The sequence below is a fragment of the Capricornis sumatraensis genome, chromosome 6 (assembly GCF_032405125.1).
Source record: "Capricornis sumatraensis isolate serow.1 chromosome 6, serow.2, whole genome shotgun sequence".
NCBI classification, from domain to species: Eukaryota; Metazoa; Chordata; class Mammalia; order Artiodactyla; family Bovidae; genus Capricornis; species Capricornis sumatraensis.
Genome location: NC_091074.1, coordinates 69843780 through 70132137, shown reverse-complemented (window position 1 = coordinate 70132137; position 288358 = coordinate 69843780). Strand labels below are relative to the sequence as shown.

The 288358-nt window shown below is 46.0% G+C and overlaps 3 protein-coding genes and 1 pseudogene across 5 annotated transcripts; 2 read left to right on the top strand and 2 right to left on the bottom strand.

Moving 5' to 3' along the window:
* Positions 1-14037: 14037 nt before the first annotated feature.
* LOC138080737 (high mobility group protein B3 pseudogene) lies at positions 14038-14736 on the bottom strand (annotated as a pseudogene).
* Positions 14737-59086: 44350 nt separating this feature from the next.
* SHB (SH2 domain containing adaptor protein B) lies at positions 59087-192923 on the top strand. Its single transcript, XM_068974367.1, has 6 exons — positions 59087-59812; positions 108490-108610; positions 146045-146260; positions 164886-165057; positions 171732-171851; positions 192513-192923. Exons 1-6 carry the CDS (start codon positions 59102-59104, stop codon positions 192694-192696), a joined length of 1524 nt encoding a protein of 507 aa, XP_068830468.1. The 5' UTR covers positions 59087-59101; the 3' UTR covers positions 192697-192923.
* A 12058-nt stretch (positions 192924-204981) lies between these two features.
* On the top strand, positions 204982-223281 carry SLC25A51 (solute carrier family 25 member 51). Of its 3 annotated transcripts, none has more exons than XM_068973951.1 (3): positions 204992-205056; positions 208812-208934; positions 218936-223281. In XM_068973951.1, the coding sequence occupies exon 3, from the start codon at positions 218978-218980 to the stop codon at positions 219869-219871; it is 894 nt and encodes a 297-aa protein (XP_068830052.1). In that variant the 5' UTR covers positions 204992-205056; positions 208812-208934; positions 218936-218977; the 3' UTR covers positions 219872-223281. The 3 variants fall into 3 exon arrangements, with proteins under 3 accessions (XP_068830054.1, XP_068830052.1, XP_068830053.1); XM_068973952.1 differs by lacking the exon at positions 204992-205056 and adding an exon at positions 205591-205631; XM_068973953.1 differs by lacking the exon at positions 208812-208934 and having other exon boundaries at positions 204982-205056.
* Positions 223282-236411: 13130 nt separating this feature from the next.
* On the bottom strand, positions 236412-287876 carry DCAF10 (DDB1 and CUL4 associated factor 10). Its single transcript, XM_068974521.1, has 7 exons — positions 287326-287876; positions 273281-273394; positions 251804-252001; positions 243113-243315; positions 241519-241632; positions 237791-237936; positions 236412-236780 (listed from the first exon to the last, which is right to left on the bottom strand). The coding sequence occupies exons 1-7, from the start codon at positions 287874-287876 to the stop codon at positions 236412-236414; spliced, it is 1695 nt and encodes a 564-aa protein (XP_068830622.1).
* Positions 287877-288358: the final 482 nt, after the last annotated feature.

Below are 288358 nucleotides of genomic sequence, written 5' to 3'. Positions count from 1 at the left end.
AGAGCAGATATCAGGGATATGGAGTCACGTGGCAGGCTGGCATCCCAGTCCCAGGCACAGCCTGTGACCAGTACTTCCCACCCCACCCAAGCCCCTCAGTCCAGACAGAAGAGTGACACGGGGGGCCCATACCCAGAGATAAGGCCCTCATAAACAAGTTCTTAGCTCCAGTCCCAGAATGGAAGCCCCTGCAGCCTAAAAAGGCATTTCTCTGCATTCTAGTGTGTCTCCTATCCCACTTCATCTTGGCCCTTTTGATGGTAGGGAGAAGGGCAGGGAGGACCAGGGGACAAGTCCATAAAACAGGCACATTTGAGGGAGGCTTTGAGATTAGGGGAGAGAGTACAAGTGCTTGGCTGGGAGACAGGAGACCCTGGTTCATGGCCCAGTTCTGCCCTGTTTGCTGCGGGCCCCCCTGCAGTCCCGTCCCCTCTCCAGGCCCAGGTCTCTGTACAATGAGAGGCGAGAACCCTCCATACCTGATATTCTGTCTTTCCGGGAGGCACTCCAGTAATGATTCCAGGTCTCATTCTTAAAGGGATGGTGCAGCTTGATAACTTCATAATCACATTTACCAGTGCATTTGATGACCATACTGAATAGGAGAGAGAAACAGTCCTTTTCATTCCATTTATAAACTTTAGCCATCCATGGGCAGCCAGGGTGCCTTACAAATGAGACCTGTGCCACTCCCCATGTCAACCCTGCCACTATTCCCACCCTCAGGAGACAGGCCACATTTTTTAGGTGGCTCAGAAAAGTGGGGCAAGAGGAGTTTGGGCAGAGAAGGGAAGCCAGCAGAGCAGGCAACTCAGATGAACTAAGAGTCAGCTGTGTGGTCTCACGGTGGCCAAAAGTGGAGGAATGCATGGGATCAAGAAAGGGGAGGCATAAGAAAGGGGAGCTGTGGTCTCCCAGCTTCTCTGCACCCAGAGCATCAGAACTTCCTGGCAGACCGCATGTAAACTCTCTAAGTAAACACTTCCCCATTTAGACATAGGCCCCAAGGCAGCCCAAAGATGGAAAAAGTGATTTGTGAATTTTGTGAACCACACCTTCACTCTGTGTAAATCTACTACAAGGTCTAGTTCGACTCCCACTAGACCTTGTCCTCTAAGATCTGGACCCAGTCCTGAGACCTCGCTGATGTTCAATCACTGTGATTGTAAGACATTTCTTACTACAGGTCACTCGCTCTAATATTAATACATCATGCATAGTAAGTAACTAGATTCATCTTTCTTTAACTTCATGGTGCCTGAGGTTCTCCTTGGTATTTTTAGGATCCCCAGGAGGCACTCCCATTGCTCTGGGGAGTCCTCTGTCCACTCTAGTGCTACCTCTCTGCACCCAAATCAACCACCTCCTTATCCCCAGCATGTCATCACCTGCCTCCAGGCCTGGCCCTCTCCCCACAGCCCTTATCCCCACCTCCACCCAAAACCTTTAACTATTAGAGCCATGTAAGTTCACTGAAGGTCTGAGGGTCGTGGAAGAATATTACTTTATGGAGTAAGAAAATCATTTAAAATTAAACATCAGGCATCACTCTTGCTAAAGTTTATCAGCCAAACATACCATGGGGAGTCCCTTATTGTTTCAGCTTCTGGTAAGACTCCAGCCTCCTCACATTTACTTATTGACTTGACTTCTATGCTCTGGGCACCCCTCCTGTGTACTGGGAACATGTAGAAAACAGCACTAAGTGCCCCCTATTTTGAAACTTACTTTCTAGTAGGGACAGAAGACAAGAGCAAATATATGATGTCAAAGTTAAGAAAAATTATTCAAAATACAAAAATAACTCCCTTTCAGCTACAACATTGTCTAACAAGCTGTCATCTGACTTTCCAGGGATGTGCTATACAATTAGGCAATAGGGTAGCCACTAAAATTTATGGTGGACATCTAAATTTAATTTTAACTTGTTAACTTTATATTAATTAATAGAATATATTTAATATAATAAATTATGTATTTACATGTAATTTATATTTATATCATATTAAATTATTTATATCATATTATATTTATATTGCATTATTATATGTTACATTCAGTTCAGTTCTGTTCAGTTCAGTCACTCAGTCATGTCTGACTCTTTGCGACCCCATGAATCACAGCACGCCAGGCCTACCTGTCCATCACCAACTCCCGGAGTTCACTCAGACTCACAGCCATCGAGTCAGTGATGCCATCTAGCCATCTCATCCTCTGTCATCCCCTTCTCCTCCTGCCCCTAATCCCTCCCAGCATCAGAGTCTTTTCCAATGAGTCAACTCTTCGCATGAGGTGGCTAAAGTACTGGAGTTTCAGCTTTAGCATCATTCCTTCCAAAGAAATCCCAGGGCTGATCTCTTTCAGAATGGACTGGTTGGATCTCCTTGAGTCCAAGGGACTCTCAAGAGTCTTTTCCAACACCACAGTTCAAAAGCATCAATTCTTCGGTACTCAGCTTTCTTCACAGTCCAACTCTCATATCCATGCATGACCACAGGAAAAACCATAGCCTTGACTAGACGGATCTTTGTTGGCAAAGTAATGTGTCTGCTTTTGAATATACTATCTAGGTTGGTCATAACTTTCCTTCCAAGGAGTAAGCGTCTTTTAATTTCATGGCTGCAGTCACCATCTGCAGTGATTTTGGAGCCCCCAAAAATAAAGTCTGACACTGTTTCCACTGTTTCCCCATCTATTTCCCATGAAGTGATGGGACCAGATGCCATGATCTTCGTTTTCTGAATGTTGAGCTTTAAGCCAACTTTTTCACTCTCCTCTTTCACTTTCATCAAGAGGCTCTTTAGTTCCTCTTCACTTTCTGCCATAAGGGTAGTATCATCTGCATATCTGAGGTTATTGATATTTCTCCCGGCAATCTTGATTCCAGCTTGTGCTTCTTCCAGCCCAGCATTGCTCATGATGTACTCTGTATATATGTTAAATAAGCAGGGTGCATTGGTATATACAAAGACATAAGGTTTATTTAATGTATCAATTAAATTTACTGAGACTTCATTTAACTTAATTAAATATTAAAATTCTATTTCTCAGTCATACCAACCACATTTCAAGAACTGACTAGTCCCATGAGGGGCTATCATATTGGGTGGCATAGCTATATTGAACAGAATGTTTCCTTCATAATAGAAAGTCCTTTTGGACAGCACTGCTCTAGGAAAGTAACTTTTGTTTGACTTACTATTTACTATTGATTAGGGCCCAGACTCTAAGAAGTATGATGCTAACTTAAAGAAGATTGATAAGCAGCAAGTGATTTTTGTCCAGCAGAGAAGCAAAGGGAAAGTATCCTTTCCTCTGTCTTGGGGAAAGTATCCTTTCCTCTGTCTGAAGAAAAGGATAACCCCAAAGGTTGCAGTTTCATTGTGTTATCAGACATCAACCAACTTAGTATCTTAACTTTGCAATCTTATTCCAGCTCTCTTTCTCCATTGATCACATATATCAGTTTCTCATACTTTCTTTGAACCAATTTTGTCATCCTGTCGATACCCTCACTGTGAGTTAAATAAATCACTGGCACATCCCACTGGATGCTTGTGTGAAAGTCATGTTTTTGATTCTTTGGAAATTATACTTTGACATCAGATAATGATCAGGGCTTGAGGGACATATAAGCAGAGTGAGGAATTAGAAAGTGACAGCATGCAATTTTAGCTAGGCAGGTCAGGGGAGGCCTTTCTGAGGAGGTGACATTTGAGCAAAGACAATGAAATCAAGGAGCAGGCTATTTGGGTATCTAGGGGTCTGTGGCCCAGCAGAGGGGACACAGGTGCAAAGGCAGAGGCTGAGGCTGTCTTATGCTTGGTGTTTGAGGGGAGATGGGAAGTTGGTGTGGGTGGAGCTGTGTGATCCTATGAGATAGGCAGGGACCTGATTTGGAGGGCCTTGAGTAAGGACACTGGAATCCATTTTACAGATGGTTGAGGATTTTAAGATAAGAGTATAACTTCCTCTCATATTCCAGAGGTAGTGTTGAAAAGCATCCTTTGTGATCTCTCCCGCTGAGGCTCTTCTGGGTGCAGGTGGCGGGAGGGAGCAGGACATGCTCCACAGTGTGCTGAGTCCCGTTTAAGTAGAAGCACTGTGAGTAGGCCCCTAGAGGTACACAAGTCATGACCTGAGAGTAACCTCCCCCAACAGCCCCAGCTCCACCCACCCCCTGTGTCTCACCCAAAGGCTCTTAAAAGAGCTCCTCTGAGCAAAGGAGCAATTTTACCTGGAAGAAGACTTTGACAGTCCTTCTAGAAGGTTCCAAAGTAGCCAGCTATCAAACAAGAGATTTTTGTCTCATTCCAGATAGGCAAAGTCAAATTTTCATCAGACGTGGTAGTAAGTCTGGGGCTCAGAGAGCCGATGAGTTTGCCAGTATGAATCTAAGCATTTGAGATGATGAAGCGAAGATAAGAAGGGCTAATAGAAGGGGGTGAAATGGGAAAGGCTACAAAAGCACCTATAAGTGTCTCTAAAGTGGAAGAGCAAGGGCAGAGGGGAGCTGTAGCCAGGGAGTGAGATGTGACAACTGAGATTTCCGGAATGGAGAAGGCCCTGTTGGTTGTGGGTCTTAGCGCAATGGTGCCTACATCAAATGCCAGCTCTGCTACTTGGGACCTGCGTGACCTTGGGCAAATCATACCCTCTCTGTGATATATTTTCCTCGTGCATAAAATGGTAGGATAATAATATTGCCTTGGAAGAGTTTGTTTTTGGAGCACCAAATGAGATATCATGTGGAAGCCTTAGAACAGTGCCAAGGAGCTCTACGTACATCATCCTGGGAGCTTTACATGCATTATCACATTCTATCCTCCTACAGCCCTGAGAGACAAATGTGGTCATCCCCATCTCACACTTCAATCCTTGGCTGGGGTTGAGTTGATCGAGGATTCAGCTAGGCAAGAAATTCTTCCTTTGCTTCAACCAGAGAAGCCTCCTTTTTGTTGGAGGCTTCTCCATGTTGGATTTTCACTGAAGATATTGCTTGACAAAAGGTTGTCACAACTTATAACAAGGATGGAAGGGCTGGAAAGATCTGGTCTTGATCACCCTTAAAAGGCTCTTAAGGGACTTCCTTGGGGTCCAGTGGTTAAGACTCTGCAGGAGATGTGGGTTTGATCCCTGGCCAGAGAACTAAGGTCCCACATGCCACATGATGCTGTCCTCTCAATTTTTAAAAAATGTATAATTTTTTTAAAGGCTCTTAAAATTCTGACACATTTTTGCTCTCAAACCGCACTGAAAACTTCCAAGTAACCCTAAATCTCAGTAGGACCCAAAGAGATCTTTTTCCCCAAGGTCATTGCTTGGCATGTTCCTTTGACATCATACAGATCCACAGATAAACAGATATGTCAGGGATTCTGGGAGGCTCTGTTTATGGGCACAAAATGGGAGGGGTTGGTGCAAACGGAGCAGAGAAAAGGACTATGATCTTATTTCTTTCCAGATCTCCCTTGCTCATTGAGATGCTGCAGCAACCTGCTTCGATACACTTCAATACGCTCCTGAGGAGTGACACACAGAACGCAATGGTCCGCGAAGCTTATCTGCTCACCCAGGCGGGTCACAGGACAAAGGACAGGGAGAGGGAGAGCGCATTCTGCTCCACTCTTACCCCAGCACCCCGTCCAACTCTGTCAGCAGCATCTCCACTTTCATCGCCCCATGTGCCCTTTCTTCCCCAGCGGAAGGCAGGATCCTCACGCCTGATGATGGGCACAGCTGCTCTGGAAAAACCCCTACCTTCTGGCATTTTCAGGCCGTCACTCATACTGCTTCTTCCATCTGGAAGGGAATGTCCTGAGTCCAGAACCTCTAAACCTCCATTTCCGAATGTGAAAATGACCTGTCTCCCCCATCATCATGTCTAGGAAGTAAGACTCGGGTTAATTTAAAATTTTTCTCATTTGTACTTTTCTATACATCTTGGTTCTGTTGAATTAGCAGTCATTACAAATATAAAAGCAAGAAAACTATTATTTTTATGTAGGTTTCTTCTTTAATTATGGCTACTTACACTTCAGGATCCAAGAATAACTTCCTAAGCCCTAAACAGCAAAAACGTCTACTTCTTCCAAGCCCCCAAAGCTCTTCATTTCGCCCTTCACATCCCTGAGCATTGTACATCTGCAGTTATGGTGTTGTAGCCAGGTCACACCTTCTTCCCAATCAGACTACCAGTGCACTGAGAACCAAACTGGGTGATTTATCTCCATTGCCCAGCTCACCACCTCCAATATCTCCATTGCTACCACCACCATTCCCCTTTTCAAAAATACGCTCTCGCATCCACCACCTGCCCACAGTATCACGCCCACTGCCCGCGACCATCATCACCATCACCTCTTCCCCATCACTACAACCACTGTGACCCACCCCCATTACTACACTCACTACCACTGACACCTCAGTCAACAAAAACCACCAGAGTTACCACCACCAACATCATCATCACTACCACCATCACCACCCCCACGACTATAAGCCCTAGGATAGAACAGTCACTCTCCAAAGAGGTCCACAGCCTAATCCCTGGGACCTATAAATATATTACCCTACATAGCAAAAGAACTTTGTAGGTGTGATTAAGGACAAGGACCTAGAAATGGGGAATTTATCCTGGGTTATCTGTGTGGGTTCAGTCTAACCATTGAGTACATAAAAACAGAGACTCTTTCCTGGCTGTGGTTAGAGATTGACAATAAAAGGAGGGTCGGAGAGCTCTGATATCGCTGGCCTTGAAGAGGGAAGTAGGGGGCCATGAGACAAGGAATGCGGGTGTTCTCTAAGAGCTGGAAAAGGCCAGAAATAGATTCTCCCTTAGAGCCCCCAGAGAGGAACTCAGTTGGCTGACACCTTCATTTAACCTATGGAGCCCTGCATTGGATTTCTGACCTACAGAACTATTTAGTGGCTGCTTTGAGCCACTAAATTTGTGGTAACTTGTGACAGCAGTAGAGAATACAACCTCCATCACAATACTGCCACAGTCACAACCACTCACCCACCATCACTACCCCTCAAAACAGCACCCCGTTATCATCATTAAAAACACCATCACAAGGCTTCTCTGGCAGCTTCTCTGCTAGTGGTAAAGACTCCACCTGCCAGTTCAGGAGACACAGGTTCAATCCTTGGTCCAGGAAGACCCCACAGGCTGAGAAGCAGGTAAGTCCATGTGCCACAGCCATCGGGCCTGTGCTCTAGAGCCTGGGAATCACAAAGGCAGAAGCCTGCATGCCCGAGAGCCCATGCTCAGCAGCAAGAGAAGCCACCGCGATGAGAAGCCCGAGCTCGGCAACTGGAGAGCAGGCCCTGCTTACCACAACCAGAGCAAAGCCTGCCCAGCAATGAAGACCCAGCACAGCCAAAATAAACACAGTTTTAAAATTAGTTTTAAAAACACCACCACAATCACCGTCTCCAAAACCATGATCATCATAAACAACAAATCAGTTACCATTACCCCCATTAAAAACACCCTTATCCTAAAACAACACCTGTCACTACTACCCCCTCACCACCACCACAACCCACTGGGCACCACCACTGTTAGCCCATCAACAACACTGTAATCACCGCTGCCCATCAGTATACCCCCACAAATAACACCCCTCTCATCACCAGGACCCACCATTACCAACACTACCAACCTATCACTACCACCCACTACCACCACAACATCAGTACCTCCACAATTACTAACATCCAACAATACCACCCACCAGTAAAAGCACCCCCTACCACTACCAACCACCACCAGTGCCACCCATCTCCACCACCATCAACACTCCTGGGCATGTACATCAATAATGACTGGCTGGTTTGTTACATGAATAAATGAATAAGTATATGAGTAAGTAAGGGAATGAAGAAAAAGTTAGCCCCAGCATGCCTTTGGAAGTCAGTTCCATCACGTGGTGATTTGTGGTGTGTAATGTAAATAAGTTTTTACTGGCCCTCATCTTTTTAACATCCCTTTCACCTTCCCAACTATCCCATCTGCTACCTTCTTCAACTACTGTCAAGCACTCTCCAAAGCTTGAAGCAACCTCCTCCAAGATAGTGCTGAAACAGTTGGCAAGGCTTTGAGACACAGGAGCTGCAAGTCGAGTTCTCTGTGAATGAAGGGTAAGTGTGCAGCCAGTTGCCTCTCAGCTACTAGAGCAATGATGTGGGACTACACAACCAGCTCTGAATAGCAACACAATTTAAGTGTGCAGTGGGAAGGGTAAAGAAGTGCTGCCCAACCCAAAATCTGGGGATGTTTCTGGCACCTTGGCTATTCTCATTGCCAACGAAACCCCAGTTGTGTTCTCCCAACTCCCCCACCCCCTGCCACTCAACATTTAGTCTGACACCTGGGACATGGCTGGGAGCCAGTAGATCTAAGTTCTAGCTTCTACTTTGACAATAGCTTTCTGTGTCTCTCTCTCCCATCTGAGCAATGAGTAAAGATGTGTCTGGTGCTCTCCAGCTCTGATGGTCTGTAACTTAACATTTCTACCAAGCAGATTTTGTTGTTGTTGTTGTTGGAGGTATCAACATGTGGAGTCTGTCTCCTTGGATGTATAATCCCTCTCTTTTCACATCCTTGATGGCAAACACAATTCCAAAGTAATGGCTGAGCATCCAAGAAGAGCTAGAACCATTTATCTTTAAATCCAAAGGCTCAGTCATGAATTTTATAATTAGAAGGCCTCAGGGATCAGCTGGTCCAAAGTCTGGGTTGAAAACCTCAAGACACCCAGCCAGCCAGTGCCAAACTCAAACCAGAGCCAGAGTTCTTGACGTCCCTGCTCCACTGAGCTCTTTCTGCAGCCCCAGGAAACCTGGAAGAAGCTACTGGATAAACCCCAACACTTTTCTTGAATCCTCACCTCATATGCATATGCCACCCAAAGAGCTGAAGCTACAGCTCCCAATAAAGAAGTCTTAGGATGTCTGGGGCCATGTCATCCTATAAGTCTCAGAGAACCCAAAGTGTAAACAGCTGTATTCACCTTTGAAGCATTTCCCAGGGCTGGGTAGAGGGAGGAGATAGGAAGAATAGAGGGAGGCCTCTGTTTGCATAGCCTTCCTCCATCTCTGCTTCCTCTGTCTCACACACACTGTCTCTTTCTGCCTCTCTTTTGGCCTCCTTGCCTGTGGATCATTGATCATTTTCATCTCTCTTTCTGCCTCTGTCTCTTTCTTTGTCCATGTCTCATTCCCTCTGTATTTCTCTCTGTCTGCCTCTTCTCTCTTCTCTCCCACCCTTCCTCTCTCTCTCTCTCTCCCTCTCCCTCTCTCATCCATGAGTGTTTTTGCTCTTGCAATTTAAAGCACTGGTGCCAATTTCAAGGTCATATTAATACAGCTCTAGGAAAATCCCTGTTCATGAAATAAGACATTCAGGAGTTACAACAATTCTTATAAAACTTCACAGCCTAGTGGAGAGTGAGGAGCTCAGTCCTAGGAGTGAGAGCCCTGGGTTTCTTTCTCAGCCCTGCTCCAACCTGCTGTGTGACCTAGGGAAGCCTTCATGGGACTTTAGCTTCTGCATCTATTTGGACATGGTGATCTCGAAGGCCAGCTCCAGCTCTGACAACCTAGTATTTGGAAGGATCCAAACGTTCAGATTCCCCAGCTCAACCAATGCATATCCTGGCTGTGGACATCATCAACCACTTGCTTTTGTGCACACTGGCAGGGAATTCCACCAGAGTTCCCCATGCTAGTAGGTGTCTCTGCACTCAGTGATGAGGATCTTGCACTAATCCTTGCTTCTTCCTGTTCCTTTGTTTAAATGTAGATGAACAGGAGTTGGGTTCGGCAGCAGATAAACCAAGCTGCCCTTTGGGAAGATCTTTCTATGATAGATGAATTGGAGGTGGCCTCTCAAGTAGCCTGGCTGGGGAGTGAGTCTAAAGCCAGATAACCTGAGAAAAATTATTCAGTTTTTCAACAAATGTTTACTGAGCACCACCTATCTGCCAAGTGTGTGTGTGCTTAGTTGTTCAGTCGTCTCCTACTCTTTGTGACCTCATGAACTGTAGCCCTCCAGCCTTCACTGTCCATGGGATTCTCCAGGCAAGAATACTGGGGTGGGTTGCCATTCCCTTCTCCAGGGGATCCTCCCAAACCAGGGATCGAACCCAGGTCTCCCACACTGCAGGCAGACACTTTACCATCTGAGCCACCAGATATGTGGCTGATATGTATCAGATATGTATCAGATATGAAGTCTGATATGTATCAGTGTAGCAGCTGGATGGAAAAGGAGAGGCATACTGCAGAGATTCTCTGGAAAGACAAGTGACAACAGAAGTAGAAGCTGAGCCAACAATCAGAGTAAATTTGTGTATCAGCATACACACCCTAGGCTGCAGGGTAGGGGAAGAAGTCAAGAGTGAGTCAGGGGCAGGAAACAAGGTCTGAATAAAACCTGGCAAAGAATTTGCCTTAGAAGACAAGTCTATCAAAGTAGAGAGAGAATGAAGGAAGAACAACATCCCAGAAGCCCCATGAATGAGCCTGGCATGTGAAAGAAATCACATGTGATAAATCAGCATACATCAGAGCTGGCAGGAGCACTCAAAACAGTTCAATTCTGCATCCCCACTGCATGGATGGGGAAACCAAGATCCAAAGAACATGAAGGGCTTGCCTGTGTTCTCTAGTAAATCCATGGCGGAGCTTCGTCTAGAATCAAGAACTCCTGCCTTCAAATTCCACAGTTAACCCCCTCCCATAGTTTCCCTGGCTAGTGTGTGGCTCCACCTTGCCAGAAGAAAGGACAAGAGCCACAGTGACCACAGGAAGCTGCCTGGAATCTAGCTCCTGTGAGGCAGATGGAAAGCTGTGGTATCAGGGAGTGTCACTCCACTCAGAGTTCAGTGAGGGTGGAGCTGGGGCAAAGTCAGTGAAGGTAGAAAGAAAAGATGGGGAGAGGGATAGTTTGAAGGAAAAGTTAGCAGGATTAAGTGAATGATGCTTCAAGAATAAAGAAAACAAAAAACTGGGCATTCAAAAGCTCTGGTGATATTAGATCCATGTGGGAAGTCATCATCCTAAGTGAACAAGCCCAGATTACAGGTGACTCACAAGGTGAGGAGACTAGAGGGCTGGAGAGCATGGAAGACAGAAGGGTTTATTTGGAGTGAAATTATGAGCTTGGTTTGGATAGACTGAGTCTAAGTGACGGTAGAACCCCAAAGCTAATTTTTGAAACACTTACTCTATCATGAGCACATAAAAGTTTTAAGCCTCATGAAACTCCTTGAGGCAGTATAATTATTATCCTTATTGGATAGATGAGAAACTGAGAAATGGAGCTGCAAATAAATTTGTCCAAGATTCCCCAGCTTGTAAATGTCCAAGCCAGATATCAAACCCAGGTCTGGCTGACTCCAAAGCTTACTCTCATTAGTACTGCATTCCAGCTTCATCATGGAAGAGCTACAGAGAGGAGAGAGTTGAAGAAGACTAGGTACACTGGGAGAGAGGAGAAAGAGGAAAGTGAGAGTATGGCAAACCCCAAGCAAGACCATGAGCCCAGTAAAGACTCAAAGAGGAGCGGAAAGAGGCAGAGGGAGAGTAAATAGAGTCTTTGTCACAGAAGCCAAAGCTGGAGGAAGTTTTCAGCCCAATGTCAAGACAAATCTTGAAGTCAATCCAAAGTGTCTTGTGTGAAAATGTGCTGTGACCACAGAGGAACCTTGGGTAACAAGAAATCCCAATATTTGTCGGTGCCTGGGTTGCCTGCAAGACTCAGAAGGGAGAGTCAGAATGCAGATGAGAGCTCTAGTTAGGGCAGGGCTAAAACAATCAGCTATACAAAGGCATATCAGGAAACGTGCCCTGACACACTCCAGGGAATAGCAGAAACAAAGTCTGAGGATGGGGGGAGAATCTGATTTCCAGAGTCGCTTTTTTAATTATTAGGTATGTCCAGTTTTCAATAACAACAAAAAAATAGAAGATATGCAAAGAAAAAGAGAGACTGTTATATAGTGAAGCATATGACACAATATGCTTCAACTGAAAAGCAATCAATAGAAACTCTACCTGAGGAAACCCAGCTATTTTAAATTAGCTCTTTTAATTATGTTCATGGAGAAGGAAATGGCAACCCACTCCAGTATTCTTGCCTGGAAAATTCCATGGATGGAGGAGCCTGGTAGGCTACAGCCTATGGGATCGCAAAGAGTCGAACACAACTGAGCAACTTGACTTTCTTTCTTTCTATAGCTCCTTTTGGAGAAGGAAATGACAACCCACTCCAGTGTCCTTGCCTGGAGAATCCCATGGACGGAGGGGCCTGGTGGGCTACAGTCTATGGGGTTGCAAAGAGCCGGACACGACTAAGCAACTAACACACAGACACACAATTAGGTTCAAAGAAGGCAAAGAAACCATATCTAAAGAATTAAATAAAATAATGAGAATAATGTCTCAGCAAATAGAGAATAACAATAAAGAGATAGAAATTATAAAGACAAAACAAATAGAAATTTGAGGTTGAAAAGTATTAACACTATAACCAAAATAAAAACATTTGCTGAAGGAACTCAACAGCGGAACTGAGCAGGTAGAAGTAAGAATCAGCAAACTTGCAGTTAGGTCAATTGAGATGATTCAACTGAATGAAGAAGAGAAAATTTTTTTAAAGTGAGTTTAAAAAGAGCGAGTCACCTTGTGAACTGCCGCTGCCACCGAAGGTGAGTGCAGGCATGTGAGTCGGAGATCTAGAGGTCCCTCACCATGAGGACTTTATCATGAGCACAGGCTCTAGGTCCAGGGGCTTAAATAGTTGCCGCTTGTGGGCTTAGTTGCCCCGAGGCCTGCGGAATCTTCCTGGAGCAGGTATTTTTACCATGTCCCTGCATTGACACAGTAAAAGTCATCCATACATACAGTAAAAAAAAGCAACTCAAATTAAGAGACCCATAAACAAGAAAAAAAGGGAAAACTGAAGAATGAAAAGGTGTTGCATCTCAACCTTATTGGTGAAAAACTGCAGTGGTTTCAAAATCATCTTGAACCTCAAAAAAGTGGGATATTCAAAGAGAGATGCTTGTGAATTAATTGAAAGGTATTTGAGTCGATTCAGTAGCGAGCTGCAGCAGATTGAGTTAGAGAGCAGCATCAAGGACAGGCGGCGGGGGTAGGGGCCGGGGGAGCGGCACTGTTTGCAGGAGGCAGTCATCAAGCAGACCCTGGAGTGAGAGCGGCAGCAGTACCAAGGCTATAGCCTCGAGATTCCAGACAGTTTATTTATTTATTTTTAGATGTAATACTGTTTATTTAACTTCAAAAACACTTCAACATTCTAAACATACAAAAAAAAACAAACCGACATTGCAGATCATGTTTAGTACAGAAGGTTCTTGAACTTCCACTGGTGCAATGGCTCTTGGCTTTGCTGACAATGAACAGTTCTACAGTTTGTTTAAAAAAAAAAATGTTTAAAACTACCGCACTTCAACTAAGAAGGATCCAAAACACTTCTCATGCCTGCTGACCACCGCCTCTGCCGCCCCCCACCTTTTATACAGCTAAGAATGACACCATGCTATGTCACCGTATATAAAAACAAGACAATCTGAAGCTAAATGGATACCCGCTGCAGTGTCCACAGGTCCAGCCCCACAGTGCATGCCCTGAGCTACAGCCCCTCCGGAAGGCATTGCCCCCACAGCCTCCATACCAAGCAAGGAGCATCAAGAGTGTGTCTCGGTTGCTTTGTTCTTTTTACAGACTATAGATATGTACAGGTGAGAACTCGGGATTTCTAGCCAATGACCATAGAATTAACACACCACCTTAGAAAAAAAAAAAAAAAGCCAGAAACACCTTTAAATGCCTTGTCACACCAACAGCAAAGTGCACAGAGTGAGAACACAAAAGCCTTTTCACTTTAAAAATGTTTGGAAATATGTACAACTTTGAAACAGTTTCCAGGTGCTCTGGACACCCACAGCCACTTAATGTAAACCACTGACAGCTGCTGGAGCACTTTGAGAGACTAGGATATGATCATGATCCAACTGGGTAATTAAACATAATGAGGGCAACAGACACCTCTTGGGTGAGAGGTGTGTCAATCAAGGCACTCCCTATTCTAAGGTATTCACAAGGAGACAGATCAACTGTTTTTTTTAATTCACCCTCTCCCTCCTCCTCCTCTTCGTCTTCCTCTTCCACCTTTTTCCGGGCAACTTTAGCAGGACCCTTGGCGCCATCAAACTTCCCTTTAGACTTAGAGTCTCCGACATCCTTCTCATACTTCTTCAGCTTCCGCTGCCTTGTTGATGTATGGCTGCTTCTCACTGTCACTTCAGTTATTCCGCATCTCGCCCAGCTTCTTTGCCACATCTCCAAAAGAGACGCCAGGGTTTGTAGACTTGATCTTGGGGTGGAATTCAGAGCAGAATAGGAAGAATCCAGACGGTGGTCTCTTGGGGGCATTAGGGTCCTTCTTCTTGCCTCCCTTAGCTGATCCGTAACCCTTCATTTCCTGATCATAGTGCACTTTATCCGCCTTTGGCATTTCATCGAATTTCGACTTCTCTTTCCCGGACATGGTCTTCCACCTCTCAGAGCATTTCTTGGAAAATTCAGCAAAATTGACAGGGACCTCTGGGTTTTTCTTCTTATGTCCCTCTCTGCATGTCTCCACAAAGAAGGCATAAGCAGACATCTTGCCTTTGGTTTCTTGGGATCACCTTTAGCCATCTTGACTGTATTGTTTTCTAGTCTGGGCAGCGCAGGGCACGACACGCGGTCAGCACTCCACAGCCTCACGCTAGCTGCCTCCACGAGAGCCGCCTCTCCAGACAGTTGAAATGCAGATAATCTGAAAACTTTTAGGAAATAGGATTTTTATCTGAAGAAATTGCCAAACATTAAAATGAGAAAAAGTCTTCATGGTGAGAGCCTGAAAGCCTTCTCCCACGATCCGGATTTTCTCTTAATACTTCACAGCATTGTAATGGAGTTTTTAGCCAGGGCAATTAGGCAAGAAAATGAAATAAAAGACATTCAGACTGGAAAGAAAGAAGTAAAACTATCAGATGGTTAGTCTTATATAAAGAAAATCTTAAGAAATTCACAGACACACAATTTTAGACTAATATATTCCGCAAGATTGTGGGATACAAGATCAATATACAAAATACTGTTCCGTTTCTGTATACTAGCAATGAAGAATCCAAAAATGAAATTCAGAAAACAACTCCATGTGCAGTTGTACTGAAACAATAAATCATTTAGGAATAAATTCAAGACAGAAATTTAAGATCCATGCACTGAAATTCTAAAACATCATTAAAAGAAATTAAGAGCTAAATAAATACAAAGAATCTCATGTTCATGAACTTAAAATAGCAATATTCTTAAAATTAATCTATAGATTCAACTCAATCAAATTAATCTATAGATTCAACTCAATCCCTACCAAAATCTAGCTGGATTGTTTGTTTTTAAGAAACTATCTAATCCTTAAATTCATAGAGAAATGTAAGAGATCCAGAACAGACAAAACAATCTTGCAAAGGAAGAAAAATGTTAGAGGACTTATACTTCCTAATTTTAAAATTTATTACAAAGCTATACTAATCAAGATGACTTGGATCTAGTATAAGGGTAGACCTATAGATCAATAGAATTGAGAGTTCAGATATAAACCCACATATTTATAATCAACTGATTTTCCTCAAGACAGTTCAATGGGGAAAAAATAGCTTTCCAACAAATGGCCCTTGAACAAGATCTCCATATGTAAAAGAATGAAGTTGGACCTCTCTCTCATACCACATACAAAAATTAACTCATAATGGACTAAATATCTAAATGTAAAAGCGAAATCTGTGAGACAATTATAATAAAATATGGGTGTATATCTTCATGACCTTGTATTAGATAGTGATTTCTTAGAATGGCACCTAAAACACAAGCCACAAAAGAAAAATAACAAATTAGAATTCATCAAACTTAAAAATGTTTGCTTCTCAAAGGACAGTATCAAGAAACTAAAGAGATAAGCCACAGAATGGGAGAAAATATTTGCAAATCCTGTATCTGATAAAGGTCCAGTATCCAGAATATTTAAAGAACTTTTAAAACTCACCAATAAAAAGATAAATATCCCAAACAAAAAGTGGATAAAGGACTTGAAGAAATAAACTTTTCTCTAAAGAAGATATATAAATTGCCAATAAACACATGAATATTATTAATTCTTAGGGAAATGCAAATCAAAACTACAGGGAAATACTACTTCATACTCACTCTGTGTGTGTGTGTGTGTGTGTGTGTGTGTGTTTGTGCACGCATGTGCATTCAGTTGTGTCCTACTCTTTGTGGGCTCATGGAATGTAGCCTGCCAGGCTGCTCTGGTCTATGGAATTTTCCAGGCAAGAATACTGAGTGTGTTAGCTACTCAGTCGTGTCTGACTCTGCAATCCCATGGACTGTAGCCCACTAGACTCCTCTGTCCACGAAATTCTCAAGGCAAGAATACTGGAGTGGGTTTCCATTCCTTCCCCAGGGGATTTTTCCAACCCAGGGATCAAACCTGGGTCTCCCACATTGCAGGCAAATTCTTTACCATCTGAGCCCCCAGAGTACCCCCAAAGTGAAGGTGTTAGTGGCTCAGACATGTTGACTCTTTGCGACCCCATGGATTGTAGCCTGTCAAGCCCCTCTGTCCAGGGGATTTCCCAGGCAAGAATAGTGGAGTGTATTGCTGTTCCCTTCTCCAGGGGATATTCCCCACCCCTGGACTGAACCCAGGTCTTCTGCACTGCAGGCAGATTCTTTACCAACTGAGCCACCAGGGAAGCCCCCAAGAATACTGAAGTGGGTTGCTATTTCCTTCTCCAAGGGATCTTCCTGACACAGGAATCAAACCCACATCTCTTGTATCTCCTGCATTAGCAGGCAGGTTCTTTACCAGCTGAGCCACTGGAGAAGCCCCCTCATACCCACTGTCTTTTCTATTATGGCCACTAGAATGGTTGTTGAGGGTGTAGAGAAATCATAAACTTATACATAGATAGTGGGAATGTAAAAGGATACAGCTGCCTTAGAAAATAGTTTGGCAGTTTCTTAAAACATTATGCAAAGAGTTACCATATGACCATATACTCTACTCCTAAAATGTAAAATGTAAAAGTATACTACCAAGAGAAGTGAAAACATATGTTCAGATAAAAACTTTTACATGAATGTTCACTACAATGTTATTCATAATAGCCGAAGAGTAGAAACAACTCCAATGTCCATCAACTGATGAATGGATAAGCAAAATATGGTATATCCATACAATATGATATTGTTCAGCCTTAAAAAGGGCTGAACTACTGACTCTTGTTAGAACGCAATGAACCTTGAACACTTATGCTACATGAAAGAAACTAGACACCAAGTGCAGCACATTATAGGATTCCATTTCTATGACATGTCCAAAATAGGCAAATCCATAGAGACAGAGAGACTAGTGGTTGCCAGGGGCTAAAGAGAGAGATGAATGGAGAGTGATTGCCTAAAGGGTATAGGGGATGATGAAATGTTCTGGTGAGAGTTGTACAGTCTGTGAGCCTACTAAAATCCACTGAATTATACACTTTAAAAGGGTGAATGTTATGATATGTAAATTATACTTCAATGAGAAAGAGCAGGTAGAACTTTCCAAAACAAATATTCAGTGGTTGCTTAATCCCTCAGAGAACATCAAGAGTTCATTTAGATAATCTAGAAAAAACATTTTACTCAACTATTAAATTATTTTAAACTTATAACTCTGAAACTTAGGCTTACATTGTATTTTGCACTACCTTCTTACAAAGTGATATGTTAATTACAGCTGGATTTATAGAGAAATGTCTGGAAAGTTGTTATCTGAAATATCAACAGTGGTTGCCTTTGGGAGATGGTATCTTGTGTAGTTTTAAATTTATTCTAATGCTTTTATGTATTACTTACATTATATATATGCATATGTATCAACTTTATAATCACTAAAATATATAAAGCTCTTTTTGGCAGAAGAAAAAAAAACTGGCTATGCTGAGAAACTGTTGATAGATAATTTTAAAGATTCTTTCTACTCAACTCACATGAAACCAATAGCATTTTGCTAGTTGATCCCAAGGGGGAAAATGCCCAATTAGCCAAGTGATCACAATTCAAGAATTATTTTTTGGATAATGAACAAGGACCTGTGCTAAGCCATGCTGTGTGTGAGAGAAGGATATTTAGGGCAGGGTTACTGCATCCAAGGGTCTTTTGATGTGGTAAAGGACCTCAGATATGTAAATAAATAACTGAAAGGAGGCAGAAAAGAAGCCTAGCAGAGAGGGGCCTGAGACACCGCAGAGTCCCCAAGGAAGCTGGGATAAGCTGTAGTTCACTGTCTCCAGATTCAAAGACAGGACAGCTTTAGCAGTTCATCTTTAAGGCGAAAGTTGGAGTTCAGTTCAGGGGGAGGAAGGGAGACAAAGCCAGAAGTGAGCATTTGGGAGCCTTACCCGCTTTTCCCAACCTCCACCCCCATCACCATCACCACAGCTCCTCCTTCCTGAATCCCTTATACTTCCGGGCACCAGTCTGCCATTTCAGGCCTTCACGCAGCTGTTCACCTGGAATGCCCTTCCCTCCCTCATGACCTCAACCCTCTTGCTGTTCTATAAGAATCTGGTATTCTCAGGTTCCTGTCACTCTTCCAAAAGAATTCTCCTTGCCTGAGACAGGTTGAGTTCAAGGCCTCCCGCCTGTGCTCTGACAGCGTTCTCAGTCTGTCTCTATCGCCCCACACTACACTCTACCTTGCAATGACCTGTTGAGTATTTGTTTCCTCCACCAGACTATGAGCTCAGGTGACAGAAGGGCTGGGAACCTGGCGCAGAGCGCTGGTCGTGACTGAATGGAACACGTGCTGTAGCTAGTCCAGGAAGTAGGAATGGTAGCCTTGGAGTTCTGTGTGCCCAGTGTGCCCTCCCACCCTTTTGTCTAGGAGCCAGCACTGCCCTCCTGGCCACAGAGTCAGGCCAGCAGTGCGGGCTGGGCCAGTTATCACTCCCCATGCCCCAGACAGTGAGACTCACCCAGGAATACGGGGGGCCCAAGCCAGGCCATTCAGAGTTCCTCCTCCAGGGCAACTGGGAAAAGGTATACTTTCCCGACTGAGGAGTTCAGCTGACAGTGGCTGCAGGAAAGAATGACACACAGGACAAGCAAAAATGAGAGGAAGCAGAAATGGGGTTACGGTAGTTAATGACAGTCTTGGAGACCCTGGTTCCTGTCTTTGAGAGTCCCAGAACTGCGCTCATTCAGGCAGATCTTTCCTCATAGATGGGGATCTTTCAATAAATACTTCTGTGGGTATAAGCTGGTCGGGCAGGCTGTGTTTCTGTCACTTATAGGAATATCCCTGTCCAATGCTGGGATCCTCAGTAAGACATACAGCTGGAAAGATCAGCAGAGGCCAGGTTGGGGAGGATTCTAAATGCCACATGAGGGGTGTTGGAGTTTATTTGTAGGTACAGCAATGGGTAATGAGTAGTCAGAGCCTCAGGAGATAATACCAACAACACATAAGTTTTTAATTAGAGGGAGAGGGGAAATGGAAGCCCAGTTGGAAATGCAAAGTAAAAACACCCCCATATATCAGCAAGGTCAAGGAGAAAGAAGGTTGAAGAAAACCCTAATTTTGTTATGTAGGAAAGAGCAGCAAGGCTTGTGATAAATGGGAAAGTAAAGGAGAAAGGTGGGCATGTCGAATAAATAGTCATTTCTAAAACACTGCAAACAGCTCCATGTGCAAACATTAGTCACTAATACAAATGAGATCTCAGGGGTTTTATAAACAAGCAAGCCTTTGCCAAGACTCACATCTGGCAGATGATACATCCATCATGTGTAAATACTTCACGTAGCATCGATTACCCTGATCAATTTTAGGCATCTATCATTTTCCAGGCCTACAGCTCAGCACAGGGAAATTACAAAGAAATGGGATGTCCTGATCTTTCTACAGCTGGCTCATAGGAAAACAGTGAATAAATCCATGGCAAAACTCAGGTGGCTTCTGAGGTATAAAGAAAAAAATTGCTCTTTTGTTTTTCCATAGAATACTTTCTTAAACTAGATCAAGGAATCATCATCTTCAAAATTCAGTACGGAAACCATCCTCAACTTGGGAGGCAGAAAGATCAATGACACCCAAGGAACAGGGATAACAGATGCTTAACACAGGGAGCCACAGTCACTGGACCTGATGCAGCAGTATGACATCTACTTAAAGGGAGATAAAGTAAGACTGGAAAGGTGAAAGGTGGAAAGGAGGTTAGGTTTTATTGTGGAGGCAAAGGGAAGTCGTAAGAGGTTTTATAAGCAGGAAAAAGACATGGTCAAAAAGGTTCAGAGAGAGCCTTTTGTAAGCAGAACAGAAGGCAATAAGGTCCCCGCAAGTGGGGAGAAAATCGACAGACTCAGGACTGTCAGTCAAGAGAGATGATGGGGGTTGGAGCACTGTGTGAGGTGAGTGAGAAGCACTTCAGACGGAGGTGGTGGCTGAGGCCCTGCAGTGGGTGGGACAGCGCGACTGACACGCCAAAGAGAGAGAAGGCAGCTGATGCTGAACCCTTACTGGGTACCAGCACTACTCTGGGCACTTCCTACATACTATTTCATTTATTCCCTCAAAGCAATGCTGCACTGGACCGCCTTGGTGGTCCAGTGGTTATTAAGACTCTGCATGTACACTGCAGGGGGTGCAGGTGTGATTCCTGGTCAGGGAACTAGGATCCCATGTGCTGCAGCTGAAAAATTAAATACAATAATAATAAAAAAAAATCCTGCAGGGTAACCATTATTATTTCCAAATTTACAAATAACAGAAAGGAGACTCTGAGAGGTGAAATAGCTTGCCTGAGACCACACAAATTTTTCCAATACAAAAGCCTGAGTCTTTTTGCAAAATGAGACAGCCTCCTGGTGTACATTATTTATCCCTCTCAACTTCCTCAGGTAGGAGCTGAGGCAGAGATTTAAAACTTTACTGATGCTTCCAGCTGGTGAGTGCCCAATGCTGGATGAGAGCCCAAGCTCAACCCGCTCCCATTTCCCCTCACTCCCTGCCCAGCTGACCTGTTAAATGAGCCTTTGTTCTGCCACGTTGTGTAGCTCCCTTGTGATCACTGTTAAACCAGAAAGTCTTATTGGGTTTGTTTCAAAACGGACACTAGGAATGGGGATGGCCCTTCCTCCCACCAGGAGGAGCCTCAGCACCTTTAAAAATAATTCCCCCAAAGTCTCCTAAAACCCTAGGTCTCTACCCAGCAGCCCTGGCCTGCCGAGGTAATTTCCAAAGCCCCAGCCTTGAAGGCTCACAAATCCTCCGTTCATGTTCAGACATATAAATTGCATTAGCAGAGAGAACTACGCTTCTGGTGGTGTGATCTCGAAGAAGAGAAGATGCTGGAGTTCAAGTGCACACACGTGAGCACACTCGGGGCCTGGCCCATATCCAGCAGAGCCCAGCGGGAAGGCTGGGCCTCTCCAGCCCTCTCCACGCTGAGATGAAAGGAGTCCATTTCCCTCCTAAGAGTGTCCTAGGAGTGCGGGAGAGGGATCTCCCACACTAACAGACTCACACACAACTTCAGGTCATTGTCACTGGAATTAACAGGTTCACTCAAGAGGCTCAGCCCAGAGCATTTGCTGGAGTGAATGGGGCAAATTTTTCCTGCAGACAGACCAAAGACTTTGGGTTTTTTCCTCTGGCACTTCCAGCTAGTAGTTTATCAGAATTCCCATGAACACAATACTTTTCAATCTGTTCACATTTACCTTAAAACCTTGATCTGTTTTAGGCTCTGTGCTGGATTCTAAGGACCCAGAGATGGCACCTGAACTCAAATTCTCAGTCCAGGGTGGAAACCAAACAGTGAATGAGGTCAAGGACTGAAAAGGCCTCTTGGCAGGTTTGGAGGCAAACAGACCTGGGTTCACATCTCAGTCTTCGTACTTGCTAGTTGTAAGGTTTTAAGCAAGTCATTTCAATAAGGAGCCTCTGTGTCTTCATCTGGAAGTTAGAATCTATCCAGCAGCGTTGGTATATGGAAGAGAGACAGAGGATTGGTATAGCACCCAGGACTGAAAAGATGTGCCATATATGCTACTGATTATTAAGAGAAGAGAGTAAATATTTTCAATTGATAGAATTAGTGAAAGTTTCCTGGAGGAGGTAGTATCTACATAAGATCCTATAAGATGGATAGATTTTGATCTGGTTTTGAGGGATTAGAGGGAAGAGTACAGGGGCTTTTTAGGGCAGTGAAATTTTTCTATGATACAGTAATAGTGGAAACATGTCATCATGCATTTGTCAGAATGTACAGCACAGAGTGAACCCTAATGTAAACTATGGACTTAATAATAATGTATCAACATTGGTTCATTAGTTGCGAGAAAATATATTACACTAACACAAGATGTAAATAACAGGGGAAATTGGAGGGGGTTGTGTGTGTGTGAGAACTCGGCACTTTCTGATCAATCTTTCTGAAAACCTAAAAAACAAACAAGCAAAAAAAAAAAAAAACAAAAAGCCAGGAAAGAGAATTTTATACAAAAAGCTGGCATAAACAAAGGCCGGGTGGTCATGACCTGTGGCTGGAGCATGAAGCACCTGGAGAAGAGTGGTCCCAGAAAGGTGGGTTGAATATCATGTTAAACTGTTTATGCTTTATCCTGAGAGTATGGAGAGATGGTAAATATTTCAAAGTGCTAAAATGATCAGAGTGCATTTAAGGATCATCAGTTAAGATTACCCCTGAACAGACATGAATCTGTAACAAAGGACAGGACAAGAAATGATAAAAATCTGAGTTAAGAGAGCAGCAGTGGGATGGAGAAAGGTGGCCAGATGCAAGAGCTATCCTGAGGTTGTCTCCATCAGAATCTGGTGACTGACTGATCTTGACGTGAGTGGGAGAAGGGGAGAAGTCTAGGAGAATGCCTGGTTTCTGATCGATGCTAAACTGGTGGGGGATGGGGGTGGCGGGGAGGGGTTAGGGACATCCCTTTGGAGATTGGAATGTAGGAAAGCTAGATCTGAAGGTACAATGACCTCGCCCAGCTTCAACATGTTTTTAAGAGAATATTGTTTCAGATGTGGTACGGAACACTTTCTAGAACTCTCTTCTTCTGGCCCCTTAGGGCTGACTGGGGGATTACTGCCTACAGACTTGAACCCACGCTTACCTATGTGGACACTCAACCTGTTACAGAGGTCTTTTCAATGCTGAGCTTAAGGCTACCTCCCTGCGACTTCCCCCACCGAACCCAACTTGGCCCTCAGAGGGTTCTCTCTAATTGGCTTTCTCTGCCCCAGGACAGCCCATTAGAGATCTGTAGACCATGTCCCTTGAATCTGTCCTTCTTCAGCTAGACAGTTTCTAATCCTTCACTTGTTCTAACACAATATATTTCCCAGGCTGCCCGCCCTATCTTAGACATACTCCAGGACACAAAACCCCAGGAAAGTCTGACGCAACCCAGAGTATGTAGAAATTTAACATCCCTCCTTCTAGACATTATTTCATTAGCACAACCTGGGATCCTCTTGGGCCCCAAGGGTAGCCCCTCATATTTCCCACTCATCTCCATCAACTCCATCACCTAGCCCATCTCTCATTTACCTCTGTTGAGCCAGAATTCTGCAACTGGATTTTTATCTCCAAGCGTAAGACTTGATATTGACCTGGACAAACTCCACCCTGCCATGGGGCCATCTACAGGACTAACCAGTTGGAAAGTGGAACACGAAGAGCTCCAGCCAAGCCCCTTTGAGGACTTAGAGGCAAGTGAGGGGCAGCTGAAATAGTCTGGCCCTGCTCTGGCCTCAGCTCCTCCATCTTCCATATGGGCATGAATATCTGCTTTCCTGCCAACCCAAGAGAAGTGACCATACCCCATCCCCAGGGAACAACAGAGGTCAACTTACACATCCTGCTGCCGCCAGACAACACCCCCAGCCTATCTGAACAGGAAATTCTACAGAAGTTATGATGTGCAAAAGTGTCCTCATGTGCAACCAAGAGTCCCCATAACAACCAAGAGTCCTGAAGAGCTGCCATAAAAACTTGGAAATCCTTGGCCTTCCCAGAGTGGAGCATGCAGCAGCTTGCTCTGCGGGAACCCGGCCATCTCTTCAAGAAACACAATTGCACTGTTCCCAGCCCTGAAGCCCTACCCAGAGGCTGACTGAAGGTCTAACTCGCTTAGTTGGCCCCTTATTTCACTCAACATTTGGCCCATCAGAAACAATAAATTTAAAAACAGAGGCAGGTCTTAGAAGACAACCTTTGGGGTCACTTACCTTTAAAATTCAGTTTATTTTGATTCATCAAATACTAATATAGGGTTTAAAATGAAGTGATTCAGAGTGACATTGGCAAAATGGCAGAGTAAGGATCTCCAAAAATCCTCTCCATACATGCAGTGAGAATTGTCAAAACTGGCAAAAATTGTCAAAATCTACTTTTTCTGAACTCTGAAAATTAATCAAAGTCTTGCAGCAATCCAAGGAACACTTATTCAGGGAAACCATATGTTCGTATGTTCTTCATTCAAAGACTCATACATGATGCTCATAGCAGCATTCTTCATAATTGCCCAAATGTGGAAACAACTCATATATCCATCAACTGAGAAAAGGAGAAATGTGGTATGCCTATATACACTACAGTATTATTTGGCCATAAAAAGGAATGAAGTACTGATACGAGCTACAACATGGATGAACTTGGAATCATGTTAAATGGAAGAAGCCAGTCAGAAAAGCCACATACTGTATCATTCAGTTTCTGGGAAATATTCAGAATAGGTAAATTCATAGGGATAAAATGTAGACTAGTGTTTGCTAAGGACTGACAGGAGTGGGAAATTGAGAGTTATGTGACTGGATATGAAGTTTCTTTTTAGGGTGGTGAAAATGTGCTAGAAATAGACAATGGGGATGGCTGCACAAATATGTGATACAATAGAAACATCTGACTTGCACACTTTTAAAGCGTGAATTTTTTAAAATTGTTATTGATGTATAGTTGATTTACAATGTTGTGCTAATTTCTGGTGTACAGCGAAGTAACTCAGTTATTATACATATATATGTATATACATTCTTAAAAAAATTTTTTTTCTTTACTATTATGGTTTATCCCAGGAGAAAGGATACCATTCCCTGTGCTATACAGGAGGACCTTGTTGCTTATGCATTCTAAATGTATATAATAGATTGTATCTCAGTTCAGTTCAGTTCAGTACAGTCACTCAGTCATGTCTGACTCTTTGTGACCCCATGAATCGCAGCACGCCAGAACTCCCTGTCCATCACCAACTCCTGGAGTTCACTCAGACTCACGGCCATCGAGTCAGTGATGCCATCCAGCCATCTCATCCTCTGTCGTCCCCTTCTCCTCCTGCCCCCAGTCTCTCCCAGCATCAGAGTCTTTTCCAATGACTCAACTCTTTGCATGAGGTGGCCAAAGTACTGGAGTTTCAGCTTCACCATCATTCCCTCCAAAGAAATCCCAGGGCTGATCTCCTTCAGAATGGACTGGTTGGATCTCCTTGCAGTCCAAGGGACTCTCAAGAGTCTTCTCCAACACCACAGTTCAAAAGCATCAATTCTTCGGTGCTCAGCTTTCTTCACAGTCCAACTCTCACATCCATACATGACCACTGGTACGTCAAGGCTGTATATTGTCACCCTTCTTATTTAACGTATATGCAGAGTACATCATGAGGAACGCTGGACTGGAAGAAGCACAAGCTGGAATCAAGATTGCCGGGAGAAATATCAATAACCTCAGATATGCAGATGACACCACCCTTATGGCAGAAAGCGAAGAAGAACTAAAAAGCCTCTTGATGAAAGTGAAAGTGGAGAGTGAGAAAGTTGGCTTAAAGCTCAACATTCAGAAAACGAAGATCATGGCATCTGGTCCCATCACTTCATGGGAAATAGATGGAGAAACAGTGGAAACAGTGTCAAACTTTATTTTGGGGGGCACCAAAATCACTGCAGATGGTTATTGCAGCCATGAAATTAAAAGACGCTTACTCCTTGGAAGGAAAGTTATGACCAACCTAGATGACATATTCGAAAGCAGAGACATTACACTGCCAACAAAGGTCCATCTAGTTAAGGCTATGGTTTTTCCAGTAGTCACTGGGGGCAGGAGGGGAAGGGGATGACAGAGGATGAGATGGCTGGATGGCATCACCGACTCCCTGGACATGAGTTTGAGTGCACTCCGGGAGTTGGTAATGGACAGGGATGCCTGGCATGCTGCAATTCATGGGATCACAAAGAGCTGAACATGACTGAGCGACTGAAATGAACTGAACTGAACTGAGGAGAAGGCAATGGCAAGACACTCCAGTTCTCTTGCCTGGAAAATTCCATGGATGGAGGAGCCTGGTAGGCTGCATTCCATGGCATCGCTAAGAGTTGGACATGACTGAGCGACTTCCCTTTCACGTTTCACTTTCATGCATTGGAGAAGGAAATGGCAACCCACTCCAGTGTTCTTGCCTGGAGAATCCCAGGGATGGGGGAACCTGGTGGGCTGCTGTCTATGGGATCACAGAGTCGGATACGACTGAAGCAATTTAGCAGCAGCAGCAGCAGGGGAACAAAGATCCCATATGCAGAGCAACACAGTCCAAAAAAACCCCTAGAATTTGGATAAAAAGTCTAACCTCTTTTTCCTTTGTTCTTTGCCTAGTTTCACTTGCTCATAGGACAACAGCAGAGACCTTGCGCCTGATGCCTCAAAACAAAGTTCCGAGGACAAAATGGCTCTGCCAACACCTCAACTTGGAGGACCACGTGCAGAAGCTGCACAGGACACTCAATTCAAAATGGAGGCAGCGAGCCATGTGCAGAGACGCTGCACCCAGCACTCAGACCTGGAGCGTGAGCAGTACAGCTGCTCTTGCCTCAGGAGAACTCCACCCCCTCGCCACTGACTGATAACCTGATAGAGCCCCCTAGACATCTTTCAGCCTGTTGGGGAAGCATGTACTCTAGAGTATAGGCTTGCAGCTGTCCATTACTTGACTAGAACAAATAGCTGGCGAGAAGTTGCTATATAACACAGGGAGCGCAGCCTGGAGCTGTGTGAAGACCTAGAGGGGCTGCAGCGGGGAGGGCGGTGGTATATGTATAGTTACGGCTGAATAGCATTGTTGTATGGCAGAAACTACCACAACATTGTAAAGCAATTTTCCTTCAATTAAAGGATAAATTTGAAAAAGAAAAGAATAAAATTTTGTGTCTGAACTGAACTTCCTCTCATTCTATGGGCTTGAATGACACCAGAGAGGAGGACCCTTGTTGTTGCCCAGTTGGAAAGGGTCAGCAAAAAATGTCATCTGTTCCTTCTCCTATTTAAAACTACACAGCATCTTAAAAAGCAGAGACATTACTTTGCCAGCAAAAGTCTGTATAGTCAAAGCTATGGTTTTTCCAGTTGTCATGTACAGATATGAATGTTGGACCATAAAGAAGGCTGAGCGCCGAAGAATTGATACTTTCAAACTGTGGTGCTGGGGAAGACTCTTGAGAGTCCCCTGGAGAGCAAGGAGGTCAAACCAGTCAATCCGAAAGGAAATCAATCCTGAATATTCATTGGAAGGACTGATTCTGAAGCTGAAGCTCCAATACTGTGGCCACCTGATTCGAAGAGCTGACTCATTGGAAAAGACCCTGATGCTAGAAAAGATTGAGGGCAGGAGAAGGGGGTGACAGAGGATGAGATGGTTAGATGGTATTACTGATTCCTTGGACATGAGTTTGAGCAAACTCAGGGAGATAGTGAAGGACAAGGAAGCCTGGCGTGCTGCAGTCCATGGGGTCGAAAAGAGTTGGACATGACTGAGCGGCTGAACAAATAATTGCCAGTTGCTTTCAGATTGAATCAGACATTTTGTGACCCACCCTACCCCACCCCCAGCCCACACTACTCTCCCTGCCCCGCACAGAAGCCACACTGGCCCCTGTTTTGTCCCAAGACTCGTGCCCTCTGCTTGGAGCACCCTTGCCTGCAGGGCTGCTCACTCTCAATCAGGTCTCATCAGGTCTCCGTTCATGCACTCCACATAGCCACCACGTATGTCTTGCTTCCTTGTTTGTTACCTACTGCCCCCCTAGAAGGAAACTCCATGAGGACAGGGACTCTGCCTGCTTTGTTGACTGTAGCACAGGGTGGGGGTCCCTGCATACTTTTTGTAACGAATAAATGATGTCCTCTCAAAGCTTGCTGTCATTTGAAGTTAAATATTTTTTTTCTTTTATTCTTTGTGATGTATCTCTTTCCAGAAAAGACATTTAGTCTAATTGATCCCCTGATTAGGATTGTTTTTAACCTCATGAAAGACACCTGATAAGGGGGTATTCCACTCCCTATTGGAATGTCTCAGTTCAGGATGAATGAACTGCTCTCCTATTGGCCATGTTAGCAGCTTGAGAGGTACCAGGAGGGACTGTAGCCTGACAGGACCCTCACCTTCCTGGCAGAATGACTTATTCTCCCTGTTTAGGGACACAGATCGAAGTGAGCCAGCCTGGTACCCTTCCCAAATTGTGTGACTACCGTATTAGGTGCCATGCTTGGAGGAGGGACACCTCTTGGGCGTTGGGCAGGGGATCCTGCAGATAGTCTCCAGATATGTTTTTTCTTAGCTGGCATCAGCCCCTTTCTCAACTCAGACTCCCATGAAATTTCTCATGTAAATGTCTCTATTTCTTAGGCATGGAGAAGAGACCTACTCAGGTTGTTTTCATGAATACCGACAGTACCTCCTTCTCTGCCCAACCCTCTGCACTCGTTTTTGAATTATTATTTATTTGTTTTCTCAGTTGTTGCTGTTGTTGTTTAGTTGCTAAACCATATACAACTCTTTTCATACTGTTCATGGGGTTCTCAAGGCAAGATAACTGAAGTGGTTTGCCATTCCCTTCAGGTAAAACCTAAACAAATCCCTTACATTATACAGCGGAAGTGACAAATAGATTCAAGGGATTAGATCTGATAGAATGCCTGAAGAACTACGGACAGAGGTTCGTGACATTGTACAGGAGGCAGTGATCAAGACCATCCCTAAGAAAAAGACATGCAAAAAGGCAAAATGGTTGCCTGAGGAAGCCTTACAAATAGCTATGACAAGAAGAGAAGCAAAAGGCAAAGGAGAAAAGGAAAGATATACCCATTTGAAGGCAGAGTTCCAAAGAAGAGCAAGGAGAGATAAGTAAGTATTCCTCAGTGATCAATGCAAAGAAATAGAGGAAAACAACAGAATCGGAAAGACTAGAGATCTCTTCAAGAAAATTAGAGATATCAAGGGAACATTTCATGCAAAGATGGGCACAATAAAGAACAGAAATGGTATGGACCTAACAGAAGCAGAAGCTGTTAAGAAGAGGTGGCAAGAATACACAGAAGAACTATACAAAATAGATCTTCACAACCCAGATAATCATGATGGCCTGATCACTCACCTAGAGCCAGACATCCTGGAATTCAAAGTCAAGTGGGTCTTAGGAAGCATCACTATGAACAAAGCTAGTGGAGGTGATGGAATTCCAGTTGACTTATTACAAATCCTGAAAGATGATGCTGTGAAAGTGCTGCACTCAATATGCCAGCATATTTGGAAAACTCAGCAGTGGCCACAGGACTAGAAAAGGTCAGTGTTCATTCCAATCCTTAAGAAAGGCAATGCCAAAGAATGCTCAAACTACCACACAATTTATGCTAGCAAAGTAATGCTCAAAATTCTCCAAGCCAGGCTTCAACAGTATGTGAACCATGAACTTCCAGATGTTCAAGCTGGATTTTAAAAGGGCAGAGGAATCAGAGATCAAATTGCCAACACCCACTGGATCACCAAAAAAGCAAAAGAGTTCCAGAAAAACATCTGCTTTATTGACTGTGCCAAAGCCTTTGACTGTGTGAATCACAAAAAACTGTGGAAAATGGTTAAAGAGATGGGAATACTGGACCACCTGACCTGCCTCCTGAGAAATCTGTATGCAGCTCAAGAAGCAACAGTTAGAACTGGACATGGAACAACAGACTGCTTCCAAATAGGGAAAGGCTGTATATTGTCATCCTGCTTATTTAACTTATATGCAGAGAACATCATGAGAAATGCTGGGCTGGAGGAAGCACGAGCTGGAATCAAGATTACTGGGAGAAATATCAATAACCTCAGATATGAGGATGACACCACCCTTATGGCAGAAAGCAAAAAAGAACTAAAGAGCCTCTTGATGAAAGTGAAAGTGGAGAGTGAAAAAGTTGGCTTAAAATTCAACATTCAGAAAACTAAGAACATGTCATCCAGTCCCATCACTTCATGGCAAATAGATGGGGAAACAGTGAAAACAGTGAGAGACTTTATTTTGGGGGGCTCCAAAGTCACTGCAGATGGTGACTGCAGCCATGAAATTAAAAGACACTTGTTCCTTGGAAGAAAAGTTACGACCAAGCTGGATGGCATATTAAAAAGCAGAGACGTTACTTTGCCAACAAAGATCCATTTAGTCAAAGCTATGGTTTTTCCAGTAGTCATGTATGGATATGAGAGTTGGACTATAGAGAAAGCTGAGTACCAAAAAATTGATGCTTTTGAACTGTGGTGTTGGAGAAGACTCTTGAGAGTCCCTTGGACTGCAAGGAGATCCAACCAGTCCATCCTAAAGGAGATGAGCCCTGAGTGCTCATTGGAAGGACTGATGCTGAAGCTGAAACTCCAGTACTTTGGCCACCTGATGCAAAGAGCTGACTCATTGAAAAAGACCCTGATGCTGGGAAAGATTGAAGGCGGGAGGAGAAGGGGGCAACAGAGGATGAGATGGTTGGATAGCATCACTGACTCAATGGACATGAGTTTGAGTAAACTCCAGGAGTTGGTGTTGGATAGGGAGACCTGACATGCTGCAGTCCATGGGGTCGCGAAGAGTCAGACACAATGGAGCAACTAAACTGAACTGAACTGATACGAGTCTTTCGCAATGCTGTGGACTGTAGCCTGACATGCTCCTCTGTCCATGGGATTCTCCAGGCAAGAATACTAGAGTGCGTAGCCTTTTCCTTCTCCAGGGAATCTTCCCAACTCAGGTATCAAACTCATGTCTCCTGCATTCTCAGGCAGATTCTTTACTACTGAGCCACCAGGGAAGCCCCTTATTTCCTCAGACACATTCTTAAAGTAAAATTATTGAGTTCAAGAGTACTCGTACTTTACAATTTGATTACCAAGTTGCTCTCCAAAAGAGTTGAACTAATTTATGCTCCTCTAGGAGTCTATACAGAGAAGGCAATGGCACCCCACTCCAGTACTCTTGCCTGGAAAATCCCATGGATGGAGGAGCCTGGTAGGCTGCAGTCCATGGGGTCGCTAAGAGTCTGACATGACTGAGTGATTTCACTTTCACTTTTCACTTTCAAGCATTGGAGAAGGAAATGGCAACCCACTCCAGTGTTCTTGCCTGGAGAATCCCAGGGACAGGGGAGCCTGGTGGGCTGCCGTCTATGGGGTCACACAGAGTCGGACACGACTGAAGCGACTTAGCAGCAGCAGCAGCAGCAGAAGTCTATAAATAAAGTCCTAAATTTGAAGGCATTTGCCAAAAAAATTTTACTCCCACATCCCACCTCACCTTATTTCACTTTTTATGGAGATCGAAAGTAGACTCTCTCCTTGCTGGGGAAATTTTGGGGTGAGGGATCTGTTCTGTAGGGGAGCAGTGTGGACAAGATGCACTTCCTTCTGGGTGAATCCTGGGACAAACAGTGTCTCAGGCAGTCACCTGTCCTCTGGGTGAAATATCCTGATTCATGGACCACAGACAGCTGAGGAGGAGTTACAGCAAGGCAACTTTGTGTGATTCCCTTACACTCCAGACACTTCTGAAGAGCGGCTTGGGGAGGAGACCTACCAGGACTTCCCTCAAGCTGTTCTGTGCTCTTCTCCACCTCCTGAGTCCCTCTCCTCTGCTGGCTAAGGTCAGCATCATCTCAAACAGCAAGAGAACACAGCTCCTCTCCTTCTCGCGTCAAAATGGTAAGGATTTGCATCAGAAACTAGTTTGGGCAGATATGCAGTGAGATAGGAGAGCTCTTATGTTACTGGTGGGAGTGTGAATCCAAAGCCAGAGAAATGTTCACACTCTTTTCCCTCAGGAATTCTACTTCTCAGGATCTGCCCTAAGGGAATACCCAGGTGCTGTCATAGGTTTCATGTATGAGGATGCTCACTCCAGCATTATTCACAGAAGCAACAAATTTAGCAACTACAAAAATATCCGATGATAATGAATTGGTTACACAAATCCAAAAAATCGAATACTGAACAGCCATTCCATATCATGTTTTTGAAGAATATTTAATGACATAGGAAAAGACTTAACACATGAAATGAAAAAAGGGAGAGCTGCCAAGTTATAGCTACATGATGTTTTCAGCACTGTTAAAACGCAGGTAAGGAGACTTGAAGTTTACTCACTAAAACATTTACAATGGTTTCTCCAGATTAGATGTGGTTATAATTATCTTCTTCACTCGTCTATGCATTTCTCAAATTTTCCTTAAGAAGTATATATTATTTTTAAATTGGAAAAAAAATATTAAGTCCTACCATTGTCCAAGGCTCAGTTGAAATCATACTTTTTCCTGGAAACTCTCCCAATGAGTGTGACAAGCATTTCAAAGATGTGGCCATTAACATGATAAGTTCCCATACCTATCAGCTCTATTCATTGAACCTTAGACCTTGCACTTCCTTTGTGGCACTCATCTCCGACTCTCTTGCTTTATGGCTACTTAATAAAGTAGTCCTGTCCTGCTGCCCCGTACCCAGCCTGAGGTCCAGATGGCAACACAAGGGACAGAGACAAAGCTTCTGTTTTTGTCCTGTCTTTCTAGGGCACAGGACAGTAAATGTTTATTAAATTTGTTGAATGTGATCAGTCACATTGTCCAGAAAACAAGAAATTCTACTTGTATTCAGAAGACCTAGGTCAGCAGAGCTCACATTCAAAAATTGGATCAAGACCTCTGCTTCTGACCATGGCCTGTATGAAAGGGCTTGGTCAGCTCCTGAGCATCCACACCAACAACAGTCCACCCCGCGCTCACTGCTCCTTGGTCACACTTGCTGTGCCCCTCTGTCTCTGGGCCATGCCATGCTCCTTTCAACCTAAGGACCTTCACACCTGTTCCCTTGGCATATTCTTTTGTCCCCTTCTAGCTGGCCATCTTCTTGTTTTCTGTCAAGTTCAGCTCCACAATGGGCTGGTTTGGTCTCCCCAACAGTTATTTTCCTTCTTATCCTTTCTCGCAATTTTCTTTCGATATTTGTGTGCACTTTGGCTTTATGCTTGACTCTTTTGCTTCATCAGAATTGCCAGAAAGCTGGGTCTGTCTTGATTACTGACAGCTGATCCCAGCCTCTAGCACAGAGTCTGGCACCATCAGGGGCTGAGTGAATGAAAGGGGACAGATAACATGGGAAGGACCTGGCACTTACTAGGCATATTTTTCCATTTTCCTCCTTCCCCAGATCCTAGAGTTGATCCAACTCCCTGAATTCAAACTGACAATGTAGCATCAGAGTTTCAGAACCAGCCAAGACACAGGGAGGCCAAGAGCCTCATGGGGCGCACAGGTGGTGTCCAGAGCCCTGGCTCCTGACTCCTGGCACGGTGCTCCAAAGAACTAACCCGTGGGGTTGGACGCAACCCCAGACTGGGCTCTGTTTTTCTACTTCCCAAATCCCTTCCAGGGAACGAGTCCTGATATGGTAGATGAGAGTGAATAAAGTCTTTCATGCCACTATTTTTCATCAGGGCAGGGAATCCGGGGCCTTGGGCCGTTTGGATCTAGTTCAGTGTAGCAACAATAATTCCTTACATCTTCACACTGTAATGTCATCTCCAAAGCACTATTGTTCTCTTAGTCTAGCTTCACAGAAATCCTGTGAGGTTGGACAAGCAGCTCATTAACCCATGTAACATATGAGAAACAAGAAGCCCAGAGAGGCATGTCAACTTGCCCAAAGCCACAACGGTGGTTAGTGGAAGAGCCAAGCCTGGAAGCCAGGCTTCCTGATTACTAGTCTAGAACTCTTCCAGTATTTCCAGCATCTAGCCATGACCCTCAGATCTTTGTTTCTTTTAGTACTTTTGAGTCAGTGGCATCTCAGCATAGTTAGTGATGTGATAAACAGCTGAGGGAAGAGCTGATGGGGTAATGGGTGTGGCTGTTGTCACCAGGCCCTGGTGTCCATCACCCAATCATGTGGTCTGGGCCTTACTGCTTAAAGTTCCTGTCCTGGCCACTCTGTTTCAATCCTGACTTTAAGAGGAAAATAGACCTTGTATTCTTCCTTCAGACACAGCCCCTGCAAAACAGGCAGGACCGACATGGGGGACTCCAGGAGTGTTTGTGATGGAATCGGAACGAGGGATTATGTGTACAGGAGAGGAAAGTGTAGACACTTTCTGGTTGACAAGAACTTGGGCTGTGAAAGAGAGGAGAGAAAAAGAGGGGCTCGGGGCAGAATTCAGAACTCTAAGAAACTGACATAGAAATCATTCAGAACAAAGAATGATAAGGAATTCCCTGGTTGGTTCCCTTCTTTTAGTGATTAGGACCCCATGCTTCTGCTGTAAGGGGCACGAGTTCAGTGCCTGGTCAGGGGGGTCAAAAAAAAAAAATCACAAAGAATGATATGTTGGGAAATACTCAGCTTGGATGTTAAGTTCTAACTTCCAGTTAGATTTCATGGTGTAATCTTAGATTACACTAATACCTCTCTGGGCTTTCATTTTCTCATTTGTAATATTGCATGGGAGGCAGGAAGGGATTAAGATGTCAAGTTTCTAGTCTTCCCAATTTGTTCTGACCCCTGAACTGTTGCTGTGAAAATTCCCATGAAAACTTTACGTAAATGATCACTTAGTAAAATATCCAAAGAAAAGTCTTCATTATTTGGGACACGTTAGAACTGTGCTTTAAGAGCATAGGTTCATAAGCCAGACTCCTTGGGTTCAAATCCAAGTATGCCACTTATGAGGTGTGTGACCTTGAATAAGTTACTAAACTCCTCTGTGTTTCAGTTTCCTCCTTCAAAAGTAAGACTATGTATACCATTGCATAGGGTTGTTACATGGATCAAGAGAGTTAATGCAAGTAAAGCGCTTAAAATAGGGCCTGAGATATGGTAAACATTCAGTAAGTGTGACTCTTATCATTACCCAGCAAAATCTAATACTCTCCATTCCACTTAAATGAAATTTGCTGATAACTGAAGCTTTCCATTGGCCAAAATACTAAAAATTATCATTAGTTTGAATATAAATTAAGAACTACAATCATTTTGAATGTAAATCTTTATAAAGCACACTATAAAATGTCTTGCTTTCTTAAAAAAAAAGATCTATTAATTATAGTTCACCTCCTTTCCTGATTCAGGCTGAACAAGAATGGGAGATCATTAACTTCCTAGTCTAAGTTCTAAGATTTCACAGGTAGAACAGGTGATGAAAGCCCACCTCCACCCTGGGATGGCGTGTGACATACCCCTGACATAGCAGGTCCCTGGGGGTGGATGGCATAACACACTCCCCAAGGAAGGGCTGGGTCCCCGAGAGCCCAGTGTCCATGCCATACCTTCCACCCACTGTGCTAACTCTCTGGGGTCTTCTTTGGCTCAGCATCAGGGTCGATGGCAAAGTTACACTCCTAGGCTCCTGTGCTCTACCAGCGCGTTGAAACTGAAGCCCATTTGGCAAGAAATTTGGCTCCAGTGGCGCCAAGGATGGCTGTTTGCCCGCTGCCCCACTGTGTGCCAGGGTTGGCCTGCAGGCTGGAGTTGCTTCCCTTCTACCCAGGGTTTGCATCAGACCAGGCAGGGGCTGCCTGGTTTCCCACATGGCCCAGGAGGAGGTTTCTGGCACGCCTATATCAGGACAGCCCACTCAGCCCCTTTGAAAAGAGGCCCTCAGTGCTAATGGGAGCCAGTAATGGTGTGGTTCCTTGTCACTGGCAGAAAACCTCAACATCCCAAGCTGGAGAGCCTCTGATTTCCCCAAATCTGATTTTCCCCAAATGGGAAAACTTCTGCCTCTTGCAAACTTACCCAAGGCAAGGTTAGACTTGAACTCTTGAAACTTAATGGAGAAAAATCTATCTAAAATGGAAAATGGAGAGAATGTCTCTGCTCAAGCTTTAGGTTCTGACAGACAAAGTGAAGTGAAGTAACTCAGTCGTGTCCGACTTTTTGCAACCCCACCAGGCTCCTCTGTCCATGGGATTCACCAGGCAAGAATACTGGAGTGGGTTGCCATTTCCTTCTCCAGGGGATCTTCCCAACCCAGGGATCAAACCCAGGTCTCCCACATTGCAGGCAGATGCTTTAAACTCTGAGCCACAAGCCTGGACCAAATGTGCAGTCAAGTTACCTAAACTCTCTTGCAAGATTGGTGTCTTTTGGCTTTTTAACTCTTAGAATGTGGTGTCTGGTGTATAGCTTAATTATATCAGTTGACTCTTCCACTTCCTGGAGACTTCCTCATCCTACATGCCCAACACACACACATATATGCACACGTGCATTTCCCAACCAGGACCCGGAAGCCTAGATTAAAGAGGAATGAGAAGTTGAGCTTCCCAGGTGGTGCTAGCGGTAAAGAACTTGCCTGTCAATGCGGGAGACAAAAGAGAGGCAGGTTCAGTTCCTGGGTGCGGAAGATCCCCTGGAGGAGGGCATGGCAACCCACTCCAGTATTCTTGCCTGGAGAATCCCCATGGACAGAGGAGCCTGGTGGACTACATTTCATAGGGTCGTGAAGAGTCTGAAGCATGATATGACTGAAGCAACTTAGCACACATGCATGCAGAAAGAAGATGAAGGACCAGGCCACTCGCCACCATTGCCTGCCTTCCAAGTATGGCACTTTCTGACCCCTAGCACATTGCCAAGAAGATCCAAAAGCTCACTTCCTCCTCCACCCCAGATAACAGCAATTACACAGAACGGTTCTTGAGTACTTCCTCTGTGCCTGGTACTGAACTCCTCTCATGCATTATTCTACCAGCCTAGGAGTCAGGTCTGCGATCCTCAGTGGCCCCAGTCATGCCAAGCTACCAAGATAGAAACATCTAGGTCTCCTACAGTCCCTCAGCCCAATTCCATTAGACAACACCAGCCCAGAAGATCCTCAAGCATAATATCCTGAGGTCAAAAATTCCTAAGAAATTGCCTTACCTTCCAGGCTCTCCCACATTCCACCTTTTTCCTTCCTTCCTTTTTTTTTTTTTTTTCCTCTTTTTGGGCCACACCACATGGCATGTGGGAACTTAGTTCCCTGGCCAGGGACTGAAATCTCATCCCCTGCATTGAACATGCAGAGTCTCAACCATTGGCCTGCCAGGGAAGTCCCACACTACATCTTTTTTGTATCTTCAGATTTTTTCCTGAACTGATAGTGTTCTTTTTAAAATATTTTTTGTTGTTTGTTACCTTTTTACTGGTTGATCAACTTTGCTTTTCCGATGGAGTTTTACTAATTTTGACAAATTGGGACAACCATAATAACTTTCTGATCCTTTCATTAATAAAGAGACCCTCCACTCTGAAACTTGAAAGGGAGAGAAATTATCCATTTAACTAAACTAGTTTTGCCCATCAGCTCCCTCTCCCCTTCCTTTCCCTCTCTCTACACATATTAACACAATTTCCTAAGACGTCTCTAAGCAGCGTTTCCACTGTAATTAATTGCCTTTCACTCAAAGTGACACATTTAAGACGTGAAATAACACAAAGAAAGATATATTTAAGAAATTGAGAGCTCAGTTAACTTCGCTTTTGATTGCTGTGAAAATGAGGTGCTCATCTCTAGGTAAAGAGGGACTTTCAAAGATTAAAGAAGTTTGCCTCATTTAGGAAAAAAAAACTACAAGAAACAGATTGAAATATTATCAGGGGTTGCCTCCAAGTGATGGAGGGATGGATAAAAACTTCCTTGATTCGAAGGCTTTTCTGAGCTAATTTTTTTTAAAATAATCATGACTTGTTTTTATCATAAAAAGACAGGAAAAAATGCACTCAGGGTGATGGCAGCTGAGATGAAGGTGCTTATCTTACGAGTCATTTCCCATCTCTCACTTCCTGTCTTTTCCTGGAGCAAACATTGGGGAAAGGAGGGAGGAGGCTAAGTCATCAAGAAAGCCTCGTCCCCAGTGGGCAGATAGAAATTAAAAGCTTGCATAACTTTCCCAGAGTCACAAAGTCTTTGGCGAATTTATGATATGCTCTATCTGCAGGTTATCAGATTGTCTGCCCAGAGCTCTGTGCTGTTTTCCCCGTTGCTGAGTGCCAGTGAATAATGTCCTAAGGCACCTCAGAAACACAGCCTCCTAATAAACACTGGGTTCCAGGCAGCCTCGTACCCATTAAGATGGCTACTATCAAAAAACAAAACAGAAAATAACAAGTGTTGATAAAGATTCGAGAAACTGGAGCCCTGTTGATGGGATGCATGCAACACCTATGGAAAACAGTATAGAGTTTCCTCAAAAAATTAAAAATAGAATATGATCCAGCAATCCAAATTATGGATATATATCTAAAACAATTGAAAGCAGGGACTGGAATAAATATTTGTACACATATTATTCACTATTATACACAAAAGCCAAGACAGAGAAGCAACCTAAATGCCTTTCAACAGATATATGGATAAACAAAATGTGGTTTATACATATAATGGGATATTCTTCAGCCTTGAAAACAACAAAAAAAAAGGGAATTCAGACACAGGCTACAACATGGATGAGGATGACCCTTGAGGACATTCTGCTAAGTGAAGTAAGCCAGTCACAAAAAGACAAATTCTGCACGATTCCACTTATAAGAGGTATCTAGGGCTTCCCTGATGGTCCACTGGTTAAGAATCGCCCCAGCCCAGGAAAGTCCCACATGCCAGGCAGAAACGAACCCTGTGCACCGCAACTGCTGAGCCCGTGGGCTGGAACTACTGAAGCCTGTGTGTCCTAGAGCCCTGCTCCCCTGCGAGAGGAGCCACCGCAATGAGAAGTCTGTGCTCTGCAATGAAAAGTAGCCCTCGCTCACCACAACTAGAGAAAGCATTCCCAGCAGTGAAGAACCACCACAGCCAAAAAATAAATAAATAAATCTTAAAAAAAAAAAAAAAGGCCATCTTAAAACAAAAAAAAAGGTATGTAGAGAAGTAAATTTCATAGACATAGAAATAAAATGGTAGTTAACAGGGTCTGGGGGGAGAGGGAGAAAGAGAGTTATTTAATGTGTATAGTTTCAATTTCACAAGATGAAAAAGTTCTGAAGATCAGTTTCATATCAGTGTGAATATATTTAACACTACTGAACTGTACAATTAAAAATGGTTAAGATGGTAAATTTTATGTTATGTGTGTTTGTTTGTTTTTTTAACCACAATTAAAAACAAAAAGACTAGGGACTTGCCTGGAAATCCAGTGATTAAGACTCTGTGTCCCAAAGCTGGGAGCATGGGGGTGGATCTCCAGTTAGGGAACAAAGATCCCACATGCCATGTGGCATGGCCAAGAAAATATATAAAAATAGATAAATAAAATACTAGAACCTTTATTTTTAAAAAGCCACTGTGAAAATAAGTAAATAACTAGGTTGAAGGCATTAGCAAGTTACTATCTACTGTTCCCACAGACTTGACAAGGAAAAGTTATTACATTACTATAATAACCTGGGCAGTGCGCTCATTCGAGTTCACCATCACCCTTCTTGGATCATATCAGTTCCTCCGTGTAACACACAGGCCACACTTACGGCAAGAGCCAGGCAGAGGTGCACCAGACACGGAGGGACTGGAGCCCAAGAATGAAGTCTGTTGACTTCTAGCTGAGAGCCCCAGAGGGGTGGGGTACGGGGAGAAGAAAGGATTGGCCTCAGAACTTGTCTGGACTGAGCCTCCTAAGACTTTTCTGTAGGTTCCATGCTGGGAAGAGGGCTGTGCAGTAGAAAAAGACTCACAGTCAGGCCCCTGCAGAGATCAGGAACTGATTCCCAAAGCAGAAACCAGAAGAAATCAGCCCGTCCACTGCGGATTGCACACTGCCTTCCGAGTGCAAGTCACTGATTCATCGCGGTTCGTTCGCAGTTTCTTGATATCTCTCCGACCCCTCCAGCCTCTGCTCTTCATCACCCACTCTGATCCTCAACCGTTCTGTCTTCCAGTTTTAACACCTGTTTGCTGCCTCTGCTCGTGCATTCCTTCGCTTGCTCTTCCACACATTCTCTAGTCGTCTAATCATTCCGTACATTGTAGAGGTTACAAGCACAGACTCTGGAGTCATACTATCTAGGTTCAGATCCCAGCTTTGCCCCTTTCTAGCTGTGTGATCATGGGCAAGTTACTTAACCTCTCTGTGCCTCCATTTCACCATCTCTAAAGTGAAAATAAAGATAATGCCTACCTCAAAGGACTACCCAAAGAGAAAAGGACTTATGTCCATGTAAAATACTGAGACCCAAGCCCGTATGGTCAGCACTCACAGTATGTTAGGTATGGTCGTTCACTCATCAAATATTCAGACTACCTACTATATAAAGTTATACTGAGGCCATGAAAAAAAAACTCTAGACCAAGTACCCTTGAGTTGTTCCCCATCAAGTGGGGGAAACAGACTTATAAGCAACTGAAAATAAACCAAAACAGGAAATAAAATGCTCTGCGGCAAAGGGACAGAGAGAAAGCAGGAGCTGATTTAGGGGGAAAGTCTTCATAGAAGTGTGGTTTTGAACTGAACCCTGTAAGACAGCACAAAATTCAAGACGCTGAGACTGGAGAGAGTCTCTTCCTAGTGGAGCTTGAACCTAGAAATAGGTATGTACTTGGGAAATGAAGAGAAGTATTGTGTCCCTGAGGTAGGGTTGCCAGGGAAAACTAAGGACTCTCAGTTAAATTTGAATTTCAGATAAACATAAAAATTTTTAGCACAAGGATGTCACAAATATACTTAAAAACTATTTGTTACCTGAACTTCAAATATAACTGGGAGCCATATATTATTTTGGCTGAATCTGGCATCCTGACCCTGGGGAGAAAATAAACCCTTTGGAAGTCTGTGCCCTGGGGCTATGGACGCTGTGCCCCACCTCACCCGTGTGTGGTCTGCCACCTTCCTGAGTCACTTGGCATTCTTGACTCCAGGCTCCAAAGAGACTCTAGTGAGCTGTTGGTGAATCATTTGGTGCCACTTTGTTAACAACAATCACCCTCCCCATCTCCCAGACAGAGATGACGGAAAAATCCCACATTTGTTCATTTTGTCGAAGGTCACAGGGTTTGCTGTTTTTATGTTAGTTTCCTTATTTTTCTGAGATCATGTCTTCTTTTTTTTTTCATTTGAGATTCATTAACTCTATGACGGAAAAGAATTCATTCCCTTCATTGCTGTTAGAGACAGAAAAAAAAAGAGAGACAGGAAAAAATTTTAAATACCAGCATAACAGAGTATCTGAAGACTATAGGCCTGGCTGTGAAATGTCCCAAGAGAACCGAGGGCTCCATGGTGGACCCAGAGTGTTACTGGCCTTTTGTGCCAACACTTCGGGAGTCTCTCTCTGTAGCTTCCACCCAAGCTGGGCCTTTAAATCTTCAGGTGCGCAGCAGTGGAGTGAAGAGAATCACCACCTGCAGAAGAAGAACCTGGCCATCCGCAACCAAGTTGGAGGCTGGGGAAACAAAAGATGGTTCTCAGGATTCTCCCCTCCCTCATCCATAAAACATGCCTCACAAAGTCATTTCACGCCCCAGCATCTGCCCGCTGTTCCAGAAAGGTACACCTATTCATCTCTCTCAAAAATGTTTATGGAGAGAAATTATCAGCAAGAGAAAACAAATTCTCTGGCGAGATATTGCCCTTTGTGAGATAACTACTTCTGTGGAAGCATTGACAATGGGGATGGTGTTTGGCTTGAATGTGGTCTGTCTGGGAGGATTGGGAGGTGCCGCTCTACAAAAATCCCCAAGCAGGGAGACTCTGCCACCTTGGAGCCTGCCTATCTGACTCGGCTGAAAGAAACGGTGGAACAGTGAAATTTCTGAGCTTAAAGGGAAGTGGGAGGAGGCGTCCTTTTCTCGTCAAGGCACTCAAAGCCTGCTCAGGCTCCCAGGCCAGAAGACACGAGACAAAACACAATCACTGAAAGAAGCCACCCCCGCCCCTAACCCTGTCTCAGCTGCTGCAGGCAGGAGGGTTTTATTCATCAGGTGCCACAGACACAGGATTGAGGACATGCAAGCCTTTTAAGGCCCTAGAAAAATCCTTGCACATCACAAACATTCTCATCAACTCCAAGATACAAAATGAAAATTCCAAAATTGAAATTTAAATACATGTCCATGAAATACAGTTATTATGTCAACTCCCTAAATTGTTTGACTCGGTATCTGTAGAAATGTTATTACACAGTATTTGAAAACAATTAGTGGGTTATTTCACTTCAAGGAATCCCTAAAACTGCCCTAATGATTTCTCAAAATAATCTTGAAAACAGAATTATTAAAAATGCCCTCAAGACTATTTTAAAGCAAAATAATTGCATTCATAGTGCAATATTGGGGGAATTTTGGTATGTACTATGACATGGGGTGGTGCCTCTGAAGGTTAGACTACTTGGCTCCCACAAAGGTACTAAAACAGCCTTGGTCCCATGGGGCCCATCAAAATGTTTAAAGAAAACAAGTGGCCACAGACACGGTAATAAAAGTTTTTGTAGCCAACTGAACTTCTTTGTTCTTGTAAATCCAGAGGCCATCTAAGCTAGAAGGATCCCTGGCCGTGATGGAAACCAGCGTAAAACCACACCCAGTCTCTGAATCTCTAGACACCAACCTTCTTTGTATAGGAAGAGATACTGGAGGCTCAGAGAGGGGTGGACCGTCCCATAGGTCACACAGCAATAGCATTCATCAAGTGCTGAGGACTTAGGGGCTTTGAGATGAGACTCTACTGCCTCCCCCCGCCCCTGGACTTTTTCTTGTCCACGATAACATGCCTGGATGTCCTTTTTCCTTTGCCAAATCACTGAGGCAGTTCCTGTATCCTTAGTAGAATATCTGCTGCTGCCGCTACTGCTAAGTTGCTTCAGTCGTGTCCAACTCTGTGCGACCCCATAGACGGCAGCCCACCAGGCTCCCTCATCCCTGGGATTCTCTAGGCAAAAATACTGGAGTGAGTTGCCATTTCCTTCTCCAATGCATGAAAGTGAAAAGTCAAAGTGAAGTCGCTCAGTCGTGTCCAATTCTTTGTGACCCCATGGACTGCAGCCTACCAGGCTCCTCCGTCCATGGGATTTTCCAGGCAAGAGTACTGGAGTGGGGTGCCATTGCCTTCTCCAGCAGAATATCTAGATATCTTTAAAAGATCACTCACTGCTTTGATTTTGGAGAATCCAGCTCATATTCTTAGTTATTGATGTCTGCCAACCACTCGTTCATCCTCTGGCTTTCCCAACCTTGGTCTAGGCACCTTGCTTTCAGGTCTTCTAGTAAGAAGCCCACTTTATCCTGTGCAAATCACATAGACCAATATCTCCGTCCCAGCAGGGCTGTTAGCTGACCAGGTGCCATTATCTACAGCTTGATACCTGGACTGTGCCCTCTGCCGCCCCCTTGTGGTCACCACAAGAGGTGCGCTGCTTCGGACTCAAGGTCCACACCTGTGTGCCAAGTACTTTTGAATCAGCTTGATTACTCTTTCTGGAAACGCTTCTTTATTCCTGGATGGCTGGCACCTGGACAGGATTCATCTCCTCCACGCCTACTCTTCCAGTCTATCGCCCATGGGAACTTCAGCATCCTCATTGAGCAATCAGTCCAATCACTCCATCAACTCCCTGGTATTAATTGAGCACTGGTCAATGGTGATAAGCCTGGAGATGGAGGATTACAGAATGGATGTAAGATGTAGCCCATGACCTTGAGGAGTTCAGAATCAATAAAAAGAGTCAAAATACACAAAAAATTTTTAATAATTTAATGTTCAACTATTCTGTGCCAAGAACTTCAAGAATTCAGAATTGAGGTCAAATAGTTGAGGACTCCCTGGAGACAGCAGATTTGAACTAATGTTTAGAAGACAGGAAGTATTTCAGAAACAAAAGTGTAAAGAAAAAACACTCCTGGGAGTTTCCCAGTGGCCTAATGGTTTGGATTCTGGGCTTTCACTGCCGTGGCCCAGGTTCAATCCCTGATTGGGGAACTGAGACCCTGCAAGCTGCACAGTGCAGCCAAAAACAAAATAAAGGGAAATACTCTTATGTGTCTCCTGTAATCTCATTTTACCACTGCACTACTTCTGGCACCAGATGTGTGGGTTTTCTAAACATCAGTCAATTCTGTGACAACAACTGGGTATCCAGCAATTTAACTCAGTTCTGACTCTACCAGGAGACACCATCAGATCCCATAAATTAAGTGCTTAGTCCCACAAAATTGTACCCCTCCCCCTTCAGATGGACAGGGAAGCCTGGCATGCCACGGTCCATGGGGTGGCAAAGAGTCGGACGTGACTGAATGACTGAACAGCCCTTCAGATGGTCAATTGCAAGTCCAATTACTTGTGCTTCTGACAGACCAGTTATAACTTGGAGGTTCCCACAACCCCTCCTCAGGTTTGATTAGTTTGCTAGAAACAGCAAATAGAACTCAGGAATTACTAGATTACTGGTTTATTGTAAAAGAATATTATAACTCAGGAACAGCCAGATGGAAGAGACATAGGGCAAGGGGCACAGAGCTTCCATGCCTTCTCCAGGACACTAGCCTTTGCAAAGGTGTTCACTAACCCAGAAGCTTTCCAAACCCGATTCTTTCAAGTTTTTAAGGAGTTTTCACTACATAGGCACGACTGATTAAATAGTGCTGTTGTTGTTTAGCCAATAAATTCTGTTCTACTCTTTTGCAACCCCATGTACTATAGTCCGCCAGGCTCCTCTGCCCATGGGATTACCCAGGCAAGAATACTGAAGTGGGTTGCCATTTTCTTGTCATTGATAATTAATTCAACCTCCAGCTCTTCTCACCTTTCTGGAAGGGGGTGCTGAAAATTTCAACACTCTAATCACCTGGTTAGGCCCTCTGGCAACCAGTCTGCAGCCCAAGGAGCTTTTCAAAAGTCACCTCATTAACATAAACTCAGATGTGGTTGAAACGAGCTTTTTCAGAATAACAAAAGATACCCATTTTACTTTTGTGCTCTTAACACTTAAGATATTTAGGAGCTCTGTGGCAGGAACACGACAAAGACCAAATATACATGTATTTCTTATTATAAATCATAGCATCACAAGAAGGAAAAAAAGAAGAGTATTCTGGAAGGAAGTAACAGCCAAGAAAAAAATTATGGCTAAAACAATATTTCCAAGAAAAAAGACAAAAGAGAGATAAACTCTCTTATGATCTTTTTTGGGCGCTGTTAGCACTTTCCCCGAAGGCAATGGCACCCCACTCCAGTACTGTTGCCTGGAAAATCCCATGGATGGAGGAGCCTGGTGGGCTGCAGTCCATGGGGTCGCGAAGAGTTGGGCACGACTGAGCAACTTCACTTTCACTTCTCACTTTCATGCATTGGAGAAGGAAATGGCAACCCACTCCAGTGTTCTTGCCTGGAGAATCCCAGGGACGGGGGAGCCTGGTGGGCTGCCGTCTATGGGGTCGCACAGAGTTGGACATGAATGAAGTGACTTAGCAGCAGCAGCAGCACTTTCCTACCACTTTGCAGAGCATACATTGCCCTCAGACCCTGTAATATTTACTAATCTCTTTTCTGATATTCATTAGGACCCTATTGGTTGCAAGTAACAGCAACATAAATGAGCTTAGACAAAAAAGAAAGGTATGAATTGAAATAATTGAGGCGAACATGGATAGCAGTGGCAAAGGGTATGCCCAAACCCAGTGCTGACACAATGTCCCAGTGTCATCAGCTTTCACAAGCTTTGCTCTCCCTCTCCCTCCATCTGCACCTATGTTTTTCACTTTTCACTCCTTTTCCGCTCTTTGAGGGCCTCATTCTCTTCTACCATAGCTTGGTTTCCTCTAAAAGTCAGGGACAATGGCCTTCAAGGTAACCAGTTTCATGTACTTCTAGACCCCACTAGTTCCATCAGAAGAGTCCCCAGGGAAGACTTCCACTGGCCGGTGATGGAGGCAATAACCCTTCTATAAAGTGAACTGAAAGCCACTCAGTCCCATCTGACTCTTTGCGACCCCATGGATATACAGTCCATGGAATTCTCCAGGCAAGAATACTGGAGTGGGCAGCCGTTCCCTTCTCTCGGGGATCTTCCCAACCCAGTGATCAAACCCAGGTCTCCCACACTGCAGGTGGATTCTTTACCAGCTGAGCCACCAGGGAAGCCTGACCCTTCTATGCTCTTCCCTTTATCAAGGGGCTAGAAGCCTGGGAGGGGTATGTCCCAGAATCCCTGCCTTCAGAGACAGCAGTTCTTCAAGGAGAAGCAGTTATCAAGATGTGAAAGGCAAAATAAGGCAGAAGCCAGATTTTCCCGCCTCTGGCACTGTCAAACTTTGGGCTTAGGCAGACATGACATTTTGCAGTGGTCTCTAAGTATTTTCCTGAAAATCTCGGGCCTCAGGATGGGAGGCAGCTATGATCATTCCTACTGGTTTCCTGAGTTCCTTCAAATTCCTGTCTGTAAAAGCTAGTGGCCTTCCTTGACCTTTGTCCAGACTTTCCAATGATTTTTTTAAGAACCTAATGTCGTTTATTAAGTCCTTTCCTTCTTAAAATACCTTGAGCAGTTCCTGTTTATGACCATATCCTAACTGATACAAGCATACACCCCAAGGGTGGAGCATAGCGTAGGATCTATAACTCTGATGACAGAGGAGAGGAAGAATTTGCTAGCAGTCAATCAAGAGCAGCCACATTTCCCTGAGAAAACTGGTGGGAGGCAAGTTCAGGTGGGTGGAATGAGGTGAGCTGATGGGAGGCACTGAATGCCAGGCATGCAGATTTCAGGCACTGAAGAAACAGGGAGTCAGGCGAATATGAGGCCAAGGGCCACACTATAGGGCAAGCAGTGGTGGCATCTATGGGGCAAGTCAGGGTGTGGGCACCGAAAGGAGCCAGTGACAACAGAGATGCCCTAAAATGGGAGAGAGGTAAAAGCACAAAAAAGGTGCATCTGAAAGACGTGTTGGAAAAGGAAATAAGGTATTTTGGTATGTCACATTTAAAGACTTAATAATAGCTGCCATTTATGAAATTATAGTTAATTATAAATCAGATACGGAGAAGGCAATGGCACCCTACTCCAGTACTCTTGCCTGGAAAATCCCATGGACGGAGGAGCCTGGTGGGCTACAGTCCATAGGGTCGTGAAGATTTGGACACGACTGAGCAACTTCACTTTGACTTTTCACTTTCATGCATTGGAGAAGGACATGGCAACCCACTCCAGTGTTCTTGCCTGGAGAATCCCAGGGACGGGGGAGCCTGGTGGGCTGCCGTCTATGGGGTTGCACAAAGTCGGACACGACTGAAGCGACTTAGCAGCAGCGGCAGCAGCATACATCAGATAATCTGCTAAATTTTTTTTTATGTTAGATAAAACCCTGCAAGGCAGGAACCATTTACATTTACAACTGAGAAAACCAAGGGCCAGGAATATTGACTGATATGTCAAGGTAAATCAGCTAGAGGCCAGAGCCAGGACTTGAACATCAATTCTATTGTTCATCGAGGCCCGCACTCATTTCCACCACTCTATGCTGCTTTTCTTCCAACGTTGGTCCTTATAACAGCACAAAAGGCCAACTTTGACCCTCACCTGGTGAGAGGCAGTAGAGAATAATCAAAAGGGCAAAGGCTGTGTCCCTCTGACATGAAGCCTTAAGAAGATTATAATCATGAGGAAGCAACGTGACAAATCCAAATGGAGGGATTTCTGCAAAACAACTGGCCTGGTCTCTTAAAACATGTCAGTGTTATAAAAGACAAAAAATCATGACTGGAAAGCCAAGCTCTAGACGAGAAGATACTACAGAAATGCAACAGCTCAGTACAATGAATGATCCTGAATTGGATGCCTAAAAAAAAAAATACTACAAAGCACATTTTATAAACAATTATTAAAGTAAACCAGATATCACGTGTTAATGTTAAACTTCCCAAGTGGGATTATTTTATTGTAGTTTTGTGGAAGAATGCCATTGCTCTTTGGAGATGAGCTGAAATATTTGAGAGTAAATCAGATACTTCCAAGTCATTCTCAAATGGATTAGCATAACTGATAGATGTATAGATGGATGCATAGATACAACTGAAAAATGCTGCTCACCATCTGGCTCTACAAGAATGAAGTCACTAGCCGCTGCAGTCACTGACCTTTAACACACCCTGAAAGGAGCTCAGTATGGAGATCAGGAATGAGACACTCTGATCTTGGAAAACTGGCAGAACAGGCCTTCAGAGAGTGAGATATTTTCAGGAGGAAATTTTACAAACCTGATTTCCTACATCTTCTCATAGCTAGAAAAGCACTGTAATCCTCGATGGAGACATTTGCTCCTTGTGACCAGCAACAACCTTCTGTAGAGATGTGTTCTCAATTGCATGCACCCCCTTCATCAAAATCCCATGACCTCCCCCCCTCCACCCCCACCACCAACCTCTTCAGAGCAGTTCCTCAGAGCTATCTGAGAGGCTGTCTCCGGGGATATAGTCCTCAGTAAGTCCCCAGTTTCAGAACTTACAGCTCTCATGTCAAGGGGTTTTGGTTTTTGTGTTTCTGCCAACAGTAGGGAGAGTGCAGATGCAACAAAACCTTAACAATTAAAGGGTCTATGGAGTTGATTGTACTATTCTTGCAATTTTCCTGTAGTTTGAAATTTTTCCCAAAAAAAGTTGAAAAAGTTTGAAAATGCACCCATTTCAGTCAAACAACAACAACAACAACCAAGGAATAGAAAAAAGGAGGGCTTTAAGTCAAACATACCTGAGTCCAGCACTTACTGGCCCTGTGACCCCTGAGTCCTCAGGTCCTCCGCTGGGCACAGCATCCTCTTGTATCCTGTGTTCACATTTGTTCTCCTCCCTACCTCCTGCCTAAGCCCCACTTCTTAGAATCCATTATACTGGCCACTGAGGGAGATTTGCTCAGTATAAATAAGAACAACTGTGTGTCCTGTAGAATGCACAGTTGAGGTGACATGGCACCCTGCAGGGACATTTATTGCATGAGAAACAGGCAGTCCAACCCTCTGAACATCGCGTCTTGGGGACAAAAGTCAAAAATGCCTCTACCCACAACTTGCTGGTTTACACTATGGATCAGCACTCAGAGACTAGCCATGAACTTCTCAAAGTGGGAGCCATGAGCTTCTCAAAGTGGGACAGTTGGCCCATCTGAGCAGAATCTGCTGTGGTTCATGTAAAAATGCAGATTCTTGGGCTCCTGAGGCTCTGAGTCAGCTTCTTGCCAATGTGTTGCCAGTGCACACTCTAATTCTAAGACAGTTTCTAGGTGACCCTAAGGCACATTTAAGAGTTTAAGCTCCTCTGACCCACATCGTGGCCACAGTGAACGTGCTACTTTATAGCTAAATTGGTCCACTGTAGAAGTGGATTCTTGTGGTTAGAGCCTAATAATAACATAAAATGTTTATGTCTGCCACAAAAATGTCCACAAATGGAAATATGAATGGAGTTGTGCATAAAGATAAAAGCAGGACACTAAGGAAAGCAATATTTCTCTCTGGGCTTTGCCAGCTCCAGACTCAAAGTATATGAATGAAACACTGTTCTGAGTCCATAACTGTCTGGACTCTGGGACGAGAGGGACCAGAGGGGGCTCAAGGCCTGGGCAGAAGGAGCCTGTCCACTCACTGTGACTCTGGGAAGCCGCAAAAACCCATCGTTCCCACTTCTGGGCATGTGCAGTAAGCGGTGATCCTACAGCATCATGTAAACCCCCAAATCTCCAGGAATTCCAGTGATGGAGAGGCTCACTTAGATTCTGCCCAGGGTCTGATGGGACCTCTCCCACTGGCCTTGCAGACCTCTCCTCGGGGACAGTCCTCTATGGGATGCCACCTGGGGGAAAGCAGTTGACAACGGTCGCCTGGTTTTCCTGTGGTCCAGTGACGACTTGGTAGCGGACATCTGGTTTGGAAGGTGCTGGGCCCTTCTCTCTTCCAGCCAGGAGATCATATTATTTAATTGGGAAAGCTCTTCTCTGACCCTGAGAATCTTCTATTCCAAGCAGGCTCTGGGCAGGCATTTACTCACAGGGTCCGAGTTATTTTGGGAGATTCAACATCCTGCACTCAGCCCCAGGGAGGGGAAAAGAAGGACAGACAATTGGGTAGTCTCCACCCCCACCCCACCCTCAAACTGAGACAGAAGACAGACTGTCCTTTACAACTTTAACTCTTTCCTGGCTCTGGCTAAGAACAATGCACCCCCTAGAAAAGTCTCACATGGCAGCATGGCAACCGTTTTCATTCCAGAAAAAAATAAAATGTAGCAGGAGAAAATTATGCATGGAAAGAAAGTGACTTTTAAAAATTGTCTTTAAATATTACAATCAAAGTGAAAGGATGGAAATTGCATCAGAAGAACATGTGTGTGTGTGCAGTTTAACACTGAAGAAATAAATCCCTTTCCCAACTGTAGGACTTAAAGTAATATTGTACCTTTTACAGTCCATGGGATTGCAAAGAGTTGGACACGACTGAAGCGACTTAGCACGCACACACGCACGTACCTTTTCAGGAACTCCAAAGTGTATTATGGAGATAAGGAGAATCAGATTAAAGACCTCAGGTTTAGACTTTGGCACACAAAATCATCGGCATTAGAACCCAGGTAAGTGTCACCTGGGAGGTTTCAGTGTTTGCTGCCTGTGTGCCTTGTTTTTCAAATGTTCCCTGCAGTGTGGTGGAGCAGAGCCTCGTATAGGAAGGGTGCTGAGCAGAGAGAAGGGAGAAAGGCAGCCAGCCAGCCAGGAGGAGAGTCGCAATGATACTCCAGGGGTAACAAGTGCCCTTTTGCATGTGGGATGTCTGTGGCTCCTCATCGGTGTGGTTTATTAAGGCACAAGGTGATAATTCATATTTAAGACCCCCGCTTTGTTGAATCTCTATTGGATTCAATTCCACACACAGTCACTCAGGGCCTAACGTTTGCCCGGCGCTCAGCGAACCCTAGGAGTGGGCAGCAATAGATTGCGCACAGGCCCTGTTCCTTGCCCTCCAGAATTCTCTCCAGGGCATGAGAGTCACATGTCCTGGACACCTGGCACCCCCAAAACAAATCAACCAGGGACTGTGGGACAACGGCCTGCCGGGGCTTGTGGGCTTACATTTTAGACTTCCCCGGCAGCAGAAAAATGCTGCCCTGTTCTGAATCATCACTTGCTTCTTAACACAAAGCAAAACCAGCCATCCTTCCCCACCTCCTCCGGGAGAGCTCAGCTCTGGCCTGCCCTGGCCCTGGCTCCTTGCAGAAGTAGTGCCTGAGTCTAACCAGCCCTGGAGCTATCCTTGTGTCTCAAGGCCTCTCTGGGACCTGGACTGACCTTCGGCCTCTCTGACCCTGTCTGGTTCTTTTCTGTCACACTTTTTGCTTCCTCGTTGTCCACAGGCTCCAAGCCTCTTCTTCCTGACCCAGAATTTTATGCCCTCAGACTTCTCCAGCCCACTCATGTCATTTCCTGGCCCAGTCTGACATGCTGGCAGGTGTGGTAGCCTCCAAGACTGTCATCAGACCAAAGTTTGAGACTGAAACAATCACTGTACTTGGTAGGTTGCAAACACCATAATTTAGGCTGCAATTGCCAGAGCTCAGGCAGTTTCTCCATTAAGATGCATCACTGCAAAGCAATTCAACTAATTCAGTTTCCTAGCACCCACTTGCTGATCAGGTGCCCTACTGTCATCAAAGGAACTTTTGAACTGGCTCTAAAACTTCAGTTACAGCAGAGGTCCTGGAGGGCTTGCTGCACCACAACACCCAGTTTCTGATTCTGAAGGTCTACAAATCAGAATTCGTATTTCTAAGGTTCTCAGCTGAGGCTGATGCTGGTCCAAGGACCTCAGCTTTTTTTTTTTTTTTTTTTGGCTGCACTGGGTCTTTATTGCAGCACATGGGCTTTCTCTGGTTGCAGTGCATGGGGTTAGTTGCCTTGTGGAATGTGGGATCTTAGTTCCCTAACCAGGGATCTAAAATGTGTCCGCTGCATTGGAAGGTGGATTCTTAACCACTGGACCACGAGGAAAGCTCCAGGGACCTCACTTTAAGAATCCTTGCTCTAGTTCAGTGGTTTTCAAACTCGGTTGTACATTGGACTCATCTGGGGAGTTAAAAAAAAAGATAGACTAATGCCTGAGTCCACCCTCAGAATTCTGATTTAACTGGTCTGAAATAGACGTGTCACTGGAGGTTCCCTGGTGGCTCAGTGGTAAAGAACTTGCCTGTAAAGCAGGAGAAGCGTAGATTCACGAATTGGGTAGATTCCCTGGAGAAGGAAACGGCAGTATTCTTTGCTTGGAAAATCCCATGGACAGAGGAGACTGGCAGGCTACAGTCTATGGGGTTGCAAAAGAGTCAGACACGACATAGGCACTAAACAACAGGAGACTGGACACTAGGCACTGTATAAGATTTGTAGGTGATTCTAATATTCAGCGTGAGTTGAGAAGTCTGCTCTGGTCCATTTCATCAGTAGAGGCTGCACTAGGCATGGGGAGCCCCCTTTATCTTCTGTGGGTACACTTACCTGAGATCACCAGATAAAATATAGAACACTCAGTTAAATTTGGGGCTTCCCCTGTGGCTCAGATGGTAAAGAATCTGCCTGCAATGCCGGAGACCCAGGTTCAATCCCTGGGTCAGGAAGCTCCCCTGGAGAAGGGAATGGCAACCCACTTCAATATTCTTGCCTGGAGAATTCCATGGGACAGAGAAGCCTGGTGGGTTACAGTCCATGGGATCACAAAGAGTCTTCAGGCACAACTGAGTGACTTTCATTTCACAGTTAAATTTTAATTCTGAATAAACAAAAAATAATATTTTACTATAGGAATATTCCAAACATTGCATAGATGTCCATTTTTGTGATTGTTATTTTGTTTTTTCCTAATTCTGGCAACTCTGCCCTTAGATGCTCCATGACATAGAATGAGAAACAATGATCTGCCAGCTTCCATTGTATAAACAGTAACACCAAGGCCCCAGAGGTCATATAGGAAGTCAGAAGAGAGCCAGGATAAGAAATCAGGAGTCTTGACCTCCATCTAGAATTCTTTTCCTTCCATCACACCGAACTGTGCTAAAGACATTTACACCCTTCTCTTGTTAGGGGGTTATTATCAGTCGCCTAGAGGTGACTTCAGAGGGTTGAGTCTGATTTATGTCCTCTCTGCTGCTGTCCCAGTCCTCACCTATACCCCCCTTTCTACTGCTGCAGATACCACAGAGGCTGTCCTGGGGTATAGTCATGCTCAGGGCATGTCACTAATGGCCATCTCAGGGAGGAAGCGGCCTGGAAGTGGTCCCGGCCAGATACAGCTATGAGCGAGAGACCATAATTGGGTAACACAAGGACAAGTGGGATTTGGCACAGGCAAACGACAGGCAGAGAATGTTGGGAGAGGCCCACTTAATTCACAGAGACACTTGGAATTAGTTGTAAATTCTCCGGGAAGAGATCAAGGCAGCGGCATAAACAGCTCAATTAAACTGTCGGCTCAATGTTCAATGCGCAGTAATGGTCAAAACACAGCCTTTAATCTAGATACAGAGGATTATCTTTCAACCAGGAATGAGATTCCTAAGATTAGTCGTACCTGAGGTGGAGAGAACAACAGAGCCGGCTCAGCGACACCATGGACAGGCTTGTGTGTCAGGATGACTGGGACTCGTGTGGAATAGGCTACCCGGACTCCACAACCTTCCTGGAGGCCCCTGCAGATGCTGGGAAAACAGGGACGAATCTCGTTCTGCTTCCTTCAAGGAGGAGACATCATCTGGGAACAGAACACTCCAGCACATTTGCTTTAAAAATGCAGCAAGTCAGACATGCTTCCACCTCCAGACCAAAGCCCAAGCCAGGAGCACCAGGACTGAGGCAGAGAGATGATGTACTTTTAGCCCTCTGCCATTCTACCTTCCACAATCAGCCACTCACGTTCATTCACTCATTCTGCAAATATTTATCACAAGTCTACTATGTGTCAGACCCTGTTCTGGACACGGAAGTTATACAGAGAACAAAAAGCAAAGATCCCTTCCCCATTGTGGGGCAAGATAAAGAATAAACAAGAAAGGTACATCAAATACGTTGTATGTGAAAAGGGAATGAGTGATACTAAGAAAAATAAAGCAGAGATGAGGACAGAAAGTGTTGAGTGGGGACAACTCTGGATATGGTGCCTAGGGGAGGTCTCACAGCAACTGTCATTTAAATAAAGACCAGAAGGGAATGAATGTTGAACCAGGGGCCAGCTGGAGGAAGCATTCCAGCCAGAGATGTAGTGCAAAGATCCAACCTGAGAGATGTTCAAGAAATACCCAAGAGGCTACCTGTTTGGGGCAAGAGAGAGGACAGTAGAAGATGAAGTCAGGAATTTAAGAGAACTATGTCATCTGAGGTCTTATGGGCCACTATAAGGATTTTGACATTTATTCTTAGGGAAATGGGGATTTGATGGGAGATTTGAGCAGAGGACTTTCCCAATGGCTCAGCAGGTCAAGAATGCCTGCATGCAGGAGACATGGGTTTGATCCTTGGGTTGGGAAGATCCCTTGGAGAAGGAAAAAGCAACCCACTCCAATATTCTTGCCTGGGAAATCCCACAGACAGAGGAGCCTGGTGGGCTGCAGTCATGGAGTTGCAAAGAGCTGGACATGACTGAGCACATAAACTCATTACTCATTGAAGAGAAGAGAGATATAATCAAAATCATTTTTTTATACATTTAAAAAAATATTTATTTTTATTTACTTATTTGACTGTGCCAAGTCTTAGTTGTAGCATGCAGGATCTTTTAGTTGCTGCATGTGGGATCCCTGACCAGGGATCAAACCCAGGCTCCCTGCATTGGGAGTATGGAGTCTTAGCCAATGGACCACCAGGGAACTCCCAAGATTCATTTTTAATGGGATTATCGGCTGCTGTTCTGAGAGAGAAACAGGGAAATGGGTGAGAGATACTTGCAATGATTCGGTCAAGAGATTTAGGAGTTGGACCAGGATGGAAGCAGTGGAGGTGGTGAAACATGGTAGGATTCTGCATATTCTTTGCTCATGGTTGGATGGAGCAGCAGTAAAAAAAAGGTATCAAGAATGACCGAGGGATTTGTTTCAGATATTCACTGAGGATTAATGACTCTGGAATCCATGCTTCCAGCTGAGACTCCTGGGCTGGTACATAGCAACATTTGATGAAATGAACTGAAAAAGTAGATGAATCTGTTAGGTTGGTGGCACCATTTTTCCAGGCCTTTACCAATGGCAGAGCATACCTCCAGATATTGAGGGTGCAGAGAAAAGTGAGAAATTGAAACAGGGCAGAAACAGAAACAGGAGCATACTCAACCCCTCCAATAAGAAAATTGGGGACAAGGAGGCAGGCAAGGGGATTTGAAGGAAAAAATGCCAAGAATGACAGGCATAGGGTTAAATTTGTGGTACCAAAGAGACTGGGTGTCAATCCCAGTCGTGCCTCCTGATTCAATCTCTTATCTTTGTTGGTCCCAGGATTCTCCCTGTGAAATGGGGTCACTGGCTTTCTAAAAAGAGTCTATCTAGCTTAACCATCTGTAGTGCTCTGATCCTTTTCTTACAAGTTCCCCTCTCCTCTAGCCTTTTGACACAGTGCTTCTCCAACATCATCTTTCAGGAAATTTTCTGTTTCTTTTCACAGTGATTATTTCTGACTCTGAGTTTTGTAAGATGTCGCTATTAGTTCCCGAAGAAAAACACCCATGTGGTTTTTTTGCCTGCTTGAAATAAATACTACTTTAGGCCAGTTACCCCATCTGTAAACTGGGAATAATACCAGATTGTAGGGATGCTGAGGAGGGTTAATTATATACAGAATGTGTAGGGGCTAAGCAGATACACAAGTGCTCTGGAAGTTTTTGGCATAATACTATAGCATTACAATAATTTTGGCTTGCAAATTATACCCCAGCAGAGACATCACATGGAAAAGCGGGTCTGACCCCATGGCCCACTGAAAGTGAAATGGAAAAAATAGGTTGTGAAATATAACTTCTCTTCCTAAACTTTTGGAAAAGGCAGAGATAATTCTTCCATGTGCAACCCACATGCAGGGAACAAGTTTCTAGATGGTGGAGAAGCCTGTCTTGCCCAGGGTGGCCTGGTCTGTTGCCAGCATCTGACCATTGCTCCTTCCTAAACCTGGAAGCAGAGATAGGAAGGGAGGGAGTAGGAGAGGATTTGTTGTTGGTTGAAAGGTGGGATTCACAATGAGGATATCCTCACCTTTCAGGTTTTCTATTTGAGCTTCCCTTACTTGTGGGATAATTAAGTGCTCATAAAGTAGAGGAATGATTTAAAGGGTAATTTGAGATAGTTAAATCCAGGGACATTTAAAATAAACATTTTAGTCCAGGTCAACTTCTGGGTCCTCCCACCATCCCCAGACACCATACACAAACACCCCACATCCTAGGTTATTTCCTATGAAATTCCAAATAGGTAGATCTCAGGCAATGAAGGGGCTGTGTAGTTGGTAATATATGGCTGTGTGTCATATATTGGGTTTGTAAAATTTAACTGGCTCATAGATGATTACAGTCCTGTCTCACCAGAGGGAAAGGGTGAATAGCCTGATCCTAAAGGGACAGTTTGCAGTCAATTCCACTGGATTACTGTGGGTGGCTGACTGGACAGAGCTCAGGCTTCAGAGTAAGATCCCAGTTGGACTCCTGGTTTTGCCACTTTCCCACTGTGGCCTTAGGCAGGGGAAGAGGCCCTACCTACCCAAGAGCCTCAAACTGCTCTTTTGAACTCCACCTCCAGTCCTGGCCAGAGAAGCCACTGACCTTGCTCCCTGCCCTAAAAGGTCCTGCTTTTCCTGCAGGATACAGAAAACAGATTTCCCCAAAGCCCATTTGTAATATGCAGGTTGCAAGTGGAGATAATGATTTGGACTATCATCCTAATAAATCAGCATTCTTTGAGAATTTCTCAGTCTTACACCTTAACTGTATGTCATAGTCTGGGGCTTGATCAGCCAAATTCAAATGAGCACCGGCAAAGGAGCACCGGCTCTAGAGGCAGTTAACTCTTTTGTCTCCTCAGAACATATTCTCCTCTCAGGAAAAGCCTTCCTGAGCAAACTGTGCTCCTCCCTCGGCCTCAGTTTCCTCATTTTAATAATCAGAGGACGATCTTAAATTGCAAAGTAGAGACGAGTGGAAATGACACAATTTTGGCACCACCAGACCAGAAACTGACATCCAGACCCACCTGAGTGACCTCCTTCCGAGCCTCAATTTCTCCATCAGTAAAATGAGGGCCCTGGATTAAATGGAGTGTTGCTAGCTCCTACAATTTTAGGCATTAAACACTCCCACAGCTAGCTCTGCCAGGTTGACACTGATCAGGGTAAAAGCCAAGACTTCCTCAGAGGTGAAAAGGTAAGCAAACATTCCGATCTCCCCTTAGCTTGGCTTTCCAATTGGTGAGGGGCCAGGCCCCTGCAGACGATCCAGGTCGCATTCGTCGCCCGGATGGATAAAGAGTTTATTTGCATAAAGAATCCTCCGATGGTCTGGCAGAGAGTTGAACCGAAGTCTTCGTCCGTTTAAGCAGAGAATAGACACCCTGTTCCTAAGGGTCTCGGCACCGCATTTCCTCTAAGAGGGTCACGCCGTAGACTAAAAATGCCCCTTGTCCCCTAAAGTGGGGATCCCTGGAGAACACAACGCTCGAGTGCCGGGGTGAGGAAGGTTTGGCCTCTACACGCTGCAGGTTTAGGCTGGCAATCTCTCGCCCAAGGCGGTGGCGGGCGGCAAGCGAGGCGGGGCCGGCTGCGCCGCGGGACCCCGGCGCCCTCAGGCGCGACCCAGGGGCTGGCGCCGAGGCGGCCGCAGGAGGTGGCGCGTGCTGAAGGGGAGAGCTGCTGCTGTCCAGAACCGGGGCGCTAGAGGGCGGGGCCAGGGCCGAGGTCTGGCTGCAGGGCGCGTGGGGGTGGGCGGGGCGGGGTCTGAGAGGGCGGGCTGGGGGCGGGGCGCTCGCAGGCCCGGGGAGGGCGGGGCCGCGGGGCCGCGGGGCGGGGCGGGCTCTGGCGGCCCGAGTGTCACACACGCGGCGGTTCGGGAGGCGGCGACAGCGGCAGCGGCAGGCGCCGCCGGGACGGGCACGGGCGCGCGGGCTCGGGCGGGCGCCGGCTGCCTCCCTCCCTCCATCGCTCGCTTGCTCTCCGGCCCGATTGCTCGCCGGCCAGGGGCCGAGCTCGCTCCAGCGCTCTCGGGAAGGAAGTCGGGGCCGGGGGCGCTGAGGACGCCAAGTTCCAGCAGCAGCCGCGGATCCCGGCCGAGGCGGAGGCTGCGGTTCCGACGGGACAGGAGCGCGCTCCGTGGCAGAGCGCACGGCCAGAGCGTCTGAGGAGCCGGGGGGCGCCCGGGCCTTTTGCTATCTGTGGGGCCGCGGCGGGGATCCCATGAGACGCGCCCTCAAGGGCCAGGAGATCCAAAGCCCGGGCGGCGCGCGGCGGAGGCGGAGGGCGGTGCTGCAGCTGACGGAGCCGGGGAGCGGCCGGCAGGAGGCAGCGGAGAGAACTTGAACTTGGCGTCGGGAGCGGGCGCCCCGGACGCCCCTCGCCGGGGCCGGGGCCGGGGCCGGGGCGCCGAGGGACCTGGGCGGCATCGCTGCCCCCCGAATGGCCGCGGCGGCGGACCCGGCTCCCGCGCCGCGGCCCTAGGCGGCCTCTCGCCATGGCCAAGTGGCTGAACAAGTACTTCAGCTTGGGCAACAGCAAGACCAAGAGCCCCCCGCAACCGCCGCGGCCCGACTACCGCGAGCAGCGGCGCCGAGGCGAGCGGCCCTCGCAGCCCCCCCAGGCCGTGCCGCAGGCCCCCGCGGCTGCCTCCGCGTCCTGCGGTACCGCCGCCGCCTCCTGCTTCTCGGCCTCGTCGGGATCGCTGCCCGACGACAGCGGCAGCACGAGCGACCTCATCCGCGCCTACCGCGCACAGAAGGAGCGCGACTTTGAGGACCCCTACAACGGGCCCGGCTCTTCGCTGCGCAAATTGCGCGCCATGTGCCGCCTGGACTACTGCGGCGGCGGGGAGCCGGGTGGGAGCCAGCGCGCCTTTTCCGCCTCGTCCGCGTCGGGCGCCGCGGGCTGCTGCTGTGCCTCCTCCGGCGCGGGCGCCGCCGCGTCCTCGTCCTCGTCCTCTGGCTCCCCGCACCTCTACCGCAGCAGCAGCGAGCGGCGGCCCACCACCCCGGCCGAAGTGCGCTACATCTCCCCGAAGCATCGCCTCATTAAGGTGGAGAGCGCCGCGGGCTGTGCCGGGGACCCCCCAGGGGGCGCCTGCTCCGGCGGCCGCACCTGGAGCCCAACGGCCTGCGGAGGCAAGAAACTGCTCAACAAGTGCGGCGCCTCAGCCGCGGAGGAGAGCGGTGCCGGCAAGAAGGACAAGGTAAGGCGCCCTTGGCCTCACTAGAGGTTCCAGAGCCACTGTGCGCACGGGGAAACTGAGGCACCGCTCTAGTTTCGAGTTCCTACGTCCACTTCGGGCTAGGACCCGAGGTCAGGCCTCCCACGATGCTACCAAATTCTGCCTCCTTGCACGCGCTTTGTCCCCGATCATTGGCCTCCTGACAGTGTCTTAACGCTGCTGCTTCCCAGCCAGGTGCCCTCTTGGAAGTATCCTGACCAGAGAGCTCTCTGCCCAGCCTGGTCCAAGAGACAGCCAACCAGCTCCTCGAGGAGGAAAGTCAGAGAGTCAGAGCCCTTACGTATTTAAAGTGTAAGTGGCTCAATCATGTCTGACTCTTTGCGACCCCATTCACTGTAGCCCGCCAGGCTCCTCCGTCCATGGGATTTTCCAGGCAAGAATACTGGAGTGGGTTGCCATTTCCTTCTCCAAGTATTTAGGAGAGTGTTTATTCTTGTCTACCCCTGTTCCTCCCGCCCCTGACTTTATAGATGGGAACTGAAGTCTAGAGCTGGGAAGGGACCCGCCGGATATTACACATTTTCGATGGCAGATCCAGACCGGCTGTCTCTAAACGGATATATGTAAATCCCTCTAAATGCCCTGCCCTGCCCCACCCCACCCCCACCCCCCCGCGCCAGGTTTCCAAATGGGGCAGCCTTTTGTACTGAAGCTGTACCGGGAAACACGCCCCCTACCCTCCAACCCCCACGCGTGCTTTTCCGGTTGAAGTGCCCTGGTCTTCAAGAGCGCTCCACTTCGACCTGTCAGTTCCTCCAGCCCGGCCCGGGAGCGGTCCGCCTACCGGGCCAGCTGGAAGGAGACCACCCCTCCCATCCTCGTCTTCCTTCCTGACCTTACCCTTTATAGCCCCAAGGATGAGGGGGACGATTTTGTACACTCTCCTCCCTAACAGATCAGACTATCTTGATCCCCCGGACCTTTGGAGCAGTCTAGTTAATTACAGCCAGACTGGGCCCTCTCCTCCCCCTTCACACTCCTGTGACACCTTCCTTTGCCCCATAAAATAATACTTGTTCTGTCTACTTCTGGTGGAAGGCAGTGCTTTCATTACATCTGAGGCCCAGTGCCCTGTGATGGCTTTCAGACGGCTGTCCCTCTCGTTCTCCGGCACCGCCCTGCTTTCTCCCAAAGGTAAACTTTTCACCCAGATGTGGGCTGGGGGAAACTGGTAGAGTCTGAGTTTCTTTTAGGACTGGATTTCCAGACAGGAGGGAGACAGGCCCCTACCCCCCAGCTGGTGCTTGGGAAGGGAACTTTTTGTTTTCCAGGCAGGAGAAGGAAGCCGGTGCCCCTCCTGAATTTTTCTGCCTGACTTCCTCTCCCCAGGGTCCCAGGTCCCCCTAGCATACCTCTGCCTCCTGCTGGGTCTGTTGAAGGAAGCGTGGGTAACCTATGGATTCCACTTCCCTCTGGGGCCAGTTTGAGGACTCATCTGCATAGACTCTGGGCTTCCTAAGCACTTGGGGTGCCACACCTAAATGACAAGAGCTAGGACCTGGGTGGCCACCTTGGTGCTGCCTTGAGGGCAGAGGAGGTTTCTCTGAGAGCCCCCAGGATTATGGGTTTGTGGTCCATCTGTAAGGGAAACAACAGAGAGGCTCCCTGCTGCCTTCTGTGTGGCCCAGGCTTGGCTACGTGCTGATCTGGGAGAACCTGGAGTCCCTGGAAATGGAAGGATGGCCTAACCTAGTTCTCCAGAGAGATCCCACCATTCCCTTGTTATTCCATGACCACCTCCCAGGTGGGCAAATCTCCTTTCTCTCCTGCTGCTTGTGGTTCTGCCTACTCACTAGAATCCTCCTTTATGGTTTTCAAAACTTTAGTAAATGTTTTTTCCTAACTATAAATAGGACTCTTTCAAATACTGAGGAATACTAAGTTTAATAGCTGGAGTGTTAAGTGTGTTGAAAACTTGGCTTTGTTCCACCAGATGTTTCTTACAGTTCTTCTTTGTTCCCCTCTGCTGGGCCCTGGAGTAGGGTCCAGTGACTACTGTGGTTCAGGCTGCGGTGTACATGTTGAGTGCTGTGATGGCAGGGCTTAATGGGAGGTGGCCAGGGAGGACCACTGTTATGGTTGGCTGCAGAAGAGAACCTGGTGCTCTAGGGGATTGTAGGTAAAGGCCTTGTCGCAGGAATTGAAAGGTTAGAGTTGGGCAGGACCCCAGAGGGGCAGGAGGTCCTGGGTCGGGGAGAACCTTGTTACCTAAGCACAGCGAGGAGATTTAGCTGTTGAATCATATGAACAGATATAGTTTCTTTAAAAAATATCTCTCTGGAGTGCACTTCACTTACTAGATTGTGACTTTGAGCCCCTTGATCTTTTAAGAGGTTGTTGCCATCTTCAGAGTCAGAGGGATTGCAACTGTCAGATGTTCTTTCTCGCGAGTAAGAGGAAGAAACAGAGAGGGTCATACTATGCAGTAGTTCTCAAACTAGCACCTGGAGGACTGGTTAAAACACATGGGGCCTGAGAAGGTATATCTTTAACAAATTCTCAGGTGATCTTTTGCAGCTGATCCTGGGACCACACCAGTGCAACAGTGGCTTCATAACCCTCCCTCTGGGTCTTCTGGTTGGAGTTGCTTTGGGACACACAGACTCCGGGTGCCCTCTTCATCTCTGCCCTCTGTGGGGCTGCCACCTAGTTGGCGGCCAATACCTACCCTGCATTCCTGGTCAAACCGCCAGGCGGTAGCCTGGTTTTCACATTATTTGCAGCCAGACAGCTTTTGGAAGTCAGGGACACTGCAGGTCCAGCCCTGAACACACTAGAGTCCGCCTTCTGCCCCTCACCAACGGATCCAGGAAAACGTACTCCTAGCCCACTTAATCTCTGGCCCAGCTTCCTCTTATCAGTTGTTAGGGAATAGAACAAGTACCCATAGGGCTGCTGAATGCCCCAGCTGTGTGGGGACCTGTGTTTTAATGTCGGCCTATGTTGAGAGTTACTGTGGCGTGGGACTAGGAGCTGTGTCCGCAAATCCTCCTTTCAGGGCCTCCATCGCCAACCCCCACCCATCTTTATCTTGGGGGCCCTTCTGCCCCCCTCAGTACCTGTGCCCCCTTCTGACACATACTTAGGCATCCTCCTGTTCTCCTAGGTGAATCCCGGGGCACATACACACCTGGCTACATATACCTTGCTACCAACCAGTCTCCAGTTTAGGGTAGTTTCCCTTTTAGAATCACATGGAAGACAGAGTCTGTTTTCAATTTAACCAGCTTTTACCCAGCACATATTTTGCGCTCAGAGATCTCTCAGTACAAGGACAAGCTAGGGGGAAGGAATAAAGGCTGCAAAAAGACTTGGCAGAATTTTTGGCCTAAGCCTCTGAAGGCTGCTGACACCCGTCACCTTTTCATCATTTGTTTCCTAGTGTTTTTGTCTTTGGGAATTCAGTGAGATCTTCACCTATGAGGCAGCTTTGAGTTGGATCTAGGGTTGGAAGTGGAATTTCAGTGCAAGGAAAGGCTGACTGCAGCCTATGGGAGCCCTTAGGTGTATGTGCTGTGTACATGCATCTGTGTGTGCATGCATGTATGTCTGTGTGTTGGCGTATGTGTGCATGTATATATATAAAACCTTAACGGGGAGAGTGTTTTTGGAAATGAAAGCTTTCTTGCAGTGGGCCTCACTTGGGAAATGAGAGATGACAGTGTGAGATAGGTGGGGGCCTGAGTTTGGACCCCACAGGGAAAGTCTGGAAGAGTGTTGAATCAGGAAAAGGATAGACTCAGAGCCATGGTTGAGGAGCATCCCAGTCTATAAGCTACTGCAATCTGGGGTTGATGGGTTTGGAGTTGGGAGGCAATTACAATATAGTCCCAGTTAGAGACAGGGAGGGCCTGAGCTCCTGGGAAGAAAATATAAAACTTTAGTAGGTAGAAATATTATTCCCTCAGGTTGTCTTTATAAAAAAAAAAATAATGATGATAAAGAGGCCAGTAACTTGGTAGGTCTCCTTATGTGCAGCCAGATAAGTGTTATCCACTTATGTTTTCTGCTGAAGTCTTGTTTCTTTTATCATAATTAAGTAAATGTTTCCATTGCAACTGAGAAAGTCGAGATGCACCATGACATCAGTTTCCCAAGTTTAAATACATGCTGATGTGTACCAACACTTTGTATTTTGTCAGCATCCACAGAGTTGAGTTAAATAACATGCTTCCAAAGAAATAAATAATATCACGTTCAACTTTTTTTTTTTTTAATACTCAGCAAACAGTTTCTGAGCAGCATGTGAGGCAGGGGGAACCTCACAGAGAAATAAGTGGTGGCGAGTTTTTCCAAGAGGGAAGCTTCTCAGTCTGCAGTTGAACATGAGCTTTTTAAGATCTAGTCTGGGAGACAGTCGGGCAGTGAAGCAATGTCACAGCGTGAGGCATGCCAGAATAGCAGTGCGTGCAGAGGGCTGAGGAATTCACAACTCTGTCTATGAATTCAAGGAGGGCTTTCACGAGGTGGTGGCATTTGAGCTTCTCCAGGTAGAAGCTGGTGCCAAGAGAGTGGATGGAGGCTCTGAAAGGTGGGTGTGGTGGGGGAATTGTAGAGAGAGGTTGGAGCCGCAAAACAAGAGAATGTCTCATGTATCTTTTGGAGGAGTTGGGAATTGGGGTCTTTGTGTCCTTTTCACATCAAATCATTGATGTGTAGCTTGATTGAAGCCAGGGGGAAGTATAAGCTGAGAGTCATTTTCCATTTGGTTAATAGCCACATTCTCCAGTTCTTAGAAAGTAATTGATTGAAAAAGTAAGGACCAAGCTTGGTAGCTGTGGTTTGTCTTGGAACACTTTGAAGTCCTGTCCGTTGAAAGTAGTGTGAGAGAAATGCTGCATATCAGATCCAGTTTTTCCCATCAATTCTTCAGAAAAGAAATATATTCTCCAGGCTTCAGGCTGACCACTTAATTGATCATTTAATCTTCACAGTCACCCTAGAAGGGGTTTAGGTACTGTATCTGTTAGCTATCGCTGCATCACAAGTTACTCCAAAGTCGTTGATTGTAAACCAGAGGTTAGCAAAAGAATCAGTTAGTGAGTAATTTTAGCTTGTAGGCCAGACAGCCCCCATCACAACTATTCAACTCTGCCATTGTAGCTTGAAAGCATACAGACAGTATATAATTAAAGAGTATAGCTGTGTTCCAATAAAACTTTATTTATAAAAATAGGCAGCTGGCCTGTGGCCTGCAATTTCCAACCCCTGATTTAAATGGTAAGTCCTTATTATTATCCATGAACCAACCAGTCAACTGAGTAGTTTTTCTGGCCTCAGTTGGCTCACTCAGGCATCTATGGTCAGTGTAGAGTGGGTATGCAGTCCTGCCAGTCCTAGCTGGGCTGTCTTACTTGTTTGGTTTAGGATGGCCTTGGCTGCCTCAGTTCAGCTCTATTCCATGTGATCTCTCATCGTCCAGCAAGTTAGCCTTGTTCATATGATGGTGGCAGGGTTCCAAGAAATTACAGAAGCCCATACAGTTTCTTGAAGTTAGAAACTGGCCTACTGTTCCTTCTGCTGCATTCTGTTGACCAAAGCAAGTTAGAAGGCCAGCCAGTATTCAGGGAGAGAGGGGAAGCTGTGAAGTCCTGTGGCAGAGGGTAGGGATACAGGCAGGCCATTAATCAGGGAGTTCAGTGCTATTCCTCTACCATGGGTACTATTGCCCCATTTCATAGATAAAGAAACTGAGGCTTAGAGGTATTGATTTGCTTAATGTCACAGAACTACTAAGTGACAGGGCCAGAATTACAGCTGTTCAGTCTGAATTACAAGCCTGTATGCTTTTTATCGATTTGTTCAACTCCTTTCAGTGATTTAGATAGAGATAGTAAAGCTCTGATATTTACTGAAATGTGCATTGTATGTCTCCTCCTCCCCTTAATGTTCCTCCTCTTATACCACCGCCTCCCAATTCCCATCTCTTTCAGTCTGGGCTTTGGTGGTCCCCAAAGGGGCCCCCGAGCCAGCTTTTCTCTCCCCTTCTCTCATCTCACTCTGAGTTCCCTAAATGAGATGTCAATGCAGCACCCGAGTTATTTCATAGAGAAATTCCATGCACAAAGTTGGCACTTCCCAAGGGACAGCTGCACAAAACGTGTGTCTTGTAACTGTCATGTCTTCTCATTGAAGGACTGGCGAGCCTGCGTGTGCGCTTTTTTAAGGAAAAAAAAAAAACCCACAAAACCCAGTACCTTGGCCCTTGTCAACAAAGAATCTAAGTGTCCTTGAAGGAGAGCAGATGACTGTCTTCTAATCTGACCACCTCAGAACATAACTGATTTCCCCAGACTTAACCCCCAAGCCTTGATCTCATCCTCTCCCCAGCCCCAAAGCATTTCTGACCCATAAAATAGGGGTTAAAAGGCAAACTTGAAAAGGTGTGCGTTCCTCTGGTCATTTAAGCAAAGCTGAACATGCCTGTGGTCAGGCGCTCCCTTGGGCAGTTTCACTTGGGGTTGACTTTCTCCTCTTGTGATGGGAGAGCCAAGTGGTAGTGGCCTGTGGTGAAGGGAGAGGTCAGGCGGCGCCCTAGAAAATAAATTGGGATTTGTGGCTTTGAAGCAGAAAGCTGAATTGCCGGCTGGCTGATGGTGGCCTCTCGCCCACATTCTGAGCAGGGGCTGTTCCTGCAGGATGGAGACAGGCTGCCAGCGGTATCTGCCACCCTGCCTGCCTTATACCTTGCTTGGCTTGTGTTGACTGGGAAATTGCATATGCAGGCCACTGTCAGAAGCTGTGTGGATAACAGGGACGAGCAGGGGAGGGGTAGTGCCTGCCCAAAAGGAGCTTATCTTCTGGTGAGGACACAGGGACCACACAGCTCTGTGTGGCAGTTTGTCTGTAAGCAGAGTGGTGTGGGTGAGCTGGGAGCCATCCTGGCACAGAAGCTGTCCTGAGCAGAACCTTGACTCCATGGAACTAAAGGAGAAGCAGGGTCAGGAGGAGGTTCATTTCAACTGAGAGAAGCAGGGAAGGCTTCTTGGAGGAGGAGGCACTTGAATCAAGAAGGAGTAGTCACTCGAGTTGAAGGAGCTTTCCACAAGAGCGGAATTAGTCATACTGCTCACCAAAGTCCTTTGAGTAGATGTTATTGACATTCCCCTTTTACATATGAGAGAGCTGAGGCAGAGAGGTTAAGTAACTTATCTAAGGTCACCTTGCCGGTAAATGGCAGAGGTGAGACTTGAAGCCAGATTTAGGGTCTTTGTTTTGAACCACTGTGCCATACCACCTCAGGCTGCACAATCTCATGCCTTAATTTTCTCTGCTTTATTTGTGGCTAGACTTAAACTCTTATAAAAATCTCCTCTGTTAGCACTGTAGGATCTACAGATTCCTACATTTGCATAAATATTCCAAAGCTTAAAAGAATCTTTCACACCCATAATTAACTTAATTGTCAGAGTTACTCTTTGAGGAAGGTGCTGTAACCCCCATTTTATAGATGGAAATATTGAGAGTCCCAGAAGGAATGGAGCTTGCCCTGCCTCATAGCAGGTACTAGCCAACGCAACGGCCAGGCTGTTGACCTTGTGTTCTGAGTCTAATGCCCTTTGTGCCGGGGTGATGTGGAGATGTTTTGGCCAAAGCTCCAGTCCAGAGGAAGGGTGACAGCCTGATTGATTTCCGGCTCTTTCTGTGTTTTGATTCTGAAACAAGTAACTGAGACCATTAAGGAACATCGACAGAGGACCTTGCTTCCACAATGGAATTTTCCTTCTCTTCCTGTTTGGTATTTTCCAGTAATATTTCTATTAATGTTTCACTTTCGGAGCCACTGGCTTCCTGAGAGTTTGCGCTTTCCCAACTGATGAGCTAGGAAGAATTGAATTTTCCTCTAAATCATTCAGTTCCTTTCCATTTTCTCCAAGGGGAACTCTCTGGATTTCCCATTATGCTGTAGAGGAAGGATCTTGGAGGTGGGTTCAAGGGATGGAGCGAGAATTAGTCAGAGCCCTGGGGAATGACTCAGGCCCTGAGTTTTCCAAGCAAAACTTTAGAGTAATGGTCAGAAGGGGTTTCCCAAGGCCAGTGAGTGGAAAAATGATTTGATAGGTGGGTGGGTTGGCGGGGAGATGGGTACTTCTGGTGTACTGCTGGGCCTTCACTTACAGGCTGGACTCCAAGTCCTCAGCTGGGCCATGAGAGGCCATGCCAAGTCCTTTCTCTTCATTCATTCAACAGACATTGTTGAGAGTAGGTTGCTGCTGCTGCTACTGCTAAGTCACTTCAGTCGTGTCCGACTCTGTGCGACCCCATAAACAGCAGCCCACCAGGCTCCCCTGTCCCTGGGATTGTCCAGGCAAGAACACTAGAGTGAGTTGCCATTTCCTTCTCCAATGCATGAAAGTGAAAAGTGAAAGGGAAGTTGCTCAGTCGTGTCTGACTCTTAGTGACCCCATGAACTGCAGCCTACCAGGCTTCCTCCATCCATGGGATTTTCCAGGCAAGAGTACTGGAGTGGGGTGCCATTGCCTTCTCCGTGAGAGTAGGTTACGTGCTGGGTATTGTTCTCTTTAGATGCTGGGGCTACAGCGTGGAGAAAACATAAACATTCATGCTCTCCTGAGTTTGCCCTCTCAGGAGAGGATTCAAGCAAATATAGTATGTCAGGTAGAGTGTAGAGAAGAGTAAAACTGGGGTGGGCCTGAGTTTGGGGTGGAGAACTGCTTCAGATGGATGCTCAGAGGGCTTTGCTAAAGGGTGTGATGGTGTGATTCACACGGCTCGCAGAGAGAAGTACATTCCAGGCAGAATGAACAGTCAGGGCACAAGTCCAAGGCAGGAGCACGCCTGGCTGCTTCAGGGAGATCAGCATGACTGAGTGGAGCAGGTGGGGAGGAAGTGGGGAGATGAGAGGTCTGAGATGAGTTGGGATGGGAAGGCTGAGAGCTTTGGGTCTCGGAGGTGCTGAAAGGGTTTCTTGCTTTAACTCTAAGTGAGATGGAAAGTCAGTGGAGGTTCTAAACAGAGCAATGACATGATCTGGCTTTTGGGGTTCAAAAGGATCACTCTGGTGGCCTAGTGGAGAATAGATGGGAGGAGACCAGCCGGGGGGCCAACTAAGGTGACCTTCAGCCACAGGAACTGGGGTGCTGGTGATAGGTGATGAGAGGAGACCAGATTCAGGACGCGTCCTAAAGGGTTTCCTGACAGAGGAAGTATGAGATCTGATGGGGGAGGAGAGTCACTGATGACTCCAGGTTTTAACTTGAGCATTTAGAAGGATGAATTGCCATTAGCCAAGATGAATAGGACCCCAGCGGTGCAGTCACAGTCCAGCTAGAGTTGATCCAGCAAGTGAGTCCGGGACTAAGAGCCGTAAATGCTCTGAAGCATAGTAGCCTCTGTCAGGGGCTGGGAAGAACCACCAGGAAGAGGAAGTCATCTGGGAGCTGGGTCCAGAGGAAGGTGCACATGGGGCATCCCAGACAGAAGGGGTCCCGTCTGCAGTGACTGCGATAGGGAAGGGAGCCCTGCTGGGTTCAAGCAGGTGTGGCCAGAGCCTCCAGATTGCCTAGTGGAATTGCTCGTGATAAAAGGAGGCAGGGGCTTGGGTGTGAAGGGCCACCTCTCCTGGTTGAAAATTGCCCCAATTCTCTAAACTAGGAGGCCACCTGCGGTGTTGTCTGCCTCAGCTCGGCACTAGGGCAGGATGAATATGAGGCTGGAGCGTGCCTGTTTTGCTCAGCAGAACATTTCAATGCAGGGTATTTGTGATTGCTGGGAAAGTTCTTTCTTGTCTGGGGCTCACCAGGACGTGGGCTATGCGGGAGAGGCAAACAGAAGTAGGAGGAATGGAACTTGCCTGGCTTCTCCAGGCCAAGGCTAAATTCTAAAAATGAAAATGTCCCCAAAGTTCTTCAAAGTGAAGCTTTGCTTTTTGGGACATGCACTCTCAGAAAGCCAGACAGCCTTGTAATCCCCCCGGTGCATTCCAAAGCCATGCATGTGGTTTGGGGCCTGCGTGGCATTCTCAGAATGATGATGTCCCTACCTGCCCTCCTGTTGGGGGCACATACCAGCTGCCTGTGTTCTGGGCAGTTCCTCAGAACAGTAACCTTGGATTTTTAAAATAAATTTCAGTGGCTCAGCAGTAAAGAATCCGCTTGCATTGCAGGAGAACGTGGGTTCGATCACCGATCCCCTGGAGAAGGAAATGGCAGCCTACTCCAGTATTTTTGCCTGGGAAATCCCATGGATAGAGGAGTCTGGGGTCGCAAGAGTTGGACATGACTTAGTGACTAGACCACCACCAATGTTAACTCTTTTAACTTTGTGTTAACTTTTTTCTTCCCCCTTCAACAAAACTAAGACAAGGTTTGGTATAGAAAATGCAGATAAGCAAAAACTAAAATAGAAACCAACTTCAGTTCTACAATTCAAAGAAACAGCTTTAACATTTCACTGTTTTTCCATTTAACCTTTTTCAGTGCTTGTATGTATGTATGTATTTTCCTTCACAAAAATCAATATTGTGGGTATCTATTTACATACTTTTCACTTAATGACATGGAAAGATGTCTACATTGTTTTAAACATTCAACAACAAGAATTTAATGTCTGTATAGTATTCTATTTGCCTATTTAGGTTTTTCCTAGTTTTCACTAATTTAACAGTGCTGTAATGAACATCTTTGTAACTTAATTCTTTGCATAAATAAGTCTGTGATTATTTCCCTGGGATTGATTCCCAGAGGAGAATTGAGTAGGAAGGTACAAATTTTGATACAGGCTTTCAAATTGTGTTCTAGAAAGGCCTTACAAGGTTTGCCTGCTTTACTGTAATGCAGTTGAGTTTAATTTGCAGCTTCTTGGGTTACTAGCGTATATGCATGTTTACCACTGGTGTCTCTTTTCCAAAACTGTGTATTTCTGTCTGTCCATCGTTTCTGCCATAGGGTTTATCATTTTATTGATTTATACGACCTCTTTGTGGATTAAGGATGGCAGCCCCTTACCTGCCATTTAGATTGCAGGATATTTTTTACAAGTTTGTAATTTGCCGTCCCCCCCTGTATCCAGTGATTGCTTTGGTTGTTTACACTGAATTGTTTGTTTTCTATTCCTGGATCATTATTGATGTTTAACAAAGGGTAACCAGTGTGCTGCTTAGAGAAGTTTTCTGTACTCCAGTGTATTTTCTGCTAGTAGTTTGACGGTTTCTTTCTCTTTTTTAACGTTGACATTTTAATCTGGGGTTTGATTTCAGAGTACAAGGTAGGTAATTTTATTTTTCTGAATGACCAGTCTATGTCTGGACATCTTCTCCTCTGTGCTTGCTCTATCAGCTATCTGTATTTCTTCAGGTGCCTTTTTAGATTTCAATATTTTGACTCCGTCTCACCCTGACTGCGTTATGTTCTCATCAACTATTATGATAATGATGATTTCACCTGTCTTTATAAAATGACACCTTTCATGTGTAGATACCCGTGCACTTATTACACATTCAACTCCTCACACTTTAGGAGAGTAACTGGGTAATACACTTCACTTTGGATGCCAGATCTGATGCCAGAGCTTTTCTGGGATGAGGCCAGGAAACCTTCGCCTCACCTCTGATGGAGTCAGTTTCCCTCTCCAGGACCAGGGGGCTGGCTGCCTAGATGTATTTTGGGGCAGCCACTTACTGTCTGCCCTGCCTGTGCAGCCTTATTTGAGTGTGTCAGCTTCAGCTTTTACACACTGGTGACATTTGTGGGGAAAGTGTACCCCATTCAGTCATTCGTGCAGCAGATATTTTTTAGCATAGACCTTGAGTAGCTGAGCTCAGACTGGAAGGATGGGGAGAATTTAAAGATGTGGCGTGTGGGTACTATATTATTTTAGTCATATAAATTTTTTTCACACCCACCCAACTCCAGTGCAAGTAACATGAATTTACAGAGTTCTTTCCCCACCCCCAGCCTTTTCTGTCCCCTCAACCCAGAAGTCCTTATGTCTTCAGTTAGTGAGAGAGCCTTTCCCAATCTCTGTGGCATGTTCTTTTTCCTGGCTCAGGTCAGTGTCGGGATAATCCATTCTGCAGTGTCTGCCGTGGGGTTTGTGACGTTAATGTATCGGTGTTGACAGAACAGATTAAACCCAGGAGTGTTCATGGTGAATAAATCAGGGGGGAAAAAAATGCAGATTTTGGAACACCAAATAACATCCCTATGGTTCTAAGGAGCTGAGAGTGTCTGCCTGATTCACTATGCTGGGTGTCACCACGTCAACAGGCCCTACCTAGACCAGCCCTGAGCCTATTAGAATCACTGGGAGTGCACTTCTCAAAAGTTTTCGTTGCTTGGGCTCCACCCCAGACTAATGACACCACAGTTTCTGGGGACAGAGCCTGGACATCAGTAGTTTTGAGAGGTCCCCCAATGATTCTGCCATGGAGCTAAAGTTACAGGTTGCTATCCTAGGCTTGGTTTGGGGTTCCCCGGGAGCTTGGAGATCACCCGGTGCAGCCCTCCTACACCCATGCCTGAATATGTGCAGTGATGAGAGGGTTTGTCACATAACCAGACACTCCTTTGCACAGCTGGGCCTTCAAGTTTTTTCTGCTATCCCCTCCAATTTAGTACAGGTTTGTTAAGTACTTGGTGTTTATGGGCATTCTGCTGGCTGACTTGTTTCTCTCTGTGGATTCTGTTATTGTTTTACTTGGGCTCTTTGAGGTCAAGCAGAACCAGTCTAACCTTACATCTTCCACATGACGACCCTCAGATGTGTATCTTCAAAGGCAGACGGAAGCTGCAGGCTGTACTATTTCCCCACAGAGCCGGAGTCCCAGCCAGGACACCAACTGCTGAGGGCCAGTACCCTTTAGCATCACAAGTGTGGAGGGCGTTGGTGGACCCCAGTCCGGGAGCTTCCTGGGCAGGAAGTGGCAGGCTGCAGAGCGGGTTCTGAGTGGGTGGGCTGAGGTCGACACTGAGGAGTTAATCATGCTGTAGTGTGACTAAATGTGGAGCACGGTTGGATTCGATTCCCAGGTGGATTAGGAGCAGGGCAGTGGGGCGGGGGGGTTGGTGGGGGGTGGTTCATCAAGGCAAAGAGAACAGGAAAGCAGCAGGCAGGAGTGTGTTCCCGGGGAGCAGGGGCCAGGGGGATCTTGCCGTCAGGACCTCAGTGTTGAGCAGACAGCAAGCGGAGCAGCAACTGCCCAGCTGAGAGTGGGGTGGTGCTGGGGACCCAGTATTATTGGTCCAGGTTCTTCGCCTTTTGTGGAGGTAACCACCAGTGACATTACCCACCACAAGTGCCCAGAGCTGTTGATTCAGACACGGCAGGACCCTAGTGATGTCCACTGTGGCGCTGTGAAATGAGCACTGGCTTTGGAGTCAGAAGTCTGGGCTCCAATCCTGGCTCCTGGTCTCAGAAGCTTAGTACTTTGGGACAAGTGATTAGTTTCTTCAGGCCTGGAATGCCCCATTTGTCCTGACGTGGGTGTAATAATAATAGGTGGTGTTTCCTGACTGCTCACTCTGTGCCTCGCACCTGTGGAACACTTTCTGTGTGTGAGCCTCAGGGCTGGTCTTTGAGGTGGTCCCATTAGAATCCCCTTTTTACAGATGAGGTAACATTCTGGAGATGAGGTTCAAGGGCAATACATAAGGTCATAATAAAATTATTTGTTTAAACGGCTAAGCACAATGCTTGGTGTGTGGAAAGAACTTTATGAATTCTTCGGGCCACAGGCTGTTCTGGACCTGAGCCCAGCCTCAAACTCTGGGCTTCCTACACCCCCAGTCAAGCTAGTGGGACTTCCCTTTCTGGCCTGGTGAGGTTGTCCTCAAAAAGTGACCCTGTCCTTGACAATCAGTTTGTGGTTGACCCATGATTCTCTGTAGTGGGGCAGTAGAAGTAATAACTACCTGGATCTACCTGGATTACCACTCTGTTCTAAGTGCTCACGAATATTAACTTACTAAACTTTGTGACACACCCCAGAATGCAAGTTCTGTTAAGAGTCCCATTTTATAGATGGAGAAATTGGGGCAAACAGATGTGTTTGTTTGTTTGTTTGTTTTATTAAGTACCTTGTCATAGGTGGCATAGCTAGTAATGGGCAGAGCTGCAGATGGAGGTGTACAGCCCAGGAAGTTAGTTTGGCTTCTGTCTGCCCATAACCTCTGTGCTGCACAGTTATAGAAAACAGTGACAGAGGTCAGTTCTTGTATTATTTGGTGGTCCCAAAACCACAGCGCCAGAGCCACTTAAAAGCTGTAACTCTCTACTGGTGATAAAGCATCTGCTTTGGACCAGGTACGCTCCATGTGTCTTCTCAGGATAATGCTGCCAAAGGAGCATCAGAAAGGCTTCATGGAGGAGGGGCTGCATGAGGCGGGCCTTCTTGGATACAGAGGATCTGGATATTTAGAGACTGGTGGATGTGAGGACTTCCTGGGAGGGGTCTTGTGAGTGATCCATAGTGAATAAAGAAGAGGCTGTGAGAAGACGGAAAAGACACAATAGAGAGATGAAGCCAGGTGTCAGAAAGCCTGAAGGGCCAGACAGCAGAATTGGGTCTGTCCTCTGTGCGTAGTGAAAGGTGGTGGAACATAAGATCAGATCTCTGCTTCAGGGAGACCTATCTGTCTGCTTCTTGAAAAGTGTTAGTCGCTCAGTCGTGTCTAACTATTTTCAACCCCATGGACTGTAGCCCACCAGGCTCCACTGTCCATGGAATCCTCCAGGCAAGAATACTGAGTGGGTAGCCATTCCCTTCTCCAGGGAATCTTCCCAACCCAGACCCAGGGATCAAACCCGGGTCTCCTGCATTGCAGACAGATTCTTTACCATCCGAGCCAGGGAAGTGACATTCGCTTCTTAAGAAAATGAATTAGAGAGGACAGATTAGAGAGGGTGAGTGTGGGGTCTAAGGGTGGGGAGCCCTGTTAAGAGGACATCAAATGCTTTAGGCAGAGGCAGCAAGGGCCTGGCCCCAGTCTGCATCCTTCAGCCATGAACGACTGTGACTGACCCTTCAAGGGGCTCTCAGATGACAATGGTCAATGGAAGGAAATCAACTGAGTCTAGGGAATAGAGCCTCTGAATCACTGTCATCGGTAGCTGGAATGTGCCCTCTGTGGAGTTTGTAAGTTACCCAGGCCAGCAGAGTGTTCGTCCACGTTCTGTCAGAGTCAGATGGATCGTGTGTCCCAGGGCCGGGGTCAGGAACAGAGGGGCATCTCCATGTGTGCCTTTCCAGAGAGCTGGGTGGGTAGAGGTCTTGTATGAACCAGACAGCACCTCAGCTACTTGTTGAGGGAAGTTGTGCATGGTGAAGGAGGTAGGGGAGCGCTCAGTGTTTGTTCTGGGGCGCTGCAGAGCTAGTCACCTGACCTTGAGACCAAGATTCAGCTCTCTCATCTGATGGGAGAGCACTGGGTTGGGTGGGGGAGGGTTGGGGGGTAGCTGGAGGCATCCCAGGACGTCCGGGCAAACACTGTAGCAGGTCAAAGGAGCCACAGTAAAGTTGCTGCTGGTTCAGTTGGAGCCTTTAGAAGAAAGGAATGCAAAAGGGACACGGGAGTGCCAGCACTCTGGCTGCCGGTGGGATGCTGACCTTCAGAGGACGTCCCCCATGGGAGGAGATCTGAGAAGCAGTAAGTGCTCAGGAGCCTTTGAGTTCCTGGGGGGAAGAAACATTAGCTTCGCTGAAGATGAAGATGTTGCTGGTCTCAGTTGAAGGGCCCCCTGAGGATCCCTGGCCAATTCCTCCCTCATTCACTGCTGAATCTGAGGGCCCCTCTGGCCCAGAGCATGCTTCCCAATTCCCAAAGAGATGCTTTGTAAATAAGATCTAGGAATAATGTGCCATCAGGCCAGCTCAGGGGGCTCTTGCCACATGCTTGGGGCACACGCTCGGGGAATTCAGCTGTCACTCGGCTCCTGCTCACTGAGCTTCTGCAGGGCTCAGGATCCGTCTGAAAGCCATCTGTGGCGTGACTGTAAAGTGACAAGATGGTGGGAATCAGTGTCATCACTTCCAAATCACCCGCAGGACAGCTGACAACACTGTCAAGGCCCAGATCAGACGTGCAGGCCTTGGGCCTGGCATTGTCAAAGTGCAGAGCCCCACCCTAGATGTGTGTCTGGGGTCGAGTTTTGTCTGCACCCTTGATTCTGGTTCTTTATCACCCACAGACTGAGGCAGAAGTGGGCCTGAGGAACTCTTCTCCATCCAGGCAAACGCTTTGTGTTGAGAGTCCTTTAAATGATCAGACATGAAACCTCCAGAGAAAGCAGAAATTGCTCATAGTGACAGCTTACAGAGAAGCCCTGGATAAGGAGTTTGGAAGTAAGAAATCAGTGGATGAGAGTGAGGGAACATTCTTGATTTTTTTTTTTTTCCGTTGGGAAGTACTGGGCTTCCCTGGTGGCTCAGTGGTAAAGAATCCACCTGCCAATGCAGGAGACAAGGATTTGATCCCTTGATTGGGAACATCCCCTGAAGAAGGAAATGACAACCCACTCCAGTATTCTTGCCCGGGAAATCCTGTGGACAGAGGAGCCTGGTGGACTGCAGTCCATGGTGTCACAAAAGAGTAGGACATGACTTAGTGACTAAACAACATCACAACTATTTAATTCCTCTCCTAGAAATGCCTTTTTAAAATACACGTCAGATCCTTTGGGGAATGGTTATTCCAGAAAATATCGTAACCCCTTTGGCTTTTGATGGTTTCTTCTGGTTTTACCTATTTTTCTACAACATAGCAAGTACTTTGGAGCACTGCATTTTTTTTCAAGTTCGGCAGATGTAGTTCTGTCTGTGCTCAAATGTTTCTTAGCCTGCAAGTAAATATCAGTTGTATGCCTTCATTCAATCAGAGAATCATTTTGTCTGGGACATTGCTGATAGGTAGGAAAGAGATTTTACATCTGCAAAGGGTACTGAAATGAAATAAATTCATGCCATCTTGTGCTCCCCAGACTTTTCTTTAAAAAGTTTTGAGAAGGGAAACAGGGCATCCCTCCTAGGAAGAAGCCAGGCTTCTTTAGAGGATCTGTGTTTATGAATTTCAAAAATTTGTTTGAATGTTAAATCTAAGGTCATGTGGCATTCACAACTAAAAATCAAGAAGAAGTGAGTTAGATTGCCATTATCAAGTTTATCCCTGCAGCCACTAGTAGCCATTTTCTACTCATTAGTTCTTTAGTGGTAAAAACGAACCTTCCCCATAGCTGAACAAAAGACTGCTTGAACCCTGTGGTCGAAGAACTATGGATGTTTCCCTTCTTTGGTCTGTGGTTAGATGGTCAAGACTGACAAGCATAGACAGGTGGACCGTGGGATTTGTAGCAAGCTGTGTGTATTGTAGATCACCGTGCACTCAGTTTTAACCTACGCCTGTCATGCCTGCTGTCACCCTGGCCTGGGGGCCTGAGAGAAGCGGTGTGGAGCAGTGAAGGAGCACTGGCTGCTCAGGCTTCGTCTGGGTTCAAGTTGAGGGCCTGTGACCTTGGGCAAGTCATTTCACCTCCCTGAGCCCATTTTCCCATTTTTAAATGAGGGTGTTCATCCCTATCATGAGGTCAGTCAATAAGCCCAATGTAAAAGGACTGTGGTGTTGGAGAAGACTCTTGAGAGTCCCTTGGACTGCAAGGAGATCCAACCAGTCCATCCTAAAGGAGATCAGTCCTGGGTGTTCATTGAAAGGACTGATGCTAAAGCTGAAACTCCAATACTTTGGCCACCTCATGTGAAGAGTTGACTATTGGAGAAGACCCTGATGCTGGGAGGGATTGAGGGCAGGAGGAGAAGGGGACGACAGAGGATGAGATAGCTAGATGGCATCACCGACTCGATGGACGCGAGTCTGAGTGAACTCTGGGAGTTGGTGATGGACAGGGAGGCCTGGTGTGCTGCGATTCATGGGGTCGCCAAGAGTCGGACACGACTGAGCGACTGAATTGAACTGAACTGAACTGAAAAGGACCTCATGGGGCTTCCTGGATGGCACTCGTGGTAAAGAACCACCCTGCCAGTACAGGAGATGTGAGAGATGCAGGTGTGATCCCTGGGTTGGGAAATCCCCTGGAGGAGGAAATGGCAACTCACTCCAGTATCCTTGCCTGGAGTATCCCATGGACAGAAGAGTCTGGTGGGCTCCCAGAAGAGTCAGACATGACTGAAGCAACTTAGCCTGTGTGCATACACACACAAGGACCTTATAAATCATAGTTGCCTCAAAAATGTTATAGACTTGGTTCCCAGTCAGAAAGAGTGATGGGAAACTGAGGGGATAACACAGAGAAGCTGCTACTCTGTGGCCTCACTAGGAGTTATCCTAAGGAGACAGTGAAGAGAGTCACAGTGATTTAGCTACCAGTATCCTACAGCATTTGGAAAAATGAAAGAGCGGAAATCACCTAAGTATCCAGCTGTGGGAAAGGCCCACGCATATGGTGGAAAGGAATGCGGCTATCCAAAGCTGGGTTGAGTAACTCAACTGCAAAGGGTCAAAGGCCTTTCTGTGGAGGAAAGGCTCACTACAGAAGACTTTCAAAGTATGATATTAAAAAACCAAATACTTGTATTCTCCTTCTACTCCATTCCCACTTACAAAGGTAGAAAAAGGGCCAGAAGTAAATAGACCCAAGTGTGAATAGTAGTTGTCACTATAAGGTTGGATATTTTTCAGTTTTAAAAAACAAACACTAATCACAAAGGTACATTTTTTTCCCAAGTAAACTAATGACATGGCAAAGGCAAGGGGAATGGGAAGGTGAGCCAGTGCAGGCTCTCTGCCTCCCAGCAGAGCTCTGCCCGGCCTTGTGAATGAGCTGTTGAACTTCAAAGCCAGGGCAGAGAGAGCGTCTCATTGTGTTGGAATGTGGGCGATGAGGCTCACAGGAAGTGATGACAAGCCCTTTGTTATATAAGCTCACCAGTCTTGCTCGATGGTGCCAGCGCTGGCCCTTGGTGCCGGATCAGGACATCGTCTGTCTGGTCACAGCCCTCGTCTGGGCAGAGTCCTGTTATCAGAACTGTGCAGCCAGGCACCGGAAGCCGCAATGCACACCTGCTGGCATGTTTGGCTATTACACGTGAGGAGAGAGGCCAGCGTGGAGGGATTCACTGGCATTATTTCACCAGGGGAGGTGTGGGGATTTTCCCTTGCCCCTTCAGAAGACATCGATCTTGGCCTCCTCCAAAAGCCAGAGTTACCCGCTGTTCCTCTGCTTTCGTTCCTGTTTGTCTGTGCTGTGTTTACAACTGTGGTCCTGCTGATGGGAGTTAGTCCCTGAAAGAGGGGACAGTTCCCTCGAGCTAGGAACATGGCTCCTCCAGAGGCAGATGGCAGTTTCCCCCTGTAAACTTCCTTGCTGGAGGCAGGCCAAACTAGGCCATGCACGGGCAGGGCCCACTGAAGCTGTGCACTCTTGGAGTTTGCTGTATGGGAGGGTGTGTGTGCACACCCACTGTGGGTAAAGATGGTGGAATGTTGCTGCCATTGCACTTGCCCTTGCATCAGAGATTCTGAGCTACTTTGTATTGAGAACCCACTGTATGTTGTACTCTGCTGAGTGTTTTAGGTGTATCACTAAACTGTAATCCTTCCAGGAACTCTACAAGGAGTTTATTGTCCATTTTTTGTATAAGAGAACAGACTCAGGTCAGGGAACATGGCCAAGGCCTGTCCAATTTCCATGTTTTTATTGACATTCCTGTCTCATTGGAGACCAGGGGTTCAGCATGTACACATTTCTGATTTAAACTTTTAACTCATGGCTCAAAGCTTGAAGCACTCTGACCATTCTGGATGAATTAAACCTTGAGGCTCCATGGCTGGGTGGCTTGGACAAGTCCCGTCTCCTCTCTGGGCAACAGTGTCTCCATCTGTAATGGCCAGGCGTTCTCTGATACCAGGCTTGGTCTTTCCAGAAGTTAAAGACTTAGGACAGCCATCCCAGACTGCAGATGCCTGTGGAATGCGGTTGGTCTTGTAAGAGGTCTTTTACTATCTGGCTGAGGCCCGAACAGCAGATGACTGTTGTCCCCAATTAACGAGACACAAGAAATAAAGTTACTCAACTTTATAATGAAACCACATTTCTCACTACCATTTCAATTCACCCAGTGTTTAAGGCACGCGTCCTGCCCTTGGCAAGCTCTCGTGTTTCATTCCTTGGCGTGATCACCCACCTTTTCACCTGAATTGGTTTGAAAAGCCTTGGGCAGTTTCCAGAAATCAGATACACTCTAAAGGATGGAAGATTTACCACCCTAAGATGTTCAAAGAAGTATGTGGCCTTCACCGGGGGCCCTACTCAGAGAGGAGCCCAGAGGGGCTTTGGGGACAAGGTTGTTCCTCCCAGGGTAGGGGTGAAGGCTCTTGTTCTTGCTTGCATGTGTCCATTCCCACGCAGAGCAAACTTTCTGTGAAGGGCCAGGTGGTAAGTATTTGAGGCTTGAGGGACAACATGCAGCTTCTCAGTTTTTTCCTTGTTGTTAGAAAGTGCCCGGAGAGAATATACAAATAAATGGGCATGGCTGTGTTTCGATAAAACTTTATTTATACAAACAAAACTTTGCAGGGACTTCCCTGGTGGTCCAGTGGCCGCCCCCTCCTCCGCCCCATGCAGGAGGGAACTAGATCCCATCCCATATGCCTCAACTAAAAGATCTCCCATGCCACAACTAAAAAAAAAAGATTCCACTTGTTGCTAAAAAAAAAAGATTCCACTTGCTGCAGTGAAGATAAAAAATTCCATGTGCTGCAACAAAGACCCAGCGTAATCAAACAAATAAATAAAGAGAAAACTTTGCGGACCTCTGGCATAAAATGTTAGGCACATCTCTTCATAATCACAGCCCATGTTGACTTGTTCCTTCTGTATTTTGTACATACTTATTTTGACCTCCTGATTGTAGAGAAGTTCCCCACCCACCGCTCCTCCCCATACTCATGGATTTCTTGCAAGCTCTCTCTGACCTAAACATGCTATGAGAGCTTTCATCAATATTTAGTTGCACAGAAGTAGCCCACATTCTCATGTCAAAAAGTATGTCTTTTAAAAGTGTATTACTTTCGCCTCCAACTGTGTAGTCCTATGTGAGATCCCTTGTTGTATTGTCTGGCTCTTTATAAAGATGTAAGAAATTGATGGAGTGTCCAGATGCTTACTCTTATACGTTTCTCAAATGCTGTCAGAAGAAAAATTCCACCCCTGACATTCCACAGTGCTTGAGTCTTGACTTTTCTGGCCACTCTTTTGCTTTAAGTCGCTTCAGTTGTATCCAACTCTTTGCGACCCTGTGGACTGTAGCCTGCCAAGCTCTTCTGTCCATGGGCTTTTCCAGGCCAAGAATACTGGAGTGGATTGCCATTTCCTTCTCCAAGGGATCGTCCCGACCCAGGGATCAAATCTCTTTATGTCTTTTGCATTGGCAGGAGGGTTCTTTACCATTAGCGCTGCCTGGGAAGCCCCAGATGAGTCCTTCATCTTCTGTCTTTCAGAAGTGACTCCAGACATGTTATGGCTTAAACAGTCTCCATAGCTTCCATGTCTTTACTCATAGCTTGATGTTCAAGCTGACCCTTACCTCTGTGAAAGCTTCCCTCTTGTTCCGTGATTCCCGGCTAGCTGGTTGGAAGCTACTTGCCTTCCGCCAGGACTTTACCTCCATGCCCTTTACCTGTTGTGCACCTTTAACCTTTACCTTCTTCATCTTTCTCAGTGGGAGCACCTTACACAGGGCCCGACCTGGAGGAACCCAGAAATGCGTGTCAGACGAGTGTCCTCAGTGAGGTTGATTGAGGACCCAATGTGCTCCAAACCCCTCAGAATCTCCAGACCTCCTGTGACTCCAGCACACGGAAACCCCCAAAGGCCAGTGCGCCCCAGAGCAGCCAGCACACTCTAAATTATGGCACCTGCTGGGCCTCCAACAGTCAGAGTAACTTTTGTGCCTGCCTTTCTGGTGTGGTGGTGACACTGGAGGGCAAGTAGGTGGGCATGTGAGAAGAGCAGCTTCCTCCCTCCTCAGGGACAGGTGGGGGTGATGATCATAACAGGTAGCCAACCTTGAGCACCCTCCATAGGCAGAGCTCTCAGCCGGGGGCCTGCATGTGATCTGCACAGGCTTGGGGCGGTAGGATTTAGGGATCCTTCAGCTCTTTCATCATTGTGCCCAGCACCTAGGTGCTCAACAAATATTTTTTGAATGAATAAGTGAATTAGACTAGAAGGAGGTTTTTCTGGAAGGATTTGTTGTGGCCAGATGGAAGGGCCACAAATGCCTTACTAAGGAATTAATTGAGCCCTTGCTCCGTAGGCAGTGGGGACTCAAGGACAGGTTTGTGCAGGGAGGGGCACCTGTGCAACATGTGTCACACTTACCCCATTATTTGCCCTTTCCGGTGTGGCCGAGATGCCAGATAATGAGGTGTTGGGCTGCACAATGCGCTTCCTTGTGCCCGAGAGAGGTAGGGCCGGCCTTGAACCCAGTTGGCCACAGCCTCCTCCCTGTAATTCATGGGTAGTGGCAGGTTGGAGTGGGCTGCCAGGCGGAGCCAGGACTTGCCTGCCTCTCCATGTCGCCGCCTTGGCTTGCTGGCTCCAGCACAGGGGCTGCGGCCCTGACGCAAGGTCTGCCCCTCTGAGCTTTCCCTGTTGCTAGCGTGTTTTGGGAGGATTAAAGGCAGCCGACCGGCTCTTCCCAGGACTTGCTGACTCAGTTGATGGTTCTTGTGGCAGGGGAGCAGGGAGTACCATTGCCTCTTGATTTCTTTCCACTTTTGATTTCTTTCCACTCATCCAGCTCTGCATTCCCAGGCTGGGTCACCTTGGGCTTCTCCCTTCTGAAGGCAGCTGGCCCCACAGCTAAGTGCTATCACCCCCTCATCCCCCAGAGACCACTTTTCCAGGAAAGATGCAACTCATTGTTTTTAGCTTGGGAAATGCAGTTAAGACATCAGTCCTGCAGACATAAAGAACAGACTTGTGAACACAGTGAGGGAAGGAGAGGGTGGGACGACTTGACCGAAGAGCGTGGAAACACATACATTACCATATGTAAAACAGATAGCAAGCGGGAATTTGCTGTGTGACACACAGGGAGCTCAGCCCAGTGCTCTGTGACAACCTAGAAGGGTAGGGTGGGGAGGCCGATGAGGGGGGCGGTGTTCAGGAGGGAGGGGACATATGTATACCTGTGGTTGATTCATGTTGATGTGTGGCAGAGGCCAACACAGTATTGTAAAGCAATTGTCCTCCAATTGAAAAAATAAAAAAGACACCAGTCCCTGGAATCTAAGTCTGCAGAACCATTACCTTGTTCACAGGGGACTGTTTCAGTGGTTCAGGTCCCTACATGTGTACTGGGTGAGCCCCCTGGTGTGGGCATGGTGAAGTATGCAGAACAGGGCATTGTGGAGTAGGTAGAGAGGCTAGGGGGCAGGACTACAGGCACAGAGCGTTCCACCACACAGCAAAACTATCAGCGTCACAGGGGCATTGATACTGGGGGGCGTGCGAGGGAGGCTCCAGTCTGGCCCTGAAAAGTGGCTGCAGGAAGATTGAGAACTATAGGCAGAGGGTACAGCTTGACCAAAGTCGTGGAAGTCACCAAGTACAGCTGGCGTCTGGTGGGGAAGTCATGGGGCTGGAGCACACAGTTGGAACAGGTGGGGCTGTGGGTTATCTGGCCGATGGGGGCCTCTGATTGGCTCTGAGGGCCTGGCCAGAATTAGCCAGGCGGTTCTGTATTGTAGTAATGGGTCTGAAGGACCCCTGGCTGCGTCCCTCTGTCACTCAGGGACATGGGGAAAACCTAGGGCCTGGCCCATGGTGAGAATTAGCAGGAATTGGACGTCTAGGCTGGGCCTGGTCACCCCAGGAAAGCCCGTGCTTGGCCAGGCTGGAAATGAGCCCCTGCTGTTCTGGCTGTGGCATCTGCTTGCTTGGGCTGGCCTTGAGAAAGCCTGTCACAGTGACTTCTGAGGCAAGCCAGCAGATGGGCAGGACGGAAGGGCCACTCCTGTGGAGCAGGGGAGTGCTGACCCTCACACGGGCACTTGGTTTGCCCTGGGCCCTCACACTAGTATTGCCTCAGCTGCTCCAGGAGGCAGAGAGCACAGGAGGTGGGGGTGGGGATTTCCAGTTCCCATTTTAGGGATGGGGAAGTGAACTGCTTGAAGCATGCCCCCAAGGTCAGGGAGGCCCACCCACCCTACCCCGAACAGGGCTGGGCCTCCCCACTCCCAGCCCATTGTATTACTCACCACTCAGCACAGTCCTCAGTAATTTAAGGGCATTGGCACAGTTAGGAGATGAGGTTTGCAGTTAGACAGCTGAAGATGGTGGGGGATTTTTGGCTTCACTTAATACATGTTAAAAGTTCCTACTGTGTGCCAGGTGCTGTGTTAAGCTTTTTTTTTTTTTTTTTTTGCTTCATTCTTGCGACAAACCTTGTCAGTGGGTACTTTTAAAAAATTTTCTGGCTGCGCTGGTTCTTCAAGTTGCTGCAAGCGGGCTTTCTCTAGTTGCTGCAAGCTGGGGCTACTCTTCGTACACAAGCTTCTCGTTGCGGTGTCTTCTCTTGTTGCAGAGCGTGGGCTAAGTTGTTTGGCGTCATGTGGGATCTAGTTCCCTGACTAGGGATAGAACCTGTGTCTGCTGCATTGGCAGGTGGATTCTTAACTGTGGGCCACCAGCGAAGTTCCCAGTAGATACTTTTTTTTAATCCCCAGTGAGTAGAAACTGAGGCACAGGAATTTGAGTAACTTGCATAACAACCCAGCACAGGACAGACATGTCATTTGAGCCCTAATGGTGCTACCCCCGGACCTGCTCTAAGCCCATGCCCTAGTGTCTCTGTGAGGCCAGACGGGCATGAGCCCCTCATTGGCCTCAGCAGACTCCTTGCCTGCTTTATAATTAGAACAGACTGAACTTCTGCTAATGACTTCCTCATGAGATGCGTATTCAGACGCTCCGGAGAATATTCAAGAACGAGAAAGGAAATAGGTATAGAATGAGGTTGTTTCCACTAAGGCCCAAAGCGCTATTTTTAACAAGTATGTTTGCAAGCCGACTTCAGCCGCCTCCGTTTTGGCAGTTAGCTGGCTCCCGCCATAACTGTCTCCTCTGCTGTCCTTGGTGCATCCCGTACCAGCCCCACCTACCACCCTGTTATGGGGGACAGCTGACATCATGTCACTCCAGTAAAAGCACAATTCCTACCTGGTCATTGGCTTCTCAGAACCTCCAGTGGCTTCCCATTGCCTTTTGGTGTAATGTGGAGTTGCTTTAACCTGGCATTCAAGGCCTCCTACAAGGTGGTCCCCCAGTCCTTTTCCTGATATGCCAGGAACATCCTTACCTAAACTCACTGAATTTTTACCCTGCTGAGCTTTGCCCCTGGCTATTCCAAGGATAGCATGCCCATCTTCCCTCCCACCACTCCATCCTGTCTGGCAAATACAGGTTCAGCTCAGATCTTGCCTCTTGGCAGAACATGGACACAGTCTCTTTATTCTGCTCCCTCACCCTGCCACCCCCACCATGGGTCATACTTCTGGGCCTTGCTTGTGATGGCCTGACTTGCCTCACAGGTAATTGTGTGGTGCTGTGACTGCCCCTCCCCTGTGCAGAGCTCCTGGCTGGGTGATGGATTCACCTGTATGCATGGTGAGGGGAAAGACAGGGCAAATAGAGCCTTTGTGGGCAAAGGCAAATGAAGGTTCCTGGTTAGCGAAAAGGGCTTTCTTGGTATCAGGCATGAAGGGCTTATTTCTGATGGTGTAGAAAACAGTGAACCTGGTGGTGACTGTATTTACGCCTTTCATCTCTAGCTGGACGTTCTAAGAGAGGTTACGAATGAGGATAAATGTCATAGGCTCTCATCTGTTCCAGTCTCCCAAGTGCCAAGTCCTCTGGAAGTTAACTGCCCCCTAAGCACCTGTGGAGCAGAAATCTTCTACATCAGACTGTCTCCTTTCCCTGGGACAGCTGCATTCCCCTCCCAGCCTGCACACTCCATCACCCCTCATCTTGCTGGTTACCCCTCTGCTTCAGAATGTTAACACGTTCTCTGTTTACAGTAAAGCCCCAAAGCGGAGCCCTCAATCCACCCCCCACCAAACCTCCATTTCTTTGTGTCTTTGTTATTCACCCGCCATACAACCTCTTCAGCAGTGTAAGCCTGATCACTACTCTTCCTTCCCTCACTTCCACGCCCCCTCCAGATGCCTTACCACTGGTCCACCCGCCTCAAGTGCAGTCATTCCCGCCTGAGCCCACAGGAGATGTGCCTCCTCCAGGAGGCCACCTGACCCCCACCAGTGCCACCTGCCTGCCCACTCCCTCTGGTGACCGTGTCTCATCTCCTTAAGCAGAGTGGCTGGGGCCTGTGGGCCGGTCCCCTCTCTGCATCCCCATCTCCACCCTCCTCCCACTCCGTAGGGGCTAATGCACGTCTGAGGCCACCCTTCTGCAGTCGGCTTCGGTGAGAACAGCCTTGCTAACCATTGTGTAGCGTCACACGTGGTCTCATTCCCGCCTGAGACAGGCCTTAGGTGACCACGGTTTCTGTTTTACCTGAGAAGTAGCTGAGCCTCACCCAGGTCAGTCACACTGCCAGCCGGCGGCCCAGATGGGAACCACAATCTCTCCTGGCTCTCTCTGCCTTTCGGAACCTGGAAGTTCAGTCACTCTTTGCATTTCTCTGAGGGAGCTGAGCCTCCAAGGAGAAAACTCGGAGGAGAGGAGAGGGTGGAATTTCTGAGGATAGATAATAAGTCTTGTCCTCTGAGAATAATCACTCTGTGAGGCTCAGGCTGCTATCAACACTCCCGTCTGTGGTGTAGCATTAGAACGTGACCTCAGAACCCCAATCAGCCCTTCTGGCTCAGAATAAGAATGTGGCCCAGGGATTGTGGAGAGCAGGGCAAGGCCAGATCCTCGGTCAGGACCCACTGGCAGAAATCCTCCTCCTGTTCCCTCGCTCCCGCTCCAGTCAGCCCTGAGCTACCCTGGGGTTGGGCAGGGGAGGGGTGGGGCTCTTGGGCTGTTGGAACCAAGTTGATGGACATGGCCCCTGCCAGGGCGAGTGGTTGATGGCAGGCCCCGAGCCAGAGACGTCTCGGACTCGCGAGGTGCCTGAGCTTCCCTGAGATGTTTCTTGTAAAAGTCATTTCTGGACAAATGCGGGTTGTATGGTCACATTAAAGAGGTTGTTCAGAAAGCCAGCCTGGGCATCTGCAGGAAGGAGCATTACAAGGGAACCTTGTGGCTTTGTGACCTCAGCTCTGTAGATGGGGGAGGGACAGGGGATCGTAAAATCAGGAGGTTTGAGCCAAGAATCATGGAATCCATTTATTCACACACCTCTGGGCCGCAAAAATAGGATGGAGTCTATGGCCCAGGGGCCATGACCCCCTTTCTCTGGATCTTGAAGCCTTGATATCTGCCGTAGCGCAAATAGGCTGATGACAGAGTGATTCCAGGGCTATAATAAAGTCTTGCACTTGGCTTTCTCTTGGGCTTTTCATTTAAAGTGCACCTTTTTTTTTTTTGGTAAAAGAGCCTAGCTTGTTCATTTTCTTATTTAGATGCAGTGACAAGCCAGGAATAGTTTTGAAGTTTTTAAAGACTCCCGTTGCCTGGTTTGGGGACTGTATTGGAGGTCTAAATGGCCTGACATTTGACAGAGCACTTTATCTTAAGACAGCTTTTCATCATTCTAACAACAAATTATCCACATTTTTCAAAAGAATAAAGCCAACTATAAAGAACCCTTTCCTGTGCTGTATCGTCCAGGGCTGTCACACCCTCCTGTCAGCCCAGCCTGCCTGATAAGCTTCAGGAGTTCAGAAACTTGTTCTTCACGGCTGACAGTCTGTCTCAGAAACTTCCATCCCCTCACTTCCTCTGGCCCCTCTCATCCTGCTCCCAGGGCCTGTCTTTGTTCTCTCTTGGTCAGACACTCCCTTCCTGGAGCTTCATCTGCCTTTTTCCATCCCACCTTTCATTCACCCGCCCCTGGTGGATGGCCCCTTGCCCACTGTCCTGCTCTGTTACACTCAGCTTCTCCTTGCCCTTGGGCAGATCAGCTGTTTTCCTTTGCTGTGTGACCTTGAGCAAATTTTTTAATCTCTCTGAACCAGTTTCCCCACTTGTAATTTTTTTTTTTTTTTTTTTTTTTTACTTACTGAGCACTTTAGTATGTGCTGGGTGCTGTGTTAAACACAGGTACCAGAAAGATAAGTAGGCATAAACCTTGACCTAGAACCCCAATTTAGGAGGTCTTAATAACAGAATAACGCCACTCTTGAGTCTGGAGATCCCTTCAAGCCTGGTGCCTATGCACCCACCCTGTTCTGTGGCATCCAAGCCCTAGCGTGTGTAGAATGCTTGGGCCTAGTCACACATATATGGCAGGTACCGAGGTGGAGAAGGAGGGACCTGAATGGCTAAATCCAGACTGTAAAGTAAGGGAAGGGGGAAATTCTGGGAGCCATTTGGAATTCTCCAATTGTGATTTGACCTGATTTTTTAAAACTCTTATACAGCTCATCAGGAGTTAGTGAAACTGCCTTTAGTCAGTGGGAAGTGAGCCAGATTAAAAAAAAAAAAGTTCTTGTTAGAGTGTCACAGGATATGAAATGTCACTTCTTAGCTCTCACAGCTCTTTGCAAGCCTGTGTCTGTCCCCCAGACTGGTCTGGGAACTCCTAGAGAACTGAAGTAGTGTCTCACTCTGCTTGTCCCAGAGCCCAGCATGGGACCCGCCCCAGAGTCAGCCCTGGGGGCTGAATGGGGGTACAGACAGAACTAGGGGCTCAGAGGAGGGAGAGCTCACGTCTAACCATGGAGGGGGAGTTTCTCAGAGGAAGGTACGTGCAGGTTGAACCATGATGATGATAATACAGTAGAACCCTTATTGCTGCAAGCCTGAGGTGGGCTCCATTATTATCCTCACTTCCTAGATGAAGAAACTGGGGCCCAGAGAGGTTGAACAGGTTTCCCAAAGTGACACAGCTAGGATGTGAGCTCAGCTATAACTGGAGTTATAACTGGAGCTCATGTTCTCGAGGACTGTGCCTTGGAGCCTAGGTAGAATTTGAACGTGCAGTAACTGGAGAATGGAGCGGCTTTGGTGGGCACTGGGTGGGCAGAGAGCCATGACTGGGAAGCTGGCTGGTGACTCCTGCAGTTGAGTGTGGACCGTGGTGGACAGCAAGGGGCTGGCGAGCAGGCCTCTGTGCCGCGCAGGTGGAGCAGAAGATCCTGAGGGATGTGGGGTCTCCTCACAGGCTTTCCTTCACACAGGCTAGCAGACAGGAGCCCTCAAGCTGACTTTTCCTCCAGTTCTGCAGGCCCTCAGCAGCTTAGTGAGTCCATCCTCAGAGAAACTGGCAGGACCCTTCTCTACAGAGAGAAAGGGTGGTTCACGGAACTGGTTTTGCCCCAGCCCCCCGTGTGTGGCCCCATGCCAGCCCCTTTCTCTCTCTGGTTGTGTTTCATCACCTCTGCAGGGAAAGAGTTGCCTTAGTGGAGTCTCTTTTAAGTCCTTGGAGCATAACATTGAGAGTCAGAATCTGGGACAGAGGAGCTGGGTTTGAGTTCTGACTCTAACTTGCTGCCATGGTGACTGTGGACACATTACTCAACTACTCGCTTGCTCAGTTTTTCCATCTGCAAAATGGGGACAACGTGTGAATCTGCTCTATAGGAGTTGTTGGGAATATGAGAAGAACTGCACATAGCCCCTGGTCTCTGCTCTCAGTATTTATTGTCTTATGATCATCCTTGTCCCATCCTTGCTGTCTCCAGCCCCTGACTGACCCCATGACTCAGTGGAAGGGGAAGGTCTGGGGCTCAGAGGCTCTCTGGCCACCCACAGAGCTGCTGCAAGGCCAGGGATGCCTGGGTTTGCCCCATCTACCAAGTGTGTTTGCACTATCGATGCTGAGATCATCGCTGCCAGTGGCCGCGCAGCCTCAGCCAAGCTTTTGCAACATTCCCCAGGAACTGGGGGTTCCTTGTGCCCCAGTCCTGTGTGGGTAGAGCTCCAGGCAGGCAGCACGTTTTGGCAGGTCCTCAGTGGTGTCATTGGTAAAGAGTTTCCTGTGGCTGAGCTTGTTAGGATTGAGGAAACACAGTTTTTATAGTCCCCTTTTGTTCTTCCCAGATGCTAATAAACTGTTTAAAATTTGGTTTAAATGCTGCTTCTCGAAAACAGACGAACAAGTTGTTTGGGGATTTCTGTCCCCCTGTTAGTCCGAGGTCATCGAGGTTGGTCTGGGGAGAGGGCCCAGTTTCATGCATTAGAGTATGTCTTGTGAACGTGTTTGGTATTGATTTCTGTCTGCAGGGTCTTGTCTTCCTGGAACTGTGGGTCATGCGCTAGAAAGCACCTGCATCCCAAGCACTGGGTTGGGGGTGTGTGCCCATGCTGTCTGCTGTGTGCTGGGGAAGCTCATGGGCTGGGATTCCTTGCCTCTTGACTCACTTATGAGCCTGAGCCAGTCACTTCACCTGGGCTGGGTTTGTCAAATCCTATGGATTATTGTGAGATTATAGTGGGATTTCACGTAGTTCTCTTCTGCTAGAGATCAGTGATTCTCTGTCTTGACTGCATGTTACCATCATCTGGGGGAGCTTTTAGAGAACACTGACCCCAGACCTCACCTTACACCATTTCAATGTTATTTGGGGCAGAACCTAGGCATTGGTGCTTTGTGAAAACTCCCTGAGGGATTCTAAAGCACAACTTGTTGAGAACCTTAGGACTAGCCCAGAGGTGGGCACACTGCAGCCCTTGGGCCAAATCCAACTGCTGCCTGTTTTTTGAAATAAAGTCTTATTGGCACCCAGCTGTGCACATTTATTTAGTTGTACATGTGGCTGCTTTTGCATTACAGTGGCAATTGAGTGGAGTTGTTGCCACAGAAACTGTATATCTTGCTAATCAAAATATTATCCACTGTTTGGCTCTTTACAGAAGAAATTTGCTGACATCTCTCACTAGACTCTTCCCCTCTTTGAGGGCAGACACTGAGCTATTTGTCCTTCTGTCCCCTTCTAGATCACCATGGGCATTGCTGAATTCCAAAACAGAAGTGGCCTGGGTCAGTCCCAGCCCATCAATTGGGAGAAGAGGCCCTGATTAGCTTAGGCTGAGACCCTCCCCCACTAAGTGACCTGGTCCCAATCTGGAGATATGTCTCATCTCTTTCCTGGATGGTGACGCTGCCTCTCAGCAGGCAGGCTTGTGTATCCTCCCACCCTCACCTACTTTTAGGAAATGAGCCAGTTGTACTGCAGAGCTGGGGGGCTTCTTGAGGAAGTGAGAGAAGGGGTTATACTTCTAAAAGGTTGGACCAGCTGCTGCCTCTGCCACCCCCAGTCCCCTGCTTTGGGGTACCATAAAAATCACAGAAGGAGCAGAGATCCCAGTGGCAGAGGATCTTTGTCTAGGTCCTTCTGCTGGCTCACCCAGGTTCTGCCCAGAGATCCCTATGGCAGGCAGCTCACTGCCTCCTAAAATAATCCTGTGCTATTTTGAACAGCTGTGTTTGATCAAACAGTCTTCCTAACCTTGAGTTGAAATCTTTTCTATAACCTCCACCAGTTGGTCCTCATTCTGTTGTCTCTGGCCCCACAGAACATGTCTACATCTGGTTCCAGGAATTAACTATCCATCCTGCACTGTGCACACATGCCCCTAAATCTTATCTAGAACATACACACTTCTCAGTCTCTTTAATTATGCTCATGAGACATGGAGTCCAGGCTCTTTATCATCCTGGTGGCAGCTCTTAATTAAATTGCAGGGCCCAGAGCTGGATACGATTCTCCAGCATCCCTTGGATTTGTGCAGAATGGAGGGAGACAGTCCCTCCTTGCTGGTGGAAGTCATAAGGTCACACCACTGTCAATGCCACCAGTGGGCAGCTTGGCTTTTGAGAAGCCATTAGGCCATGCGAGCACAGCATCACTTTTATAAAGGTCCCAGGCAGCTGAGATCCCTGGGTTCTCGCATATCTATGGCAAGTTACGGCATTATTTCTCCTTCTGCCTACATCTGGCCTGGTGGAGTGTCTGTGGGCTTCCCAAAGGGCTCTGTCCCTTCCTGGCTTACTCTGGAGGTTAGAGACATGCACCCAGCCCCCTCACCTGGCAGACGTGTAGTGTGGTTGTGAGAGAGCTTCGTGGGCCCTGGGTTTATGACATCCCTGGGCCAGGAACGAGGTTAATATTCTTAATGGCCAAAGGGTGAGCCCCATTATTACCCCAGCTCATTAATCAATGGCAGAACCCGTTTTACCTGTTAGGTGTCCTGGTGTGGGAAGTTCATGAATGGGAATCCAATTTCCTTTTTAAAGCCAAGCAACCTCTCCCCTTCTTAAATCCGGGAGGCAGTTCTGGGGAGGGTGTCGATATTTTAGAGCTAATTTTTTCTTGGGTGGAAGGGGCTGTGGGCAGCTTTTGAGGGCCCTCCCTGCCTTACTCACCAAGCTGACACAGCTGGCCAGAGGTGCTAGGAAAGCGGCAGCAGCTCACTCAAGCTGGTCCCTAAGCCAGCGCCGCCAGGTCAGGACAGCTCCAATTTGGGGATCCAGAATGATGGGGAGCTCAGGGCCATCCGTTTAGACCTGTTGCTCACAGATCAGAGGATGGGCATGACGGAACTGTGGAGAGGGCAAGTGGGGCCAGACCGCTCAGGTGGAGCCCCTTCAGATTGGCTGGTCGGCTGGGGTGATGGTTTAAATGTCCCCAGGGAGTACATCCTTCTGGGGTTCGTATCCTTCTCCCCAAATTGTTCAGTTGCTCAGTCGTGTCCAGCTCTTTGTGACCCCATGGACTGCAGCATCCCAGGCTTCCCTGTCCATCACCAGCTCCTGGAGCTTGCTCAAACTCATGTCCATTGAGTCAGTGATGCCATCCAACCATCTCGTCTTCTGTCGTCCCTTTCTCCTCCCGTCTTCAGTCTTTCCCAGCATCAGGATCTTTTCTAGTGAGTCAGTTCTTCGCATCAGGTGGCCAAAGTATTGGAATTTCAGCTTCAGCATCAGTCCTTCCAGTGAACATGCAGGAGTGATTTCCTTTAGGACTGAGTGGTTTGATCTCCTTGCAGTCCAAGGGACTCTAAAACAGTTTCCTCCAACACCACAGTTCAAAAGCATCAATTCTTCAGCACTCAGCTTTCTTTATAGTCCAACTCTCACATTCATACATGACTACTGGAAAAACCATAACTTTGACTAGACGGACCTTTGTTGGCAAAGTTAATACAGCCAGTTATTAATTCTTGTTAATGAAGCAGGGGCCTGTGTTCAGGTTCACCTTCTGGCTCTTATCCCCCTCCTGTGCTGACTGATGCTTCTGTGTGCAGAAGTGGGACCCTATCTTTCTACTGCCTCACAGCTGCTGTGAACACCTTTATAACAACGCTGGCGCTCATTGCCTCTAGTGTAAGGACATGCCTGCACTGTTTTTTGGTGGTGGGTTGTGGGGAGTAGGAGGAGGTGGGATCCTGGGCAGGATGGAGGAGGCAGTAAGCAATGGAGGGAAGTAATTGCTAGAAGCCCGCCACAGAGCACAGCTCCAGGCAGAAGCGGTTGCTTCCCCAGGTGTGGCCCTGGCAGGTTGCAGGTGTGTTCCAGTCACAGGTAGGCCGAGGAAGAGGAAGGGAGACTTCCAGCACCCAGCTGATAAGGGAGTGTCGGGGTGGCCCTTGCCCAGCTTGATGTGTATCTGAGCCAAATTGGCAGAGCTTCCTCTTCTTCCTTTCAAACCTCCCTTCAGAGATTTCGTTCTGCTGTTGGGAAGGAACCCAGGATTTTTGAAACTCAGGCGGCAGGCTGTGGGTGTCACAGAGAGTCAAAGACTGGAAGGGAGGCTGGCCAGAGTTGAACCCTGCAGCACTTCGTGTGTGCTGAGGCCTTGGAGAAACTAGGAAACCTCTCTGGGCTTTGATTTATCTCCTCTGAAAACAATATAATTAGGAGGATGAAGTAAGACAGTGTTAAAATCTTAGTCTTGCCTGACAGTGGGTGTTCCCTCCATCCTCAGCATCACGTCTGAGCCTCTTGCCAGTTCTCATCCTCAAGCACCCTCAGACTCTTGGAGGGTCTGGTTTAAGGTTCTCAGGTCCTGGCACCAGCAGACCTCATTTCCAGGCGGTTTTCCCAGGGAGTCGAGCAGGGTCTCACTTCCTGGCAGAGAAGTGTGTGAAGCGAGGAAGCTGATGACGGGATATCACATTGGGGATATATCCTGATGGTGCCTTGTCAGAGAGGCGCTCAGCCTCCGCGATCGCTTGATTAACACAGCAACAGTGGATCAAAGTTTACTCTTTTGAAATTGATAAGGCTGGAACTCTGTTCAAGATACCTTTGCCTCTCTTTAAGGATAGAACGTTTCTAGTGGCTAGGGATTTATGACCTTGTTTGGAAGGTGATTTTACAATGTGCACCAGTAATTAAGGCCACTTCCGGCTTGATTCATGAGGTTACTGTCCTGCACCATGTTGGCATTTCATAGAGACCAGTTCTAGGTGGTCTGGAATGTGCCCTTGGAGTAAGCTGCAGGAAAAGCAAACCCCTTTAAGTAGTGGATGTATCCCAGACCACTGAAATCCAAAGGAGGGCTTGATTTTTTAAAACAGTGTTGAAAAAACTGAAATGCCCCTTATAAACCTGGAAGAAGAAGGCTGGACAGGTGGACTGGTGATCAGGGCTTTTCCTGCCATCTCACCTGCTAGTGTTTGTTCTGGTGGTGCCATATCTCCAGGGAGAGATACTGTACATCACTGAGGACCAGGGGGGCTGAGGTCACCTGTCATAGGAGCCTGGCTCAGGCAGATAGCTGAGCTGACGTGAAAGGTCAAGGTTCACAGCCACGGCTGTCGGTCAGTGCCCTAACTGCACTTTGCTCGTTGGATTTTTTTTTTTTGGTTTAGGGCAGACCAGAGCCCTTCTCTCTTTGACCATTGGCTGTGGTAGAGGGCACACATCTGACCCTTACAGCTTATCTGGAAAAAACCAAAAAATTGAGGTCCTTGGCCTCCTGGAGCATGTGGGAGGCTGGGGGTGTTGTGCCTTTATGGACATGCTTGTACATTCACGTCTAAGTGCAGGTGCATATGCTAGGCATGTGTGTATATATTTACTTATTTTATTTACTAAACACTTAAATGATGTCTACCTTGTACTATTTGCATGATTCTAAGCATTTGACAAATATTTAAGACACAATTCTTGTAACAATCTCCTAAGGTAAATCTTTGTATTCCCACTTTATAAATGAGGAAACTTGGGACAGAGTGTAAGTTGTGTAGCTTGCCTAAGGTCATGCAGCCTGTTGATGGCCCAGCCAGAAAGTGTACAGGTGCTTGAGTGAAAATGTGCTTGTTTCTAGTACCCTAAGCATAAGGGGCCCCTTATAGGCATGAACTCAGGCTTGCCCCTGGAGAGGAATGGCCCAACAAACCCTCCATTGATTCATTAGCTCATTGACCCATCTAGCATTTACTTGGCCCCCTTTATGCCAGGCTGGGACTGGGCATTGGGATGTAGATGGGCAGAGCCAATAGGACCACCCTGTGTTGAAAGCTTTGGGCACTGTGGCTTCACCTTGGGGTTCTCAGGGCAAAGGCTGCAGGTCTGAAATCACTCTGCTGCTGCTGCTAAGTCACTTTAGTCGTGTCCGACTCTGTGCGACCCCATAGACGGCAGCCTACCAGGCTCCCCCGTCCCTGGGATTCTCCAGGCAAGAACACTGGAGTGGGTTGCCATTTCCTTCTCCAATGCACAAGAGTGAAAAGTGAAAGTGAAGTCGCTCAGTCGTGTCAGACTGTTCGCAACCCCATGGACTACAGCCCACCAGGATCCTCTGCCCATGGGATTTTCCAGGCAAGAGTACTGGAGTGGGGTGCCAGTACCTTCTTCCTGAAATCACTCACATGTTTACAAATCTGGCACCTCTGGGTAGGGGATCCAGGAGCAAAGAGAATGGGGAAATGTGTCCACGAGCCTGGAAAACTCAGTGGTCCTAAGCCCACTAGTCCACCCCCCGGGCTCTGGAGGGCCTGATCAGAGAGAAGTCTTGTAGAGCCATGGGTGATGGGATGGAGGGAGCAAGTGTGCAGTGCCCACGTGTGCTTATTTTACTGTATTTCCTTCCAGTCCCCCCCCGCCCCTTTTCTCGGGGGCTGATCCACACAGAATGTAGGATCTTAGTTCCCAGACCAGGGGTCGAACCTGTACTCCTTACATTGGAAGCTCAGAGTCTTAACCACTGGACCACTAGCCAGGGAAGTCCTGCAGTCCTTTTTTTTTTGTACTTAAATATGTGTCTTTCTTTCTCTCTCTCTCTTTTTTTTTTTTTGGTGTTATATTTTAGAAAAATTGAATCTTCCTAGTTTCTATGTTGAAATCGGACTTTTGTCAGTTGCTGAAGTGCCAAGGATAAGACTTTTTTTTTTTTAACCAGTAAAGATTCTGGGGACTTCCATGGTGATTCGATGGCTAAGACTCCATACTCCCAACGCAGGGTGCCTTGGTTCCGTGGTCAGGAAACTGGATCCTGCATGCTGCAACAAAGATCGAAGATCCCACATTCTGCCACTAAGACCTCCTGGTACAGCCAAAATAAATAAATAAATCAAAAATAAATTTTGAAAAGATTCTGTTACCCTCTTTTGTTGGCTGCATAGTGGGGGTCCTCAGGCAGCTCACCCCATCCTGGAACAAGTCAGAACTCCAGCCGCCAGTTCAGAATATTCTCCTTCTGCACTTTCGGTTATGGTCTGAGCCATAGATGTCTGCACCAAGGAGGTGCATTTTTAGACTCTACTGAGAACAGTGTCACTGCAGGCCACTCACTTCTCTGCCTGTGGGGTCAGGAGCCGGCACAGGCTGCCAGCGTCCTCAGCTACAGGGTGGGTGAAGTGTGGGTCCCATAGTGGTCTGGTGCTCCGTCAGCCAGTCAAGGGGGCCTGTGGCCCCTCTGCACACAGGCTCACCCTGCTGGGGTCTGTGGACCCCAAGGCCTTTCCAGGTGCTCACGTGCTCTACCAGCCCACCCACTGAACAGGAGCTTCAGCTCTCCCTGAAGCTGCCAGGTGACATTGCAGGCCTCTGAAGGGACTAGTGGCCCATCAGGGTCCCCATTTGGTTTTGTCCAGGTGCTGGTTACTTGTTCCCTGGAACAGTGGCCCTTGCCCAGGAGAAAATGACCCAGGGCCTTTGTGTGGGAACATTGCTTGTGTTAGGGAGGCTGGTGTCCAGGGATGGCCTGCTTCCATGAGTCTGTACAGTTTCCACCACCTTTTCAAAGCCATTATTATCTGCTCAGAACCCTTGGAGGGGATGGGACCTGGAGATCCTTCTTCCCATTGCATGGATGAGGAACCTGAAATTCTGAGGAGAACAGTGGTGTGGGCAGGCTAGGGGCCAAGTGGCACAGGAGTCTGGGGCCATCTGATGGGCCCTCCTGTTGCTGCAGCTGGGGGTAAACTCACCAGGTGTGAGGCTCTTCTTGGCCCCCAGCAGCGGATGCTGTCAGCCTCCGCCACATCCTTCCTACTCACCAGTCCAGCTTCCTCCAGCTAGCTTGTACCTACATCTCTCCCCGAGGCTTTTTGCTTGCAATGGGGTGATCATCCTTCCCACACTCGTGAGGCAGCCCAGAAGTCAGGGCTCAAGAATAGCTTCCAAAGGGCCCTCCCAGAGTTAGTTGGTGTCTCGTTCCCCTGTCCTTCTCACCTTGGTAAAGTGATTCTGAACAGTGGGTTTATGTAGACAGTGTTCAAAAGTTTCCAAATTGGGTGGAGTTTGGGTGGTCCACCTTGGTAGCTGACTTGATTACCCAGCTTTCCTGCTGCTATCCCCTCTCTGACCCATTTCCCCATCCTTCCTAAGTGTCAGCTCCCAAATACACCACTTGCACCTGAGTCCTGGCTTCCGGTTCTGCATCTGGGAGAACCCAGACTAAAATACCTGGCCTGTGGCATCTCAGGTGGGAACAACATCCTTTCCCCGTTCTCTAGTGTTTTCGCCCATGCCAGTATGGTGTTATCCCTCGGTCCGTTGACTCAGTTTCTTCCCACCCCTGGAGGAAGATGTTTTCACAGTGAAGGGGTGAGAGCTCAGGCTCAGAGGAGAGAAAGAGATGTGCCCAGACTGCCACACCTGGGGAGAAGCCAGAAAGCGCTGAAGCTCAGGTCCCTGAATTCAGTACTGCCCTATACATCCCCGCCCACCCTTCCTCCTGCCCAGCGCACCTTGTGAGGCCCCTGCTGTGCCCAGGGGCTGATTGCCTTATGGAAGGACCAGCCCGAGTCTGCCTCTCAGCAAAGAGCACATCATGAGCACAGAGTAACTGATTAAACAAGCCACTGACACCATTACAGACAGGTATGACATTGCAATGTTCTGTCCCTGGTAACTTTCCTGTACCTTGGGTGGGTGCCAAGTACATGTAAGAAAAAGTGCTTTGGGCTTCAAGGACAGCTGCTTAACTTAGAGGACTGCATGTGAGAAAGAGTTAATTGAGGCTTGGTTGCTGAAGGATTTGAGAACATGGCATTGTTTTCAAAAGTGAATCACCGTTTATTGAGCACCCACTATTAAGCTGAATATAATTGGAAACTTGCAAATATGGTGGTGGTAATTATGGCCGATGCTGCGTGCCCTCCATAAACAGGCAGTGACTCGGGGATGGGGGTGGGGGCCGCTGTTTAGTACTCACATCTTAGAGGCACTGGGGCCTGGCCTGCCTTGCTGCTCCCAGGTTGGAAAAGTGCATGAATCATCCTAATGGGCTGCATTCAGAGAGAATGACCCTTCACTTAGTACGGTCCTGCACCACTGTTGCTGATTATTGGAATGCGCTGTGCCAGCCTGGGCCCCATCTCCCCTTGACCCAGCTGTGAGCACAGAGCACGGGCTGATGGGAGAAGCCCCCTTGTTCTCCACCCCTGCTCTCTCCTGGGCCCTGCGTGGAGCATGGAGGCCTGGTTTCCAGGGGTTTTCAGAAGGGCCCGAGACCTCGGGAAAGGCCGTGGCTTCTTTACTTTACATACTTTTCCTTTGCACACTGCGTTTGCTTTACATACTTTTCCTCTGAGTCCACTGGAGAAGTTGTTCTTATTGGACACGGCCTCCTGTTACCGTGAGAAAGCCCCACGGGCATGCCTGATCCTTCCTTGGGAAGGAAACAGCTGATGGGACCAAAAAATGACTCCACTTCAGCCGTCTAAAACCCATTTTGGAAGCAGGCGGCTATAAATATGTATGTAGGTCACCAAATGACTTAGGTTTTCGTGCGGCTGGGACTTGCCAGAAGTCTGGTTCTGTCACTCTGCTAATGAGCATTCTGTTACTGGACATCCAGGTGACTTGCAAGACCCTTCCCCTCCCTCCCCAGGCCTCAGTTTCCTCCTCAATAAGAGGAGGGACTCCATCAGGCTGGATGATGGGTTGAGATGATGATCATCAGAACTGATATTTCTCAGGACTCGCCATGTGCCAGCCCCATTCTAAGTATATCACTCAGATGGGATCATTTTATCCCCAGCCCGCTGTCATTTTATAGACGAGGGGCCTAAGGCCCCGAGAGGTGACTGACTTTCAGAACCGTCCCCTGTCCCTGCTCCTGATGATGCCGCCTCCTACACTTCCAGTCTAGAGAGCCCTGCCAGGGAAGAAGAAAATCCCCATCTTAGCCTTCCTGTTCCGGGTCTGATCTGAGAGCACTTTCTAGGCAGTGGCCCCAAACACAGGAGGGGCACTTGTCCCCTCTTGAGCAGGAAGCTTGGGAGAGAGGACTGTCTGGGAAGGTGGGTGCGGGTGGTTGGGGTTTGCAGGAGGGCTGGGCCGTGCTGAGCCAGAGCTCAGGGGAGGACAAAGGGATGCCCAGTGGGTATCCCCAGGTGGACTGAGCCTGGCCTGGGGCTGCCTCCCACAAGGAGCTGTCTGCGGGGATGGATGAAGGTTCTTGTGAGAGGAGCTAGTGTGTTTTGTCCTGGGGCATGATTGTGGTAAATATGCCCCCAAAATTTTAAAAAAGACTTTAAGAGAAAAATTAGATAGCCATCCAGGTATCACAGAAACCGTGTGGACCTGGGAGTGAAGAAACATCTGGTTATCTGTTTCTGGCCCTGACCTTCACTCCCTGTTCCCCAAGACCTCCTGCTCCCCAGTGCATTCGTGCTTTTCAGGCTATGGAAAGTGGAACATGTTGGGGTTCCATGTGAGATTTCCTTTGCACAATTTATACACATAAAAGTCTGAAATCCACTGGACTAGACTGTCTCCCGAGGCCCTCTGAACTCTGACCCCACATGTAGTGACTCTGCAGACCCCCAGGTGCTTCTGTCCTCAGGAGGGAGGCACTGAATTCTCTGTCCATAGGTTCTAGCTAAAAGCAATGAAAAAATACTGGGATTGAGCTATCTCTGAGTTCAATAGAACCTCCCACTGCTTGAGAGATGCTGAGAATCCGGTCCCTACCACATAACAGCAAGGTTCTGGGGTAAATAAACAGAGGGCCAGGCCAGGCTCCACTCCAACAACCTCCCACCTAGGACCCACAGCCTTCTTCATGGGGTGAAACTGAAGGAGGGTGAGGTGTGCGTGTGAGAGGAGGGGGGAGGCGAGCAAGCAGGGCTGGAGAGGCGCTGACGAAGGCTGTAATTTGGAATGCATTTTTTCTGACAAGTTGGAGCCTGCAGGTGTCTAGGCAAGCAGCTGTGGCCTTGGGAGGGGCAGGACCGGAAAGACCAGTAGAGACCACCGCCTCCTGACATGCGGGCCAGCTAACTGGCTGGTCTGTAGAGAAGCATTTAACCACAAAACACCCAAGGTCTGCACAAAGAAACGGATGGCGGCTGCTTGGATAGTGACAACTGTCCTGAATGACTGAACTGTAGGGTTGTGAGCTCCCTGGAGCCTTATGGGCAGAACCCTTGACCTCCGTCAGTGAAAGAGGGGCCTAGCACTTTGAGGTGACTCTGCGTGGCTGAGTCAGACCTTAGAGGAGAGAAAGGGAATCTGTCCTAGGTCGGTGCGGAAAAGCACTCTCCCCACCATCTGATTTCCAGGAGTTTCGGCTGAACGCCTGAATGTAGCTAATTAATCTTCCCCAAATTAATTTTCTTACCATGTCATAAATGATTTATTGGTGTGCCTATAAGTAGAGGTGGTCTATGATGGTCAAAGCCAGGGACAGGGAGTGGCGAGCAGGGACTGCTTGCCTATATCTCCGCATGGGGGCGGGGTGTCCCCATAGTCCTGCGTGTGTTGCAGCCTGTTTTGTGGACCCCTCGGAGCCCTGGACGTGGGCACAGACCCAGAGCACGCTGCCATGTCAGCACATGGAGGCTGGCCTGGAGGTTCTCTACCTCTTAACCAAGTCCCTGGACTAGGTGTATCCTCCCCAAAGCATAAAAGGTGAAAAAAGGGATCATTCACATTTTTCTTTTTGTGGTTGAGAAATGTGACAGCTGTTGTCATGCCTAATTGCAGCCAATTTTCTCTCTGTGATCATCACTGGGGCCTTTTCTGGGGTTTCTTCTTGGGTCTTTGTTTTGTCTTCCTGAATAGATTTTCAGCTTCCCGTGGACAGAGACCCCAGCTTGATCCCGGGCTCCCAGGAGGTGCCACCATAGCCTATTCTTTATAAACTACTGACACGTCCCCATCATGACATTATTTGCTCTTCACGAAACTCATGTAAAGTTGAGAAAGCAAATAGTTTTGCCCTGTTTCATGGAAGAATTGCTGAAGCTTGGAGAGATAAAAAGAAGCTTACTCAAAGTTACCCAGCAAGGGTGAAGGAGAGTCATCTCTGGCCAGAACCCTCTGTCTGGGACGTTTCTGCTTGGTGGGGTCCCTTCTATGGAGCCACTCGTTTTTCTGTGTTTTTGCACAGTTCTGGCCTGCTGCTGGAGCTTTGGAAATACCACCCATCATGGTTGGGGTTCTGCAGACAGCCTCCCAGCTGGGTATTCCTTGAAGCCGGTGTTCTGCTGTGTAACAGCTGAAACTGCGCAAACTAACAAAGCACAGACAGGTGGTATCCAGTTTTCTAACCTCTACCCAAACCAGACAGCCGCCAGTGCCTCTGCTTGGGCACCCGAGTGGCAGGCGCTCCAGTTCCCAGGCAGCTGTTCCTTTCACTGGCTGTTAGATGTCCTTCCTGACTCACCGAGCTTACTCCTGTATAGTTTGGGTCTGTGTGGAGCATCAGTCCACCTCCTCTTCTCCGGGCAGCCCCTCATCATTGGAAGCCCTCTCCAGACCCCCAAATCCCTGTTCTGTTAATGCCATCTCTTGGTCAGCATGGCAACTGAGTCTCCCTCTTGAGGATGTCAGGCCTGCCAGGGCCTGTGTCACGGTGGGCCCCAGAGGAAGACCAGGACTCCTGCCTGCCAGTCCCCTGATGGGGGCAGAAACAGGGAGCCGCTAGCTGCTGCTGCCGTGCATGCTGTTCACTCACCTTCAAGGAGCCCTCCTGACCCCCAGAATGGAGGGGAGGGCCGGGTTGCCCGTGTGGCTCCTGGGTTTCAAGCTGGAAAGCCAAGACTCAGAACCCCAGGCTGTCCATGGCCCCTCTGCCCCTGCACAGTCCAAAGGCAGGCCAGTCACACACTGCCCTGTATTTTCAGCCAGGGATGTTGAATTATGCTAGAGTCAGCACCCGTCACCTCCCTAAGGCAGAGAGAGCTCCTTTTGTCTTAGCTATTCTCTCTCTCTTATTTATTTCTTATTTTTGGCTTTATTAATAAATAAAATGGATTGATTGATTAATTTTGGGGGGTCTTCTGTACTACATGGGCTTTTCTTTAATTGCCACGAGTTGGGGCTACTCTTTGTTGCAGTGAGCTGGCTTCTCATTGCAGTGGCTTCTCTTATGGCAGAGCACGGGCTCCGGGGCACTCAGACTTCAGTAGTTGCAGCTCATGGGCTCATTAGTTGCAGTCCCCAGGCTTCCAGAACACAGACTTAGTAGCTGTGGCACAGACTTAGTTGCATGTGGATCTTCCCAGATCAAGGATCGAACCCATGTCTTCTGCGTTGGCAGGCGGATTTTTTTTTTTTTTTTTTACCACTGAGCCATCAGGGAAGCCCCTTAGTTATTCTTTAAAGTGGTTCGAATGCAGTGGGGAGGCTTAGTCATTTAATCTGGGGCTCCTGACCTTTTTGAGAAGTGCCTGACACTTTGCAGGCATATAGGAATGTGATGGAGGGAGCAACAACTTTATCCAGTTATCAGATTCCCAAAGAGATCCATGACCCCCAAACCATGAAGAAAGCCAGCACAGTTAATTGATAAGGAATGGTCCAACTGGGACCATGTAGAACATTCCCAGGTGTGTTCACATGCAGTTTGCTTTAGAGTAGAGCAGACAAAAGCCATGTGCCTGAAAAGGACACAGAGCCTCATGGGTTGCCGCCCCCTCACTTTCCAGGAAGAGGAAAGCAGCAGAGGGTGGTGGAAACTGGTCTTGCCTCATCCTGCAAGTGGCTGAGCTGGGGCAGCCCGATGCTGCCAGTTCCCACAGGCAGCAGAGCATAGGAGGTGCCTGTATGGCTTGGAGGAGGTGCCTGTGGGGCAGTGGGGACAGCACAGGCCACCCACTCCTGGAAGGTGGAGCTGCCCGTCTCGTGTCCCTTCTTTTCAGCAGGCTTGAGTGCTTTTAGCAGGGATACCTGTGCATTTCAGCTCTTCTCCACAGTCCCACCAGCCCTCCCTGGAGCCAGGTAACCTTCCTGGAGAGTTTGAACAGTAGTCTTGTTCTGATAGGATCTATGCTTTGAACAGAGAGCGTTGCCCATCCTCACAGCCGGGCCCAGCTTTGGCCCCGGCTCCCCTCAGGGGGCAGGGCAGTGTCTGGCCTCCCCCTAGCTCAGGCATGTTGCTCAATCTGACCAGCCCTCAGGATTGCACAGAGGATGCCATCACTCCCGCGTCTTGGGTCCTGGAGATGGATCAAGGCATGTTGGATCATCTCTTACTCCACTTGACCCCCAGGGAAGAAAGCAAGAGAAAGCTGCATTTTACACTGACTTCTTGCTTCACTTTATTGAACAAGGCTGAGAAACATCTGGGAAAAGTGGAATTCCAGAGTCATATCGAGAGGCTTAGCTTTAGATTGGTGGGCGAGGGGGCTGGCTCTAACTTAAGATTTCCCAAACTTTACTCATAAGAATCACCTGGGTTACTTATGAAATATACAAGTTATTAGGGCTTAGAATCTGGGTTTTATAAAACAAGGATTCCAGGCCACGCCTATCTTCAGGCTAGTATAAGAAGTAGTTTATCCCTTCTACCAAAAATAACCTGTGAAGAGGAGTGCTTTGGAAAATTTAGTTTCTCATATAATTGAGTAATAAGTTTTTCTTGTTTGAAAAATGTATTAATATTACAGACAAGTCTCCTTTTATTTTCTCTCATCACCCCATCCCAGTCCCTCCCTCCTCCCAGAGGAGCTGTCAGTTTGAAGAGTCTGTCTCCCCAGACATTTTTGTTACATTAAATAGAGATACAAGTTTCTGTTTAACTTTCATAAACAGGTATCATCTTGTATTTATCATTCTACAACCAGCTTTCTTTCCATTCAAAGCTATGTCATGGAGCACAGTGTTGGTGCAATAGCGTTAGAGTGACTGCTTTTTTTTTTTTAATCTAAAACATAATATTCCTTAGTAGAAACTGGCACGGTTCAGTTAGCAATCCCCCTATTGATGGACATAGAAGGTTCTTGAAGTTTCTCTTTATTACTTGCTTTAGTGAACATCCTTGCCCAAGTCTCTCTGTGCACAGAGAATACAGAGAAGTGAGACTGTTGGGTCAAACCACGTGCATTTTTGGAGTTTAGTGGATTCTGCCCAAAGTTAACCTTCACGGTGGCTCTACCGTTTACCTTTCCACCCAGAGTCTGTGGAGAGAGAGGACCCGGTTCTCCATACAGGTGCCACTGTCTCGTTAAAGCATGTGGGCCTGTGGCCAAGTGGAGACACCCACTTTCCTCTAGTGCTTCCCTTTGGGGGTGAATTTAAAGACTACCTCCCATCATGAAACTAAATCCTCGAGAAAACCCAGGCTTCAGACTGCTGTCAGGGATGGACCAGTTCCACCCAACAGTGTGTGCAAAGCAGAAAGGAGGCCTGTGGAGCTAACTCCAGAGCCTTGGCAGAGAGGCACTGAGTGTGCTGGGATTCTAGAATCCTCTGGACTGCTGTGGAAAGGAAAGGAAAGTGAAGTCACTCAGTCGTGTCCAACTTTTCACGACCCCATGGACTGTAGCCTGCCAGACTCCTCCGTTCATGGGATTTTCCAGACAAGAATACTGGAATGGGTTGCCATTTCCTTCCCCAGGGATTCTTCTCTACCCAGGGATCGAACCTGGGTCTCCCACACTCCAGGCAGATTCTTTACTGTCTGAGCCACCAGGGGCTGCTGTAGGCCATGTACAAAAATGGGAGGTTGGGACAGGGCTCTTGAGGACAGCACCCACCCCCCACCCCCCGCCCCCACCCCACTCCAGTTTCACCGCTTTTATAAGCCTATGAAAGTCCTTCAGGGCCACTGGCTAACCTGGGAATCTCCAATTTTGTTTGAAAGCAAGAAAAGGCTTGCCTGGGTTTTAGCCATACCTGGCTTCTTTTCTCAGAGAGGGGCAGGCAGTACGCCCATCCCAGGAGGCCAAAACCGTGAAAGAAGATATATTAGGCAGCCACATCTAGTTAGGCAGCCACACTCAACAGCCGTCTTTCTGCTGCTCTCCTCCCTGGGGGAGTGGTGGGCCCAGTGGCTTGGGTTCCCCTCTCAGCTCTGCACCTGCCCTGTGTAAGGCAGGCAGGCCATCTGAAGGGTCCAGTGCCCTGTTGGGTGTTTGCCAATTCAAGATCAAAATCGAGGAAAGCTTCTCGTATACCTGAGTGGCCTGACCTACAGAGGGGTCCCGGTTGGCTCCCTTTTGCTTGAACTGTTTAATTAGATTTAAGGTACTTGTCCACTAACGGGGGCGTTTTAAAGCAAAGCGGTGTCCCTGGGCAGCTTGGATAGTGGCCACGCTTGAGGCCGGTGGCACATTGCATGGCTAAGCTCCCCACTCATCTCTCCTAACTCTTGGTTAAATTTTTACTCCAAAAACCAGGACATGATTTTGTGAAAGGTCAGACAGCTCAGTTAGTGTTTGCCGAGTTTCACGTTGCTTAAACCTCAAATTCCCTCCCCTCTACCAACCTTACTTTGAAGTTTGAAAGGAAATTGATTAAATATTATACATTTTTAGGAACCTTCCGATTTGCTTCTTAAACTAACAGAATTCTAAACTGTTTTTTTGTAAACGGAAGGATTTTCAAACTGTCAGCAGGTATAACTAGAACCATATGTCAGCAGAGACCAGGAGCTTTCCCTGGTTTCAGGATTTGTAAATTCTTATTGAAACGGAAGCAAGCAGGGCAGGCAGCCTGAGGGCCCCCGTGACAGCCTGAGCTCAGATCTCATTTTAATTAGAAAATACAGATAGCGCCTGCTGAACCGAAGGCCTCCCAGAGCTCCCGTCCCAGGGCGAACAAAGATTTGGTTTGTATCCTGCTTGCCTCCGTGTTTGCAAATTACTGAGCACTTCCGGGAGGAGCTGGAATGTTGATTTCTAGATTACGCAGCCCAGCACCCTCCCCAGCTAATCCCCCCAAAGTGATTTTGTTCTCTTGGGGAAATATTTGCTCCCTTCCTTGTTGCAGAATAGTCGGAGGGTGTTCACGAAGAAAAGAGACTGCAAGGAAGGCGAGGACGAGAGAAATGAAATTACATGTCATCTACAGCAGGTTCATCATTTTCTCCATTGGACTTCTGGCCCCTTGAACTCTGAGACACAAAACCCTGTGCACCCCAGATCTGCATCTGAGCTGTTCTGAGGGACAGTGGTTCACGTGTCTAATTTTCTCCCTAATGTGTTCTGCAAATGGTAGAGTAGAAATATCATACGGAAGACATGAAAGGCCCTACCGCTCCTCTCCCCCATCTCTCCCTGCCCGGTGTCATTTGAGCTCAGGGAGTCCCCAGAAAGGCCACGATTACAATGTCAGCATCTGGAAGTGCCTCCACTGGGACTACAGCCTGACCCACAGCCGCTTCGGAGCGGTGGCAGCGGGCGCCGCACATGCTCAGATGGTGCTCCAGCCCTGGGTCTTTCACGGATAAGCCTGCCCTTGTTCATGGAGCAGTGACTGCTGTGTGCGATGCCTCCCGCCAGCCCTCCTGGCAGCCCGCTGGTGACAGGGCAGCTGCCCACGGTCCTAACGTGGGCATCACATTCCGGGCAGCTGGAGGTCACTCTGCTCACCCGACCAGGGCTGCTGCCACAAACTGCCACTTAACCGGCAGACAAAGGGGGATTTTTCCCTTCCCCTGGGTTTATAGGCCCCTCAAATGCCTTACATTCCAGGAGCTGGGTGAGAATGGAGGCTCCTGTGGTTTCTAATTAAACCTACAATTTAAATAACAATTCATGAAACCCCAAGGGTTGAGAGATAGGCTAACCTGCCCCCCTCCTCCCAAAAGAGGCAGCTGGGTGGCCCTGGCTGGGAAGCTGAGGACTTGCCCTTTGCCAGATGTGGGACCAAAGGAGCCTAAGTCACAGTGAGTTTTGGTGGAGCGAGGGTGCGTTGAAACGGGACCTGTGCTTTCCTCGCTGGTGAGGGTGCCCCGAGGGGCACCTCCAATGAGAGGAAAAGTTGCTGTGTTTGCTCTTAGCCTGCAACTGGGAATTTTTACCTTTCTCCTGGGAAAAGAGAAAGCTTTGAAGTATTCAAAACTCAGATTGTTTTTATGGTCTCAGGGGACTCCCCTGGCTGCCCCCACCACCTAGCCCCAGGTGACTGCTGTTTGTTGTGGAACTTTTGTTGTTTTCTGGAATACAGACAAATGAGGAGTCCAGGAAGGAGGCAGAGGAGCCAGCCAAGGGTCTCGGTTCAGCCCCCACCCGCTTTAGACCTCAGTTTCCGCATCTGTCACAGGAGAGTCTTCTGATGTGTGGCTTCCAAGGCCCTTGCTGCCCTTAGCAGTCTGTCTGGCCATCCCCGAGCTGCTCTTGTGTTTTACACTGGGCCTGGCTGGGGCCTCAGTCATCTTTGCAGAGCGTTGATCTCACCGAATTGTTGTCTGATTACCCAAGGCATGGTTGTGTTCCAGATTTGGGAAAGTGGAACGCTGGACATAATTATCTCGAGACAAACTCTTCTATGCCTCAGCCAATACCAGGAGCATGTCAGCATTTCTGGGCTTTCTGCGAGCTCCTTTCCAACTTTCCTCCCTTTCCATTCATTCCATTACACTGAGCAAGTCACATCCCCTGAAGACGCCCTCCAGGTTCTTGCCTCTGTGCTTCTGTTCTCACTTCACTGTGCCTGGAGCAGCCATCCTGCCTGTGCAGGCCCAGGAACCTCCCTTAGGATGGAGCACGGCAGCATGGGTTCCCTGTTACCCCTGCAAGAATCAGAGCTCCCTGCTGGTGGGCACCAGTTCAGACTCCTGCCTCCACCTCCCCTTCCTTGCCCACCTGGCACAGACTCAGTTTATATTTGTTGGAGCAAAGCCTGGCTGTGAACAGAAGTGAAGTAGAAAGCCCCAGGTGGACTCACACCCTTGCCATCTTCCCTACAGGTGACCATCGCTGATGACTACTCGGATCCCTTTGATGCCAAGAATGATCTCAAAAGCAAAGCAGGAAAGGGAGAGAGCACAGGCTACATGGAGCCCTATGAGGCCCAGAGGATCATGACTGGTAAGCACAGGCACTTGCAACTCCGCGGGGAGGTGGATGGGTCACGTGGTCATCCGCAGCCTCTGCAGGGGAAGGTGTGTACTTTGGAGGTGGTGGTTGGGGGGATGGCAGTGTGTTGAATCTTTACCACAGATTATCTCTTCAGGTTTCACTGACCTCAGGAAGAACCCGGCAGGGCACAGTGATTGTCCAGAGATAGTAGGGTACTAAATTCAGTTCATCAAGAGAGGGACTAAGAAGTAAGTGGGGAGGTGAGGGGAGTTTCTCTTAGGAATTTCTAATTAAAAAAAATACAGCTTTTGAGATGGAAAGCTTGGAGCTTCCTAGCAACCAGGGCAATAAGAGAAACAGGCGGGGTTACCTTGCTTTTATTACTTAGTAGAAGGGGGCAGACTAGGTCTTTAGGGACAAAGTTATCCCTGCCCCCATCCAAGAAAATCTTTGTTTTAGGACAGGAAGCAGCTTAAAGCACCATGGTCTTTGTGGCAGGTTTATAGGAAACACAGAGACTTTTCTCCTATAACTGTTTTCCTATTGGCCCTTGATGATGAAACCGGTCAGAGCAGCAGTGTGGGGCCCAGGAGAATGTGGCCGGGTATGTGGTATCCTGGGGGGTCTGTTTTCACCAGAATAATACTTGGAACATCTTAAAAAAAAAAATTTATTTGGCTGCACTGGATCTTAATTGTGGCATGCAGGATCTTCCATCTTTGTTGCAGTATGCGAGATCCTTAGTTGCAGCATGTGGGATCTAGTTCCCAGACCAAGGATCGAACTGGGCCACCTGCCTTGAGGAGCACAGAATCATAGCCACTGGATCACCAGGGAAGCTCCAGAGCATCTTTAAAGAATGAACAGATATCAGATAGCAGCCATCTTGACAGACCCCAGGCATGGGTGGGTGGTAGGGAGATCACAAGCAGGGGAGAACCCCTCTATGAGGATCCCCCTTGCTCAGGAGGATGGTCCAGGCATGGAAGAACACTTGTGGGTTGGCCTGCTCTGACTCTGAGCAAGACAGTGATGTGAGCAGGGGCAGAGCAGGCCAACCCACAAGTGTTCTTCCCTGCCTGGATCATCCTCCTGAATGGTGGCCTTGAATTCTGAGCCTGTTGAGTTGGTGCCCTGTATGTCTCAGGGTTTGGGGTTCAGGTGCCTCCTTCTGTGACCCTCTTATTGTTTATTTGGTGTTCATGTTTTTGAGCACGTTCTCCTGATTCCTTCTGAATTTAAAGGAGGAAGGGAGGGACTTCCCTGGCAGTCCAATGGTTAAGACTCTGTGATTCTGCTGATTGGGAGACTAAGATCCTGTATCTGGTGTGGCCAAAAAGTAAAATAAAAAATAAAAGAACATATTGAAGAGAAGAAGAAGAAGGAGGAGGAGGAGGAGGAGAAAGGGAAAGGAAGCACCAGTTACTGAGCTCTTAGCACACGCTGGGCCTGTGTTGAATGTTTGCTCTCGGGATGCAGAGACCCTCTAGGATAATTGCTGAAGAGTCTGGGTATGAGTCCAGGCCCTGCTTCCAGGACTCTGCCTCATGTTCTTCCCTGCTCACAGAAAGCAATACTCTGGCTACCTGTGTAGGCTCCAGAACACCTGGCTGCTTTGTGAAGGGCTGAGGCAGGAAGCAACTGGTCAGACTCCTGAGGGCCACCTTTAGGCCTTCTCCCATCTTCCTGGTCTCTCTTGGCAGAGCAGCCTCTGTGGGCACTCTGACATACATGCTCATTAAGCCTCACCATGTCCTTGCAAAGGAGGTATTGTCTCATTTCACAGGTGATGGAAACTCTGGACAAGTCACTTCCCTGGGGTCCCACCAGCAAAAAAGGGAGAAGGCATTACAGATCCAGACTTGCATCTTCAGAACATGGGGGCGGGGAGCTGACAGGGGTGGGTGGGAGCATCTGTGGCGAGCCAGACTTTGGGGAGAGTCTGCAATTGCTCAGCGTCTTTGGAGTGGAGCCGGGCTCCTCCTGGGTGCTGCCGTGGACTGCAGCGGTGAGGAGCTGATTTGCCGGGTGGAACTGTCCTGAGGGACTTTGGCTTTTTAATGAGACACACCCACAGGGGCCAGGCCCAACGCAGGGCAGTTTGAGTTTACCAGAAACCTGTTCAGATCTCAGGCATTCTCTCTCCAAAGGAGCAGCCTTCTATTTTCTGCTCTGTGCTTTCTTTGTACCTTGGAGACTATGCTCAAATTTACCCACGTTTTTATGTTTTTAAGGAAATAGGTGATTAAACTGGACATTTTCTGGGTGTAATGACCTTGCAGCGGCTCTCTTTGACTTGGAATTCTTCGTGTGTAACATCACCATCGCCACAGTGACTGATGGCGGGGCTGGGGGCTGGGTTAGCCAGCACCGCATAAGTGTTCCAGGAAGTAGCTCACTGAGCTGCCGTGAAGCTCGCATTCGAGGGGAGGTGACAGAGGTGGGTGCCAGGGATGGCAGCCGAGCAAGGGGCGGCACAGAACAAGTTTACGTTCAGCCTTTTAGGGTGACCTTTCTTTTTTTGGTGCTGTAACATTTATGTGTGTGAGTGCACGTAGCTTCTAGTAACGGGGCAGGTCTCTTTGGTATGTAAGACTAACGCTCCTGGGATGAGCACAGCCTCTGTGCCTGAGATGGCGTGCCTCTCTATACTGGTCTGAAAAGAGACCAGGCTGATGTCAAGCAGGTCTGGGATGGTCACTTGCCACCAAGTGGGCCTCAGTTTCTCACTGAGAAGCAGGTGCCTTAAAGTGGACAGTCAGTAGTACTTGTAGCTGCTTTTGGCTGTGAACTAGCTGCTTTGACCCTGGGTAGCACATTCTGTGGCTCTTGTTTTTCCCGGTTTAAGGAAGGATAGGTCAGTAATAACAGCAGCAGCAGTGGAGGCCATTGCCAAGCTCTCTCATACTTGTTTACAGCACTTGGTGTGAATTCTCGCCAAATCTTCACCATTACTCTTTGAAGTGTAGGTGCCCATTGCCCTGATAAACTAAGGCACAGAGATATTTAGTAATTGCTCCAAGGCAACATAGCCAGGTAGTCAGTTGAGGGTGCTGTCTGCCAACACCCTGTTTAACAGCTACATAGGACTTCTTCCCATGGTCTGTCCAGCTTGATTTTCAGCCTCCTCATCATGGCCCATGTGGAGTAGGGGGCCTATGATTAACTGGCAAGGTTTTGTTCTCTACAGTTTTGGCACTGTGCAGCAAGTGTAGAGAGCTTGTGGGAGGTATGATTTGGTGAACAGAGAACTCAGGCCACCCCATTGGCTGTAGCTAGGATGGAGTGCGTGGAGAAACATGTCTGTTTTTCCAGGGGCTCCTCTCACCCACTTCCCTCTGGTCTGCTTCAGCTTACTCTCTCCCATTGGCTCCTCTTAGTGTCATCCACAGGATTTAGGTTGTGGCTCCAAAATGGAGGCTCAGGTCTCCATGGAGCCTCAGAACCCATGTATGCCTGGACCTCACTTTTTGTCCTGATCATCTCTCTCACCCCAACAGCAGCTCTGGAGATAACACCTAGGTGTTAAGGAGTTAACACCAAGGGCTCTATGGAACCCAGTTGGAAAGCTAGTGACCCAGCCCCAGCTTTCCTTTTTATAGGTGGGGAAACTGAAGCTCAAAAAGGTCATGGTCCTTTTGAGATTTTTTTTAAACATTCTGGTTAAATATGAAGCTACTTTGTGAAGTACTGAGTTGCCCATCCCTAGACGCATCCAAGCAGAGGCAAGACAACCAGCACTGGGAGATGACACAAAAGTAGTGAAGTCTCAAATGTGTGGCTGATTCAAGCTACTCTTAGGTCTGTGCCAGGCCTGAGCTCCAGGGTGTCCTGATTCACTGTGCCCTGCCCTGTCATTAGACACCTCGGACGAGTCCCACAAAGGGAGCACCGGAGACCAGCTCTGAATAGGAGAGGATCTGGTTAGGGCTGGCAGCTTCCTTTCTCAGTGCCAGCCTAACTCACAGCAGCTGTTCAGTCCTGGTTCCCCTTTCCTTCTTCCTTGGCCCATCCCTTGAGGTCAGGTTCTGGTTTTGACCTTTTCCGTGCATGCACAGAAGAGGAAGGATCATACCACTTCTTGATGTCCATCCTGCCCCTTTAGTGTCCCCCAGCTCCCACTGAGCTGGTAGAATCAGGCCACCTCTCTCCAAAGCCCTGCTTTGCAGCCCGTTCACTCCTTCTTCCCTGAGGCTTGATGCTGGGAATTGAGAGCTCCAGATGCACAGAGACACCTACTGATGCAGAGGGAAGGCTGTTGGGCTGAGTCAGACCCACTGGGGTGACTGTGTGGGCCAGGGTGCTTAGCATGTTGGGGGTCGCATTGTAAAACAAGGCATGTAACACTGATGTGAGTCTTGGGTGGAGGAACAAACTTCGTACTTGTGCTTGAGATTGTTGATATTGGGGCAGAGGGCCTGTTTGGTCCTTCACGTGGTTTTCTGTGCTGCTGAATTCTCTGACCAGTCCGCATAGGGGCCCTGCCCATTTGGAGTGCATGCATGCATACTCAGTTGCTCAGTCATGTCCGATTCTGCAATGCTATGGACTGTAGCCCGCCAGGCTTCTCTGTTATGGGATTTCCCAGGCAAGAATGCTGGAGCAAGTTGCATTTCTAACTCCAACCCATTTGGAGGTGGGTGGCCAAATGAGCAGGATGCTGGAGGAGCTGGTTCCCAGGTCCTCGGCAGTACCCTTGGTATCCGGAGCCCTTGCCAAGCCCTGCCGTGCTGGCATCTGGACCATGCAGCCTAGGCAAATACTGCTTCTGCCTCTGGGATATCAGAGAAGCACGGAGACAGACATGGACCCGGGGGCTGGTTGGTGTGTGGAGGTGAGCAGTAAACCTCCAGGAGTTCAGAGCAGAGACAGCAGCTTCCGGTTGGGCCATCCCAGTTGGGTGGGAGGTGAGAGTGGTGGGTGTGGGAGCTGGGCCTGACAGCCAGGCAGAGGGAAGAGCTTGAACAAAGGCATGGAGGTGTGGGAACTCTCTGCCCGAGAGGAGTGGCAGAAGATGAGGCTTCTGATAGGATCCTGATAGGAAAAGCATGGGGCAAGAGCATGTAAAGGCGGATCAGAGCATCAGGCCCTTGTTAGCCTAAAGGCACAGAATATTTCTCACCTGGGATCCTTCCTCCCCAGGCCTTCAACCCCAGGAATTCCCAGAGGTGCCCACGGTGATGGTGGTGACAAGGAAGGTGGTAGTTTGTGTTTTTAGAGGGCTTTCCTCTGTGTCAGGCACTGCTCCAAACCCTTTCCCTGATGCGCTCATTTAGCCCTCCCAAGGAACCTATGAGGTTTAAGTACTACTATCATCCCCATTTTACAGATGAGAACACTAAGTCTCAGAAAGGTTAAGGAAGCAACAGAACCAGGAAAAGCAGCACCCTCTGGAGCCCCTGCCTTTAGCTAAAATGCACTCACATCTGTCCTGGACTCCCAGAGGGTCTGCAAAAATAACTGGGAATTTTATAGTTACTTAGGCCTCATTTTGAACTGTGACTCCCCCCACCCACCCCCCATCCTATATAAAATTGTTCAAAGTGTCATCTCACAGGATGAATCATATAAGCATTAGCTGCAAGCATTTCATATAATTTTTAATATGTAAGCAATTATACATTTAAAAGTCCTTAGCATGTTTTTATTATAAAATCAACTTTATAGCATAATAAGAGGAAATTAAAAGAAAACCATTTCACACAGAGCCCTGGTGCTCACAACTTGCCTTGTGCCCTTTTAAACTCCATGTGCTCATGGGCACTCTCCAGGTAAAGCCAGTTACTGATTTGATTTGATTGCTATTGTTTTGGGCCATGGCATTCCGGACCAGGGATGGAACCCGTGCCCCCTGCCATGGAAGTGTGGGAGTCTGGCCCCGGGACTGCCAGGGAGGCCACTGATTTTAAAGGTGGAGGTGCGGGTGGGGGCATCCTTTCATATCTTCTTATCCTCTGGCATTGCCTCCTCTACTGGCAATGTGCTTTCTGAGAGAATGGTGGTTGTGTACCACTTTCAAGTCTCAGTATTCCAGTGGTGGCCTGTTTCTGGAGGAAGGAGGCAGGAATGTGGACTCCAGCCCTGGCTCTGCTCTGGTCTACTGTGTGACCTGAGGCAGGTTGCTTCCCCTCTCTGGGCCTCAGTTGCCTCATCTGAAAAACCAGATTCTGCCTTCTTCCCTGGGCTCGAGGAGGGTCGTTATAAACTCTTAGGTTTCTTGCCTCTGTGGTCACATTGGGCTTCTCTGGACAGGCCTGACACCCCCACCCCACCCCGCCGCCACTGCCCCCCTCATAGCAGCAGCCCAGGTCTTGCCAGGTTGTGAAGAAGAGCTGGCATGGCACCGTCCCAGGAGGTTCAAGTCTGCACCCTCGTGACGGCCACCTCCAGATGCCATTCCTGGAGCTGCTATTCTTGAATCCCAGAATGAAATCCCTAGACACTGGCAAATGCTTCTCAGAGAAGGTGCCCTCTAAGTCTTGCCTGGCCTTCAGAGAGAGGGGCCGCCTCCTGCCCGAGATTTCTGCCCTCCTTATATGTTCACTGTTGTCCCTGCCCTCTCACTTGAGGCAGTCCTTTTTTTTTTTTTAATTGAAGTATAGTTGATTTACAATGTGTTAAGTTCTGCTGCACAGCAAAGTGATTCAGTTATACACACCTATACATTCTTTTTTAAATACTCTTTTCCATTATGGTTTATCACAAGGTAGTGAGTACAGTTCCCTGCGCCATACAGTAGGACCTTGTTGTTTATCTCTTCTCTATATAATAGCCACTATTTTCCTGTCCTTTTAGTAGTGGGCAAGTAAAGGGCCTTTCTGTCTGGGCTCCTGAGCCTGGCTCTTCCTAGCTCTGCAGCACCCGTGGTCCCCGCTCCCAGGATATCTGTGCACTTGTCTCTCCTTCTCACCTGGCCTCCTCCACAGCCCAGCTATCCGAACAGTCTCCACACCCTTCATTCCCCTCACCCTGTACAAGCCCCATGCTCCTTTCCAGCCTGCCTGCTCTCCTGGTTGCCTCAGGCTCCAGCCTGTCCTGGGGAGGGGGAGGGTCACAGGTCTCCAATGGCTGGGGGATGGCAGGTGGAGCTGCCCTTAAAGAGCAGTCTTTCTGCTGAGCATCCTCTTTCCATGTGGGGCCCACAGTGGGGCACAAGCTGGCCAGAGTCACACAGCCACAAGCCACAGAGCAGGTCTCCCGACTTCTAACACAGGGCTCCTGCCCTGGTTTTGAAATGTTTGGAAACCTGCCCAGGCACTCTCCTGCCTGACAGATAGAAGGCTTGGTCATGGACTGTGCAGAGTTCCCTGGCTGGTCTATCATTTACCAGAATGACTTACCTACCAGACAGGAAGGAGATAATCAAGTGTAAATAGATTTTGGATTAGTCACCCAATGACTTTCATGTTCTTGAGAAACAGCACAGCTCACACACACCCAGTGGTGCTTACCTGCTGAGCTCCAGGACTGGGAAGGCCGGGTGGGGAGAGGAGCTGCTGAGGAGGACAGCAGGAAGTCCAGGTTCCCATGGTGACCAGCAGGCCCACACTGGCAGTCACTTCCTCTTCTCTTACCCTGCGTGCCCCTTGCCCTTTCGACCCTTGACATTGAGCATGTTCAGCTTTTCAGGAAAGTTGCAACAGGACTGGGACAGCCCATGGACAGCCGACAGTCACTGATGGCGTTCCTGCTGTGTGCCAGACCCCAGCCCCTGCCCTCCAGGGGCCCCTGGTCGCATGGGGAGCTTGACAAGGACTCAAACACTGGTGCTGTAGTACTGAAAAGAGAACACTGAAAAGAGAAGAGAGGAAGGGGTGGGAAGAGCTCCTGAAGACCAGGGTAGGCTGCACGGCGAGGGGCTGCTAAGCAGAGCCACATTTGACATCTTGACTTGAAACTCTCTTCCCGTTGAGGCCTTCCCTGGCCACTTACCTTAAATTTCAACCCATCTGCAACATCTCTTGCCTCTCCTTCTCTGCTTGACTTTGATCCTTAACTCCGCTCACTGTTTAACACACTTCATCCATTTATAGTCTGTCTGCCACTAAGATGTGGGTTTCACAAGGGCAGAAATGTCCGCTATGTTCCTGCTGTAACCTCAGTAGCTAAAGTTGTATGTGGCACAAAGTTGGGACTCAGTAAATAGTCATTGAATGTGTAAGGCTGTTAATTAATTCCAGGGACCAGGGGCTGGGTGACAGACATGCTGGGGCCCCCTCAGGAGCCCAGAGACATCACATCCTCCTTGAAGGGTGACAGATCTGGAAGTCCCAGTTTAACCAGTTGCTGAGTTGGTGGGGAGGCAGAGAAGGAACTGGCTTGACCTTGGGTGGGAGTCGGGCAGGAGACGCTTGGTGCCTTGTTCTGTCCTGGAGATCAGTTCTGTGTCCGTGCTGCGGGGCGCCCAGGGGTCTCTGGTGGTGCCTCCTCCCTCTGCTCCCTCCCTGGCTGAGAGCTCTTTCAAGGTGAGGACTGGGTGTTACCCATCCTCACATCTCCTCTGGGCCCGGTGCCTATTTGCCAGGTGAATGAATGAGCCCAGGAACAAGTCTAGGTGAAGAATCAATGAATGAAAAGAAAGCAAACAGTAAACAGCTACTTGCTATAAACAACTTTTTCTATTTTGCCGAGAAACCGCTGTCTGAAGTCACAAGGGCTGAGTCAGGGAGCCATGTGCAATGCGTGTGTTCATTGGATGGATGTTTGCAGGCATCCACTGTGCGTTGGCACCGTTCTGTGCTCTAGGGGTTGAGCAGTGAACAAGCCGAGTCCCTGTTCTTGTGAAGCTTTCGCTCTGGGTGCAGGATCAAAGGGGAGTGTTACATAACTGTGATTCCCATAAACTCATTTCTGGGAACTCTGGTCCTGGGAGGTCTGTTTCGCAGACACTCTGTGGCCTCTGGGCACTGCAGCTCAACGGCTTTCTCAAAGTCAAGGGCAGAATGGAGACTTGTCCCCAGAGCCCTGGCCACCTTCAGGAGGCAGGATGGTCTCAGTGCTGTCTTTGGGGTTAGAAGGGCACAGGTCTGGCTCAGGGGCTGGCTGCTGTGTTCCTCTCTCTTCTTGGCCTCAGGGCAGGAGCACGAACTCTAGGGGATGTCATGAATTTTCCCAGAGCAGCAAGCCCCATCCTGTGTGCTGGCACCAGCCTCATAGGTGTGAGGTTCCAGACCCCAGGAACGCAGCACCTAATTCCTCTCTGTCTCCTGGCAGCTGTGAGAGAAACGGGCATCCTCCCAAAGGTGGAAATGAAGGAATGGGAATGTGAAATTAAGGAGCTCACCTCCCCACCCCTGCCTCTTGCCCTTTTGAATTCCCGAGAGACATTAAGAGATCTGAAGGCACGGAGACTGATGGGAATGCTATCCGGAAGTAGACGCCGGGCAGCTGGCAGCAAAGCTCCTGCATCCCCTATCCACCCAGCAGCGTACCTCGGGTGTGGGCAGAGCACGGAGGCTGTGGGGAAACACCACCCATCCTGGGCAGGTTAGGAAGCTGTTTAGGAAGTCATGCCGCCTGGGGGTGTAGGATGGATTAGAGCAAAGAGAAGCAAGAGGCAGGGCAACTGGTTCTTTGGTCCTGTGGCTGCGACAGTCATCCAGGCCAGGGGGCTGAGGCCGGAGCTAGGGCCGGGGCTGTGGGGTGCTGTGGGTGGGAGCATGTGGATGGGATAGAAGAGCCTGCCCATCGGGTGCAGTGGGTGAGAGGGAGGGGGGAGCTGGGATCCTAGGGAGTGGGAGGATGAGCGTGTCAGTTACCCAGTGGGGCCTGTCGTATCTGAGAAGGGGAGGAAGTTTCTCGGGGGAGGATTCGGTGGGTTCAGACGTGGCACCTTTGCGTTCCATGTGTTTGGAGCTGCTTGACAGGGCCTACCCAAGGAGACTGCCCACCGGAGCTTCTGCCCCTCCAGAAGCCTGAAGAGGGAGATTAGTGATTTGCCCTGACACCCTATCATTTGACTAATTAATTCATACCCTCCTCTAACTAGGGCTCAGCTTGGCTTTCTGCAAGTTTGTAACAATGACAGAGTGCTGTATTTAAAGGGCTCTTTTACAGTTTATGCCGAGAATCTCCTTAAGGCACCCGGGAGGAAGCAGTGCCATTATTTCCATCTTGCAGATGGGAAGGCTGAGTCATGGAAGCTCCCTGGAATTGTGCCCAATTCCAGGCCCCCTCTCCCTGCGGGGTGAGTGCCTGGCCGCTCGAGGGAAGGATGCTGAGTAACAGTGGGTTTCCATTTTTTTTTGATGCAACCTTTCTGTCTGTGGGACAGCTTGGCAGGTGCCTGAGACCTATTCCTCCTCCACCTCGTCACTCTTCTCCTCCTGGGGAAGCCTGCCTTTCAGCTCTCACCTAGCTTGGTCTGTGTGTTTTCATGGTACTTTGCCTCCTTTTTGGTCCTTTTCTGAAACTGGCAGTGTGAGCACAAATAAATAAAATGTCTCATTTCCCTCCCTTCCAGAATGCATGCTTCTAATTGTACCTGGCGGCCTGAAAAGTGACGTACTGGAGAAGGGGTCACCTCCCAGGGCCCGAGCCCCCCCGTGGGCTCCGCAATCACTCTGTGCAATCTCGCTGATACAGAGCTTAACACATTGCTTTGTAATTTATCTGCTGGGTTGGGGGCCCCTGGAGGGCAGGGACCACAGGGACCACAGGGCTTGGAAGCCTTGCTGTCAGACTATTGGCACCCAGTGCTTGAGATACTGGCCTGGAACTTTCTGTTGAAGAATGTCCCCAGGTCAGAATGTGCTGGTTCGGGTGGAATGTTGTGAAACAATTGGTAAACGCTGCCTCCAAGGTTATAGGCTTCCAGGTCCAGAGCTGGGTCTCACGCCCTGGCCAAATCACCCCTTGGTCCTGGTCACTGAGTCCCGGGCTCAGCCCGCTGCCTGTGCCTCTGTGGGTTCACTCCCAGGCCTTGGGTCTCCATGCAGGGACCAGCACAGACACTTGTGTCCCCAGGCCCCGACCGCAGTGCCCTCCAGACTGGGAGCCCTTTCAGTCTGCACTGCCCTTGGCTCAGGGTGTCACCAGCTGCCCCTCTCCCTCCCTGTCTAACTGGGCACCCAAGTGTCTGAACCCTGGTCTCCCTCACATGACCAGCCTTCCTCACACCTTTCTTCAGCACCATCATCCTGCTTGCCGAAGCAGGGACATCTTTGGCCTCACCCACCCGACCCTGCCAGCCAACGGGCCTGGCACAGTGCCAGGTGGGGGAGAGTCTGCTCCTGTCCGTCTTTTCTTCACTGGGCTCCAACTCTAACTCGGTGCTTTGCTCATGCTCTGCCTCACCTGCTGACTCCAGCCCAGCCTGCCAGCTCAGGGTCGCCCTCCCCCGAAGCCCTCCCATCCCACCCACCAGCTTCTTTCTAATTCAGAACTGACCGGTCAGCCTTCCGTCAGGAACCTTGTCCTGCAGAGCACCCTCCTCACCCTGTCTAAGGCCCAGGGAGGCAGTACCTGGGGCTGTTTCCATTTTACTGGCTAGGAAGCCCAGAAACAAAACGTTGAGTAACTACCAGGGGCCGTGAGGGAGATTTCTGGCATCCTGGGAGTTGTGTTCCAGAGGCCAGGCAGGGGTGGGGGGCAGGGGGAGGACCCTGGGCTGAGACTGAGGGAGAGGGATGGACACTTGTCAGGTCAGACTGGATGGATCTGTGGCGGTCAGTTCCCACCCTGCTCAGTGACAAGGAGCCGAAAAGCTGAAAGCGGGAGATGCAGTACTCCAGACACAACCGCGCAAGCCAGCAGAACTGAAAAACAGCCAGTGGACGACTCCAACCCCCACCCCCCAGCCCCGCCCCCGCCTTCCCTGGCCTCTTCCAGGGCTTTATTCCCACTCCCTAGCTCAGAGCTGCTTCTGCGGACAGTCTGCTAGGAAAAGAGTTAGTGCTGGCCCAGCTGCTCATGGGGGGAGGGGGAGGGTTGGTTGGAGGGTAGGGCCGGTGGTGTCAGCCCCGATGAAGTAGAGGAGGCGCAGCCCCACCCTTCAGGGTAAAGCTGAGGAGAGGGTTTTGCCCAGCACCTGTGGAGCTCCTGTAGTGCTGGGAGTTTGGACGCACCTGGGCCTGCCCCCTGGAAGGCCATTCCAGGGGGAGGTGGCCCGTGCCATGGAACTGCGTCAGGGGTTGAGGATGTCAGATGTGGGCATAGAAGTGCATTCCTGGTGACTGCAGAGGAGGGCATGGACTGGTCTGCTTGGGCTGGGGGGTGGCATGGGTTAGGACAGACTCCCCTACCTGGTGGCTGGGCTGAGAAGGGTGGTGGGAGCAGAGGCAGCGGGGACGTGGCTGAGCCCTGCGCCAGGGAGGCCTGGAAGGAGGCGCTGCAGGACTGGCCCACAGGCAGCAGGGAGGCCTCTGAATTGTGAAAGACACCCAGCCAAGGCAGTCGCCCCAGCTCTTGGCTCCCCAACCTCTACTCTGCCTTCAACCTACCTCCACCCCAGCTCAGCAACCCACCTCTACCAAAGCTTTGCCTAGGCTTTCATGCAAAGGAATCTTGTTGAATTGAGCCTCAAAGGAAACTAGGCAATGTTTTTATGGTTTTCATAATTTGCACCCAGAAATTAGGAGGAAGGGTTTGTTTGTTATTAATACACGCAGCCTGTGTACCCCCTAGACTTGAAACTAATTTTCATCTGGACAAAGATTTGCTGTAAATCCCGAAGCTCCCGGTGCAAATGGAAAGTTCCCGGCTGCCCTCTGGGCCCCAGCCCCTTACCCTGCCTCAGTCCTGAACATTCCCAGGAGAAGGGCAGACTCTCTTTCTGAGGCTGAGACCAAGGAGTCACCTCGGTCTCCAATAACACCACACAGAGTTCAGGTCAAAGTCAGCTAGAAACGGATGGCAGATTTCAGATGAAGCGCTACTTCCAATGGACTCCAAGCTGTGGGCACCAGGTTCTGGGGAGGCTGTGAAGCCCAAGGGTTCCATGCAACCAAACCAACCAAACCAACCAAACCTGAGTCTCTGTGTCTCCTGCATTGGTGGGCGGGTTCTTTACCACTAGCACCACCTGGGAAGCCCAGATAATCTGCCTGCAATGCAGGAGAACCAGGTTCGATCCCTGGAGCAGGGCATGGCAACCCACAACAGTATTCTTGCCTGGAGAATCCCATGGACAGAGGAGGAGACTGAGTGCTCAAGTCAGTGTTCGGAGGACTCTGTTGGTGGACACCAGGGGAGAGCTCTGTATGCCAGCGAGTATGTGCCCTCCAAGGGAACCAACCCAGGTTCCCTCTGGAGCCAGCCGGCCCTCCTTCCTGCTCTTAGGTCTGGGGACCATGTCCCCAGACACCTGTTCTCATCCTGCAGTGAGGCTGGACTGCAGAGGACCCCACTGTCCTGGACAAAGTTTCCAGGTCACACCGCCCGAAGGGCTGGCCGCACAGGAGCCGCCCAAGGCTCCGGTACAGGGCTGCCTGGGCCCTCCCATCCACAGCCTGTGTGTTTTTGCTCACACAGCGCGAGGAGAGGCGCAGTTGCGTCTGGAAAGAGCCCCGGGTTTGACACTAGACGCGGAGCTATAATTATCATCTTTAATTACACGACAGTGCCTCTGCCAGGGAGACATACTGGACGATTATCTCCTCTCCTCACAAGGGTGGTTCCATTTCCCTTTATAAGTACTGACATAAACAGGACACACGCACTTGGGATTTCAGAATTATGAAAGGCTCATTCAGAGTTGTCTACAAGGACCCCTGGCTTCTTTTCCTGGAGAAAGTGGCCAGCCAGGTGGAAGCCTGCTGCTGAAAAAAAAAAACGCCAACTTACCTCGCATTGACTTGATCTCTAGCATTAGAAGAAAAGAACACACCTTTTTCCTAATGCTTAAAAAAAGAATAGCAAAAAACCACATAACAATAGCCCTTGTGTTGATGACCTGAACATATCCTTGCTCCTTTGATTCTCATATCACCCTAGGGCGGTAGACAGGATGGGACATGTGGTGTTTATCCCTGTTATGTAGGTGTGGCTATGAATACTCAGAGAGGTTAAGGCACTTTCCTGAAAACACACAGGAAACCAGGACTGGAGGCCGGTATCTGACCATAAGCCTGGCTTCCGCACACACAGTGCAGTTTCCGTGATTCATTTCAGGAGCTTCTTCACCCCTGGTGCTCTGGGCACTCAGGGGGCAAGAGAAGCCGTTCTGGTCCAGAGTACCTTGCACATTAGAGGGGTGTGATGAAGGCAGCCTGCAGTGACTCTGGAGGACAAACCATGCTGGAGTCCCCAGATGACAGACTAGCCCCATGTTGCAGACAGCATCCTGCTTGCCTCAGAGCAGGTTCACCAGAGCAGGAGCATGCAGGAGACAGGAAGGCTCCATGGAACACCCACCCACACTCTCTGCCGCCAGTTATGCCCTCTGGAGGCCAAAAGGCCCCTCACCTCTGCTGATCTCTGAAACATGAGGAGTGTCAGTCCAACACCCTGCCCGCCACCCTGGGTCAAGATGAGGGGCAGGCCGCCCTGAAGATATGAGTTCAGGGCCTTCCGACGTCAGTTTGTGTCATAGTCAACATGGGAAGCCAGGGGAGGTGGGTGTTGCAAATGCAGATTCCCAGGCCTTGCACCAATATACGCTCTCTCTGGGACCCAGGGATCTGCCTTTTAATAGCTGGCTCCATGACTCTGGGATAGATGGTCCCATGGTTTGAGAGGCTTCACTTTAACCTGAACTCTCTCAATTCCTGGCACTCAGGTCTGGTCTGCCAGCAGCATTGTGCTCCTTGACTTCTTGCCTCCTCTTTCTGCCTCTGCTGCAGGGGCATGGACATCCATTCTGGCATCTTACTGACATCCCCACCCCTCCTTGCAAGTCCTGAGCACTGGGAGCTGCAGAGAGGAGCAGAAACCCCTCCTCTGGGAGTTGTCAGTGGCAGGGGAACAGCCTTGCAGACTCATCCTGTTAGTTTCACAGAGCTGTGACCTTATGGCTAGAAATCTGTGAGTGACTGGATTAGACAGGGCCAGAGTAGAGGGTATTTTGTGGTTTGGTGGGGGATTGTGAGCTGAAGGACTCCGGAACTCATTCCAGCTCCACAACCTCCTGGTTTAAGCTTGGGCAAGGCACTGCCCCTGTGGGCCTCAGTTTTCCCATCTCTAAAGTGAAAGCTCTGACCTGGTCATAAGATTAAAGTGCTAATCTCCATTGGTGGTGGCAGTAGCAGCAATAAGACACAGTGGAATCCCACAGAGCCCTCTGGCCCCGGCACTTGACCCCCCGCACAGATGCCCTCCCAGGCACTGCAGGCAGGGCTGCAGCCTTTATTCTCTGTCACCAGTCACCAGCAGACCTCCGCACGGCCTGTTTCACCCTGCAAACCAGAGCTCAAGCCACACCAGAGATCCTGGGCACTGTCTTTCCAGAGAGGCCTGCTTCCAAATGGAGCAGATTTCACCATGCCTACTTTTTAAAAAAAAATCTTTTAAAATATGCATTTTAAAAGGTTGTCATTTTGCACGTACATCCTCCCGTAAAGAGGAGGGGCATTTGAGCTCCTGGGCCCCACGTGTCCCCAGGGCACACATCAGGGGAGCTCTCAGGGAGAGGAGGGACCTGTCGAGGATCAAGTGAGGGGCCACAGGCCAGCCTGCCCGCTCACCCTTCTCAGATCCCTCCTTCTTGCTGTCCCCAGATGATTTTCCTGGACATGGCCCGATGATGTTACTCCCCTGTTCAAACACTTTGACTGAGCCCCACAGACCCAGGCTTTCCAGGTCTTCCTCAAGCCATGCCTTCCTCTGCACCCAGCCCCTCCCAGGGACCCCAGACTCCAGGCAACACCTGTGCTCTCCAGCATCAGTTCTCACCTTAATCTTCTTCTTCCAGGAGCCACCCCTGGCTCCCTGCCGACCCACCCCAACGCCCCCCCCCCCTCCCAGCCAGGACTCACACAGTGCTTCTACTCCCTCTTTCCTGTTCTTGCTCTGGGTCTCAACTGAGCCCTTCTTTCCTCCAGCAGCCTGGACCAGGCCTGATTCGTCCCCCAGAGTCTAGCATGGGGCCCTGCACTCGGGAAGAGCTTGTCGAAATGGGATGAAAACAGGCCTTTCCTCTGCACGCATCTGAGGCTTGCCTTTGAAGTTGGTGTGATGGCTGCAAACGTAATCATCAGTTGGGTTCTTAGAGCTCCTGTTTGTCCCTGAAAAATGAACATTTGCAGAGAAATAATGATTTTGAGGCTGTCGGAGCACACATTCTCCTGAATATGAAAACAGGTGATGCAGAAAACAGTTGGCCTTACTCCGGGGGAGATATCATGGGTCTCCAGAGTGTCTGCGGCTCGGGGAAGTTTACAGCTTATGGAGCCATTTGTGGTCTGGAGGTCCAGGCTGGTGGGGTAACAGTCTGGTCTGACCTTGCCCCTTGTGCCTCCTCGTCCCTCCGAGCAGCCGGCTGCTGGTCACTAGTGCCTTGAAACCGTAGTGGTGAGATCTCAGAGCAAGAGGAACACTAAATCCCCTTTACATTTTTTCCTTTACAAGAAGGCAGGTGAGTGGGGCATCACTTTACAAGGGAAAAAAGCTCTGCCCCAGCGAAATGCGGCAAGATGGCTTCCCTGTCTCCTAATCCTGTTGGTTTTGTTATGGTGCATGGATACCAGGCGGAAACCATCCTGAGGGGTTGTGGGCCTTAGAGGGGCCAAAGGAGGGTGGCATCAGATATTGCCCTCTGGGCCTCTAGGGTCAGCCATAAAAAGATGGCTCTGGCGGGGGTTGGGGTGGGCTGGCAGGACTTCAGGAACATTTCGTCCTTGCACAATCATTTTGCAGCACTGACATAAATGAGACCCTGGGAGGCACCGACATGTCTTGGACTTCACTTCGTTGGGTGGCAGTCCTCGCCAAGATGGCACAATATCTCGGGTTCCAAGGGAAAGAGGCAGGAAAGGCTTCCCAAGAGGTGAAGCTTGACCCAAGTCTTGACAGATGAGCCAGCTGGGAGGAGAGGACCCACCAGTGGTTTCATGGGTGCTTAGCTGGGCCCTGAGGAAGCTCAGAGGTGGGTGCTATGTGGGGGAGGGGGAGAGACAGCATGTGCCACCCTGGGAGTGAAGAGAGCAGTCCCGAGTGGCTGGTGTGGCTGCAGCTTCAAGGCTCGTGGAGAGCATGTGGGAAGATGGGCAGCTGGCGGGTGCTTGATGGCCAGGCCCCAGGAGGCTTTCTGAGCCCCTGAAAGGGGTTTGGGCTTTACCTCAGTGACTGTTGGGAGTTATTGAACTGTAACCCACCCTTTATCCACTTCCCACGCATCAGCTTATCTTTCCCTGGTATCAGTTGAGCACCTACTGGGACCAGGTGGTCAGTGGGCCCCTTGGGGCACACAGATTGAGCCCATTGAGCCTCTGCTCTAAAACTGAGGTCAAGTTGGAAAACTAAGTCTAGGATAAGAAGTTGGGGACACAGAGTCCTGTGGCAGTTAAAACCAGCACTGGAAGAAATGTCTTGAGGCCTTGCATTGATTGACTGACGCGTGAATAGGCTGAGTCATCAGTGCTGGAGTAGGCAGCAGAGGGGCAGAGTGCCTCCCCGAGGTATCCAAGGGCAGCACTTGAAGAAGATGAGCTCAACTTGGTCTGGAAGGCCTCAGGGAGCTGAAAGGAGAGGTGATTATTGGTGGGGGGCATGGGGTAGGGAGCAGGCCTGACACAAAGTGCATGTGCTAACTTTGTGATTCTGAACGTGCCCAGCATTCAGAAGATGGGGAGCCAGCTGGTGTTTGTAGAAATGAATGTTTCAGACTCTCACCTAAGTGTTAGCTGACCTGCCAAATATTTTTTAAAGAACTGCTGCACTATTAAAGTCCTTAAAGCAGGTTTCTGCCATCTTGGCACCTATGCACGTAATCACACAGCCAGGCCACGGGGCCTGGGTTAGGGACTCTCCATGCAGAGTTAGCCTGCGAGGCTATTCTTCCAATGTGTTCCTTTTCCCTCCTTAGCAGACTTCCGCTGGGAGCCCCAGCTGAGCCCAAAGGCTGTCAATGCAGACAAGAACCTAGGAAGCTCTTCTAGGGCATGAGGGTAGAGGTGAGCTTCAGATTCCCCTGAAAACTGAGCCAGCCAATCAAGCCTGTGGACAGGTGGCCCACCCTGCGTCTGCTCCCACCTGTGGACCATGGCTGGCTGCAGGCACCCAGAACGGCTGTGGTCATTCCAGCTCAGGCATTTTTCAAAACAGCAATGTCAGGTTGCCTACCACATAGAACAATCTCCTTAAAGTACCCGGCACATCTTGTTTCAAACAGTAGGAGCTTTCTGGTGAACCCTGCAAGAGGAATTAGTTGCAAATTAAACCCCCAGGAAACAGAATGATTTGACCTATTGTATAGACTTGTTGGACACGAGCCAGTTGAATGTTGAAAAAACGTCTGCCTGGGATGATGATTTGGCTCTTAGAGTAATTGGTCTTGAGCTGTTCCTTCTGGCAGATGTAAGGGAGTGCCATGGAGGGTCCTATGGCAGCGACCTTCCTTATAGAGCAGATGAGAAAAATTCAAGCACCCGTCTCTCTGTTCCCCCTTCCTTGCCACCCCCCCCCCCCCCCCGCAATGTCACTCCCACTACTAATGTCCCCAACCTTGTCAGTGAGGAAAGCAGGCCAGGAGGAGGGAATCTTCCTCTGACTGAGGATGAATGAGATTTTCATGAACTTGGGTGACAGAACATGGACTTAGGTAACTGAAGGCACCTCAGCAGGATCCCCAAGGCCTGCTGAGGCCGATCCTCAGGCTCAGAACACACCATGACCACTGCCTTCAGGGGAGCGTTTTTACAAACTGGCTGAAGGATGCAGTGGCCAGCCCACTGAGTTGACAGGAAGACTGAACTGCAGAGCCTTTTCAGAGTCAGCGGTGGGCAGATGGTTGAGGTACCGGGCTCAGAGGCCAACAGGTTTAAACGCCAGAAGAGAGCTTGCCCTGAAAGGGTTGAGAAGTGCCTCGGGAGCATGGACATCCCTGGCGAGGCACGGCCTCTTTGTCTCACTGGGATGGATGAGCGTGGAGCCCTAGCGGTCATGTGGCCGGTGATTCTGTCGGCGGGATGTGAGAGAAATCTGAAGTGCAAGCGTGTAACGTGACAGCTGCCACTCCCACCCCTCCCAACTCCTTCCCCTCTCGCCGCCCCCCACCCCCATTTCCGAGCCAGGGAGGAAGCTTGTCTGGCAGCACCAACTCAGCTGTCATACCACATCAGATTTTGTAGGTTCCTAGCCAGTGGAAAAGCGCCAAACGTGAGCAGATGATGTACTTAATGAAACACTCAGGAAGAAAGCATCGGTTCCAGTTACTGGGGCCTTTCTCTGTAACATCAAGGCACTGCTTTCCCCAGAGTGTTTCTGAATTGTTCGGTGATAGGTGCCAGGCCAAAAAATGTGTCATGTTTCGAACCCTGGAATCAGATAATGTCATTTCAGAATCTTGCCACACATGGTAGGGGTCTTCCTTTGGGGGATAAAAATGGAAAATATTGAATAGTGAGGTAGAAGTTGATTCTGTTTGTTCAGCACCAGTGAGAGGCCTGGCACATGGCTGAAATTACAAAAGAAAAATGAAATGGGACGTCTTCTTGTGGATGTAAACTGATGGAATGGCGAGTCATTTATACCAGATGTCAGGCAGAAACAAGGCTGTGTATGTGTGCACACATCTGTATATGCTGCTCTAATCTGTAACGTCTGCATAGAGTTTTATGGTTTATAAGGCTGTCTTTATATCCTTTGTCTGGTTTTATTTTGTAGCAGCTCGTGGAGTTGATATTAATATTTCCTGTGCTCCACAACAGAGGATGCCGAGGCTCTGCTGGGGCAAGTTGAGCCCCAAAGGCTGTGAGCTGATAAATGGCAGAACCAGGTCTTGAACCTAAGGCTGCTGAGTCTGGTTCCAAAATGGATACAACTGGTCGGTCTCATAAAGTTTAGTACCTGCATTATTGGGCTTCCTCGGTGGCTCAGACAGTAAAGAATCTGCCTGAAATGTAGGAGATGAAAGTTCGAGCCCTGGGTCAGGAAGATCCCCTGGAGAAGGGAATGGCAACCCACTCCAGTATTCTTTCTGGGAAAATCCCATGGACAGAGAAGGCTGGCTAGCTACAGTCTATGGGATCACAAAGGGTCGGACACTACTGAGCATGCGTGCACCACGCACCTGCATTATTGGGGAAGTGGAAGGCTAATCATTTGCATTGATTCCAGGAGTGTCGAGGTTTGAAGCACACTAGAAGACAGGGAAGGCAGAAGACAATACTGTTTTCATGTGCAGTACTCTTCCCTTGTAACTCATTGGGTTGAGTGACATCTGGCTCTTAAGGAGCTGGAGGCCCAGAGAGGTTGGAAGACTCACCAGGGCACACAGCTTGGAAGTGGCCTGAATATAAGAGTCACATCCAGATCCCATAGACGCTTTCTATTCTCTGTGATACTGGGTTGCTATTATACAACCATATGTAAGTATAAAATGTGAAAAGGAAGGGACAGTATGGAAAGAGGTGATTTAGTAAACAAATGAACAAGCGAGGCCAGTCAGCACCTAGTGTTGAGTCACTTTACAGATGTGGAAGCTGCAAGGAGCCCAGGGTCTAACTGGCCATGAGCTCTGCCAGGCTTTTGACCTTCAGCCCAAGTTCTGCCTCTTGCCCACCAGCTTATCTGAGTTTTCTGCGAGTCTTTGAGCCAACAGATAGGAATGCTCTTGAGCTGATCTCCGTCCTCTATTGCCAGCTTCATAGTTGGAAGAGAACTTTAAATTCCAGACGGTGGCAACCCCTCCCTACCAAGTGAGACTGCAATCTCGGGCTCATTTCAGAAATTCCATATTTCTCAACGGTGAGTCTGTGTTAGTCCACCAGTTATTTTTAGGTGGAAACTTTATATTTTCTCTTTCATACCACTTTGGCTTCCCTGCCTAACAGGGGTTATATTTTCTGTCTAGCAATAACGTTGGAGCTACCTTATTTTTAACTTGGTTCATTTTTCTTCCTGTTATTTCTTTTTTCTTCGAATTTATTACACACTCAAATAGGCTTTCTTTCTGACTCCACCCCCCAACTCCAGCTCTCATTCACTGGGTCCTAAGACTTAATCCAAAGGCAAGTGCTAAGCCTTATTTTGTTCCAGGAAAAAGGAAGACGAGTCTTCAGCAAGCCTAGAATATCTCTTGTCACATGGGCTGCTGCCTGTCATTTTATTGAGAGTCTCTTCACCTATCACTCACCCCATGTGCCCTTGATAGGAAATACTCTGGACCTCTGCACTCCACCCCCACCCCACCTCTGCAGAGAAAACCTTCTGGCCAGAGTGGCGTGGGGGACTGCCAGACTGCTAGAGGGCCTCGCATGTGAGCACATGACTCTGCATGTGTGTGTACATGTATGTGTATGCGTGGATATTTGTACATGTAAGTACGCGCACACACAGTGCTCCCCAGACCCTGTTTCCATCTCTGGCACCTGTAGCGTTTGATTCTGGCTCATGGGCACCCCACAGATGACACTTGCAGTAGGACCCATGGTTGATATGATATGTTGTCATCGTTTAGTTCATGCCCCCCTGCATGCAGTGGCAAGGCAGCAGTGAGGATGCAGTCTAACACTTGAGGAAACGACACCGCTGGGCTGACTAGCCCAGCCTCCTGGCACAGGATAAGGTGAGGTGGGGCAGCCCTGAGGCTCTGCTCACCTCTTAGCCTCCTCAGAAGGCTTCGATGGCTCCCCGTTGCCTCTCCACTGAAGTGTGATCCTCTTCGCCTGGTGGTACTCAAGCAGGTGACACACAGAACCCCAGAGAAGACTGTATTTTAGGTTGTGAGCTTCCTTAGGACAAGGACCAGGCTTGACTGATCAGTATTTCTCTATAAACCGATGACACAGGGGCTCTGTAGGGAGAGCGAGCAAGTGAAAGAATGAACCGGTGAAGCAGGTTGTTGTGTCCAGACCTTCACCCTCGCCCACTTGCCGTGTGGATTTCTGGTGTCAGGATCTCACTCCCCTTCCCGAAGCACCTTTCTTGTGTTGGAGGAGCCAGAATCCTATGTCACTCCTCTGGATAAGAACTTGTCCGGCTGCTTGTAATCCCTTCTGATGCCTTTGGCAAGGAGCCATCTTTCAGAAGGCACCGTCTTTTTGTAGCTGGGTGTCGAGGTCTAGACCTGCTTCCCTGAGTATCTGTTCCCCCAAAAAGGGCAGCCTGCTTGCTATCACACATCCCTGGTTGATTTTGGTCCAACACTTGCCGAGCAGTGTTGGTTGAAGGGAATTATCACCTTGACTCATCACTTGGAAGAAAAGATAACAAGCCCCTAAGAGGGTGGGGGCCCTTTGCAGTGACGGGTCCCAAATAGTGATCAGGCCTGCCCTTGTAGCTGTGTTTTAGGAAAGCTTTCATTGTTTGTGGTTGCCGAGACTGTAACTACAGTTCTTTAATGTGTCTTTAAACATGGAGTGGCTCCCCAGATGACCAGGGCATAGCTGGGAGCTGTGTTATAATTAAAATGTACATCTCCGTGTTAGAAACCAAAACATGATCTCCTCTAAACTCTTATTTCCTAAACTTCAAATGTGTAAACATGACACGAACTGGTAATTGTTTAAAAACAGTTACAGAAGCAAAAGCTGTTGATTGGAAGCCTGTTCCACGGGAATGTTAAGTAGGAGATGCAGGAATTCTGCAAACGTGGTGCTTCCGGGAAACAGCAGGGAGCGAGAAGGACAGCGTTCATGGACTCTGATGAAGGCACATGTGACAAGTCCCAGTCCCGCCCCTGACCTCACTCACCTGTTCTTCCTGTTGCAGTCTCAGTTTCCCCATCTGTCCTGCAATTACTATAAAGCTGCTGGCACCAGGCCTGGTTCAAAGTAGACCCTCAGCAAGTGCTGTCACGAACAATAATAATAAAGTGCCACGTTTGCACGTGAAATTTCCTTTAAAAAGATTTTTTAACGATTCTATTAAAGAAACCATGTGCTCTGGTAGGAAAAACATATAGAAAATAAAAAATGAACTGTCTCTTCAGAGACAAGAATTGTCAATAATTTGTTTTGTATTCCTTTAGCCCTTTTCCCACTGGCTTACAAAAATACACGTCTCTACATAGTACCAGCAATTCTTTTCCTACACAAATGCCATCCTACTAGACATCGTTTTGCATCACAGATCTTGTCCAAGGTCATTAGTCTGAACCTTTTAGACTGGTTAGAACCTTTTGATTGGTTCTATAATGTGACTGTAACACAGCGTATTCAGTTGTTCCCCTATTTATATACTTTTAACTCGTGTCAAGTAATTTGTTCTTACATTCTGCAGCAAACAGCCATGCGCATTTATTTCTGCTTGTGGGTATTTCTGTAGAATTGATTTTCAGAAGTGTAACTGGAGGCCTAAGGGTATTTAATTTTTGTCAGATTCACCAATTTTACCTCTGGAAAGGTCATTTCCAGTTTATACTCCCTCCATCAGTCTATGAGTCTAGTTCCCTTCCGAAGGTAAACAGATGTTTTAAAAATATTTTTCACTCTGCTAAATTCTGAATTTGCAAAAGACTGCATGTTGTTCTTTCCACCAGTATTTACAGAGGGTCTGTAGAACCTCCTTCTGTGTTAAAGGACCCTCAGAGGCTATGTCAGGATGGGTTGGACTTGAACTCGGCCCTCAGAAGCTGGAATGGGAGTGAAGGCTGAGTATGCAGATGGCTAGAACTGTGGTAGGGTCTCAGGGTCCCAGGGCTGAGGGACCCTCACCAGTAACATTGTGGGTGTGATGAGCACCTCCCTAGCTCCTTGAAGGGAAGTGCTAGTGACAGTAAGGGTTCTCTAACACGCAGTGAGTGTTTGATATGTGGGGTCCCAACCCAAACAGAAACTAGGAACTGGGGCTTGGGGCCTCCAGAGGGGAGCTGGTTGGGAAAGGCCACCAGCAGTGAGAAGGCTGTCTCCGCTCAGCATCACAGGGCGCCTCTGTTCTCGCGTTCCAGGTGTTGATGGCAACTTTCACACAGTATGCAGTCTCTTCAGGACACCTTTTTAGGGCCCCAGGAGGGGCTGTTTATGTGTTTCCCAGTATGAAAGCATTCATTATCCAGATGTTTCCTTCCAAAAATTCTTGAGATGGTCGTATGGATGGTGTAATCTGTGATAGCTCTCGACAGGAAAGAGCCGCTTGAAGGCAGTTCTCAACAGTGGTAGCTTTCGGGTTCCTAATTCTGGTGTGTAGCACCTCACACACTCTTTCCTCTTCCCTACTCCTCTTTCAAACAAAACAAAAACACTTCATTGGGGTTTTCTTTGTGCCATGAAGTACAAGATGAAATTGTAAAGTCGGAAAGACGAGTACAGTAGGAATCCTGTAGATTTCTCACTCTGACTTTGGCAAATCACTTTGATTCTGTGTTTCCTGTTTGCCCTGTTAAATACAGATGCTGGCTCTGACCATTAAAATCTGTCTATAGTCAGAAGGTTATAAGAACCAAATAGCACAAAGGGCTTTGTGGATCAGAAAGTTCTATATGGAATGAGGGAATCTTGCTGTTGGTCTTTTGTTAAGTTTGGGTTGGCTCTTGGCAGGTGGTCATTCCTGGGCCAAGTAGGGATCTCTGCTGAGATCACCAGTCTTGTGATGGCTTTGCTACTGTGAGGTCTCCTGAGGGTGGAATTTCGTGGCACTGCATGTTCCTCTTAGGAAGCTGATGCTTGGCTGCAGCCCTTGTTCTTCAGGGTCAGGAAAAGTGCAGGTCCCCTCTGCATTGTGATAAGGACCTGGCTGTCTGTTTTGATACACAGTCTTTGCAGGATCTGTTTGAGAAAAGGAGCAGACAAGCAGCCCACACTAGGACCACATGGTAGACATGTGAGAAAGGACTCTTCATAGAGGTGTAAGTTAGGGTTCTCCAGAGAAGCAGGCCAATAGGAGAGGTTTATTACAAGGAGCTGGTTCATGTGATTATAGAGGCTGGCAAGTCCCCAGGTGAGTGAGCAAGCTGAAGACCCCGTAGCGCCAATGGTTTAGTTCCAGTCCAGGTCTGAAGGCCTGAGAAGCAGGAGAGCTGATGGTGTAGTTCCTGGGTCTCAAAAGCCAACAGACTCGAGACCCAGGCAGAACCAGTATTTCAGTATGAGTCTGAATGCAGAAAAAAAGTTGATGTCTCAGTACAAATTCTTTCAGGCAGGAAGAATTATCTTTATCATTGGAGGGTTGGTTTTTTTTTTTTGATCTTTAACTGATTAGACAAGGCCCACTATGTTGGGGAGAGCAATCTGCTTTACTTAGAGATTTAAATGTTAATCTCATTCAAAAAGACCTTTCCCAAAATAACCAGAATAATGTTTGACCAGGTATCTGGGTACCCTGTGGCCCACTCAAATGGACACCTAAAATTAATCACAGGCAGGAAAATACAACTTTGTGTTGGTAGAGCTTCTGACTGCAGAGGATTCTAACTGCATATTGGGCTTGAATTTGGGAGGGTTTGCTGGAGAGTGGTTAGGATGCCGAGGTCAGGGAACCTGCCCACTGTAGGATGGGTGCTCTTGTGTATGTCCCCTCTTCCTTCACGTGCAGCGGTGGAGCAAGAAGCCTGTGTGAGCGTCCGGTCTTCATAGAATCAGACTGAGGACTCTGGAGCCAGAAAGGTCTCCAAGACCATCTCCTTTACTGGCTTCTGCCTTGCCTGCAAGAAATCTTAGACCCCAGTGGATGAGGCAGCGGACCTAGGTCACACAGCCAGTGATCAGAGGGCCAGGCTGGTCCCAGGCCAGCAGCCTCATCATCACCATCCAGAAGGCTGAGGTTGTCTACAAGACCTCAGGGACATTAGTTCCTCTCTTGAAGCAGTTCCAAAAGCATGGAAGGCTGGGGCAGAGAGCGTGCCAGATCTCAGCAAGTTGCTTCCGGCCAGACAGCTGTGCTGGGCATGGGACACAACGCCAGCAACACCCCCCAGCATGAGCCATGACCAGCCCCAGGACTGCCGCCTCCACCAGATGGGTGCGTGTGGGGTTTGACCAATTTGGCTGCAAACCTGACACGTGGCAAGGGGGGCTGTTAGATACAGATGGAGTGAAGGGTCATGCTTGGTAGGGGGCCCTGGTTCTGCCCTGGGAGGCTGGCACCCGGCAACCGTTGCCAGTTTGTAACCACTTGCTTAGATCCAGCCAGCCTGGGACCAGCCACATGCATTGGCCACCCCTCTAAAGCTCTAGAATGTGTTTATTAATACCTCCTCAATGGCCAGCTCTCTTCCTCCTGATATCACCCTTTGCTTTCCTAACAATTCTTCTAGGGACCTGCATGTTGACCTGTCAGATAAAACCCAGGATGACTTGAGTTACCCTGACTAAAGAGCAAAGTGGTAACCAGAAGGAGGAAGTAACTTGCCTGGCATCACTCAGCATGGTGAAGCCAGGAGCAAGTTAGCCGGAGCTAGGACTCGCCTCTTCCAGTGCTTGCTTTCTTCCCCTGCAGACCCAAACATGTTTGTATTATTTTGTACCTGGTGGAGGGGAGGGAGTACCAGCTAGTGTTGGAAAGGTGGCATAGACAGCTGCATAGTTAGAAGCATGAGCTTTGGAGCCAGGCTGCCTCTATCAACTGGCTTGCTTTGTGACCAAATTTAAAGTAGTAATACCGCCATCACCCCTGTACAGAAGTGTGAGAATTAAATGAGAACCTGGAGGCACTGGACTTAGCACAGACCCTGGTACATCACACACACTAAGCACTCTTAAAGTATACTACTGAGAGCTGAGTCTCCCAGACCTTGGCTGAACCACACAGCTTATCTGAGTTGCAGATTTCACATCAGTGAGGTAGGGAGGGGGCTTGGGTGTGGTCATGGTTCCTCCAAGGCTCACTCTGGGAGGTTCCCTGAGAAAGGGTAAATGATGGTGCTTGGTGAGGGGTGTAGCCCAGCTGGTCTGGCATGAAAGCCTGTCCCCCGTGGCTTTATCTCATTAGACTGTGGCCTGAGGCCTCTCTAGAAGCTGAGACCACCGTCATGCCCAGCAGACTGGAAGATCTCTCACCAGAGGGGCTGGCAAGCCCTCTCTTTAAGTACAGTCCGTCAGTACTCAAAAGACACACGGCTGGATCATGGCTGAATCACGGCTGGCTAACGTCTGAGGCCCCTGGCAGTCCCCGGGGGTCCCCAGCCTCTGTCCACAGCACAGGGATCAGCAGACGCCCGCCCCCTCAAGGTTGACCTGAAGGTGCTTGTACCACCCCGACCTCTGCCTGTTAGCCCAGTGGAAATGCTTGCTTTTCCCCTTTTGGGAACTATTCACTGGAGTGTGTTTTTCCTTCTGGAGCCCTAGGCATCCTCCACTGTTTGAATGGGTAGAGCCCTAATTGTTCGGAGGGGCAGACCTTCAGGTCATCAGCAGCTGATCACCACGCCCTGGTGTTTCCTGCCAGCTTCTATAAAGGCTTTTTTTTTTCTCCCCTGAAAGCGCAAACCTGATGAAGACTGCTGGCCACATTTTCCAGTTTCCTACCCCTCCTCCTGGCATTCGGGGCCCTCCATAGCCCAGCCCCAGTTTCCTTTTCTAGCCACGCCCCACATCCTTTCCTCGGGAGCCCTGGGCTCAGACAGCTCACAGTCTCTGATTCTGCCTCACAATCTCCCCATCTCTGCTCTATCCATGACTTGGCCTGTGTTCATCCTGCCCCCGTTGCCCTTTCTCCTGAGGCCTTGTCTTCGCCCGTCCGAATCCGAATCTTCCTCCTTTCCTTTAGCACACTCTTCCCTGAGGGGCTTCCCCAGTGGTTCAGTGGTAGAGAATCCACCTGCAGTGTAGGACCCATAGGAGATGCGGTTTCGATCGCTGGGTTGGGAAGATCCCCGAGGAGGAGGGCATGGCAACCCACTCCGGTATTCTTGCCCAGGGAATCCCACAGACAGAGGAGCCTGGTGGGCTCTAGTCCATAGGGTCACAAAGAGTCAGACACGACTGAGTACTCACACGTGCATTCTACCCTGGGTTCCCCATTCGATGTCTGTGATGCCAGGGAGGTCCCTTGGCTTCTGTGGCCCTTGAGGGGCCTCTTTGCACTAGGACTTGGGCTCCTCTTAAGTGCCACCTCCTCCCTAAGGATTCTTGAGATCCCTGGGACTGCCTTTGCTTTCTGCCTCCATGGACTGCTAGCATCTGTACCACTTTAGAACTGGGCTGGCCCCTGTTGAGGCTCTGAGGCTGCCAGTCGCCCATGTCTCTCTGTCTCATGGGGATGAGGAAGGACATGCAGCCAGCACCCAGTGCCTGGCACGAGCAGGCGTTCCATAACTTGCCATGGTTTTCCACTCAGTGCTTATGGTTGCTGGTGTCCCAGTTCTCCTGCCGAGCCATGGGTTCTTTGGGGTTGAGGGGCCTTGTCTCATACCATGCAAGCGCTCAGCACTGGCCTGGGGTCCACCTTGGCACCCAGTGAGGACTCGATGATGGGTCTGAGGAAGAAAAGCAGACAGGCTCCCTGCTTGCCTCTGAATGTGGATCTTCCGCCGACATGGAGGCAAGAGAGCTGTCTCCTGAGGAGGCTGCTGCTCAATACGGGCCCTCGTTCACGTACTGCATTGAGCCCTGGAGCAGCCGGGACCCCGGAGTGGCCAGTTCACCTCAGTGAGTCTCCACAGGGGATGGCGATACAGCTCAAAGAGGTCTCTGCACGCGAAGGCAGTCACCGGAAGAGTGCAGAGTGACGGGCAGGGCTGAGGGGCCAGCCGTAATTGCTGGCAGCTCCCAAGAGCCCTGCAAAGAGGCCTGCATGGCCTTTTAAATTGTGAGCAAAGCACAATCGGTGTCGCCAGGTGTGCAAGCCTGTCTCCCTCCAGGGACCCCAGAACAGGGCCCTTTAGGGGAGACCCCCATCCCTGTACAGATGACCAGGGGAAGGGAGCAGACCCAGCTCCCTGACTCAGAGCAGAGCTTTCCCCTCAAGCTTGGGCTGAGCGTCCAAGAGCGGGCAGTGCAGGTTCCGCCAGGCAGTGACGCCCACACTGCTCCCGCTGCTGTGACCATTGTTCTTTTTCCACACCTCTGCTCCACAGAGCTCACCCTTTTTCTGGGGTATTTCTGTGCATGCCTGGAAAAGAGATGGTAAGGGAACACCAATTAGTCAGTCGCCTGGCTTTTCGACAGCTCCGGAAACCAGACTCGATGGAGGAGGGGGCGGGGCCTCTGGCTGTGTTGGGTTGGGTTTGCTTCCAGGATCCGTCTCCCAGCTGCCCTGCCCTTGCTGCCTGGTGGCGTCCACCCCGAGGACCCCTGCTGCCCCATGCTGTCACTTCGATCTCCAGGGGACCCCTGAATTCAGGCCCAGCCCTGAAGACCCCTGGTTAGAAGGAGGGTCTTTCTCTAGCAGATGTTTTAACAGTTTAGATGAGGAGAGCATCCCCTTCCTTCCCTTTGATGCGGTGCCCGGAACTTGGCTGGGTTTGGGCTGTGTGTCTAATTGGGAACAGCCGCCCGCCCCTCCTGTTGAACGCCTCACTCAGGCTGTGGTGCTGGGTGTGACTTTTAACACCTCAGACCTGACTGAGGTAGTTGCCCCTTCCTCCAGAAGATTACAACCAAGGCAGTCTGATAAAAGAGGTGTGAGGAAGCATCTGAAAGGCAGGAAGAAGAGCCTGGTCTAGGAATTAGAGGACCTAGAGCTTCATGCCTTCCCAGGCCTCAGGTTCCCCATCTATAAACTGTAGTCATTAGAGAAGGAGAAATAGCATATGACATCCCTTATATGGGGAATCTATAAAGAAATGATACAAAAAGAACTTATTTACGAAACAGAAACAGACTCAGACTTGGAGAATGAACTTGTGGTTGTTGGTAAGGGAAGGATGGGAGGAAGGGATAGTTAGGGAGTTTAGAATGGACATTTACACACTGCTATATTTAAAATGGATAACCACCAAGGACCTACTATATAGCACAGGGAATTCTGCTCAATGTTATGTGGCAGCCTGAATGGGTGAGGAGTTTGGGTGTGAAAGAATACATGCATATATATTGCCAAGTCCTTTTGCTGTCCACCTGAAACTATCACAACATTGTTAGTTGGCTATACTCCAATATAAAATAAAAAGATGTTTTAAAATGTAGCCATTAGACTCCTGGGCACAGAGCCTTTCCCTGTGTGTTTTGTGTTCTGTGCAAGAGTGGATCTGAGAGCAAAGCTCCCATGTGGAAACAATAGATTGCCAAAGCAGCAGCTTAAATCAGAAGCTGTGGATCCAGAAAGGAAAGGTTCATAGATAGGTGATGAAACCCTTCCATTCCCAATGCAGGGTTGCTTGTTAGAGTTTGTAAGCAGGACTTCTGTGGCTCTGGGGGATGAAGGGTGATCTCAGAGAAGGAGGGGTCTTGGCATGGTATTCCAGAGATGCCCCGGTAGTGGTAACTGAAATGAAATCAATATTCCCAGAGCACCTTCTGTGGACCGGGCACTGTCCTAAACACTGAAGGTGCATGGATTCGTTTAATCCTTATAACATCCTGGATACTATTGCCCCCCACTCAGAGATGAGGAAACTGGGGCAGCTTGCTCTGGGTCCCCGACTGGGGTCAGAACTTGAGCCCCAGCAGTCTGGGGGGATCCGTGGTTTCAGCCAGCACACCTGTCCATTATCTGGAGCCTGGACTTTGTCTCCCAGGTGGCTGGTGTGGGGCAGCCCCGGGCAGGGGCAGTGGCAGTTGCACTGTCCTAATTATACAGCCCTAGACCATGGAGGCCTGCAGGTCAGGCATGCCCACCATTGTCTGAATAGAGGTTTCTTGGGCTGAGAGATGATGGTGGGGCCTGGGAATGGAGGCCTCCTTGGCCACATATTTCTGTTGAGCTCTGCTACCCTATGATTTGGGATCTGGTGTGGATACTCAGACAAACCAGCTGGCAAAATTAGAGATGAGGGGCCTGCAGGCCAGCATCTGTCATTTCCAGCTCAGCTTCTGCACGTCTGTGCTGGCCTCTCCCCATCCATCTCCACCTGCCCAGAGGTTCTAGGGCACCTCTCCTCAGACAGTCCTGGGGGTGCCGTCCTACAGCATTCAAGGCCACCCAGAACCACTTCCACCTGCCTCCGCTTCCTCTCCGCCTGAGCCCCGGGATGGCCTGCCTTCCCCATGTTCACCTCGTGATTCCAGCTGCTGTGCCCCTGCTTCCGTCCTTCCTTCATCAAACACCCATTTTCCCTGCGACACCACCATGCATGCCCTCATGTCTAAATTCATTAAGGCCTTCCCAGATTTCCCCCAACTAAGTTGTAGGGTCACATCTGCCCCCTGTTGAGGACACTAAGCCGCCTGTGTCTGTGTTGGGGGCTCTGACCCTCTGTCCCCTAGGACCAAGTCCTGAAGACCAGGACTGTTCTGCTTCGTCTCAATCTGCTCACGTGCTGGGCATTCAGTAGATGGCTGACTGGATGTGAGGACAGGGGGATACCCATGCTCCCGGAGAAGGCTGGGTACACTAGCGATGTGCACTGATTTTTTTAGACTGTTCCTGAAAGGTGAAGTCAAGCCCTGCCCTTTTGTATCTGTTCCTGAAAGGAAGGTCAAGAGATAAAGAAATGTTTGTTTGGTCTTTTCCCTTCTGGTCTTTTTCATTAGATGTATATCCACCTGCTTTCAAAATACAGATTTGAGGCTGTGCGTAATACAAAGAAATGTATATAATGAGGCTGCTATAATAGATATCAAGATACACATACTAGAAGGAAGGGCAGGTGAACCCGAATCTACCCATATCTAAGCTAATCGAGCCATTGCGGTTAAGCATCAGAATTAACTCTGACAGACAGACAAAGGAAATCAAATAAAAACACACAAACAAAAAGCTGTGAAGGGGAGGCACAGAATTGGTGAGCACCAGAGCAAAGTGTAACTTGTTGCCCGTGGACTTGGGGAACTCAAAACTCTCAGAGCCAGTTAGGAGGCCCCTGGTTTGCACCGAGCTCTGTCCTGGGCTCCTCACTCAGATGAACCCCCGGCCCTCCTTGCCTCTCAGGGCTACAGTCCTTAGTCAGCACACCAGCCTCACCCTCTGGACTCCTTGCCCTTGGTGAATGTGCTCAGGGTGGCTTCCTCAACAGTCTCTGATTCTAAAAGAAAGTGCTCTTGGTGTGTGTGCTTCCTCCATGTGTAGTGCGCTTGAAAACCTTTCTACTCCAGAGGTCAACAGAAATCCCTGCCCTGTCAATTTAATGTTTCTGCTCCCTGCCTAAGAGGCATAAAATCACAGCCTGCCACCCAATATGAAAGGTCATTTTTCATGAGTTTATAGATGGTGATGTCCATATAACTCGTGACTTCAAACATATGGTTACAGCTCCCTATTAGATCAGTCTCTGGACCGTCATGGATCAGTCAGAGTTATAAGGAGGATGGACCTGGTCATTAGGCAGGGGACAGTGATGGGCTGGCATGGTGCAACAGCACTTGATTTCCTGGGACTCTTGGAAAGAGGAAAGGAGATGTTTCCTAAATAGGAGCAGAGATGCTCCCTAAATGGGTGTTTTCTCAGGCAAAAGCAGCTGCTTCCAAAACACACAGCTCCTATAAACCCAACCTGCTTAAAATCACATTTACTTTCATGTGAGATTCTCTTAATTACATTTTCTCTTTATTAGCATCCTTATTCATTATTTAAAACTTTCAAAAATTATTATGCAATAATTCCTCCCTCTAAACACAGTAACTGTTTACCTTCCCATATCAGATTTTCCACCCTTTATTCATGTGTATCAGTTCTTACAACATAGCTGTCATCAGAGTTTAGATATTATGGGCAAAATGTGTGATGACAGTATCCAGCAATTCCTAAACAAGGAGTAGAATTCATTTGGGGCTTTGTTCACATTGCCCAGGACTTGTTTAGAAAGCCCACGAGATAGGGTCTGCTCAACACATAAACAGTCTTATATTTCACTTTTTAACTTAGCATAATTTCATGCACAATTTTCCATGTAGCTACATAATCTTCAGATTTATCATTTTAATGGCTGCTTAATATTCCATCCAGTTAGCGTGCCATAATTTACTTAACTGCTCCCTATTGTTGGAGCCTTAATGAAAATTTGAATTCACCATGTAATACAGGGGGAAGCTCGTTTTAATGATTACCATTCTAACATCCTCTGCCCTGACTGCATGCCATTACTAACTCAGCTTTGGTAAGGCGCAGATGCTTTCAGAACAATAAATCCTGTCTGAGAGGTGTATGCATGAGTCCCTCTGATTTAATAGCTAATCTGTTCCCTGCACATGTTTTCCTTTTAGGCTGGTGTTTATGCAGAATATCTGTCTCTTCTGAATATTGTGTAACACTAGACTGTATTCATTTTTCATGTTGTTCCAGGTACCTTAACCCTGCAGTCAGAGACTTTCATAAATTAACTGGAATTTGGGGTAAAGAGGAGTTTCTGGCTGTCAGTTGTTGTTCATTTATCCCACCCATGTTCATGGAATATCTGTTTGCAGCTGCACTCTAAGACAGAAAATGAGCAAGGATGTTCATGATTACTGGCAGCCCACAGAGCATCCTTGAGTTGCTCTGAGGCCCAGGATTAAATGGCGAATTTTCATGCGAAGTTCTTTGGACTATAGAGCACATATTACTGGTTGTCAGTCCTCCTTGTGAAAGAAGACAAAGTGGAAGGTGGTTTTCCTAGGTCAGTGCCTGTCAGCTGCGTTCCCAATGTCCCAAGCCCTTGGAATTCTCCAAAGACAGGAGGTAAAACTGCAGTCTTTAGAACCAGGACGGCAGGGATGCGGATGATGACAACCCCACAAAACACTGCTCAAATAGCTTGATAGATTTCCTAATTTACGGAGTTATCTCCAGTACTTTCCAGTTGGTTTTTGCCTGGAAGTGGCCAAGTCCTTCCTCTTATAACTCTTCTCTTCTCCTCTTGTGTACTAAGTTGCTCAGTCATATCCGACTCTTTGTGACCCCATGGACCATAGCCCTCCAGGCTCCTCTGTCCATGGGATTCTCCCAGCAAGAATACTGGAGTGAGTTGCCATTCCCTTCTCCAGGGGATCTTACCAATCCAGGGACAAACCCGGATCTCATGTTTCCTGCATTGGCAGGGGAGTTCTTTACCTTTAGCGCCACCTGGGAAACCTCTTCCTCTCTTAATCCCCCATAAAAATGAAAGCATCATCCGCAAAACTAATAAATCATCCCACTTTACTCAGGGGACCCAATAAAGCCATGTGTTGCCAAAGTGTGGGACGTCTCAGGAAACACAATTTTAGGTAGCCACATAGTGAGGTTTTCACTCTTCACTTTCTTTCTTTCTGAAAAGAGAAAGTTATTCTTATTTGCCAAAGATGCTAATTGGTTTGCTGCTTGCACCCCCCATCAGCTCTCCAGTGCTTGCTGTTCACCTTTTCAGCAGAGAGAAAGCAAGCCTTGGGCTTTGGGAGATGTACCTACCTAGCTGGTTTTGTTCTTGTTTGTTCTTTTTATGTTTAGCATCTGTTTTTTGGTAAAAGGTAATGGTTTATGGGGTGGTAATTAAAAGTTTCCTTTTTAAGTGGATTTATTTACTCTAAAAAATGAGGCAACATCAAGCAAAAATGGTAAATAATAACCCAGGTGGTACTAGAAAATGGCAAAATCATGAAGTTGGGGTGTAACTCAGTGAACTTTGGGAGATACCACCTGGTGTTGATGTTGTTCAGTTGCTCAGTCATGTCCAACTCTTTGCAACCCCATGGACTGCAGCACACCAGGCTTCTCTGTCCTTCACCATCTCCCAGAGCTTGCTCAAACTTAGGACCATTGAGTCGGTGATGCCATCCAACCATCTCATCCTCTATTGCCCCCTTCTCCTCCTGCCTTCAATCTTTCCCAGCATCAGGGTCTTTTCCAATGAGTCAGCTCTTCCCATCAGGTGGCCAAAGTATTGGAGCTTCAGCCTCAACATCAGTCCTTCCAATGAATATTCAGGATTGATTTCCTTTAGGATTGAGTGGTTTAATCTCCTTGCAGTCCAAGGGACTCTCAAGAGTTTTCTCCAACACCACAGTTCAAAAGCATCAATTCTCCAGTGCTCAGCCTTCTTTATGAGTATGAAGAGGCCAAAAGATGTGACACTGAAAGATATCACCATAGTGCTGTTTAATTTAAAACACCAAGGGTCACTGCCCAGCATCAGTTAGTTTCTGTTGCATCAGGTGCTATGCATAGGGTGGAGTTTTTGTCGGCCCTGTGACCTGGTATTGGATCATGAAGCCTAGTCTAAAGAATGCTGTTCCTAGGAAGGGCTGACATCATCTCTGTGTTTTGTCAACTGCTCTTCAAGACGTCTGACTCCCATGGGTTCCTATTGTATCTCTGTGGTGCTGGAATTCTGATTTGGAGAACACCTCATAACTCCATTTGAACGGCTCACTCTCAAAACCCTCACCACTTCTGTGTCAAGCCCCATTTCCCTTCTTCCCACCTCCTTGGACCTGGTGCTCCAGCAGAAGTAGGCAGTAAATAAACATTTGCATGTATGCTAAGTCACTTTAGTCATGTCTGACTCTTTGCAACCCCACAGACTGTAGCCCATCAGGCTCCTCTGTCATGGGATTCTTCAGGCAAAAATACTGCAGCGAGTTGCCATGCCCCGCTCCAGGAGATCTCCCTGACCCAGGGATTGAACCGCCATCTCTCATAGTCTCCTACATTGGCAGGCGGGTTCTTTACCACTAGTGCCCCCTGGGAAGCCCCAAACAGACATATAATGGACTATTATTCAGCCTTAAAAGGAAATGGACTTCTGACACATGCTACAATGTGTCATTGTGGTAAGTGAAATAAGACTGTCAAAGAAGACCAAGTGTCCCCAGCCAAGTACCTTATATGACTCCACTGTATGAGGTACCTAGGTAGTCAGATTCACAGACAGAAAGGGGAATTGTGGTTGCCAGGGGCTGGAGGAAGGGAAATGGAGGGGTTAGTAGGGGACAGTTTCAGTTTAGGATGATGAGAAAGTTCTGGAGATGGATGGTGGTGATAGCTGCATGACAGTGTGAACATACTTCTTGTCACTGACTTGCACGCTTAAGAATGGTTAAATGGCAAATGCTATATATATATCTCTTACAAATAAAACAAGAAAGTGGGCAGTGAACACCTTTTCTCCAGCTGTACTGCCTTGGCTTGCCCTGGTCCTACCACAGGGAATCCTGTCCTTCGTCCTATCCCTCCCCTTGTCAGAGCTGTCAGTTCAAATATCATCTCTCCTCCTGCCTCATCCCTCACGGGCCCTGCAGGAGACCCCTTCCTGAAAAGAGTATTATGCTAATTTAGGTTGCTGAGAGCAGCCTCAGCAACCCTGCCTGTCCCCCTGCACACAGCGGGTGTTTATGATCAAAGCCAGAAAAATGCTCCCTTTTCTGATGAGGAAGAGCCTGAGTATAGCGTCCTGGTATTTGTCATTCAGCCGCCACTGTCTTCTCAGGAATGAGCAGTCGCTGACAGGATCTTGCCCTGCGTGGGGCCTCATCTCGATGGGCGGCCGCTGCTCAGGCCACACTGGAGCCGGGCCCTGGCATCCTCTCCAGAAGACTGAGAGCTTTCCTTCCTTATTCAGAAGTGAAACTGGACCTCTGCTCTCCAGTGTCTTGGCTGTATTCAGCGTGTTAGGAGACAGGCAGGCCCTGAGGGAAGTAGAAATGCAGGGAAAGGGTCACTCGTGGGGCTTTGTAGGGGAGAAATCAGTGACCCTGGGTTCTCTGGAGGTGGTTCTTGGCTTCTTAGGTCTGTAAAATGAATATATGAGCTGTGTGGAAACTTGAGGGTCGTTTGACCCAGTCTCCTCATCTTACCCCTGGTAGTTCAGCTGGTAAAGAATCCGCCTATGCAATGCAGGAGACCCTGGTTCATTTCCTAGGTCGGGAACATCCCCTGGAGAAGGAAAATGCTACCCACTTCAGGATTCTGGCCTGGAGAATCCTATGAACTGTATAGTCCATGGGGTTTCAAAAAGTCAGACATGACAGAGCAACTTTCACTTTCATTTTCCTCATCTTATAGATGGAGAATGATAAGTCCAGAGACCAGGGAGCTGCCCTAGTGGGAAGACCACCCGCCCCCCATCTGTAAGCGGGGGGTTGCTGAGAGCTCTGCGTGTCCTGGGCTGGTGTTGGAACACACCCAGGACATCACACTAGTGTCTGGACTCTGCCCTTGAAGATAGCGGATGGTAACAGGGAGTGTTCTGGTTCTGTTGTTTGGTCCAGAACTTGCTATCTTTGTGAGGAAGCCTTGAGCCATGGACACTGCCCTCGAGGGGAGGGCAGCAGTTAAACGCAACGAGGGGTCTGTTCTGTGCAGTCCCCATCTCCCTGGCTGGCGGCTCTGAATTCCCATGGGTATCATCCGGCAGGTCCCAGGTCAGGAGGCATATGCTGTGCGTACATACATCTCTGCTTCCTTCCTTTTCGACTGCAGAATTTCAGAGGCAGGAGAGCGTCCGGTCGCAGCACAAAGGCATCCAGTTATACGACACCCCTTATGAACCCGAGGGCCAAAGCGTGGACTCAGACTCAGAGAGCACGATCAGCCCCCGGCTGCGGGAGAGCAAGCTGCCCCAGGATGACGACAGGCCCGCCGACGAGTACGATCAGCCATGGGAGTGGAACCGGGTCACTATTCCCGCTCTGGCAGGTAAGGAGCCAGCGGCCCCACTCAGAGGCGGCTGCTCACCTGCATGGCACTCGCCTGTGTAAAGGAAGTAAGTGCACAGGTCCCTGCCTGCTCAGGTAAGCCACAGGGTTTCTAGTGCAGATGAGCCCTTCAAAGATGAGGAAGATCCTGGAGGCCAGGATCTAGACAGCCCAGACGATCTCATTGTCTGACTCTGTCTTGGTCCTGTTGGTAATGCTCGAGTTCACTGAAGCCAAGATTTTGGAAGGAAATTTTAAAAACTAGAAGAAAATCAGTCTGCAGAGAGGCTCCTATTGGGCCTCGTGGATCCCAGTGACTCCATCCTGTCATGCAGCTATGACGGCCTGCATGCATCCAGGGCCACTGCATTTCCTGTCCCAGCTTCATTCAGCACAAGCCTGTTCACAGAGCACAGGCTGTGGGCACGTCCTGACCTCCGGGGCTGACCTCACCCGCCCCTGGCCCGGAGCCCCTTGAATGGCTCAGGTGCCTCTCTGCTTCCACAGCCTTCTGAAAAGCAGTGTGCCATATGTGTTCCCTGTCTTCAGCTATGTTCACACCCTTTGATCCTAAACTCAGTCCTTAGGATCTAAACTTATGATCGAAAGCACAGAAAAAGGCATGATGAGAGATGGGGAATGACCTGGATGTTTGGCATTGGCCATTGATTAAATGGAATATTGAGCAGCCACTAAAAAGTGACGTTGACAAAGAGTTTATTATGTATAGCAGCCTCTGGAAATGCTTATGTTTAATGTTAAGAGGGGAAAGTCAGATGCAAAAAAATTTCTATGCTTCTAAGAGTTTTGGCATATGAACAGAGAAACATAGGGTGACTAACTCTTATCACACTGAAGGTCATAAAGGAAGAGTTTTTATTTTTAACATTCATTTTGTTTAGAATCTCCCATTTTCAAGCACAATTAGACCCTTCCTCCCTTTCTGGGGTTCAGAAGTGAAGCCTCTGCCCTCCAGATGTGGCCCCAGAAATCAGGCTCCTCCGCCCTCCCTTCTATGCCCCAGAAATCAGAACTGAGCCAAAAGCTTCTTGGAGAAAGCACAATCAGTATCCAGGGCTTGTCTTGATTCCCTCAGTTGAGGTTCTGACTACTCTAGCATGTATGTCTCAGTTCCCTGGATGCAGCACTCTGTGCAGTCTCTGCCTTCTGCTAAGCGCCCTTCCCAGCTGTGTCCTATCTGGGAAAGTCCTGCACTTCTTTGCCACCACTGTGAGTCCTCCTGGCACATCCACACGTCCCACGGGCTTCCTTGCTGCCTCTCTAGGCCTGCAGAGCTTCCTGCTCGTGGCCCTGGTGGGGCAGTTCTTTCACCATATAGAGTCAGTGCTGTAGGTGCTGGGCCCTTCTGGCAGGCGGTGTGTGCCAGCCAAGAGCCGGGGCTAAGAGTAATTGGGTAACTGAGAGGTCCTTGGTCACCTCACATCTCCCCAGTGCATTTCACAGCCGTTCCTACCCTCGGTACAGTGAAAGCCAAGGACTGTCCCCTGGCATGGTTGATCCTGGGTGTGGGAGAAGCTAGAATGGGACCGATGCTGTTCCAGAGGTGGCTCTTCGCAAACACCAGTTTGATTAAAGGGCCAAACGTTTCGTGTGACAACTGTTCTAGACCCCAAGAGGCCTTGGCAAGAGATGACACTGCAGGCAGGTGTGGCATCTCACCCTCTCCTGGACTGACCACCTTGCAGGTCATGTTACCTTTGATGTTCTGGTCTAGTCTGATGCTTTACTGCTCGAAATGTGGTCCCTGGACCAGCAGCATCACATCACCTGGGAACTGGTGAGAAACGCAGAGTCTCGGGCCCCAGACCAGACCTGCAGAAAGTGAAAGTGTGAGTTGCTCAGTCATGTCTGACTCTTTGCAACCTCTTGGACTGTAGCCTGCCAGGCTCCTCTGTCCATGGGATTCTCCAGGAAAGAATACTGCAGTGGGTAGCCATTCGCTTCTCCAGGGGGCCCTCCCAACCCAGGGATCAAACCTGGGTCTCCTGCATTGGAGGCACATTCTTTACCATCTGAGTCATGAAGGAAGCCCCCAGACCTGCAGAGTCAATAAGTTTTAAAGACCCCCAGGGGGTTCTCAGGCTTGTTAAAATGAAAAGCACTTACCCCTCACGACATCATCTCTTCAGAAGGCTCTCAGGCCAGAACTTGCCCAATTCTGCCCAAAGCTGGTTTTAGAACTACTATACATTTCACAAAGGATCACAAGGTCTCACATAGGACTGGTCCCCACATAAGTTTCTGAGCCACAGGTCTCCATTCTGGATTTGGTTTTCTGTTGCTGAGTTGCTGTCACATGTGTCATTGTAGGTCAACTTCTTAGGCTGCTGTTAGGAGGCAGACGCAGAATCCTGTCCCACTTGTGTCTCATCAAGTCACTTACCTCATCAACTGTGTGTCCTGCTCTGGAGTGGATACTCATTATGGGTGTGTGCTAAGGCACTCAGTCGTGTCCGACTCTTTGCAATCCCATGGACTGTAGCCCACCAGGCTCCTCTGTCCATGGGATTCTCTAGGCAAGAATACTGGAGTGGGTTGCCATGCCCTGCTCCAGGGGATCTTCCCAACCCAGGGATCAAACCCAGTTCTCCTGCACTGCAGGTAGATTCTTTACTGCTGAGCCCCCAGGGAAGCCCTGGATACTGATTGTGCTTTCTCCAAGAAGCTTTTGGCTCAGTTCTGATTTCTGGCGCATATAAGGAAGTAGTTTCCCTTGGCTGGAGGGATGCTGTGAGCACCAGTCTTGAGTCTTTGACCAAATCCCCTCCCCACATCTGGACGGAAATTGTCAGGTGAGGAGCACCCTCCTGTTTCCTAGCCCAAAGTGCAGGTGGAGTGAGGTGGATGCACCACCTCTCAGGTAACCAGAATGAGTGGAAACAGCTCAATTGGGTTGCTGAAGTGCTGCCAGAGCCCCGTTTGTAAACCAGGAAGGGTGGCTGCTCAGGAACAAAGGTGGCTCCCACCTCCTGCCTGAATGAGTAGAGTGTGCAGCAGGTGCTTTAACACGTCATTGATGGTGTCAGGGAGCAAGGCAGTGCTGAGCTGGGCCTCGTCCTCGTTTTCACAACACCTGTTTGAAGTGCCCTGCCCAGTTCCCTGGGCCCTTGGATGCTGTGATGGGCCACGGGAGCCTGGGGACAGGATCTGCAGCTGGGCTAAAAATCCACTGGGCAAAACTGTCATCATCTCTTTCCATCCTTTATATTCTGATTCTGCCTATTTAGCTCACATGAAGGAACCTGGGCAGTGTTTTTAGATTTCCAAAGGTGTATGGTGTGGGGACCCCCAAAGGGCAGAGGTGGGCCTACCAAGGAGGAGCCATAGGGATATACAGTCCCGGTGAGTGGTACACCTGAAAGTGTATCATGAGCTTCCTGTCACTGAGATTGGCCAGCAGAAGCTTGAGTGAGGCAGCATTGGTATCAGGAGGGCTTTGCCCTGTGGTGGGAGGTTGGCCTGCAACCCCCCACTTCCAAGGCTCCTTCTATGCTTCATTTCATCAGGACCCCAGCATGCTGGCTGGAAGCTGGGGGAAGGGGAGCCCTCTGAACTATCTCTGTGATTCAGTCTATGAAGCAAAAATGCTTTCTGCCCTTCACAGTGCTGTCCTGCACTGCATTCATGAAAGGAGGCTTTTGTAAGGGGTGCTCCGGCATTCCCCACAGAAGGTGGCCTTCTCAACCAATGCAGCCTTTCGGGAAGGCTCGATTATCACTTCCTGGTTGTCGTGAAAACAGCTATTGCAGGGTGTGAGGTGGTCCTCACTTCCTGGGAATGATATTCTTTCCTTCTCTCAGAGTTCTGTAGCAGGTGAAGGAGGTTTCCTGCCTGCCCTCCCTATGGGAAGCTGCTGATAGCCTCAGCCAGGATACCCACCCCCACGCACCCAGCAGTGGAGTCTCAGCACACATGCCTGGACTGAGTTCATCCCAACCCCCAAAACGGATGCCTTATCAGTTTTACAATCAGGCTGTCGGCCCCCTGCCTTCAGAGCTGGCTGGACTCGGTTCCCCACGCTGCTTTGACTCACCCCCCGAGAGACTTCATAGGCAGCAGGTCCACCCCCTCACTGATGCAGCCCCCTGCCCAGTGTGGGGCAAGAGAAGTACCCTGAGTGATTCCATGCTGTCTCGGGTGGCACAGCTTGGTGCAGAGGGTCTGACCAGCCCCTGGGCTTTGTAAGTTGGACAGAGCCTACCCAGGAGGTGGCCACACGGGGAGGCAGCTGAAGACTGGGTGGGTGACCTAGAGAAGCAGACTTGGGCTCGGGGGGCGGGAGGGGCGTGGATGTGGAGTCTCCACATCTCTGGGGGCCACTGGAAGGACCGGGATAGAACCTCTCCTGGGGCCCCTGTGCTCTCTCTGGGGAAATGTGTCTGCTGCAGAGAGTCCTGGTGAGGCTTACAGAACACTGTACTGGTAGTGCTGGTATTTGCAGAACTCTTTAGCATGCATTATCTCATTTCATCCTCCCAGCCGCCTCCTGGGATCTTAGTTTTGTCCTTTTACAGATACAGAAATTGAAGTCCAAAGAGAAGAAACAGTTGCCCAGGATCCTATAGCTAGTCAGCTGCAGAGCCAGAATTTGAACCTATTAAGTCCTACTTAGAACCCAAGCCCTTACCCTGTTGATGTCTCAATTCCCTGGCACTACCCAAGATACTGCATGTAACGTGCTGGAGCCCTCGCCCTCCCAGAGCCCCTGGGTTGTTGTTCAGTTGCTCAGTTGTGTCCCACTCTTTCCACCCCCACGGACTGCAGCACACCAGGCTTCCCTGTCCTTCACCATCTCCTGGAGTTTGCTCAAACTCTTGTCCATCAAGTTGGTGATGCCATCCAACCATCTCATCCTCTGTCATCCCCTTCTCCTCCCACCTTCAATCTTTCCCAGCATCAGGGTTTTTTCAACTGAGTCAGTTCTTCGCATCAGGTGGCCAAAGTTTTGGAGTTTCAGCTTCAGCATCAGTCCTTCCAATGAATATTCAGGACTGATTTCCTTTAGAATGGACTGGTTGGATCTCCTTGCTGTCCAAGGGACTCTCAAGAGTCTCTCCAACACCAGAGTTCAAAAGCATCAATTCTTCAGCGCTCAGCTTTCTTTAATGGTCCAACTCTCACATTCGTTTATGACTACTGGAAACCATAGCTTTGACTAGATAGACCTTGTTAGCAATGACACCAATTTCTCCTTGTGTCTACAGTGAGTAGGATATGTGCCTGGGGTGTAGGTTTCCACTCGAAATGGTTCCAGCTGAGGAGCCTATGGCAGCCCAAGTTCTGGAAGTTTCGTGACTGCACAGGGATGACCAGAGCCATCCCATGGGTTGGTCATGCTCTGCCCCTGCTCTGCACAGGGAGGGGTCCCTGCACCATGGCATCCCACTCCTTCTTGTCCAGCCAAGGAAACTGAGGCCCAGGGAAGGAACAGGAACTGCTGGAGACCTCATGGCAGAGCCAGTTGGGCCGTACACAGAGGATGGATCAACATTTCTTTTTAATTCAGTGGGTTGAGTTAAAAGCTATGTTTTTAATGATTGCAGTTGCCTCCGAGAAGAAGCAAGTGATCAGAGTGCTTACTAAAGGTGCCGGGCAGCAAGAGAGTGGGTGAAGGTGATATTTCAGAGAGGGACTACCATGGTGGTCCAGTGGGTAAAACTTCCTGCTCCCAATTCAGGAAGCCCAAGTTTGATCCCTGGTCAGGGAACTAGATCCCATATGCCACAACTAAGGATTTTGCATGCCGCAATGAAAATCAAAGATCCACGTACTACAACTAAGACCTGGCATGGTCAAATTAAAAAAAAAAAAGATTTTTCAGAGAAACAAAGTCATTTTGTTGATTTGTCCCCATTGAAGTTACTTTTAAAGCAGTGTCCTGGGTTCAGCCAGCAATGGGCCTGCCTTCTAGCGAAAAGAGTAGACAGACATGACTCAATGCTGAATATACTTATTTTGAGTACTTATCTGTCTTCCTTACTAAGCTCCTCGGCCACTTTCTCTGCCCTTGAAAGCTCAGCACAGTGTCTTGGTGTCAGGTGCCACTGGGTAGTAGTTGGCATCAGACAAGCCCAAGTGCACACACTAGCCCCACCACTCACCAGCTGTGGGGTCTCAGGCTCTCAGCCTCCTGAGCTTCAGTTTTCCTGTCTGTAAAACAGGGATTGTCACAGACTGTATCACACTGGATCTCTGTGGTGATCAAGGGAGAAGACTGAAAAAAGACTTCATAAACTCTAAAGGGTCATGCCTGAGAGAATGGTTACTGGTGCTCAGGGAAGGCTTGCTGTATTCAATAAAATTTAATTTTATATATTAAAACAGTACTGCATAAAAAGCTACTTTGGGGGCACAGAGGGCCCGTTTATGAAATTCATTCCCAGTTACTGCAGGCAATGAGAGGTATGGATAGTGTGGAAAACAATACTTCTGTAGGAGATGCTCCCATCTCGATTCCAGCAACAGTTCTCACCATGAACCACCCAGTTCTTCCATCCTTTATTCAGTCCCTCCCGAGGACCAGGCCACTGGTCCCCAGGTGTGAGAGGGTCTCCACTGCCAATCTCCCCCAAACCCCTCTCGATTCTACCTGTGACATGTTTGTTTGTTGGTTGGTTTGCTCAGAGCATGTGGCAGAGTCGCCTGCAAGAAGCGTCAAACAGATTACAGGGTCCCACCCCCAGAGCTCCTGATTCAGTAGGTTCCAGGGATGAGGCTGGAGAATCTGCATCTCAAACAGGATCCCAGGTGTTGCTGAGGCTGCTGATCTGGGGACCCCACTTTGCGAACCTACAGCATTCCCGGTACTTACTATATGTTAGGTGCTGGGGCCAGGGAGGAGGTAGGGAAGGGGTATCACAGCTTGGCTCGGGGGTGTCAGTGCCACCTCCTCCAGGAAGCCTCCCTTGACATGACTCCCTTCCCCACCCCCGTCCTAGTTTGGGCTGGGGCCCCTCTGTGCTCCCCCCACATCCCCTGTGGATGTGCATTGGTTTATTCTGGAACAGCCAGATACTCCCTTGTCACTGTCAGCTGAAGGGGTGCTATTGCTGTGTTGGTCACCCCTTTGGCAGGCACCGTCTTGAGTTTTGACATTTTCCCAGCCTCATCAAGTGAGGCTCAAAGGGCAGAGGAAGGGTAAAGTGAGGTCCCAGGTATGTCTATTTCCTAAACATCTGTGAGTCGTCCCTGAGCCAGCTCAGTTGGCTAATTTAAGATAATCCCATGAAGGTAAGGGGGTGATGGAGGAGGGGCAGGAAGTTAATAGACAGTGAGGCCCAGTTATGAGGCTGGCGTGGGTTGACCCTATGAAGTCCTGCAAGGGATGAGGTGGTTTCACTGCCATCACACAGATGGCACCACTCGGGCTCAGAAATGGTGAGCAGCCTGTCCACAGTCACACAGCTGATGAAGTCGAGTCAGGTGCTCTCCCCACTGCTGCACTGACATTGTGAGTATGGCTCGGGCAGGTCTGAACCTTCCCTTTACCTGTGCTGGGGTAAGGTGGCTTTTCTTTTCTTTTTTTTAATATAAATTTATTTATTTTAATTGGAGGCTAATTACTTTACAAGGTGGCTTTTCTTAAGGCAGAAGCCGCTGCGCCCACTCCGTACTGAGCTGGCAACTTGTCACCATGAAACGCAAGTGCTCTGAAGGTGGTGGTGCTGACACTGAGTGCGTCAGCGCCTGCTCCAGGCTCGCTATTCCCACCAAGCCTGTGACTCATGCCCGTGTGCTTAGAATAAACAGGCTCAGCCTCGGCAGAAGAGTCCACGGGGAATCTGCCACCATCACCTGCACCCTGCGCGTGCCACCTCCTCACCATTGGCCCCAGTGGGGCTCCAGCATGCTTCCTGCCCCCTGCTCAGCTTCCCAGAATGCCTTGGGCCTGGGAGGAAATTAACAATTGTGTTGGTACTCCGAGCTTTTTGCTATGTAATGAGTAACAGTTGTAATTAATGTTTAACACGTGTGAACAGCAGGTCTGCAGAGAGGAGGGGGAGGGTTTAAACAAGAGAACTGGGATCACTTGCTTCCTTTGGCTGATATGTTACTGAGGGACAGGTTTTTCCAGTTGGTTTTTCTGTTTGACATATGAATGAATTCATTTAGTAACCTTAAAAAAAAAAGAAAAGAAAAACACTGGTGTTTCTTAGCTTTGGCTTGCCTGCTAATTATGTTGATAGAAATGTTTCTTCTTCAAGTGCCTTTGTTTCCTGTGTGGAAAAAATCCCAAAGGTTTAGTAGAATGAGACAAGACAGAGGTCTTCGTGTGGATAGAGGTTTTAAGTTCTGTGAGGTCAGAGACTCAGCAGGCCTTGTTGACACCTAGGTCCCCACCTTCGATCAGTGCCTGGCATGTAATGAACACGCAAGTATTTATTAAATTATTGAGTAAATTAGGTCTCAGGAAAACCAACCCCAAGTTCTCTTGAGGGGTATCACATAGCCTGCTCACACAGAGATGGTATGTTTTCACATCACTTTTTCAAGCTGTACACCTGTCTTCTCTTCAAATGAGGAAGAGGGGCGTTTGTGAGTGGCTGGCGATGGCTGCGGTTGCTGCCATTGGTCTGAACTAGAAGCCGAGAGCGTGTCCCTGGATGTTTGAGGACTGGCCCATGAATCTGCCTGCCAGGTTGTGGGTGGGGAGACTGTGTGCCAGTAGGTGACAAGCAGGGCCCTGAGAGCCAGGCACCTGTCCCATCCTGTCATTCCTCTCCTGTAATTCCACCTATGCATGGGCCGCAGCAGAAACAATGAGCAGCTGGGTGAGGTTTGGGGCTTCCTGGGAGGGAAGACTCATTTCTACAAGTGCCCAGCCTGCTTCCTGCACATCCTCTGAGGCTTGTGGATGAGGGAAGTCCCTCTCCCAGGCCCTAGGACTGATTCTAAGTGTCTGTGGGTATCTGCAGGTGAAAGTGTTGGGAGACACACTGCATTAGATCTGAGTGGGCATTCTCCATCTGACAGGAGCCCAGCCCAGAGCTAGCAGAGCTGCAGGGTCTAGATTTAAACCCCTGGGCTGTCACTTGCTAGCAGGGTGACCTGGGTCAAACGGCCTGTTTCCTCATCTGTAAAACCAGGTGGTAATTGGAATCGGTGCCAGAAGTCGGGGGCACAGTGAGTGTTCAGTGGATGCTGGCTTTTGGTATCTTTATCATCACTACTGTTTTTGAGAACTTGTTGCACTGTAGATAGGATTTGTGCTGAACTTGTTAGAGGCCCCTGGGATTCAGAAGATATGGGTTCAAGTTCAAGTCTAGCTGTCGACATGGGACAGTCCCTTTCGCAGCTGGTCATTTCTCATTTCTAAAATGAGTTATGATGGTGGAGATGGCTTGCTTTGGCAGCTGTAAAGGCCTCTGCATTTAGGTCATTTTATCATTTTCATCAGGATTTATCCCTACTTTTCCTGCAGCCAAGCAGCAGCCCTCGGGGTGGGGTCTTTGCACCAGGCAGCCACATCCATGTTTCCCTTTTGGGGTGCAGACTAGGAGGATAAAGGCATGCTCACTCATGCCAGCCCCTCCTTCCCCAGTCCAGGCTTGGGTGTACATGCATGGACAGCATTCCTGGAACCCAGATGGCATTCCTAGAGCCCAGGCGGCCTCTAGGCGCCCACTTCACAGGCTTCCCCGTGCCCTGCTTCTCTGGAAGTCACCACTACCCCCTCTTATAATGAGGAACTTCTGTTCTCAGGGACTGCCCTTGAGATATGGCAGCATGGTGTCCTGGGGCCTGCGTGTGCCTGTGAGGGGAACACAGAGGCCTGTTGTTGGTGATCCTAAAAGAGCCAGCCAAACATGTGCTGAGCTGCCCATTGTCTTAAAACCTATCTGCAGGTACAGCCTTCACTCCCTGGGGAGAGGAGAGAATGAGGCCTGCTCTTGAACTGCAGGGGAGAAGGGGGCTTCACCTCTCTGGGCCTTGGTTTCTCCACCTGTAAAGTGGAAATTCTAATGGTTGTCTATGAGGAACAAGCGAGATGATGCAGAAGGCATGTTTAGAAAGTTGAAGCAGCAGAGTACCATTGTTGGGAACAGAGTTTCAGTCAAGTAGGAGTGCTTGCGCATTGTCATGAAAGCTTCCATAGACTCTGGGTCATGGGGGCCCCCCTCCCAAATCAGTGCACAGTCTCCCTCCTTGCCCCCTCTTGGGGGCTCATGACTACCTGGGCTGCAGCCCCTTATATGCCTCTCCACCCCTGCCCTCCCCACTCCACACCTGTCCCCTCTACCAAAAACCGGCCAGAGTCAAGGCCAGCAGTGTGCAGGAATCAGCACCCTAGACTGTGCGGAAAGGGTGCTGTGGGCACCTTCGTTCTGGTCTCTCTGCCCTTGTGTTTTCAAAGTAATAGGATGTCCATGAACAAACACCAGACCTGGAACACTGCAAGCCCCTCCTGTCAGCCCCATATTTGTTCCCGCCTCATCCACATGGGGCCTTAAAAGGCCTCTTCAGCACCTGAAAGCTCTGTGCACAGGGTTTTGTTTTCAGTTCTGTAATCCTTGTTGCCCCTGCGTAAGGGACTCTGTCCTGTGCTGGAGAACTGGGGAGGCTGGAGGCCAGCCAGAAAGATGCAGCCACTGATCCACAGGCCCCACCTGGGGACCCAAGGCCCTAGGTCCCCTTCACTTCCTTCCAATTCCCTATGAACCATCCTTAGGGGCCAACATCCATACTCGTGGTCAGCGCGGAGGACTCAGGGATGTTTGGCAGACTGTCAAGTCTTCTCTCCCTGCCTGGCCTAGAGAAAGGCACTCCTAGAGCACCCCTAGGTGAGGGGAGGCTGCCCAGGCTTTCATCCCAAAGCAGAGGGTCAAGGGCAGGGGACTGGGGCCCCCTGCCTGGCGTGACGGCCTGCTCCTCTGCTGGGCAGTCTACTTGCCCGGTCCAGGCCCCACTCATAAAAACATAAAGTCCCACCAACCTCCTCAGTTTGTTGTGTCAGAGAATGTCACATTGGGTCCTCACATATGCCCACCTGTGAACAGGAAGCACTCAGTAAAGGTCAAGTCATTTTTCAAAACTATTTTAAAATGATTTGAAGGGGGAGTCCAGCTCCTAAGTTTCCTTTCTTGATTGATGAATGAGGTTTTTTTTTTGGACCTGCTGACCATTAATTTGGGTGGAGATTCATTCACTCAATAGAGTCTAAGCACTGACATCAGGCACTATCCTAGGCACTGAGAATTCAGCTTTGAAAAAAACAGAATATGTCTTGTCTTCTTGGAGTCTTAGGAATTTCAGCTCAGGCTGGAGAAGGTGGTTTCTGATACAAGGCACTTAATCCTCCTAAGTAAATGAAAAGGAGCTGCTCTGAGCATGGATGTGGCCATGGGGAGAAGGGACCACCATGTACAGGGGCCCTGCCTGGACTTTGGTATGTCCTCTCTTACTAATCACCTCCATAATCTTTTATGGTTTAGGCCTTGTCAGCCCTGTTTTATAGAAGTGGCAGCTAAGGCTCAGAGAGGTTTAAAAACTTACCCAAAGTCACACAGTAGTGGCAGAGGCAAGATTCAAACCTGGCTCTTCCTAACTCCAGAGTCCATACCCTCTCCACGAAGCTGAGCCGCTGCAGTTCTGTTGTCTGGCCTTGTTGCAGCCCATGGACTGTGTGTCAGGCACAGAGAACTCCAGGAGAGGCTAAGGCATGAGGCCTCATCTCCACCTGGTTCTGAGAAGACACCAGTGTACCCTGCACTATCCTGTGGACTGCGGTGGGGTCAGACAATGCCGTAGACAGGGGAGGCGGGGTTCCGGAAGGGAGGAAGGAAGTCCTTTCTTCTGGGCCCTGTGTACGTGTAAGTTGCTTCAGTTGTGTCTGACTCTTTGTGACCCCATGGACTGTAGCCCACCAGGCTCCTCTGTCCATGGGATTCTCCAGGCAAGAATGCTGGAGTGGGTTGCCATGCCCTCCTCCAGGGGATCTTCCCCACCCAGGGATCCAACCCATGTTGCTTTTGTCTCCTTCATTGGCAGGCAGGTTCTTTACCACTAGCGCCACCTGGGAAGCCTTCCACCTTGGGTGGTCTTGACCAAAGTTACCCCCAGGAGGCAGCATGAAAGCTGAACTTTGAAAAATGGCTAGGATTTTTGCACCCATTGATAGTGAAGAAAGGGATTCTCCAGGGCAGACACAGCGGAGCAGAGGCCTGGAAGCAGGGAGATGAGGGATGGGAGACCAGCTATTCTTTGTGACTGGAGCCGAGGGGTGGGTGTGGAACCCAGAAGGGTTGTCACCAAGTCACCGAGGGCGTCAAGCACCAGAGTGAGTTCTCTGTCCTTTCCTGTCCTGGGGACCTAGGAGCTGGCAAGGGTTTCTGGACCCAGAGAGCTGTGCTTTAGAGGCTTATGGGAATTTGGGAACCTGATCTCTTTGGCTAGCCCTGAATGATAAACAGGAAGGAGCCAGATCTACAAGGAACACATTTATTTCATCTAAGCAAACATTTACTAAGCACCTCCTCTATGCCAAGCACTGTAGTCAGTTTAGGGGCTGACAAGATATTGGAGAGGAAAATAAGTCCTAGGTACTGTCCCCCAGAGAACCCCATGGGCTGTCAGGGGAGGAGTGGCTGGGGGCTTGCTGAGCTACATATAAGAGAAGGGTGGAGTGCTGTGAGCTATACTGGAGGAGGGGAGTTCTCAGAAGGCGGGATGGGGAGGTTTTGTGGAAGACAGGGTTTTGTGCCAGACCTTGGCAGCTTCTAGACATCATACGGTCGGTGGTCATTGCAAAGACTAAATAAAGGAGATGCAATGCCTGCCTGGCCGGCCCTGTCACTTAGCTCTGAGATCCAGATGGTAACCCCCTCCCTTCACTCACAGGGTGGCAGGGTTGTCCTGAGGGTTAGAGCTAGCATGGGTGCTTGTTAACACTGACCCAACTTCAGGCCTAATTGATATGAAATCTATAATACAAGTAGGAAGGGGACCAGCAACAGCAAAGGCTAACCTGGATGGAGGAAAGGCCTCCCAGGAGATCTGAGCTGGGTCTTAAGGATCTCATCAGATCAGAGCTGTGGAAGAACATTTAGGGCATCGCGAAGGGTCACCGCACCTGCCTTGGAGACAGAGGCTGGTGGAGCCGCTAACTGGACCACCTCTCTGACTGCCACCAGGGCTCTGGTCCCGTCATCGCACCAAAGATGAAGTGCTCCAGAGGCCTGGCCCTGCCTGCCTGTCTCCCCTCCCTCCAGCAGAACCCTGACTTCTGTTTGTAATTGCCTATAGGTGGAATTAATTAGATACTGTCATTCTAACAACTCGCAGGGATGGTATGTTTTTTCTCTAAATGCAGATATTCTTTTGAGGGCTGTGTCTTCCATTATCTTTTACAGAAAATCACTAAATTAAAAGAATTGCCTTTTAAAATTGCAGATTAAAGAGAAACTTAATTAGAAGGAATGAAAACAGTTGTGTTTGGAGCTTTTGTTCTTAACATTTTTTTTTTTCCCTTGTGCTGCTGAATCACTGCACTTGGAGTTTGTATATTCTTATTTTAGGTGGAATGATTTGCCTAATTAAGCCTGTCATTCATCACCACCTGTTCCCTCTAAAATATATGCCTATATTATTAAGCTTGCAAGCGAATGTATAAATTAATTCAGTGGGGAATTGCAGTGTTGACTGGAACATTATTAGGTTTTATCCAATTTATCTGGTTTGAAAACTGATATTTTCCCCCAGTAAAATGAAACAGCAGCTCATTAAGTTTCTTCATTTAGTCATTCTTTGAGCACCTATTATGTTGTGGTCATGTACTAAGGATGGGGGAATGGGGGCAAATATGGTGTAGCCTCTGCTCTTGAGGGGCTCATGGGGAGCCAAACAAAGAAACTGGCCATTAGGATACCATAGGCTGAGATCAGAAAACTAAGATCGTGGCATTCGATCCCATCACTTTATGGCAAATAGATGGGAAAACAATGGAAGCAGTGAGAGACTTCAGTTTCTTGGGCTCCAAAATCACTGCAGACGTGAAATTAAAAGACACTTTTTCCTTGGAAGAAAAACTATGACCAACCTAGACAGCATATTAAAAATCAGAGACATTACTTTGCCAACAAACGTCCATCTAGTCAAAGCTATGGTTTTTCCAGTAGTCATGTATGGATGTGAGAGTTGGACTATAAAGAAAGCTGAGCACCCGAAGAATTGATGCTTTTGAATTGTGGTGTTGGAAAAGACTCTTCAGAGTCTCTTGTACTGCAAGGAGATCCAACCAGTTGATCCTAAAGGAAATCAGTCCTGAACATTCGTTGGAAGCACTGATGCTGAAGCTGAAGCTCCAATACTTTGGCCACCTGATGTAAAGAACTGACTCATTGGAAAAGACCCTGATGCTGGGAAAAATTGAAGGCCAGAGAAGGGGTCGATAGAGGATGAGATGGTTGGATGGCATCACTGACTCGACAGACATGAGTTTGAGTAAGCTCCAGGAGTTGGTGATAGATAGGGAAGCCTGGCATGCTGCAGTCCATGGGGTCACAAAGAGTCAGACACAACTGAGTGACTGAACTGAACTGAGGCTGAGATCAAGGTGAATCTGGGAAGAGGGTGAAGCCAGGGAGGGCTTCCTGGAAGAGGTGACTCCTAAGGAACAAGTGGAGTCAGTCAGGTGGATGAGGAGAAAGGCAAGAGTCCTGATGATTCACACAAAGAACACAGCCTGGAAGGTGGCATGGTGAGACCTGAGACTAGGTAGGTTGCCAGGTGGTTGGTCTTGAGAACCTGCGTGCCTTCCATGATCGTGTTGCATGCTCCATGCCTCTCTTCTCACCTTCTGGGCCGGGAGGTGTGCAGTAGGATTTTATACTGGCAGAAATTCCCAGATTCCGATTTAGCCAGTGGAGCACCCAGATTGTCTGAGGTGAAATTGCCTTACAGTTCATCTGGTCTCTCACTCTTATCTGCCTGGGGCAGAACTAAGTCTAGAACCTTGTCTCCCACCTACCCCTTCCCACACCCCGACTCTGCTACCCCTGGGGCACCAGTCACCACTTGGGCCAGAGGCCTGCTGCACTGTCCTGTCTCCATTCTCTCCATTCCCCAAAACCAGAAAGTTAGCAGACGGGAGGCTGCATGGGAAAGTGCACACTGGTCCCGTTCTCCCTGACCCCACCTCCCACTGTGCCCTGATCTCCGTTACAGTGCAGTATTGCACAGGAGTCTTCCCCTGACTTGCCCTGCAAGTAGTCAAGTCCTGTTGGAGGCACCTCCCATATCCCTGTCATCACTGAGGGATTCAGCCTCCATCACCTTCCCTACCTCTCTGCCTCCAGGGTCACCCTTAAACCCTCTCTCCATCAGCAGTCAGAGAGGTCTTTAAGGCCCAGTCTGAAGGATGGCATTCCTTGATTCAACCCACACATAGCATCAAGTCCCAGCTCTTTAGAAAGGTGAGCAGGCCCTCACCTGTCTACCTGATCCCAGTGCTTGCCCCTGCCCAACGTCACCCATCCAGGGCTTTGCAAGCTAGATGGCTCAGGTCAGAACCTGCTTCACCTCTCCCTGACACCCCCTCCCAGGACATGTACCCCATTTGATTGGTTGCCCTGAGGGCTGGTGTGGTTCCCTGCGAGCTCTGACTGGGGATCTGGGCTGCTGGGAAGCCAGGGAAAGGACATATGTGTGGGGGCCCCCTGCTCTGAACATCACCCTTTTATCACCACTGTGAAAGCTCAGCTCATCAGCCAGATGGTGGAGGATGTTTGTTTCTCAGACATTCAACGCCAGGACCTGTCCCCTAGAAGGGCCTTGAGGTCATTGCCACCTGGCTGTCTGTCCCCGTGGCTGGACACAGGACAGAACTGTAGCCAGAGAAGAGGGCAGGGAGCCCCCAGGAGGGTCTTCACTCTGCCCCAGTCCTGGCATCATAGGCTGTGGGTGTCTGGAGGTTGGGGCTTGGCCTCTGTCGTGTGTTCTCACGGAGCTTAGGGTTTTCTGTGAGCCTTCTTCACCTGGACTTGCCAGCCCTGTCCTCCAATGCTCAGGCTGAAAGCCGGTAGTGACTTTGACCCTCTGTCTCTCCCTCCATCCTGAAGACATACACAAGTCCGATTCTCAGTCACTTCCATCCACCTCTCCAATGCCAGCCCGTCCTACAGGAGCTTGCCTCGTCCATCTCACTCTCTCTCTCTTTTTAATTAACAAACTTTTGGTTTTTTAAGAGTAGTCTTAGGTTCACAGCAAAACTGAGATGAAATTATCGAGAGTTCCCATAGACCCACATCCTCCGTCCCTTTTCAGCCCAGCAGTCCTGTTAAAGAGTACCAGGTCGAAAGCTTTCCCCATCAGAAGTCAGAATTGCTCTTCATTTCTCTCAGAATAAAACCAAAGTCCTTCCCAGGGTCCACAAAACCCCCAGCCACGCGGCCCTGCTCCCTCCCACTCCCCTGGGCCTCAAATCCCACCCAATTCAATCCACTCCGGTTGCCCTGGGCTGTGTTGTTTCTCAGTCACCCTCAGCCCGTTCCTAAAGTCAAGGGCCTTCAATCTGTTCTTCCTTCTCCCCAGAATGTCCTTCCCCCAGACGTCCACGCTGCTCGCCCCCCTTCCTCCAGGCATTTATTCAGATGCTGTCCTTTGAGAGGCCTGCCTTGTCCTGCTTTCCTTTTCTCCAGAGCACTTAGCCCCAGCTGGTGTGCTGTGGATCTGACTTACTTTACTTGTTGTCTCTCAGACCCTGAACTCCTGAAGTGGGGATTTCTGTTTTGCTCAGTGCTGTTTCCCCAACCGCGAACCATGCCTGGCCCACGTGGACGAAAGGCTAGAAGGGAGAGCCTGCCAGACCCTGCTGCAGTCATGAGAGTGACCAGACACGTGGGTCCAACCTGTCTCAAGCCTTCCGTTGGCAGGAACCCCGCTCCCTGCTGTTTTCTGTAGTGATTATTAGAGAAGCCTGTCTCAGAGGGATGGAAATGCTCCACCACCCTGATGGATGATCTGGCTCCATAGCTGAGACGCACGAGTTCATTCACCATCCTCGGTGGTCCATAGACCACACATCACCACTGTCAGGGCAGGAGTTTCCCACCACCTTCTGTGAGCATGAGGTTGATTGCTGTGTATCTGGGGTCAGAGGATGGCTCGCCACATCCGTGCTTGCTGGCTAGGGCTGGGGAGATTTCTACCATTGTGTGTCTGTGGGCCTGTAGCTGGACGTGGTACATGGTTCCTCAGGCCTTGGCCCAGTTTACTCAGCACTTAGTATATGCTGGGCCAATCAACTGTAGTCCCTCATCTGATTCCCACAGCAGTCGGTATGATAAGAAATAGGGCTTCGGAGAAGTGGAGTGGCTTAGCCAAGGTGCACAGCTGGTCATGGCCAACTTCAGAGTGGGACTCAGGGCAGTTCGGAGGCTTCTGTGAAGTACTTAGTACGTGTCCACATTGAGTAGGCATGATCAGAGTAACGAAGGCAAACCTTTATAATAGCATTTACCGAGCACGCCAGGCGCTCTGCCGAGACAGCTGTCAACCCCCTGGCAGACTCCTCACAACAGTCCCACGAGTTGGGTACAGTCGTCATCCCTAGTTTTCAGATGAGGCAACCGGAAGCCCAGAGACATGACTTGCAGGTGGACTACTGGTCTCTGCCAACACTTCTGGCAACTCCAATTTTGTTTGTTTTTAAAATACTTATGTATTTAGTTGCGGCCTGCAGGATCTTTCATTGTGGCACAAGGGCTCCAGAGTACATGGGCTCAGTAGTTGCAGAATGCAGGCTTAGTTGCCCCGAGGAATGTGGGAAACTTAGTTCCCTACCTAGGGATCAAACCTGCATCCCCTGTACTGGAAGGTGAATTCTTAACCACTGGACCACCAGGGATGTCCTGGGAACTCCAGTTTGAGCTCAGTATTTTCCACTCTTTGTGGGGTGTCTCCAGGGTCCTGCCCTCCAAAGGTACCTCCCCAGCCCATGGGTGAAGGATGCTCCTGCAGGTCCAGGGCTGGAAGGAAGGCACATTGTAGGGCTCATCCCACTGTGGTGGGCACTGCTCCAGCCTCACCTGGGGGCTAATCCAGGACGGGGCTGGCTGTGTGGAGGGCCCACGCGGTGGGGTGAGTATAGAGGAACAGACGGCTGTGATGCAACACACCCCTCGACTGGAACTCTCTGGCTGTCCCAGGAGAAAGGGGGCAGATGTGGCCAGTGCAGCCCTGGGCTCGGGGGAGGGTAGGAGAATGGAGGAGGAGAGGAGCCACTTGGAGGCAGGTTTTTGGCACAAAATAAAGAAAAACTTTGCCCCTGATAACTGTCTAGGGAGCAGAGCCCCCACTGGGAGTACCATGTCCTCTTTGATGGAGGTTGCGGGAGGGTTCCTTTGGGGATAAGGCTGAGTTCAGTGTCCTCTGGAGATTCAACCAGCCCCTCGATTGCACCATCTGATTGTGATGGCACCTCACATCCTGGTTTGGAAAGCCCACAACTTTTGAGCTATGTTTGTTCATTGCCTGGAGCTCTTCTGCCTGCAGATTATAAATCATCAACCAACCATGCTGATTTCCTGGCCCCAGTATGTGCCGCCAGTAACTTGTTGGGCTGAGCTCTGGGTAACTGGGTAACCGTGCTCTTTCTCTCTCCCCCACAGCCCAGTTTAATGGCAGTGAGAAGCGGCAGTCATCCCCCTCGCCTTCCCGGGACCGGCGGCGCCAGCTTCGAGCTCCCGGAGGAGGCTTCAAGCCCATCAAACATGGGAGCCCTGAGTTCTGTGGGATCCTGGGAGAGAGAGTGGACCCTGCTGTGCCACTGGAGAAGCAAATGTGAGTCCTCAGGGAGCAGAGCTCAGTCTCAGCGGCCAGTTCGCGGAGTCACTGTCGACGCTCACAGAAGGCCAAGGCCACGGCCACGGCCGAGTCTGCCCGGTCGGGGTTAAAGCACACCTCTCCTGATTCCTGGCCCTATGCTTCCTCTCCATCCTCCGTGTCACCTGCCCGCCTTCGGATGGCTAGTAGGAAGGACAGTGAGATCATCCACATGGCTTTCTCCTTCCTTCTGTATCCTCCTTTCTAGTTTCATCATGCAGCAAGTGAGCTTTTAAAAAGCTAAATGTATATTAAACCCTCCTGCGTGATTGCATATTAGCTTTATTTTAAAGTAGGAGTGATGTTTTTGCCCCACATCCCTGGAAGCTCAGATAGTAAAGAATCTGCCTGCCATACAGCACCCGGGTTCGATCCCTGGATTGGGAAGATCCCCTGGTGAAGAGAATAGCTCCCCACTCCAGTACTCTGGCCTGGAGAATTCCATGGACAGAGGAGCCTGGCAGGCTACAGTCCATGGGGTCACAAAGAGTCGGACACGACTGACCAACACATACACATGCTAAATCCTGCTGCCTATTAGCTTTATTTATAGCAGGAGTGATCTTTTTGCCCCACATCTGCTTGATCTTAGTTGGGCAAGACCTTGGCACTCTTGATTTGGGTTTCCCCCAGAGAGTTCCCAGCTTTAATCAGCATCCAAGTCCCATCCCTGCTGCCCCTTGCCCCCTGCTTCTCCGCAACACTCCGGTCAGTGTTGTCTCCATCCCCTTGAGCGAGATGGTCGTCTCCTTTCTCCGCTGGGGTCTCGGGTCCCTGCTCTGCTCTGAAACCTTCCATGGTTCCCCATGGCCTCCAGGATAAAATCCCACCTCCCAAAATTGCCACTCGCTCTGTGAATTGTTCCACATACCTGCCCTAGAGTAAATTTCTCCAGGAACTTAACAAAGCACATCCTGGATCCCATGCTCATACCATCAGGGGCATCACCCTCTTCACAAGTGAATGTGGGATAAGTGGGGTTATCATCTTATTGCAAAATGAGAAAATCGGGACCCCAAGAGATGTGGAGCCTTGGCTAGGATCTCCTCGCTCAGAGTGCTGAGGCAGGATACGAATGCTGTGACTCGACCCCACACCTTCCTCTCACTTCCCTCTTGTATGCAATTCTCCCTCACCCTTAGCACATGGCCGGCACAGAGTAGGCACTCAGTAAGGCCAGGAGATTAGCAGACACCCAGCAGGTTCCTTGTGAGACCTCGTCGAGTGCATCATGTATTATATTAGTCTCCACCCAGGGAATTCTGGTCTCGCCCGGCCGGCAGTGCATCCCTCACAGGAAATGCTCCCTTGCTGAGCAGGGTGCAGGGTTTTCCGAATGATGTCATGTGCTCGTGTGCCCTTTTTTAAGCGTGTGCCGCAGCCTCCTTTGTGACAGCCCTGCGCCTGCTGCACAGAGCACATGGGGGGAGGGGGTGGGGGAGGGGGTGGGGGAGGCTCCCAGCAGGTGTCATGTTAATCTCTTACGTCTCACAGCCACACAGATTGGGTGGCAGGTTTTGCTTATTTCTGATCAGACTGTGTGCTTCTTAATCAACAAACAAAATATAATCCAGAGAAGCCTGGGAGCTATTCAGCGTGCATCCTGACCCAGGTCTGCCTGGGCTCAGCGGCCCAGCCTCCCCTCTGCCCACACCCGGATGGACTTCATGAGCCCTGTGAGGGCAGGTCTGCCTTTCCTTTCCTGTTCCCACCCAAAAGGCCCTCAGCCAAATCCAGAGTCGTGGCTGGCTTTTCCTCCCCATCATCTCATCTCCCTGGGATTATTCCAGCCTGCTAGAGGCCTGCCTCATCACCCAAGAGGTAGGGTGGTGGGCTTAGGTAAGATCCCACTTCCAGCAGAGCCCGAGGACCCAGGACCCAGGACCCAGCCCGAGAGGTTCACTATATCCCACCCGGGCTGATACTGCCTCAGAATTTAGTATGCGCTTCCAATTTTCGACTTCTCCCCACCCGAGTGCAGGGGAGAGGGGAGGTGGGCACACTGAGCAGGTGCCCCAGTCTTAGAGGGTTGTCAGGGATGGGTAGTCACACTTCTGCCCAGGCACCCAAACTACTCGCTGGCCCTCCTGGGACAGTGGAAAGGCTGCTCAGGTACTAAGGGGCGACTGCTCCCCAGCCTCCTAGAGGCAGCCCACCACCCGCTCCATTCTGCATTATTATTACCATCAGCACATAAACACGTCCTAGTCATGAATTTCTTGGTGGTGTTCAGTCGCTCAGTCACGTCCAACTCTTTGTGACCCCGTGGACTGCAGCACTCCAGGGTTCCCTGCCCTTTCCATTTTCTGGAGCTTGCTCAAACTCTGTCCACTGAATCAGTGCCATCCAACTATCTCATCCTCTGTCACCCCCTCCTCCTACCCTCAATCTTTCCCAGCATCAGGGTTTTTTCCAATGAGTCAGCTCTTTGCATCAGGTGGCCAAAGTTTTGGAGCTTCAGTTTCAGCATCAGTCCTTCCAGTGAATATTCAGGCTTGATTTCCTTTAGGATTGACTGGTTTGATCTCCTTGCTCTCCGTGGGGCTTTCAAGAGTCTTCTCCAGCACCACAGTTCTAAAACATCAATTCTTAGGCACTCAGCCTTCTTTATGAACTTCTTAAAACAAACGAATAAATAAATCTCGACTAGACATCCCCATCTGACTCTAGTCCTTGTTGGGAACGTAACCTCCATGAGGGCAGGAACTTGTCTGGGTCACCATTGCGTGCCCAGTGCCTAGATTGGTGCCTGGCACATAATAGGTGCTCAGTGAATAGGTAGCTGTCCCCTTGGTGAACAGAGTCCCCAAAGAGCTGTCAATGCATTCGCTCTCCCTCCCATTACCTCCCATTCTCTCATCCACCCCAATCTGCTTCCCTTTTCTGCCTGGGTAACCAGCTGACCTCTTCTGACCCCTGTGGCAGCCAGCACATTAGACGGCTCCCTCCTTCTAAGACGCTCTCTGCTCCCGGCTTTCCTCTGCCTCCCCCGCCGGCTGCTCACCTCAAGCTGACCCGAAGGTTATTCTGTCCAGGGCTCGGTTTCCAGCTACGTGCCCTCCCTGGGTAGTCTCCTCAGGATGCTGGTGGTGAGTCACCAGTTCGCATCCCCAACCCACACCTCTCCCAGAACTCCTAACTCCTACGGCCAGCTGCCTTCTTGGCATCTCCACTTAGCTGACGAATGGGCATCTTAAATTTAACACGTTCAAAACTGGACTCCTGATCTCCTGGACACCCGCTCCTCCCCAGTTTGCCCGCCTTCCCCACCCCACCCCAACAGCATCACATCTACCACATTGCTCAAGCCACAGCCCTGAAATCATCTGGATTCCTTTGTTGGTGTCACACCAGCATCTAGTGCGTTACTAACTGCCAGTTTTCCATCCAAAACACATCCCGATTCCATCCATTCCTGTCATCTCAGGTCCTCCTGTCTGGACCCCTGCAGAAGCCTCCTCGCCTGTCTCCTGCTTCACTTCCCCTCTGGCCATTCTCCTTTTGTAAAATCGTCCAGAGCAAGTATCTCTTAACATCTATATTTAAAACTCTCATTGCCTTCCCTATGCTTACAATGAAATCAGACTTCTTCCTGTGGCCCACACGGCCTCGGGGAACTGGGCCCCGCCTCCTGTTCACCCGCATCCTGTCCCACTTCCCACAGTCACAGCACTGAACCATTCTTGCTGCCTTTTTGCTCCGTGAACACCCCACGCTCATTCCTGCTTCTGGAGCTTTGCACTTGGTGCTGCCTCTGCGGTGAACGTGTTTTCTTTGGCTCTTCACATGATTGGCTCCTTCTCCGTGCAGATTCTCAGGTCAAATGTCATCTCCTCGGGGTTGGCCCCTTGTCCATTCATTCCATAGTAGGCACCTCCCCCACCCCAGTCACTGCCTTATCACAAACCCAGTATTCCTATATAGCAGTTGTCACTATCTGAAATTGTTTCCTGAATCTGTTGGTTGACTCTCTATCTGCTTGCATCAGCCCTTTGAGAAAAAGGATATAGTAAGTGGTGAGTAAATAATTGCATGATCTCTTGGGTGTTGGATGGACTGGGTGGTGATGGTTGAGTCTTCTTAATTCCCATGGTTCAGGCCTGAGTGGCCAGCTCTACAAAGTCCAGTGCATCCCCAGGATGGCCTCCTGCCTGGATTCTTTCAGTTCAGGCAGGTCCTCCTTGGGCCCAGGGGTTGCCAGCCAGGCCCATCCTGTCTCCTGGTAGCCATCCTCATCCTGACAGTCTGCCCTCTCCCCATCCCCCAGTTGAGTGTCCTTTGCCTCTTCTCTCCCCAATTCCTCCTGTTTTTCCTTTGATCTTCGACCCCGAGTCCCCTGCCTTTCTCTGCATGTGGAATGGCTGGAGCAGCTGGGGAAGGAACCAGCAGCTTATCCTATTTACCCACCAGGGATCACCCTTAACGAGGATCCAGAACCCCCGAGGCCCATCTGCCCCTGCCTCCCTTAGAGCCACTTGTCCTGTGCTCTGGGAGTCGGGCTCAGGCAGCGCCTCCCTGGAGACTACTTCTTGGCCTTCCCTGAAGACAGCTCTGCTTCAAATAGCTGAAATTTGTTTGGCTAATAAGACAGCATTTTGTCAGCTCACTGGGGCTGTGTTACACAGTTGAAATTTCCTGGAAAACAACCTTGGCCAAACTGTTAACTCTAATCTCTAAAGTCAGCTCCATCCTTGTCTAACCACGTCTCCCAGTTACACTCACGTATCTTTTCTTAAACACACACTGGCCCGTCACATCTCTGGGAGTGTTGTCATTATGGCAATCCGTGCAGTTCCCAGCGTCCCATCCTCTTAGTTTCTGTGTAAGTATAGACAGGAAGGTGGGTCTGCAGTGCACACTTCCCCTCGCCTTTTCCCTCAGCGAGTCCCCCTCCAGATGTCCAGCCCTGGGTCTGACCTGTGGGCGGTCACCCCTTGGACCATCGCAAGCTCGATGGACAGGGATACTCACATCTCTCTCACTCTGCAGTCTTTGCTTTCCTAGAGCTGGTTGAGTTGGGGTTTTTTTTTTAGGTTATAATTATGTCATCTTCACTGCTGCTAACTGTTTAGAACACTGCCTTATAAAATGGCAGAACGTGCAGAGAAAGGCAGTGTGATGCTTTTCTCCACGCAGGATGTCTGTATCAGAACTCTCACGGGTACTATTCACAGGGCACTCCTGGCCCAGGTTCCGGAGGCAGGCTCCTCCATACACCTGGGGGAGGTATAAAATTAAAACGCAGTCTACACAGCAGCAGCCTGAAATACTGGTAGTTGGGGAAGTGACCTTTGGCTGTCTGCAAGTTCACTTCTCTTTTGGCTGATGCTGAAACTCATCTCATTGCAGGCTCTCCATCAGCCCTTCAATGCATCATTCTGTTTAATCCTCACAACCCCAAAACAGGAATAGAGTGACCCTAACTTAGCAAACTGAGATGCACCCAGATTTAGCTTCTTGCCCCAGACTCCCAACCGGCCAGTGGCAGAGCCAGGTCTGTGCCTCTGCGGCCAAAGCATGATCTGTCCTTGACCACTGGCACCTCTGGTTCCCTTCCTAACCACATCTCTGGCCATCTTCCCACTAATCCGATCCCTCAGAGACCGTAATGGAAGGAAGCAGTGACCTGTTCTGAGTACACCTACTGACCAGCATCCAAGGTCTTCACTCTGCCGCAGAAATTTTACCTTCAACTCTTCAAATCTTGAAAACTCACGTCCCCCTTTTGTCTTGCACTCGGGGCCTTAGCCAGGCATCTGCCACGGCACCCGTCCCATGTGATTCTGCCGCTCACCACGCGCTGCCCGGAAGCAGAACTGCTGGGCTTCCCACGTGCCCGGTCGATGCCAGATGCACTTGGCGGGAGCACTGCTTTGGCCACCCCACCCCACCACTTGCTTTCCTGAGTGATGAGCACCGCCTTCTGTCCCGCAGATGTCGCAGAGCCAGCATGTGTCCCACCTGTCAGCGCCCCCTGATGGCTTCCGTGTCTCTCAGAGAAACCAGAGTCCTCGCATCACCTTGTGTGCAAGGCCCCCAGCACAGCCCTGCCACGGGGCCTCTTAGGCCTCAGCCCCCACACTGCCCCCTTGCCTCAATCTAGCCATCACTGGCCTTCTTGTTGTTTCCAAAACATGCCAGGCATCCTGCTTTGGCTGCCTTTCTTCTGCCAAATAGGCTGTTTTCCAGCGTCTTCCTTTGTGGCATCTTCCCTCAGCTCCTTCAGGTCCCTACTGAAACGTCATGCCCTGCAGAAGGCTTCCCTTGCTGCTGCTTAAGACAGCAGTCCCTCCTGCCAGCTCCAAGCCAGGGGACCCTGCTCCGTGTCCTTCGTGGCACCCACACTAGACTCTGTGCTTCACGGTGTGGAGGCCGGGTTTGCTCACCATACTCTCCCCAAGACCTGCATGCAGCAGGCACTCTGTCGATATCTAATGAATGACTGAACACACACACGCGCACAGGCACATGTGACATCTGCACGCACAGAGACGCTGCCTAGTGACAAGGAGGCCCAGGATGCCCACAGCTGCCCTCCAGTGGGGCTGAGCCTCCACAGGGCAGATGGGATTCAGGATGTCAGTGGTAGGCATCTATCCCTGCTGAACTCTGACCCTATCTCTTCTCCGCAGATGGTATCACGGAGCCATCAGCAGGGGCGACGCTGAGAACCTGCTGCGCCTCTGTAAGGAGTGTAGCTACCTTGTCCGGAACAGCCAGACCAGCAGGCACGACTACTCCCTCTCCCTGAAGTGAGTAACCTCGGCCACCCCTGGCCCTCGGCAGCCTCCCGCGATGTGCGACCTGGCCCGGCTCTCTGAGGCAGAAAGACCCACCAGTGTCCCCCCGGGGAAACTTGCCAGCATGAGTTATTTCAAGCCTTGCTTTTCCAATTTGATCTAATTCTCCTGGGACACAGAGGAGTTTTTATATTCTCCATTTCTGCCTCCCTTGAAGAGGAGGGGCATTTTCCTAGGATTTATATTAAATATCCAAGAATAGCTTCCACATCTCCCGTGAGCCAGGGACTATAGAAGCACTTAGCGTGTCTTGTCCCTCCTTCAAACCTCACAACAGCCCTTTGAGGAGAAACATCTTGTCCCCGTTGTGCAGATGAGGAAACTGAGGCTCAGAGAGGGGCCAGGGCTGACCCGAGGGGTTGGGTCAGCACTCGAGGCCGGGTGTTTGATGCCCCACTGCTCCTACTGCCCCCGTGAGAACCACCCTTTCCTTATGTTCTTGGCTACTGTTTCGGAAAGTCTCCCTTTTATGTGTCGCAGGAAGGTTGTAAGGAACCCCATGGAGAGCCAGGAAGAATCTTGCTGACGTGATCACCTACAGCTGCTTTGTATTGCTTTCAGGATAGGTGCCCCTGAAATAAGAAAAGGGTTTTTTGATTGAGGGTTTCATCCTTCAGTGCTGTTGCTGGATGGAACCCAACAGATTGATTAAAACCCATTTTACAGATAGGAAAAGTGAGGCTCGGAGAGAGGAGGGATTTAAAGACTTAATGACAGAACTGAGATATAAACCCAGGTCCTTCAGCTAGCACAGACCACCAGGAGCAATGGTCAGCCAGCACAGACCACCAGAAAGCAACCAACTGCCTGCTTTCTTTCTACTCAGCTTGCTGTTACTCAAGGCCAGGTGATGCAGAGAGAACTGCTAGGACACATCAGAAGAGCCCTGTGCAGGCCAGCCGTGAAGTCAGTAGGGTCGGTGCACACAAACAGAGACTGGCCTGGGCTCTCTGCTCAGGACTGACCCCACCTGCAAGGGACTGTGACAAACTGCAGAGCAGAGCCTGGGCAGGAAACAGAGGCACTGAAGTCTGCCTGGAGAAGGGAGGATGTGTGGGGACATGGAGGAACCACACATCTCTCAAGGACATCAGGGCAGAAGTGGTAGATGGGGCATTATGGGCATGCGGATTCCAGGTCAGCGAGAGGTGCGGTTCTCTAACCCTTCAAGCCTATCAGGAATCAGAGTTGCCTCAGAAGGTAGTGAGTGTCTCATCACTGGGGATGTGCAACCAGGAGCTGGACAGCTGCCTTGCCAGGGAGGACATCGAGGGGATTTCTGAGCCTCTGGGAGGGCACTCAGGGCAAGCGGCACATGGACACTTCATTGTCCACCATCAGGCCTGACAGCTTAGAATCAGGCAGGTTTTATTGCAGCCAAGGAGAATTCAGTACGCTAAACTGTAGCTGGGCTGGTGGCAGCCAAAGTCAAAGGGCTGTCTCTGCCTAGGGGAGAGGGCAACAGCGGGGAGAGGGGCACACCACTGCTGTGCTGCCAGGGTCGGGGGTCTGGAACTCCCCACTGCTCCATGCCGCCCCTTCCCGCCCCCACTGTTCGAGGTAACCTAGCAACCCGGGTGCCCATGAATGATGCTTCCAGATCTTCACCTTCCTGCCTCAAGGTGAACTGTGCCTTTCTGGGCTGCAGGAGGTGGGAGAGGTGAGTGACCTCAGAGATGGGACTCTAAGTCACCATTCGTCCTTCCTTGCTGACCTGGACAGACTGCCTACTCCCTGGTCTTCCTCACACTCATCACACTGGCCGTCTCTGAGCTCCGCAGTGTATTTCATTCCTCCTGGGATTCCGTCATCTGGGACTGGGCCAGAGGCATCTTCCCTAGAGGACTGATTGAAGGCACAGAAGAGCGGGTGGGGCACCCCACTCCAGCCCAGTCATTCCTGTGCATGGCAGGGGCCCATCGCGCCTCCGTTTATTCACTGTTTATCCACCGGGAGCACAGGAGGAACCTTGAACCAGGGGTGGGAACGACTCACAACAGCAGGGCCCGCAGGGTCCGTTTCCCAGCACCCTGAGCCCGTGCCATCCGTCATGCGGACGGACGCAAATGCTGGCTCACACTTCAGGAGAGTGTGTGTGTTGCGGTTCTAAGGGCGTAGTTCTCTTTTCGTCCCGGGTTTGCCCCCTTCCCTGGACCCTCCTGCTCTGTCACAGGCTTACAGTCCAGGGGCCGGGCTTTCCCACTCCCCGACCTCGTGGCCTTGGCAGCTGTGTCACCTTTCTGAGCCTGTGTCCTCCCCTGTGCACGAGAGGCAATGCTGTTCTCCATATAGACGGAGAGGCCCATCAGTGTCCCTGGCTCTCCGGATTTCCCCTGGCTTGCTGTGGCCAGATCCCTTGCACCTCCCGGGCAAGGGGAAAAGGTGGGGGCGCAGTTCAGGGGGGCCTGTGCGGGGACCTCGACCAGAGCACTCTGCCAGCAGGCCCGGGTTTGTCTTCCTGCACCCGTCCTGTCTGTCCTCATTATCAGGAAGTGCAGTCTGGATGGCTGGTCTCTGCCCACGGGCGCCGAGGTAGAGGGCTCAGTTCTGCATGCTTGTCTAGGGCCATTAGATCCCAAACGCCAGAGGGGTGGTCTTACCTGGTCAGCTTTCCCTCAAAGGAGGCCAGGAGTAGGGAGGAGGGTTGGGCGGTCCATGGCTGATCAGGGCAACCCACTAAGGGGAGTTGGGCTTGTTTTCCAGAGCAACCCCAGTAACCAGCCAGGCTGCCATCCAGGGAGAGACACCTGGCATTCATCACCTCAACCCCAAGTGGAACTGCCCTGGTACTGAATGTCTCAGCTGCTTGGGGCAGGTGCCAGCTTTGCCAGCCACCATGGAGGTTTGGGGTCTCTGATGCCGAAGGCTGCCTGGCAGGGGTGGGGTGGGGAGTGCCATTATCAGGATTGCAGTGCATATTGACATTGGAATTCTGGCTATGTTATCATGTGAGCCTTGGGCCCTGCTGCGAGGGTGTTCTGGGGAAGAGAGAGAGTTTGGGGGAGTGTGGCCCCAGGGGACAGGGCTCTCCACCCCAGAGGAGAGGGCTCATCCATCCGTCCCTTGGCAGATACTTATCAGAGCCCTGGGTACCAGGCACGAGGCTGGGCAGAGGGGGCAGCAGAGGTGAGGACAGTCTGGGCCTTGTTGCTGGCAGAGGGCTTGGGGGCCGGAGCTGGCATAAGGGTGGGAGGGTCTGGAGAAGTGGCAGGGCAGAGGTACATTGAACCTTAAGGAGAGGGTAGGTATTCCCTAGGAAGGGACAGTTGGTGGGCATCTCAGGTAGAAGGGACACGCCAGGCAAAGCCCTGGAGATGCAGAAGAGCCTAGGCAGGGCTCAAGCCCCACAGAGGAGCTGATACTCAATTCTTAGTGATGGGGCCACCCTCAGGCATCCATCCGTATGCTTAAACCTCACTTCCACTCTGAGTACTCGCAGTACTTCACAATTTAGAAAACCTGCCTGTTGATGTCGGGACAGCCCCACGGGGTGGTCAGGGTAGACATCACCACCCTTGTCATCAATGTCGAACCTCTAGTGACCTTAGATGCCCAGCTGGTCCACTCCCTTGGCTTTGTGGCCAGGGAGGCCGAGACCCAGAGGGGACTCACGACCGACCCAGCTACCCAGCTACAAGTGACCACAGAGACAGTAGAGATGGTGTCTGCATCCCACTGTGGGGACCAGTCAGATCCCTGGACCAGGCCAAGCAGCCACCCACCTGCCCCTTCACCAAAAGCCTTTCCCTGCACCCATGGTAATCCACGACGGCGCCTGCCTCATTTTCTCACAGCCCTCCACAGCAGCAGCCCCCACCATGAAGCAGTCTCACAGAGGTCCTGCCTCGTCACTTTTCAACACTGTCCTCAACCCCTTCTGCAGAGCTCTCCGTCTTCCCATCTCCAGCCTGGCCCAGCAGGGCACACACCATTGACCCCCCAGCACACACCATTGACCCCTGGTACACTCACTGTAGCCTCAGGAAAGCAAAAGGTTGAGCTCTTAGAAGCTGGCAAGAAAACATCACCCTCTTACACAGTTTCCTGTCTGGAAAGGCAAGCAGTGGGAGAAAGGGATTAAAAAAAAAAACTCATTAAAAAGGTTCTTTAGGCACTTTGGACTATGAATGACTCTTTGCAAGTTCTAGTTTCATGAGTTTTTGCAAAGGAATCTGGACAAGATGAGGGAAACAGGACTTCAAAGACTGGAGGGTTTACAGCTGGGAGGTAGGGAGAGCACCAGGGCCTCCTCGTATGCTTGGGAAGGGGACAGACAGAGTGACCCTCCTGGCCTCACAGAGATGCCCCTGCTGCTTTGACCTGGGCCCAGCCCAGCTCTCTTTAGGCCCTGAGCTGCCATCCCCAGTAGGGTACACAGCCCCAGGGAGGCCTCGAAAGGTGCCTTCAGCTTTCAAATCCCCACAGGCAAACTGCACAACAACCTTGCAAATGTGGCCCAGATTCTGTTCTCAAGAGACTTTTCTGACCTTTCCATCAGATTGCAACTCAGCCCCGATCTCTCAAGAGTCTTCCTCGGCCCATAAGCTCTGTCCCTTCAGTTTCTTGTCAGTTACTGGGCTCTAGTCTCCAGGAGTTCGTAGCACAAGTGGGGAAGAAGTGGCATTTACACTGGTAACTCAAATACTCACAGAACATGTTTAAGGCTACCTAAGGCAGAAAGTGGGCTTCCCCTGATGGCTCAGACGGTAGGAGACCTGGGCTTAATCCCTGGGTCTGGAAGACCCTCTGGAGAAGGGAACGGCTACACACTCCAGTATTCTTGCCTGGAGAATTCCATGGGCAGAGGAGCTTGGCGGGCTACAGTCCATAAGGTTGCAAAGAGTCAGACACGACTGAGTGACTAACACTTTCACTTTTTCACTTTTCAAGGCAGAAAGTGCTCAGGTCCATGCAAGAGGGAAGGAACGAGAAGAGGGGGTGTTGGAAGGCTGGGCAGGTCTTAGACTGTGGACAGGGCGGAGAAGATAGCCAGGCAGAGAAGATGGCACAGAGACAGGAAAATGCAGAGCTTGGTAAGAATAGCAAGTAACATTGGCAGGAGCCAAGGAGAAAGGCGGCACTGATCATCCAGCTGAGGAATTGGGGCTCTATCCTGTGCATCAGGGAGCATTCCTGAGGGTTTTGAGCAGGGTTGCAGTCATGTCCCCAGAGCCGTGCTCTAGAACCATTCATGAACTGCGTGTCGAGTGGAGCATCACTGCCTCCCTGTGCCCTCGCATGTCCACAGACATGCCACCAAAGCTAGCACAGTCCAAGAAGTGGGTGGGAGTCCCGGGGGAGATCACTTTTAAAGATGTAGAGGGAGGGACTTCCCTAGCAGTCCAATGGCTAAGATTCTGCACTCCCAATGCAAGGGGCTCGGGTTCAATCCCTGGTCAGAAACTAAGATCCCACATGCTGCATGCTGCTGCTGCTGCTGCTGCTGCTGCTTGCTAAGTTGCTTCAGTCGTGTCAGACTCTGTGCGACCCCATAGACGGCAGCCCACCAGGCTCCCCTGTCCCTGGGATTCTCCAGGCAAGAGCACTGGAGTGGGTTGCCATTTCCTTCTGCAATGCATGAAAGTGAAAAGTGAAAGTGAAGTCGCTCAGTCATGTCTGACTCTTAGCGACCCCATGGACTGCAGCCTACCAGGCTCCTCCGTCCATGGGATTTTCCAGGCAAGAGTACTGGAGTGGGTTGCCATTGCCTTCTCCGCACATGCTGCATAGTGTGGCCAAAATTTGCTTTTTTAAAAAAGTAAAGATGTAGAGTGAAAAGCGTAGGCTCTGCAACCAGTGAGATACATGGGTTCGAATCCTTGCTCCACTCTTAACTTCTATGTGGTTCTAGCCACATGAATTTACCTCCCTGATCATCACTTGGAAAGCTGTGTAGGCCACTCTCGTGAAGTTCTTGTAAAAATTAACACAGCCCAGCAGGTCCGGCCCACAGCAAGTACTCGGTATATGCCGGTCTCCACTCCTCCCAGCCTTCCCAGAGCCTTTAGGAATTGCCACGGAGCCAGCATGGTGACAAGGGTGCACCGGGTCACACACCCTGGGGGTGTGTCTGGGCTGTAGCTGCCTCTGGATGACTTGCACCGGTGTCTTTGTCCCCACCCCCAGTGCCCATAGAAAGAGGGTCCAGCGTTTGATTCGTAAATTTGCGTCCAGGTCAAGGTCTCTCTTCATGGTCAGGACAAGCTTTTCTCTTTCTGCTCTGTCCTAAGGACAGTGGGAAGGCCCCACCTCCTTCTTCAGGTGGGGAGGAGGGGGCGGGACGATTTATCAAGAAAATGCCTCCTGGTCTGATTGCCAAACGAGGCCCTTCAGGTTCCCGCCTGGAGCTGGGAGGTTGTGCTGACCGCTGGGCAGCCAGTCTTCATCCAGCAGATGCTCCCCGGGAGGGCGGTGCGTGTGGCGGGGCCAGAGGAGGTGATGGGCTGTGTTCCAGGGATGCTGGGGGCGCATTTCTGTTAGGGTTGTTTTTCTTTCTTCTCTCCCCTCATTGATTTATATGGTAAAGGAGAGAGTTTTCAAACAGTAGGCATGTCTGGGTCTAGGCAGGCAGGCAAGTGATTAATCTTAGTTTGTTGCTGCTGACAGCCAGGAGCAAGAAATAATAACAGTTTGTGGGGTGGGGAGAGGTGGGGGAACGCGGAAAGACTGCTCACCCTTCGATCATCAGAGGGAGCACGGACGTCACTTCCTTCTGCCGTCTGAGCACCCCTGGTTGAGTGGGCGTCAGGCTTCGTCCTCTTAGCCCCACAGTGGCTGCTCCCCTGGGCGAGCCCCCAGGGTGGTCTCACCCCCCAGGGTGGTGTCCCAGACCACAGTGCAGGCTTCCCAGCCACTGTGGGCTTCCCTACCCAGCATGACCTCCTGCCCCAGAATGTGGGACTCTGTCACCACATGCCCTCCTCCCTAGCCTGCCCCTGAGGGCTTCAAGGAAGGCAGGTATGTACTGCCCGGGGCACTGCCCAGCTCTGATGACCGGGGCCCTAGTTTCCTGGCTGTTTGCCCCCACGACCCCCTTACTCTGTACCTCTGTGAGCTGCCAGGTGGGAGTGGGGGCTGGAAGAGGGGGATACCAAAGAAAGAGAGGCAGGGGTCAGACAAACTGGCACAGAGGTAGCTGGCTGATTCCAGGTAGGCAGTGATGGCAGGAGAGGGTGGGGCAAGGAAGGGTTTTGACCTGGGCCTTGGGGAATGAGGAGGGCTGAGACAGTTGGGGATGGGTAGGGTGAGGAGCTGCCCATGCTGAGGAAACAGCAGACCAGGAGGAGAGAAGCTGCCTACTTTCCAACCCAGTTTTCAGTCGATCCAATCACTAACATCCCCCCCATCTCCCCAGAATAGACAGCTTGGTGTAGCAGAAGACGTGAGCTCTGGATCAGTCTGGCATGGGCTTTTGAACCCCAGCTCTGCCACTTACTAGCAGGATGGTCTTGGACAAAGGGACTTAACATCTCTGAGCCTCGGTTTCCTCATCTATAAAATGGGTTTTACAGAGATACTCATTAAGAGATGATATACGTGAAGTGCTTGGCCTGTGCCCAGCAGGCAGTAAGTTAGTGGTAGCTCTCTGTCTTTGTTACAGACTTTGCTACAGCTATGGGTTATTGAGAAAAGAGCTTGGTGTGGTTCAGTACCTTGAGAATTACCTGACTGTCCATGCCCACATCCACTCCCCTTTATGGTGATAGCATCTTAGAGTTCATACAGGCTGCCACTTGAGAAAATCCTGCATTGCTGTGACTGAGACAAGTCACTGAGAGCTGAGAGCCCATGCTAAATCCAGGCTGCCCTCTTGATGACTGTGTGACCTTGAGTAAGTCACTTACCTCTCTGATCTGCCAGTTCCTCATCAGCTCCTGAAGATGATGGCTACCTCAACAGGCATGCAGAACTAAGGCCAGAGAGGAAGAAGCTTGTCTGCCTCCTAGCTTCTCAGCCAGGCCCTGTGTTTTGGCAGCATATGTGTCAGTCTGAGACAAAGAGCAAGCAGGGGAGGAGGATATCTGCATCTCTGCTCTTGCTACACGGAGGGTTTCACATCCTTTCAGGGGTGATGGAGGGAAAATGAACTTTCTGCTCAATTAGTGGACAGCGTGTTTTCGCCTTCTCTAAAAGGTTTAAAGGAAATGGTGCAATTAGGAGCTACTGCTGTAGGCAAAACAAGAGGCTCCTCAAACGTTCTGTGCAGGAGACGAAATGAAAACAGTGAACTTTAGAGACAGAGGCTTTCAGAAGCCCCATCTGACAGTGGCTGAATCTGGAAGGTAGGTCGGGGTGGAGAGCTGGCTGCCGAGGAGGCTGCAACAGTTCAGCGAAGGACTCAGGCAGTGGGAGTAAACAGAGGTCGTGTCTTGGTAGAACTGAAGAGGATGAGAAAGAGCAAGGAGCCTGGGGCCTTGTTCTGAACGGGCGGGTGAGTGGTGGCTCTGTCAGCTGCAACACAGACCTGGAACTGTCAGTTTTGAAAAACGCAGGAAACTCATCCTAACTCAGGACGAGTTTTCATCCCTGCCCCAATTGCTGCCCCAAACCCAGAGGCAAGAGGTGCCTGCACTCACACTGCCAGCCCGTTGTCCAGAGCACCTGCCAGCCTGGCAGCGCCCCAGGTGCCCGCTGATGGGCTGGGGTTTCCCTTCCTGACCTGCCGCCTCTCCCCTCCGAGCCAGGCACACAGCGTTGCCCTTTACTCCCCCGAGAGCTCCCTAGTCCTCTCCAGCGTCTGAGCCACCCTGATTACATTTCCAGCTGGTTTTTAATTATCTTGTATCAGCTACATAAATCTGCCGTGTGGCTCGCCTGCCGGGTGGCAGAGGGGGAGCGGGGTTGCGGGGGTGGGGGGGCGGGGGGCGATTCCAACTGCCCTTCCATCGCCAGGAAGCCTCTCATGCCCTGGGACAGTTTCCTTTCTGAGGCACTGGTCTCAAAATGGTGAAAAACATTTCTTTCCAGTCACATTTCTAACATCTTGTTAATAGGATTTATTTAACAATATTTTTGCAAAAGCCATCTGGGAATGGTTTGTTTGGGAACTTGGGAGGACACATGGGTACTGCAGGCCCAGGCCGTGTTGACAGATAACAGACCTCGTACCTGCCATCAGAGAAGGGACAGAGAAGGGACGCAGTCAGGGGCCAGGGGAACAGGCCCTGAATCCCACTGCTTCCACCGGCTGTGGGGGTCACCCAGCGAATTATTTCACGTCTCTGAGCCTCACCCCTGAGGCTCAGGGACACAGCGGAAGGGAGATCTTGTAAACCCCGAGTGGCTGTATAAATGCAGGTGGGGTTATTTATAGAGACTTGTGCCTTCCCCAGGGAAGTATCGGGGGTCTTATTTTGCTAATAGCTAAGTAAATAACTGGATGGTCCCCAGAGGAAATATAACCAGCCCCCTTCTTGAGGCATTTGGTGGGGCTTGAAGCACCCAGCTTCATTCAGTAAAATCTCAAGGTTTCCTATTCCCCACATCCTCAGGCCCTTGCAACCAGAAGAGTCTTGAATCATCCAGGTCAAGACCCTGGCTTTCGAATGAGAGAAACAGGCACAGGAAGGGAAAAGGACCTTCCCGAGGTCCCGTAGCAAGTTGCTGGCGGAGCCCAGATGTCTCGACTCCCATCCCAGGGTTATTACCCTTCTGAAGCCCCGTAGCACTATATTTTCTTCTCTCATTTTCTCCATAAACGTTCTTGGTATTTGCGGCAGATTTATAAAATCGGATGTCAGATTTTATAGCCCTCGTCTTTGCTCCCACAGTTCAAATTCTAAAGCTATAAAAATGATGTTTTGCTGTGTCTGAGTGTGTGTCACACTCACACATGCACACATTTTGTGCCTCAAACCCGCCCTTTGCTGAGCGCGCCCCACCCCCCAACAGTGAGCAGCCGCAGACCTCCTTCCAGCCTAGGGTGCTTTCTGCCACTTTTAATGCCTTTTTAAAAAAAGATTGCTTCACCCAGGAGGAATATAAGAAACAATTGGTTTTGGCAAAGCTGGCTTATTAGAAATGCTTTAATTAGAACTTTTTTTTTTTTTTTCCGCTATTTTCCTTTTGAAAATCCACACGCTGCTCACAGCTCCAGACGGTTTGGGGATCAGCCTGTCACATTCTCAGCACAGACATTCAGGGCAGGGGTGACAGGTCAGCTGCCTAGGTGTCACTGCTGCATTCCCGCTGGGCACCAGGCCTCCAGCTGGATAGGGAGACAGAGGGACAAGAATAGGGGAGGGGTGTGGTGGAGGGAAGTGTGGCAGGGAATAAATAAGGGAAGAAGAAAGTGAGTCTGACTGGTGGCATCTTGGAAGGCTTCCTGGAGGAGGTGGCGTGTGAGCAGGGCCTAGAAGGATAATAATGTATTGTGAAGTAACAGCAAGGTAGAAGGACGATTAGGTTTGGCATTAGAGGAGAGGTCCCTGCAGTGTCCCCTCTCCCTGTGGTGCCACCATGTCAGCCCCCCCTTGGTCAAGGTGACTAAACATTCGGCCCAGGTGGACAAAGCTGTGCCTTATAAACTCTGAAGTCCTGGTCAGCTCTCTTTCTCTCTCCCCACAGCTTTCTGCATTTCTGGCCCTTTCTCTCTTGCACAATTCTTTCCCACCCCCCAACTTGCTCAGAGTAGTTGTGTGCCCATCATTTCCACCTGACACTAAGGTGTATAGCCCGCCCTGGCTGAACACAGCCTCCCAGGGGAAAACGCATTTACACAGTGCCAGGTAGGCACTTTGCAATCCCTGGTACCTGGTGTTAGAAACTGATTTGAAGAGGCTTCCACAGCGTGTCCTCTAAGGTAGGTAGACTTGTGCCAATAACAATGATTAAAAGCTTGGGGCAGTTTGTGCGTTCTGACACAAGTGATGACCAAGCCACTGGGGCTGCAGATGCGTGAGGCAGTGTGTGCCGGGCACACCCACGTTTCACAAACAGGCTCCAAACGTGAGCACAATCCCATTTTGAGTTCAGATTTTCAAACCAGAAAAATGCTTCTTCCTGTCCTGAATTGTTCCAATCTTACCCCCCAGAAATCTTCTGTGACAAAATGAGAGTTGACCGTTTCACTTCTGTGGTAGTTATGCTTTTAAAAAGCCATCAGTTCCAATAGTCAGTAACTTTTTGGAACTCAATTACTTGCAGCCATGCTGAAAAAAAACTGTAATTAATGTGGTCAAACCCTAGCCAAATAATAAAATGAAAGCTCTGTTGTGTATCAAGGCCGAAATCAATTTCATTAGGGAGCAAAGAGCCAGCGATTTAATTTTGAGAGAACGCTCTACCCTGTGGACAGAGGTTGTCAAGAAGCTGCCAGAATGGATGCCCGACATGAGAGGATTCGTCCTCCAGAGCCCAAATTACGAAGGGCTGACAGTGACCTTTTAAAATTACATTTGCAAACCTTCCAAGTGTGGCTACAGCCAGTGGGCTTTTGCTTCTTTGTTTTCTTGGGCTGGTGCCCTTTTTGGTTTGGGTCAAGAGGTGCATGTTGTCTGACCCACTAACACTCTAAAGCCAATGAGATCCTATCCTTTGGGATCAGGAGGAGGAGGAAGACAGAGTGGACTCTGGAGGTCAGCAGACACCAGAAAGAAGTTCAGCGAAGGCTTGGGGTGTGCACATGGTGATGGAGTCATGTCCAGACAGCTGGACTAATGGCCAAGTGGGATAGACCCATGGGAGACACTGTCCAGTTGCAGCGCCAGCATATGAGAGATTGTGAGCCGCAGGGGGGACCAGAATGGGAAAGGATGGGAGCTTCTGCCCTCTGAGGACCGCTGGAGAGGGGAGCAGCCTCGGGTCTCTACCTGCTGTGTACCCTGCTCTTCAGGCGGGCCTTCCCAGGGCAGGTGGAGCAGCTGTGGCCTGCAGGACTGCGCTAAGTCACAGTTCAGCTCAGAACGTAGAAGGACTTTCTCATGGGGAGAGCCATCAAAGGTCGAAAAAGGTTGTCCCTGTAAGGAGTGAGCTAGCCCAGCGCTGTGGATGAGCAAAAAGAAAATGCTGGACGTGAAATGTGAAGGTGGACTTTGCCTCACCAGATAAGAACTAGAATGGTGGTTCTCAGACTTGAATGGGCATCAGAATAAAGGCTGATTCTAGTTCCAGAGAAGCCCAGGAAGCCACAGGCTTAGCAAATCCCCGGGGACCTTGATGTAGGCATTCCGGGGCTCATTTGAAGAAACTTTGTGTTTGAGAAACCTGTACTTCTCTTCCAGCCCTGGAACTCTGGGGCATCTGCAGTGAAGGTCAATCGTTTTGTTTAATATCTGAAGTCATTCTTTCCTGATCGCATGGTGTGAGCATCTTCTATGTGCTAAGTTTCAAAGGTTTAGAAGTTTGTGGGACCTCAGTGATCACCTTGGCCTCTCCCTCTGTTGTGTAGATGGGAAAACCAAGGCCCAAGAGGGCAGGAACCAGGGGTGGGACCAGGTCTCGACTTCCTGCTCAGGGCTCTTTTTCCCTTGCTTTCAGTGAGGTTAGGGAACGTCATAAAGATCTCCCCATTTCACAGATGAAGAGACTGTGGCCCAGATCCCCAAGGCTTATTGGGAGCTTTTCCACTGAAAACCACTGATAACTGTCTTTCACATGATTTGCAAAAGGCCTTTGGCCAGGGCCACTTTGGTTTAGAGTCAAGTGTGTGCCTTTGAAATTCCAGGGTGAAAGATTGGATCCTCAGGTTAGAGGCAGGGCTGCTGAGCAAATAGATCTGTTTTAGTCTGCAGTTTTTAAAGACCTTTCTGGATTTTCCTTCTTTACTTGTTTTTTTAAGTAAAACTGTGAGTTGGATCAGATGCTTTGTGGGTGTCCCCTTCTTTGCTGTGCTAATGAATCAGTTGCTCAGTTAGCAAGGAAAGCCCCACCAGGAAAGGAGTTGGGTCTGTAGGATAATGAGGGTAAGCACTGTGCTTTAAGGCCAAAGGTGAGAACTGGGGTTTAGGTGGATTGCTGTCTCCTTCCCCCTCCCTGCATGCCTACCTCCAGGCTGCACCTTGTAGAGCATCACTGCCTTCTCAGAGCATACAGAGGCTATGGACAGTGCCCTATGGCTGATGGCACAAAGTGGGGGTCATATTGGGTTCACTGGAGAATGGGAGCAATCCTCCACCCCTTTCTGGGTCTCATGTCATCTGTAAAATAAAGTCAGGGAAAGACATGGCCTCAAAAGCCTCTGCTTGGTGTCTTGTGTCCATCAGAAATGTTGACTGCAAAGCAGTACCCACAGTACTGCCTTAGACCAGGATTTTTTAAGCAGAGAGGGCTCTTTCCTCATCATTCCCATTCTGTTTTCATATGGACCCTGGTGTGTAACAATATGCTTTTGAGAGTGTTAAGAAATACCACTCGATGTTTGGGAAAATTGATCTCGGGGATGTAAATGCCATGCCCATTGTCATCTGGTGACAGAGCTGGGGCCAGAAGCCAGGCCTCCCACTTCAGCCAGGCAGGCTGCCCCGCTGGAGGAGCTGGGCCCGCTGCCAACACGGCCACAAACGGCAGACCAGGCAGAGGGCGGGGCACACTTAGTGGTCACCCGGGGCAGCACCTTCTACGAGGGCTCCTGCAGTGTGTGGGTGCAAACAAAGCCATGCCCCACCCAGCTGGGACCTCAGGACAGTCCTTCCACGTGGGCAGTGAAAGCTCCAGTGAGGAAACTGAGGCTCCAAGAGAGGCACAGCTCAGAAGTGGCAATCTGGGAGACTCAGCCCAGGTCTGGGTCCGTCTGGACCTGCAGGCAGTGATCCCTTTGCCCTCGTCTGACCTTCCTCACCCTGGAGTGCTCCCCTCATCTCCTTCTCGGCATCACCTGGCTCAGCCTCAGGTTTCCAGCTCCCCTTTTGCCTATGAAAACCACTGCGCCCTCCAAGTCCTCTCCGCAGCAGCTGGTGCTTGCCTCAACAACTGCCTTTGCCCAGCACCTGCCCGACCCCTGTTCTGGACCCGCCTTCAGGTGCTTCGTGTTCCCCCGCACCTGCTGGTTGGAGTGACGGTGCGGGCTTTGTCCTTGGAGACAGCCTGGAGCCTCTGCATCCCTTTGGCAAATTCTGTGCCACGTCTTCAGCCCTTGAATGAGGAGCCGGACGACTAACCTCTGTCAGGTGTTCTTGCTTCCTTCACAGACACATTCTCGCTTCTCCCTCGCATCTGTTCTTGTTAGCCCCACTTCACAGATGAAGGATTTGAGGCACTGGTGACCCATGAGTTGCCGCTGTTGAAGTTTGGGCTGGGTTATTCTATGCTGTGGCTCTGTCCTCTGCACCGTCCTTGACCTCCACCTAGGGATGCCAGCGGCTCCCCTGTCTCCAGACATTGTCAAGTGCCCCCAGGAAGGAGGTAAACTTGCCAGTGCCCCAGGGAGAGTATGGGTAGAGAGGGGCTTGTCCTGTAGAAGGAGACACCCCCCACCCCATTCCCCCAGGCCTGAATGCTTTCTGTCCATCCCATTGGCACAGATGCTAAGAAGCCTGCTTTTGCCACTGTGCTCTCCTCAAGCCCAGAAACTGGCTATCCCTGTGTGAGTATACCAGTGCCACTAGCAGCGCTGGTGCAGCTCCCCACGCCCCTGTGACGTCTCTCACTGGCTTGAGAACTTCCGCGCTGGAGGAACCCCTCTCTCCCTTTTCCAGACAAGCATGCTGAGGCCCAGGGAGAGGGGACCTGCCCAGCCAATGACATAAGTGGGATCAGAGTTTGAACCCAGGCATCTGACTTCAGTCCAGCCATCACCATCAACCCGATGTGCTTCAAACACTAAAGGGTGTTCGTATCCCTAGGAAAGTCCTCTTTCCTCTTCCTAAAGCTCTGAAACATTTCACATGTCACCCTTCGCTCTGCACCCACATCTCGCCTTGTAGTTTTCGTGTGCTCTTGCTGAAGCCTACGTAGGGACACCAACCAGAGGAATTACAAAAGCCATCCAAACATCATTACCCTCCCAGTCACACACCTCCAGCGGTGGGAGGCTCACTTCTTCAGCTGTCTGGATCATTGCAGTCTTCCTGTCTAACACTTTATTAGTCTACTCCTGAGAAAATTGCCCCCGATGGGTTCATTCTGACCCACCTGTTGCATTTTGTGGCACAAAACAACCCTTGCTGCAAAAGGCATCGGCTGGCTCTCCTTCCCCCTGGAGATGGCTTTTCATCGTGATTTACTGAAGATCTCACCCTGAGCCGCCAACTTAGAGCTTGAGAAATGCCTGGGCTTCTTGGGGAGGCTAGTCACTGCCAATGCATTTATTGAAAGTCTGATTATTTGGTTGTAAATCAAGTCATTTGGCTCAGCGGTGTTCACGTTTAGATATTTGTGCTCTATAACTTGGTGCATGTGTTTTTGGCTTGTCCCCCTGAAGGCGATTTCAGAAGGCGTGTGACCTCGTAAACCCCTTCCCCCAGCTCCCTCGACCCCTAGAACGTCTCAGCTGGAAGGGGCTTTCATGCCCCCCACCCCATGCATGGCACAGCTGGAGAACCCCACCACATGACTATAAGGACTCAGAAAGCCCTGGTGTCCTCTCACTGCAATTCAGGCAGATTGCTTCTCCCTCTGGCCCTTGGTGTTCTTGCAGATAATGTCAGCCCTCCCAGCTTCTTTGTGAAACCACAGGTTGGTCCAGTCACCGACCAAGGGCAGTGACAATCACGTTGCACATATTTGTTCTGCCAGGCTCCCTGGCCCCAAGCAGGAAGTTCAAAGCTTGTGCAGGGCCAACCTGCATGCGCAAAGTCCTCAGGAGATGTCACCCCAATGCCTTTCCCCTGAAGGCCCCCATCACTGGAGGTCTGGGTGGTTTCTCCCACAGCAGCTCCATGGAGCATGCTTCTCTGCAGACACTCAAGAGTGTTTCTGGAGAGGCTTGCTCACAGGTGTGATGAGGAGGAAAAGTGTCTTCTTTGTAGACACTTTTCTCTGTAGACATCTCCCTGGAGGTCAGAGAGCAGATTTGCTGAGGCAGTGTTGCCTCAGGAAGTACCTGTCATGTAGGCCCGAGGTGCCCATAGAGGCACACAGCCTCCTTCAGCCTTGGTTTCCCCCTCTGTCAACAACGGTAGTTACACCAAGCAAAGTGTCAGCCTTGCTGCAGGCTTAAATGAGATAGCCTGTGGCGGCAGCTCGGTGCACAGTGGGGTTGAGCCTTTATTCTACAGTGTCCCAAGGACACCCCTGGATGCTCTTGAGCTGAGGGACAATGTCCTGGAGCATCTCCATGAAGAGAGCAGCTCGCCAACTACCTTTCAAAAGAGGTAGCCCTGGGATCACACCTCTGAGCGTGGATTCCTGTAACCAGGTCCTACACACTAATCCCAAAGGACAATTTCCTCGACTTCTCCCACATAAATATTATATCAAGTATTTTTTAAGTCATTTCATCATGAAAAGAAGCGATTTAACATAACTATTACCCAAGATTCTTCATGAAATATGCATCAAGCAATTAGGTCTAAAAGCGTGAGGTGAGGCCTTGCACCCTGCTCGGGCCGGCAGCTGCGGGCTGAGTGATGTTTTATTAAAGCCCATGATTATGAGACGAGGTGGGGCCTGTTATTAGGCCTGACGCGCCAGGCACGTTTGATAATCCCGGTTACAAGGAGGTGCTTTTTGTGATGGTAATGAGCGATCTGAACACCCTGACAGCCCCAGCATCCCCAGCCTCCACCAGCCTTACAAGACTCATTAGACAGGTCACCCGCTGGAGACACCCCTAATTGTGACTTAGCTCTCGCAGGATGTCCTATCAAAGGAGACAGGACTGACGCAGGAGCTTGGCAGGAGGTGGCAGCCTGTCTGAGCTCCCCAGGGACCCATGCCTTCTCAGAAGCCATGACGGGGAGGTGGCCAGGCCTGGAATCAGCCCTGGATGCATGGTCCCTAGGCTACTTCTTGCTCTTAAAGCCCCGCACATCCCCGTGCATGCTGGGCATCCGATGTACCCTCCATCCTCCAAGAATTTCAATCTTGTGCTGGATTTCCTCCTCTGAGTTGGCAGTTATTAAAATCATCCCTGGCAGCTGTTTTTAAATCTTCAGCTGTCGTTAGGTGGCATCTCACTTGTGGGGACCTTGTGACCGATCAGGATATATCACTGCATCACACCTCCTGGGTGTGTGTTGACAAGGCTCTGCCCATCGTTTGGGTTAAGTCAGGGTTTGACAGATTGTCTCAGAAAGAAAGCCCCGCTCACCTCTCGAGGCTCACCAACTCTATGATGGTCCCTCCGTGGCTGGGGACTCCACTGGTCAGGACACACCATCCCCGGTCCCCGGGACGGCCATTTACTGCCAGCCCCTGTGCTGCTCTGATCCACTGTTACCGGCAGGATGGGTGCCATGGGAACTGAGGCTGGCAGTCAAGAAGTCACCTGCTCAGGGTCTGATGCCTCTCACTCGCCCCCTGGCTGGCCTCACGGGGAGTGTTGGGGGCTAGGTTGGGCCCTCTCCTGGAGCTCACAGTGCTGAGGTCAGGAGCATGGGTTCTGGGAAGGGCCCCCGGGGAGGGAAGCAGCAGCAGCTGATGGCTGCGTGACCCCCAGTCAGCTACCTCCTGTCTGGAGCTTCAGTGCTGGGCACATGGCCTGGCTCACAGGAAGTGCCCAGGAAACATCAGCCCTGAGAGCCATCCAGGCCAGCGCCCTGTGAGAATGGGACTGGAGGCCAAGAGCAGCAGTGGAGGGGGCATGAGGCTGAGTTGATCCCTTCCTGCAGGAAGCCCTCACCTCACGGGCAGCAGATTATGCTCATAGACATGGAATCTAGGAACTTAGATCTAGAAGCGCCCTCAGAGGCCATGCAGTTAGCCTTCCCTTGTGTCCAGTATGGGTAGAGACAGAGCCCAGTAGGGTCCAAGGAGAGCCTGAGGTCCAGAGAACCAGAGGGTGCAGTGCATGAGCCCAAGGGGAAGGGCTGTTCCTGCAGGGACTCCAGCCTGGGGGCCAGCTCATGGGCCTTTCTCCCTCTGCTGGGGACAGTCAGGCCCTGGATTCCAGGGTCACAGGCCTGAGTTCGCTGCCTTGAGCTCTGAACTTTGTGACCGCCTACCCCTCAGCATAGGCCTATCCCTCAGCATAGCCCAGCTCAGGGTTATAAACTAGTATGTATTGAAATACCAGCATCAGAGGAAAAACCAGTGGGCCTGGAGAGTCAGGAAGGACTGCAGGGAGGACCCAGTGCCTGCCCATGTCTGTTGAGATGGAGACATCAGTGTGGAGTTCCTAGTATGCGGTGACCTTGAGAGCCTTCGATCTGGGAACAGAGGAGCTTCAGCCTCCTTTTCTGGCTCTGTCCTGTTGCCAGCATCCCTGCCCACTTTCCTCACTGAATGTTTTCAGAACAACTGGTGTGAAAATATCCTGTTAACCCATATGAGTTATTTTCTTTAACCTCCTTAGATAGTAAATCGGTTCCCCTAGCGACCTCATACCCACAATGCCATGAAAGCTTTGGCGTTCAGGCCAGCTCACAGCTAGTTGTTGAGATCTAACACACCCTGTGCTTTGCAGCACCAGCTGCAAAGCCCAAAATATCACCCAGGCAGAGGGCATGACATATCCGAGGCCACACCCACCTACCCAGGTCACTCACCTCTGCTCCAGCCCTGTTGCCCCCATACCCACCCACCCCTTTTTCAGGTAAAACTGAGCACGTGGCCTCCAAGACTACAAGGCTTCTTAACTGTCCCCAGTTTTATTAGCCATACAATTTCAGCCCTGCATTCAAGCAGTTACAGACTCTTCTAGGCCAGCACAGATTTGCCGTCTCTCCACGGAGGTGGGTAGCAGGTAGCTGAGTCTTGGGCTCAGAGGGAGTTGCTTGTATTTTAAAGCGCGCACCGGCTTAAGCAAGTGCGCCTCCTGCTTCTCAGATGAGGCAATTCTCCAGTGAAATGACCCTTCACTGAGGAGCAGAGCTTGCCACAGGCTCTGTAATTAGAACATTGTCAGCCTTAAAAAATCTTGATTTAAATTTCAGTTCTTTACAGGAATTATTCTCTCTTGAAACATAATTGCTCTCCGAACGATTTCCTTTAAGCTGAGGGTGACATCTCTAAATACATTATTATGAGCAGATGTATTACTCAGTGCCTGCACTTCATTAAGCATTTGCTCTCCCCATCTGAAAATGGTCCTGGAGTCCAAATTGATGCATTAATAGAGCAGGCACCGGTAAGGGAGGAGAACCCAGTCCTGGATGGAAGAGATGTGGGAACAGCTGAAACGAGAACCAAAGCTCAGAAGGGCTGCAGGCTGCACACCTGTGTCCACACAGCGCTTTTGGCCTCGCCTGGGATGGGCTTGGTCTCCTGGAAGCCGGCCCCTAGGGCTGCTCACAAAGGATGGGCTCTGGAGAAGGCGCAGGAGGTCAGAGCCCTAGCTTTCTCACTAAGTGACTCAGTAAATTTGGACTGTGTTTTGGAAACCAGGCATCCACAGGTGTGGTGGCTAGGCCAGGCTTGGAGCTAAGTGAGCAGGGAAAGGGCAGCCTAAGCAAAGGTGGGTTAACTGGGGGTTAGTGACCCGATGTGGTCAGAGTCCTCAGTGGAAGGTAGGAGAGGTCCACTTGGGCCAGGCAGAAGTGGCGCCCCACCCAGCATGCATGTCACGGGCTCAGGGCTCTGCTTTGATCTCCGAGGAACCCACCCACTGCCCGTTTCAGCAGATGCTAAGCATGGTGGGCACAGAGCCTGCACCCTGCTCTGGAGCTCCCAGGGGAATCGAGAAGATGGATAAGTACAGTTCAGGAAGGCAAGTGCTGATGGAGGCATTATATCCTCGGTGCCGTTGGAGGAAGGAAGGAGCTCTGCCAGTGGGAACTTGGAAGACTTCCTGGCAGAGGAGACATTCAGGCTGGGCCTTGGAGGAGGCAGGCAGGGTTTACTGAGCAGAGAGAGGAAGCACCAAGAGGAGATTGCCAGCGTTGGGGGAAAGCTGGGGAGCACACCTCCCCATATTCCATTGGCTACAACTAGTCACGTGACAGCAGTGGGTGCAAGGGAGGCTGGGAAATGTAGTCTCAGGCTGGGCAGCCCCTTCCTGCTGACACTTCGTATTATTGAAAGGAGAGCATCAGTTTTTTGGAAACAATTCACCTGTCATCCTGCCACACTGTAAATTGGGAGTGATAACCCCTGACACGGTGCTTGCCAGGCAAGGCTTTTTAAATTCTCCTCTGCATCAGTAATAGGGAGAGGAGCCAAGTTTGGGGGTTCGCTTGTTTTCCTGAGGAAGTCCCTCAAAATCTCCTGAGTTTTGACGACTCTCCTGCAGCCGTGTCTGTTGCTAGGATTGAGGGGCCCTCGGGTGAGGCCACGTTTCAGCTGGGCCTGGGCTCCATTCCTGGCTGGGAGAGGGGCAGCTCAGGGCTGTTTCTTGTCTGTCCCAAGCAGCAAGGAATCTTCCACACCTCAACAGGAGGTTGGCCAGAGGGAGAGCCCTCTCGGGTAATGAGCGTGAATTCATGACAAACTGGTTCAGGGCAGAAGCGAGAGGCCCTCTAGGAACTGCTCTCCTGAGGGACCCTCGGCCCTCCCACCCCCTCCCTCCCCCCGAGCAGCGTGGCGGCCTCGGCCTTCCTCATTCTGCGGATCCTAACCACCTCTGCGCTTTGTTCACAGGAGCAACCAGGGCTTCATGCACATGAAACTGGCCAAAACCAAAGAGAAATACGTCCTGGGTCAGAACAGCCCCCCGTTCGACAGTGTCCCAGAGGTCATCCACTACTACACCACCAGGAAGCTGCCCATCAAAGGCGCCGAGCACTTGTCCCTCCTCTACCCCGTGGCTGTGCGGACCCTGTGAGCCCCGCCCGCCGAGCCGGGGCGCAGACGTGGAGCCGGTGGCCCCCGGCCGCTGTTGCCAGCCGTGTCCAGTTTGTGTCGTGTGTATGGTACTAGCACACCACTGCATGTCTTAGAATGCTGTCGCCACTCGCGGGGGGCTGGAGAAGGCCTGGATAAAGACTGAAGGACAGCCAGCGCGCCACCCCAGCCCCCAACCCCCAACCCCCTCCTCGAGTTTCTGTGAATTAAAATATTTGCAAATCCAAAGAGATGCCTTCCAGGATGAACAAAGGAGAGCAGCTCCGAGGGGCGGGGGCGGCAGCTCCCGGGTCGGGGCTCTTTGTTCTCCGGCCATCAGGAATTCACACCTGTGTACCGGGCCCCCGTTTTTCCCACCGGGCCCCTCCTGGTGCTGGGAGCCAAGTGCTGATGTTTTGAGAGCCCAGAAGGCCCCGGAGTCCCACCTCCCTTCTGGTGTGTGTGTGTCAGTGTGTGTGTGGGTGTATGCGCGCGTGTGAGCACATTGGTGGGAGAACACGACCACACACAGATGTAAGCCCGCTAATCCACTTCTAGTCACTCAGTGTAATCATTAGGAGATCTCCAAGGGATCGTTGTGCAGTCAAAAAAGGATTCAATTATTTATGAATAGGGTTTGTAAATAAAATAGTCATTTAATATATATTCTTATCCCTTTTTTTTTTTTTTTAAATATATTGCAGTGGGTCTCTGAGGAGGGGTTAAGCGCTTACCTGTGAGTTTCGTTCCCAGAGCAAGGTGCAACTCCTCTGGGCACGTGGGAAGGAGGCAGAGCCCCCAGCTCAGGGCAGAGGGGTTTTCTTTGCACCCTTGAGAGTCAACCTACAGGAAGGGGCATTCAGGCTCCAGCAGTGGTAGCCTCCAATGTTGACCCAGCATCCACGCTCCCTCTGCATACAGCCACCCCGTGATGGCAAGTGTGTGTTAACCCCACAGGTGCACAGCACCCAGCAGTTCATAAAGTGCTCTCACCGTTAACTGGGGTCAGTGCTACCCCATGAGCACTTCACATGTGGGGAAAGGGAGGCTCAGAGAAGGAGAGTGCTTTGTCCAAGTTCACAGTCCACAAGCAGAGGAGGCCCTTGAGCCAGTTCTTTGTCTCTTGCTGTCACCCTGCTCCTGGAGGAGGGCAAATCCTGACGTCTCTGGGGACATGGAGTCCTCTTGGCCATCTGCACTACCTCCACACAGAGGAGCATCTTCACACACACCCACACTCCACCGCCATCTTGCCCCCGCCCTTCACAGGAGCCAGATCCTTCAAGACAGAGCAGACAGTGAGGTTGCTGTTACTCTTACCTTCCCTTTTCCTCTGACCCACCCACCCCCATACCACAGTTAAAAGCAATGGAAGAAACAAGCTTGTGGAACAGCATGAAAGGCATGGCTTTCACCTACTGAAGGAGGTGCGAGGGGTCCAGATACATCACGAGTTTCAGCACCTTCAGCAAGCTCATGTCATCCTGCCTGCCAATGGGCTAAGAGGAATGGAAGTCTGGTCACCATCATCTCCAGTAGGAGGGGGCTGAATTCAGCTTGACCATCACCAGCACTGCCAGGCCTTCGAGATGCTCCTGACTCACTGTTCAGATAAGAGATGGAGGCCTCATGAGAGGAGAGGACTTGCCCTGGCTGCCCGTTAAGCCAGTGCAAAGCAGGACTAGAAGCCAGCCGTGTCCCTTTAGGTGTCTGGTGGATTTTAGCAGGCTATGGCCAAAGCTGTTCCCTTAGCACCTGCTTCCTGCCCAGTTCAGCCAATCAGGTCAGTCTCCTGAATCCTTGTCTCAGTCCAGGCAGCCCCAGCCCCTCCCATCCATAAATCCCACAGGTCCATCCACCTCATGATTGCCTCATTGCCTGTGACCTGGGCCTAGTCTCCAACACTTCAACCCTGACCTTTCCTTTGCTCTTTCCAAAACATCCTTTGAGGCTACACTACCTAGAGTGGTTCACGCTTTCCTCTTTTTTTTTTCCCTAGTGAGTGAGAAAATGAGTGAAGTGTTGGCACTTGTCCAAACAGAGGTGCCAAAGGAGAGTGGATCCCTAGGACCCAGTTAGAGATTGGAGACAGGGGAGGTAGCCCGCGGAGTAGGGCCTGGGGATGAACCTCACAGCAGCCCCTCCTCCACCAGCAAATCCAGATTTCCTCCAGGGCCCTTCCTAAGACCCACAGGTCAGGGAGTACAGGAGCCCACGAGCATTCTCACCGAACAGACTTCTCAGAAAAGGCTCCACCCCATGGTCTGAGGGAAAAAAGGCTGCTTCACCCTCTGTTCTTGCCTTTACTCTTTTAAGGGATTCCTGGGCCCTGCCTCCATCTTCCTGAGGTTTCCCTGGGAGGCCCAGCCTCCAGCTCCCCTTGGGGACTGAGGTCGGCAGAGGAGCCAGTTGACAGGATGGGAGCTGCTAAAAGGAATTTTTTTCCTTAATTTTATGAACCTCTCCCTCTTCTTCCTCTAATTGTGACTGTTTCCTCTGGCGGCGTGTATTCATGTTTTCTTGGACATCTAACAATTGAAACAGCTTTTCCCTTTCAGAAACACTCACATTCAGGTTATTGGCGTTGGTTTGGGTTTTGTTTTGGCTTTTTTTTTTTTTTTTCATCTGCTGCCAATTAATGAGGGGGAAAATGAGCTGGATTTCTTAGAGGGGAAAAGAAAAAAGCTCCCTGCCACACAATATCCCGCCTCAGCATTTTGTCTCAGAGCACAGCCTCCAACCCCTAACAGGCTGCATTGCTCAGAGCCACAGGACTGTTGGGGCTTTTTTCCCCCTTTTCTTTCCCTCCATTGCTGGCTTCATTATTGACCATAATGCCCCAACCACTTCAGCAGTAATGTCCTTGAGCCCCGAGGAGTCAAGGCCTTTTGGGCAGCCCCTCCAGAGCAAGATGGCGACCCAGAAAGAAAGGAGGCTTTGTGGGGAGAGAGGGCCCACCTGCCTGTTAGGAGACAGGCTCACAGAGCCACCCTTCTAAAGAAAGAGGTGAAAAGGCCCCTCTTCAGAAGGCTGGGCCAATCCCAGCTGAGCTGTGCCTCCCCTCCCAGAGCGGCTCTGGTGGGCAGACAGAGGGCCATCTTCCAGCGGGGGCCTGGGAATCAACAGGTGGAGCCCTTGGTGGATGTTCTGCTTCTGCAGTCACAGGCCCCGGAGGTTGCCTTTTTAAGATTCAGAACACCGAGCTCTGACCAGCTCTCCAATACACACTCAGGGAAGCAGTTGATGTCACTTGATCAAGGGCCCAGCAGGGACAGACAGCCAGGCTTATCATGTGCTCTCCCAGACCCCAAGGACAGTGCCTGCAGAAACGGGCAGACAGGGCAGGCTGGCGTTTGGAGTTGGCCCATCGATGCCCATGAAGGGTCCTGGCAGGATCAGATGGTCATCCAGCAAGCTGCCACTTCTGTTCTTTTACCTTCCACCAGCGATTACTGACGGAGACAAGTGGGGCAAGTTGTCCAGTGAAACCAGCACAACCCAGAGCCCAGATGCAGGAGCACCTTCCAGAACCCCACAGAGACCCACTCAGGCACCCCCTGGGCATGGACAGCCCCCAGCCTCTCCCCTTCTCCTCGGGGCTGTTGTGGCACTGCCAGGAGCCTCGTGACCACCACCTCCTGCTGAAAGTGTCCTGTAAAGATCTAATTCTGTGTGATGAACTGTATGATAATGTATATTTAATGTGAACCTTTTAATATACACGTGTTTTGTTTAAACTGTACCTCACTGAGCCTGCATGTTTTCTTTCTTTCAAATGCAAACGTGTGCCGGGGGTCTAGTTTGATTGCCTTCTTCTTGCCGAAGTTGAAGTTCTGCCATCATTCCCCAAAGATGGATCGTTACAGGAAAAAAAGGAAACTTCTTGCTTCCTAATTAGGAGGAAGCTAGAGCCCTAATGAGCTCGTTAAGTGAAAACAAATTAATTTGTTCAGCAAACATTTGTTGAGTCCTTGGGCCTGGTGGCTACAGAGGAGAACAGAACCCAACCCCTGCCCTCAGGAAGTGTCCAGTGTGGGGGAAAACAGGCAACTACACGTGATGCAATAGAGGTGGGCTGGGGGTGGGGGGCAGATGCGGGGCGATTGAGTCTGTTTGCAGCAGTCAGGAAAAGCTGTGCCTTGGAGGATGAGCCTGAAAGCCTGGTAATCCCAGCAGAGGTAACAGGTGGGGGTCACAGTGTAGCGCAGCCTGCATAGTAGGAGATGGCGAGGCCTCTGGGCCTCTGAGGGCTTCATCCTGTGGAGGCAAGGAGAGGGGCGTTCATCGCTCGTGGCAGGAAGCCATTCTTGGTCTTCCTGAAGACTGAGAGATGCTGGCCCGCTGAGGGCTTCCCTGGTGACTCGGGCAGCCTGCAATGCGAGAGACCTGGGTTTGATCCATGGGTCAGGGAGATCACCTGGAAAAGGGAATAGCAACCCACTCCGGTATTCCCATTTAGAGGATTTCATGGATAGAGGAGCCTGGCGGGCTACAACCCGTGGGATCACAGAGTCGGACACAACTGAGCGACTAGCACTCACACTTTTTGCATTCCGGGAGAGGCAGGTAGGGCATGACTGGCATTCAGTCTCCCATTGTTTGTTCCCGTGTCATGATCGTGATGACGTCCTTACGCAGCCTGAGACGCGGAGGCCTAGAGGGTCTGCAGCCCGAGCTCCTTCCTCCCTCACGGGTCACCTGAGGAGGCCAGGGACCTCCCCACCCCACACCTCCCACCCCAGCTCGCCTGGAAGCCTGCTCGGGAGTGGAGCCCCGCCCCCACCTGGCCCTCGGGAGCTCCCTCTCCCTCCCTCCCTCCCAAGGGTGTGGCCCTCTGCCCCCTAGCAGGCTGCTTCCTCCACCACTGCCCCCCCAGGTCTCAGGCCTTGATTCCATATTCCAATCCCCAGGGCCAACTCCTGAGCCCATCAGAGCACACCCCTCCCCACCACGCACACGCAGGGCTGGCGGTGGGAGGCCCCTGTTCAAGGGAGGGCAAGGCCCTGGCATGTCCCCGGGCCCAACACTGGCAAACCCCAGTGCTCTGAAACCAGGGATATTTCCTGAAGAGAGGAGAAAATGTCTCTGGTGGTCACTTCTAAATGCCTATTTCATGTTTGGGGGAGTTTTTAAATTTCCGTTTTGGTTCAGTTTAACAAACATTGAGGATAAAACAGCACCGGGAAAGAGCCGGTGAGCAGGAGCAAGGTGAGCCCAGGTAACATGCTCCTTAACTAGTCGACAGGAAATGGTGGGCGAACTGACGCCTGCCTCCCTGCATCTCTGCACAGGGACCAGCGTCAAGGGCCAGAGACTGAGGTTCAGAGAGGGACAGGGGGCCGCTCAGAGCCACACAGCGAGTGCATCTCCACATGCCACGGGTGTTTGAGGGTGGCCGGCTCAGAGCGTTACCTTGGCTGCTGTAGCAGCTCTGGGAAGACTGGGGTAGGGGTGGGGGTTTTTCTAGGACAGTTTGTGAGCCGGTTCCTTCTCTCTTGCTCCCTCCTGAGTGGGAGTGTCCCAGCCTGCATTTACTAGTATCATCTCTGGCTTTGGGGGACAATTTTGAAGGGACCATGAGCTGGCTGGGTGGCAGGATGTCACCAGTGTGGTTTTGGCGCCCTCGTGTGGTTATCTTCAGCATCGCAGCCAGTCTCAGCGGGAAGGGAAGGCAGCTCCAAGTCGACTGGCCTGTTACACAGACAGAAACTAAAGCCCAGGCTCTTGTGCTTTCCAGCTGTGTGACCTGAGCAAGGTGTAAAAAGCTTCCATTTTCTCCACTGTAAAGTGGCATGAGAAGTGACCTCACGGGGTTACTGCAAAGATTGCACGCAATGTTGGATAAACACCGTTCACATGTCTTAGCTTTCGTCAACCTACAGACAGCATCAGCTAGGATGAGAACAAGGTGTGTTTTCAGCAAAGGCAGCGTTCATTACAGCCACAGAATTTCAAAGGAAAGAGGATCTGGGGTTCTAGGAAGGCTTCCTGTAGGAGGTGACAGAGGAGTCCACTTTACAAATTAAAAGTGCCCCAGCACTACTGAACATCACGAAGGATCGGTGCTCAAGATCATTTTCCGGACTGAAGTCCAGAATTGCTCTCTTCATTCCCCTACCTCTGCGTCTTCTGCTGTCCCATCTTTGTGTATTTAAATTAATGCTACCATACTATATTATCTAAATAATAAGCAGCCGTCATGTTTACCATTTAAATAGTTATCACATCACATTTATTGTCTTTACTGTTTAAGTATCAAATCCATGCAGTGTCTTGACTATTTATTAAACACATATCATGTCCTTTATTTATCTGTCTCTACCCACTAGAATGTGGACTCCACACAAGCAGAGGTCGAGGAGAGCTCCTGACACATAGTAGGTGCTTGATAAGTATTTGTTAAATGACGTAACAATGATAAAACTTCCCATATGCGGGGGGTTTACTGTGTGTGCCCTTCACGTTGTGCACACACCAGTCTGTAGGCGTGTAGGTCTAGGACTCAAACCTGGGTCTGCTGATCTTGCAACCTGCCACATCTGCTTCAGTGGGTCCCACCTTTGCCTCGTCATATAGTTCACTCAGGCTTCTTGTAAATTACAAATTCCTAAGCCCTTCTTTTGGAGAAGGCAATGGCACCCCACTCCAGTACTCTTGCCTGAAAAATCCCACGAATGGAGGAGCCGTGTGGGCTGCAGTCCATGGGGTCGCTAAGAGTCGGACACAACTGAGCGACTTCACTTTTACTTTTCACTTTCATGCATTGGAGAAGGAAATGGCAATCCACTCCAGTGTTCTTGCCTGGAGAATCCCAGGGATGGGGGAGCCTGGTGGGCTGCCATCTATGGGGTCACACAGAGTCGGATGCAACTGAAATGACTTAGCAGCAGCAGCAGCAGCAGCAAGCCCTTCTTTTGGGAGAGTTTGAGCCAGTAGGCCTTGACGGGCACCAGGAGCCTGTGTTGGTAACAAGCTACTCAGGTGTCTTATGATTAGAGCGTCCTGGGTGAAGGGCCAGTCTCCTTGCTGCTCTGCAGCTCACCATCCATAGATTCTTCCCCAAGTGCCAGGTGCAAGTTACTCAACAGTGCTTCTGTTCTCAAAGATGGTGGGAGGTGGTGCCGCCCAGCCTCACCTCTTGATACCTACTAAACTTAAGCAGGTCACAGGACTTCCCTGCGTACACAAATTACATGAAAACCAGAGGGGATAGCTATCGCGTCACTGCTTGGAAAACTCGAAGACTGTTGTGCAAATGTTTGATGTTGTTTTATTGACTCAGCCCTTGCCAGATAGAAATGTGTTTGTATTTCACAAGTATGTGTCACTTAGATACAAAGTAAGGTGTCCCAGGATCCCACCCCAAGGTCAACAATGTTCTGAGCTCTGAGGGCTACCAGGGACCATGGGCTCTGCTTGGAGATGTGACTGGGAGAAAAGCAAAGCTGGGGGACAGGGATGAGGTCAAGAAGAATGAGAAGCCTGCTGTCTCCTTCCTTACACACTCCTTCCTGTCCCATGCTTTTTCCGGAGCCCACCTTGTTTTGAGTCCTAGTTATGTTTTGTGGGTCATCTCTTCCAGGTAGCCTTCCCTGATTGTAACTAGGGCATTTTCATTCTTCTATGGACATTCACAGTGTTTGTTTCAATATGTCTGTTTCAAGCCCTGCTCATTTCTTGTTAAGACTAAACCCCAATTTCCTCTCTGGGCTGCATTCCTGAGCCCTGCCATTGGGGAATTCAAACTTTAGGTTACTAAAATTTTCAAACTTTAAGTTACTATTATGGGTCAGAATATCAGTTTAGAGCTGTTGTTTCTCTAACGCGTCTAAAAAGAACCACCTGAGGCTTGTGTTTGAGCTAGAGAGGCCAACAAGCCTCTCCCCTGGAAATTCTGATTTCATAGTGCATCTGCTAGGATCTAACTTTTTGATCTGTAAAATGCATACAAGTCACAAAGGATAGCCCTGTGAGGGAGCTCTATGTCAGGTAGTGAGATCAGAAAGAGCAGCAAGAAGCCCCTGCATAAGCTGAGCAGTGACGGGTGAATACAACTTTGTCATGAAGCAGGCAGAGCCTTTGAGGAGCAAAGGACAAAATTTACATGGTTCTAAGACAAGTCAAAGAATGCAGGGAGGTGAAAGTTCAGGGAAGGGACCCAGAAGTGGCTGGCCTGTGGCTGGAGCCTGGGGATGTGTAGGGGAGTGGCCAGAAAGGGAAAGAAAAGTCACTGATCCCTTGCTAGGGACAGAGCTGGTGACCATATCTGGGCAGACCCTCTCCAGGTAGCCAAGGCATCACTGACGACAGCTTGCATAAAGCCATTTTTGTGGACATACTAGTCAAGGCTATGGTTTTTCCAGTAGTCATGTATGGGTGTGAGAGTTGGACTGTGAAGAAGGCTGAGCGCCAAAGAATTGATGCTTTTGAACTGTGGTGTTAGAGAAGACTCTTGAGAGTCCCTTGGACTGCAAGGAGATCCAACCATTCCATTCTGAAGGAGATCAGCCCTGAGATTTCTTTGGAGGGAATGATGCTAAAGCTGAAACTCCAGTACTTTGGCCACCTCATGAGAAGAGTTGACTCATTGGAAAAGACTCTGATGCTGGGAGGGATTGGGGACAGGAGGAGAAGGGGACGACAGAGGATGAGATGGCTGGATGCCATCACGGACTCGATGAACACGAGTCTGAGTGAACTCCGGGAGTTGGTGATGGACAGGGAGGCTTGGCGTGCTGCGATTCATGGGGTCGCAAAGAGTCGGACACGACTGAGCGACTGAACTGAACTGAACTGAAGGGCCCATAAGCGCACTAGACAAGTTTCTAGAAAGCATTTTAATGGGAGGTTGCAGGGGGAGTAGAGGGTGCTTAAGCAAAGATTCATTGGCAACACTCCCAAGGCCCTTTTTCCAAGAACCCAGACCCTCTGCACCAGCATTTCATTTGGGGAAACACCCTTTATGTCAAGCACTGAATTGGAGGGTCAGAAACGCCAGACAGCTGTGCCCTAGCAGAAAAGGGAGACACCTTCACAAATGATTGTCACATAAACAGATATTAGAAGCGCCCCAAACTGTGTGCAATGGGCAGGGCAAGGGCAACCATATCTGCCCAGGTTAATAAGACATGCTTTTCCAGGGAGAAGGCAGAGGGCCTTAAATGGTTAACATGTTTGACTACTGAAAGTCCATGATGAAAGAGGGAGAAAGGTTTAAGAAACAAGGGTTTGCAACACACTGAGAGACTGCGCAACGCCGAAGCACAGAATGAAGCTAGAGATGAGGTGGACAGATAGCAAAGGGGCAGGACACCGAGAACCCATGAGCCAAGTTAAGGAGTTTGGATTTGTTGCGGAAACAAGATGGGGCCCTTAGAAGTTTTTAAGCTGAAAGTGAAGTCGATCAGTTGTGTCCGACTCTGTGCGACCCCATGGACTGTAGCCTATCAGGCTCCTCCGTCCATGGGATTTTCCAGGCAAGAGTGCTGGAGTGGATTGCCTTTCCTTCTTCACGGGATCTTCCCAACCCAGGAATTGAACCCGGGTCTCCCGCATTGCGGGCAGACACTTTACCATCTGAGCTACCAGGGAAGCGGAGGAGTGAGAGATAATCAAAGCTGGGTTAGACACAGGGGGCCTAGCCTGACACCCTGTGACGACCTATTTGGGTGGAAGAGGATGGGGAAAGGAGGCTCAAGAGGGAAGCTATAAATATATATGTTTATATACATATTTATAGCTGATTTGCATTGTTATATGGCATGAATCAATACAACACTGTAAAGCAATTATCCTCCAATTTAAAAACATTTTAAGTGAAAAAAATATGAAAAAGAGATGACTTCTCCATCAAATGGGCAGTATTCTTGGCCTTCCCTTGTGGCTCAGCTGGTAAAGAATCCACCTGCTATGCAGGAGACCTGAGTTTGATCCCTGGTTTGGGAAGATCCCCTGAAGGGAAAGGCTACCCACTCCAGTATTCTAGCCTGGAAATTTCCATGGACTGTACAGTCCATGGGGTTGCAAAGAGCTGGACATGACTGAGAGACTTTCACTTTCTCCAATCAGACAAAATAACATAAAATATCATCCAAATAAATAAAAGAAAACCATTAAATGCTTACTATTTGCAACCTGAAAAAAAAAAACCTCGGTTAGAGGATGTTATCCAACAGATGCTGTGGAAGCTGGAGGTGTAGAGAACACTTTAAGAGGCTGAAGAAAGAATACAACAATGGGTGGATGAGGACAGAGAAATGAAAGGATAAGTTTATGATGAATCCTGAATCAGATAATAGAGGTTTTTGACCTTCAACATTCATATGTCCAAGAATAGCCAATTAAGGATCTGGGAGGTTTCTGACAAGGAACTAAGAACTGGTCGGGCAGAGGCCAGCACTGTGACCTGCTGCATGAAAGAAACAGACTGGCTTAGCTCCAGACCTGAGTGTTCCTGTCAACACTGCCGTCTTTTGAGGGGATTCCCCCCTCTTTTGAGTCTGTTGTGACCCAGCTGTGTGTTTAGTTTCCATTTTTGCCTCCTCTTCAGGCTTTACCACAGGAGAATAACCTCTCCATTCTAATCAGAAATGAATTATTTATACTATGAATACGCTGGGTGCCTGCCTAATTTATTTATTTTTCAAATAATTCATCTGAATAGGAATTCACACAAGACAGGGCAAACATAATTCTGGCATAAATGCCTTTCCCCAACTGTTGCCTGATTTTAATGATTCCAAGGTACAGAATGGCCTTGTCATTATCTGTGGAGCCCGAAATCTATCTCTGCACACTGGTTAGATGCCAGGTGCCTGCATCTGACTGTCAAGGTTTGCAGTATCAGACCCCACCACCTGACCTTTATAATTTTACCTTCTTCTGCTATGACTTATCTCACTAGTCCAAATTCCACTCATTCATCCTCCAAGGCCCAGATGACTTCCTCCTCTATGAAGCCATCCCTGGTTCTCTCTTAAGGGGAAAGGCCCCTCATGCTTCTGAATTTTCAGAGTTTTTGCTTTTACAGCCTTCACTGCACTCTAAGCTCCCCCAAGAGAACACAGTGGCACACAGTAGGTACCTCAGCAGAGCACTGGCTGAAATTAGGTAGCACGGCCTCCCACATCACAAGGAGTTAATCAGACCAGCTCAAGCAGTCAGTATCTGCAAAGTGCTCTCAGGGGAAATGCCCAGGGAGAGCCACCCACCCTGTTTCACTCCAGTGGAGTTGCTTATTGGACAAACCCCAAGTAAAGAGCATGTTGTTATTGTTTAGTTGTAAGTTGTGTGTGACTCTTTTTTGGGACCCTATGGACTGTAGCCCACCAGGCTCCTCTGTCCATGGAATTTTCCAGGCAAGAATACTGGAGTGGGTTTTCATTTCCTACTCCAGGGGATCTTCCTGACCCAGAGATACATCAGGGGACCTTCCTCACCCAGGGATGGAACCAGTGTCTCTTGCACCTCCTACATTGGCAGGTAGATTCTTTAGCAACGAGCCACCTGGTAAGCCATCACATATTTGATGATCCTCCAGAGGACCTCGCTCCCAGGCTGACCTTTCCAATTCCTTCGGTCCCTCACATCTGTGTGCCTTCCAGTTGAGAAGAGTCAGATCATTATTCCCAGTGATTCTTACAAAGACCAAGGGATGCATGCAAGGCAGGTGTTACTTTTCAGAGATCTGGGGCTCAGGATCGCTATGATTTGACCTAGGCCTCCTAACTCCAAGTGCAGTGGAGTCCAAGACGTGCAAGTTGTCTGAAATTGAAGGAAACAGGGCTTTTAAATAATCTGTTATTTTAGAGCACACACATTTATATATTCTAAAGGTGTTTTGTGAACTGCAGTATCAGTAGCTGACAAAAGGCAACTCCAAGCATTTGATGAAATCTAACCAATGATACAAACGGTAGTGAAATGGGGACTTGGAAGGCCTAGGCCCACGTGCAAGCTTGCCATCCACAACTGTCGATCCCCAGTGGTCCTCCCACAGGCTGTGCACTAGCAAAAGCGTTGGCTGTTTGTGGCACGGCAAGGCCACCATACACCAAGGGTACGCTATTCCAGCAAGCGGAATCCCAAAGCCTGACGACAGGTGTGATGGGTGATCCTACACCTGCCCTGCGGCGGCGAACCGCTGCCAGGAGTTAGGCGGCATCACCTGACCCTCCGCGGGATTACCGAGAGGCGGTGCGGCCGCGTCTCCCTCACGTGACCGGGCTCGGCGGCGTCGACCGCGTCACGCTCCGCCCAGAGCTCCGGGTCGGTCAAGGTCTGCGCCTGCGCCGGCTCGCAGGCTCGCCAACCTGCCGGCGGGCCGCTACCGGGCGTGGAAGCCGGGCGCCCGCGGCGATGGGTGAGTGGGGAGGCAGGCGAAAGGAAACCACGGGGTTCCCCCGACCTCCGCGTGGAGTGAGTGAGTGGAAGCACGAAGGAGGCTCTGAGGAGGCCGTCTGCCCGGCCCTCTGGCTCGGTTGCTCGGCGCCCACCCGCTTCCGCGCGCGCTGCCTCCCCTCGGTGCGCCCCGCTGTTCCCGCGCGCGCCATCCCGGGTGGGGTCCGCAGTCGCCGGGGCCAGCTCTAGGCTCCCTGCTCTGCCGCCCGCCACCGGGCTTTTCCGGGCCGAGGGCGCCGTCTGGCTGCTGGGAAGAGTCTTTTCGGCAGAGGAGGCTCTGCGTTCATCTGGGCGCGCCCCGGGCGGGGAGGTGCCTCCCCGCGAGCCCTGAGAGCGGGGCGGGGAGGGGCCGGGCTTTGCCTGAGTCCCGGGAGAGCGGCGCTGGGACCGCTGAAGGGCCCCTGCTATCTCGGGATCTGGGGTTCCAGGACCTCTGGTTCCGTTGAATGTCAGGGACTGGAGAGGTCTGGAAGATCCCGTCCACTCCCCTCCCCTTCCACTTAACCACAGACCGGGGAAATGGACGCCAGGGGAGCGGTAAGTTCAGCTACCCTGCCAAACAATGCTTGTTCTGCGACACCATGTTGCTTCGCGTTGCGAGAAACTCCGTTGTACTAGGCTGGTTTTTTTCCGTGATGGTAGGGAAGTGGGGGTGGGCATTATTGTGAGTTGAAAATCTCTGTACCAATTACTAAGCTTATCTAGTAGCTTATCTAGGTGGAGCGTGTCGATGCCTCAGCTGTATTTACGCTTTTCTTTTTTGCCCCTTACAGCTGTACACATCTGGTCTTAATCCCCACCTGCAAGCAGTGAAACAGAAGCCCTTAAAGTAACTGTAGTGCCCTTGTTTTGAAGAATTCCATAAAATCAAAAGGTGTCAGGACTGGTTGGGCCCGCTAGTGGTTCTAGAGCTCAGGTTAGGCGCTTTGGATCTGGAGTCACCTCGAGTGCATCCCAGGGAAAGATCACAAGCTGTTACCTTTAACAGGGAGTGGATTTATCTGGTCTCTCCTTTGGTAGATTAAAGTTAGCCTAGAGAAGTGCAATTTTTAAATTATAGACATTGCTTTGTATTTATAGTAGCAAGATAGTGTCCTAACTAGGACTAGAACCCAGATTAATCTTGCTCTGAATGCTGACTCAGACCTGCTGACTTGTGGGAGTCAACATCCTTTGAGAATTACAGTTGTTTTCTCCCCAGTTTTTGCACAAAGACCTTTGTGCTGGCTCACATCTCGGTCTTATCCCGTGGGCTGTAAATTACAGTGAGCATTTAGACTTTACACTGTTTTCTTCTGCCACAGAAGTTTGATTGACTCTTGGAGTTTAATGAAAGTCAGCTTAATTAACTTTGTTTCCTAATGTTGACATAGGTTGAGTGTTTTAGGTAGGAAACAAATGTAAAATTATGGCAAATACAAGTTTTGCAATAAATTGCAAAGAATTATTTGTGTTAAAGAATTTAAATATACAGATCAGTTTAGCAAAGAAATTTAGTCATGTTCACACTCTAGATAAACGTACAAAATTTTAAGTTTTGCTACAGAAGAATATCCTGCACACTAGCCTTCCTTCTGTTGCTAAATTGAGAACCTGTTCACACTATCCTGGTGTGTGTAAATCTGTGACGTCTGGAAAGATTTCATTATATTCCTTTTCCCTAAGGCCAGGCTTATTTTTTAAAAATCTGAAACCCTAAATGTACACATGTTCTTCAGATTTCTTAAAATAATTCAGTACAGTAGTCCTTAAGAAATGACTGGCTTCTATTAGCCACAGTTTTCTGTTTGTTTAATAACAGACCCAAAGAGTCGTGACAAAACTAGTTGAAGTACTTTCATTTGCAAAATTTTGTAACGTAATGCAAGTACCATTCCAGTAATTAAGAGTGAACATGAACAAAATTTTGTTGTTCAGGTGTACAGGTATCTTGGTTTGTGTTATCAAGGATGTATATTGTTAAATAGCTTGTAGGTTGTAACTTTATAATTTAGATTGTTATGTGTTTTGTATGGAAAAATGAAATTTTTTTACATTTACAAATTGTCACTGTGTTAATGGCATAATAACATACATGAATTTGGATGTTTCTGTTGATTTTAACATTGGTTATTCCTGAAACTGAAGAAGAGCAAAGCATTACATGGATATAAAGTATTTCTGTGCTAAATTGTTTTTAAAATATTGGTTAATCTTAGATTGACAAGTGTAGTACTAGTAAGAGTTTGAACTCATGTCTGGCAGCTGAAACGATAAGAAGAAAGGATATAGAAGACTGATGGATTAATAATTATCAAACTCTGTGCCCTGGCAAACTTCTCAAGCGTCTATAGGACAAATTTTCTTGAACTAAAAATGCTGTTGATGCCTTTAGTTCGTTAAGAGCACAAAACGTAACAGAAGATCTGTTTTAAACAAATTTAAAAACTGTGTTGTTTTTTTCCAGTTCTCCCAAAGTCAGATTTATGCATACCTGGGAAAGTTGTGTGTGAAGGACAGCTGTCATACACGCAGATCATATCCTGAATCAAGGGAGGCCTCTGCTGAAAGGGGAGTTAGCACAGTCAGAAACAGGCTAACAGGTTCAAAATTAGGTCTTCAGATACTCCACAGCACAATGCCAGTGCTATATAAATTACTTTTGGTGTGAAGGAGGAAGTCGATGTAGCTTTTATCAAAAGTGCTTTTCCAGAAAAAAAGTCGAAATAGTGCAATCAGCAGGTCAAGGAGGCCCCAGCTAGATACCAGATCTGCAGTTTCTTATATCTGTGCTGGAAAATCCTGTTTCTCCTGGATGGACTAAAAGTTCAGAACAAAACAGGGACATTTTAACATTTCTGGCTTCATTTTAAGATCTCAGTTTCTTTCCCCCTCACTCTGTATTTCAGCATGATCTGGCAGAAAGATGGCCACTTTGAAAAGTCTGTGTTTTATTTTCTTTCTGTGGCGAGACTGTTTTGGAGCCTGGATACTTCAGGCTTGTGTACATCCCTGACCAGTGTCCCACTGTGGTCAAAAGACTTAGCAGTGGACTTGGTGAACTTGGCTGCTTGCTGCTGCTTTGTTCTCCCACTGATGAAGGTCAGCCTCAGGGTGTTTTTGTCATTGAACCTGTTCAGACTGGAGGGTAGTTGTCAGATATCAGGGTTCATCCATGTAGGATCTTTCCTACACAAGAAAGATTCTCTTCTCCTGAGCATAAATTAAAGATATGCTGTGATGCACGAACCCTAAACAGGCCTGGACTCTGGAAAGGGTGCATATCATCCCAAATCAAAGCCACTGTGGTGAAGAACAGGAGATAATACAGATGGTAAGGTAACCACCAATTAGATCAAAACTCTCCATGGAATGGCTTAAAAACTAATAGTAAAGGTTTTGCTTAAAGCAAAATACATGGCCTTGAACACTAAAATTATGAAACAAAGAATACATAAAAATAAGAAAATTCCCTTTAAGAAATTAGAAGAAAATAAACCCAGAGTAGGAGAAATAAGATGATAAAGAAGAAAAACAACATTTTTGAAAACTGAAACATAGTAAAATTGGTAAATTTAACAACTGGTTCTGTGCTGTGATGAGAGCAATGTGAATTAGGTAAACTGGCTACCCTGCTCAAGAAAAAAAGGAATGTAGACACACAAGATTAAGAGTGTTCTTTTAAATAACAAGTGCTTTATAAAACTAAATAAATCAGACTTTTTTTGTTCTGTCTAGGGAAATCCAGTTATCACAGTTGACTCTGGAAAGAACCTAACAGACCAGTAACAATGGAAGAAATTGAGAAGGTCTTTGTAAAGCTGCTCTCCCCCAAAACACCGGGCCCAGATGGTGTTTCAGGTGAATTCTTTCAACTTTCAAGAAAAAGATAATTATGATAAGATTTAAACTGTGCACCAGCTTAAAGAAGGAAAAATGACAGAATTCTTTCACAAAGGGAATGGAACGCTGACATCTGAACTTTACATGAAGGTAGTACTGAAATCGGAAACTCAGTATGTTATGGATAATGATGTGAAATTTTAACATATTGGCAAACTGTAGTGGTACATTAAAGGAATATTTCACTATGGCCAAGCAGGATTGCAAGGGTGATAATTGTCAAGCAGTGCACTAAAGTGTATACGAAACAAAGACATCAGAAAAGAACAGTAGCACTTTATCCTTGTCGAGCCATCTGTTGTGCTATAGATTACTTCCCGGGGTGCTTCCTATGTATTTATTCAATTAATTGGCTGGCCTGTGAGGTAGATAGCATTCTTATTTTATAAACAAGGAAACTAAGCCATAGGGACATGAAGTAACTTGCTGAAAGTCACACAGTATATACATAGTTCAACCAGGATTGGAACCCAGGAACCCAGGCAGTTATCTGTACCTGTTAAATGTTACACTGGCTCTGTCTCCAGGGTCCATAGGATCCTCTCAGTAGCTTCCTGAAAGCAGCTGACCAGAGTTCAAGATAGATTCCTAGCGTAGTGGTTGGTGGTGGAAAAAAGTGGAGGTGATCATAGAACAGGAATAAATGTGTATTCCCTTCTCATGTTTGAAAAAATTAAGAGGCCCTTATTAGATGATTATTAGTGGCCAAAACAAAAACAACACCCAGTTGTGGATGTGATGGGTAATAGAAGTAAAGTCTGATGCTGTAAAGAGAAATATTGCATAGGAACCTGGAATGTTAGGTCCATGAATCAAGGCAAACTGGAAGTGGTCAAACAGGAGATGGCAAGAGTGAACATTGGCATTTTAGGAATCAGTGAACTAAAATGGACTGGAATGGGTGAGCTTAACTCAGATGACCATTATATCTAGTACTGTGGAAAAGAATCCCTTAGAAGAAATGGAGTAGCTATCATAGTCACCAAGAGTCCAAAATGCAGTACTTGGATGCAGTCTCAAAAGCGACAGAATGATTTTTGTCCATTTCCAAGGTAAACCATTCAGTATCACAGTAATCCAAGTCTATGCCCCAACCAGTAATGCTGAAGAGGGTGAAGTTGAAAGGTTCTATGAAGATCTACAAGACCTTCTAGAACTAACACCCAAAAAAGATGTCCTTTTTTTTATAGGGGACTGGAATGCTAAAGTAGACAGTCAAGAGCTACCTGGAGTAACAGGCAAATTTGCCCTTTGAGTACAAAACAAAGCAGGTCAAAGGCAAACAGAGTTTTGCCAAGAGAACACACTGGTCATAGTAACTACCCTCTTCCAACAACACAAGAGAAGACTCTAAACATTGACATCACTAGATAGTCAATATCGAAATCAAATTGATTATATTCTTTGCAGCCAAAGATGGAGAAGCTCTATACAGTCAGCAAAAACAAGACCAGGGGCTGACTGTGGCTCAGATCATGAACTCCTTATTGCCAAATTCAGACTTGAAGAAAGTAGGGAAAACCACTAGATCATTCAGGTGTGACCTGAATCAGAGCCCTTACGATTATACAGTGGAAGTGACAAATACCTTCAAGGGAGTGATTAGACCTGATAGAGTGCCTGAAGAGCTATGAACGGAGGTTCATGACATTGTACAGGAGGCAGTGATTAAGACTGTCCCCAAGAAAAAGAAATGCAAAAAGGCAAGATGGTTGTCTGAGGACGCCTTACAAATAGCTGAGAAAAGGAGAAAAGTGAAAGGCAAAGGAGAAAAGGAAAGATATACCCATTTGAATGCAGAGTTCCAAAGAATAGCAAGGAGAGATAAGAAAGCATTCCTCAGCGATCAATGCAAAGAAATAAAAACAATAGAATGGGAAAGACTAGAGATCTCTTCAAGAAAATTAGATACCAAGGGAACATTTCATGCAAAGATGAATACAATAAAGGATAGAAATGGTATGGACCTAACAAGCAGAAGATTAAGAAGGGGTGGCCAGAATACACAGAATGACTATACAAAAAAGATCTTCATGATTCAGATAACCATGATGGTAGAGCCAAACATCCTGGAATGTGAAGCAAGTGGGCCTTAGGAAGCATCACTACAAACAAAGCTAGTGGAGCTGATGGAATTCCAGTTGAGTTATTTCAAATCCTAAAAGATGATGCTGTGAAAGTGCTGCACTCAATATGCCAGCAAATCTGAAAGACGCAGCAGTGGCCACAGGACTGGGAAAGGTCAATTTTCATTCCAGTCCCAAAGAAAGGCAATGCCAAAGAATGTTCCGACTACCGCACAAGTCCTCTCATCTCACACGCTAGCAAAGTAATGCTCAAAATTCTCCAAGCCAGGCTTCAATAGTATGTGAACCGTGAACTTCCAGATGTTCAGTCTGGATTTAGAAAAGGCAGAGGAGCCAGAGATCAAATCACCAACATCTGCTGGATCATCAAAACAGAAGAGAGTTCCAGAAAAACATCTCCTTTTGCTTTATTGACTACGTTAAAGCCTTTGACTGTGTGGATCACTACAAACTGTGGAATCTTCCAGAAATGTGAATACCAGACCACCTGACCTGCCTCTTGAGAAATCTGTATATAGGTCAAGAAGCAACAGAACTGAATATGGAACGACAGACTGGCTCCAAGTCAGGAAAGGAGTACGTGAAGGCTGTATATTGTCACCCTCCTTATTTAACATATGCATAGTACACCATGCGAAATGCCGGGCTGGATGAAGCACAGGCTGGAATCAAGATTGCTGGGAGAAATATCAGTAACCTCAGATATGCAGATAACACCATCTTTATGGCAGAAAGCAAAGAAGAACTAAAGAGCCTCTTGATGAAAGAGGAGAGTAAAAAAGTTGGCTTAAAACATTCAAAAAACTAAGATCATGGCATCCAGTCCCATCACTTCATGGCAAATAGATGGGGAAAGAGTGGAAACAGTGTCAGACTTTATTTTTTTGGGCTCCAAAATCACTGCAGTTGGTGATTGCAGCCATGAAATTAAAAGATGCTTGCTCTTGGGAAGAAAAGCTATGACCAACCTAGACAGCATATTAAAAAGCAGAAACATTACCAACAGAGGCCCATCTAGTCAAAGCTATGGTTTTTCCAGTGGTCATGTATGGATGTGAGAGTTGGACTTAAAGAAAGCTGAGCGCCGAAGAATTGATGCTTTTCAACTGTGGTGTTGGAGAAGACTCTTGAGAGTCCTTTGGACTGCAGGAAGATCCATCCAGTCCATCCTAAAGGAAATCAGTCCTGAATATTCATTGGAAGGACTGATGCTGAAGCTGAAACTCCAATCCTTTGGCCACCTGATGCGAAGAACCGACTGATCAGAAAAGACCCTGATGCTGGGAAAGACTGAAGGCAGGAGGAGAAGGGGACAACAGAGGATGAGATGGTTGGATGGCTTCACTGACATGATGGACATGAGTTTGAGTAGGCTCTGGGAGTTGGTGATGGACAAGGAAGCCTGGCATGCTATAGTCCATGGGCTTGCAAGGAGTAACATGACTGAGCGACTGAACTGAGTGCTAGAAAAATGGAATCCATTTTTAATGGGAAACAAATTTCCTAGTAAATGGCAGAGGGCAGGGGCTTAAATTATCATTGTAGATATACTAATTCTTAGAATGAATGCAGAGTGAAGTGTTGGGGGTTACAGTGTAATTTGTCAGATGAAATTGTGTAATAGCTCTGGGAAGACATTCTGCAGTTCATGTTTGCAGCCCAGTCCTAAAGATGGGCAGGGAGAGATGGTAAACAGATTACTTGAGTGGGAACAAATTTTATATGGTCTAGTTGATCGGTGAATATTTTTGTATCATGATGACTTGTTTCCCCACATAAACTTGAAACTGCTAGGACTTGGGTTATACACAGTCAGATGATAAGAACTTCATGTTCCTCAAACCAAAAGCCAGCGTCATACTTCACATACTGGAGTTCTCACAAATGTCAGAGTGTAAGCACGTTTACTATTACCATAGTTCAGTTTTGTTCAGCAAGTACATGCCAATCTGATAAGAAAGATGCATACTATAAAGGAGAAGGCAAAGTTATTTGATATTTTAGGTAGTGGAAACGAGCAGATCCACCACAAAACACTGAGAAATAGAGGCTGTTGGCCGCCTTTAACCTTAATACACAGAAACTGGTAACTATTTCATACGCAGACAAAGAGCAGAAAATTAATTGGAAGAAAATAACTCTTCCATAATAGGGACTAAAAAGGTAAAATACCTGGTCATGAGAAATTTCAAGATCTGTGAACAAAATTTTAAATGCTGCTAAGGTTTCTGAAAGTAAATAGGAAGAAAGCACATCCTTGTACAGTTTTTTTTTTTTCAAGGTTCAATTTAAGAGAAGGTGACAGTTATTTAAATTTATAAAGTCACTTCTATGAAATACCAAGATTTGGGGGAGGAATATGACAAAAATACACTCAATTTACCTGGAAACTTAAATGAAAGTGGTAAATGAAAACCACAGAAGTTGTAGAAGGAAGTGTGGATTACTTATAATCCATATATATACTTCAAGAATAGTGAAGGCCTTCTATGGGGCACACAAAACCTAGAAACCAGAATCAGTAGATGTCATATCCATATTAGGAACTTCAGTATCACAGAAATGATACAAAGTGGAGAAAGTATTTGCCACAACTTGGTTAATGTAACTAGGATTGATTTTCTTCAGATACGAAGAAATCATACAAATTAACAAAACAAAATGCCTTCCGAAAAATGGATAATGTGAAATTTTACAGTAAAAGAAATTCAAATGGTCAATAAATATGAAAAATGCTCAATTTTGATAAAAAAATTTCAGTGACAAGTTTTTTCTCACCAATCAGATGGGCGGAAATTACTGTTTAATACGTGGTGTTGGAAATGGTAGGGAAACTGGGAACTCGCATACACTTAATGGAAATAGAAATCACGGTAAAATTTCTGGGGGCAATTTGGCATAGCTTTCAAGTTAAAATGTATTGCAGTTTGAGCCAGCAGTCCATTCTAAAGATTTTATTCTACAGATAAACTTGTGAGAGTTCACCAGGTGTAGTTACAAAGTTGCCCATTGCAGCATTGTTTAAAAGGAAAAAATCAGAAACAGTGACCATAAATAGGAGATAGAATAAATTACATATATCCATTTGATAAACTACTATGTGACCATTCAAAACACTGGGGTATCTGCTGCTGTTAGCAGATTTTTAAATGATGGAGAGGTTGGTGGGGATGGGATGGAGTGTGTGATTAGAGTCAGGCTGACTAGTAAGGAGGGTTTGTCAGTGGTGAGGCAGGAGATGAAGAGGACCTGGGCTAGGGCAGTGAGCCTGGAGGAGAGGACATACGTGTATTTCATTAATTACACTTTTATTTTTCTCTTAAATATCTTTTTAAAATGTGTATTTTTTAGTTTATTTTATTGAAGTATGCTTGATTTACAGTGTTATTTTCTACTTCACAGCAAAGTAATTCCATTATCTATATATGTATATATACATTCTCTTTCATATTTTTTACCATTGTGGCTTATCACAGGATATTGAACATAATTTCCTATGCTATATGGTAGGACCTTGTTTATCCATTCTCTATATAATAGCTTGCATCTGCTAATCCTAAACTGCTGCTCCATCCCTCTCCCAACCCCCTCTGCAACCACAGTTTTTACCGTCCCTTTATTCCCCATCGTGATAGTACTAAGCAACATTTAGAGATAAGTCCCAGTCCTGCAGCCTCTGCCAGAGGTGACATTTGTTCAGGTGAACACAGTGTTTTGGTGTCCAGGGGTAGTGTGGCTGCTCTGGTGATGGGGGCGAACAGTGAAAAGTTAGGGCCCTGGCGCTGTCTTGTTTTACAGGTGTGACCAGGTGACAGCAGGGAGAAGAGCTCCTGACTCCTTTTATTACCTTCTTTGAGGCAGGCTTTCCTTGGAGAAGGAAATGGCAGCCCGCGCCAGTATTCTTGCCTGGAGAATTCCATGGACAGAGGAGCCTGGCAGGCTCCAGTCCACTGGGCCTGCAGTGGTTTCCAGGCATAGTTTTTCTCAACTGAGGGCATGTTTATCTTTTCTAATAGAAATGTGATAGCAAGCCAGCTCCAACTGCAAACAGCCATTGGGCTCGAGTATATAGATGTCACATTTTCTTCTTCATATAGTCTGTCTTTCGGGAGAAGGGCACACAGATCTTGGTATAACATGCCTAAGGAAAAGAGTTTGTTTCTGTTGGCTTCACATGAGAAAGGTTAAAAAAAAAAAACATAATAGCATCAGAGGGTCTTGGGATCATCATGAGGGTCTCTGCGCAGCTTTTGTGTCACTGACTGCCACTCATCCATCTCCCTCCACAGTAAGCTCCAGCCAGGCACACTCCTAAGGAATGTGATGCAGCTGCTCCTTTGATACGGGGCCTCCGTCTTAGCCTGCCTTTGGCCAAAATGTGCTTCACCCTTACGTACAACCAGAGTCCTATTCACCCTCCAGAGCCCTGCCCAGAAGTCATAGCCCCCGCTGTCTTTCCCTCCAGACGGCTAATTAATGGCCCCTTCTGTGGGGCTTATACCTTGTACACGTTCCTGTGGCGGCATTTACCACACTGTGATCCAGTCATTTGCATGGCGTGTCTCCCCTGAGGCCAAGGTCGTTTTTGTCCCTAACCTCTGAACATTACAGGAGTTGAGCAAATTGGTTGAATTAAAATAAAATCTCCTAATAGACTGAGGAGACCAGTGTAAAAGCAGGCAAAGAAGAAGAAATTCCTAACAGAAGTAAGTGAAAATACCATCTTGATGATGATGTCATGTGAGTCTGAATGAAGCAAACTGAAGAACAAGTTCAGAGCTCGCTGTATCCCCAGTAAACTCCTGGGATCTGGCCGCTGTGCTCTGCAGCTGACTTCTGCCCAGAGCGAGGGTGGGCAGCCATGGCTGGGCACACATGTGGAAGCAGCCTCAAGGAGGCACAGCAGTTTGCCTTTGGTCACTTGGGAACTTTGTCATGTCCCTCTGCCACTGTTGGCCTTTTGTCCTCCTGATTAGACCTTAAGATTTATCACTGTCTCCAACTAATTCAACTTGAAAAAGACAGAAAAGGAAAATATAGCATTACTATGAAATCAGAAAATATGAAACTAATTTTGGCTTTTCTATTTCTTATCTAAATATATTAATTAAAATGTGATTGTGCCATGTCAATAAAAGTATTCTCCCTTATTTTTTATTTTTTCTGTGATACTTTATTGATCAAAAGAAGGACTCACTGCTATCCAACACTTCATTAACACCATTAAAAATTCAAATGAATATACTGAGCCTTAAATGTAAACACTCCTGTATTTTTAGTACCTGTGTGGCATCCTGTCAGTTGGCTGTGTCTTCATCTATGCAGTGCATGCCTTTCTGTTCCACATTTTGATTTTGACTCTGTATTGCTGTTAAGAGCACTGGGGTAATTGTCCTGTAGTTGAGTCTTTGTGTACCTCTTCTGTTAATAACTATTTCCCTAGGCTATATTTCTAGAAGGAAAGTTAGAGTCGTGTAGGTGTGTTCTGTATTTTCTGTCCCGTGTCTGTGGCTGTTGCACATGGGAGCTGAACATACGCTTTCTGGTTCTGCACCTCACTGTGCACACTGCTCCACCTTCACGTGATGACATTTCTCTTTAACATCTTCTGTCCTGAATGGTTAGCAGTTTACAGCAGCATGTGTGTGGTGTGGGGAGGAAAGAACAATAAATTTGTTTGGGAAGGGGGGTTGTTTTATTTTGGTCATATGTCAAAGACCTAGATGGTTTATGTGGCCTATTTTATTCTTGTAGTTACTTATAATTGAACCCCTTATATGTATTCTTTTCTAGGTATGTGGTTTAAAAAAAAGAAAAAAATGTATCCTAAGATTTACCATCTTAACCAATTTTAAGTATAAATTCAGTAACATTAAATATATTTACATTGTTATAAAACAGATCTCCAGAAGTTTTTCATCTTGCAGAACTGAAACTGTACACATTAGTGAACAATATAACTCTGTTCCCACCTCCCCCAGCCTCTGGTAACCACCATTCATTCTACTTTTCATCTCTCTGAATTTGACTACTTTAGATACTCATGTAAGTGGAATTATGTGGTTATTTGTCCTTTTATAACTGGTTTATTTCCCCTTATCCTCACAGTTGATTCATGTTGTAGTGTGTAACAGGATTTCCTTCCTTTTTAAGGCTATATAATATTCTGTTGTGTGTATATACCACATTTTGTTTATGCATCCAGACACTGGGGTTGCTTTCACCTCTTGGCTCTGTGAATAGTTCTGTGAACTTGAATATGCAGAAATCTCTTGGGAACCCTGTGAGGAACTCTTGAGTGTGTTCCCAGAAGTAGGATTGGTGATGGTATCATATGGTGGTTCTGTTTTTAATTTTTTGAAGAACTGCCATACTGTTTTCCATAGTGGTTGCACCATTTTACATCCCCACTAAACACTTGTTCTTTTCTTTTCTTTTTTAATAGCAGCTGTCCTAATGAGTATGAGGTCTTCATTTGCATTTCTCTGACAATAAGTGATGTTGAGCATCTTTTTATATGTCTGTTGGTCATTTTGTATACCTTTGGAGAAATGTCTGTTCAAGTCCTTTGCTTGTTTTTAATTACGTTGTAGATGACTGACAAGGAGTAATCTGGCTTTTTTAGAAAGCGTATGTATTCCAGGGGTAGGACCTTGCCTTCATTCATTCAGTGGGCTATGCCTATGTATTTAGGCTTCAGATCTTTTTCAGCATGGTCTGGTACAGCCAGTCTGTCCCAGGACAGCCCACCAAAGTCACTGCCATCTGTGGTGTGACCACAGGAACATGCACTCTGGAGGCAGACTTCATTTTAAGATGCCAGCTCCACCAGTTACTAACTGTATCTTGGATGAAGGGGATATTGGTTTTTCATTTGTAAAAGTGGGAATGTAATGTTTGTGGAGTTGTTTTTGAGAATTACATATGTGAAAATAGTATACAGTATATACCTGCAGGCTGTCTTTGACCCTGTTCTCCCAGCCTTCGCAAAGTATATACGTGCTGTCCCTTACCTGTGTTCCCACAGTAGATATTATCATAGAAGGTATTACACTGAAGTGATTGTCTGCCTTGGCAGTCCTCTGTTAGACTGCAAGTTCCTTGTCTTTGACTCTCTAGCACTTAGCAGAGGACCTAGTTTACAGTAGATCAGTAGATACTAAGTAAGTGTTAGCAAACAGAATGATTGAATGTGTGTCTTGTTATTTTATTACTTACAAGAGCCTTTTGAATCTGTTTCAGGATAATAGCATGTACCATTATGTAGTTTAGGCATTATATATGATCTAGTCCAGTGGTTCTCAAATTTTTTGGTCCCTTTACAAACTTAGAAAAATTTTGTGGACCACCCCCCCCGCCCCCAGCAAAGAGCCTTTATTTGTATGGATTAATATTCATGGTCTTAGAAATAAAAACAAAATTTTAAAATATTTATTAATTCATTTTAGAATAACAGTAATAAACCCATATACATGTTAACATAAGCAACACATTTTTGTGAAAAATAATCATTTTCCCTCCCAAAAAATTAATGAGAAATATGTTTTACAGTTTTGTAAGTCTCTTTAATGTCTGGCTTAAAATGTCAGTGGCATCTCATGTCTACCTCTGCATTTGATCTGTTGTGGTAAATTGGTTTGGTTGAAGTATATGCAGAAAATCCAGCCTCACGCAGATATGTAGCTGGAAAAGGGAGGACCCCCTGGACTGCTGAAAGGGCCTCAGGCCGCCAACACCCCCTGCCCCCCACTCCCCCTGCCCCGCCCCGCCAAATGTAATAGAGTCCAAAAATTGGAGGAAGGATTAGGGGAATTTTTCATATGTTTAGTACTGTATATAAAGATTTACCTATTATCATTTTGTTGTTTGTAGGTTAAAAAAAGTCCTTTGTGACAGAGAAAGATTTTAACCAACATGATGGATTCAGAAGCTCATGAAAAGAGGCCCCCAATCCTAACATCTTCAAAGCAAGATATAGCACCTCATATTGCAAGCGTTAGTGAAATGAAGCATTACCTGTGTGGCTGCTGTGCAGCATTCAACAACATAGCAATCACATTTCCCATCCAGAAGGTTCTCTTTCGGCAACAGCTATATGGAATCAAAACCCGGGATGCGATACTTCAGTTGAGGAGGGACGGATTTCGAAACTTGTATCGCGGAATCCTTCCCCCATTAATGCAGAAGACAACCACACTGGCACTTATGTTTGGTCTGTATGAGGATTTATCTTGCCTTCTCCGTAAGCATATCAGTACGCCAGAGTTTGCAACCCGCAGCATGGCCGCAGTCCTTGCAGGGACAACAGAAGCAATTTTCACTCCACTGGAAAGAGTCCAAACATTGCTTCAGGACCACAGGCATCATGACAAATTTACAAACACTTACCAGGCTTTCAAGGCACTGAAATGCCATGGAATTCGAGAGTATTATCGAGGCTTGGTGCCCGTTCTCTTCCGTAATGGATTTAGCAATGTCCTTTTTTTTGGCCTTCGAGGTCCCATAAAGGAGCACCTGCCCACAGCAACGACTCACAGTGCTCATTTGGTCAATGATTTTATCTGTGGAGGCCTGTTGGGTGCCATGTTGGGAATCTTGTTTTTTCCAGTTAATGTTGTAAAAACTCGCATGCAGTCTCAAATTGGTGGGGAATTTCAGTCTTTCCCCAAGGTTTTCCAAAAAATCTGGCTAGAACGGGACAGGAAACTGACAAATCTTTTCCGAGGTGCCCATCTGAATTACCATCGGTCCCTCATCTCTTGGGGCATAATTAATGCGACTTATGAGTTCTTGTTAAAGATTATATGAAAGAAATTGGTTCAGTGCCATTTGTCAACTGAATAGACCTAAGATGGATGCAATTTGCCTTGTTTCTGATGGGCCAAATACAAATTGGTGTCATAAATCCAGGGCACAGTGAATTCTAGGCACAGCTATTTTCCTTCAACCCCAATAAATTCAGAATAAAAGGTTTCAGTAGGAAATTTTAAAGGTATTTTTTTGAGCGGGGTGGGATTTTTAAAATCATTATCTGAGACCTTTAGGCTAGTTGCCTTATTACTAGCTGTCTCTGATAGCTTTTGATAAGGAAACAAACAGCCAAGGTGTGATTCTCTTTTCCAGAAGGCCAGCCAGAGAAAAGGCTCTTAGGGTCCCATGAATTCTCAAACTTACTTCTATTACTCCATTTCTTGCTTCTCTGCTCTTAGGAGGAGACGCAAAGGGTAGTTTTTGTGAACTTAAGCATGTACATGTAGAACAGTGGAGCAGAACAGAGAAAAAAAATAGTTTATTATGTGTAGGCTTTTCATGATAAATTGCTTGTATTTATTTTGAAACTAAGCACCTCTTGGGATGGTCATTATCTGAGTTATTTGTCTAGACATGGTAGACTCAAGCATGCTAAGGTTTGCTTTCTAGGGTTGAAAGTTTTCTCTGTAGTTCTGAACGTGACTTTAAACCTTTCCAAAATATTTTTATATTTCACTTATTTCATTGCCAAAAGATCTGGAGACTTAAATTTTGTTGATTTTGTTTCATCCCATTAAGTTTCATATTGCAGGTATCCCCCACTTTTCCAGAGTTTCCTTTATGCCACTTTTCTTTTAGATAAGACCTACATTAGTACCTGTCTTCACTAACCAAAAGATGATTTTTTCTTTTACAAAAAGTAATTGCTTCTTCACTCTATGCCATTTCGACTTAGAAAAGGTTCCATGGGAATGCAGGGGAAACCTGTAATTGTATTTCAGATCTAGCTCTGTTAAGCTCAACTTCTTTGAATTGTTTTTCCCAACTTAGTGAAGAACTTGGAAGTTTTTTTTAAATTTTTCCTTTCAGTATTAGTTTGTCATTTTCAAGTATCCTATTCTCTTGAAACTCCCTTTAAAAAACAACAAAAGTGCTTCCATTGTATTTTGGAAGTCTATTAAATAATAAGACCTCAGACTTTTTTTTTTTTTTTCCTAGTTTCTAAGTGTTCCAGAGAAGGAGGGGGAAAAAACTCAGGATAACTTTCACCCACAGTGTTAAGCTGTCTTTTTTATTTTACTCTTGAAAATAGAAACTTCTGTTAGGATCTTTACATTTTGGGAACTCAGTTTTACCATTTTATCATTTAAATAGTAAGACAGTTTGAGAGGATAAGGCCTAAATAAAGATATTTGAAATATTTTAAATTCTAGAAGTTGGTGATAGCTGGGTAGCATAGTTTATCCCTTACCTAACAGACAAAACTTTGCTTGTCAAAGGAATCGGATTTTAAAATACTTTCTTCCAGATAAAAAAGCAAAGTGGTTCTTTCAGTTGGTATTGAATAACTAGTAAAACATACCAGATATCCTAGAAAAATGGTTTATCAGCTTTTAAAAACTCCACATCTGTAAGTATGATGTAGTTAAGATTGCTTTCTAGCATTTGATATGGGCAGAGCACCTAGTTTTTATTAGCAGTCTTTCATCATTCTAGATAATTGCATGTGAATATGTGTACATGCTGACCAAAATAAAATCAGGGCCTCAAATGATAGTTTACTCAGTTCCTGGACAGGTAGTCCAAAAAGGTGTTTACCTCCCAGTGCAGGATGGCTGGTCAGGACCGCCATCCTTCTAGCTGTGAAGGATCGGGGGCGTCGTCAAGTGTTTGCCAGCTGGTAATGAAGCTCACCAGCTTTACAGAGGCTCTTTGGGAATGTTGTGCTGGAAATGGCAGTTTATCCTAGAAACTGAGGTACTTGTATAAGGATTTGAGAAAGTAACTATTTAACGCCAAATAAATGAGAGTACCATCTTTAGGCCTATGGAACAGAGTCAGGATTTAAAACAGATTGAGTTTCAGGGATGGGCGGCAAAGGCACCGTGGTGCCTGAACCTCTCGTTCTCTTGTGTGTCCTGCGCTCGCAGGCATATCTGGGTGCTCAGCATGTGGTGGGTGAGTCAGCCTGGGGTCACGCCCTGGCCCTGCAGGTGGACTCTACTGGCGTTCAGTTCTACAGGGCTTCCTTTTGCCTATACACTCCATGTAGGTGATAGAAATCTAAATTCTAAAGCACTTTTGTGAAATAGAAGTGAAGTGAGAACTGGAAGGCTGCTTTGGTTTCTGCTATCTCAAACATGTGGCATTTAAAAACAATAAATATTTTTTAATGGATTTAACTCACTTTATTGATTTCTTTGTCACTTTTCACAGCTTTTGAAGACCAAACTGCAAATAAATTACCAGGGATGGTTTTGTGTTGTCCTATAGTTTCTTAAATTTGACAGAAAACTCAACAGAACTTGTGGTAGCCAACAGCTTTGTCTGAAATTTAGAAGAAGTCAAAATGTGTTATTAGTAAGTAAGAGATTCTAACTTCTTTTTACCTTCAGTGTGAATTAGAATGGTAATAATTTTGAAAAGGCAAATAATGATTGAATGACTTTTACCTGAAAAGCTTTAAATGTGGCCTTTCTGTTACATATGTGGTGCAGACGGCTCACAGCACAGCACAGCAGTTCAGGTCTTGCCTCCTATACTTCATTCTGATGCTACCAAAAATATGTTATAGATTCTATACAAACACCCATAGAGTGGTAATGAGCCCTCAGGACTGCACTACAGAGTAAACACAGCCTCTGTATGGTGGCAAGTGTGTCTTCATTTCTTTGGTGGTTGGAGATAGTCGGTGCTTTTTTGTCTCAATAGTCAATATTACATATAATCACCTGCTATATGTTGTGAACTGTGCAGTGAAACAGAACTGTGTGTATATAATCAGCTTTGGAGACCTGAAATTCCCTAGCTTGGTAACGTGGAGATACTCAGTTATAAGGCAATACAGACCTTAAGACGACGACGACGGTGCTCCTGGAGGCCTTCACGGTAACCCGGTCGTACTGACCGAGACTGTACAGTGTACAGATGAAGCACTGTTGTGTGAGGGGTGTGCAGTCAAAGTGGAGGCGCAGTGGCGATCATTTAAAGAAACGGTAAGCACTCAGACTTGATTCTTTGAAAATAATCTGTTTCTCTTGTGCTTACAAATGAGTATCAAAGACTTGAATAGGCATTCTCCTTAAATTTGAGGATTTTTAGTTTTTAATGCTGCCTTTTTGCCGAATACTGAATATATGCTTGTCTAAATGGCTCCCAAATTGTGGGGGGAGTCTCTATGTTTCCTTTTTTAAAGTTTCATTATTAAAAGTGGTTAAGCACACAAAGCTGGTTTTGTTTGATATTTTGAGTTTTGTGACTATATTAGTTTAAATGAAATCTGTTAAATGTTTCAGAGTTAATGTGCTTCTTTTGGTATTTCTGTTTGGAATAAAGTTTTGTTTTGTTTTTTTTAAGTCCTTTCTATTTGGTCTTCTCTTGTGGTTGGGTTACGGTTACTAGCACTTTCCTTTTTGTAGTAGGTTAGTCTCTTAGTCTTTTTCTTGGTAGAACATTTAGCATGCTACCTTGACTCTAGTGACTCCACCTCATAACTTTGTAGCTAAAACAGTTCTTCATTGATCCATTTTGTTTGGTCGAGAAAAGTTATGAATAAGTTTCTTTTCCAAATAGGTTGACTGCAAAGCATGTTTTTTTAAAAGGCTTTTTCCAAATAAACTTTTCCCTTACTGAGTAAAATCTGTCTTGGTAAATTCAGCTTATTAATACTTTGTATTATAATAATGTATCTTCAGGTCATGCTTATTCCCAAGCTAAATGGTCTGGATATTGGTGCTTTCTGAGCTTTTTATATCTGCTTTTCATTTTGCTTGTTTCTGTTAGGAGACTGTGAAATCATATGAGCTGTTGGTTTACACATTAAATTGTAAGGCACTCCCTGACCCTAGGGATAGTTGAGCTTGCCCGATGAGGGGCCACCAGATGAGGAAGCAGTTGCCATACATTAATAATAATTCTAAAACATTCCAGTTTTAGAATTTTTAAAGAAATTTATCATAAAAGTGAATATCCTGAACTCTAGAATTGATAAAAGGGGTGTTCAGCACGTCCTCTGATGAAATGTCATTGTAAACTGCCTGCAGAGTGAGGGGAGTAGAGAGCATTTCTCACAGTGTGACGTGGGGTTGGGGGTCTGGGGAGGTCTGCAGCTGCAGCACCTCCCAGTCTCCAAAGGCTGATCCCAGCTTACTTCCTTCAGAAGTAAGGGAGCTTTTTCTGCAGATGACTGTATCTGATTGATTCTGAAGTAGAAATGGATAAGATAGGATCTATCAAGGTTCTCCTCTGCCTTCAGTCCATTCTTCATATTTCTGTATTTTTTTCAGATCAGGTGATCCAGGCCCTGTCTCCCTTGTTGTCATCTGCAGCTAAAACTGCCCTGCCCAGCCAATGGGGACTTCTGTACTCTCTGGTCTCCCAGCCTTGCCCATGCGGAGTCCCGCTGTACTGGTTCACTCAGTAAGTCCTGCTGATTGCCTCCAGATCTCAGCTCAGATGTCACTTCCTTGGGGTTGCCAGCTTACACTTAAGGACCAATTCAGATTCCCCTCTTACATACTCTTGTGGTACCGTATTCCTGTGCTGTTTTCATAGCACTTACCTATTTTATTTATATTGTCATTATTTGATGCCTTAGCCTGGTGGCTCAGACGGGAAAACCTGCCTGCAATGCCGGAGAACCCGGGTTCGATCCCTGGGTCGGGAAGATGCCCTGGAGAAAGAAATGGCAACCCACTTCGACAGTACTCTTGCCTGGAAAATCCCTTGGACAGAGGAGCCTGGTAGGCTACCATTCATGGGGTTGCAGAGTTGGACATGAGCGACTTTACTTACTTAGCTTTTCAAATGTCAGCTCCACAAGGCAGAGACTCTGATCTAGTGTTCCACAGTTTCAAGTGCCTGGCACAGTGCTTTATACCTGGTAGGTGTCTGATAAATACTTCTTTTAAGAATCAGGAGAGTGAAGGGACGTATGAGTATTCAGCATCACAGCATCCTGGAATATCCTGTCTGACTTTCATTCCTTGATGGGTAATAGAAGTTGTCGGAAACATTTTAACACTACTCAGGCTGCCATAATTAAATAACATAGACTAAATGGCTTAAGGGGTTTCCCTGGTGGCTCAGTGGTAAAGAATCCTCTTGCCAATGCAGTTGTGCATTTGATCCCTGGGTTGGGAAGATCCCCTGGAGAATGAAATAGCAAGCCACTCCAGTATTCTTGGCTGGAGAATCCCATGGACAGAGGAGCCTGGCGGGCTACAAGTTCATGTGGTCTCAAAAGGTGGACACGACTGGGCAACTAAACAACAACAAATAGCTTAATCAACAGACATTTATCAGTTCCAGATGCTGGAAAGTTCAAAATCAAGGTGCTGGTAGATTTGGTTCCCCATGAGAGGCCTCTTAGTGTACAGACTTCTGTGTTATCACATGGCAGAGAGAGAACCTCGTGACCTCATCTAAATGTAATCCTCTCCACAGACTGCCCTCCAAATACCATCACAGTGGGGGTCAAGACTGCCACATACAAGGTTGGGGGACACGAACCTTCAGGCTATAACATACATGTGCTAAATGATGATTCTTTTTTCCTCTCCTTTACCTTTAATGCTTAGTTATCCTTTTAATTTTTTTTAATATATGAGTATAGTCGATTTCCAGTATTGTGTTTCAGGTGTATAGGAAAATGATTCAGTTATACATTCTGCTATCCTTTACTCTATCCAGCCAATGAGACAAATCTGCTTGAGTCAGGATTCTAGTGTACAGGCACTTCATTTTTCTGTTCTTGCAGCTGTTTGTGAATTGTGGAACTCAGCTGAGTCAAGCTGACTGAGAAGGGCAAGAAGAAAGTATTCCTTAAGATTAGTTTGTCATTGATGGCTGCTTTGTTACTATAGAAGTGCCATGACTTGTTTAAAGCAGACCACCTCAGTAGTTGCTTTTCCTTTTACCATCAACATTCAGTTCAAGTTCTCTTCAGTCATTAGTCAGCAGTGACTTGCTCCTGACACAGTACACCAAAAAAGGGGAATGCATTTAGTTACACTGAGATGCTAGCTAACTTTTTGTTTCAAATGATAGGAAAAACAAACTAATTTCTTACAAGGGTCATCATATCTGTAGCAATAGGTGGCTCCTGGTGTATAGCTTTCTCCTTTCCCTTTGGATAAAAGAAGCTTCCAAACTGCTTATCCCTGTCATACTTTGCTGGAACAAGAGTGATTAATCAAATTTCAATACCATCACATTTTCTTAGGCTCCCCTCATATTTCCCCACTAGAAAACAGCCATAGGGGAAAGTTGGTATATAAGGGATCCAAGTACCTTTCATTTGTAATTTGTGTGTAAAATTTGAAGGTAATGAGTGAAAATGAGTTAGGAAGTGAGGACCTAAACTTGGAGATATAATGGGTGTGATAAACCTTGAGAAAGCTAAGGAAAAATCCAGGAAGATTTAAAGCTTTGCTGTTGCTGTTTGGAGCCCTTCAAAACTTCTGCCACTTGTGGTCCAGGAACAGAAAAGCATGGTGTTTTTACATTTGGAAGCAATGCTGAATACAGCATCTGAGTTTATATCAATTCAAACTAGAGAAAACAGTAACCCCAATATCAGTTTGTAACTTTTATAGTTTCTTTGGCAGAATGCCTGACATCTCAGTACTGTAAAACTGCCCTTTTAAGGACAAATCATTTTGAGTTACAAGATTCTAGAATTGCGGATAATACAGAGACAAGTTCCTAGGTAAGTTCAGTTGCTCAGTTGTGTCCGACTCTTTGCGACCCCGTGAATCGCAGCACGCCAGGCCTCCCTGTCCATCACCAACTCCCGGAGTTCACTCAGACTCACGGCCATCGAGTCAGTGATGCCATCCAGCCATCTCATCCTCTGTCGTCCCCTTCTCCTCCTGCCCCCAATCCCTCCCAGCATCAGGGTCTTTTCCAATGAGTCAACAACATTAAATTTCCCTTGATTCCCTACTGGTTCCCAGACTGTATTAGGTCTCCATCTGTGGCACATAATGACTGTCTCAACTCCAGGACTCTGACCAGGATGTATCCCCTCAAAACAGTGTGAACTCCTTGAGGGTAGAGATTATCTGTCTGATCTCTGTATCCACAGAGTAGAGGCTCTAATACCTGCTCAGTGAATGCATTAGAATCTGATCCCAGATGTCTGTATCACTATTCTCCCTGTTTCAGAGACACTTTGAATTTCTTAGGAATTTGTCTTTTAAAAATTATCATGGGGAATACATAATGTCTGAGTCCATTTACATGAAGTTCTAGAACAGGGAAGTCTGGTAGGGAAAAAAAGTGGTGGTCTCTGGGAGGGGACATGCAGGAACTTTCTGGGGTGATGGTAAATAAGAATATTTTGAATAGGGGTGTGGGTTATATAGGTGTATGCATTTGCCTAAACTTAGCGAAAGTACCATTAATATTTGTGCACTTCACTGTATGGAAGTTTTACAACAAAAGGAAAATACTGAACTTTATAGTTAGTTATGTATTGCTGAGGAGGTTTAGAAGGATGGGTGTAGATAACTGCAATTCATTCATGAAAATAAACATCAAAAATGAAGATGGATTGATAGGTGGATAGACTATTGGATAACTGATATAACAAGCTTAGTAAAGTGTTGACAGTTGAGTCTTGGTAAACATATATTCCCTGTAAAATTGTTCCAACCTTCCTGTATGTTTTGAACATCTCATAATGTTAAGAAAAATCATTAGGGTGTTACCACAGTATTTGATGGCAGCACATACTGAGAGACTCGATTCAGTTCTTTTAGTATACTACTAATTCTTAGATTGCCGTGAAGTCTGGACACCACATAGAAATACCTGCTGGAGGGGAACACAAGCCTATGGCATATTACTAACTTAACCTTCCCACTAGTCCTACTAATGATGTGGTGGCCACCAGCTCCCTCTCCTCAAGCCCAGAACACATGCCAGATTGGGACAGGGCTGGTGATAAGCTGATGCTAATAAGCTGATGTTTTCCTTAAGACTACCCCAAAAGTGAGTGGTTTACTCACACCTGAAGTGACCGAGGCAGGTGGGCATCATGGTTTTCCTGCCAGTACTCTGCAACTTTTAATAAAGGCCATGAAGTTGTTCTTTTGTACAAATGTTTATTGTATACACACACAAAATCTCTAAGGTAATAGCTCTAAGGTAATAGCTCAGAACAGATCAGACACTTTGTATTTAAGAAAGTAATCCTTTTAGAACAAAATTTGGATTCTTCATTTTACCCCAAAACTAATCTTTTATAGTGATGGGCTTTTGCAAGTTAATGTAAACAGAGCAGGTTCATGTACCCAAAATTTAAATAGCTTTCAAAAGAAACAGCCATCCATCCCTCACCTGCCAAAAAGGGTTTAAAAGCTCTTCCCCTGTTCTGGACTGTTATCCTGTCCGCAGCTGTTGTAAGCGGTTTGGAGCTCCCTGTGTTTCTGTAGTGACTCCTCTCATGTAGTTAGAAGATAGGCCACATAGCACCAGGTCTGTTCCTGAGAAGATAAGATGATCTTAGCGTAATTAACTGCTCAGTAACGTAAATACCATTTGAAAAAAGGGAAGTCTTAGCTCTAGCTCTTGCTGAAAGAGGACGCTGTAGCTAACGGGAAGCATGGTTATCCCTCTCTCAACCTCCAAACTTAAGATATTCTCCAAACTGGCTTTCTTTATCTTCACAGAGATTCATGGAACTGTCATACATGAAAAAACTAAACCTAAACTAAACTATACATTTTCTATATCCCTGGTTCTCAAACTGTAGTCCCGGATCTACAGCATCAACAGGGAACTGGCTAGAAATACAATATAGGGGCTCCCACCCCAGACCTGTGAAGTCAACATCCTTGGGTGTCAGCCTAGCCATCTTTTAACAAGCCCTCCTTGTGATACTAATGCCTGCACCACTTTTCATGTTCTCTGCCGGAAGGGAAGGGCCTAGAAGGAAATTTCTTAACCATTAAGTTTTTGGAAATTTGTTATATCAGTAATAGGAAATGAATATAAATAGTTCTTTAGTGTTAATGAATGCCAAATCTCTTCTATTTAAATTATATTTAAATCTGTATCAGTCATGTTTCAGGAATAATTGAAATAGTGATCATTAATGCTATGGTTAAATTATCTAAAGAATGATTAATTTCTCAAAATAATCTGAACTGAAGGAGATTCACTCTATTTTCCTTTTCAATGACTTACCAAAAGTTAGCATCCCGAGTAGGATTGTTATTTTTCTAGTAAATTTAAAACAGTATGGCAAACTGAACTGTCAGTCACACTATTAAATAATACAAGATGTCATTCTAGGGAGCAGTGTGAAAAATAAACGTTCTAAATTTGTACGAGAACTAATGACTGTATACAGCTTGACAAAATATTATCAACTATGTTTCCTATTAGTATAATTTTCACTGAGTAAATAATTTATGACACACATTCATAAGGCAGAACTTTAGTGAACAGATGTGAATGATTCAGATCTTAATAAATGTGTTTTCAGTGTAAAATGCCAGTTCTGTGATTTACAGTAGCAGCCTTCACAAAGTGAAGTGTGCATACACCAGTGGAAAGACAAGGTGAACCATGAAAGTGCAGGAGGTAATGTAGAACTTTGATTTTTTGAAGCTGAAACTCCAGTACTTTGGCCACCTCATGCAAAGAGTTGACTCACTGGAAAAGACCCTGATGCTGGGAAGGATTGGGGGCAGGAGGAGAAGGGGATGACAGAGGATGAGATGGCTGGATGGCATCACCGACTCGATGGACATGGGTTTGGATAGACTCCAAGAGTTGGTGATGGACAGGGAGGCCTGGCATGCTGCAATTCATGGGGTCCCAAAGAGTCAGACACGACTGAGCGACTGAACTGAACTGATCCTTCTAAAGTTTCCTTTATACGTGTTTTATGATGTATGTAATAGATGAGTATAATGTATATAATTTGCAAATAACCAAAATTTAGAGTGTCTTCTCTTAACTTTTTCTGTTAGGAGTTACATGATCAAAAAAGTTTAGAATACCACTAACAAGAAGCACCACTGCCTTGGTCATAGCCTTATGGTTGATTCTGGTCTAAAAATGAACAACAAAATGTAAACAAAAGTTTTCACACTAATACTAAATCCAAGTTTGCTATCAATCTTTTAAATAGGTTAAAAGACACACAAAAGGTGTGTCAGATGTTTCAAAGTAGCATTTTTTTAAAGCCCATTATGAGGTAGACTTAACTATTCAATGCATATATTAATAAAACATTAAAAACCTTAAAATTGTATGTAGCTATGTATGTAGATGAGTTCACCTACAATTCTACCATCCATTTGAAAACTCAGAAAAGGTAAAAACCTATTAATAGGTTTATAGAAAGCTTTTCTAATTCTGAAATGAATAACATTTGATCTGTTAAGAAACTTTGTGGGAAGAAGGAAGTTTTATTTCAATTTTAGATATGAGAAGTTACTAAATTATCTTATAGCTAGTTTTCAGTGACTGTGAATATCTTTACTAGAAGGTAGATAAAAGGTACTCTAATGCTTATTGTTTTCACTAGGTCAAAATGATACTGTCCAAGCAGGACCAGCTACATAATTTGTGAGCCCAGTGCAAAATAAAAATGCAGGCCCCGTGTTCAAAATATTAAAAATGTCAAGATTGCTTCAGCAGAGCAATAAACTAAGCTTGAGGCTTTTCTTAGTAAAGGGCCCTTGTGACTGCATAGGTCACGTACCCATGAAGCCAGCCCTGGGTCTAAGTCTGTGTCACCTGCAGTTATGGAATACCAAAACCTTAGTTATCTTTGTCCCTTGAGCTAGACTAGGCATCTGGTAGGGAGTCACATGTTTGTTGAATGAAAAACTGAATTTTGCAGTTTTCCAGAACAATGAGAAATGCTTGGTTTTTCTGACCTACTGTCAGGAAAAAACATTACTCCAATGAATAGTCTGTTCATTATAATAAATGATGGACTTCTGTAGTACTGAATAATTTACACATCAAAATTCTGGCTTCATGGGAACGTGAGGACACATATGGTGAATTTGATTCATCCAGCATTCAATTTGATTAATCCTGCTGGGCACTGGGAATAAAAAGTCCCTGCCCTCAAGGAGCTTACAGTTTGGTGTAAGAATCTAGTGAGAAAACTTTGTGGTGTTTGGCATATTATCTGGGACAATCTAAATTTCCTGAAAGTGTTAAATCTAAGATTTTCAGAAAGCATGGTTAAGAAATAGAAGATGCAGTGAAATTTAAAAGAAAATTCAAATATTCAACCTTTATGTAAAAACCGAAATCTAAATAAGGGAAAAAACTCAGGAAAGCTGAAAATTCTTTTGTAAGTATTTTGGACCAGATTTAAACTTTAAAAGTTATTTTATTATCTCTGGCATTTTCATTTATACTGACATTTATATACACATACATAGAGGAGAGTATGTGCATGGGAGATATATTCCTTGGAGCTTTTGATAAAATCCATTAATAAAATCCATTTTTCCATCATTAATTCATTTACAACTGAAAAAACACACAGGTAAACTTAAGACTTTCTTGTTGATAATAATTTCGTATCATTTGAATGGGAGAAATTCTTCAGAATTGTGTTTAGGTTATAAATTTCAGTACAATCTCATTTTGCACTGAGATTAAACTGTCTTTGTACAATGTGATAACCATATATTTTAATAGTTATCGACAAAATTTAATGGCATCAAGAATACTCTTAAGTCTACCTGGATTTTTATTTTTTCATTCTGCACTCTTCTTTTTTCTTCAAAGCATGAAAGACCCCTGTGCAAATACAGAGCCTTTGTTTTTTCCTTCCCTGTACTTTGGTACATCGCTTTCCTTAATATAGCAGCATCTTTAGCTTTTGTAGTATTTTACTAAGTGGCAACTGAAGAAAATCACTAGCTTGGCCTTTAACTGGGAACTTCAGAAGGTGGTTGTGAAACTGTCAGGAAGGTGGTGAGCAACCAAAAAAACTGTCTCATAGATTGTGCACCCAGAGCTCATCCAGCTCTTTAAACACTAAGCAGACTTGGTTATCTCACCTCCCAGCGCGTAACAGATGAACACAGCATATTAGAAGGAAGTGGGGAGCCTGTTAGAAGCAGGTGTATTGATAAGTGTAGTAGGAAACCACTATATAAGCAAAACAAACTGCTTAGCAGACATAAAATTTTTTAAATTAAAAAAAACACACCAGCAATCTGAGGCAAATGATTATATATACCTTGGGGCTGAGGGAATCACTTTATAATAATATCAATTTGTTATAGCCCTTTACAATTTATGAAGTATTTTACATACATCAGAGCTCATTAGATATTTGTAATAACATGAATATAACTTACTTTTCATCATGAAAAAGTGAATTATACTGAGCATGCTGTTTAAGAAGAAGGCAAGTAAGGTATACTGACATATCTGAAAGACTTGCATCAAAAATAATTACAAGTTTTAAATTTTGGCACTTAAAGAGATATGCATTATTTATCCCAAAATTAATATATATGCTTTTCTTCATAACCCACATGGTGTTACTGAGTGAATTTTCATAGTTCTCAATGACTGCTGGTCATTAAATGGGGATGATTGTCATCAGTAAGTTATCAGACTATTTATCCTGTTAAACACAAGCTTAACAGATACTTACGGATGCCAAGACCATATATTCTAGTATGGGAAACACTAGCCTCCTAAAAGATTCTCTGAGTGTTTTTCCTATATTGCACTTTCTAGAAAACAGCTTTAACAATGATGTGATGTGATCCTGGTTCTAGATATAGGAGTGGGGAACAGGTGATTGACCTTTTCCATGCTTTCCTAAAGTTTTTGGTATAGCCTCTCTTCAGGGATGTAACAAGGAGAAACAACAAAATACACATGCTCTTTGGGCTTCTGAGAAAAAAAGACCACAGACATTTTCAAAAGATTAAAATACAGGTCTCTTCTGCATCAGCCATTTCATTTTCACAATTGAAAGTAAAGAACTACTGTGGAGGTGATGTTCTTAAAGTCATTCAACATAGCTTTGCCATAAATATACTATGCAGAAAGCTTTTAAAAACAGAAGTATAATTTATACTATACTTACCAACAATTATACTACTTATCAATTATAATACATTTACCAATTATGAATAAAAATAACTAAAAATTTTGAGTTAAAAACACCAGATTAGACTTTATACTGTTAAGTGAAAATTTTAAGTGTAATCTCCCCCAATATTAATAGTATAGCATTTCTGATGCCCTTTAATTTCTTAATATTACCTGATGGCTTTTTGATCATGATCATGCCTCAGAGGGGGCTTCCCTGGTGGCTCAGAAGGTAAAGCATCTGCCTGCAATGCAGAAGATCCAGGTTTGATCCCTGGGTCAGGAAGATCCCCTGGAGAAGGAAGTGGCAACCCACTCTAGTACTCTTGCCTGGAAAATCCCATGGACGGAGGAACCTGGTAGGCTATAGTCCATGGGGTCGCAAAGAGTAGGACACGACTGAGTGACTTCACTTTCCTTCTATACCTCAGAGAAGACAAAAATTTTACTGAGTTTGCTGGCTATTAATTTTTCATTCTCATCTGTGTGACTCTGTACAAGGCTATTAATCCTCCATTTTTCTTTATAGTCATTTATCCTACTTGAGGGTTTTTAGTTAGGATGGACTGTGTGTACACCCTGCAGTTTATGGCACTAATTCTAATGGAAACTGTCAATCCTGTAAATGTTCTTTTGCATAGTAAAGAAGATAAGCCAGCTCTGTTAATAAAAGACTTCCAGAGGGTGTTAAACAGATAAATTAATAGGCCAGTTCACCATCCTTTACAAACTAAAGGGTAAATGGTTGGGTAGGAAGCACAGGCTGGGAACTAAGACACTGGGTTTGAAATCCAATACCTGTCAGCTCTGTGCTCAGGGCAAATCATTTAACCTAAGTCTCCATTTCCTCCACAGTAAATTGGTGCTCACGTCACCTACCTTGCAGTTTTTGTGAAGGTTAGTAGTAAAGTATGTACATTATTTGACATATGATAAATATTCTATGGTGATTTAAGAATCATGTACTGAAATTTAGAGTTGGGCAACATTTGGGCCCAGCATGGAGTGCTCTCCAAAGGAGATGCAATATATAGAAATTTCTTATAACCACTGTACTTAGTAGCTTATTTTTACTATCAGCATTAGGTATTTTTGTCTCCAAAACTTTATTTTCTTTTAAATATGTATTTTTAAAAAAGTTTATGGCACACTTGTTTTTCACTGTGTATTTTTTATGATGACTAAAAAAATTTACAATTTTTATTTTAACAACCATGGTAAAAAAAAATCTAATTTTTAAAATTTGTCCTAGAGCCAACATTATCTAAGTGAGATGTAACCTCTATGTGTGTAAATGACTGTCTGGTAGATTCTACAAAAAATGTCATTTTTATTCATGCATTTGGGTTGCTTAAATATTTCTATAAGATTTAAAACAGTTTCTCCTTATCGCTAGAATTCTCAGCATCAATACTGTCATGCCTTTCTTTTTCAATCTATTTGCCAGTTTAAGGGTATCCACAGTAATACAACTTAAAGACAAAAAAAACTGTTTATAAATCTTTAACAGCCAGCATAATACAGTAGAAATTGCCCTGAGCAAGGAATGGAGAGACCTGAATTCAAGTCCTGGCTCTGCCACTAATTTTGCAGGATGACCTTAGCTAAGTCACTTAACTTCTACATTCATCAAATAATGAGATTGTGTCCATTTTAAGACCTCTAAAATTGCTTTCATTTGCTTATTTTTTTAATTATCAAAACACTTTCTGGGAGTTGTGGTAAGCACCGGATGGGTACAGAAATATTTACTGATGTTTAAGGTAGTAATGTTTCAAGCCGTGATCTAGGAACCATCTGAATATAAATTATTTTGGGTTACTGTTAAAAATACAGATTCCTGTCCTCTCCCAGGCTGAATCAGAACCTCCTAAGGTGAGGGTCAGATTTCTCTATTTTTCACAAGCTCCTCAATGATTATTGGAGAAGGGAAAGGCTACCCACTCCAGTATTCTGGCCTGGAGAATTCCATGAAGTAGTCCATTGGGGTCACAAAGAGTTGGACACGACTGAGAAACTTTCACATCAATGATTATAATGCACCCTAAATGTTTGAGAGCCACTGGCCTAAGAGAGTGTGTTCTAAGAGGGAAAAAACTAGCATATGGCTCAAATTACTCTAACCTCTGGCAAAATCTCCTCTAAAGACAATCCAATTCAAAGCAGAGAAGACTAGAAGAAAGCTGCCTGCATCAGCAGAGTAGTCAGCCTTATGCCTGGCCCTTGCATGATGCTTTTTACTTGCTGTGTTCCATAACAAAACACAACAAAAGGTCTTGACAACCAAGTCACTGACTGCCACAGTCATGACAACAGCTTGAAAACAAACGGAAGTTCTCTCTTCATTAATAGTAAGAGTTCAACTCAAGGAAAATGAGAAAAACAACTCTCTTTACTCTCAATTTTCCCTCCACCTGTCACTCTGTGTGATTCAAATAATCTGGTGGAGGAAACAAAATCTAAGCTACATTGTTCTCATCACTCTGTGACAGACAGACAGTATACTAATTTAATAAATAAATCCTCTTCATACAATAGAAATGACCCAAGCCCATTCCTTCCTCTCTTTTCTTTTCTAATGCTGTTGACAGGAACAAAATACCAACTAAGGACATATGCTGTAGACTTAAAAATTCATACAAATACAGTAAGTTACAAAGAGAGGTGATAATGTTTTTTCTAGAATTTCACAACAAAATTCCTCTCATGGTGAAAAATATAACTTTGACAGGAAACCTAAAAGACATTTTGCTGCAAGACTGTAACAGTTGTAAGGATAATGCCATCATCTGTGCTCATTATAGAGAAACTAACAGCAACTTTAAAAGGCCAAGAATACTGATAAGTGAAGATGAAATTTCTTTTTAGCAACCAGTATGCCAACATCAGACTTCTGGGTTTTATTCAATACTAGCATCACAAGTTTCTCCTAATCCAACCAAAACTCCTGCCAAATGTCCACAAAATTCACACCAAAATAAAAAACAGAAAAGAATTAAAAGAAAGAGACCTGACAAAGCTACGAGCAGAGCTGGAGTGTAGTGGCACAGGTCAGCAGGAGCGGAGGAACGCTGCAAAGATGTTGCTGCCTGGAGTCTAACTTGGTGATGCCTCGTGATGCTGGATGATCAAGTACTCAGGTCACAGGTATGTCTGTGGACCCATAAGAACCAGGATCTTGACCCAAACTTTTAAGATCTTCTAAAAAGAAAATACTTCACCTAAATTGAAGTATATAGAAGTCGAACACCGGCAGAGTTCCTTATTTGACATTAAATTGTGCCTAAAACTTTGGCTGATACAAAGAAACCCGTCCACTAAGGCACCCAGAGGCGATCTGACAATGTGTTGGAGAGAACTTTGTCGTCAGTACCACATCATTGTGAGAGTACAGAGAACGGATCACCCGCAGGGGACTGGCTTCTTTGGGCAAACAGTCAATAAGTTCACTGCACTGTTTGTCAAACCCCAACAAGCGAATCCCATATCCATGTGGGGACGAAATCATTCGCCCATCAGGGCTGAAGCAAAGTTCTTTGATATAACCCCTGCCTACATTGGCTTCTTCAATGTAATGAGTCAGGCGCAGAGAACAGCGAGGTGCGACTGGCCTCACGGGTGCTCCTTCTTGGAATTCATAGACACAAGTCCACTAGAGGGAGGGAAGAGAGAGAAATCAAAGTTACAGAGCCTCGTAAATAGAGTATAATCTTTAAAAATTGTGAATAACTGTAGTCAGCTGTAACTTATATAATGCAGTACAGCAACTATACTTCAGCTAAAATTAATTCAAAAACAGTTATAGAGCCCCAAACAGTGCTACAGATAATCTTTCCCCCAAAGGCTCAACAGAATGCCACAGCTACATCCCTGCTGCAAGAAAACATCCAGATGAATGCTACCCCTCTCTCAATTAACAAAATCTGTAGGCCCCACACTGTCTTATCTACATTCATATCAAGGTTATTGCTATACTGTGACACATTTGATTCCCCGAGGCCACTGTGACTTCTAAAGTGATAATTCACCTGACAGTAACAACAATCTTGATATTAGGATATCTAAGCCCTAGACTACCTCTCCTTCTACACACTTTGAAGATGCTCCTCTCCTGTTAGCTGTGGCTTCTGGAGCTAGTGAGATTCTTGGAAGACACTAGCTTTCCAGAGTAAAGAGGATCATAAAGTCATACAAGACCTTTCCCCCTAGTTATCAGTTCAATCCCTTCCTTTACCAAAGCTTTGTTGGTTTTTTTTGTTGTTGTTTGTTTTTTGTCTGTGCTGGGTCTTAGTTACAGTATGCAGGATATTAGTTGTGGTATGCAGGGTCTAGTTCCCTGACCAGGGATTAAACCCTGGCCCCCTTCACTGTAAAAAGAGAAACTCATAATACTCCATTGACTTAGCAAAACCTCCCGTTTAGTCAGCTTAGCTCAGTCCTGGGTTTACCATGTAAGAGGTTTTTTACAATGAGATGAAGGAGGCAAGAATTAAACTGGGCTTAATCTGAGCTGATGACTGGTTTAAAGTATCTCCCACTTGCCAAACCCAGGCCAGAGAGGAGGAAGAAGGATTTTGAAGGGATAAAGACACCATGAGCACACATGGCAATGGCAGTTTGTTCAGTCAGCCCCGTTGAAGGTGCAGTGCTGCTGCCCCGTACCTCCTGATCATCAGTGTTGCTTGAGCACCGAAGAAGAGTGGCCCAGCCTTTTGGGTGTAGCTGTAAGGATGTGATGCAGTTTCCACGGTCTCTCTCACCAGGAACTTCAGGGGTTAAGACTTCAAGACTATTTCGTGGTGAAATTCCTGAGATATAAGAATATTAGGATGTGGAATTCGTATTATTAAAAGACGAAGGCAGCTCATCAAAGTTTTGATTTCTGGCAGCCACCCCATCGGGCCTTTCTTATTTCTTCATCTGCCCTTTATGCTACCACATGTAAATACACTGAGGTGCCCTTCAGTGTATGGGCTATGTTTCTGGAGGTGGGTGCAGGGGAAAGGGTATGACAGGAAATAAAGAATCCAAGTTCCTGCAGCAGGAATCAACAGTAATCTATGGCTAAAGCAGTAATGGAGAAGGAAATGGCAACCCACTCCAGTATTCTTGCTTGGAGAATCCCATGGACAAAGGAGCCTGGTGGGCTATAGTCCATGGGGTTGCAAAGAGTCAGACACGACTGAGAGACTAACACACACACTCACAAGGCAGTAAAGCTGACTAGGAGTCCTTTTGATTTGAATCTGCATCTCAGAAAGCTATATAAGAATCAAAGTCATGTGGTATGAAAGGAATCTGGAAAAGTAATTCTCATCTCAGAAGACCTGGTGCTCTCTAGTCTAGAGAAAGAAATACTTGGAAGCCATGAGGACTGCCTTAATGTAGATTAAAGATGTATGTAAGGAGCAGGACTTACAGCCCCTAGGACAGTACTATAAACAACAAATTGACCTATAATTTTGGAAGTAAGAGAGGAGAACTCACAGACATATCAAGACAAGAGGTGGGAGATACTGCCAACTGTACATATTCCTGGTACTCCGCTATGGCCATCATTTCTTTCTACCTAGCCACTGATGAAAGTAACTGCTGTAGTGAGCTACTGTTACAAATGGGAATATGTCATGTCCCTGAAGTACGTGGAAAACCACTTTCATAAACATTGTAAGGAAGCAACTTAGAAATTTAATACCGAGAGAAATATTTCAACAATTCTGTGCCTATAGAAGGAGTTAATTTAAAAATAATGAACTGCCTCTGTCAGACCCTTTATGAATTATTTCTCACTTAGATGTGGTCTCTTCTTTTAAAAGCTTCCCTTGAGATTAGTACACTGACAAAAACCTGTGATGTTCTAAATTACAGTTACAACCAAATTATACATAAGTAATTTCCCATGTAATTAAACTTTAACAACAATTTTAGGGAAAAAAAATCCTATTTCAAGAATTAATTTTGAAAATCTATAACCAAAGCAGAAAAGTAACTTATTTTGAATAGATAAGCAGTGGTCTTTGAGTCTCTGCTCCTTGGAGGTTGTTGCTGCTGCTGCTGCTAAGTCGCTTCAGTCGTGTCCAACTCTGTGCGACCCCACAGATGGCAGCCCACCAGGCTCCCCCATCCCTGGGATTCTCCAGGCAAGAATACTGGAGTGGGTTGTCATTTCCTTCTCCAATGTGTGAAAGTGAAGTCACTCAGTCGTGTCCGACTCTTAGTGACCCCATAGACTGCAGCCTACCAGGCTCCTCCATCCATGGGATTTTCCAGGCAAGAGTACTGGAGTGGGGTGTCATTGCCTTCTCCATGGAGGTTGCTTAAGAGCTGGCTAAAGGGTCAGAGTGGAGATGGGGCAGGAAGACTGGAGAATCAAGGGCCTCACTAATTACACTTGGATCAGTTACTCTACTTTTATTTGTGCTACATCCCTAAAAATCCACATGAGAAATATTACATATCCAGGCATAAATCTCTAAGAGGAGGAATATTTAACCTTAAAATGAGACAGCACAGTCTTTAACATCCAGAGGACCAGATGATGGATAGTCAACAGGTTAGGTTAGGAAAGACTCTCAAACCATTCTTGGAAGTAGCCATACAAAGTAATCAAGTAATCAAACAGGCATTTACCAGGTAAGGCCACCCAGGAAAAACCTTAATTAGAAGTCTAATGTACGGTCTCTCCTCTAAATTTCTAGGTACAAGATATCTCCAAAAGGTGACCCAAAAGTACAAAAAAAACAAAACAAAACAAAACCTGTATCTAGCCATCAGTCCACCAAGAGGAGAACAAAAAGTGTTTTAAGACCTCAAATGTGGGTTACTATGGAGAGGGATGGTGAGTGAAACTTGCTAGATAGAAAGCATTTCAATTGAGGGGTGGATGGGCTAGATTAACCAGATCGTTCTACCAGATTGGCTGGGGAAAAACTGGCAAAAGCTAAGTGGGGCCACATTGTAGCTCACTTTATCCCACAACCCCTGTGAGGCTACCAGGCATTGTTGAGGTAAGGAAACAGCAGAGCAAAAAGCTTACTGGGCTGGAACCAGGCGACTTTCACAAGCACCTGATAAATCATCCCTTTATATTATATATTATATAGCACTATCAGATCCATTGTTGTTACTCAGTTGCTAAGTCATGTCTAACCCTTTGCAACCCCAGGGACTGAAGCACACCAGGCTTCCCTGTCCTTTACTCTCTCCCAGAGTTTGTTCAAACTCATGTTCATTGAGTCAATGATGCTGTCCATCCATCTAATCCTCTTTCACCCCCTGTCCTCCTGCCCTCAATCTTTCCCAGCATCAGGGTATTTTTCAGTGAGTCAGCTTGTCACATCAGGTGGCCAAAGTATTGGAGCTTCATCTTCAGGCATCAGTCGTTCCAGTGACCATTTGGGCTTGATTTCCTTTAAGATTGACTGGTTTCATCTCCTTGCTGTCCAAGGGACTCAAGAGTCTTCTCAAGCACCACAGTTCGAAAGCATATTCTTTGGTGCTCAATCTTCTTTATGGTCCAACTCACATCACTGTAGATCTGTACATCACTACTGGAAAAACCATAGCTTCGACTATATGGACCTTTGTTGGAAAAGTAATGTCTCTGCTTTTTAATATGCTATCTAGGTTTGTCAGCTTTTATTTTAAGGAGCAAGCATCTTCAGTTTCGTCTGCAGTGATTTTGGAGCTCAAGAAAATAAAATCTGCCATTGTTTCCATTTTTTCCCATCTATTTGCTGTTAACTGATGGGACCAGATGCCATGATCTTCGTTTTCTGAATGTTGAGTTTTAAGTCAGTTTTTTCACTCTTCTCTTTCACCTTCATCAAGAGGCTCTTTAGTTACTCTTCAATTTCTGCCATCAGGGTGGTATCATCTGCGTATCTGACTGAGGCTGTTGATATCTGAGCAATCTTGATTCCAGCTTGATTCATCCAGCCCAACATTTTGCATGATGCACTCTCATTTAATTTCTGTAACAATCTTAATTGGAGTCTGTATTTCCCAACTATTCCCTCTCCAAACTGGACCAAACTTAAATCCAGGAAGTAAAACCAAAATTCAAATTCCAAAAAAAATTTAAGCCCATGATATTCAACCTAGAGACTCTGGTTAGCTTTGTGGGGTTTTGTTTGTTTTTTGGCCACAATGAGGGACATATGGGATCTTAGTTCCTTGACGAGGGATGAAACCTGGCCCCCTGCAGTGGAAGTGCAGAGTCTTAACCACTGAACCACCACGGAATTCCCTGGTTAGCTTTTTGAAAATGATCATTGAGGGGCAAGGAATAACCTCATCTCTATTGGCTTTTATTTTTAAAGATTAAAATCAAACCAAAGAAAGCTATTTTAGCATCTATACAAGATTATGAAATCTAACTTTTAACCTACCTTCTCTTTGTGAGGTGCGTGACATATGTTTCTCAGAAGATGAATTAGAATCACTGTGATGACAAGGTGAACCAGAAACTCTAGGACCAGACGAACTTGACAAAGTGGTAAGATCTTGAAAATACAAAACATTCCAACAGTGAATTCTGGTAGTGTCTCAACCTTTAAATAATCTACTTGAATCATATTTTTAAAGTTCATCTGAAGCATGGCAAGTACATACCCACCTAAAAGTGGTCTATAAATAACTAAGATTGAGGTAGGCAAGATGTTTCTTTGGAATGTCCTATCCATTCCAAGGCTTAGTCCCTTTCTAAAACTGTTTACACCAATGACTTCCTTAAGTGAAATAAAAATGAAAAACCAAATAAACACAGGAACATCTTGAAAAGTGAAAGTGAAGTCATTCAGTCGTGTCTGACTCTTCGCGACCCCATGGATTGTAGCCTACCAGGCTCCTCCATCCATGGGATTTTCCAGGCAAGAATACTGGAGTGGGTTGCCATTTCCTTCTCCAACATCTTAGGTTCCCCATTATTTCCACAGTGAAATGGAATAAGAAAATTCAGCATGAATGAAAACGAGCTGCTCAATCTGTTGTTTTATGTTAGAATAACATCCAAACGACAGGCCCATTACTGAGAACACGAACAGATGTTCCTTAAAGTATAGCAACAACGTCTATCATGCTTACTGAAATTATGTGAATACCATCTTTGAAATGCAATACAAACATAACATTGAAATCTGAGAAAATAAAATGAATATCAGATAGGGGAGTCTGATGTACTACTCCAAACAGCAATCTCTATGTCACACTTTTCTTGTAGCCCCACACATCGGTGGGGACTTCTTATTAATCTAATTTCTTTTGATGGTATTAAGTATCAGAATTACCTTTAAAAGACAGAAAACCTTGGTTTTTAAGCAAAACATGCCAACTAGATCTCCTAAATCACTACTTTTCTTTTCTTTTTTTTTTTTTTAACTTATATGGAATTTATTCTGAAATCACTACTTTTCACTAAGCTTGATTATTGTTTAACCTAACAAATTCTGAAATTAAAAGGACTGCACTTACATGTTAATGAATCTCTTGCTTGCAAATAAGCTGGTAAAACTTAAATTTCTACTTTGAGCAACGAAATTAGGCAACTGCAATACAATGAGGCCTATGCATTCCCAAAGATCTTCAAAAGTGGCCACATGCACAGAGAGAGATTCCAACCATTTGAAGCTGATTTTAAATGGCAGTTTATCAGAAAGACTTAAGAAGATTGACAGTACTTTGGGCTATCACTAATATTTGAGATAATGATGATTTACAAACACTGATGAAGATTTTCTGGCTAGCAGAGGGCTAAAAATTTTTTCTAAGAGTTTCAAGTTATTCTTCCTAGATCATTTGTGAGGTACAAACTAATACTACATCAAAGATACTTTGGGAAAAAAGCTCTCACTGAGCTTTCCAAAGAATGTCTTTTAATTTACTTCTCTTCTTCCTGTTATCATTCTCAAAATAGAAACATATACCATCTCCATGTCTGAGATTATTTAGAAAACTCTTTCTTTTAATCAAAAAAGGAAAGCGTACCTGAACTTGATGTTGTTCTTCTTGCCCTCAAAATGGGATAGCTGCCTACTTCTAAAGACTTGGTTAAGTCAAGATCATGCAAAATCAAGAGATATCCAGAGGACGTTGAGATCAACATTTTGGAACAATCTGGTGTTAATCTCATCCGCATGAGAAAACGTGTGTGAAAGAATTTCTTATGTGGACATCCATCTTCTGTACACCTGCAGAAGAAATCAAACCAACAAAACCTAGTTATCATAAACATTCAGTGACAGTTGTATTTTTGCCCTTCCAACTAGAATTTACACTCAATGTATACTCAGACTTATACAGATGAAAAATTTTTGCTCCCCATTCCTTCTTCCATCTCTTCAACTTTTTTTAAAAAAATTATTCTCTTTCTCATGTATATTAAGTAAAACTTTGCTGAGGAAAACTCTCACTTTTTATTGCTTTGAAAATCTTTATTTCACTCTTTTTGATTAAAGGTTCAGCTGAGCCTATAAGGGTTGATAGTTATTTCTTTTTAAATAGGATAATATTTCATGAGTTCTGGCTTCCATTGTTGTTAAAGTCTGTTATCAGTTGAACTGTTACTTTGGATACTTTTTTTTCCCTTTGACTAATCTTCCCTTGTCTTTGGAGTATTGCAGTTTCACTCTGATGTTTGTAAATGTTGATTTCCTATTATTGATCTTCACTGAGATTCGTTTGACTTTCTAAGTCTTAAGATTCAGATTGTTCATATATTCTGGAAGATTTTCTGTCATTATTCCAATGTTGCCTCTCACCTATTTCTAAATTCTTTTGGAGTTCTAAATAGATACTTGAAACATTCCCATGAGACTCCTGTCTCATAACTGCTCTTTCATGTTTGCTATCTCCTCATCTCCATATACTGCCTTCTGGGTAATTTTTCAGTATCTATCTTAATCTGTTGTATAAACTGTTTCTGCTACTTGTTTTTATAAATTTTAACAGTACTTTTTTTTTACTTCTTTAAGTTCTATTTGGCTTTATTTCAGATCTGCATGATCTTTTGGATAGATTTTTATTCCTTGCCTAATATTTTTTATTCCCCATTTTATTTCCTTTTTCGTTAATTATTTTTAAAACTGTGAAATGTATCATCCTTACAGAAAAGTCCATAGATAAAGTACTTGTGGGGTTTAGAGAAAAGTGAACATCTGTAACTCACCACCCATGTTAAGAAGTAGAATACCAATACTTTCTAAGTCTCCTGTTTCTCTCTCCTTGTTGCATCCTTCAGTCAGCATGCAGCGCTTCAAGCATGCAATGTCTTTTCTTATCTGAGAGTTTTTCTAAAATTTAAGTCATCTTCTCCTTATGTAGTCTCTACTTTTCCAAAATATCTCCCCGTTTGTTTAGGTCTCTATATTAGACTCTTTTGTCAAATGTCTGATTATCTTTTGACTGTCTGCTCATAGTTAAGAGTGGGGAACTAAAAAGGTGACTGGGAACTCTGAGTGCAAGGGTAGGCTTGTATTTCACTAAATAGGGAGAAGCCATTTTTGGAAGAACTTCTAATCTCAGTATCTTTAGTTCAATAGCTGAAATAATTCTCAGGATATCTGAAGTAAGTATTCAGTGTGCATATGGTCATTTAGTCCCCCTGATTTTGGTCAGGTACTCAAAGCCTTCAACTGTGTCTGGCATCCTTTAATATAGAGAGATTTCTATTTTACCCTCTTTAGAGAGTAAGATTTAAGATTTCTGCTGACATACAGGAGGTAAATCATCCAGCAGTATGGATTAAGGGAAAAGATATAAATTCTTAAATATCTTTCATTTCAATCCTTATTTTAGCTACCCTTTCTACTACAGAGTACCCAGAGTTGCCAGTTCTTGTGATTTTTGAGGATTTTGTATAAACTGTCTTAAGTTCTTAATGTTTTCCGCTGCTAGTTTCGGATTCAGCTTTCTTGTACTTATTAAGTAAGTTGCTAAGATGGTTGCCACTCATCCTCCTGCTTTCCAGATTCTAAAATTTTATTGTCACTGCTTTCTTTCCTGTTTCCCCATCTTACGAGTTTATACCCTTCATTTAAAATTTGTATTTTAGAGGAATCTTCTCATTCACAGACTCTATTCAGGTCTTATAATAACTTAAATAAAATTTTAGTTTTCTCCATAATGGTTATACAAATCTGCTGTAATTTATTCCTGTGTACCAACTAAAATTCTTAAGAGTATTTTATTTATTTAATTTGGCGACACTACATGGCATACAGGATCTTAGTTCCCTGACCAGGGATTGAACCTACTATGCTCCTTATGCTGGAAGCACGGAGTCTTAACCACTGGACCATCAGGGAAGTCCCCAGCTAAATCGTTTAATTACTAAAATTATCTACTTAAAAAATTTAAATTATTTAAAGTGATGTATAGGAACACTATAGATTTTTATATTTTTACCTTATATCAACAATTACAGTTAACTCTGATTCTAATAATCTGTCAGTAGAATTTCTAGGGTTTTCTATCTAGTCCACGTGTCTAAAAACTGGCCTATGGGCAAAATCTGGATTACTGCCTGTTTTTTTAAAAATTAATTTATTCCTTTTGGTTGCACTGGGTCTTCACCGCTGCACATGGGCTTTCTCTAGCTGCAGCGAGCAGGGGCTTCTCATTGTGGTGGCTTTTACTGTTGCAGAGCACAGGCGGTAGGCGCTTGGGCTTCAGTAGTTGTGGCACTTGGGATCAGTAGTGTGGTGCACAGGCTTAGTTGCTCTGTGGCATGTGGAATCTTCCTGGACCAGGGATTGAACTTGTGTCCCCTACAATGGCAGGCAGATTGTTATCCACTGTACCACCAGGGAAGTTCTCATTGCCCGTTTCAATATAGACAGTTTGTTGGAACACAGCCACACTCATTCATGTATTATCTATGACTGCTCAGAGACAACAGAACGTGTATGCACGCTAAGTCACTTCACTTGTCCGACTCTTTGTGACCTCATGGGCTGTAGTCCACCAGGCTGCTCTGTCCATGGGATTCTCCAGGCAAGAATACTAGAGTGGGTTGCCATTTCCTCCTCCAGAGGATCTTCCCAACCTAGGGGTCGAACTGCATCTCTTAAGTCTCCTGCATTGGCGGGCAGATTCTTTACCACCAGCGCCACCTGGGAAGCCCCAGTAGAACACACAAAGTCTAAAATATTTATTACACAGTCCTTTATAGAAAGTTTGCCAGTCCCTGATATAGACAATCATATCATCTGTGAATGTTGTTTCATTTTTTCTTTTCCAATCCTTATATATTCCAATCCTAATTTATTTTATTGCACCAACTAGGACCCTGCCTCCCTCCACACTAAAACAATAGTGAACAGTAATAGTAATAGCAAGTATGTTCTCCTTCCTGATTTTAGAGAGAAAACTTCTAAAATTTCACCATTTAAAAATGTGCTATAGGTTTTTAGTGCATAATTTTAATGGGTTTCCTTCTATGTCTAGTTAATTAACAGATTGTTTTTAACAGTTTTATCATGGTATAATTTCATACCATAAAACTCATTCATTTTAAGTGTACAATTAAATGATTTTTTTAAGTAAATTTACCGAATTGTGCAGTCATCAATATAACCCAATTTTTAGAACATTTTCATCACTTTAAAAATCCCTCTTCCCCATTAGTAGTTACTCCCTTTCTGACTCCCAGCCACAGGCAACCAGTACTATTTCCTGTCTCTATAGATCTGCCTATTGTTGACACTGCATATAAATAGAATCATACAGTAAACTGTCTTCTGGTTTAGCTTTTTCACTTAATTTTTCTGGGGTTCTTCGACACTGTAGCACCTAACAGTACTTTGTTCATTATCACGTAGTATTCTATGAATATATATTCTATGAATATATTCTTATGAATTTATCATCACGTTGTTCATCCTTTTACCAGTTGATAAGTATTTGAACTGGTTCTATTTTCTTCTGCTATTATGAATAATACTATTATAAGAATTCTTTGTGCAAACATATGTATTCATTTCTCTTGGGTAGATACCTAGAAGTGGAATTGCTGGATCATATGGCAACTCTTGTGTTTAACATTTTAAGAAGCTGCCAAACTGTTTTCTAAAATGGCTGTATCATTTTATTTTCCTACAAGCAATATGTGAGATTCTGGTTTCTTCATATTCTTGTCAGTATTTGTTGCTGTCTTTTTTGTTAAAACTATCTTATTGAATATGAAGTGGTATCTTATTTCGGTTTTAATTTGCATTTCCTTTAAGACTAATGATGTCATACATCTATTCAGGAGCTTATTAATCATTTGTATATTGCCCTTGGTGAAATGTCTATGTAAATATCTCATCTATTTTTAAAGGGGGTGATTTGTAATACATATAAGTGAGCTGGAAGTGTTCTTTATACATTCTGGACATAAATCCTTTAGTAAATGTAATCTACAAATACGCTATCCCATTCTGTAATATTTCTTTTCACTTTCTTAGTGTTATTTGATGTACAAAGCTTTTTAACTTTAATGAAGTCCATTTTATCAATTTTTAAAATCAGTTTGGTGTTATATGAAAATTCACTCACATGTTTTCTTCTAAGAGTTATATAGTTTCAGCTCTTATGTTCAGGTTGAAATCCATTTTGAATTCATTTCTGTGATGTGAGATAATGGTCTAAATTCATCTATTTGCATGTGGGTATCTGGTTGCTCATATCATTTGTTGAACAGATTATCCTTTCCTGAACCACTGAATTACCTTAGCACTTTTGTTGAAAATCAGCTGATCATAAATGTAAGGGTTGATTTCTGGACTCTCAATTTTTTTCCCTTAATTTATGTTGGATATCTATCCTATGCCAGTACCACCTTGCCTTGATTACTATGGCTCTGTAGAAATTTCTTTAATCAGGAAGTGTGAATTTTCCAAATTCATTCTTCCTTTTGAAGATTGTTTTGGTTATTCTGGGTTATTTGTATTTCCATACAAATTTTAGAATTGGTTTGACAATTTTTCCCCCAAAAAAAGGCAGCTAGAGTTGACAGGGATTGTACTGAATCTAAATACTAATTTGAGAGAATTGCTATCTTAATGATATTGAGATCCATAAGCATGAAATGGTCTCTCCATTCATTTATATCTTATATTTTATTCTTTTTGATGCTATTATGAGTGGAATTTTTCTTTTCATTCTTTTTTGGACTGTTCATTGCTCATGAACAGAAATATAATTTTATATATTTTATGACCTTGCCAAACTTATTAGTTCTAGCAGTTTTGTGAATTCAAGATTTTTAATATATAAGATCATATCTTATACATATATAGATAATTTTACTTCTTTCTTTCCAGTCTAAATGCCTGTTATTTTTCTTGTCTGAATGTACTCTCAGTGCATGTCCAGTAAGATGTTGTATAAAAGTGGTGAGAGTAAGCATCCTTGCCTTGTTCCCAGTCTTAGTGGGGGTGTTTTTAGTCTTTCAACATCGAGTATGATTTGAGCTGTAGGCTTTTTATAGCTGTCCTTTGTTAAGTTGAAAAAGTTCCTTCTTATTCCTAGTTTTATCACAGATGGGTATTGGATTTTGTCATGTGTATTTTCTGCCTTTGGATGATCATATATGTGGACTTTTACCTTTATTAATATATTACAATAATTGATTTTTAGATGTTTAACCAACCCTATCTATATTTCTGGAATAAATTCCAAGTGACATATAATCCCCTATATATGTTGCTAGGTTAGATTTGCTAATATTTTGTTGAGAATCTTTATCAAACTATCAGGAGAAGGATATTGGTCCGTAGTTTTCTATTCTTATGATGTTTGTCTGGGTTGGTATCAGAGTAATACTAGCCTCATAAAATGAGTTGGTAAGTGCTCTCCCTTCCTCTCTGTTTTCTGTAAGGCTTTGTGAAAGATTGATATTATTTATTCTGTAAATGTCTGGTAAAATTCACCAAACTTCATGAGCGAAGACTTACAAGTCTGAGCTTTTCATTGTGGGAAGATTTTTAAACTGCCAATACAATTTCTTTACTTGCTCTATAGGTCAATAGGTCTAGAGATTTTGTTTGCTCTTGAGTTAGTTTAAATAATTTGTGATTCTGCGGTATTTGTTTATCAAAGTTGTCTAATTTGTTGCCATAAAGTTGTTCATTGTGTTCTTTTGTGGGACTTCCCTGATGGGTAAGCCGGTGAAGAATCCACCTACAGTGCAGGAGACACTGGAGTCATGGGTTCAGTCCCTGGGTTGGGAAGATCCCCTGGAGGAGGAAATGGCAATGCACTCTAGTATTCTTGCTGGGAAAATTCCATGGACAGAAGAGCCTGGTGGGCTACAATCCAAAGGGTCACAAAGAGTAGGATACAACTGAGCGACTAAGCATGTATTCCTTTTTGATCCTTTTAATTTCTGTAAGGTTGGTAATGATGTCCCTTTTAATTATGAATGATGAATTTTATCATTCACAAAGGATGAATAAGGATTTATCTATTTAATCTGTTAATGGGATAAATTATACTAACAGAATTTCTACTGATAAATCATCTTTTCATTTCTAGAATAAACCCAAAGTGGTCATGATTATTTTGATTAATTTCTTACAGGATCTCTTTTTTTTTTTTTGGACTATTCACATCTACATTCATATTACAGACTGAACTTTCATTTTGAATTCAAGTATTAAGGTCATACCAGCTCATACCTAAGGTAAGAATTCCATTTTTCTGCAATCTGGACAGTTTAATAAAATTGGAATGTTCTGTTTCTTGTAATATTTGGTAGAAGTCACCTGTAAAACTGACATGCTGCTATTTAATTAGTAGCTATGTTTTAATTGACTTTTTTTTTTCATTTCTCTAACGGTTAAAGCAGAGGTGATGTTTAGAATATTTAAATAACCAACCCTGCATGAAAACTAGCCAGAGTTGATGCTGGAATTGGATCCTGAGTTCCAGAGTTTCAGTGCTGGAACTGGATCCTGCAATTAGTTTCCTATGTAAGAGGGACTTCGGCTACTAGATCATAAAGAGAGATCTTGAGGAAGGTATCTCCAGAGAGGTTTGTGGGTACCCAGAGGTGCTAGGATATGACACCTGAGGATGATTCATGACAGTAACTATCTATTAGTTATTTTGGAAGAAATTCAATCTTTTAACAACCTTTTCAGCTAAACCAGTGCATAATGGTTAAATATCCTGGTAATGTCTATTTACGGTTTTCTATTTCTTCCTTGATCACTTTTGCAAAGGTGTATTTTTGGGGGTAATCTGTCAGTTTCATCAAAGTTTTCAAGTATATTGGCATAAAAGTGACCTTATTATTTTACTTTATATTGTATTTTTTATTGTCTCTTATTGTTAGGATTGTGTCATCTCTCTTTTTTCCTTAATGTATCTTACCAGAGAAGAACAAGCTTTTAAAAAAATCTTTATTGTACTTTCATTTTCTATTTCATTAATTTCTACTTTTATCTTAATCATTTCTATGTATCTACTTTCACCAGATTTACTTTTTTATCTTTTTCAAGCTTTTTGAGTAAGATGCTTAGTTCATTAATTTTTAGTCTATCTTTTGACTTCCCTATGATTTTTTTCTTTGATCCATCAATTATTTAGGATGTAAGTTTATAAGTCTCCAAACCTTGGAATTTTAATTTACCTGTAGTTAATTAAACTATACTGAGATCAGAGAAAAGATTTGTATGATAACAATTCTTTGATACTGGTTGAGACTTACTTTGTAGTCCAGAACACACTCAATTTTTGTACATGTTCAAACTCTGCTTCAGAGGGTGTACTCACTATTTGGCAGCAGAATTCTACATCTGCCAACTAAGTCAAGGTTATTAATAACATTAAAATATTCTAAATTAAAAAAATAATTAGTTCTAAGTTTAAACAAGAGGCTGTCTTAAAGATAATCAGTAGCTCTATGCTTGGCTCAAACACTATGCATAACTAGAAATCTTTAAGAATATTCCCCTAGTTTTACATATGAGCTCTAAGGAATATTTCAGAAACTTATAATTATTTCCCCAAATTCAACTCTTTCAGTTCTCTATCAGGAGATATTCTATTGAAGTGTTTCACAACACAGACATTAGTGACAGTTTAGATGGGATGACTGGTCCACTGTGCAAACTATCCCATTCACTGCAGGATGTTTACAAACTGATCTCTACTGACTAAATGTGAGTAGAAATCCTCTTCTCTTCTCCTGTAGTGACCACTAAAACTGCACTACACATTATTTCTAAACATTCCCCTAACATCAGTACCACTCTAACTGAGAAACTACTCTTTTAATGCATGAAAACAAACTTCAAAATTTACAAAATAAATTTAGAATTGAAGGATCAAAGGAAAACATTTCAGTTCCACAAGGAAAAAACAGAATAATTTTTCCTTAAATTCAGGAAACTCATCTTATAAACCAGTTTTCATCATTAACTTGGTCTTGGTTAAGTATTTGGTACTTGGTCTCAAGTACCAAGTATTTGGTCTTTTTTCTACATAATTTTCTCCAAGTGTTTTAGTCACGATATATGACTAAGTGCAAGGAACAAAAGATAGAATCACTTTCTGATTGTTTTTCCCAAAGCCAGTTTCTTTCTTCTAACGAAACATGAGAGCTAAGAAAGAACACTGAGTTTTTTTTTTTACCATTTTAAAAACATTTTTTGTTGTTCATAATCCTAACATAGTCTCCTGTTCACAAACCTGTTGGTGTCCCAAATAATGACATTTCCATCAAATCCTGATGTTACTAAGAGTCTTGTATTAGTATCATATTCGATGTTCTTCACCCAGCTAGTGTGACCATGTAAAGTGCATACTTTCGTGTTCAGTTTTCTCAGATCCCAAAGGGCTATTGTAGTGTCATCAGAACAGGTGGCAAACAGCCGGTTATCAAGAAATCTACAAAGCAGAAAAGAAAAACTGGTTTATTTAATCTCTTATTAAAAAAAACTGCTATGTTACCTAATCAAGAAAACAAACCAAAAAAGGACTACAAACTTACTGTACAAACCCAGTGATTCTAATATATAATAGTAGTAAGTATACTTTACATAACCAGAGGATACTAGGAGTTAATGAGGACCATGTTGTAATTTTATCTACTTGTGTTAAATTATTTTATTGAAAACCAGAAATAGAGGTAGGTGTTTAGAGAACAATGCCAGAGAAAACGAATTTTAGAATCTGTATAGGAAACACAAATGGTAACAGACAATAGGAGACAAAAGAGATTTTGAATACTTAACTGCAGGTGAAACACATTAAGCATAAAGCATTCAAAATTATGACAAATATTTACTTTGCTACAGATAACATCACTTTCTATTTAGTGTACATTTCTCTTTAAAATATATTTACATATGCAAAATTTTTAATCAATTCAAAGTAAAAGTGAAAGTGTTTAGTCACTCAGTTGTGTCCTATTCTTTGTGACCTCATGGACTACAGCCCACAGGGTCCTCAGTCCATGAAATTCTCCAGGCAAGAATACTGGAGAGGGTTGTCATTCCCTTCTCCAGGGGATCTTCCCGACCCAGGGATCAAACCTGGGTCTCCTGCATTACAGGCAGATTCTTTACCAATTGAGGCACCAGGAAAGCCCAATTAATTCAAAGGCATTCCCCAAATAATCTTGCTTCTAGGACAACGAAGAAGAAATGGAAAAGTTCTTAAAAAGGTACTGCCTTGAACCAAGATTAAACCAGGAAGAAACAGAAAATACGAACAGATCAATTATCAGTAATAAAATTCAATCAGTAATTTTAAAAGTCCTCACAGGGAATTCCCTAATGACCCAGTAGTTAGAACTCTGCTTTCACTGCTGAGGGCCAGGTTCCATCCCTGGATGGGGAACTAAGATCCTGAAAGTCACATGGCACAGCCAAGTAAATAAATTAATAAATATTTTAAAATTTAAAAATAAAAATAAAAACTCCCCACAAACAGAAGTCCAGGACCAAATGGCTTCACAGATGAATTCTACCAAACATTTAGGGAAGAGTTAAAATCTATCCTTCTCAAACTGTTCTAAAAAATTGCAGAGGAAGGAACACTCTCAAACTCATTCTATGCACATAGTAATTACAGGCCAGTATCACTGATAAACAAAGATGCAAAAATCCTCAATAAAATATTAGCAAACTAAATCCAACAATATGAAGAGGATCATACAACATGATCAAGTCGGACTTTATCCCAGGGATGCAAAGATTTTTCAGTATCCACAAATCAATGAGTGTGATAAACCACCTTAAGAAATTGAAGAATAAACACCATATGATCATCTCAACATAATGCAAACAAAGCTTTTGATAAAGTTCAGCATCCATTTATGATTAAAAACTCTCCAGAAAGCAGGTATAGAGGGAATCTGGCTTAATATAAGGCAATATATGACAAAGCCATAGTTAACATCATACTCAATCGTGAAAAGCTGAGGGCATTTCCTTTTACCACATTATCAATCAGAGACATATCAATACGTCTTTTGTTACCCCAAAATTATTTACCAGAGACATTTCAATATTCATTTACATAACAAATTGCCAGCCATAGGCATTAATTTCTGCAAAAACCCCCCAGTCAATAATGCGTTAATATCAGAAACAAAACAAGGATGTCCATTCTGAAGTCCTATCCACAGCAATTAGAGATGAAAAAGAAATAAAAGGACTCCAAATAGGAAATGAAAAAGTAGAACTCACTGCTTGCAGATGACATGATACTACTTAACAGAAAATCCTAAAGATACCACAGAAAACTATTAGAGCACATCAACAAATTTGGTAAAGTTGCAGGATACAAAATATACAGAAATCTGTTGCAGTTCTACATGCTAACAATGAACTATCAGAAAGAGAAATTAAGGAAACAATTCCATTTACCATCATGTCAAAGAGCATAAAATACCTAGGAATAAACCTACCTAAGGAGATAAAAGACCTATACTTAGAAAACTATAATACACTGATGCAAGAAACTGAAGATGAGAAGATGACACAGAAAGATATGTGTCCTTGGGATAGAAGACCTACTATTATTGTTAAAATAACCATACTGCCCAAGGCAGTCTACAGATTGAATGTAATCCCGATCAAGATATCAAAGGCATTTTTCACAGAACTAGAACAAATAATTTTAAAATTTGTATGGAAACACAAAGACTCCAAATAGCCAAAATAATCTTGAGAAAGAACAGAGGTGGAAGAATCATGCTGTCTGACTTTGGACTATAGTGTGCTGTGCTTAGTCATTCCTCGTGTCTGACTCTTTGCAACCTCATGGACTGTAGCCAGCCAGGCTCCTATGTCCATGGGGCTTCTCAATACAAGAATACCGGTGGGTTGCTATGCCCTCCTCCAGGGGATCTTCCCAACCCAGGGATTGAACTTAGGTCGTCTGCATTGCAGGCAGATTCTTTACCATCTGAGCCACCAAGGAAGCCCTCAGACTATACTACCAAGCTACAATAATCAAAGCATTATAGTACTGGCACAAAAACACACACAGATCAATGGAACAGGATGCAGAGCCCAGAAATAAACCCACACACCTATGGTCAATTAATCTATGAGAAAGAGGCAAGAATACACAATGGAGAAAAGAAAATTTCTTCAATAAGTAGTGCTGGAAAACTAGACATGTAAGAGAATGAAATTTGAACATTCTCTAACACCATATACAAAAATAAATTCAAAATGGATTAATGACCTAAATCTAAGACCAGATACTATACAACTCCTAGAAGAAAACATAAGGCAGAACACTGTTTGAAATAAAACACAGCATTTTTTTTAATCTACCTCCTAAAGCAGAGGAAACAAAAATAGGATTTAAGTAAACTTAAAAGCTTTTGCACAACAAAGGCGACCATAAACCAAATGAAAAGACAACCCACAAAATGAGAGAAAATATTTGCCAGTGATTTGACCAACAAGGGATTAATCCCCAAAATATACGAACAGCTCACACAGCTCAAAATCAAAACAACCACCCAATCAAAAAAATGAGCAAAAATCTAGACATTTCTCCAAAGAGGTCATACCAATGGCCAGATAGCACATGAAAAGATGCTAATATTTTGAAAAACATGCTGCTGCTGCTGCTAAGTTGTTTCAGTCGTGTCCAACTCTGTGTGACATGCTGGACATTGCTAATTATTAGAGAAATGCAAATCAAAGCTACAATGAGGTACCAATCAGAATGGCCGTCAACAAAAAGTCTACAAACAATAAATGCTAGAGTGGGTGTGGGGAAAAAGGGAACCCTCCTACACTGTTGCTGTGAATGTAAACTGGTACAGTCCCTATGGGGTACATTATGGAGGTTCCTTAAAAGTCTAGAAACATAACTGCTATATGATCCAGCAGTCCCACCCCTGGGCATATATCCAGAAAAAAACCATACTTTGAAAATATTTGGGACATGCACCCCAATGTTCATTGTAGCACTATTTACCATAGCTAAGACATGGAAGCAACCTAAATATCCAGTGACTGATGAATGGATAAAGAAGATATATATATACAGGTTGGCCAAAAAGTTCATTTGGCCAATCCAATATAATGGAATACTACTCAGCCATAAAAAGGAAAGAAATAATGCCATTAGCAGGCACCATGAATGCAACCAGATGTTATTACACTAAGTGAAGTGTCAGAAAGACAAATAACACATGATATCACTTACACGTGGAGTCTAAAATATGGCACTGCTGCTGCTGCTAAGTCACTTCAGTTGTGTCTGACTCTGTGCGACCCCATAGATGGCAGCCCACCAGGCTCCCCCGTCCCTGGGATTCTCCAGGCAAGAACACTGGAGTGGGTTGCCATTTCCTTCTCCAATGCATGAAAGTGAAAAGTGAAAGTGAAGTCGCTCAGTCGTGTCTGACTCTTAGCAGCCCCATGGACTGCAGCCTACCAGGCTCCTCCATCCATGGGATTTTCCAGGCCAGAGTACTGGAGTGGGGTGCCATCACCTTCTCCGAATGAACCTATCTACAGAATAGAAACAGACTCACAGACACAGAGTGATTGCCAAGACTTGTGATTGCCAAGGGGTGGGGATGTTGGGCAGAAGAACAATGGACTGGGAGTCTGGGGTTAGTGGATGCAAACTAATATATTTAGAATGGATAAACAACAAGGTCCTACCTGTACACCCTGTATATCACAGGGAACTATATCTAATCTGGTGGGATAAAACATAATGGAAAAGAACATAAAAAAAGAATGTATATATGTATATAACTGGGTCACCTATACAGCAGAAATTACAACATTGTATAAATCAATTATACATCAAAAAAAAAGACGTGGTACATATATATAATGGAATCTTACTCCGCTATAAAAAAGAATGAAATACTCTAGAATTCAGTATAAAAAATAGATGCACAGAAATAATACAAATATTAAGAAACATATATAGAAAAAAAATGTGGAGAAAAAGGAACCCTCATACACTGCTCATGGGAATGTATGGATACAGGCACTGTGGAAAACAGAGGTTTCTCAAAAAACTAAATTAGACCCATGTGACCCAGCAATTCTACTCCTGGATATATATCTGAAAAAAAAATTCAAAAATATATATGCACTCCAATGTGCACAGGAGCATTATTTACAATTGCTGTGGTGTGAAAATAACCCATGTGTCTATCAGCAGATGAATGGATAAAGAAGATGTGGTGTATATATATGGAATACTACTCAGACATAAAAAGGAATGAAATTTTACCTGCACCAAAATGGATGGACTTGGAGGGCATTATGCTAAGGGAAATAAGTCAGACAGAGAAAGACAAATACTATATGATATCATTTATAAATGGAATCTAAAAACTACAACAAATTAGTGAATAAAACAAAAAAGAAGCAGATGAACAGATACAGAGAATAAACTAATGGTTACCTGCAGTGTGAAGAGGGAAGCAAGGCGGTGGGGGGGGGGGGGGGCGGGCAGAAGAGGGATAGGAAGAGGAAAGGGGAGGGTTATTACGGGATTATATGAAATCATCCATGAGAAACTTTTTAAAATTGTAAAGTAAAAGTGAAAGTTGCTCAGTCGAGTCTGACTCTTTGTGACCCCATGGAATATACAGGCATGGGATTCTCCAGGCCAGAATACTGGAGTGGGTACCTGTTCCCTTCTCCAGGGGATCTTCCCAACCCAGGGACCGAACCCAGGTCTCCCACATTGCAGGCAGATTCTTTACCAGCTGAACCACCAGGGAAGCCCTTAAAATTGTAAAGCACTACAGAATTTTTAAAATCTTTCGTTCACCAAAAAGGGAAAACGTGCCATTATTTTTAATCTATTAAACTGGAGTGGGTAGCTATTCCCTTCTCCAAGGTATCTTCCCAACCCAGGGATCAAACCCAGGTCTCCTGCACTGCAAGCAGATTTTTTACCATCTGAGCCATCAGGGAAGCCCATTATTTCAAATGCATTCCCCAAATAATCTCACTTAGCGACATTTTATTAGGATCAGTCAAGATTACAAAATAATTAACACTTCTAAGGCAATAGAAATGAAAGACAAAAGAGATAAATGGCACTTATGCAAACTTATAAGCTTCTGCATAGCAAAGAAAACCATAAACCAAACAAAAAGACAACCTACAGATTGGGAGAAAGTACTTGCAAAATGGGACCTCCAAGGGCTTAATTTCCAAAATTTACAAAAGCTTGTACAACTTAATAACAAAAAACCCAATCAAAAAATGGGCAGAAGACCTATATAGACATTTCTCCAAAGAAAACATCTAGATAGCCAGTTCAGTTCAGTTCAGTTCAGCTCAGTCACTCATTCGTGTCCGACTCTTTGCGACCCCATGAATCGCAGCACGCCAGGCCTCCCTGTCCATCACCAACTCCCGGAGTTCACTCAAACTCATGTCCATTAAGTCGGTGATGCCATCCAGCCATCTCATCCTCTGTTGTCCCCTTCTTCCCCTGCCCCCAATCCCTCCCAGCAACAGAGTCTTTTCCAATGAGTCAACTCTTCGCATGAGGTGGCCAAAGTACTGGAGTTTCAGCTTTAGCATCAGTCCTTCCAATGAACACCCAGGAATGATCTCCCTCAGAATGGACTGGTTGGATCTCCTTGCAGTCCAAGGGACTCTCAAGAGTCTTCTCCAAGACCACAGTTCAAAAGCATCAATTCTTCAGAGCTCAGCTTTCTTCACAACCCAACTCTCACATCCATACATGACCACTGGAAAAACCATAGCCTTGAGTAGACGGACCTTTGTTGGCAAAGTAATGTCTCTGCTTTTCAACATGCTATCTAGGTTGGTCATAACTTTTCTTCCAAGGAGTAAGCATCTTTTAATTTCATGGCTGTAGTCACAATCTGCAGTGATTTTGGAGCCCCCAGAAAATAAAGTCTGACACTGTTTCCACTGTTTCCCCATCTATTTCCCATGAAGTGATGGGACCAGATGTTGAGCTTTAAGCCAACTTTTTCACTCTCCACTTTCACTTTCATCAAGAGGCTTTTTAGTTCCTCTTCAATTTCTGCCATAAGGGTGGTGTCATCTGCATATCTGAGGTTATTGATATTTCTCCCGGCAATCGAGATTGCAGCTTATGCTTCTTCCAGTCAGTTTCTCATGATGTACTCTGCATAGAAGTTAAATAAGCAGGGTGACAATATACAGCCTTGATGTACTCCTTTTCCTATTTGGAACCAGTCTGTTGTTCCATGTCCAGTTCTAACTGTTGCTTCCTTACCTGCATATAGGTTTCTCAAGAGGCAGGTCAGGTGGTCTGGTATTCCCATCTCTTTCAGAATTTTCCACAGTTTATTGTGATCCACACAGTCAAAGGCTTTGGCATAGTCAATAAAGCAGAAATAGATGTTTTTCTGGAACTCTCTTGCTTTTTCCATGATCCAGCAGATGCTGGCAATTTGATCTTTGGTTCCTCTGCCTTTTCTAAAACCAGCTTGAACATCTGGAAGTTGACGGTTCACATATTGCTGAAGCCTGGCTTGGAGAATTTTGAGCATTACTTTACTAGCATGTGAGATAAGTGCAATTGTGTGGTAGTTGGAGCATTCTTTGGCATTGCCTTTTTTTGGGATTGGAATGAAAACTGACTTTTTCCAGTCCTGTGGCCACTGCTGAGTTTTCCAAATTTGCTGGCATATTCAGTGCAGCACTTTCACAGCATCATCTTTCAGGATTTGAAATAGCTCAATTGGAATGCCATCTCCTCCACTAGCCTTGTTCGTAGTGATGCTTTCCAAGGCCTACTTGACTTCACATTCCAAGATGTCTGGCTCTAGGTGAGTGATCACACCATTGTGATTATCTTGGTCGTGAAGATCTTTTTTGTACAGTTCTTCTGTGTATTCTTGCCACCTCTTCTTAATATCTTCTGCTTCTGTTAGGTCCCTACCATTTCTGTCCTTTATCGAGCCCATCTTTGCATGAAATGTTCCCTTGGTATCTCTAATTTTCTTGAAGAGATCTCTAGTCTTTCCCATTCTGTTGTTTGCCTCTATTTCTTTGCACTGATCGCTGAGGAAGGCTTTCTTATCTCTTCTTGCTATTCTTTGGAACTCTGCATTCAGATGCTTATATCTTTCCTTTTCTCCTTTGTTTTTCACTTCTCTTCTTTTCACAGCTATTTGTAAGGTCTCCTCAGACAGCCATTTTGGTTTTTTGCATTTCTTTTCCATGGGGATGGTCTTGATCCCTGTCTCCTGTACAATGTCATGAACCTCCATCCATAATTCATCAGGCACTCTATCTATCAGATCTAGTCCCTTAAATCTATTTCTCACTTCCACTGTATAATCATAAGGGATTTGATTTAGGTCATACCTGAATGGTCTAGTGGTCTTCCCTACTTTCTTCAATTTAAGTCTGAATTTGGTAATAAGGAGTTCATGATCTGAGCCACAGTCAGCTCCTGGTCTTGTTTTTGTTGACTGTATAGAGCTTCTCCATCTTTGGCTGCAAAGAATATAATCAATCTGATTTCGGTGTTGACCATCTGGTGATGTCCATGTGTAGAGTCTTCTCTTGTGTTGTTGGAAGAGGGTGTTTGCTATGACCAGTGCATTTTCTTGGCAAAACTCTATTAGTCTTTGCCCTGCTTCATTCCGCATTCCAAGGCCAAATTTGCCTGTTACTCCAGGTGTTTCTTGACTTCCTACTTTTGCGTTCCAGTCCCCTATAATGAAAAGGATATCCTTTTTTGGTGTTAGTTCTAGAAGGTCTTGTAGGTCTTCATAGAACTGTTCAGCTTCTTCAGCATTACTGGTTGGGGCAAAGACTTGGATTACTGTGATATTGAATGGTTTGCCTTGGAAATGAACAGAGATCATTCTGTCGTTTTTGAGACTGCATCCAAGTACTGCATTTCGGACTCTTTTGGCTACTCCATTTCTTCTAAAGGATTCCTGCCTACAGTAGTAGATATAATGGTCATCTGAGTTAATTCACCCATTCCAGTCCATTTTAGTTCACTGATTCCTAGAATGTCGACGTTCACTCTTGCCATCTACTTACTATTTGATCACTTCCAATTTGCCTTGATTCATGGACCTGCCATTCCAGGTTCCTATGCAATATTGCTCTTTACAGCATTGGATCTTGCTTCTATCACCAGTGACATCCACAACAGGCTATTGTTTTTGCTTTGGCTCCATCCCTTCATTCTTTCTGGAGTTATTTCTAACTCCAGAAAGATAGCCAATAGGCACATGAAAAGATGTTCAACAATGCTAATTAACAGAGAAATGCAATTCAAAACTACAATGTGGTATCCCCTTACACCAGTCAGGATGGCCATCATTAAAAAGTATACAAATAATTAATGCTGGAGAGTGTGTAAAGAAAAGGGAACCCTTCTACAATGTTGGTGGGAATGTAAACTGGTATAAGCACTATGGAAAACAGTACGGAGGTTCCTTAAAAAACTAAAAACAGAATTGTCATATGATCCAGCAATCCCATTCCTGGGCATATATCAGAAAAACTCTAATTCAAAAAAATATATGTACCCCAATGTTCATAGCAGCATTATTATAATAGCCAAGACACAGAAGCAACCTAGATGTCCATGGACAGATGAATGAATAAAGAGGATGTGATAATATATACATATATAAAGGAATACTACTCAGCCATAAAAAAGAATGAAATAACGCCATTTGCAAACATGGATGGACTTAAAGATTATCATACTAAATGAAAATAACATATGATATCACTCATAATGGGGAATCTAAAAGATGATATACAAATCAACTTATTCACAAAACAGAAACAGACTCACAGCCCACGAAAACAAATTTACGGTTATAAAAGGGGAAAGTGGGTGGATAAATTAGGAGTTTGGGATTAGCAGATACAAACTATTATTTGTAACACAGATAAACAACAAGATCCCTAGCACAGGGAACTATATTAAATATGTTGTAATAAACCATTATGGAGAGAATATGAAAAGAATATATATAACTGAATCATTTGCTATACCCCAGAAAACACAACATTGTAAATCAATTATACTTCAATAAAAACAAAAACACAACAATTAAAATACCCTATAATTCAGATTTTAATTATTTTATACTAAGTTCTCAATCAGTGGGAATATATTTACAAATATTTAAAAACTATAACCTATCACATTTGAATTTCTGCTTAATTCAATATTAGGATGCTTTCTCTAACATATACTATTGTATGTAACTACCTTATCTCTCAAGAAAAGAATTCCTCCAAGATAAAATTATATAGAATTATTTTCTATCAGAAATCAATATCCACAAGCACCATAATGGCCTTCCTGAAACAATTTTAAAAATTCCAGGCTTTTGTACAGGCTGTTTCTGCTACCTGAAACCACGTTCTCCTGATCTCTTGACCTGGCTAACACTTATTTCCTTTTCAATACTCAATAATTAGCCCTTCTAGGAAAACCTCTTTCTATATCCAGTCTGGGCCAGATTTACTGATCTTCTAATTTCCCAAAGCACTCTATACTTCTATCACAACACTTACTGTTACCGTGTAAGGAATAACTTTAAAAGGGTATAAACTCCTTGAAGGCAGGCAAACCTGTGTGCATAACTCATGGTTAGATCTTGTAGTACCCAAAGCACACATTTCTACTCACAAATTCACAAATATTTATTAAATGAATGAGCACTTCACTGCCTAGTGGAAAAGGTATTAAAATATATAGCTATACAAAATAAATATGTTGAACAAGCAAAGAAAAGAGGACAGTTAGGAAATGTTTCATGGTGGAATCATTTGAACTTGTTTTTTTAAAAAATGAGTAGGAACTCCCTAAGGGCAAGGGATAAGCAAAGGTATAAAGGTATGCACAGGGATGGTGTACTCTGAGGCAACAGCAGTTAGATGTGCTGTGTGTGGAAAACTAGAGACAAGTAGAGCATAAATCATGGAATCATTCTATAGTGATTCCCAGTAACTATTTCTTAATTATAAATACATATCCATTAAAAGTATTTTTTAAATGGGAAAAATCCACTACCAAAAATAACCACTGAAATTGATATTTAGCTTAGTTCATGTATCTCATGCTTAATATTATTTTATAAATATTTTACATGTCATTATTTATTGACAAAAAAAATTTTAATGGCTGAATAGCATTCACTATGAATGAATCATAATCTTTTCTCTTTTTTAAACTAACTTGCAAATTGCTGGATGTTTAGATTGCTGCCAATTTACTACTATTCAAAACACTATGATGAACATCCTAACAGTCAAACATTAACCACATTCCTAGTTATTTTTCTAAATACATTTGCAGAAAAATGTATTGCTAAGTAAAAAGAGACTTTGTAAATGTAAGGCTTTTGAATATAAATAGCCAAATTGTCCTGAGAACATAATAATAGCTAGTTCCACGAGCAGTTAGAATAGTGTCTGTTTCTTCAAACCCTTCCCACACAAGTTATACCTTAATTCTGTTAAGTGCAAGGAAAAAAATATCATCTTGTTTTAAGCTGAAATGTTTATTCTTAGTAAAGTTAAACTTTTTTTTCATATTAATTGGAAGATTATATTTCTTCTGGGAATTGCTATTCCATATTCCTTACTGATTTCCCTCTTGTAATATTATTTATTGAGTTATAAAATCTGTTTATAATAAGGATAATATACTTCAGTTTTTCAAATACAGCATGTTGAATGTTTTACATATGTTTCTATCTTTAAATGTGATTTACAGTTTTTGCTATATGAAAATTTTAATTATACTGTCAAATCCATTTTCCCCTTATAGTTTTAAATTTACTGATGAGGCTTTTAAAAGTAGAAGTATTTCAAAGACTTCCACATTTGACAGGAATTATATGATTTTAAAAAATACAAAATGGCAAAGGCTAATGGAAAGTCAAACTTTCTAAACTGATTATCATCATAAAAGCATCTTCATACATTTGAAAAATTTAGGGAAAAACCCTGATATTTAGTATAGAAAGTACATAATGTACATATGGATTTAAAACCCCAGTGGGATTATATTGCTGTAGACCATACCAGTTCACCCTGAAGGGTTTTAAGCAAAAAAGTAACATGATTGGTTAAGACTTTCAGAAGAATCTCTGAGCTGACCAGGTTCCAAAAGTATATTCATAAAAAATAAAGTGAGGCATAAGTTTAAAAATTTTGTCAATAAGGTCACTGAAAAAAATTACCATTGTTGCATAAAAGGATATTTTAATATCAGTAATGCAGAAAATATAATCTTGGAAGTTAGTAATTTTGAACTGAATAAGTTTAATGAAAAATTCAATAATTAGACTTTATAGTTTCGTCATTTTTTGCCTTAAAATATATGTTCAGTTATTCAGTCATGTGCGACTCTTTGCAACCCTCTAGACCTACAGACTGCAGCACGCCAGGCTTCCATGTCCTTCACAATCTGCTGGAGTTGGCTCAAACTCACGTCCATTTAATCGGCAATGCCATCCGACCATCTCATCCTCTGTTGTCCCCTTCTCTTGCCTTTGCCTTCAGTCTTTCCCAGCATCAGGGTCTTTTCCAGTGAGTCGCCTCTTTGAGTCAGGTGGCCAAAGTATTGGAGCTTCAGCTTCAGCATCAGTTCTTCCAATGAATATTTAGTGTGGATCTCCTTGCAGTTCAAGGAGTGCTATACAGTGCTGAATAAAACAAAGACTTGTGTGTCTTACAGGTATAAGAAAGGAAGGAAGGAAGATGACTGATGGTAAGAACTCCTTAAAGTATTGGAGCTTCAGTTTCAATAACAGTCCTTCCAATGAATATTCAGGGTTGATTTCCTTTAGGATTGACTGGTTTGATCTCCATGCAGTCCAAAAGATTCTCAAGTTCTCCAGCACCACAATTTGAAAGTTATCAATTCTTCAGCACTCAGTCTTCTTTATGGACCAACTCCCTCACATCCACACATGACTCCTGGAAAAACCACAGCTTTGATATATGGACCTTTGTCGGCAAAGCACATGAGCTCAGTCAAGTCCAACTCTTGGTAACCCCATGAACTGTAGCCCAGTAGGCTCCCATGTCCATGGAAATTTTCAGGCAAGATCACTGGATTAGGTTGCCATTTTTTCATCAGGGGAGGGATCTTTCTGACCCAGGGATTGAACCCATGTCTCCTGTGTCTCCTGCATTGGTAGGCAGATTTGTTATCACTGCACCACCTAGAAAACCCTAAAGTGATGTCCCTGTTTTTTAATACACTGTCTTATGGCTGCAGTCACCATCTACAGTGATTTTGAAGCTCAAGAAAAGAAAATGTGCCACTGTTTCCATTCTTTCCCCATCTATCTGCCATTAAGTGAAGGGACCAGATGCCATGATCATAGCTTTTTGAATGCTGAGCTTTAAGCCAGCTTTTTCACTCTCCTCTTTCACTCTCATCAAGAGGTTCCTTAGCTCCTCTTTACTTTCTGCCATTAGAGTGGTATCATCTGCATATCTGAGGTTGTTGATATTTCTCCTAGCAATCTTGATTCCAGCTTGTGATTTATCCAGCCCAGCCTTTCTGCATATGAGTTAAATAAATAGGGTGACAATATACAGCCTTGTCATACTCCTTTCCCAATTTTGAACTAGTTAGTTGTTCCATGTCCAGTTCTAACTGTTGCTTCTTGACCAGCATACAGGTTTCTCAGGAGACAAGTAAGGTGGTCCGTACTCCTATCTCTTTAAGAATTTTCCAGTTTGTTGTGTTCCACACAGTCAAAGGCTTTAGCATAGTCAATGAAGCAGAAGTAGATGCTTTTCTGGAATTCCCTTGTTTTCTCCATGATCCAACGAATGTTGGCAATTTGATCTCTGGTTTCTCTGCCTCTTCAAAACCCAGTTTGTACATCTGGAAGTTCTCAGTTCATGCACTGCTGAAGCCTAGCTTGAAGGATTTTGAGCAAAACCTTGCTAGCATGTGAAATGAGCACAACTGTATGGTAGTTTGAACATTCTTTGGCATTGCCCTTCTTTAAGGATTGGAATGAAAAGTGACCTTTTCCAGTCAGTCCTATGACCACTGCTGAGTTTTCCAAATTTGCTGGCATAATGAGTGCTACAGTTTAATTGCATCATCTTAGAGGATTTTAAAAAGCTCAGCTGGAATTCCATCACCTCCACTTGCTTTGTTCACAATAATGCTTCCTAAGGCCCACTTGACTTCACATCCCAGGATGTCTGGCTCTAGGACATAATGTGTGCTCACTTGACAAGCGGTGTCAGACTCTTTGCAACCCGATGGACTGTAGCCCATCAGGCTCCACTGTCTATGGGATTTCCCACGCAAGAATACTGGAATGGGTTGCCATTTCCCTCTCCAGGGGATCTCTCTGACTCGGATCGAACCTGCGTCCCCTGCACTGACAGGCAGATTCTTTACCACTGAGCCACCAAGGAAGCCTAGGATATAATAGAATCCCATTTAACTCTAACACATGACTATAGGAGTTCTGGATAAATTGAGGTTTTCATTTTCAGAGGATGACTGATAAAGGATAACAGCAACTGAAATTGAATTTTCTTAAAACAGGTACCAACATTTCATTGTACAAGGGAAATAAAACCAAAATCATATAATAAGCCTTTTTACATTTAATTATATGCAAATTCTTAGAAAAAGAATAAATTAAATATATGGGTTTTTACATAACATTTCCAATGAAATTATGATGCAGAATATGACATCCTTACTTCACATTTGAATTCTGTACTATAATAAAAAGAGGGCCATTTCTGTATAATATTCAAGATCTTCATCAATTTTCCTAAAGGCCTTTCCCTTAGTCCTATGAGATATTCACTTAATTCTCTGAAGTTTCTATCATGTCATCAATTCTGTCGTTCTCTTTTTTCTAACTGATAACTGGTCTAACTCTACCATATCCTCATTTGCCAATGATTTTGACCAGTTCTTTAATATCACTTCTCAGGGTCTTGCAAAATTGTACATCCTTTACAAGATCAGAAATTTCATGTTCCCCATTATAAGGACTGTACCTACATTATATTGTCTGAAATATAACAATCAGAAAAAGACCAACAAAGACAACAGGAAGGAAAAGAAGATCCTAGAATATTTATATGGGCACTGATTTTTTTTAACTGCCATGTGGCTAAGTAAAGAGTCTTATGATAACTTCACTTCCTCTTACAACCTCATAACTAGGGAACCTTGATTATTATATGGCCTCAAATCCTCATACAGAGTCCTCATGAATGAGAAAGAAGGCTGTATAATGGGCTTAAGAATTTAAATTACATATTTTCTCCCCTACTTTTACATGAAGCAATAGAAAATACAAATATCAGTATTTTAACTTTACAAGATAAGCAAACCTCAAAACTAAGAAATGAACTACAAAACAGTACTAAGTATGTGGAAAATGACTATCTAGAACCAAACTGGGAAATGCATGCCTGTATCTCTGAACAGTACACTGAGGTGGTCCAATGGAACTAAGTATGAATTCCAGCTCTATCACTTACTATATATAAGAGCATAGGCAAATCTCTATCTGAGTTACAGTTTCTTCATTCCTTAAAAATGGGTACAATATCTGTCTCACATCAGGATACTGTGAGGATTAACAATACAGTGTATTAAAAGTGCTTCACAAAAGGTTTGGCACATGGTAAGCACTCAAAAAATGGTAGTATTATTAATAAGTAATGCACACTTAAGCTCATGCCAGAGGATCTTTCTGATGTTTATTCAAAACACTTATGAGATATGTACTTCTAAATGGCTTCATAATCTGTTTTTCTAACAAACAGTTAAGAAGCAAATCCAAATTTGTGTCAGGTACTAGAGCAAGCACACTGACAGCAGCAGATGAGAACTGATATTGAAAAAGAACACAGATTCTAACAGCAAATTAGTCAGAGGTCATTTTGCATAGGGGCAAAGAACCTGACATGTCTTTTCTGAGATGAGAAATTTTTAAATTGTAAAAATATTAGAAACATAAAGAAAATTATGAAGAATATAACAAACACCTGTGATACCCACCACCCAGCTTTATCAAATTTTAACATTTGGTTATCTTTTAGATTTTTTTTTTTGAACATTACAAACACAATCAAAGAACCCTGTATATCCCTCCCCAATCCCATTCCCCTCCCTCCCTCTCCAGAAGGAACCACTATCCAAAATTTGTTTGTTACTCCCCTTGCAAGTTTTTAATACTATGAATTCACAACTGTATATCCATCCATAAGCAATTTAGTTTTGTTTTGCATTCAACTTATTTTGTCAGTATTTAATGAGCACCCACATGTGGCACAGTTCCAGGTGCTGGGGACAGAGCAGAGAACAAATACATGCCCTCATCAAGTTTATGTTTATTTTTAAACTTTATATAAATGGTATCACACTGTGTACAGCTCATTTCTACAATTTGTTTTTCTGGCTCAATCCTGAATTTCTGAGATACATCTCAGATGCTGATGCTTCTACTTCATTTATTTTAACTGCTGTATAGTATTCCATTGTATGAGTATACAATTTATTTATAGTCCTCTTGATGGAGATTTGTTTCCAACTTCTATTACTGAAAATGCTACAATGAAACTTCTTTCACATTGCGTCATTCCTATGTGGTTTCTTTTAAACAACTGATATTCAATTTTAACCAGATATTGCTAAATTGCTCAAAATAATTTTACCAATTTATACTCCATCAAAAATGTTTAAGTGTCTATTTTTCAGCATCTTTACCAATACTTGTTCTTTATTGCTATTTTATTTGCATTTCGATGATAACTGGTAAGCTTGAAAATCTTTCCATATTTATTGCTCATTTTATTGATATTTTCTCTTAGTGAGTCTCTGCCTATTTTGCTTTAAGGTAGTTTATTCATATATTCTGGATACTAATCCTTTTCTTGGCTATGTGCATAGAAAATATCTTCTCCCACCAGCTTATTGCTCATCTTCTCACACTATTATGTCTTTAGTTACAACGAAGTTTTAAATTTTAATACAGGTGACTTTATCAATCCTTAATGGTTTATACTTTTTTGGTGCGTCTTAAAAGAATCCTTTGTTGTACTTAGAATATAAATATATTCTATATTTCTTCTAAAAACAAAGAAACTGGCAGTTATTTTTAGTTATGATATGAGGTAGAAATCTAATTTCACTTTCATCTTTTATACACACACACACACACACACACACACACACACAAAACCAATCTCTTTTCTATTTCCCCCCACTGGTTTGTAAATAACCTGCTGTCATAAATCAAATTTTCATGTAGGCATGTGTCTGTGTCTGGGAGGTCTATTTCATTTCACTGGTCACTTAATTTATCCCTGTCCTAAGATAAGGTCTGGTATCTGGAGGGGTGGGTACTCTTATCATCTCAGTCTTCCTCAAAGTTTTCTCAGACATTCTTGGTGCTTTATTGTTAAGTATGAACTTTTATATCAAATTAAAAAAAAAAAAAACCTTTTTAAAAATAAAAAAAATAAAAAATCCTGTTGGGATTTTTATTAAAACTGCACTAAATTCATAGACTACTTTGGGGGAAGAACTGACTTCTTTATGACACTGAGTTTTCTCCTCCAGAGATTTGCATTTCTTCTTACAGATACCTCACAGCACTAGTAGGTGGGAACCAATTTAAAATTGCTGGCTGGAGGGGTTTGGACCATAAGGCAGTGTAAAGGCTGTATGAAGGCTAACTTGCGGTTAGTAACTCACAGAGATTTTTGACATGCCTCTACCCAATGCCACAGTCTAGATGAACAAGGTGGTTTATTTCTAGAAAACTTTTATGCTGAAACTGTAGCCCTCAGCAGAATTTGTAGCCCCAGTCTTATGCATAGTTTTCTACTAGACTCCTCACCTTGAACTGGATGTAGAATTAACTCTCCTGTCCTTTGTACTTCTCATACCTGTCAAAACAGAAACTCAAAGAGTCACAGGCATTTAGCAGATGCCTCCAGGGTAAAAGCCAGCGGAATACATGTTTAATTCTTTGCATTCTTGCTTCCACTTCATTTTTGGCCCTAGGAGTCCTTACTTTCTTATCAGCTCAACTCTACATTAAAACAATATTTTTTAAAAAATTATCCAACATTTCTGTTTTTAGCAGAAAGGTTATTCAAAGTATTTAAAATCTTTTACAACTTAATTTTTATTTGCTTGATTTACCAGTTATTGTATTAAAATCTCTTACTATGATTATAGACATGTATTAGTAATTCCTTATTATTCTGTTTTTGCTTTCTTAATTTCAAGTTGTATACAAGTTCATGATTATTATATATGCTTGGTGGATTTTTCTTTTAATATGTAGTTGCACTTTATTCTTATTAAAGAAAGCCTTTGGTCTTCCATCTGTTCAATAGCTATAACCTACATCAATTTTCTTTTCCCATTTCTGGGTAGTTTTATTTTTGGTATCTCCATAAAGAGTATATGTGTGATCTTGTTTTTTATTCAAATTGCTATCTGTCTTTGAATAAAAAAGATCAATTCATTTATATGTAAATGTAGACTATTAATATTTTGGACCTATTTCTACTTCTTGTTTTCTATTTATCTTTCCTTTCCTTTTTTATTTTTACTTTTTTAAGCTTTCCTTCTGTTTACTGATCAAGTTTTTAATAGTCTCTGCCACCCCCTGCCCTACTTTGCTGGTTTGAAAGCTATAAATGAAATGTGTATTAATTTTTTATCATATATATTTAATCATAAATTGTTCTGAAAGAGTCAGAAATTACTTAGTATTTCTATCCTCTTCCTAAACATGATGTGAACCTTAAATGTTATACCTTCCCACTAAACAAAACTCCTTCACCCATACAACCTATTTGTTGTCACCATCCAGAGCTACACTGTGCAATTTGGTAGCCATTAGACACATGTTGCTTTTGAGTCCTTAATATGTGGTCAGTCTGCCTCAAGATGTGCTCTAAGTTTAAAATATACACTGGATTTTGAAGATTTAGCATGAAAAAAAAATGGAAGTAAAATATCTCAGTATTTTTTATACTGATTGCATGTTGAAATAATAACATTTTAGGCATACTGGAGCAAAAATTACTGTCTTTATGTGACTACTAGAAAATTTTTAAGATAGTGCTAATCTAGAGCTTTCATTATAACTTTGTTTTAAATGCACCTTCTTCCCCCTAACATCCTAGTCTATCTTCTATTAATAACAACATTTATAATTATTATATATAATTGAAATTATTTATCCTAGAATAAGAATTTATCTGGATATGAAATGGTATTAAACATTACTTTGTCTTAGTACTGATATTTAAGATATTACTCCTTTTTCTTCTAGCATCAACTATTGGTGATAAGAAATCAGGTAGTTTAATTATCATAGCTCCATAGATAATCTGGCTTCTAACTTTGGTGGTAAGATTTTCTTTATTTTTGATATCCTAAAGTTTCATCACATCCTGTCTAGATGTGAATTTATCTTTGTTTAACCCACTAAACACTACAGTTTACTTTTAATTCAAGAATTCAGGTCTTTCTTCAATGCAAAAAAATTCTCAGCCTTTGTGTCTTCAAAATTTAGTTCTCCTCCAATCTCTGCAACTTCTTTTTTTCTGTATTTGATATATTACGTATCTCAATTAATCTCTAGGTAAAATTCTTAGTAATATTTTCCAACCCATTAATTCTCTCATCAGTGGTATACAGGGTAGTAATTACCACCTATTAAGTTTTTAATATACCAACTATATTTTTAATTTATAAAAGTTCTAGTTACTTCTTTTCCATATTAACCTATTCTTGTTTCATCTCTTTTGTTTCATAATTTTGAGCTCTCTATTAATGGAAAGTATCTGTTAACTTTTTTTTTCCTGTTAACTTATTTGAGCATCCTAAAAATGATTTAAAGTGTCTTCCAATCAATGGAATACTATGCAGCCGTTAAAAAGAATAAAACCATCCCATAGGTACAAATATGGAATGATCTCTAAATATGTCATTAAGTGAAAAAGCCAAGGTATGTATGTGTAGAATGCTACCATTTATATAAAAGTGTATACATATATATGTGTGCGTGTGTGTGTGCGCACATGTATGAGTGTATGTGTATATATGTTTGTACATGCATAAACTATTTCAGAGAAGATACCAAGAAATTGGTAACAGTGGTTGCCTCTGGGGAGAGGAACTGGGTGGCTAGGGGACAGAGGTGGGAGATAGACTTACTTTTCACTGTTTACCCTTTTGTACCTTTGAATTTTGTACCACGTGCATGTATTACCTAGTCAAAAAAAATAAATAATTCATTTTTTAAAATAAAGTCTTCGTTGGACTACTCCATAAAAATAATTTCATCTGGAGAAAATGCCTGTTCCAGTTGCTGATTTTGTTATATTAATATTAGATAACCTTAATGAGTTTTAGAATTTTGGTTGTTAGACTCCTTTTGAGTAAGAAAGATGAAAAAACAATTTCTTTCTCTTTTCCTATTTAATGATTTTATAGTTGTCCTATTTGGATTTCTGGACCCAAATCCACTACTTGGTCTCATTGGGATCAAAGCCTCCAGTTTCATGATGATATCTATCACATATATACCTTCAATCACCGACTCAGCAATGGCTTCATTCAATTCATGGTCATGAGGCTATATAAATCCTTATCAGCTAAAAGCTATAGCCCCAGGTAATTAACAGCTTTTTCCTTTTTTCAGCCTTTCACAAATATGGGACAGATATTCCAACTAAACCCCTGGCTTCATGTAATAATTCTGGCTCTAGTTCCTGCCTCACATGAAATACTTCAGCATTTTTGATTCCTGACAGGAGCTAAACTATTACATGTCAGTGCCAGCCTGAAAACCCAGTGGGCTTGTGTCTTCAACTCTGTAACAGCTTTTTGTGTGTGTTCCAGTCTGGCCATATGGCCACAAAGATGTTTATGTTGTTTCAGAGCCTAGCTGTATCTTTTGTGCTATTTAACCTACTGTTCTGTATGTTTGGAGCATTTCTTCTTTTTTTGATAATTAAAAGTAATCATTACAAAAGTCATATCATCTCATTATATAGTTTTGAAAACAGAAAATTACTCATAATCCATTCATTCTAATACATCCACTGTAAGCATTTTAAAATACTTCCTCTAACCTTTTTCTTCTGATCATGTCATATTTATACAGTTTTTATGATTTTAACCTGTACTATTTCAAGTATTTGTCCATATTGATATCCAACATCTGTAATCATCATTTTAATGACTGTGTATTAGTTCACCAAACTATACAACTGTTATTTCCCACATTATTGAGAATTTAAGGAGCTTCAAACAATAAAGAAGTTCTCTGTGCCTATCTGTTTTTTTTCCCCTCAACAGTTTGAATCTGGGGGCTGGTGGTGAGAGAGGCTAAGCAATGGCACTGCCCCAAAGCATTACAGGACTAACAAAATACATGGCTGAGGTTCATAATGATGGCCCTAATACACAAAGAGAAAAGGTAAAATCATATGGAAGTGAAAATGCATTTCAGAAAGATTCCAATCCAAAATGGTTAACAGTAACTTTTGTAATTAAAAGGATAAGTTGCACAATTCACAAATGTGTACCATCTAGTACTGCTGGTCAAGGCATTATACATTTTCACTAACTTCCCAAACAGAATACTTTGGGTCACATTAATAAAGTTTACTTTCTCATGGTAATACTAACCTTATATTATTTACACAGTCTTCATGAGCTTCAGAAAGTGTTTTTATGTGCTTTGAAGATATAGGATCAAAAAGTAGAACTTCAGTCTGTTCACAAGCAACTGTCAGCACTGACCTGGAAGGAAATGACACATTTCTCTTAGTTTACTTAGCATTCTCTTGTTTTATTGATATTCATCTATTTATGACTATATAAGATATAGATGAATAACTTCTGTCCACATTAGTAGCAAATATTTAAAAGATTGAGACTATTCACTGTTTCAAGTAGTAGTAGGAAATAGTAGTCTCATACATTATGAAGTATAAGCTGGATGCAGCTTGTATGGAGAGTACCAGTATCTAACAAAATTTTAAACGTGCATATCTTTATCTCAGCATTTTTTTTCTGAGAAACCAATCTAGAGAAATAACAATTTCCAAATACAAAGAAGCACATATAAAGATATGCTTCATTGTATGGAGAAATTGGAAGTAACCTAAATGTACATGAAAGAAAGATCGATTTTATAAGCCATAGTATGTAATACTTTGCAAAATGGTGCAACACTTAAAAAGGGATAACTTTATATGCATATGAAGGGGCCTAAAACGTATTTTTACATGAGAAAAGCTGGCTTCAGAAAAATATGCTTAAATGAGGAAACTTAGGGAAAGATCATATAAATTAGGCAATTCTTCATCAGTATCTATTAAAATGCACTCAAAGGTCTAGCATACATCCTACCAAACCAGTTTTAGTCAAACTAAACCTTTTCTTTTATGGATTTTAGTACTGTTTCTTGTTTCAGCCCTTTCCTATTACAAAATTACACTTTTATAAACCTTTTACAAACACCATTTTTTAAACTTTTTAATTGAAGGATAATTGCTTTACAGAATTTTGTTGTTTTCTGTCAAACCTCAACATGAATCAACCATCAGTTCAGTTCAGTTCAGTTGTTCAGTCGTGTCCCACTCTTTGCGACCCCATGAATCGCAGCACACCAGGCCTCCCTGTCCATCACCAACTCCCGGAGTTCACTCAGACTCACGGCCATTGAGTCCGTGATGCCATCCAGCCATCTCATCCTCGGTCGTCCCCTTTTCCTCCTGCCCCCAACCCCTCCCAGCATCAGAGTCTTTTCCAATAAGTCAACTCTTCGCATGAGGTGGCCAAAGTACTGGAGTTTCAGCTTTAGCATCAGTCCTTCCAAAAAAAACCCAGGAATGATCTCCTTTAGAATGGACTGGTTGGATCTCCTTGCAATCCAAGGGATTCTCAAGAGTCTTCTCCAACACCACACTTCAAAAGCATCAATTCTTCAGAGCTCAGCTTTCTTCACAACCCAACTCTCATATCCATACATGACTACTGGAAAAACCACAGCTTTGACTAGACGGACCTTTTCTGGGAAAGTAATGTGTCTGCTTTTCAATATGCTATCCAGGCTGGTCATAACTTTCCTTCCAAGGAGTAAGCGTCTTTTAATTTCATGGCTGCAATCACCATCTGCAGTGATTTTGGAGCCCCCCAAAATAAACTCTGACACTGTTTTCACTGTTTCCCCATTTATTTCCCATGAAGTGATGGGACTAGATGCCATGATCTTCGTTTTCTGAATGTTGAGCTTTAAGCCAACTTTTTCACTCTCCACTTTCACTTTCATCACGAGGCTTTTTAGGTCGTATTCACTTTCTGCCTTAAGGGTGGTGTCATCTGCATATGAGGTTATTGATATTTCTCCCGGCAATCTTGATTACAGCTTGTGCTTCTTCCAGCCCAGCGTTTCTCATGATGTATTCTGCATGTAAGTTAAATAAGCAGGGTGGAATTAGCCGTAAGTATACCTTATCTGCTCCCTTTTGAACCTCCCTCCCATCTCCCTCCCCATCCCACCACTCTAGGCTGATACAGAGCCCATGTTTGAGTTTACTGAGCCATACAGCAAATTCCCATTGGCTATCTATTTTGTATATGGTAATATAAGTTTGCATGTTACTCTTCCCATACATCTCACCCTCTCCTCCCTTCTCCCCATGTCCATAAATTTATTCTCTACATGTTTCTCCATTGCTGCCCTATAAATAAATTCAGTACCATTTTTCTATATTCCATATATGTATATTATCTTTCTCTTTCTGACTCACTTCACTCTATATAATAGGTTCTAGGTTAATCCACCTCATCAGAACTGACTCAAATGCATTCCTTTTCATGGCTGAATAATACTCTACTGTGTATATATACCACAACTTCTTTATCCATTCATCTGTCGATGGACATCTAGGTTGCTTCCATGTTCTAGATATTGTATGCTGTTGCTGCTGCTAAGTTGCTTCAATCGTGTCCAACTCTGTGCGACCCCATAGATGGCAACCCACTAGGCTCCTCCATCCCTGGGATTCTCCAAGCAAGAACACTGGAGTGGGTTGCCATTTCCTTCTCCAATGCATGAAAGTGGAAAGTGAAAGTGAAGTCACTCAGTCGTGTGGCTCTTAGCGACCCCATGGACTGCAGCCTACCTGGCTCCTCCGTCCACGGAATTTTCCAGGCAAGAGTACTGGAGTGGGTTGCCATTGCCTTCTGCTCTAGATATTGTATAGTGCTGCAATAAACAATGGGATACATGAGTCTTTTTCAACCCTGTTTTCCTCAGGGTAAATGCCTAAGAGTGGGATTGCTGGGTCATATGGTGGTTTTATTTCTAGTTTTTTAAGGAAATCTCCATACCATCTTCCATAGTGACTGTATCAATTTACACTCCCATCAACAGTGCAAGAGCGTTCCCTTTTCTCAACACCTTCTCCAGCATTTATTGTTTGTAGACTTTTTGGTAATGGCCCTTCTGACCAGTATGAGGTGATACCTCATTGTGGTTTTGATTTGCATTTCTCTAATAATGAGCGATGTTGAGCATCATCTTTCCACGTTTGTCAGCCATGTGTATGTCTTCTTCGGAGAAATGTCTGTTTAGGTCTTTTCCCCACTCTTTGAATTGTTTGTTTTTCCACCACTGAGTTGTATGAGCTGCTTGTATATTTTGGAAATTAATCCTTTGTCAGTTGTTTCTTTTGCTATTACTTTCTCCCATTCTGAGGGTTGTCTTATCACCTTGCTTATAGTTTCCTTTGCTGTGCAAAAGTTTTTAAGTTTAATCTGGTCCCACTTGCTTACTTTTGTTTTTATTTCCATTACTCTAGGAGGTGGGTCACAGAGGATCTCGCTTTGATTTATGTCATTGAGTGTTCTGCCTATGTTTTCCTCTAAGAGTTTTATAGTTTCTAGTCTTACATTTAGGTCTGTAATCCATTTTGAGTTTATCTTTGTGTATGGTGTTAGGAAGTGTTCTAAATTCATACTTTTACATGTAGCTGTCCAGTTTTTCCAGCATCATTTATTGAAGAGGCTCTCTTTGCCCCATTGTATATACTTGCCTCCTTTGTCAAAAATAAGGGCCCCGTAGGTGCATGGGTTTATTTCTGGGCTTTCTATCTTGTTCTATTGGTCTATATTTCTGTTTTTGTGTCACTGCCATACTGTTCTGATGACTGTAGCTTTGTTGTATAACCTGAAGTCAGGGAGGTTGATTCCTCCAGCTCCATTCTTCTTTCTCAAGACTGCTTTGCCTATTCAGGGTCTTTTGTGTTTCCATATGAATTGTGAAACTTTTTGTTCTAGTTCTGTGAAAATTGTCATTGGTAACTTGATAGGGATTGCACTGAATCTGTAGATTGCATTTGGTGGTATATTCATTTTCACAATATTGATTCTTCCTACCCAGGAACATGGAATATCTCTCCATCTTTTTATGTCATCTTTGATTTCTTTCATCAGTGTCTTATAATTTTCTGTGTACAGTTCTTTTGTCTCCTTAAGTAAGTTTATTCCAAGATATTTAATTCTTTTTGTTGCAATGGTGAATGGGATTGAATCCTTAATTTCTCTGATTTTTCACTGTTAGTATATAGAAATGCAAGTGATTTCTATGTATTGATTTTGTATCCTACAACCTCGCTAAATTCACTGATTAACTCTAGTAATTTTCCGATACTATCTTTAGGGTTTTCTATGTACAGCATCATGTCATCTGCAAACAGTGAGAGCATTACTTCCTCTTTTCCGATCTGGATTCCTTTTCTTTTTCTTCTCTGACTGCTGTGGCTAGGACTTCCAGAACTGTGGTGAAAGTGGACACCCTTTCTTGTTTCTGATCTTTGGGGGAATGCTTTCAGTTTTTCACCATTGAGAATAATGTTTGCTTTTACTATGCTGAGGTAGGTTCCTTCCATGACCTTTTTTGGAAGAGTTTTAATCATAAATGGGTGCTGAATTTTGTCAAAGGTTTTTTCTGCATCTATTGAGATTATCTTATGGCTTTTATCTTTCAATTTGTTAATAGGGTATATATCACATTGATTGATTTGCATATATTGAAGAATTCTTGCATTCCTGGAATAAACCCAAGTTGATCATGGTGTATGAGATTTTTGATGTGTTGCTGAATTCTTTTTGCTAAAATTTTGTTGAGGATTTTTGCATCTATGTTCATCAGTGATATTGGCTTATAGTTTTCTTTGTGTTGTCTTTGTCTGGTTTTGGTATCAGGGTGATGGTGGCCTCAAAGAATGAGTTTGGAAATGTTCCTTCCTCTGCAATTTTTTGAAAGTTTTAGAAGGATAGGCATTAGCACTTCTCTAAATGTTTGACAGACTTCTCCTATAAAGCCATCTGGTCCTGGGCTTTTGTTTTTTGGTAGATTTTTGATCACAGATTCAATTTCAGTGCTTGTAACTGGGTTGGTCATAACTTCTATTTCTTCCTGGTTCAGTCTTGGAAGATTGAACTTTTCTAAGAATCTGTCCATTTCTTTCAGGTTTTCCATTTTATTGCCATATAGTTGTTCATAATAGTCTCTTATAATCCTTTTTATTTCTGCATTGTTTGTTGTAACCTCTCCTTTGTCATTTCTAATTTTGTTGATTTGATTCTTTTTTTCTTGATGAGTCTGGCTAAAGGTTGGTCACTTTTGTTTATCTTCTCAAAGAACCAGCTTTTAGTTTTATTAATCTTTACTACTGTTTCTTTCATTTGTTTTTATTTCTGCTCAGATCTTTGATTTCTTTCCCTCTACTAACTTTGGGGGTTTTTTGTTCTTTTTCCAGTTGTTTTAGGTGTAAAGTTAGGTTGTCTATTTGATGTTTTCCTTGTTTCTTGAAGTATGACTGTATTGCTATAAACTTCCCTCTTAAGACTGCTTTTGCTGCATCCCATAGGTTTTGGGTTGTCATGTTTTCATTGTCACTTGTTTCTAGAAATTTTTTGATTTCCCTTCTGATTTCTTCAGTAACCTGTTGGTTATTTAGAAACATGTTGTTTAATCTCCATGTGTTTGTGTTTCTTACATTTTTCTTGTAATTGATATTCAGTATCATAGCATTGTGGTCAGAGAAGATGCTTGATATGATTTCAATTTCCTTAAATTTACTGAGGTTTGTTTTGTGACCCAAGATGTGGTCTATTCTGGAGAATGTTCCAAGTGTACTTGAGAAGATGTATTCCTCTGCATTTGGATGGAATGTCCTGAAGATAACAATGAGATCCATCTCATCTAATGTATCATGTAAGACTTGTGTTTCCTTATTAATTTTCTGTTTTGATGATCTGTCCATCAAAAGTGGGGGTGTTTAAAGTCTCCTACTATTACCGTGTTACTGTCAATTTTTTTTATGTCTGATAGTCAAACACCATTTTGATTTCTGAAAATCTATTGTCTTTTATTGATTTTGTCTTAGTCTTCTGTAAATGCTAATCTTTTAGATTCAGACCTAGCAAACGAAATCTTGAACTGATTTCAATTCAGGATTGAAATTGATTTTACTTTCAAATGAAATTCTGAAAGTGCAATCTTTTTAATATATAATTCCAAAAGCACATGAGATTTTTACACTTTAAGATGAAAGTGCATAAGACAGAATTCTAAATGGCCAAACTTTAAAATTCAGAACAAATGTTTTACAAGGTAAGGGAAAACATCTACTAAATTGAAGTCATTTCCATATTTAGAAATCATGAAATTATCCTTTAAAGAGTGTCTGCTTAAATCCTTTTGTGAGGTATCTGAAATTTTAAAAATTTAATAACATCTGAAGGATTTTTGTATTAGTTGACTACCATGAGTAAAAATATTCAAATATATCTAATTTTAGAAGATGCATAAATATTTCTTTTTGTTAGAAGAGTCATGAAATGAACTTGTCTTCTTCATAAAAGTAATGAATCAATGATTTTTGGAAAGTCTTAATATTAAACATTATAAACAAGAGAGCTATTAAAAGATCAGTAAGACTGATGGTCATTTTTTCATTTTAATATAATCTATTTTTGTACATGGCATAATTTGTAACTTTTAAAACTGGATGTCATTTGTCCCAACATCAAACTCTATACTTTGTAAATTCCATCTTTGTCATATATAGATTTTCTTTTAGGACTCTATATTCTATTTCATGCAATTTCTAAAAGGTCTGGCAAGTAGCCAAGCAAGACCCCCTCACTGCCCTAATAAACATTTTTAGTGGAAGCTAATGTCATACTGTCTTCTCCAAATGAATTTTAGATAAAGCATGTCAGGTCCTACTAGAAAATCTTGGTATTTTTATTAGGATGCAGTGACTTTACAAATTAATCTGGTAGAATTTATATCATCTCATCAGTAATATGCACTGTTTTTCATATATTTAAGATATTCTTAATAAGAGAACTATAACAATTCTTTGTACATCCTTATACATTTAGAATTGACATAGGAAGTTATACATACACATACATATCCACCTGTGGATTTTGAGGTTGTAATAAATCTGTAGAAAAGTTTACATAGAGTTGATAGTTTTACAATACGGAGACTTCCAATACTTGAACATGGCATATCTCCATTTACAATGGAGATTTTCTCCATGTAGATCATGCCTATCTTTCATTAGATCTATTCCTGGGTACTTGAGATATTTTTTGATGCTCTTGTAAATGTTCTTTTTAAAATTTTGTTTCATTTGTTGTTGGTATACAGAAAGCCAACTGATTTTTAAAATGTTATTTATTCATCAATCTTATTTTAATATTTATCACATGTTATTTTAGGTTTTCTTTGTCAATTATCATTAGTCATCTATAAATAACTGCTTTCTTATTTTTAATACTTTTTTCCTTTGTTGCACCTACTGAAGGCTAGGACCTTCAGTACAATGTTGAACAGAAAGGTTTATATAGCAACTCTTGTCTTATTCCTGATCTTTAAGAATACATTTACCATTTCATCATTAAGCACAGTGTTTGCTATAAGGTTTGTTTGTTTTGGTAGATTCCTACTAGTGGATTCAGGAAAGTCTCTTCTACCTCAAATCTGTTACATTTTTTTTCATTAATATACATTAAACTATATGAAATATTTTCTAACATTTATTGAAATTATACTATAGTTTTCTTTTAATATGTTAATGTAGTGATTTACAATTAATATATTTTCTAATGTCAAATCAATCTTTCATTTCTACCATATTGCTACATTCAGTTGGCTAAAAAGGTGGATTCACATCTCTGGCTACCCTCCTTTTGCAGAGCTTGTCCCTGAAATTTCCTCACTGCCTCAGTTCTCTACTCCCTTCAAACATAACTGTTTATGTCTTATATTAGATACTGATGTTTTTCTGTAGCTTTTCTAATTATTCTCAGTTGGAGGGTTGGTCCAAACCACCTATTCTGCTACTTCTGGAAAGGTACAATCTCTGCTTCTTAAATCTGAAATTATATCCCCCTTCTCACTCTAAATATTGTTTATCTGGGTATTCTATTGATCAGTTTAATGAGTATGTTTCATTATTCTTTGTCTTTGCAAAGACAAATCTTCTGTTGAGTATTTCTACTTGATTTTTAGAATTAAAATAATTATAATTTTAATTATAATTAATAATTTTATGCTATATTTCTGTATTTCCTTCCTTTGGTTTTCTTCAGATTTACTTTGTTATAACTTCACTATTCTGTTATTATTTCTTGAGACAGATACTCAGATAATTAATTTTCCTTGTCTTCCTTTCTAGTTTATTAAAAATCATAGTTTTCATACTAAGTACAGATTTATTTATATCCCACAACTTTTGAGATGTGGTATTTTCATTTAGTTCTAAATATTTCTAATTTCCATTATCATTTCTACTTTGACTTATGAGCTATTTATAAATTTTTACTTACATATATTTAACTTGAAAATACATGCTATTAATTTCTAGCAATCACATTATCCTGAGAAACTATTTAATGACAATCTTTTGAAATATGTGGTCTTATAATAAAGGAATTTTTAACTCATCTGTGTGTGGGGACAAAAAACCATGAGGCAGCTGTTACGTGTGATATTAAAAAATACTAAATATTCAATAATATAAATTAACATATGAATAAAAAATTTAAAATTTAAAAGATAAAAACAGCTAACCTATAGGTTATAAAAATGCTTGCCAAGTGATATTAATTCTAACTCAAATTGTTTATCATATTATTCTACTAACTCCCAAACATTTATTAATTTTAGAAACTGTAGCCATAATTATCTCTTTGACCCAGATGCCTTTGTTTGGACCATGAACTGCCATAGGAAACTGCATAAGGACCCTCCAAGAATTTCCACATTGAACAGGTAGTCATTCATACAAAACAAACTTATGGTTACAAAAGAGGAAGGAAGGAATGATAAATTAGGTGTAGGAGATTAACAGATACAAACCACTACAGATAAAATAGATAAGCAACAAGGATTTACTATATAGCACAAAGTATAGTCAACATCTTGTAATATCTATAATGGAAAAAATCTGAAAAAATATACATGTATCTAAGTCACTTTTCCGTACACCTGAAACTAATACAATATTGTAAATCAACTATATTTCAGTTTTAAAATTCCTTATAAATAGGTAGTTATTAAGTAACTTGTGGTCTTGATATACAAAAGAAAAATCACTCTTAATAGCAATAAAATTGTTCATGGAGCTGAATCCTCTTTTTAGCTTTTGCTCCAGTTAACAGTAAGTATACTGGAAAAATTTTAGCCCTTATAACGCTTGTTGTTAATTTTTACATTCAATTGTATTAATAACTAAGTCACAAAATAATTGATACATCCTATTTGATGATATCAAACCTAATCCTTCAGCCCAGATGAGACATATTGTAATACAGTAGTTAAGGGCATAAACCAGAGTACAAATCCTTTGTGTTTAAACTCCTTTCTGCATCTCAGTTCTCTCAACTAAACGTTTCTGATATAGAGAAGACTTTATTTTGGCAGTCATGTTCATTAATAGAGTGTTATTAATGCCTATGGTGGGTATGTATTCAGTGGCTTTTGGCAAAATTATACCACTAAATAAAGGTGAAATTCAGTAAGAATGATAAGATTGGGGATCTGTAACCATATGGTATTCATCCATAAACCACCCCACTGACCTCATTTACCTGCCATGGGTACTATCCTGCAGTGGGTGTTCACACTTTGTCAAGAGAATTAACGTTTGGATGGTGCCTCCAGTAGTGCCATTACTCTCATCTGACAGCTCCTTTTATCTCTGGATCTCCCAAGAATCTAGTTATCACAAATGGGTTACTCTAGGAGATCCTATGGAAGGTGCTTAAGTACTAGGATGGCACTCAGTGAACTTGGGGCAGTAACTATTCAACCACCATGGATATATATTAATATTTTAACAACTGGTACAGCTGAACCAATGTGTACTAGCTGAACATTAGGCCTGAATGTGGTATTCTATACATACTTTTTAGAAGTAGTATTGTTTCTGTGTCTGCCTGATTAACTGAGGTATACTATAATGTACATTAATATCAACTCTATGATAAGTTTTCTCTTTTCTCCTTGAAGTTATCAATTTTGGATGTATATAAGTTAAAAAACTCAATTTCAGAATTTTATTTTTCAGGTGAATTGATCTGAATATAAAGTAACCTATGTCTAGAAATTTTTTTGCCTTAAAGCCCATTTTGTTGATATTAAATATAGCTCACCAGCTTTCTTTTGCTTAGGTGTTTGATATATCCTCTTTATCTTATGTACAAAAAGTACACTTAGTACTTTTATATTATAATTAGTAATATTTGTGTTTATTTTCAGTGATTCTTTGTGTTTTATTATACCTTTTCTACTTTTCTTCCCTTTCCCTTTCTTGTCTTCTAGAATATGTTTTTCCTCATTCCAAAATTTTTTCTTCTTCTAGTCCTGAAATAATACACTAATTGTCTTTTGGTGGTTACCTTGTACATTTTAGTATGTACATATTAAAGCCTAAAGTTAATATATCACAATTCTCCCTCAAAAAAATAAGGAACTTCGAATATTCCTTCATAATTTATATGCTATTGTTGTCTTCTATTTTAGCTACATCTTTGTTAATCCCAAAAGACAAAATCAGATTGTTTTACATACAAATTTCCCACTTTATTTGATCTTCATTCCTTCTAATATCTCAAGACCTTACAGCTGAAAACACTTTCTTCTCTCTGAACTTAGAATTCCATTACTGAAGGTCTGGTGGCAAACTTACTGAGCTTTGATTGGATGCTTATGTATTCATCTCATCTTTGTTCTCGACAAGAACAAAGAACCCATATTTGCTGGGTATAGACATTCAGGTTGGCAGTTTTTCCCAGCATACTGAAATGAAATTACCGCTATCCTCTAATTTACACTATTATCGATGACTGGTTGGCTTTCACTTGCATAGTTACTCCTTTGAAAGCCTTTTTCCCTCTGGCTTTTATTATTTTATATCTGTTGTCCTGCAGTTTCCTATATGGCAAGGGAGAATTCCTGCTAGGGGTGTGTCAGGTTTCTTAAATCATTTGATACCTTTCTTCAATTCTGGAAAGTTCTCAGCTATTGCTGCTTCAAGTTTATTTTATCCTATTATTGCATTTTCGTTAGGAACTAACAAGATACACAGTGTGCATTTTTCTCTTTGTGCTTTGTGTCACCAATCCTCCTTCATATTTTCAGTCTCTTTGCCTCTCTTGTCTGCAATCTGGATAAGTTCTTCACTTCTATTTTCCACTATACTAATTCTCTCTACATCAGTGCCTAATGTATTCTTATAGAGGATAGCATAAGAAAGTCCATATTATTGCAAATATTATCAAATTTCCTTTTCAAAATGCCATTTTAGGAGGTGACACACTTATCTTGACAATGCTGCTATTGCTTAAAACATTTTACAGTTCTTTACAAATTACCTTCTGGTCCAGGTAGCCTTCATTTTTCTTTCTTAGTGCCAAATTGTTTCTAGTCTGGTCTCTATCAAAGACTTAATTTTAATTCTTACCTTCTGTATCACCTCTTCTTTTTGTACTGAGAAGTCCTTGACAGTGGTTACAGTATCCAGTAAGCTGATTTAACTTATATACAACTGAAGGATATGTGAAATCATCTCATTTAACAAGATATGTCAAATTTATATAAAACCATTTTTAGTCCTACAAGAACTGGGGCATATTAGATGTAGTCAGTAGACTGAAAAATTAAAACACTGAACTATTTTCACCTATTACCTTGGCAGAAATGAAAAAGAATGGCAATGTGCAATACTGGCAAGGGTACAGGAAGACAAGCACTTTCATTGGGACTGAGAAGAATAAGGACTGGTACAAAGGGGAATTTAATAATAGGAATCCAAAATCTTCATAACCTTTTACTCATTCTAAGGACTTACCATAAGGACATAAATTTAAAATATCAGATTAGAGGTTTTAACTAATGAAAAATTTTAAACAATGCTGTAGAAATATATTCATTAACATAGATAATTTATAATGTATGAAAAAAGGCAGGCTACAAAACAGTAGGTTCTATTTTTACGTTAACATAAACATACAAAGGGAGTTCCAAGTGGTGCAATAGTTAGGACTGCACTCTCACTGCCATGGCCCATGTTCAGTCCCTGGTCAGGGAACTAAGACCCACAAGCTGCACATGGTGCAGTCAAGAAAAAAAAATTTTTTAACAAATAAAAAAGATATATACAAAGAAAAAGATTCCTTAGATATCCATTTACCCTCTGAGATCATAAAGGATATTTAGCTTCTTTTAGTTTCATTTACTGTCTAGGTTTTCTACAGTTAGTAACTAGTAATTATATAGTTGCATGTTATTGCATGAAATATCAGGGTACGTAAATAAAGTACCACCCTTTACAAAAATGTTACTATAGGAAAACACAGCCCATATTCAAACAAGAACTATCAGTAATATACTCCTCATTCTTATAGTACTGGTAATGAGAATTCCTTCTTCATAACTCATTCTATCCCTCTCACCCCCTACCTAAAATTCCACCTTCAAAGAGTAGAAACAACTATTTCTGAAGGCCTGAGAGAACAGGTAGGAGGCTGGAAGGAAAAGAGCTGAGATACGCTGAAGAGAGGAACTGAAGGGTTATGAAGAACAAACTGCCGGTATTTTGGGAGAAACTTTAGGAATAGCACTTAGTTGGAGGAAGGAGTGAGGAGAGGAGGTTCCACAGATAAACTTCAGCAGAATAGTTTGTCCTCTCACCAATCTTCCCTGTATTCAGGTGCACAGTCATTGTTTCAAGTCAACTACTATATTAAGAAAAAGCATTTGCAAGTGAAATGAAATAGGGTGTACCTGCTCAGTGACCCCAGATTCTGATACTTTGCTCCTTCCTTAGCATATTTTATGTCTTTCTTCAGCACAATTTTTCCTTTGTTAACCTATCATCTTTCAGTTTCTCTAACATGATATGTTAGAGAACCATAGGTCGTTTGACATACCAGTTCCTTCATCTGAAATATTTCTATCCCAACACTGTCTTGACTAATTTATCTCCTACTCATCTTTCCATCTTGGTTAAGTGTCACTTTCTCAGGGAAACCTTGAACACCCTAGTCCACAACAGGTTCTTTCCAGCCTTTATCTCAACTTGTAAATATACATTATGAAATTATCTAGTATGCTTATTAATTTCTAGTTGAACCAATAGGTCCCAAGACTAATGAACGCGATGCCATTTGTTGTTTTGCCCACCAGTGCCACCTCTGCCTCTGGAGCATAGCAAATGCTCAACAAATACATGCTGAATGAGGGACTGAGTGAATGAACAACTAAGCAAATAACTAGGAATCCAAAGGCCCTGATTTGGTATGAGTTGTATTATTTATGAGGGGCTTCCCTGGTGGCTCAGACGGTAAGGCCTCTGCCTGCAATGCGGGAGACCCAGGTTCGATTCCTGGGTCGGGAAGATCCCCTCATGGTGGAACCCTGTGTAAAGTTTTTCCTTTGCCTGCTGTTGAACTTGTTCCTGTACTCAAATAACAAAGTTTAAAAAATAGATATCACTTTGAAAATTCTCCATAGCTCAAAGTAAACCGAGGCCAAACATGGTATTTTAATTATGCAAGAAAAAGGCAAGATACCATTAACAGAACATCTAGTCTAGCCTGGAAACTTCACAGATGCCCACATCACAAGATATCTCTCTGCAGGATCTTAGTATCTTACTGGAGAAAAGGAACGAAGGAACCCACACTTGTCCCCTAAGCGCAAGTTGGGAACAGGGATTCTGCAGGCTCCATACCCTTGACAAAGCTTAGGTGGGAAAAACATGCCTAGGGCGTCAGTGGGAAATGGGCATTTATTCAAAGTGAACTTATTGAGCATCTACGGTGTACCAGAAAGCCTAGCTCTGGACTGGCTCTGACAAAGCTGCCGGGGTTGCTTTAGTCATTTCAGAGAGCTCTGGTCCAGAAGAGGAGCAAACCAGCCCCGGGTTCGCCTACCTCCAAGTGCCGGACGGGGCCTCCAACAGCGACAGAGCGCTTCACAAAGAGTCAGGGGCACGAAAGCCGTCCGCCCCACGGGCACTCGCAAACCCCAGGCCTGGCTGGGCGAGCGGGCCCTGGGCAGACGCCCACGGGCAGCCGCCCACCGGCAGCCGCGCCAGGAGGAGGCGGGTCCCCGCCCTCCGAGGGGCCGCGCTTACCCGTCGGGCGAGTACTCGAGGTTGAAGACTGCCCCGTGGGTGCGGGTGCTGAGGTACACCGAATCCGCGGGATGGATGGAACCATAGAGGTTAGTCATGGTGCGGAAATTGTCCCGCGCCGGGTCCACGAACAGCCCGCGGCCCAGGCTGCGCTCTCTCAGCCACCCGAAGAGCCGGGCACCAGGGCTGCCCAGGCGGGCTATGAGGCAGGGCTGGCCGCGGCTCCCGGCCCTGCAGTCAGGCCCGGGTGGCCGGCGCGGCGGGGAAGGCGGTGAAGGATCTCCTTGAGCGGAAGCGGCTGAGGACTCTAGAGCTCCGGGCAGCCCGAGCTCCCGCGCGCGCCCGGCGGGGGGCTCCGAGGGGGCGCACGGACTGCGAGGGCTCCCGCCGGGCGACGGGGGAGGGGCTGCGTCAGCCCTGGGCTGTAGTGGCGAGGGCGGGGAAGGGAGCGGCCCGGCAGCAGCCGCCTCTCTCCCGTAGGGTGCCGGCTCCTCAGCCGCGGCTCCAGCCGCCCTATTCCCTCCGGGGCTACGGAGCCCGAGGGGAAACATGGCCAACGCCCCCGCCCCCGGCTCCCGGCCGCTGCCCAGCCGGCCAACACCTCAGTACTCCCGCTCCAGCCGCCACTTCCGGCGTGCGGCCGCCTCACCTCGCCGGCTAGGAAACCCGCGCCGCCTCTCTGTATCATCCGCCGGGGACCAGGAAAGCGGAGACACCATTCGACTGGGGGTGCCACAGTCGGGAGGGTTGGAGGTCTAGAGCTACTGTGTGTGCGACAGTGAAGATGCCCAGGGCCTAGGCTGCAAGGGGCAGCGCTAGCATCCGGGAACTGCGTGCGCTATTGTCAATATGTGGTTATCACTGACCAGACTGTGTCTATGGGGATGACAGGGTCTGACTGGTCAGTCCAAGAGGCTGAGTGTAATTGGGTACTGTTCACATAATCGTCTCTACACTGAGACCAACGAAGGTAAGAAATGACCATATTATGTGCTGCTCACACAGTAAGCAGCACGGTGTACTGCCTACTCAG

What these genes read in the sequence shown, in the direction of transcription:
- SHB (XM_068974367.1), top strand. Translation starts at nt 59,102, where the DNA reads ATGGCCAAGTGGCTGAACAAGTACTTCAGCTTGGGCAACAGCAAGACC. An exon ending in GGCCCAGAGGATCATGACTG is followed by an intron (nt 108,611 to 146,044) that starts GTAAGCACAGGC and finishes TTTCGACTGCAG; the next exon opens with AATTTCAGAGGCAGGAGAGC. An exon ending in CACTATTCCCGCTCTGGCAG is followed by an intron (nt 146,261 to 164,885) that starts GTAAGGAGCCAG and finishes TCTCCCCCACAG; the next exon opens with CCCAGTTTAATGGCAGTGAG.
- SLC25A51 (XM_068973953.1), top strand. Translation starts at nt 218,978, where the DNA reads ATGATGGATTCAGAAGCTCATGAAAAGAGGCCCCCAATCCTAACATCT.
- DCAF10 (XM_068974521.1), bottom strand. Translation starts at nt 287,876, where the DNA reads ATGTTTCCCCTCGGGCTCCGTAGCCCCGGAGGGAATAGGGCGGCTGGA. An exon ending in CTCGAGTACTCGCCCGACGG is followed by an intron (nt 273,395 to 287,325) that starts GTAAGCGCGGCC and finishes ATTTCCTTCCAG; the next exon opens with GTCAGTGCTGACAGTTGCTT. An exon ending in ACGCACCTCACAAAGAGAAG is followed by an intron (nt 237,937 to 241,518) that starts GTAGGTTAAAAG and finishes CTTATATCTCAG; the next exon opens with GAATTTCACCACGAAATAGT.